A 215086-nucleotide genomic window follows, 5' to 3' on the forward strand; every position below is an offset into this window, starting at 1 on the left:
GTCAAATCACGTAGATTTGATTGGACTGATCATGTCAACATCATACTTTAAAATCGTAGCTAGCAAGCTAGATAAGCAGTGATCATCCTAAATCACGTCGACAATCTACTGGCAAATCCTATTCAATCTTTGTCATATGAAGAGAAATCAGAGATAAAATGTGTTGGTGCTCATTGGCCATTGGGCATAAACATTACACAACAAGTCGTAAATTGCAAATTTAACAATGAGTGGTTTGAAAAGAATCAGTGGCTAACTGCGAGTGTCTTAAAGCAAACACTATTTTGCTTCCCCTGCCTGCTATTCGGTGCAGAGGGTGTGCATGTCTGGGTTATTTTGCCATTTGTCAGTGATTTAGCTAGCAGCCAGACGGATAACAACACTGAACTCAGAAGTTCCCTAACTTAATATTATTTTCTGTTTTAACACACTCTATTTCTCTCCACTAAGAGGCAGTATTTACACGTACACTAATTGTATTATTGCTACATTCTAGTCATGCATTAGTTTACAGTGCATTTGGAAAGTGTTCACACACCTTGACTTTTTCCACATTTTGTTATGTTACAGCCTTATACTAAAATGGATTCAATCATTTTTTCCGCTCAACAATCTACACACAATAACCCATAATGACAAAGCAATCATTTTCTTTAAGAAATGTTGGCCAATTTCTTCAAATAAAATAAAATGAAATATCACATTAACATATAGTGGCTAGAAAAAGTATTTGAACCCTTTAGAATTACCTGGACTTTTGAACGAATTGGTCATAACATTTGATCTGATCTTCATCTAAGTCACAACAATAGACAAACACAGCCTGCTTAAACTAATAACAAACAAACAATTATACGTTTTCATGTCTTTATTGAGGGTGGAAATAGTATGTGAACCCTTGGATTTAATAACTGGTTGATCATCCTTTGGCAGCAATAACCTCAACCAAACAATTTCTGTAGTTGCAGATCAGACCTGCACAATGGTCAGGAGGAATTTTGGACCATTCCTTTTTAGGAAACTTTTTCAGTTCAGCAATATTCTTGGGATGTCTGTCTGGTGTGAACCGCTCTCTTGAGGTCATGCCACAGCATCTCAATCGGGATCAGGTCAGGATTCAGACTGGCGTATTTTCTTCTGTTGAAGCCATTCTGTTGTTGATTTACTTCTGTGTTTTGGGTCGTTGTCCTGTTGCATCACCCAACTTCTGTTGAGCTTCAATTGGAAGACAGTTAACCCTACATTCTCATGGAAAATGTCTTGATAAACTGTCCAGGCCCCGAGGCAGCAAAGCAGCTCCAAACCATGATGCTCCCTCTACCATACTTTAGAGTTGGGATGAGGTTTTTATGTTGGTGTGCTGTGCCTCTTTTTCTCCACACATATTGTGTGGTCCTTCCAAACAACTCAACTTCAGTTTATCTGTCCACAGAATATTTTGCCAGTAGCGCTGTGGAACATCCAGATGCTCTTCTGTGAACTTCACACGTTGTCCTGTTGGAAGGTAAAACCTTCGCCCCCAGTCTTTGGTCCTTAGAGCAGGTTTTCATCAAGGATCTCTCTGTACTTTGCTCCATTCATCATTCCCTCAATCCCGACGAGTCTCCCAGTCTCTGAAAAACATCCCCCACAGCATGATGCTTCTACCAGATTTCCTCCAGACGTGATGCTTGGCATTCAGGCCAAAGAGTTCGATCTTGGTTTCATCAGACCAGAGTATCTTGTTTCTCATGGTATGCGAGTCCTTCAGGTGCCTTTTGGTAAACTCCAAGTGGGTTGTCATGTGCCTTTTACTAAGGAGTGGCTTCCGTTTGGCCATTCTACCATAAAAGCCTGATTGGTGGAGTGCTGCAGAGATGGTTGTCCTTTTGGAAGGTTATCCCATCTCAACAGAGGAACTCTGGAGCTCTGTCAGAGTGACCATCTGGTTCTTGGTCACCTCCATGACCAAGGCTCTTCTCCCCCGATTGCTCAGTTTGGCCGTGCGGCCAGCTCTGGGAAGAGTCCTGGTGGTTCCAAACTTCCATTCTAGAATAATGGAGGCCACCGTGTTCTTGGGGATCTTCAATGCTGCAGAAATGTTTTGGTACCCTTCCCCAGATCTGTGCCTCGACACAATCCTGTCTTGGAGCTCTACAGATAATTCCTTTGACCTCATGGCACGGCTTTTGCTCTGACATGCACTGTCAACTGTGTGACCGTATATACTGTAGACAGGTGTGTGCCTTTCCAAATCATGTCCAATCAATTGAATTTACCGCAGGTGGACTCCATCTCAAGGATGATCAATAGAAACAGGACGCACCCAAGCTGAAAGGGTCTGAATAGTTAAGTAAATAAGGTATTTCTGTTTTTAATTTTAACACATTTACAAACATTTATAGGAAACCATTTTTGCTTTGTCATTATGGGGTATTGTTTGTAGATTGATGAGAAAAACAATATAATTTAATACATCTTAGAATAAGATGACCCTGATCTGTATCACCTGTCTTTGTGATTGTTTCCACCCCTCTCCAGGTGTCGCCTTTCTTCCCCATTATCCCCTTTGTACTTATACTTGTGTTTTCTGTTTGTCTGTTGCCAGTTTGTCTTGTTTGTCAAGCTTACAAGCGTTTGTCCTGTCAGCTCCTGTCTTTTCACAGCCTCGCTTTTTCTCGCCCTCCTGGTTTTTGACCCTTGCCTGTCCTGACCCTGAACCCGCCTTGCTGATCGCTCTGCCTGACCCTGAACCCGCCTGGCTGATCGCTCTGCCTGACCCTGAGCCTGCCTGTCGTCCTGTATCTTTGCCTCTGTTGCTGTAATAAACATTGTTACTTCAACACGGTCTGCATCTGAGTCTTACCTTATCCTGATAGCTGTAACGTAACAAAATGTGGAAAGGTCAGGATTCTGACTGGGCCACTCCAGAAGGCGTATTTTCTTCTGTTGAAAAAGTCCAAGCGGTCTGAATAGTTTCCGAATGCACTGTATGTTATTTATTCATCATATGCACATAATTGTCATAGTATGTTGCTTGTATCGCTGGCAAGAGCACACGTTTAGGGCATGGTGATATATTTAGGCTACTAATGTTTTGTTGTTCCACTATTGCCCCATCAATGCACTGGCCTGAGCCTTTCTGCCCAAAAACGTTGGACATCTGGGCACTTGCTTGTAGTGTGTTTTATTTGATTGTTGTAAACATATGCTTGCACACAAACCCTGTAATTCAACCATAGTTTTACTGTCATCCATAGCTGTTCATTACATTAGTGGTCACTTCTCCGGTCTTTCCCCAACTAGTATCAAATAGTGGTGAGATAATCGTGTTGGTTTTATCACAGATTGACCCTTGGATAATCTGGGATAATGATATGCATTATTAAGTATTTTAATTACTGTGGTCATCTTCATTCTTGCTGTCGTGCACATGAAACATTTAGGTAAAGCAGTATCTTCGAGTGTCTTTGTTCTAGCATAGCAGTAAGCTGTTTTGTTCATGCTTGTACATTGTGTATATGCAAAGTATCTTATAGCCTTATACAGCTCACTCGGCTATAGTATTGTTTTTTGAATCATGCTGTAGGTCACGAGCTTCATGCACAGTAGCTGGGCATGACTCACATCTAGTACCATAGTGCTGTCCAAATGCTGTGGACTGCCATATGCGCCTTTCAGCAGCCGAGCAGCATGATATCTCCAAATATTATTACCGGGTTTCTGTCAATAAGCATATTCACAGCTCATTAAAAAAATCCTAAAATCCTAGAATCCTAAAATTTGATTTTTCTCAGATTTCCATTGATCACCTTTGACCTTAGTGGGGAAGCTGACACTATATTGTGGTGTGATGACCAATCAGGCTTATTATACTGTAGCTTCCGGCTGTGTTGTATGGCTGTTGATACGAGCATTATCTAACATGCGGAGGGCTTGTTAATCACCCACATGGTGATTAGCTGTTGGCTATCAAGCGTTGTATCACTTGAATGAAAATTACAATTTTATTAAAATAACATCAAATTTATCAGAAATACAGTGTAGACGTTGTTAATGTTGTAAATGACTATTGTAGCTGGAAATGGCTGATATTTTATGGAATATCTATGTAGGCGTACAGAGGCCCACTATCAGCAATCATCACTCCTGTGTTCCAATGGCACGTTGTGTTAACGAATCCAAGTTTCTCATTTTAATGTTAGCACAGCTGAAAACTGTTGTGCTAATTGAGTATCTAGATCATCAGCATTTGTGGGTTCGCTTACAGTCTTAAAATGGCCAGAAACAAATACCTTTCTTCTGAAACTCGTTAGTCTATTCATTATCTGAAAAATGAAGGGTATTCCATGCAAGATGTTGCCAAGAAACTGAAGATCTCGTACAACGCTGTGTACTACTCCCTTCACAGAACAGCGCAAATGGGCTCTAACCAAAGAGGAGTGGGAGGCCCAGGTGCACAACTGAGCAAGAGGACAAGTACATTAGAGTGTCTAGTTTGAGAAACAGACCCCTCACAAGTCCTCAACTGGCAGCTTCATTAAATATTACCCGCGAAACACCAGTATCAACGTCAATAGTGTCATGACGTTGGCCTGGGGGGTAGGTGTATGACTGTCATAAATACCTCTTCCCCCCTTTTTCCTCTCTCTACCCTACTGAGGTTACATTTGCAAAACCCCTGGTTAACATAGAGATTCTGGGAACATCACAAGATGGGGGGAAATGAACTATATTCTGGTAATCCGACCAGCTTGTGATCCAGATACTGTATTTACAATAGCACAGCTTCTTCCCTTTGTTCCTCAGTCTTCCCGCTCTTTCACTCAAACCCAGCCCCTTTTCTTTTGTGTAACAAGCTGTCATATCTGTTCTGCCCGCTAGGGACGTTTTCCTTTATGACGTAATTTGTAATCAAGTTATGATATAATTATGTGTATGTGTAATTCTGTGTGATTAGATAGGTATTTAGTAAATAAATAAATAAACCAAATTTTGTATTGCTGATTCAACTTATGAGCCAGGGTTCGTGCAGATAACCAAGAATGTACAACTTTCAGATGAGACTGAATTAAGATGACGATTAATATTGACTGCTATTGATGTAAAATATTACTAGGTCTTTAAGAGTTTATTCGGAAGATAACAGCTCTATAAATAGTATTATGTGGTGCCCGACTCTCTAGTTAATTACATTTACATGATTAGCTCAATCAGGTAATATTAATTACGGAGAAATTATTTTATAGAATAGCATGTCGTATCACTTAATCCGGCATAGCCAAAGACACGACAACAGTGAAGAGGCGACTCCGGGATGCTGTAGTTTTGCGGGTACTGTAAGGTCTACACCTGTTGTATTCGGCGCATGTGACTAATACAATTTGATTTGATCATGCTAGCTCTGAGATATAGACATCTTACTCTAGCATGGGCACTGCTACTGCTTCTCAACCAGTCCCAGCTTCACCCTCAAGATCATGGGCACTGCTACTGCTTCTCAACCAGTCCCAGCTTCACCCTCAAGATCATGGGCCGATGATCCTCTGCTGCTTACAAACATTACATTTGATTAAATGTTCTTAGATTGTGGAAGCCTAGTTGAGTTCCTGCATTAATGGCTAATTTTGTCATGATTGTCAGCCCCATAGTCCAATAGTCATGTTGCTTCTCTCTTATTGCATTACAATCTGCTATATGGGGTGGCAGCGTAGCCTAGTGGTTAGAGCGTTGGACTAGTAACCGGAAGGTTGCGAGTTCAAACCCCCGAGCTGACAAGGTACAAATCTGTTGTTCTGCCCCTGAACAGGCAGTTAACCCACTGTTCCCAGGCCGTCATTGAAAATAAGAATATGTTCTTAACTGACTTGCCTGGTTAAATAAAGGTAAAATAAAAAAAATAAAAAAAATGTAACACTGACTGTAGATGCAGGTGGTTGGCAGGGGTCACAGTTAGAATATTGTCATGTACCAGATGATGGCTCATCTTGCCTCAGGGAGGGCACTGGTCTGTGCGTCACATGAGAATAAGCCTACTCATAGTTCTGAGAAGCTATCTCAGTGTTGTGATTATGGCACAGTGTAGATGGGTTGATTCTTTTAATTTACCAAGATGGCAGGTTCATCTTGCCTCGGCGAGGACCCCATGTGGTCAGTATACGAGAGATAAGCCTACTGAGATTTTCTGAGAAGCTATCTCAGTAAGGTGTGCCTGCTATACTGTAGCTTACACAGAGTTTCAGAATGCTACACCATGTCATACACATGACATTGCTGAATTACTATTTAAAGGACATGCTGCTGCCATACACATAGTTTGTTGTCTGTCAGCGGTTCTGCAGTTTTGGGGATTGGTACAGCGTACCTTGCACACTGCCTGTGATTATTATTATTTTATCATGATGCAGGCTCTGGTAGTGAGCTACCCCGAAGCAGCAGACCCGAACACCAAGACAACATATTGCATGTATTGTAATCTTTTCTAATAAATGGTTAAACGGATATGTGACGTTTCCTGTCTGAACTTGAGGCTTCTCAACTTCCACTGGTTTCTCAGCTGTCGTTGCAATCCACTGCTGAGAAATGATTTGTGTACATCACTCTGTGAATATCTTTTCTTTCATTGCTATTCACACAGAGTTAAGCAAGAATGACAAGAAGAAGAGGAAGAGACCCATCCTGGAATATGGTAGTTAAGCTTTTGAAATGGCTCACGGGAGCCAGTTGATGCAATAGCCCATTTGAGCCACACCGATGTCAAATTTTGGTAAATAAGATTGGTTCCTATAACAGCACTGCGGGGCAAGTGGCCTCTTAGTGCTGAGATGTATATAATAGTGATGGAAAGATAAAGAAATGCCTCACAATTCTTCACACATTTTTATTCAGTTAGACAAATCACATTAATCCTCCCGTAGGAAAATAAATAAACAGCTTAACCCTGAGCATGACTCTTTTAAAGTCTTATTCGTGCTGCATAGGCCGACTCTAAATGTTTTCTGAAGTCTGTACCTGGTTACTTCTATTGTCAATTAACATATAAAAAGTCTAAGCTTATTTTGTCATCCCTATGTAACAGTGTGAAACTGTTGAAGTGTTGAATGCAGCCTCTCTCAGCACCAGGAGTCTGTCATTGCCAACTTTGTGGCAAAAGGTATACATACTTGTCTGTTTCATTCATTCAGGGGACCCCCTTACTATGTGCAGATTAGTGTGCCTTGGGAGGATGGGTGTGGAGACTGTGGCCTAGACCAAAGTGATGACAATGAATTGTGAGCATGTTCATGGCAAGGTTGCCCATAGCCACTGGTACCTGTTCCCCTTCTCCCATGGCACGACTCCCTAGATACAATATGTATTTTGTGTGTTGGCCAGAAACAATAAGAATATTGATTGTAATGTAATACACTCATTGATGTATGTATGTCTGTGTGCTAATGGAACTCTGAGGATGATTTTCATCCTGTTGTGCTTGTCAGCAGTGATTGTACAGAGAACTAGATGCAGAAGATGTCCATGAGAAGATTTCATTGAGTTGCTTGAGTAATTGTGATTGTGTATAAAACGTATATTTCTGGCCCGATCATTCTCATGCTCCACTCCCGGATGTAAAGAACCTGTGTATTTTAGATAAATCCCGAGGACCTCACCTCGAGTATATAAAAGGTGGTGTAGTACAGGTACAGGAATACAATTTTATGTTAAATTCCACGTTACACTTACATTTTTGCCTATAATTGCAGCAGTGTTTGATTTTATATGTGTCTATTTTTGTCTCATTCCCAGGGAACAAGTTTAACACGAGCACAAGTTTGGACTTCAACAGATTCCAAAGCATGTGTCATCTGACGAGGACTTTCAAACAACCGAGTACCCATGAACATGAACCGAATCACAGTTGAGGCAGCTAAGCGTAGGGTTGATGTATTTTTTCCCCATGCGTGGTAGTGTAATATTCTAACAAGGCTTGTTTGTTCAGAGGTGGAGTAGTTAGTGGGAGGGGTGTGTCATGGCAGGCAAGCTGCCATCAGCTCGCAGACACTTTCCACTGCATGGCTGTGTTCTGCCTCTGGATGGTTGGGTCTGTCAGTGCTGTAGGACTCAGCTACACAGCATGTGTGACAGAGAGTGGGAAACCCCCACACCATACACTTGACACACCATTAGCTAGTCACTGCTCCAGAGTCAGACTATGTATCACTGCGTATCAATTCGAAATAACAAGCTCAAACATCCAGTGTGTGTGGATGCTAATGCTTTGTCAGTTACCAAACATCAGATAAAATGATGATAAAATTGCCCAAACCCGTAGGGATGAAGTCAACATGTACAACAAAGATGACAGACATGATGTATGATGATCTCCAAGTGAAGATGGGTCTGATATGTGAATGGGCATAATCACTGGATTGCAGCGACTAGTTGGTGTCCATAAACTACTTTCGAGGTCAGAACATGATTAATAACAAAATGGAAATAGCTCTAAAGGTAAAGGCCTACATTTTCCGTTATAAAATGTATCATATATTGTTAGGGCTCTATTCAATTCGTATCGCAGAAGTTCAGCGTTACAGCGTCATTGAAATTTTCCCACGTTAGGTGAGATTGTGATACACAATCGGAAATTGCCTTCACATTTATATTGTGCAATCTGTACCGCTTCAGCGATACAGACTGAATAGAGCCCTAATCTAATCGCACATATTGTGAGCCTGAGCCAAACATTAGTCAATCAACAAAGAATTAACAAAGCATAAAAAATACTTTATTTTGTTGTCCCCCTTTTCTCCATATAGCTGTTATGTAAAATCAAATGACAGGATAAATTATGCATGCGGTATCCACTGTGGCCTGAGCTCATAACTTGAATGATTACCTCAGCTTTTTCTTGTGTAATGACAAAACAGCCAAAATATACAGTATGTTCTCATGCATAATTGGGACAGATCACAGCTTCAGTGATAGAATGTGAAACTATCGTCTATGGCAGACTTCCTGTTCAAACAAACGGCAAATCCCCCCCCCCCCCTTTGCAAAGGAAAAGTATTTTTCCACCCTCAGACTTTTTACATATGAATAACTAACGCAGAAGTCTTTAATCTCAAAATAAGGATCATGAATAGATAACAACTAAAAATGATTTGTCACCGGATTTGTAAATTGCAAATCAATTCGGAGATTCTTGTAAGACGGAACAATCTCTACTTTTGTTTCAAAAATACAAACATTTGTAAAATATAGAAAATGATTCATTTGAAAATCCCCAATAAAAACACAACAATTCTCAGATCTTACAGCACACTGATGGACTTGACGTCAGACAAAAATCGGACAGAGTTTAATTGCCCTTTTCTTGACAGTTTATGGTTGTGACCATTATCATTTAAAAATGATATGTTTAAATCTATCAAAAGTAGAGAACTTTACAGACCATGAGTGGTCTTGCTACGCTACGTGTAATGAGGACATGAATAAGGGGTCCTTATGGTATAGCTGACCCTGCCCACTCCTGATTCATTTAGGATTTTAAACATCTGACGGAAGTTGACCAAATCCTCGGACACATTTTTTAGGAATCCCAGTTTTGAGATAGAATAACTATTATTTTAAGTCAGAGGGCCACATTGGCACTGAGGGATGGAGGATATAAGAAGGATCCACTCAGCGCCCCATACATCTGAGAACCTGGTGTCCATGCATAATGATATTATGAACCAATAGGGATAGTGCAAGACAGTAAACATCAATCTGTGTCATCAATCTGAGCATAAGGCAGCGTAAAACACAGAACTGTTAGATACATTTTTTTATCCACAATACTAGCTGCTGTATGTAGGATACTCTATGGGGAAAGAAACGTATACATTGAGCAATGCAATTGAAAAATCTGAGTGCTTCACTTGGTTCTATTAAATTCTGTGTTTGATAATTAACTCATAAATGGAATTAAGATCTCCATGCAGTGGGTATAGCAAGTACAGCAAAATATTTCAAAGTAGTTACACACATTTCTGTTGTAAGTGCAATAGCTGCAAGTGCTTTGAACTTAAAATGGTCTAACCTATAAAAAATAGTCTTCTAACTGAATCCCAATACTAGATTGCTGGCCTCCAGCATTGGAAATATAAATAGTCCCCAAATGTGAAGACAGTGAATTTCACACAGAAGTGCACACTAACACATACACCATGTGTCATCTATCACTCTTCCTTGCACATACACACATTTGCTCATGCACACGCACACACCCACGTATGCAAGCACACGCACACACATGCACACACACACACGTTTTGTCCTTCTATTCTTGTGGGGACCTAAAATTTGATTTCCATTCAAAATCCTATTTTCCCTAACCTTAACCTGTAACCCTGTCCCAAACCCTAAACCTTACTCCTAAACCTAATCCCTTACCCTAAACCTAACCCAATAGTCTTTGTCCTCATGAGGACATGGGAATTTGACTTGTTTTACCATTGTTGTGGCGACTTTAGGTCCCAACATGGATAGAAGAACACACACACACACACACACACACACACACACACACACACACACACACACACACACACACACACACACACACACACACACACACACACACACACACACACGCACGCACGCACGCACGCACACACACACACACACACACACACACACACACACACACACACACACACACACACACACACACACACACACACACACACACACACACACACACACACACACACACACACACACACACACACACACACACACACACACACACACACACACACACACACACACACACACACACACATCGTTAGCTCTTTTACTGTGTTTCAACCGTTTCTGTCGAGCATATTGAACACCAGTGCTCGGCATCATGTACCTGTACCTTGCAGTAAAAAAAGAGCTTCATATGAATACAAATAAAACCTTATCTGAACCTTACACCATCGTCAGGGCAACCCTGTCTGGTGTCATAGGTCCTGTTTTGACCGAGATCCACAAGTCCTCATCTTTCGGACTCTTCTTATTTTTGTCTGATTTTGCTGTGGCTGAGCTGGGGCTGACTGCACAGCAACCAGCGCAGTTGGCGTGGCGACAGCAGCAGCAGTGGCAGCACACCACCAGAGAAGTGAAGAGCACCACCATAGGCAGGGCTAGCAGCACCACCAGGCAGACTGTGTTATAGATCCCCTGGTCATGCTTAGTGGTGGCCACCTTCCACAAGTCACTGAGAAAATCCAAGATGTCTTCCTTCATTGTTCACTGACAGTGTCTTATCAATTCCTCTTGAGGGTAATCTTTGAAGAAGAAACCAATTACAATAGTGAACACGTTGTGATTGAAGTAGTCAGCAAGGGTGTTGCTGTTATCAGGGGATTGTTCTTGTGGTGATTTGACCCTGATCTAGTGCTGGGTTTCAGTTTCCTGGTGAACTCATGACATTGAAGATTTCGCTGATATAGTAGGACATCCCAGTCACAATGAATATCTGATGAAGGAAAGGGAGGATGGGACAGACTAGAAAAATTCTTGATGCAGGGAGAATCTCTTTATCCTCCCCTCCTTCCTTAACCACCTTATCTGGGGGTTTGAAGACCAACGCATTTTTTATGAAAGTTTGAAGTCCAAAGATCAATTGTTTATGAGAGAGGGGGGTTTTTCCTTTGTAATCCTTCAGTTGCTGTAATGATTCCGATCTCTCCTTGCCTTGATGGGAAGGTCTATGAAGTCTGCCTGTTTGTGTTGTTTGTTTGTTTCCTCTTTTGGGATATGGGATCCCACCTCACGTCCTCTGGAGTCTCCTCTCTATTTTAATCCATTCTCCTCTGGGAGAAGTGATGGAATGAGGACATTTTCTGTGGAGAGAATTAGAGAGAAGAAGGTGAGCAGAGTGAACCCCAGTCCCACTGGTGCCTTTTCGCTCTCTTCCCTCCCCTGCACAAGTATCTTATTCAGCTTTACTCTCATTAAAGTTGGAGGGAAATGTCATGGCTCTGGCTGCCTGAATGCACCATGGAGGGAAATACATTTCAATGTACCGGCTAATAGCGGCCTAGCTTCGATGGTTTTGACTTTAACATTGACTGAGTGTAGCACTCCACTGTAGCTTGGATCAATGGTAACCGTTATGGGTATCCAGGAGGTCAAAGGGTAGTTTATAGGTTTATGTTGACTAGGATTATGGCCCTGTGAGGGAAAATATATATTTCCTGCTCCATTTTCTAAGCCAAATGTTTCTGACTGCAAGTGAACAGAAAAAAAGTTTGTGTTTGTCTCACAGCCCATGTGTGAAATTGGCTTACCCATAGTCAGCTTCACTTCCTTCCCAACATAACAAAACAGGAAACTGTGCACTGCTGCTACTTTGTTGCATTGAGTAAAGAAGGCAGCACCTACTTGCAGTTTGTCAACATTAAGGTCCCATTTCAGCTAAACACAATTTGTTCACCAAATCCATTGAATGTAAGCTTCACCATTATTCATGTATGTAGGTCTATGCATTTGTTTTATGGTGATGCTGAGTCTAAAGTTGAGACATACAAGGTATGATGACTGGAAGGAATGAGTAACAATCCCATTGGGCACGCACTGGTTGAATCAATGCCACGTCATTTCAATGGAATGCTGGTTCAACGTAGAATAGATGTGGAGTTTACATCTTATCCCAGTGGGATATCACTCATTAGCATTGTCCAGCAAGGTGTAAGAATCGTCTTCCTCGCCAGAGTAGAAAATGGTCAGAGGTCTGTTGTAGTGCACACCACATACATTTACAGATGCTGAGGTAGTTCTCAAGCTGAAATTGAGAACGAAGAGAATCAATGAAAGCTCAATGCATTGAAAAATCTATCAAGATCTAATTCTCTATCACAACATCCCCACTCCATAGTGTGTCATGCCATCAGACGGCCTTTGCACTCTGGTCAGGCCGTGGGAATTAATGTAAAATAACAACAATGTAACAAAATGACGTAACATTGTCTTGGCCTATGATCAGCTGTGAACAGGAAGATACTTTCAGTGGCTCACAAAGCAAGGATGGGGAAAAACTCTTATGACTGCATTAGTGAGCTACAGCTATTTATGGAACTTGGAACTCTGTTCTGCCCAACCTAAAAGCCTGAATGACAGCAGGCAACACAAGGCAAAACAGGAATATTTAATGAATGGCCCACGGTAATCATGAAGAAGAACTGGCGAATGTTCAATTCTAATTATCTTAATAATAAGAGTCAGTCAACAGTCTTTTGCAGAGATAGTCAAAAGTTTAGAGACAGCAAAAGTCATGTGTTAGTGTACCAAATTAATATCTTTACTCAAAATCAGTGTCGTGGTAAGAAACACAAGATTGCATATTTTTGATGGGAATGTTCAATTCTAATTATCTTAATAATAAGAGTCAGTCAACAGTCTTTTGCAGAGATAGTCAAAGGTTTAGAGACAGCAAAAGTCATGTGTTAGTGTACCAAATTAATATCTTTACTCAAAATCAGTGTCGTGGTAAGAAACACAAGATTGCATATTTTTGATGGGAACAGTTGGGAACATGCCCATATCTCCACACAGTATAAGAGAGGACATTCTCTCAATGCGTTACAGTTCAAGATGAAAGGTAACCTTTGAGTCAGGGAGAGTGAAATAGTATAAGAGAGGACATTCTCTCAATGCGTTGCAGTTCAAGATGAAAGGTAACCTTTGAGTCAGGGAGAGTGAAATAGTATAAGAGAGGACATTCTCTCAATCCGTTACAGTTCAAGATGAAAGGTAACCTTTGAGTCAGGGAGAGTGAAATAGTATAAGTAGAAGAGAGAGCATAACGAGACAAAGTTTCAAATCAAATGATAGAAATCTCAGACATTTAAAATCGTAGGTGAACCTTAGGTTTCAATCATCGAAACCATAATGTCACTAGTCATAGACAATGTGCAAAGCATTGTGCAAAGGCCCAATGCTATATTTAAGATTTACATTTCCTGAGAGAGATATGCTATAGAATGGCACTGAGTAGTGACTGAACAGCAACATATCACCTGGTACATCACAATACCTGTTTAACTGACGGAGGGGACTTTCCAAAACAACAGACTTCCAGTTCACACATAGTATTATAAGTATATATATTGACTCCTTAGCCACAGATACTCAACCAAATAAGATCAACAGCATTCAATATCAACAGCTTCCCATTCATCATTTCTCAACAGTCTTTTGAAATGTACACCTTACCGGCAAAAGGTTTTAGAAGTCCGGGCCAGTAAAGCTGTTTTTTCCCTCTCCTCTTCCTTGTAAATCCTGCTTTTTGTTGATTTTCTCTAAGCTCTCAATGTTGCCCCATACTTGGTATGTATTGAACTGTGCTCTTTGTGCCTGTATCTCTTTACCTCTCTCTGCCCGTGTGTGTCACTCTCTCAGTGCAGCGTCCCTTCTCCCTGACCTGCATACCCTGTGAAAGAAAGGGCCCTCTGTCTGTACTCGCGTTCCCTTGCCTGACACGCTGCATTCTTGTGGTTACTTTATACACACAAGTTCCCAGTGATGTCAGAGAGAGAGCGAGAGAAAAAAAAGAGAGAGGACAGAGAGCTCCCCTGAGAATCCCACTGCTCATAATTAATTGGATTTGTCTGCAGTTTGTAACTTGATGTTTTCAAATTCGTATTCTAAAGAGCTGCTGACTTTAGTGTTTGAACGCTTTACCACAACATTAATGCGCATAATTTTAAGTGTTATAAACCTAACATTAACCAAAACACCTCACCCATTTCAGCGCTACCTCACTAACTCTAATTGGAAAGAGGAAATTAAAGTGTGTGTGCATGCGTGGGTGTGTGTGGGCGTGTGTGTGTGTGTCCTGTATGCTCAGGGTGTGGACAGAGCAGGGAAACAGGTGAAGCAGAGAGAGATGCACTGATGTGTGACTGCTTTGTAGAAATCTGTGAGAGATCATGTGACCCTGTTCGTGAGGAGAATGGAACTCATCCATGCCTGTGGCAAACAGCATGCACTCACTGGTAAGAGACTGTCACATCCCACAACATACACACTTTGACCCTTGTACTGTAATTCACAGAGAGAGATGAGGACAGAGAGAGGGAAAATACCCACTGAAATATGTTATTTTAAACCAAATAGGTGCTCCGACTGTCTGACTGACTGTATTATTTTGTTAACCTCCTACTGAACCATGAATATACTGGCTGTGGCCATGTGAGTATATGTGTTTCATGATCACAGTAATCCTCATTTTGCAATAAGAATGTGAGATTTATTCTGTTTGCTCCAGGCTTTGTTATAACGTGGAGTTTGTTGGGATAAGCTACACCCAGTTACCTGACTGTAGGCTATATACTGTCGTAATTCACATTGAGGGGTGAGGACTGAATCGTACACTTTCAGAAAAAAGGCGCTAGTTAGAACCTAAAAGGGTTCTTTGTCTGTCCCCATAGGTTAAACCTTTGAAGAACCTTTTTTGGTTCCAGGTATAACCTTTTTGGGTTCCATGTAGAACACTTTCCACAGAGGATTCATTCTACCTTGATCCAAAAAAGGTGCTACTATGGGGACAGCCAAAGAACCCTTTTGGAACCCCTTTTTCAAAGAGTGTAAAGAGGTAAAGGAACTGTAATCAGGATGTAAAGACTAGCACTACTGCAGTCAAAGCTAGGATTCCCCTATTTGTGCTGCTAAATCAACCCATTATCTCTCCTAATTTCCTGTTTGGAAACTCTATTCTCAATTTTGTGGCAGAAACCAAGAACACTGCTCAGCAGAAAACATTCTCATAAAGAAGTGGCTCTTCTTCGGTATCTTTGGGGGTAGGCCCTGCATTGCCCTGCACAGCAGCATTAGGGTGCCTTTAAAACGTTACTCTGCACATTGTGAGCTCGTGTGCTAATGAAAAGTAAATCAGAAGGATGCAGAGGCCAAAAATAGGCTCGGCCGTTCCGTTGCTAACAGGTCCCAAAAGCAAAGCAGGCCATGAGTCACTCCTGTAAAATGTTTTGGCCCAGTGCAATGAAAACAGGAGGAGGGATCTGAAGAACACACAAAGTTGATTTGATGGAGATTACTCTATATATGGAAGTAGCTCTCCTGTATTTTCAGTGATGGCATTGTAAAGAAAAAGTAGTTATTAGCTCTGATGTAAACAAAGGCCTGTTTAGGAACTTTCCAATCCACTTTCTGACTGACTGGTCCAACATACAGCTTGTGTAAATGTGACTGGATGAAAGTAATTTGACTGTGTCTATGATATCAGATTCATGTTAAAGAGACTACTGATTTTGAAAGCACATCAATAAGTAGCCAATCAATTCCAGGCTAAAGGTCAAGAACTTGAGGCAGGGGCGTCAATTGGCTATGGCAGAGTATGGCAGACACCATACCCTAGCTCAACACCAACAATTTAAAATAGGCTACAAAAATCATTCCAATCCCGATTAAAAGGAAATTAGGTTTGCAAGAAAGGCATTTCACTGTACTTTTGCATGCAATATTAAAACTTCAAACTTACAGGGCTGGTTTTAAGACCATGCGGACAGCTCAGAGTGGACGGGGATGCTGTTTGCCTCGCTGCAGTGAACAGCTCTAAGGAATGCAGAGGTGGAAGATGGCTGTAGATGACTACGTAAATCCTGTTTGACTTGATATGAAACGAAACAACACTTTTTTAATCTCAGTGCATAGAAACCAATCGCTGTATGACGTGCTGTACGACGTGCTGTATGACGTGCTGTATGAATTGTTGTCGTCAAAATGTATGTCCCTTGTCAGCTGAGGTGAATGAAGCTACAGCTGCCAAGGTGTTCTCTGAATGGTTTTAAATTGTGTAGAAATGCAGTAAATAAGATTCAACTTTATAAAAATGACACGGATTAGCTGAAATTACACCACTGACTCAAGGTACATTTGACCACATGATATACTGGACACACTGTTTAAACCGGTTGGTTTTTCCCAAGTGACTCATCTCTTCCTTCCCGTTATTCAAGTATGTTAAAAGGCACCTTGTCAACCTGTCTGAACATGGATTAAGAGACCCTACCAATGCTTGGATTTGTTATTCTCAGTAGTTGACTACTAGGGTATACTGTCTGGTACATACAGTCCAGTAAATCAGACAACATCTATAGTATAAACAGAAGTATCTGATTTTCAGGAGGAAATCAGCAAGATGGAGACATGAACTTGTGTGGTCTGGCAACTTACTTTCTGTTTCTCTGTCTGCATTGTTCTGTTGCATTTCTCAGTAAATTACCCAGTATCACCATGTGGTATGTACACAGAAAGGAATAAATTCCACAGAAACTCCTAAAGAAGTGTATATTTTGGGGGAGGGTGTAACTTTACCCACTTGGCACAGACATCCTTTCAATGTCTAGTTTTGAATGACATTTGGTTGAGTTTTAAAATAGTATATACTTTTTGTTGTTGTTGCTTTATTTAACTAGGCAAGTCAGTTTAGAACAAATTTTTATTTACAATGATGGCCTAGGAACAGTGGGTTGACAGATTTTAACCTTGTCAGCTCTGGGATTCGATCTAGCAACCTTTCGGTTACTGGCCCAACGCTGTCAAGTAATGTGAATTCAACGTGAATTCAACCAAAAAAATCACTATGTTATTGGTTTTAGGATAAAAGTTGGATGAAAAATAGATTAAAATCCCTTCTGTTGATTACTTTTTGCAAATTCAATCCATTTTCCATGTTGATTCAACGTCATCACATTTATTTATTTTTTGTTGAAACTATGTGGAAACAACAACATAACAGCCTAGTGGGTTGTTACATGATTGTATTTGCAATAACATAAAGATTTTCCTGAATTACAGTTCATATAAGGAAATCAGCCAATTTAAATACATTTATTTGGCCCTAATCTATGGATTTCACATGACTGGGAATACAGATATGCATCTGTTAGTCACATATACCTTAAAAAAAGTAGAGGCGTGGATCAGAAAACCAGTCAGTATTAAGTGTGACCACCATTTGCATGCTCAAATAATAATAATCCTCCAAATAAGGGCACTGCGTTCATCCACCTCTGGCCTGCTCGCCTCCCTACCACTGAGGAAGTACAGTTCCCGCTCAGCCCAGTCAAAACTGTACGCTGCTCTGGCTCCCCAATGGTGGAACAAACTCCCTCACGACGCCAGGACAGCGGAGTCAATCACCACCTTCCGGAGACACCTGAAACCCCACCTCTTTAAGGAATACCTAGGATAGGATAATGTAATCCTTCTCACCCCCCCCTTAAAAGATTTAGATGCACTATTGTAAAGTGGCTGTTCCACTGGATGTCATAAGGTGAATGCACCAATTTGTAAGTCGCTCTGGATAAGAGCATCTGCTAAATGACTTAAATGTAATGTAATGTAAATGCTCAATGGGTGACATGTCTGGTGAGTATGCAGGCCATGGAACAACTGTAACATTTTCAGCTTCCAGGAATTGTGTACAGAGCCTTGTGATATGGGGTTGTGTATTATTATACTGAAACATGTAATAGTGTAAATAGTCCGGGAGGCCATTTGATTATATGTTCAGCGGTCTTATGGCTTGGGGGTAGAAGCTGTTGAGGAGCCTTTTGGTCCTAGACTTGGCGCTACGGTACCGCTTGCCGTGCGGTAGCAGAGAGAACAGTCCATGACTTGGGTGACTGGAGACTTGAAAAAATGTTTGGGCCTCCCTCTGACACAGGTCCTGGGTGGCAGGAAGCTTGGCCCCAGTGATGTACTGGGCCGTACGCACTACTCTCTGTAGTGTCTTACGGTCAGATGCTGAGCAGTTGCCATTCCAGAAAGTGATGCAACCAGTAAGGATGCTCTCGATGGTGCTGCTATAGAAATTTATGAGGATCTGGGGACCCATGACAAATCATTTTCAGTCTCCCGAGGGGGAAAATATGTTGTCGTGCCCTCTTAACGACTGTCTTGGTGTGTTTGGACCATGATAGTTTGTTGGTGATGTGGACAACAAGGAACTTGAAACTCTCGACCCGCTCCACTACAGCCCCGTTGATGTTAATTGTGGCCTGTCAGCCCGCCTTTTCCTGTAGTCCACGATCAGCTCCTTTGTCTCGCTCACATTGAGGGAGAGGTTTTTGTCCTGGCACCACATTACCAGGTCTCTGACCTCCTCCTTATAGGCTGTCACATCGTTGTAGGTGATCAGTCCTACCACTGTTGTGTCATCAGCAAACTTAATGATGGTGTTAGAGTCATGTTTGGCCATGCAGTCATGGGTGAAAAGGGAGTACAGGGGGGGACAAAGCACACACCCCTGAGGGGCCCCAGTGTTGAGGATCAGAGTGGCAGATGTGTTGTTGCCTACCCTTATCACCTGGGTGCGGCCCGTTTGGAAGTCCAGGATGCAGTTGCAGAGGGAAGTGTTTTGTCCCAGGGTCCATAGCTTAGTGATGAGCTTTGTGGAGACTATGCTGTTGAACACTGAGCTTAAGTCAATGAACAGCATTCTCATAAAGGTGTTCCTTTTGTCCAGGTGGGAAAGGGCAGTTTGGAGTGTGATTGAGATAGGGTCATCTGTGGATCTATTGGGGCGGTATGCGAGTGGGTCTAGGGTTTCTGGGATGATGGTGTTAATGTGAGCCATGACCAGGCTTTCAAGTCACTTCATGGCTATAGATGTGAGTGCTACGTGTCAGTAGTAATTTAAGCAGGTTACCTTGGTGTTCTTGGGCACAGGGATTATGGTGGTCTGCTTGAAACATGTTGGTATTACAGACTTGGTCAGGCACATGTCAGTGAAGACACTTGCAAGTTGGTCAGCGCATGCTCGGAGTACACGTCCTGGTAATCCATCTGGCCCTGCGGCCTTGTGAATGTTGACCTGTTTAAAAATCTTACTCATATTGGCTACGGAGAGCGTGATCACAAGTTTGTCTGGAACAGCTTATGCTCTCATGCATGCTTCGATGTTGCTTGCCTCTTTGTAGTCCATAATAGTTGGCAAGACCTGCCATATCCGACGAGCGTCGGAGCCGGTGTTGTACGATTGATGGTTCGTCAGAGGGCATAGCGGGATTTATTATAAGTGTTCGGATTAGAGTCCCGCTCCTTGAAAGCGTCAGCTCTATTCAGACCCTTTACTCAGTACTCTGTTGAAGCACCTTTGGCAGTGAATACAGCCTCGATTATTCTTGAGTATGACGTTACAAGCTTGGCACACCTTTATTTGGGGAGTTTCTGTCATGTTTTGTCTTTGATTATCATGCCTTGTCCCTGTTCTTCTCCTTCTATTCGTTTCCCTCTGCTGGTCTTATTAGGTTCTTTCCCTCTTTCTATCCCTCTCTCTCCCCCTCCCTCTCTCACTCTCCCGCTCTCTCTTCTCTCTATCGTTCCGTTCCTGCTCCCAGCTGTTCCTATTCCCCTAATCAATCATTTAGTCTTCCCATACCTGTTCCCGATCCTTTTCCCTGATTAGAGTCCCTATTTCTCTCCTTGTTATTCGTTTCTGCCCTGTCGGTTCCTTGTCTAGAATTCACCGTGCTGTGTTTGTGTATCGCCCTGTCGTGTCGTGTTTTCCTCAGATGCTGCGTGGTGAGCAGGTGTCTGAGTCTGTTTGGTTCAAGTGCCTTCCCGAGGAAACCTGCTGTTCACCTGCTGTTCAAGATCGAGTCTCCAGTTTGTCCTCGTCATTTCGAGTGAAAGTTGTGTTTTTTGATTGTATTTACTTTACTGGATTAAAGACTCTGTTTTCGCCAAGTCGCTTTTGGGTCCTCTTTCACCAGCATGACAGAAGGAACCGACCAAGGAATGGACCCAGCGACTTCAGACGCTCGTTACACTGCCGTCAAGATCCAAGGAGCCATGCTCGGCAGACACGAGCAGGAATTGTCTGCTGCTCGCCATGCCGTGGAGAACCTGGCCGCTCAGGTTTCCGACCTCTCTGGACAGTTCCAGAGTCTTCGTCTCGTGCCACCTGTTACTTCCTGGCCTGCCGAGCCTCCAGAACCTAGGGTTAATAACCCACCTTGCTACTCCGGGCAGCCCACTGAGTGCCGCTCCTTTCTCACGCAGTGTGAGATTGTGTTCTCTCTCCAACCCAACACATACTCTAGAGAGAGAGCTCGGGTTGCTTACGTCATTTCACTCCTTACTGGCCGGGCTCGAGAATGGGGCACAGCTATCTGGGAGGCAAGGGCTGATTGCTCTAACAAGTACCAGAACTTTAAAGAGGAGATGATTCGGGTTTTTGACCGTTCAGTTTTTGGTAGGGAGGCTTCTAGGGCCCTGGCTTCCCTATGCCAAGGTGAACGGTCCATAACGGATTATTCTATTGAGTTTCGCACTCTTGCTGCCTCTAGTGAGTGGAACGAGCCGGCGCTGCTCGCTCGTTTTCTGGAGGGACTCCACGCAGTGGTTAAGGATGAGATTCTCTCCCGGGAGGTTCCTTCAGATGTGGACTCTTTGATTGCTCTCGCCATCCGCATAGAACGACGGGTAGATCTTCGTCACCGGGCTCGTGGAAGAGAGCTCGCATCAACGGTGTTTCCCTGCTCCGCATCGCAACCATCTCCCTCCTCTGGCTCAGAGACTGAGCCCATGCAGCTGGGAGGGATTCGCATCTCGACTAAGGAGAGGGAACGGAGGATCACCAACCGCCTGTGCCTCTATTGCGGAGTTGCTGGACATTTTGTTAATTCATGTCCAGTAAAAGCCAGAGCTCATCTGTAAGCGGAGGGCTACAGGTGAGCGCAACTACTCAAGTCTCTCCATCAAAATCCTGTACTACTTTGTCGGTCCATCTACGCTGGACCGGTTCGGGTGCTACATGTAGTGCCTTGATAGACTCTGGGGCTGAGGGTTGTTTCATGGACGAAGCATGGGTTCGGAAACATGACATTCCTTTCAGAGAGTTAGAGAAGCCTACGCCCATGTTCGCCTTAGATGGTAGTCATCTTCCCAGTATCAGATTTGAGACACTACCTTTAACCCTCACAGTATCTGGTAACCACAGTGAGACTATTTCTTTTTTGATTTTTCGTTCACCGTTTACACCTGTTGTTTTGGGTCATCCCTGGCTAGTATGTCATAATCCTTCTATTAATTGGTCTAGTAATTCTATCCTATCCTGGAACGTTTCTTGTCATGTGAAGTGTTTAATGTCTGCCATCCCTCCCGTTTCTTCTGTCCCTACTTCTCAGGAGGAACCTGGCGATTTGACAGGAGTGCCGGAGGAATATCATGATCTGCGCACGGTCTTCAGTCGGTCCCGAGCCAACTCCCTTCCTCCTCACCGGTCGTATGATTGTAGTATTGATCTCCTTCCGGGGACCACTCCTCCTCGGGGTAGACTATACTCTCTGTCGGCTCCCGAACGTAAGGCTCTCGAGGATTATTTGTCTGTGTCTCTTGACGCCGGTACCATAGTGCCTTCTTCCTCTCCGGCCGGGCGGGGTTCTTTTTGTTAAGAAGAAGGACGGTACTCTGCGCCCCTGCGTGGATTATCGAGGGCTGAATGACATAACGGTTAAGAATCGTTATCCGCTTCCCCTTATGTCATCAGCCTTCGAGATTCTGCAGGGAGCCAGGTGCTTTACTAAGTTGGACCTTCGTAACGCTTACCATCTCGTGCGCATCAGAGAGGGGGACGAGTGGAAAACGGCGTTTAACACTCCGTTAGGGCATTTTGAGTACCGGGTTCTGCCGTTTGGTCTCGCCAATGCGCCAGCTGTTTTTCAGGCATTAGTTAATGATGTTCTGAGAGACATGCTGAACATCTTTGTTTTTGTCTATCTTGACGATATCCTGATTTTTTCTCCGTCACTCGAGATTCATGTTCAGCACGTTCGACGTGTTCTACAGCGCTTTTAGAGAATTGTCTCTACGTAAAGGCTGAGAAGTGCTCTTTTCATGTCTCCTCCGTTACTTTTCTCGGTTCCGTTGTTTCCGCTGAAGGCATTCAGATGGATTCCGCTAAGGTCCAAGCTGTCAGTGATTGGCCCGTTCCAAGGTCACGTGTCGAGTTGCAGCGCTTTTTAGGTTTCGCTAATTTCTATCGGCGTTTCATTCGTAATTTCGGTCAAGTTGCTGCCCCTCTCACAGCTCTTACTTCTGTCAAGACGTGTTTTAAGTGGTCCGGTTCCGCCCAGGGAGCTTTTGATCTTCTAAAAGAACGTTTTACGTCCGCTCCTATCCTCGTTACTCCTGACGTCACTAGACAATTCATTGTCGAGGTTGACGCTTCAGAGGTAGGCGTGGGAGCCATTCTATCCCAGCGCTTCCAGTCTGACGATAAGGTTCATCCTTGCGCTTATTTTTCTCATCGCCTGTCGCCATCTGAGCGCAACTATGATGTGGGTAACCGTGAACTGCTCGCCATCCGCTTAGCCCTAGGCGAATGGCGACAGTGGTTGGAGGGGGCGACCGTTCCTTTTGTCGTTTGGACAGACCATAAGAACCTTGAGTACATCCGTTCTGCCAAACGACTTAATGCCCGTCAAGCTCGTTGGGCGTTGTTTTTCGCTCGTTTCGAGTTTGTGATTTCTTACCGTCCGGGTAGCAAGAACACCAAGCCTGATGCCTTATCCCGTCTGTTTAGTTCTTCTGTGGCTTCTACTGATCCCGAGGGGATTCTTCCTTATGGGCGTGTTGTCGGGTTAACAGTCTGGGGAATTGAAAGACAGGTTAAGCAAGCACTCACGCACACTGCGTCGCCGCGCGCTTGTCCTAGTAACCTCCTTTTCGTTCCTGTTTCCACTCGTCTGGCTGTTCTTCAGTGGGCTCACTCTGCCAAGTTAGCTGGTCATCCCGGTGTTCGAGGCACTCTTGCGTCTATTCGCCAGCGCTTTTGGTGGCCGACTCAGGAGCGTGACACGCGCCGTTTCGTGGCTGCTTGTTCGGACTGCGCGCAGACTAAGTCGGGTAACTCTCCTCCTGCCGGTCGTCTCAGACCGCTCCCCATTCCTTCTCGACCATGGTCTCACATCGCCCTAGACTTCATTACCGGTCTGCCTTTGTCTGCGGGGAAGACTGTGATTCTTACGGTTGTCGATAGGTTCTCTAAGGCGGCACATTTCATTCCCCTCGCTAAACTTCCTTCCGCTAAGGAGACGGCACAAATCATTATCGAGAATGTATTCAGAATTCATGGCCTCCCGTTAGACGCCGTTTCAGACAGAGGCCCGCAATTCACGTCACAGTTTTGGAGGGAGTTCTGTCGTTTGATTGGTGCGTCCGTCAGTCTCTCTTCCGGGTTTCATCCCCAGTCTAACGGTCAAGCAGAGAGGGCCAATCAGACGATTGGTCGCATACTACGCAGCCTTTCTTTCAGAAACCCTGCGTCTTGGGCAGAACAGCTCCCCTGGGCAGAATACGCTCACAATTCGCTTCCTTCGTCTGCTACCGGGTTATCTCCGTTTCAGAGTAGTCTGGGTTACCAGCCTCCTCTGTTCTCATCCCAGCTTGCCGAGTCCAGCGTTCCCTCCGCTCAAGCGTTTGTCCAACGTTGTGAGTGCACCTGGAGGAGGGTGAGGTCTGCACTTTGCCGTTACAGGGCACAGACTGTGAGAGCCGCCAATAAACGCAGGATTAAGAGTCCAAGGTATTGTTGCGGCCAGAGAGTGTGGCTTTCCACTCGCAACCTTCCTCTTACGACAGCTTCTCGTAAGTTGACTCCGCGGTTCATTGGTCCGTTCCGTGTCTCCCAGGTCGTCAATCCTGTCGCTGTGCGACTGCTTCTTCCGCGACATCTTCGTCGCGTCCATCCTGTCTTCCATGTCTCCTGTGTCAAGCCCTTTCTTCGCACTCCCGTTCGTCTTCCCTCCCCCCTCCCGTCCTTGTCGAGAGCGCACCTATTTACAAGGTACATAAGATCATGGACATGCGTTCTCGGGGACGGGGTCACCAATACTTAGTGGATTGGGAGGGTTACGGTCCTGAGGAGAGGAGTTGGGTTCCGTCTCGGGACGTGCTGGACCGTTCACTCATTGATGATTTCCTCCGTTGCCGCCAGGATTCCTCCTCGAGTGCGCCAGGAGGCGCTCGGTGAGTGGGGGTACTGTCATGTTTTGTCTTTGATTATCATGCCTTGTCCCTGTTCTTCTCCTTCTATTCGTTTCCCTCTGCTGGTCTTATTAGGTTCTTTCCCTCTTTCTATCCCTCTCTCTCCCCCTCCCTCTCTCACTCTCCCGCTCTCTCTTCTCTCTATCGTTCCGTTCCTGCTCCCAGCTGTTCCTATTCCCCTAATCAATCATTTAGTCTTCCCACACCTGTTCCCGATCCTTTTCCCTGATTAGAGTCCCTATTTCTCTCCTTGTTATTCGTTTCTGCCCTGTCGGTTCCTTGTCTAGAATTCACCGTGCTGTGTTTGTGTATCGCCCTGTCGTGTCGTGTTTTCCTCAGATGCTGCGTGGTGAGCAGGTGTCTGAGTCTGTTTGGTTCAAGTGCCTTCCCGAGGCAACCTGCTGTTCACCTGCTGTTCAAGATCGAGTCTCCAGTTTGTCCTCGTCATTTCGAGTGAAAGTTGTGTTTTTTGATTGTATTTACTTTACTGGATTAAAGACTCTGTTTTCGCCAAGTCGCTTTTGGGTCCTCTTTCACCAGCATGACAGTTTCTCCCATTGTTCTCTTCAGATCCTCTCAAGCTCTGTCAGGTTGCATGGGGAGCTATTTTCAGGTCTCTCCAGAGATGTTTGATCGGGTTCAAGTCCGGTCTCTGGCTGGGCCACTCAAGGACATTCAGAGACTTGCCCCGAAGCCACTCCTGCATTGTCTTGGCTGTGTGCTAAGGGTCATTGTCCTGTTGGAAGGTGAATATTTGCCGCAGTCTGAGGTCCTGAGCGCTCTGGAGAAAGTTTTAATGAACCTCTCAAGCATCTCTCTGTATTTTGCTCCGTTCATTTTTTATCTCAATCCTGACTAGTCTCCCAGTCTCTGCCTCTGAAAAACATGCCCACAGCATGATGCAACCACCACTATGCTTCACCATAAGGATTTTTATTTATCCTTTATTTAACTAGGCAAGTCATTAAAGAACAAATTCTTATTTATAATGCCAGTTTACCCTGGCCAAACCCAGGCCAATTGTGCACCGCCCTATGGGACTCCCAATCATGGCCGGATGTGATTGAGCCTGCATTTGAACCAGAGACTATAGTGATGCCTCTTGCACAGAGATGCAGTGCCTTTGACCACTGCACCGCTCGGGAGACCTGGGATGGTGACAGTTTTCCTCCAGATGTGATGCTTGGCATTCAGGCCAAAAAGTTCAACCTTGGTTTCATCAGACCAGAGAATCTTGTTTTTCATGGTCTGAGAGTCTTTAGCTGCCTTTTGGCAAACTCCAAGCGGGCTGTCATGTGCCTTTTACCGAGGAGTGGCTTCCATCTGGCCACTGTACCATAAAGGCCTGATTGGTGGAGTGCTACAGAGATGGTTGTCCTTCTGGAAGGTTCTCCCATCTCCACACAAGAACTCTAGAGCTCTGTTAGAGTGACAATCTGGTTCTTGGTCACCTCCCTGATGAAGGACCTTCTCCCCTGATTGCTCAGTTTGGCCGGGTGACCAGTTCTAGGAAGAGTCTTGGTGGTTCCAAACTTCTTCCAATTAAGAATGATGGAGGCCACTGTGTTCTTGGGGACCTTCAATGCTGCAGACATTTTTTTTGTACCCTTCTCCAGATCTCTGCCTCGACACAATCCTGTCTCTGATCTCTACGGACAATTCCTTCAACCTCATGGCTTGGTTTTTGCTCTGACATGCACTGTCGACTGTGGGACCTAATATAGACAGGTGTGTGCCTTTCCAAATCATGTTCAATCAATTGAATTTACCACAGGTGGTCTCCAATCAAGAAACATCTCAAGGATGATTAATGGATACAGGAGGCACCTCAGCTAAATTTCGAGTATCATATCAAAGGGTCTGAATATTTATGTAAATAAGGTATTTCTGTTTCATTTCTATTTAAATAAATTAGCAAACATTTCTAAAAACCTGTTTTTGCTTTGCCATTATGGGGCATTAGTGTAGATTGCTGAGGATTAAAAAAAACATGTAATCCATTTTAGAATAATAATAACATGTGGAAAATGTCAAGGGGTCTGAATACTTTTCGAATGCACTGTACATATTTTATAGTTATTATCTTCATCAATTGTGCCAATAATTCTGGAGATACTTTTTCATTTGAAAAGCTTGGTTAATCTCGAATTCGTTTTTTAAATTATGAATGCCAGTGACATCTATTTTTCAGGTAACTGTCATTAATCAATATATTAAAGTAGGTACCTTACCTTCGTTATATTAGCAACTCAAATAATCAATAACTGAATTGCTGGTAATGATCTATGCAGTTCCCATAAGGATACCTGCCACAACATATGTAATTGAATGTTTCCTAACTTTATATTTCAGGCAGTTGTGGAATCTTATAATTATAGGGCTCCTGAGTGGCACAGCGGTTTAAGCCACTGCATCTTAGTGCAAAAGGCATCACTACAGTCTCTGTTTTCAATCCAGGCTGTATCATATCCAGTCGTGATTAGGAGTCTCATAGGGCGGTGCACAATTGGCCCAGCGTTATCTGGGTTTGGCCGTGGCAGGCCATCATTGTAAATAAGAATTTGTTCTTAACTGACTTGCCTGGTTAAATAAATAGGCATATTTTACCCCTCCTCTAACAGAACAGACACATTGTAGAGAGTTTCCCACCAGGCAGTGGATTGACCTCATGTTCAATCCTGGCCTAAAATTCTTCAAGAGCAATGAGCTCACTAAAAATAATACAAACATAATAATAGCTCTAGCTCCAAGCTAGAGTCTAGAAGAAGTACATGCTACACAAAATGAAATGCTGCTGTGTCTTGAATGTTTTCACTTGCATGTCCTGAGATTTCAATTCTATTACTTCCAGTCTGCTTCCCAAACGGAACCATATTCCCTTTATAGTGCACTACTTATAGTGCTTTGGGGAATAGGGTGCTATTTGGGGCGCATTTCTATAATTTTTCACCCTGAACGGCCTGTAACAGCTCTGAGCTGGACAGATATAGAACAGAGCCCGGAGCCCTGAGGCAGAACGATAAAGTGGGCCTGAGACTTCACATTCACATGGACCAGGAAGTGCTTACTTGGACTACATCCAGAGGGGCAGGAATAAGGTCTCCAGGACAAAACATTACTTATTTTGGAGACGAAGAAGCAAAGCTTTAACAATGCTCGCCCAGTCCACAGCCTTAAGAGGCACTTTTGTGATTGTCTATGCTGTGGCACATTAATAAATGGGACAAAAGAGAGTGGTTTGAATAGACCCATGGATGGAAGGAGGAGGGGATTTGTACAGAGATGATGCCTTTGAGCATCAATTCCAACAAAAGATTGAAAATTGTAGAGTAATTCTATACCTTCTGGCCATGTTGACTTATACACAGACGATCTCTTTCCTGTATTATCTCAGCATGTGATAGGAGTCAACTCTGACCAGAATATGTACACTCCAGAAATGATGCTTTGTAAGCAGGTCGCCACATGCAAATATTGCATAGTCCTCATTTATCATAGTCCTCATTTATCATAGTCCTCATTTGTCATAGTCCTCATTTGTCATAGTCCTCATTTGTCATAGTCCTCATTTGTCATAGTCCTCATTTGTCATAGTCCTCATTTGTCATAGTCCTCATTTGTCATAGTCCTCATTTGTCATAGTCCTCGTCATGGACTGTTTAACAATACACGAAGACTGATATCTTATGATTCCTTAATTATAACATACAAGCCCATTTCAATAACTGCACAATGCTGACAGTTTGCCTTTGTAATCATGGATATTCACTACTGATGAGTTATCAGTGATTTGCTGGTAAAGCACAATTCTGGTAACCTTGGCAAAATTCTATGTGATCAGTTCAGATAACGACATCGTCATCTTGCACACAAACGTACACAACACTAGATCACTGACTAAATCACGCCCTACAAGAAGAGAAAAAGCAAGAGAGAGACAGCACAACATGTAGACAAAAACTCATACCTCTTATTTTCCTGCCTCCAATGGAGTTGTCACTCCTCTTCTTCATGGCCTGGAAACATTCATGTTGCGTAGCCCCACTGGTTTACTAAATGTTAGCTATGTCAGAAGTATCATTGCTGCCCATCAATCCGTTCTCGGTCCCTCAATTCTCAATTAAGCCAACGCGTTTTACGGCACTATTACACAGTCCAGCGAAGAGCGGCACTTGTCATACCCAATCTGCTTCCAGGGCTCAGTGAGTTGTGAAACCAACGCAAGCCGCCCAACCAGGCTGAGGTTTGGGACTTTACAGTGTCGCCTTTCATCACATTCCTCCCAGTGATCTGTGAAATGACTGGTGTGTTGGAAGAGGGGCACAGGGACCTCAGGACCCATTAATGGTTGTCATCCTTATACAGTATGTGTGAGACAATTGTGCAGTTAAGCAGGAGTACACACACGTTATTACGAGCACAGTGAAGAATACCAAGAGTCCTATTCTGGTGTTAAGCTCAAGCTGGCTACAGACACCAAACATCAGGTGTTGACATTTATCCTATGTTACTGTTTGTTATAGGTTCATTATTGTTTTACCACAGTATATTGCAATACCTCGTGACAACCTGGAGTCAGTGACATGTTTTTTCAATTAAGGGAGAAAGAATTATGTTTTTCAAAAGCAGCGCTGTCCATGTTGTATTTGGACAGAATATAGATAGCCATGACTTGGGCCTAATCTTTGGTCTTTCCCGCAGTATGCTGTTCTGTTTTTAACATAACTACTTCCGGCAGTAATTGTGTTGTTCATTATTTAGTGCATCATTTCTGCTCGCTAGACATTTTTATTTAATTAATGACTAATTAAGACATTCCATTATTGTCACGCCAGCTCCCGCTCTTCCTCCCCCTGGCACTCAAGGGCGCCAGGATCCCCAGCATTATGCGCTCAAGCCACCATCAGTACGCACACCTGCCATTCCCCTGTCACGCGCATCAGCAATCATTGAACTCACGTGAACTCAATTACTTGTGTCATTACCTTCCCTATATCTGTCTGTTCCCAAGCTCTGTTCCCTGCTTTGGGATTAATTGTCTCATGTCTGTGTTACCCGTGTTCTGACGGTGTCCCTGTCTTGTTTCCTTGTCTGTTCCTGAATAAATGTCTGACTCCCCGTACCTGCTTCCCGACATTGGCCCTTACAGAATCCCGAAGCCATCACACGAAGCATTGGAGAGTACTGGTGTTCCGGTTGGTGGTGACGTCGGTCCTGGGTCGCGGCCGATGGAACTGGGGTTGCCTAGCCAGCTCGTCGGAGTTCCATGCCAAAGCTGGCTCGAGAGGTTTCCTTGCCCCGGGTTTGGCTCGGAGGGCGCCCATCCCAAGTTGGGCCTCAGCCCGGATCGTCAGGTCTTGTTCGCCCAGCTGGCTCGTTAGACTGTTCCGTCTCCGACGGATCATCGGGCTTCCATGCGCAGCGGGGTCGACAGGCGTTCATGTCTCAGCCTTGATGTCAGGCTCCTATGCCTCAGCCGTCTGGACAGGAAACTATTACGAAAACTATTATGGACTACAAAGGGAAATCCAGACGTGAGCTGACAGTGATGCAAACAAACCAGATGAGCTAAATGCTTTTTATGCTCGCTTCGAGGCAAGCAACACTGAAGCATGCCTGAGAGCACCAGTTGTTTTGGATGACTGTGTGATAATGCTCTCGGTAGTCTTCACTGACATTTTCTACCTCTCCCTGACTGAGTCTGTAATACCAACATGTTTCAAGCAGACCACCATAGTCCCTGTGCTCAAGCAAGCAAAGGTAACCTGCCTAAATGATTACCGCCCCATAGCACTCACGTCGGTAGCCATGAAGTGCTTTGAAAGGCTGGTCATGACTCACATCAACAGCATCCCCCCGGAAACCCTATACCCACTCCAATTCGCATACCGCCCCAACAGATCCACAGATGACCCAGATCCACAGATGGGCAGTGTGGAGTGCCCTTTTCCTACCTGGACAAAAGGAACACCTATGTTAGAATGCTGTTCATTAACTACAGCTCAACGTTCAACACCATAGTGCCGACGAAGTTCAAAACTAGGCTAAGGACCCTGGGACTAAACACCCCTTTCTGAAACTGGATCCTGGACTTCCTGACGGGCCGCCCCCAAGTGGTAAGGATAGGTAACAACACGTCTGCCACGCTAATCCTCAACACGGGGGCCCCTCAGAGGTGTTTACTTTCTGCCCTCCTGTACTCCCTTTTCATCCACAACTGCGTGGCCAAACACAACTTTAACACCATCCTTAAGTTGCTGATGACACAACTGTGGTAGGACTGATCACCGACAACAACGACACAGCCCATAGGGAGGAGGTCAGAGAACTGGCAGTGTGGTGCCAGGACAAAAACCTCTCCCTCAATGTGAGCAAGACAAAGGAGCTAATCGTGGACTACAGGAAAAGGTGGGCTGACAGGCCACCATTAACATCAACGGGGCTGTAGTGGAGCAGGTCAAGAGTGTCCACATCACCAACAAACTATCATGGTCCAAACACACCAAGACAGTCATTTAGAGGGCAGAACACCTTTTCCCCCTCTTCCTCAAAAAGTTCTACAGCTGCACCATCGAGAGCATCCTGACCGGTTGCATCACCGCCTGGTATGGCAGCTGCTCGGCGTCTGACCGTAATGCGCTACAGAGGGTAATGCGTACAGCCCAGTACATCACTGGGGCTAAGCTTCCTGCCATCCAGGACCTATATACAAGGCAGTGTCAGAGGAAAGCCCATTAAAATTGTCAGAATCTCCAGTCACCCAAGTCGTAGACTGTTTTCTCTGCTACCGCACGGCAAGCGATGCTGGAACGCCAAGTCTATGACCAAAATGCTCCGTAACAACTTCTACCACCAAGCCATAAGACTGCTGAACAATTAATCAAATGGCCACCGGACTATTACATTGATCCCCCCCTCCATTTGTTTTGTACACTGCAGCTACTCGCTGTTTATTATCTATGCATTGTCACTTCACACCTACCTACATGTACAAATTACCTCTAACCTGTACCCCCGCACACTGATTTGGTACCGGTACCCCCTGTATTTCCGGTTCCGGTTGGAGCGAGTGGTCGCATCTGCACGTCGCTCCAACGGGTAGTATAACTTTTTCATTACTTTTTCATTATATTTCATTATATCACAACGGTTTGATTTGTCTTATCTTAGCAATTTCTTCTCAGCTAGCTACATAGCCGTCTTTGTATCAAAGATAATTGCGTAATTATCGTATTTCGCCGTCCTAACGTAGTCTTCACTAGCCAGCTAGCTAACGACACTCAACTGAACGACTTGATCAGTGTAGTGTTAGCTAGCTACATAGCTGTCTTTGCTGTCTTCGTATCATCGTATCATCGTATCCAAGATAATTGTGTTGTTTAGGTTTAGAGTGTGTAGTCTTAGAGTGATTATCTTAATTTACCGAGGTTAGCTAGCCAGCTATTTGTCGTCCTTAACGTAGGTGACTCTGCTAGCTAGCCAACAGCTAGCCAACGCCAACGCTAGCCAACGTCTTCTGTATAGAACTCAACTACCCGGTCGCATTCACAGGTTGTATCACATTTTCACTTCATTTTCATTACAGTACAACGGTTTGATTTGTTTGATCGTAGCTAGCTACTTAGCTAGCTACATAGCCGTCTTTGTATCAAAGATAATTGTGTAGTCTAGAGCGATTTTCTAGGTTCGCTAGCCATCTATTGTCGTTCTTTTAACGCAACGTAACGTAAACAACACTGCTAGCTAGCCTGCTAGCCCCGAATAGCAACACTGCAGAAACTATTACACTCAACGGAACGACTTGATTAGTGTAGTGTCAACAACGCACCCACTGCCAGCTGGCCCTACTTCAGCAGTACTGTATCATTTTAATCATTTTAGTCAATAAGATTCTTGCTACGTAGCTTAACTTTCTGAACATTCGAGACGTGTAGTCCACTTGTCATTCAATCTCCTTTGCATTAGCGTAGCCTCTTCTGTAGCCTGTCAACTATGTGTCTGTTTATCCCTGTTCTCTCCTCTCTGCACAGACCATACAAACGCTCCTCACCGCGTGGCCGCGGCCACCCTACTCTGGTGGTCCCAGCGCGCACGACCCACGTGGAGTTCCAGGTCTCCGGTAGCCTCTGGAACTGCCAATCTGCGGTCAACAAGGCAGAGTTCATCTCAGCCTATGCCTCCCTCCAGTCCCTCGACTTCTTGGCACTGACGGAAACATGGATCACCACAGACAACACTGCTACTCCTACTGCTCTCTCTTCGTCCGCCCACGTGTTCTCGCACACCCCGAGAGCGTCTGGTCAGCGGGGTGGTGGCACCGGGATCCTCATCTCTCCCAAGTGGTCATTCTCTCTTTCTCCCCTTACCCATCTGTCTATCGCCTCCTTTGAATTCCATGCTGTCACAGTTACTAGCCCTTTCAAGCTTAACATCCTTATCATTTATCGCCCTCCAGGTTCCCTCGGAGAGTTCATCAATGAGCTTGATGCCTTGATAAGCTCCTTTCCTGAGGACGGCTCACCTCTCACAGTTCTGGGCGACTTTAACCTCCCCGTCTACCTTTGACTCTTTCCTCTCTGCCTCCTTCTTTCCACTCCTCTCCTCTTTTGACCTCACCCTCTCACCTTCCCCCCTACTCACAAGGCAGGCAATACGCTCGACCTCATCTTTACTAGATGCTGTTCTTCCACTAACCTCATTGCAACTCCCCTCCAAGTCTCCGACCACTGCCTTGTATCCTTTTCCCTCTCGCTCTCATCCAACACCTCCCACACTGCCCCTACTCGGATGGTATCGCGCCGTCCCAACCTTCGCTCTCTCTCCCCCGCTACTCTCTCCTCTTCCATCCTATCATCTCTTCCCTCCGCTCAAACCTTCTCCCACCTATCTCCTGATTCTGCCTCCTCAACCCTCCTCTCCTCCCTCTCTGCATCCCTTGACTCTCTATGTCCCCTATCCTCCAGGCCGGCTCGGTCCTCCCCTCCCGCTCCGTGGCTCGATGACTCATTGCGAGCTCACAGAACAGGGCTCCGGGCAGCCGAGCGGAAATGGAGGAAAACTCGCCTCCCTGCGGACCTGGCATCCTTTCACTCCCTCCTCTCTACATTTTCCTCCTCTGTCTCTGCTGCTAAAGCCACTTTCTACCACGCTAAATTCCAAGCATCTGCCTCTAACCCTAGGAAGCTCTTTGCCACCTTCTCCTCCCTCCTGAATCCTCCGCCCCCTCCCCCCTCCTCCCTCTCTGCAGATGACTTCGTCAACCATTTTGAAAAGAAGGTCGACGACATCCGATCCTCGTTTGCTAAGTCAAACGACACCGCTGGTTCTGCTCACACTGCCCTACCCTGTGCTCTGACCTCTTTCTCCCCTCTCTCTCCAGATGAAATCTCGCGTCTTGTGACGGCCGGCCGCCCAACAACCTGCCCGCTTGACCCTATCCCCTCCTCTCTTCTCCAGACCATTTCCGGAGACCTTCTCCCTTACCTCACCTCGCTCATCAACTCATCCCTGACCGTTGGCTACGTCCCTTCCGTCTTCAAGAGAGCGAGAGTTGCACCCCTTCTGAAAAAACCTACACTCGATCCCTCCGATGTCAACAATTACAGACCAGTATCCCTTCTTTCTTTTCTCTCCAAAACTCTTGAACGTGCCGTCCTTGGCCAGCTCTCCCGCTATCTCTCTCTGAATGACCTTCTTGATCCAAATCAGTCAGGTTTCAAGACTAGTCATTCAACTGAGACTGCTCTCCTCTGTATCACGGAGCGCTCCGCACTGCTAAAGCTAACTCTCTCTCCTCTGCTCTCATCCTTCTAGATCTATCGGCTGCCTTCGATACTGTGAACCATCAGATCCTCCTCTCCACCCTCTCCGAGTTGGGCATCTCCGGCGCGGCCCACGCTTGGATTGCGTCCTACCTGACAGGTCGCTCCTACCAGGTGGCGTGGCGAGAATCTGTCTCCTCACCACGCGCTCACCACTGGTGTCCCCCAGGGCTCTGTTCTTGGCCCTCTCCTATTCTCGCTATACACCAAGTCACTTGGCTCTGTCATAACCTCACATGGTCTCTCTTATCATTGCTATGCAGACGACACACAATTAATCTTCTCCTTTCCCCCTTCTGATGACCAGGTGGCGAATCGCATCTCTGCATGTCTGGCAGACATATCAGTGTGGATGACGGATCACCACCTCAAGCTGAACCTCGGCAAGACGGAGCTGCTCTTCCTCCCGGGAAAGGACTGCCCGTTCCATGATCTCGCCATCACGGTTGACAACTCCATTGTGTCCTCCTCCCAGAGCGCCAAGAACCTTGGCGTGATCCTGGACAACACCCTGTCGTTCTCAACTAACATCAAGGCGGTGGCCCGTTCCTGTAGGTTCATGCTCTACAACATCCGCAGAGTACGACCCTGCCTCACACAGGAAGCGGCGCAGGTCCTAATCCAGGCACTTGTCATCTCCCGTCTGGATTACTGCAACTCGCTGTTGGCTGGGCTCCCTGCCTGTGCCATTAAACCCCTTCAACTCATCCAGAACGCCGCAGCCCGTCTGGTGTTCAACCTTCCCAAGTTCTCTCACGTCACCCCGCTCCTCCGTTCTCTCCACTGGCTTCCAGTTGAAGCTCGCATCCGCTACAAGACCATGGTGCTTGCCTACGGAGCTGTGAGGGGAACGGCACCTCAGTACCTCCAGGCTCTGATCAGGCCCTACACCCAAACAAGGGCACTGCGTTCATCCACCTCTGGCCTGCTCGCCTCCCTACCACTGAGGAAGTACAGCTCCCGCTCAGCCCAGTCAAAACTGTTCGCTGCCCTGGCCCCCAATGGTGGAACAAACTCCCTCACGACGCCAGGACAGCGGAGTCAATCACCACCTTCCGGAGACACCTGAAACCCCACCTCTTTAAGGAATACCTAGGATAGGTTAAGTAATCCCTCTCACCCCACCCCCTAAGTTTTAGATGCACTATTGTTAAGTGACTGTCCCACTGGATGTCATAAGGTGATTGCACCAATTTGTAAGTCGCTCTGGATAAGAGCGTTAGGGTGGCGCGAGATTTACACCTTATCCCCCGGATTTTCAAGGGCCAGCGAGAGCTCACCGGACGCCGCCGGAACCGCAACACTTTCAAGGGCTTGGGCCCCTCTCCCGGGGAAAACCCATTCCAGGGTGCCCTGCCCTTCACAAAGAAAAGAGAACTCTCCCCGGGACGTTGCTATTTGGGACACAGACTAATGTCTCCGTCAGGCTCTTCCTCTTTGGGTCAGTTAGTGTTGAGTATGATGGCAGCCCCTTTGCTGCAGCCATCACAGAGAATCCCATCATTGCATGACCCAACACAACACAAAATCACCCACATATTTACTTAACTTTCAATCAATCACTTTCATGAACTCACAACATGTTGTACATGTGAGTTACTGAGAATACATTCTCTGTAAAAACAAATAGGCCAAGAGATAGGAGTATTGAATGAAATTCAAGCAAAAAACAACTATTAGTTTGAGTGAAATTACTGTTAGATTGTTGTGTTTATTTATAAAGCATGTAAATGGTCTTGAAACAGAAAATAACATCTGAAATAACTGCACTTGTAAACAGCAACATTGACTATTGGAATATTTTATTAATATGTAGAAAATGTATTAAAAAATTTACTATACAGTACATGTTTTAAGTCAAACTAGAACTAATCTGATCAGTAATATCCAAGATTATACAACACAATCCAGATACTAATCAAAGTAGCTTTTCCACGTTCTCAACCTTCCTCAACATTCTTCATGGGATCTTAAGCCAAACAGGTAAAGTACACCTTTTAACATTCCTTGGGGCTCTTTTCAGCTATACAACAGTGTTGCATCAATGGAACAATTAATAACATAGCTGTGTCTAGTAGTCATAAATACCACAATATAAATAAATGACCGGAAAATATTCCACACACTTACTCTAAGCCTGATTAAATCACACAACAGAGGAACAGATTGTGGGTTTGAGTAGTGAGCCAGTGCGAGTTTGTTGTTCCAGTAAATTGTGAAGCTGTGATTGGTTAAGTAATGGGGAAATATGGAACATTCTGAAGCACTAGATGAGCTGCTACCATCTGTTATGCAAATGAATAATAGAGTAAAGTCTGCCCTCGACATTGTTAGAAAAATTCAGTCTTAATTTCACTCCCATCCTGAGACAGAAAAATCTTCTCAGATATAAATACGAAGATCTGCTGTGTGTGTTCCAGATACAACAGAGAAAGACACTTCACAGTATCTAATCTATTCAAATAGAAGAGCAGCTTCTCATACAAGTCACCGCTCATAAATCCTTTAAGGTCGAGATGCTAACTTGGCCTCAGGCCACATTCAAAACTCTAACTGCATCCCAAATGGCACACTATTCTGTATATAGTGCACTACTTTTGACCCTGGTCAGGGAATAGGGTACCATTTGGGATGCAGGTCCAATCTGACTATTGTCCTGATCCTCCTACATCAGCTCCTGGGTAGAGAGGGCAACAACATTAATTTAGAATGCCTACTAACAGAGTAACAGCAATGTTATTCCCACAGCATATCAAAAAAGGTCAAATCTATATTTCTGAGCACTAAGCACTAATGATTCGAGGGCAATATAATCAAAGACACGGGTAAACAAACCAAGGTACCTAATTGGCGTTGTTTCCAATAGGACCAAATTAAACACTGTGGCAGAACAAGCAAGGACGTGGGCAGAGCCAAGCACGAGCTAGTGAGATCCTACTGGTGCTTTTTAGCATGTATTTGCATATTTCCGTTAGGGAACGCCTTCTCTGTGAAGTACGTGTGTGCAATAACTCAATTCGCCCTTGTACTCCTACTACCAACACATTATTTGCACTCTGTTCGTAACAGATTCTAGTTTTGGGAGCAGAAAACTGTATTGAGAGCAAAGATAATTAGCAGAATGTCGGCCAGGTTTCTTCTAGCTCAATTTTCTCCCACTTCCCGCCACTGGACCTTTGTATTTGATGTATTTGATGGTGAGTGTAAATTCTAAACCAATGCTTCAGTTGAATCTAGCTCCTTCTTCTGTCAGTGATATAATCATCCTAAAGTGATGAGATAATTCACCCATAATCTGCATGATGTTTTATACTGCCATGCAATTGTCTGTCATTTAATTTACCTAGGCTCTGTGATAAACTGTGACTAAAGCATTAGTCTTTTCTGTGAGGTTGATTATGTGCAGTCCTATTATCAGAACCATAGAAATGGAATCACAACGGTGTGTGTTAGACCCATTCTAGTGATTATATTTCTATGATCAGAACTATCCCTTCTCCTTTATGATGAAAGTGATGGCATGGGAGCAATAGTAGGACAGATCGAGTTGGCGCAGCGGACTAAGGCACTGCGTTTCAGTGCTAGAGGTGTCACTACAAACCCTGGTTTGATCCTGGGCTGTATCACAACCAGCTGTGATTGAGAGTCCCATAGGGTGGCGCACAATTTGCTCAGCGTCCTCCGGGTTAGGCCAAACCCTAACCCTAACTGGGTTAGGCCAAAATAAGAATTTGTTCTTACTATTTTCTACATTGTAAGATAATATTGAAGACAGCAAAACTATGAAATAACACATATGGGAATCAGTAAATAACCAAAAAAGGTGTTAAACAAATCAAAATATATTTGAAATGTATTTTCTTCAAACTAGCCACTCTTTGCCTTGATTACAGCTTTGCACACACTTGGCATTCTCTCAACCAGTATCATGAAGTAGTTGCCTGGAAAGCATTTCAATGAAAAGGTGTGCCTTGTTAAAAGTTCATTTGTGGATTTTCTTTCCTTTTGAAATGCGTTTGAGTCAATCAGTTGTGTTGTGGCAAGGTAGGCGAGGTATACAGACGATAGCCCTAATTGGTAAAAGACCAAGTCAATATCATTGCAGGAACAAAAAAAAGCAAAGAGAAATGACAGTCCATCATTACTTTCAGACATGAAGTTCAATCAATCTGGAAAATTGAAAGTTTCTTCAAGTGCAGTTGCAAAAACCATCAAGCGCTATCATAAACTGGCTCTCATGAGGACCGCCACAGGAAAGGAAGACCCAGAGTTACCTCTGCTGCAGGGGATAAGTTAATTAGAGTAACCAGCCTCAGAAATTGCAGCCCAAATAAGTGCTTCACAGAGTTCAAGCAACAGACACATCTCAACATCAACTGTTCAGAGGAAACTGTGTGAAACAGGCCTTCATGGTCAAATTGCTGAAAAGTAACCACTAGTAAAGGACACCAAAAAGAAGAATAGACTTGATTGGGCCAAGAAACACTAGCAATGGACATTAGACCGGTGGAAATCTGTCCTATGGTCTGATTTTTGGTCTCAACAGTCGTGTCTTTGTGAGACCCAGAGTAGATGAACAGATGATCTCTGCATGTATGGTTCCCACCATGAAGCATGGAGGGTGAGGTGTGATGGTGTGGGGGTGCTTTTCTGTGACACCGTCAGTGATTTATTTAGAATTCAAGGCACACATAACCAGCATGTCTACCACAGCATTCTGCAGTGATACACCATCCCATCTGGTTTGCACTTAGTGTGACTATCATTTGTTTTTCAACAGGACAATGACCCATCACACCTCCATGCTGTTTAAGGGCTACTTGACCAAGAAGGATGGAGTGCTACATCAACTGACCTGGCCTCCATAATCACCTGACCTCTACCCAATTGAGATGGTTTGGGATGAGTTGGGCCACAAAGTGAAGGAAAAGCAGCAAATAAGTGCTCATTATATGTGGAAACTCCATCAAGACTGTTGGTAAAGCATTCCAGGTGAAGCTGGTTGAGAGAATGCCAAGAGTGTGCAAAGGTGTAATCCATGCTCAGGGTGGCTACTTTGAAGTATCTCCCAAAAAAATTGGTTACTACATGATTCCGTATGTGTTTAAAAAAATAGTTTTGATGTCTTCACTATTATTCTATAATGTAAAAAATAGGATAAATAAAGAAAACCCTGGAATGAGTAGGTATGTCCAAACTTTTGAATGGTACTGTCTATTATTCTGCTTCACAGTTGCTGTCTAGTAGAGGTCTGACAATGCCTGGTAGAGGTATACTTTATTTACACGGTTCAGTTTCCACAGTTTATGGAATTAGTTCCAGCATTGCAAATACTCTTGTTACGTACACTACATGGCCAAAAGTATATGGACACTTGCTTGTCAAACATATCGTTTCAAAATCATGGGCATTAATATGAAGTTGGTCCCCCTTTGCTGCTCTAACAGCCTTCATTCTTCTGTGAAGGCTTTCCGTTAGATGTCAGAACATTGCTGCAGGGACTTGCTTCCATTCAGCCACAATAGCATTACAGAAGTCGGGCACTGATGTTAGTCGATTAGGCATTAGTCGCAGTCTGCGTTCAAATTAATCCTGAAGGTTTAAGGTCAGGGCTCTGTGCAGTTCCAGTCAAGTTCTTCCACAACAATCTCGACAAACCATTTCTGTATGGACCTGAAATCATGCTGAAACAGGAAAGAGCCTTCCTCAAACTGTTGCCTCAAAGTTCGGAGCACAGAATTGTCTAGAATGTCATTGCATGCTGTGGCGTTAAAGATTTCCCTTTACTAGAACTAAAGGGCCTAGCTTAAACCATGAAAAACAGCCCCAGATCATTATTCCTCCTCCACCAAACTTTACAGTTGTCACTATGCAGTCAGACAGGGAGCGTTCTCATGGCATCTGCCAAACCCAGAATTGTCCGTCGGACTACCAGATGGTGAAGCCTAATTTATCACTCCATAGAATGCGTTTCCACTGATCCAGAGTCCAATGGTGGCGGACTGTACACCACTCCAGCTGACACTTGGCATTGCGCATGGTGATCTTATGCTTGTGTGCGGCTGCTCGGCCACGGAAACCCAATTCATGAAGTTGTGCTGAAGCTGTGCTGACGTCGCTTCCGGAGGCAGTTTGGAAGGTTGAACAATTTGGAAGGTTGAACAATTTTTACACGCTATGCGCTTCAGCACTCGGCGGTCCTGTTCTGTAAGCTTGTATGGCCTACCACTTTGCAGCTGAGCCGTTATTGCTCCTAGACGTTTCCACTTCACAATAACAGCACTTACAGTTGACCGGGGCAGCTGTAGCAAGGCAGATATTTGACAAACTGACTTGTTGGTGCCAAGTTGAAAGTCACTGAGATCTTCAGTACGGTACATTGTACAGCCAATGTTTGTCTATGGAGATTGCATGGTGGTGTGCTCGATTGTATACACCTGTCATCAATGGGTGTGGCTGAAGTAGCTGAATCCACTCATTTGAAGGGGTGTCCACATACTTTTGACAATTTAGTGCATGTGCAAAGTGTTGTCCTGGAGTGTAAATACATGATTAAACAACTTTATATTCAGCATATTTAAATTCTATTACCTTTCTTACAGACAAAACATTTTTAGTGAGCATTTATTTTCCTCCTCGGTATCTCTCAATCTGTTTATAATCTTTAGCACTCAGCATTTTCTCAGCCACCATTGATTACATGCATTTGCACTTGAGGTTCCCTTCAATAGTTAGATGTGCTTTTAGATCGTAAGCCAAACACAAGATAACAGTATCTTAATACTCTAATACCTTTCAATCAAAATTGTAGTTCTTTGTAGATATTCTCTCTTTAGGCTCCTCTGAAACCATATCAAAACAGGTAAGGGTATTTAATCACTGCATTTTCAATACTTTTCCAGCTCAGACCTCAACTTGAATTCTTGGAAGAGATTCTGGAGGTTTAAATAGTGACAACTAGCTTAATGTGTGTGCACATTTCACACAGCCCTGCTAAACCAGGGGTGTGAAGGAAAAGGTTAAGTTACTGAAAGGAATCATAACATAAATAAGAACTACAGTATACCTGTCCTACAGCTTGGAATAGGCCTGCATCAACTTCTGGATAATCTTCTGGATAATCAGAACACTTCACTTGACCAAGCTTGAGGCTTTGCAAAATAAGACTGTCATTCTGATTGATTGACTGACAATTCATTAATTTCAGATTTCTGTGAAAGAGAGCAGGAGTCAGTAAGCATTTGGATTACAATTCGGGCACACCAGCGTTTGACAAAAGTGATATCTCTTATGTTACATACATTCCATCTGTTATCTACAGAGCTTCATCACTCTCATTCCTTGCACAAAGTGCCATGAAGCAAAGTTAGTCTAAGTAGTTAATAAATAAGTACACATCCTATTCTAGTGAAAAAGAAAACACTATGTCTTGCTCTGGGAGATGCATTGCATTAACAGATCTGAAACAGTCACTTGACAAGCAGAATTCAGAGGAGAATTTCTACATTTAAATTCAAAAGTAAATCAAAATCAAATCACATTTTATTTGTCACATGCGCTGAATACAAAGGGTATGGCATTTACTGTGAAATGCTTGCTTAAGAGCCCTTCCCAACGATGCAGATTCTGATGACACGTTTGTTGTTACCATGGAGGTGTTGATCATGATTGTTAGCATGCAGTAGGCTCACCCCTTTTCAAAACAAGTCTGTGTTAACAACTATGGTTAGAACAATAGGGGAAGTAGTATCAGCGTTTCTTAATGCTTCTATATTACTCTGCATCTACAAGGGTAAATACTGAAATATGTCTCCTCCTCCTAATTCTTATATGGATATATTAGTACCAGTAGTCTATAGGATGGAGAATCACCATTGTTTCAAGTCATCAAGTCTAAAGGACAATGAACGACATAAAATGTACAAAATGATTATGACCCACTGTGTGGTTGTTACAGTTTGTAGAGATTGGGTGAGGGTATTTAAGCCATATCTGAATGAAAATATTTGTCAATTAGTCAATAAAAACAACTAAGGAGAACAATACAGTTAAACGATTTGATGAAAAGTATTGGATAAGTAGGATTACAGTGTATCCATCAAATGTACATCGAGGACATGAGGGGTTCTCTTCAGCAGGTCAAGTGTTACTTGCACTGGTGGCATAACATAGTTAACATTAAATACGGGTGAGACAGGAGGATTGTATAACGTACAGGACGACTATCGAACACCAACATACAGTAAATGAGCTTATCAATTTCAAATCATTTGCTAAAATACTGACAAAGAACTAACGTTCACAAAGTAACCATTAGAATTGTTGCTGGGCCTAAAACCGAGGATGACAAAAACATCTGCTAAGGTAATGATGAGGCTACAAAGAAAGAGAGCTCTGTCGACAGCACATTTTCTCTTCAGCAAATCTTTGGTTTCATGTCAGAACTATTAGCACCATCAATGCAAGTAACATAGCGGGGAAACATTTGAGAGAATTAATTCCTAAACAGGATCTTCAGTTGGAATCTCCTCATGGAGAATACCGTATGTGAATATTGGTTAACAATGTTATATATTTGAGTTATGCAGGGCAGTGTAAAGACAAGTATTGAATGACAATGGTCATACTATGTATTACCTCAGCGCAAATAACTTGCTCACTGTTATTTTCTTACTAAATGGGCACTGGAGTGTAGGCCTATACATTTCAAGTTGAGCAGCTATTGTTTGATGATCCTGTTTCTTCCATTCCAACAAGGGTGTGGATTTGGGATTTTATTGTATATTCAAAAGCAAATTGGACAAATGGACATAAATAAATAAATCAATAGCTGATGTTGAATCCACTGCTACAGGCTGGTGTGTAGCCTGGTGATTGCTAATGCTGATTGGCTCATTATGAGTGCCAATGTTTTTGTCAATGTCCAATGAATTTCTCCATGCAGGCATTTGACTATGAAAATCATGGAGGGTTGCTATTTCAACAACAAATATCAATAACAGGGCATCAAATTATATCATGTAATAAATTAACTTTGTTACAATATCAGTTATAAAAATAGAGATATCTTACTTGTTTACGGGCATATAGAATTTTGTTAAAATTACTTTTTTTTAAATGGGGAAAATAATCCTAGCTCTCATGTACTTATATTGTATAGATAGAGAGAAGATCATGACAGCTACTCTGAGTTCATCTCTTCACCTTCCAGGACAGGGCAAATAACTAAACACAAAAACCTTATGGTTTACCCCCCAATTTTAGCAAATAGATAGCCTTAAAATCCAGACTAAATGGATTGTGAAACAAACATGAAAAAGAGCTGAGTTCAGTCTGGATATCTAGGCTAGCTAACAGAACCATTGTCATTCAAATTTTGTATAAATTGCATAGCTCCTCCTTTTGTCTTTCAGCCTTATGTAAAAGTAGGAACAGCAAGCTGGATTGGGGTTGAGGGGTAAGGTGTAGGGGTTTATTCTGGAGGAGTGGACCTCCTTCGCTTGCCACTGATGCTGCGGTAGTTGAACGGCCTCATTTTCATCTCCACAAAGGGGACAGAGAACTCATGGCCCTTCCAGTGGTACCAGTTGATACCCTGTATAGGATGAAGAGAGGACAAAATGTAGGATCAAGAGAGAACCGTGTTCAGAAACAAAGATATCTGATATTACACAACGTGGTTTTCTTAGAATATGTACAGTGCACTTCATTTATCAAGGATGTGCGTACGCTACAAACTTTACTATATGACTTATACAGTATGTCTAATATGGATATTGTCCTCAATGTTCAGTTCACTTCTAATTCAAATGTGACATCCTCAGCTGTCTCCTGTCTCCTCAGCTGTCTCCTGTCTCCTCAGCTGTCTCCTGTCTCCTCAGCTGTCTCCTGTCTCCTCAGCTGTCTCCTGTCTCCTCAGCTGTCTCCTGTCTCCTCAGCTGTCTCCTCAGCTGTCTCCTGTCTCCTCAGCTGTCTCCTGTATCCTCAGCTGTCTCAGACCAACCTTAGTGGTATTTCTAAAATTGCCCATTGTGCTGTTCAGAAAAATGTGTGGACATTTTCAATGCTATTTGTGGTTTGAACTCACTATGGTCATTGTAGACCATAATTCAATTAGTGGATAAAAACTAATTCAGACATTCTTATCTTACCTACAGTACAATGCACAGTTAACTGCCAAAATAATGGAAACACTTGATTAAATTAGGGATACAAAGTATATTGAAAGCAGGTGCTTCCACACAAGTGTGGTTCCTGAGTTTAATTAAACAATTAACATCCCATCATGCTTAGGGTCATGTATAAATAAGTCCAGTTGCCCATTATTTTGGCTACCATGGCTAGAAGAGGAGATCTCAGTGACTTTGAAAGAAGATTCTCAAAGGAGTATAGGGGGTTTAAAGTGTGTGTGTGTGTGAGCGTGTGCAAGCGAGTACGTGTGTCTCAGTCACCAGATCTCAATTGAGCACCGGTGGGAGATTCTGGAGTGGCCCTTGAAACAGCGTTTTCCACCACCATCAATAAAACACCAAATTAGGGAATTTCTTATGCAAGAATGGTGTTGCATCCCTCCAATAGAGTTCCAGACACTTGTAGAATCTATGCCAAAGCACATTGAAGCTGTTCTGGCAGCTCGTGGTCCCATGCCCTATTAAGACACTATGTTGGTGTTTCCTTTATTTTAGTAGTTCTCTGTAGCTAGTTCCTCTTTTTATGTCTGAGATCATTTCATGTCATCAAAAGGTTATATTGGAAACTGCTGATCTGTGTAATGTTGCAAGGCTTCTGTAGTAGTCTCATCAAAAGCTCTTTACAAGACTCTTACTTGTGACAAATATCACACTGTTGGGAAAGCAGTAAGAGATTTAAAGTTGTCTTTACGTCTTTAATGGAAATGACTGGGAATCTCACAGAGTGTGGCCTTTAATTCCAGTCATCACAGTGGTAAGCTGAGGCAGCTGTTCAGTCCCACTGCTCAGTCCCAGTGCGGATGATAACAGGGACACCAACCTGACTGTGTCTCGACTCGCCGTATTTCCCGTTCAGGTTGGCCCGATGGCAATTTTTGTACCACCAGGCTCCTTTGTAGGACAGAGCACAGTTGGTCACGGCGATGTCATTGTCTCTGTCCTTGGTGGAGAAGGGACGGCCTTGGTGATAGCTCAGCGAGTCCCCTGTGACAGGGAATAAAAATGAATTGAACTGACGGAACCAGCAAATGACTGGCAGTCTGAAGCGTATAATACTACAGGGCTAGAGCCAAGTGTTGAGGGATGGGGGATAAGGCTTTTATTGTTCAGTGGGGCGGCAGGTAGCCTAGTGGTTAGATCGTTGGGCCAGTAACCAAAAGGTTGCTAGATCAAATCCCGAGCTGACAAGGTAAAAATCTGACGTTCTGCCCCTGAACAAGGCAGTTCGCCTACTGTTCCTGGGCCGTCATTGTAAATAAGAATTTGTTCTTAACTGACTTGCCTGGTAACATAAATAAAAATGTCTTGGCTGTTAGAGATCATATATGTTTAATAGAACAGTTGATTGGTCTTAAATCAGCACCACATAGAATAGAGTGTACATAAGCGCTCACCAGCTGTGCCGTTGTACTCTCCTATCCTGAGTTTGTACAGATTCCTGACGTCTCCAATGGCAAACTTGTCATAGCTGGCGTAGACAGACTCCTGGCCATCCTTCATATCGATCCGGAGCTCATAGCGACCTTGAGCTGAGAGCTTCTGTATGTTGTCCAAACCTGAAGAAGAGACAAAAACACACAAATATTACACATACACTCCAGTCAAAAGTTTGGACACACCTACTCATTCAAGGTTTTTTCTTTATTTTTACTATTTTCTACATTGTAGAATAAGACATCAAAACTATGAAATAACACATATGGAATCATGTAGTAAGCAAAAAAGTGTTAAACAAATCAAAATACATTTTATATTTGAGATTCTTCAAAGTAGCAACCCTTTGCCTTGATGACAGATTTGCACACTCTTGGCATTCTCTCAACCAGCTTCACCTGGAATGCATTTCAAACAGTCTTGAAGGAGTTCCCACATACACTGAGCACCTGTTGGCGGCTTTTCCGTCACACTGGGGTCTTCACTATTATACTATTATACTATAAAATAGTAAAATAAAGAAAAACCCTTGAATGAATAAGTGTCCAAACATTTGACTGGTACTGTGTATACACACTATATACAAAAGTATGTGGACACCCCTTCAAATTAGTGGATGTGTCTATTTCAGCCATACTGTTGCTAACGGGTGTATAAAATCGAGCACACAGCCATGCAATATCCATAGACAAACATTGGTAGTAGAACGGCCAGTACTGAAGAGCTCAGTTACATTCAATGTGGCACTGTCATAGGATGCCACCTTTCCAACAAGGCAGTTAGTCAAATTTCTGCCCTGTTAGAGCTGCCCCAGTCAACTGTAAGTGCTGTTATTGTGAAGTGAAAATGTCTATGAACAGCTCAGCTGTGAAGTGATAGGCCACACAAGCTCACAGAATGGGACCGCCGTGTGCTGAAGTGCATAATGTACTCACAACTGAGTTCCAAACTGCTTCTGGAAGCAACATCAGCACAATAACTATTTTCTCGGGAGCTTCGTGAAATGGGTTTCCATGGCCGAGCAGGCGCACACAAGCCTAAGATCACCATGCGCAATGCCAAGCATCAGCTGGAGTGGTGTATAGCTCGCCGCCATTGGACTCTGGAGTGATGAATCACGCTTCACCATCTGGTTGTCCGACGGACAAATCTGGGTTTGACAGATGCCAGGAGTTCGCTACCAGCCCCAATGCATAGTGTCAACTGTAAAGTTTGGTCAAGGAGGAATAATGGTTTGGTACTGTTTTTCATGGGATAGGTCCTTTAGTTCCAGTGAAGGGAAATCTTAACGCTACAGCATACAATGACATTCTAGACTATTCTGTACTTCCAACTCTGTGGTAACAGTTTGTGGAAGGCCCTTTCCTGTTTCAGCATGACAATGCCCCGTGCACAAAGCAAGGTCTATACAGAAATGGTTTGTCGAGATTGGTGTGGAAGAACTTGACTGGCCTGCACAGAGCACAGAGCCCTGACCTCAGCCCCATCGAAGACCTTTGGGATGTATTGGAACGCCGACTGTGAGCCAGGCCTAATCGGCTAATATCGGTGCCGACCTCACGAATGCTCGTGGCTAAATGGAAGCAAGTCCCCGCGGCAATGTTCAAACATCTAGTGGAAAGCCTTCCAACAAGAGTGGAGGTTGTTATATCAGCAAAGGGGAGACCAACTGCGTATTAATGCCCATGATTTTGGAATGAGATGTTCGACAAGCAGGTGTCCACATACTTTTGGTCATGTAGTATATATGGTGCATTCGGAAAGTATTCAGACCCCTTGACTTTTTCCACATTTTGTTACATTACAGCCTTATTCTAAAATTAACTGAATAAATGTTTTCCTCATAAATCTACACATTACCCCAAAATGACAAAGTGGAAACAGGTTTTTCGAAAAAAAAAAAAAAAATAAATACCTTTATTATATAAGCATTCAGAACCTTTGCTATGAGACTCGGAATTGAGCTCAGGTGCATCCTGTTTCCATTGATCATCCTTGAGATGTTTCTAAAACTTGATTGGAGTCCATCTGTGGTAAATTCAATTGATTGGACATGATTTGAAAGGCACACCGCCTGTCTATATAAGGTGTCCCAGTTGACAGGCCATGAGGTTGAAGGAATTGTCCTTAGAGCTCCGACAAGATTGTGTCCAGGCACAGATCTGGGGAAGGGTACCAAAACATTTATGCAGCCTTGAAGGTCCCCAAGAGCACAGTGGCCTCCATCATTCTTAAATGGAAGAAGTCTGGAACCACCAAGACTCTTCCTAGAGCTGGTTTCCCAGCCGAAATGAACACATCCAGGGAAAAGGGCCTTGATCAGGGAGGTGACCAGAAACCTCATAGTCACTCTGACAGACCTCTAGAGTTCCTCCGTGGAGATGGGAGAATGTTCCAGAAGTTCAACCATATCTGCAGCACTCCACCAATCAGGTCATTATGGTAGAGTGGCCAGATGGAAGCCACTCCTCAGTAAAAGGTACATGACAGCCCGCTTGGAGTTCGCCAAAAGGCATCTAAAAGACTCAATGCATGAGAAGCAAGATTCTCTGGTCCGATGAAACCAAGATTGAACTCTATGTCCTTATTGTAAATCGTCACGTCTGGAGGAAAGCTGGCACCATCCCTACGGTGAAGCATGGTGTTTGCAGCATCATGCTGTGGGGATGTTTTTCAGCTGCAGGGACTGGGAGACTAATCAGGATCGAGGGAAAGATGAACTGATTAAAGTAGAAAGAGATCCTTGACGAAAACCTGCTCCAGAACGCTCAGGACCTCAGTCTGAGGCGAAGGTTCACCTTCCAAAAGGACAATGATCCTAAGCACACAGCTAAGACAACGAAGGAATGGCTTCGGGACAAGTCTGAATTTCCTTGAGTGACCCAGCAGAGCCTGGACTTGAACCCGATCCAACATCTTTGGAGAGACCTGAAAATAGCTGTGCAGAGACGCTCCCCGTCCAACCTGACAGAGCATATGCAGAGAAGGGAAAAACTCCCCAAATACAGGTGTGTTAAGCATGTAGTGTCATACCAAAGACGACTCGAAGCTGTAAACGTAGGTACTTCAACAAAGTACTGAGTAAAGGGTCTGAATAATTATGTAAATGTTATATTATATTATATAAACTGATTTTTGCTTCAGCATTATGGGGTATTGTGTGTAAATTGATGAGGGGAAAAATGTTTTCAAACATTTTACAATAAGGCTGTAACCTAACAAAATGTAGAAAAAGGAAATTGGTCTTAATACTTTCCGAGTGCACTGTGTCTGTCTATGTATGTATGTATGTATGTATGTATGTATGTATGTATGTATGTATGTATGTATGTATGTATGTATGTATGTATGTATGTATGTATGTATGTATGTATGTATGTATGTATGTATGTATGTATGTATGTATGTATGTATGTATGTATGTATGTATGTATGTATGTATGTATGTATGTATGTATGTATGTATGTATGTATGTATGTATGTATGTATGTATGTATGTATGTATGTATGTATGTATGTATGTATGTATGTATGTATGTGTGTATGTGTGTATGTGTGTATATGTATATATATATAACAAGTCAAACGTTTGGGCACACCTACTCATTCAAAGGTTAATCTTTATATTTACTTTTTTCTACATTGTAGAATAATAGTAAAGACATCAACACTATTAAATCACACATGTGGAATCATGTAGTAATTATTCAAAGAAACCACCCTTTGCCTTGAAGACAGCTTTGCACACTCTTGACATTCTCTCAACCAGCTTCACCTGGAATGCTTTTCCAACTGTCTTGAAGGAGTTCCCACATATGCTGAGCACTTTTTTTGGCTGCTTTTCCTTCACTCTGCAGTACAATTCATCCCAAAATATCTCAATTGGGTTGAGGTCGGGTGATTGTGGAGGACAGATCATCTGATGCAGCACTCCATCACTCTTCTTCTTGGTCAAATAGCCCTTACACAGCCTGGATGTGTGTTGGGTCATTGTCCTGTTGAAAAACAAATGATAGTCACACTAAGCGGAAACCAGATGGGATGGCGTATCACTGCAGAATGCTGGTTAAGAATGCCTTGAATTCTTAATAAATTGACCACAGTGTCACCAGCAAAGCACCCCTACACCAACACACCTCCTCCATGCTTCAAGGCAGGAACCATACATGCAGAGATCATCCGTTCACCTACTCTGCTTCTCACAAAGACATGGTGGTTGGAACCAAAAATCTCAAATTTGGACTCATCAGACCAAAGGACAGATTTCTGCCTGTCTAATGTCCATTGCTCGTGTTACTTAGCCCAGGCAAGTCTCCTCTTCTGATTGGTCCTTTAGTAGTGGTTTCTTTGCAGCGATTCGGCCATGAAGGCATGTTTCACAGTCTCTGAACATTTGATGTTGAGATGTGTCTTGCTTGAACTCTTTGAAGCACTTATTTGGGCTGCAATTTCTGAGGCAGGTAACTCTGATGAACTTATCCTCTGCAGCAGAGGTAACTCTGGGACCTCCTTTCCTGTGGAGGTTTTTATGAGAGCCAGTTTCACCATAGCGCTTGTGACTGCACTTGAAGAATCTTCAAAGTTCTTTTCATTTTCCAGATTGACTGACCTTTATGTCTTGAAATAATGATGGCCTGTCATGTCTCTTTGCTTATTTGAGCTGTTCTTTCCATAATATGGACTTGGCCTTTTACCAAATAGGGCTATCTTCTGTATATCACCCCTACCTTGTCACTATACAACTGATTTGCATTAAGGAAAGAAATTCCACAAATTAACTTTTAACAAGGGTCACCTGTTAATTGAAGCTGGTTGAGAGTATGCCAAGAGTGTGTAAAGCTGTCATCAAGGCAAAGAGTGGCTAATATAAAATACATTTTGATTTGTTTAACACTTTTTGGTCACTACATGATTCCATATGTGTTATTTCATAGTTTTGATGTCTACACTTTCGTCCTACAATGTAGAAAATAGTAAAAACAAATAAAAAAACATTGGAGTAGGTGTGTCCAAACTTTTGACTGGTACTGTATGTATATAAAATCATTGCTCATTTCAAAAGATAACGGTCACTTACTCAAGTCTAAAATGAACTTCTACCTGCACCTTGACATGGTTAAAACTGATGCACACAGCAAATGACATGTAGAGATAACAGGAAGTGGTCAGATGGTGAAAAGTGTCCATATCTTCCAGTCAACAGTCTGTGGCGGATTTGGCCTTGCTGCTACTGCCAGCCCAGAGCCTAGCCAGGCTGTGATGATAAGGACCAGTGAGATTATACCCATCTTTCCCAAGATAACAAACCTTCCTGCTTGGCATGGATGTTTCCTGTTTAACCTCAAGCTGAAAATCATATGATGTTGTAGATGCCTCATGATAGCAGATGGGAGTTTTTTGAAGCTGTCAAGCTTCCGATGATAAGCATTGGGCTGAACCAGAGCAAAACTGGGCTTGGTCTTCAATATGTCAGCAAAAGATACAGTCGGCATTAGAAAGCAAAGAAGGCACTTGGTGGTGACAGGGGAAAAGAAATTGCTGTAATAAGATGTGTTAAACATTGAGTGAACTCAGATTTGCCATCGCAGAATCATCTGCTCTTCATCGCTTAGATAGCTTAGTTCTTCATTACAAATTGCCAGCAGGATTAAAAATGCACTCAGAGGCTGTATTCTGTTCAAATTTTATCTCCTAAATTAACATCTCTTATAATTTTATTAGCCATCTTACTCCTACACTTCCACAGAAATGAGGGGGCAAATTAAAAAGTGCAATAATAATTGCATATTGCACAACTGCATCAATTTCTTTATATTACGACCTCAAATGGACAATATATTTGGCCAGAGTCACAGGTCAATGAGTCCGATTAATGGATAGCGCCCCAACTGTAATAAAAATGGGCTTTAAAACAAAAAAACGGCCTCTGATAATATCATCCGCTAATTCCCGTTTCTTCTGTGTGAGCAAATCGTAATCTTAAGTGTCCCAGTAGATAGAGCTCTTCCAAATGAGCAATACCAAATGCTACTGTGTCTCCCTGTACTACAGGATGTTGTAGATAAGGTCAGGTGCTGTGTGCTTACATCATCTGAAGCTCCACTATGCTGTCCTCCGGGAGCACCACTATTCTCCTCTCATGGTCATATCTATCTATTACCAGTGGCGGTCACTGCCGTTTAAGATGAGGGAAGAGGATTTTTTGAGGGCCTGACTTCTATGACAGTATATTGGATGACTCTCATTCATATTCCATTCACCCAGTTCAATGTAACACTGATAGGTTTAGGCTACTACAAGATGCTCAAATTGTTCGCTATACCCATCGTGAGCTTGCTACTACCTAGCCTATGAATGAAAGTTTACAATGTAGGTGCACACAGGTCGAAGGACAAATTCGGACACATGGACAGAGAGTGACATTCATTACCGCCTTTCACACTCTTGCTTGCATCTAGCTGATATAGGGTGTAATCATTAGTCCAATAGTTGCACGCGAGAGTTTCTACTGGACAAATTCAGGTATGTTTATCCCAGTTTTGTTCTGTTTACTACCGTTTAAGAAACTTTTTTTGAACAGAATCGGCAGAATGAATGCACCCCTGATCAGCCATTTGGGGCGCAGAATGGGTCTGCCAGCAGGAGTGAACACAGAACTGAGTCAGGGGAAATGAAACCAATGAAGTCATAAGGGATATTTACTGGATGAGAAGTGCTTTTACCAATCAGGAATGAGTCATGAATCATAGTCGTTTACCAGGATCTGTGTGTCACTAGTAAATGTGGTACAGCCTGGGTAGGGGCTTAGTGGCATTTACTGATATAGAAAGAGGCATGGATGAACGCTCTGATGTAAATGCAGGGTCATCAAGACTCTAATGTTCTAAAGGTTAAATTAATTAACAATCCTTTTATCAAACAGACAGATTTGGGTTCTGAAAGTGACTGTCTTGTCATTCTATTTTTCTAATTAAAAGTACCAAAAGTATTTCTCAAGGTCGGGATCTCTGTTATGAAGTATTCATGGGTACAATCTTTTATCTATTTCCAAAACAATAACATGAAAACTGGCCCATGAAGAAACAGCTTTTCTAATGAATATAATTATGGCTATTATAATGAGATTTGCAGAAATGTTTCACAGTGCATCAAAGGAGCGTGCCTTTTGTTTTGTTTCAGAATCAGAGAATTTATGAAAAACAATTACCATGCAGTGAGAAATGAGAGCAGAATATATCCATTAATAAATCACAGAACTAGTGTGAGATATATATATATATAAATATAAATATAAGAGAGAGAGAGAGAGAGAGAGAGAGAGAGAGAGAGAGAGAGAGAGAGAGAGAGAGAGAGAGAGAGAGAGAGAGAGAGAGAGAGAGAGAGAGAGACAAAGTACAAACAAATGTGTAAATGAGGTCAACTGTTAACCCTGCTCTGGGAGAAAATAAGCAGAAGCAGACTGCAACACAAACACAAGAGCCTCCTATTCCTATTTTAAAGCGTTTCTTCTGTACTTTTTAGCCTGTAGTTCTGAAAGTACTCCCGAGCCAAAAGTGGTCCCCTGAAAACTGCGTACTACGTGCACCACGTCATTGCTCTCTATCTCTCTCTCTGCTGTGTCCACTGAGCTGTTGGGCCCACCCTGCAACCTTATTGGATAACGCTGGGCAGACCTCTTGCTAGCTGTCACTCAAATGCCAAGTGCTGAAGCTCATTGGCTACAACTCAAATTGCTAGGGGGCTGGTCCATGTGGGGGGAATGTGGGAAAATTTGTGACACATTCTTACCTGTAGACTCAATAGCCTTGGCTTCTCAAATGACTGCCTCGCCTGGTTCACCAAGTACTTCTCAGATAGAGTTCAGTGTGTCAAATCGGAGGGCCTGTTGTCCGGACCTCTGGCAGTCTCTATGGGGGTGCCACACGGTTCAATTCTCGGGCCGACTCTTTTCACTGTATACAGTATATCAATGATGTCACTCTTGCTGCTGGTGATTCTCTGATCCACCTCTACGCAGACGACACCATTCTGTATACATCTGGAACTTCTTTGGACACTTTGCTAACAAACCTCCAAATGAGATTCATTGCCATGCAACACTCATTCCATGGCCTCCAACTGCTTTTAAATGCTAGTAAAACTAAGAGCATGCTCTTCATCCGATTGCTACCCGCACCCTCCCGCCCTACTAGCATCACTACTCTGGACGGTTCTGACCTAGAATATGTGAACAACTACAAATACATAGATGTCTGGTTAGACTGTAAACTCTCCATCCAGACTCACAATAAGCATCTCCAATCCAAAATTACATCTAGAATTGGCATCCTATTTCGCAACAAAGCCTCCTTCACTCATGCCGCCAAACATACCCTCATAAAATTGACTATCCTACCGATCCTTGACATCCGTGATGTCATTTACAAAATAGCCCCCAACACTATTCACAGTGCCATCGATTTTATCACCAAAGCCCCATATACTACCCACCACTGCGAACTGTATGCTCCCGTTGGCTGGCCCTCGCTTCATATTCGTCACCAAACCCACTGGCTCCAGGTCATCTATAAGTCTTTGCTAGGTAAAGCCCCGCCTTATCTCAGTTCATGGGTCACCATAGCAACACCCACCCGTAGCACGCACTCCAGCAGGTATATTGCACTGGTCATCCCCAAAGCCAGCACTTACTTTGGTCGCCTTTACTTCCAGTTCTCTGCTTCCAATGACTGGAACGAATTGCAAAAATCTCTGAAGCTGGAGTCTTAAATCTCCCTCTCTAACTTTAAGCATCAGCTGTCAGAGCAGCTTACTGATCACTGTACCTGTACACAGCCAATCTGTGAATAGCACACTCGACTACCTTATCCCCACATTATTACTTACCCTCTTGCTCTTTTGCACCCCAGTATCTCTACTTGCACATCATTATATGCACATCTATCACTCCAGTAGTAATGCTAAATAGTAATTATTTTCACCTCTATGGCCTATTTATTGCCTACCTCCCTATTCTTCTACATTTGCACACACTGTACATAGATTTTTCAATTTCTCTTTTATTTTGTGTTTTTGACTGTACGTTTGTTTATGAGTAACTCTGTTGTTGTTTTTGTCACACTGCTTTGCATTATCTTGGCCAGGTCGCAGTTGTAAATGAGAACTTGTTATCAACTGGCCTACCTGGTTATATAAAGGTGAAATAAATGTTAAAATTAAATGGTAAGGCCCAACTTCAGGAAAACAGTCGCTTACAAACTATGGATTTCGTGGCAAATTGAGTTGTGACAGTAATTATTTTCATAGCTTATGCATGAACTACACATTGACACATCCAGCCCAGGTATTTAAAAATACTTTCTTAGTCACCAAAGTACTGGAGCATGTATTTAAGTAGTGTACAATTCAAACTACATTCTCTATCCCAGAAGTGGGGGTACCTCTCTAGAGAGCTAGATACAAAGTACCTCCGAAAAAGTGTTATGGGGTTGAGATGAGTCATCAAGAAAACAGTCTTACCGAGCCAGAATTCATCCTCTAGGTTTCCAAAGCCGACCCTGTAGTCACTCCACTTCCTGGAGAAGTCTGTCAGGCCGTTCTGACGACGTTGGAACACCTGAAACACAGATACAGATAAAGATAAGACTAGGTGACAAAACTTTATTCTACCAACATTTTGATAAAGTACAGTCCCAAATGGCACCCTTTTCACTGAAGTGTTGGGTGTTGTTGGGTTTGTCTGCAAGGTAAATGTCTTGCTATGAGACACTTACGATCCAGCCTCCTTCATCTGTGGTCATATCACAGTAGACCTGCACTCCCTGATTGGCATCTCTGTTGATGTAGATGGTGTAGACGCCATTGAGGGACTCCCCGTTCAACAGATGCTGGGCACAGTTCTGGGGGGTGGCAAACAGACGATTTCCTGGAGAGGAGGAGAACAGAGCACATGAGATCAGCTCAACACAATGGAGAATCACCAGGACGGTGCAGTATTCATAAAGTGTGTCATAGTAGGACTGCTTATATAGGACTGCTGATACAGGATCATAGTGAATACGATTGTATAGACAGGGGAGATCTGATCCTAGATTAGCTATCCTACTCTGAGATGCTTATTGAATATGGGATTGGACTTTAGATAGAGATTGTGGATATGGGGATAAATGGTAAATGTGTGTGTATATCTGTGTGCTTGCATGCGTGTGTGTGTTTACCTGTTGTGAAGGCCGTAGAGACGATTCCGCTGGTCTCTAATCCCCTGGCAGCCTGCAACCTCACAGTGTATTCTGTGGTTTCTGCCAGCCCCTCCAGACGGATCCAAGTGTCCTCGGCATCCAGGATCAGCTCCTGTAGTACCCCCCCACACACACACACACACACACACACACACACACACACACACACACACACACACACACACACACACACACACACACACACACACACACACTATGAGTGGATACGGTACAGCAAACTGTTTTATCTAGATACAATCCGAACAATTGTACCGCAGACAGTAGACCAAAGAGGGGACTCTGACTCCTACTGTACCAACAAACAACAAAAGCACCCAGGCACATCTACAGAAATGAAAAATGTAGGTGAGGCCAATTTACATGTTGAATTCATTATTCAGTGTTGTTGGTCCTTATACAACTCTGTCCTGTGTTTTTCTTAGAGTTAAAAAGTAGAACTTAAATCACAGATTGAGGAGAGGAAAGGACCTTATCAGACACTGGTGCTATAAAGAGCTGCCAGGAAAAGTCACACCTTTTAAGGCAATTTGTTGGATGAATTATGCAGTTAAAGCCGCTCTTTAATTGATGTTTCTCTCACAATGTTTACACCTTACACTGTTTCGCTGTCGTTTTTTTGTAAAGATTATTATTTTTTGTTTGAAAGACTTGTTAGTAATAAAAATATTTGCATGTTTGGAATTGTTGATCATGTACAAGGAATCATTTACAATAGAGGTTGCCTAATTACTGTATATAATCTAGTATTGCTCTGATCTGGAAGGTCAACATATGATTCATAACCAAACTAAAACAGATTGCTGTGTTGAATATGAACATTATATTAACAGAGAGAGGAGGTTGGGAATAATTTATGCGGACAGAAATGAACTCAAACAGAGAAACATAGTCTGTGACTTAAACCAACTCCTCTGTGCATGACTGACACCCACTGGACAAACACAAGCAACAAAAAAGGTCAATATAGTAAAACACATGTATCTTAACAGATGTGTGTGTGTGTGTGTGTGTGTGTGTGTGTGTGTGTGTGTGTGTGTGTGTGTGTGTGTGTGTGTGTGTGTGTGTGTGTGTGTGTGTGTGTGTGTGTGTGTGTGTGTGTGTGTGTGTGTGTGTGTGTGTGTGTGTGTTGAAAGATATAGAAAAGACGAAGACAGTGAGTACAGTACAGTCTTGAGCTCTTTCTGTGACTTCGTACCAAATGGCACTCTATTCCCTTTATAGTGCACTACATTTGACCAGAGCCCTATGGGAATAGGTTGCCATTTGGGACGTATCCTTGGGCTCCGTCTGTATGATGTAATTAGTTGAGAGAGATATCTGCTGCAGAATATCAGGGTGAATTGTTCCTGGTGAGTCATTAATTGAGGTATTGCATCAGAATAGACCGGTTAATCTACTTTATTATTATTACCCAGCTACATCAAAGACTTTTATTAAAATGAAAAATGTTCCAGGAGGCAAATTAAAAGATCTAAATGGCTCTATTGCCTGGGCATCCACTGTGGAGTAGAGCTGCATGGGCCTGTATTAAGGGGCAATTTGTCTGGGAGATACAGGATGTCCACTGTTTTGGTAGCTTCAAAACGCTACCGGTAAACACTCACATTACGGCTCATATATTATCAATCATATCTCCTGTGAGCACGTTTGGCTTGATACAGCAGGCTACAGTGTGTGATTTAGATTGGAAATTCATAGACAAAGGCAGTATTTTGGTAGCCTGTATGTTTGGGCTATGATGCTAACTCCTTGTCACTAATTCATTGTCATGCCAATGTTTGACTTGACAATGTCAGCAATGGAGAAGACAAGAGCACAGACAGATCCGGGACCAGGCTAGTATTTTGGCAGCTTGAAAACACTACACATAACACTTATGGCTCATATCAATAGGGCTGGCACAATTACAGTATAACCGTGTAAAAGAAAAAAAAAAACATTAAAAACATTACTGACAGATGTGGATGAAAACCCTCATGAAAATAAAATAAGTCAAAAATGTTTTGGGTGGAATGAACAGGGACAGACGGGAATTTGTATGGTTATTGATCCTAGCTGAAATGTAAAATGGTCAACTGTTTAAAAAAGTATATATGGTGACCGTGGTCATTTGGCAGGCCAATTACCATCATCCAAAATTCCATGATCGTCACAGCGCTACATCTCAATTCCCCATGTGAGCTTCTTTGGCCTGATTATACAGTTCAGTGTGTGTCTGTGTGAGAGTGATTGGAAGCTCTTCTTGATGAAGTTAGATACGACCTACTGTATTCTACTTACCTTTCTGTTGCCGTCCACTGACTTGTATGTGAGCATGTAGTTGTCGATGTCTGCGATGGGCGGTTGCCAGGAGACGAGGGCACTGCGGTGGTTCACCTCGCTAGCCGTCAGGTTCAGAGGAGCGTCCATGGCTACAGGGGACCAATCAAATAGCAGATTATCACATAACAGTTCCATTGGATCAAATCATTATGTCTGGTGGTCAATTTTTAAAATCCATATACGGTACTTAAATTGTAAATATTGCCCAATTATGGTCTCTCTCCTAATCAGATGACCCCCCTCTAGCGGACCTTAGTTGAAGTAACCCTTCTGAACATGCATTCTCATGTCCTTTACCCAGCATCCATAACTGTTTTATCTGCTGAAAATTCACGCTAAAAAAGAATTAGCCATTCCAAACAGAAGATTTTTACCCAAGACCCTATCCTCCTCTCACATCTAGATAGCTGATACATGCACTCCTTTTCCATTCTCTCTCATTTTCATATCTCCCTCCTCCTGTTGTCCTCAGGTGTTTTTAGGGGGGGGGGGGATCTATGACAGTTCAGTAATCAACAGCGTGTTCTACCACTGATAGCCTCAGGACAGAAGGATGTTCTACATGAGATGCAATGACATCTCAACACTGCAGTAGTGCCGACGAGAGAAAATAACGATGTGGATGTCCACAACTGACCTGACTGCCTCTTCCAGGAGAGACTGTCACTCTCCTCAGCATGACTGCAATGCCTGAGAGAGTGTTTATCTTTCCTTTCCCTTTCATCCCCCTTTCATCGTGATGGACACTGATTCAACATTTTCATGTCGTCCGAGGGCACATCTCAGAAGCTTTTTCAGTCATCACAATGCCTACACTTCTCTCTTGTTTCTTTTCTCTCACTCTCTGATCTCGGTCAATTCTTTCTCGACTCTCTCTCTCTCTCATTCCCTCTCTTTAATTACAGTATACCTGCACTCTGAGGAGTGTTAACACTCTTTACAATAGGACGTTCTGTAACATTCTAATGTTCTATAGTTTTGCCACATGCAAATATAGAGGTGTCTCAATAGACCTCTATATGGCAAGGGCAGTAATGAATTATTATTACTATTACTCCTGTATGCATTGTACTGAGACAAAATAAACATGTTTCCTTCAAGAAACAATTATAAAGTTCATCCCAATGCACTGGTTCAGGTGGATACTAAACCAAGCTTTAGTTATTTGGAAGAAACATAAAAACTTCTGTGAATAACATCTCTCACTGGTCAAGTCTTTTAGAAAGTGAGTCAACCAAAAACTTCATGCTCATAACAGGTCATCAACACTGGAACTATTTATCAGAGCATAACAGCCAGTGAAACAAAGCATAAGCACATCAAAAACATTTCATGAGATGCAAATTAAGAGCAAAGAAGCCCAATAAAGTCTGGTGAATATCGCCATCCCATCCAGTGATTATGTGTCAACATCAGACAACAAGGCTGGCACTGGAATAGCAAAGCCAATGGCCTGTGACACTTTAGACAAATTCATTTAGCCAAAAACAGTGTCAATAAATTAAGTTTTGCAAAGGCCACTGTTTGATTAAACATTGGGGAATTTCCCCTCATTCTAGGGAGACTTTTACTGCAAGACACAAGACAAAAATAAAGCCAGAAAAAAGTACTGGTTGTTGTTTTTTCTGGGAATACGTTTTTGTACTCTACAGAGGTAGAGCAACAACCCACATGTTCTGAAAATGTTCATGTAGCTCCAGCACTGTGCAGACTGGATAAAACTCTGCCGCTCTGCTCCCTTGGGGATATTAATGGCCTGCTGCTGACAGAGAATTTTTGTCTCAAAAATAAGTTTAGAGCCCCAACTAAACTAAACTAGACCATTTTCTACCCTCCTCTTCTCCCTCCCCTGCCGTAGAGTATGTATGATCTCATTGGCTTGTGGAGGTCGTTAGCTAGGAGTAAGGTGGTATATTAGGACAGCCTCACTGAGGCTGTCCTAATATGGACACTGTATAACAGGAGTAGAAACATGGTCAGCCACTGCAAGGGCCTCAGTAAGAGGGGCAATGATTCCTGTTGCTAATAAGACAAACTTTATCTGGGAGGTGTAAAAGGGCACCCGTTAATTGAATGGGAGCAAGTTTCAAGTAGCTCCAGGTAGCCTGCCTTTCTCTGAGTAGTCTGTCTGTGCAGCTTCTTGAACATGTGATTCAGAAATTCCACATTTTGATGTGTTATGGTCTGGATTTAAAATGTATTATATTCAGATGTTGTATCTCTGGCATACACACAATAACCCACATTGAAGTGGAATTATGTTATTACAAATTAATGAAAAGCTGAAATTTCTTGAGTCAATGAGTATTCAACACCTTTGTTATGGCAAGCCTAAACAAGTTCAGGAGTAAAAATGTCACATCCCATGTTCAAGAATAGGCTTTCTCAATCACTCTAGGTTAAATAAAAACGAAATCTCCAAAATATTGTTACTTTTTAAACAAAGAGATTATTATAATAATTATAATTAATGAATTTAGAATGATATTAAAGTCCTTTAGATATTCTCAGATATTCTCACAGATCCTAACAGAAAATGCCCCTTAGATATTAATTTAGAATCCTCCAATCCTCTAAATGTAATTATTGGCAGAGAGACACGTCATTGAAAAATATATATTTTTAGATATACTGTAGGACTACCATAGGTGAAATGAGTCTCACTAGTGTTGAGTAATGTGCTGTTAAAAGTGGTGTAGGTCTAATTTCTTTAAAGAGCATATTGAAGTTAGAAGCAATAGGATTTGAAGCAATAGCTTGCAACTATTTTAGCACCATTTTGCTCTGCTCTGAGACAAGCATGGGACTAGTCTTGATAAATCAATTTCACTTAATCTAATGTTTGGGTATTGGCTAGACTAGAATTAGAAAATTAGGGTGCAGAAATGTTATGCTCTTAGTGTAACCTTTATTTAACTAGGCAAGTCAGTTAAGAACACATTTTTATTTACAAGGACAGCCTACTTCTTCCTCCCCATCGGGGAATTGAACCCCGGCCTCCCACGTGCCCTGCCTGCAAGACACAGGTATTCTTTTGCTAAATAGCCCAGTAATGTACTTCTGACTGTCACGTTATACAGTGACATATTTTCCGTTCCATCCTAATGGAAACCCAGAGGGATCTTTGTTTTTCTTGTAATAGAAACACCATAATATTAATCAAATTAATTAAGCAAGTACAAGTTAAAAGTTTGGACACAACTTCTCATTCCAGGATTTTGCTTTATTTGTATTATTTTCTACATTGTAGAATAATAGTGAAGCCATCACAACTATGAAATAACTCACATGGAATCAGTTAAGAAAAAAATCTTATTTACAAGGACAGCGTACTTTTCCTCCCCATCGAGGAATTCTACCCCAGTCTCCTGCATGCTCGCATTCTCTAGTACAGACACTGCTCTCCCTTATGTAAGGAATTATGATAAAAATACTATTTTCAACATGCAGATGTTGAATTAGTTATGGATCCATGATGAATTACTGTGGGAATAAATATCACTGATTTACAGAAATATTGGAACAAAGTTTTCTGATGAAGGCAAACAATTTAGAATCCTCCAATCCTGCTGTAGCCTACTCCCGACCGTCACGCTGTACAGCGCCATAACCCTGAGGGTTTCGTTTTTTTTTTTTTTGGAAAAAAACACCATAATATTGATAAAAGTAATTAAGCCAAATTTCTTAAAATCAATCCCATATACTATGTTATTACAAAAAAGGGTTTCAATTATCTAGTAATGCCAAAATGGAAGACTATCAAATGCTTCTCAAAGATGCCCTCTGGTGGTCAAACTAGCACTAACTTGCAATAACAGAAAAAATGGCTGACAATTAAATGACATGCCACGGAATGCTCCAGCAGCCTACAAGGTGTGCTACAGTATGACACAACTTTTAATGGAGGAAACACTGTAATAAGTTGCATGGATGGACTCTGTTTGGAATAATAGTGTTTAACGTGAATTTTTAATGATTACCTTATCTCTACACCCCACACATACATTTATCTGTAATTACCCTCAGTCGAGCAGTGAATTTCAAACAGAGATTCAACCACAAAGACCAGGGAGGTTTTCCAATGCCTCGCAAAGGGCATCTATTGGTAGATGGGTAAAATAAAAGCAGACATTGAATATCCTTTTGAGCATGGTGAAGTAATTCATTACATTTTGCATGGTGTATCAATACAGGCAGTCTTAACAAAGATACAGGTGTCCTTCCGAACTCAGTTGACGGAGTGGAAGGAGACCACTCAGGGATTTCACCATGAAGCTAATGGTTATTTTAAAACAGTAACAGAGTTTAATGGCTTTGACAGGAGAAAACTGAGGATGGATCAACAACATTCTAGTTACTCCACAAAACTAACTTACATGACAGGGTGAAAAGAAGTTAGCCTGTACATGATAATAATATTCCAAAACATGCATCCTGTTTGCAATAAGGCACTAAAGGAAAACTGAAAAAATGTGGCAAAGAAATGAACTTCATGTCCTGAATGCAAAGCGTTATGTTTGGGGCAAATCGAACTCAACACACCACTGAGTACTACTCTTCATATTTTCAAGTATGGTGGTGGCTGCATCATGTCATGAGTATGCTTGTCATTGGAAAGGAATAGGGATGTACTTATTTTTTATACACAAATAAATAGAGCTAAGCACAGGCAAAATCCTAGAGGAAACTGTGGTTCAGTTGTAACGATTGTCCTCTTCTTCTGACGAGGAGTAAGTGATGTCGGACCAATGTGCAGTGTGGTAAGTGTCCATTTTAAAATAACAATGTGAATGAACAAATGAACAAACGAAAACGAAAATCGAAACAGTCCCGTATGGTACAAACACAGGAAACCAGGCTACCTAAGTATGGTTCTCAATCAGGTACAACGAATGACAGCTGCCTCTGATTGAGAATCATACCAGGCAAAACACAGAAATCCCAAATCATAGAAAAAGGAACATAGACAACCCACCCAACTCACGCCCTGACCATACTAAAACAAAGACATAACAAAAGAACTAAGGTCAGAACGTAACATCAGTCTGCTTTCCAACAGACACTGGGAGACAAATTCACCTTTCAGCAGGACAATGACTTAAAACACAAGGCCAAATATACACTGGAGTTGCTTACAAAGACAACATTGAATGTTCCTGAGTGGCGTAGTTACAGATTTAAATAAAATCGTCTGGAAAATCTATGGTAGGACTTGAAAATGGCTGTATAGCAATGATCAACAACTATCTTGACAGAGCTTGATCGACGTAACCAAGAATAACGTTTAAATATTGTACAATCCAGGTGTGGAAAGCTCTTAGATACTTGTATTGTATTGAATACTTGCAGTTGAAGTTGGAAGTTTACATAAACTTAGGTTGGAGTCATTAAAACTTGTTTTTCAACCATTCCACAAAGGTCTTGGTAACACACTATATTTTTGGCAAGTTGGTTAGGACATCTACTTTGTGTATGACAAAGTTTACATACACTAAGTTGACTGTGCCCTTAAAGAGCTTGGAAAATTCCAGAAAATGATGTCATGGCTTTAGAAGCTTCTAATAGGCTAATTGACAACATTTGAGTCAATTGGAGGTGTACCTGTGGATGTATTTTGAGGCCTACCTTCAAACTCTTTGCTTGACATCATGGGGAAATCAAAAGAAATCAGCTGAGACCTCAGAAAATAAAATGTAGATCTCCACAAGTCTGGGTCATCCTTGGGAGCAATTTCCAAACGCCTGAAGGTACCACTTTAATCTATACACAAGTACACAACAATAGTACGCACGTATAAACACCATGGGACCTCGCAGCCGTCATACCGCTCAGGAAGGAAAAGCGTTCTGTCTCCTAGAGATGAACGTACTTTGGTGCGAAAAGTGCAAATCAATCCCAGAACAGCAAAGGACCTTGTGACGATGCTGGAGGAAACAGGTACAAAATGATCTACTGTATATCCACAGTAAAACAAGTCCTATATTGACATAACCTGAAATGCCGCTCAGCAAGTAAGAAGCCACTGCTCCAAAACCACCATAAAAAAATCCAGACTACAGTTTGACTGCACATGGGGACAAAGATCGTACTTTTTGGAGAAATGTCCTCTGTTCTCTTGAAAGAAAAAATTGAACTGTTTTGCCATAATGACCATTGTAATGTTTGGAATAAAAAGGGGGAGGCTTGCAAGCCGAAGAACACCATCGCAACCGTGAATCACGGGGGTCGCAGCATCATGTTGTGGTGGTGCTTTGTTGCAGGAGGGACTAGTGCACTTCACAAAATAGATGGCATCATGAGGGAGGAAATTAATGTGGATATATTGAAGCAACATCTCAAGACATCAGTCAGGAAGTTTAAAGCTTGGTCGTAAATGGGTCTTCCAAATGGACATTGACCCCAAGCATACTTCCAAAGTTGTGGCAAAATGGCAACAAAGTCAAGGTATTGGAGTGGCCATCACAGAGCCCTGACCTTAATCCCATAGAATATTTGTGGGCAGAATTGAAAAAGCATGTGCGAGCAAGGAGGCCTACAAACATGACTCAGTTCCACCAGCTTTGTCAGGAGGAATGGGCCAAAATTCACCTAATTTATTGTGGAAAACTTGTGGAAGGCTACCCGAAACATTTGAAGTTAAACAATTGAAAGGCAATGCTACCAAATACTAATTGAGTGTATGTAAACTTCTGACCCGCTGGGAATGTGATGAAAGAAATAAAATCTGAAAGAAATCATTATCTTTTCTTTTATTCTGACATTTCACATTCTTAAAATAAAGTGGTGATCCTAACTGACCTAAGACAGGTCATTTTTACTAGAATTAAATGTCTGGAATTGTGAAAAACTGAGTTTAAATATAATATAAGGTGTATGTAAATTTCCGACTTCAACTGTATGTAAATGGAATATTTCTGTTTTGAATTTGAAATACATTTGCAGAAATGTTTTCACTTCTTCATTATGGGGTATTATGAGTGTTATGAGTTGTATTCAGGCTGTAACACAATAAAATGTTGAATAAGTCAATGGGTATGAATATTTTCTGAAGGCGCTGTATATGTCCTGGACCTGATCTCAGTCTGTGTGGGTTGCTTCTGAACAGCTGGGAGGTCTTTTTTTATTTCACCTTTATTTAACCAGGTAGGCTAGTTGAGAACAAGTTCTCAGGTAAGTAACTAAGCAAGTAAAGTAACCAACATACGTGTTTCAAAGTTGGCGATGACGGTTCCACTGGTCAAGGGTCCCTTGGTGGCGTAGAGGGCTATAGAGTAAGAGGTGCTGGGCTTGAGTTTACTAAGCTGGTGCTCCTGTTTCACACCTTCCACCAGGAAGGTATTAGCTGTCACTACAAGAGTAGGAGGAACACAAATACATATTAGATGAGGAGAATACATGAGATAGTAAACAAACCTGATTTTTATGATTACATTAAACAATTTGGAGTCTTAATTATTCATGTATAGCGGCTGCCTTGGATATGCATGTACACGGTCAGGGTTGGTAGATTACGGTTCCTATGGGTGTTACATAAATCAAGTTTAAATCCATTTAGCTCAAATTCATGATTCCTTATTTGTTTGCATGACTAAACATTGTACAATATATCTAAATAAATTGCCTGTAATAAATGGTTTGCCTCAGAAATACCAGGATCCATGTCGATGGTGAAAAATAATAGGTTAACAGAAATGTTCAGCCAATGTTTTCATTGCCTGGCTGAGTAAATTAGAAAGGACACCTAATGAACACACCAAAGAGTCAATAGAACACATTGCTGAAGAACCATAATTTGTGGCCACATTGATGAAAGCTGCATCGACTAGCAAGCGGATGTCTGAGCTGATTTCCATGTAGCTGTGCGACACTTTCCTCTGAGAGCCGACTTGGCAGGAGTCCAGTCCAGCTGGTCTCACTCTACAGCTCCACCCCTGTAGCGGAGAAACGTGGCTGTGAGAAGACAATCAATCCGCCTACCCTGGTAGCAGGTGAGGGTGAACACGTAGTTGTCAACGCTGGACAGAGGAGGGTTCCACCGGAGTAAAGCTCCTTGTGGGGTAATGTTGAGGGCTGTTAGTTCCATTGGCATGTCCATCGCTATATCAAAGAAAGAGATGAAAGCAATGTATGACTCAGAGAGGGTACCAAGATGGCCCCATCACTTTCCAAAATGTAATCAACTGTATGTTCCAATTTGCAGACCACCATGTGGACTATATACTCTGCAGATTGAGGCTAATTTATAATGACTCTTTTCTCCAGTTGAGATCACAATTCTTGCTAGTATAACTGAAATCAAAGGCAAATTATACAGTCAAATATTCTGTACAGTACACAGAAGAACAGTTCTTAAAAGCTTTTATTTCAGACCCCCTACTTACCGGAAGAACCAAGAGAGAGTAGAAATTTAATTACATGTTTCACTTAGTGTTTTAACCTCCAAGTTTTCATATGGATTGTTGGCTTAACAGAAAAAGTATAGAGAATACAGAAGTAAACAGCTTGCCTTGAAAGGACTTGAATCAACCGTTAATTCACCATACCCCCATGTCTGGGAAATGTCTATGATTATATCTAGGAACTTTAATCACACTGCTTGTGAATGAAAGGTGTTTGATTACACTCATTACTTAAATTACAATAATATTTAATTGAATCTAATATAAGCTGCCAATTTGAAGTGAAATCAAATTGAATTAGGTTAGATTGAAAACTGTAACTGTTGATTGTCCTATTTGAAACTAATGAATATGTCAGAATAAAAAAAAAAAAAAATATATATATATTAGATTGAATAAAGCGTGTAATGATGTGTAGGGATGTCAGTAGCACCACTACTGAGTAGGGATGTGTTTGTGACTAGTTGGTACTGGATGAACCTTTAAAGACGATGGAGAAGGATGGAAGCGGAATGCCAGAAATCGGGTGCAAATGAGGTGGTAGATTTATAAACAAAAATTGTTACAAAAATAATAAATAATTAATGCATAAGATGTATAAATAAATGTATTCCCGGGAAAATGAAAATGACAAGAGAAAGCTTAATTTGAATAAGGTACAAATAAACTTACTCAAAAGTTTCCACAGTCTCAGTACAAGCTGTTCACCAACCAAGAGTCTGAGCTCAACGCCCAGCTATATACTTTCACAGAGCCCTGCCCTGCTTGGACTGAACCATTTCTGCCGGTAAGTAGAGGGTAGGTTAAACAACCGGAAGTATAGAGTAAATGCTTTTTCCAACTATGAGGTTGGAATAATACTGTGAAATTGTGATGATAGTGCCCTGTAGCGTAAGAGATGTTTGAAAAGACCACATTAAATTTCCACCTGTTTTGGTGGTATGGAGTTTGTTCTGCCTGTCACCAGGCGGTAAATGAGTTAATAGGCTAATAAGAAAGAGAGTTCCAAACCTTTCTGCCAATAACAGCTAGTTTTCAGTTTTCTCCTCCCCACTCAGACCACTACCACACAGTCTTAGCAAAATTCTTCTTTTAGAAATTGCTCTTTGCTAAGAAGCTATTTTGTTTCTTTTTGACCATTTTAATTGAAAACGATCACAGTAAGGTACTTATTTGTGTTGATTTATTTTCCACTTTGATGGCAAACTTTCTGTACTGATAAAATTCAAATCAAGACATTCTCGTTTTTCCCAAATGTGTTTATTTCAGAACCCTTCTGTATGGAATTATGATGCTGTCTTAAAGCCCCATGGAGAATTTGCATTTTATTTATTAAATCATCACTGTATGTCTAATAAATCACTCTGTGTGTATATTTCATGAAAATAACTCCAAATACACAGTATAAGTCACAAGTTTAGGCACACCTACTCATTCCAGGGTCTTTTGTTATTTTTTACTATTTTCTACATTGTAGAATAATAGTGAAGACATCAACACTGAGGTAGTCTCCTGGAATACATTTCAATTAACAGGTATGCCTTGTTAAAAGTTAATTTGTGGAATTCATAATCTGTTTGAGCCAATCAGTTGTTGTGACAATGTAGGGTTGGTATACAGAAGATAGTCCTATTTGGTAAAATACCAAGTCCATATTAAAAGGCAAGAACAGCTCAAATAAGCAAAGAGAAACGACAGTCCATCATTTATTCAAGACATGAAGGTCAGTCAATTTGGAAAGTTTCAAGACATTTCTTCATGTGCAGCCACAAAAACCATCAAACGCTATGATGGAACTGGCTCTCATCAGGACCGCCACTGGAAAGGAAGACCCTGAGTTACCTCTCTCTGCTGCAGAGAATAAGGTCATTGGAGTTACCAGCCTCAGAAATTCTACCCAAATAAATGCTTCACAGGGGTCAAGTAACAGACACATCTTAACATTAACTATTCTGAGGCGACTGTGTGAATCAGGCTTTCATGGTTGAATTTCTGCAAATAAATTGGGCAGATTGTAGCCTAGTGGTTAGAGCAGTTGACTATTAACCAAAAGGTTGCAAGATCGAATCCCTGAGCTGATAAGGTAAAAATCAGTCGTTATTCCTCTGAACAAGGCAATTAACACACTGTTTCTAGGCCATTATTGAAAATAAGAGTTTGTTCTTAACTGACTTTCCTAGTTAAAAGACATCAATAAGAAGAGTCCAAATTGGTGAGTTTTCCTTCCAACCGCTCTGTCTTTCTGAGGTGCAGAGTAGGTGAACTGATGATCTACGCATGTGTGATTCCCACGTGAAGCGTCGGGGTGCATTTCTGGTGACACTGTCAGTGCTTTATTTAGAATTCAAGGCATAGCTACCACAGGTTTCTGCAGCGTTACGCCATCCCATCTGGTTTTCGCTTAACTCGACTCTTGACTCTTTCCTCTCTGCCTCCTTCTTTCCACTCCTCTCCTCTTTTGACCTCACCCTCTCACCTTCCCCCCCTACTCACAAGGCAGGCAATACGCTCGACCTCATCTTTACTAGATGCTGTTCTTCCACTAACCTCATCGCAACTCCCCTCCAAGTCTCCGACCACTACCTTGTATCCTTTTCCCTCTCGCTCTCATCCAACACCTCCCACACTGCCCCTACTCGGATGGTATCGCGCCGTCCCAACCTTCGCTCTCTCTCCCCCGCTACTCTCTCCTCTTCCATCCTATCATCTCTTCCCTCCGCTCAAACCTTCTCCCACCTATCTCCTGATTCTGCCTCCTCAACCCTCCTCTCCTCCCTCTCTGCATCCCTTGACTCTCTATGTCCCCTATCCTCCAGGCCGGCTCGGTCCTCCCCTCCTGCTCCGTGGCTCGATGACTCATTGCGAGCTCACAGAACAGGGCTCCGGGCAGCCGAGCGGAAATGGAGGAAAACTCGCCTCCCTGCGGACCTGGCATCCTTTCACTCCCTCCTCTCTACATTTTCCTCCTCTGTCTCTGCTGCTAAAGCCACTTTCTACCACGCTAAATTCCAAGCATCTGCCTCTAACCCTAGGAAGCTCTTTGCCACCTTCTCCTCCCTCCTGAATCCTCCTCCCCCCTCCTCCCTCTCTGCAGATGACTTCGTCAACCATTTTGAAAAGAAGGTCGACGACATCCGATCCTCGTTTGCTAAGTCAAACGACACCGCTGGTTCTGCTCACACTGCCCTACCCTGTGCTCTGACCTCTTTCTCCCCTCTCTCTCCAGATGAAATCTCGCGTCTTGTGACGGCCGGCCGCCCAACAACCTGCCCGCTTGACCCTATCCCCTCCTCTCTTCTCCAGACCATTTCCGGAGACCTTCTCCCTTACCTCACCTCGCTCATCAACTCATCCCTGACCGCTGGCTACGTCCCTTCCGTCTTCAAGAGAGCGAGAGTTGCACCCCTTCTGAAAAAACCTACACTCGATCCCTCCGATGTCAACAATTACAGACCAGTATCCCTTCTTTCTTTTCTCTCCAAAACTCTTGAACGTGCCGTCCTTGGCCAGCTCTCCCGCTATCTCTCTCTGAATGACCTTCTTGATCCAAATCAGTCAGGTTTCAAGACTAGTCATTCAACTGAGACTGCTCTCCTCTGTATCACGGAGGCGCTCCGCACTGCTAAAGCTAACTCTCTCTCCTCTGCTCTCATCCTTCTAGATCTATCGGCTGCCTTCGATACTGTGAACCATCAGATCCTCCTCTCCACCCTCTCCGAGTTGGGCATCTCCGGCGCGGCCCACGCTTGGATTGCGTCCTACCTGACAGGTCGCTCCTACCAGGTGGCGTGGCGAGAATCTGTCTCCTCACCACGCGCTCTCACCACTGGTGTCCCCCAGGGCTCTGTTCTTGGCCCTCTCCTATTCTCGCTATACACCAAGTCACTTGGCTCTGTCATAACCTCACATGGTCTCTCTTATCATTGCTATGCAGATGACACACAATTAATCTTCTCCTTTCCCCCTTCTGATGACCAGGTGGCGAATCGCATCTCTGCATGTCTGGCAGACATATCAGTGTGGATGACGGATCACCACCTCAAGCTGAACCTCGGCAAGACGGAGCTGCTCTTCCTCCCGGGGAAGGACTGCCCGTTCCATGATCTCGCCATCACGGTTGACAACTCCATTGTGTCCTCCTCCCAGAGCGCCAAGAACCTTGGCGTGATCCTGGACAACACCCTGTCGTTCTCAACCAACATCAAGGCGGTGGCCCTTCCTGTAGGTTCATGCTCTACAACATCCGCAGAGTACGACCCTGCCTCACACAGGAAGCGGCGCAGGTCCTAATCCAGACACTTGTCATCTCCCGTCTGGATTACTGCAACTCGCTGTTGGCTGGGCTCCCTGCCTGTGCCATTAAACCCCTTCAACTCATCCAGAACGCCACAGCCCGTCTGGTGTTCAACCTTCCCAAGTTCTCTCACGTCACCCCGCTCCTCCGTTCTCTCCACTGGCTTCCAGTTGAAGCTCGCATCCGCTACAAGACCATGGTGCTTGCCTACGGAGCTGTGAGGGGAACGGCACCTCAGTACCTCCAGGCTCTGATCAGGCCCTACACCCAAACAAGGGCACTGCGTTCATCCACCTCTGGCCTGCTCGCCTCCCTACCACTGAGGAAGTACAGCTCCCGCTCAGCCCAGTCAAAACTGTTCGCTGCCCTGGCCCCCAATGGTGGAACAAACTCCCTCACGACGCCAGGACAGCGGAGTCAATCACCACCTTCCGGAGACACCTGAAACCCCACCTCTTTAAGGAATACCTAGGATAGGATAAATAATCCCTCTCACCCCCCTTAAGATTTAGATGCACTATTGTAAAGTGACTGTTCCACTGGATGTCATAAGGTGAATGCACCAATTTGTAAGTCGCTCTGGATAAGAGCGTCTGCTAAATGACTTAAATGTAAATGTAAATGTAAATGCTTAGTGGGACTATCATTTGTTTTTCAACAGGACAATGACCCAACACACCTCTAGGCTGTGTAAGGGCTATTTGACCATGAAAGAGAGTGATGGAGTGATGCATCTGATGACCTGGCCTCCACAATCACCCAACCTCTACTCAATTGAGATGGTTTGGGATGAACTGGACCTCAGAATGAAGGAAAAGCAGCCTATGTGGGAACTCCTTCAAGACTGTTGGAAAAGCATTCCAGGTGAAGCTGGTTGAGAGAATGCCAAGAGTGTCCAATGCTGTCATCAAGGCAAAGGGTGGCTACTTTGAAGAATCTCAAATATAACACTTTTCTGGTTACTACATTTCATAGTTTTGATGTCTTCACTATTATTCTACAATGTAGAAAATAGTAAAATAAAGAAACACCCTTGAATGAGTAGGTTTTGACTGAGCCTCCTTTTGCCATTGAAATTATCATTCTGGCCATGTGGGTGTGATGGGCGGCAGGGTAGCCTAGTGTTTAGAGTGTTGGACTAGTAACCGAAAGGTTGCAAGTTCAAATCCCTGAGCTGACAAGGTACAAATCTGTCATTCTGCCCCTGAACAGGCAGTTAACCCACTGTTCCTAGGCCGTCATTGAAAATAAGAATTTGTTTTTAACTGACTTGCCTAGTTAAATAAAGGTTAAAACATTTTTTTTTTAAATGCACAAGTTGTAATATATTTACATACCCATGGCCCTGATTGGCAGATAGGATCGTCTAGGCCTACCCCCGCGTACCCCTTCAAAGTATGAGGATACATATTCAAATAAAAGTTGTCTGGTCATTGGTCAGAATAATCAGATCAGATTGTGATGTCATGCTGTGGGCCAAAAACCATCCCACCTGAACATGTTGAAAATCCAGGCGTTGTTTTCAAAAAGCTCTTACACTTAACGGCCATTTTATTTCATGTTATTTCAGCCTCATAGTGTGGAAAAATGTTTTTTCTAATAACAGAGCATTTTGTAAATTCAAACAAACAACCTGCAACTAGCCATGGAAGTTTAAATGACATGCGTTGTCTTCCAATTCAGGAATTGAAGAAGTATCGCCAAGTAAAGGTGATTCAAAAATGATCTGTGCTACGCTTTACACTACCTAAGAAATAACGCCTATCCGCCAGCTGGAACAGTAGTGATGGTCTGACTAGGCAATATTTTTAATAGCTAATATTAAATGCAACGTTGTAAAAACACCAGAATCTGCTGAACCACAGTACCTGTCCGCCCCAGCCAAGGCCATTAGCTGGACAGTTGACTCAGATTGAGTGAATCCTGGACAGTCATTACCTTTGGAATTGCAGCTAGTGCCTCAGTGCCTTACAACAGTAGCTACCCAGCCGGCAGGACTCTCCAGCGACCGCACAAAAACTCTTCCTTAGCGCCAAGGGTCTTAATAAGCTGTCTGTGTTTTTGTTTCTGGCCTGTAAGTGGAGCACCAGCCCAGCTCCGTTCGTGGCAGAGCTTCTCATCTGACACATTGGATTTTGAGACACTTTTAGGCACAGCGAGCTCCTCTTTCCGTAACGGTTTTATCTCTTTCTTTCTGAACCACACCATAGTTTTTTGAAACACTGCCTGCGACTCTGCAGCATTAGCAGAAGGCTAGTGTTCATATGTTTCTCTGAAAATAATTTAATAGCAAAGTAAACGTTTGAATTACATGAATAAAAAGTGTGTTTTCTGGTTTTGAATTATATGAATAATGTTTTCCCTTTTTTGTTTATTTGGTGGTGATGTGTAGCAGCAAATGTGCTCACTGGAGCACCCCAGGTGCTTCATTAGAAGAAGAGTTGGCATGTCAAAATGCAGAGATTCCTTCTGCTTTAAAGGGGGATGTCTAACACTGTCTATTCACATACAAATTAAAATCAATAGTTGGCATGATATTCTCTATGTTTTTTCTCTGTCATCGTCCATCTGTCATACTCTCATATTGTCTGTCTGTCTGTCTGTCTGTCTGTCTGTCTGTCTGTCTGTCTGTCTGTCTGTCTGTCTGTCTGTCTGTCTGTCTGTCTGTCTGTCTGTCTGTCTGTCTGTCTGTCTGTCTGTCTGTCTGTCTGTCTGTCTGTCTGTCTGTCTGTCTGTCTGTCTGTCTGTCTGTCTCCATTCAATTAAATTCAATTCAATTTTAATTTAAGGGCTTTCCCTCCCTCCCTCCCTCCCTCCCTCCCTCCCTCCCTCCCTCCCTCCCTCCCTCCCTCCCTCCCTCCCTCCCTCCCTCCCTCCCTCCCTCCCTCCCTCCCTCCCTCCCTCCCTCCCTCCCTCCCTCCCTCCCTCCATTCAATTCAATTCAATTTCAATTTAAGGGCTTTGTCTCTCTCTGTTTCTCTGTCTCTCTGTCTCTCTGTCCCTCCCTCCCTCCCTCAATTCAATTTCAATTTAAGGGCTTTGTCTCTCTCTGTCTTTCTGTCTTTGTGTGTGTGGAGTCCTGAACCTTTTGGTTTTGGAAAGACATCTCTACCTGGCTCATCAGTATGCAGTGGTGCACTCCCTTTGCATGCAGTGGTGAGCTGGTTAAGCCCATGTTAGCGGAGTTCACTTCACACCCAGAGGAGCTACTGCAGCCTACACACCTCTCTCTGGTGGTTCACTAGATGTCAAATATATCTCACATCTCACACTGCTCAATGCTGCGGAGGTCTGTCTATCTGACTGACAAACTGCCCGACTGCCTGTCTGACAGAGGAGAAGCAGAGATAGAAATAAGGTGAGGCTAACAATTATAAGGCCAAGGGGGTAATGGTAGTTACACTCGCTGCAGCAGAAATGAGAGGCAGGTATTCTACTGTCTGTGTCTGAACATAATTTCTTAGTGTGCAGGTGGCCATGTGAGAGATCCACAGAGTGGGTACTAATAATACATTTCCCTGAAAAGACAGAACGTCCCATTTATCTTGGAAAGACGCTATGTCTGACTCCAGAACATTTTGTTCCCCAATCTCATACTACGAGGAGCACATATAATAATAACTCTAGCTTTCATTTTAGCAAACAAGCTAACTCACTTGTCAGTCAAGAAAACATTGACTCACTGGAAAAAAATACCAAAACAGAATTGTATTGGTTGTTCTTTGATAGTTGTGCAGGATGTGGAGACGAAGATTCCATCAATATAATGTGTACATTTACCTTTGGACCTATACGGATGGTACATTGTCCATCCCTTTCTATAGTGGCATGGTGGCTGAGATGGTAAGGGTTTAGGGGTACCACAGCATGTTTGCAGAAGTTGTATAGGATGTGGAGACAAAGATTATATAATGATATACATGTTCAGATCCTCTCTATAGTGGCATTCTAGCTGAAGCAGTACAGGATCGTAAGGGGTCAGAAAAGATAGTAAGGGGTCAGAGCTCAGACCTGTGAAGACACTGGTGGTGATGGACTTGCTCTCCTGGCTGCCTCGCACAACGTTCAGGTTGATCTCATACTCTGTTGCTGGGTGGAGGCTGGACAGGGTGTAGTTAGTGACGTCATTGTCAATTACCACGCTGTCCACTGTCCCTGAAGAACATTGTATTCATTTAATGTTGCACTGTTACAGTATGCAGCCTTTCTTTTATAAGAAGTTGAACTTTCTCCTCCAATGCCAAACAATGGAAAAACATGATTTGGCCACACTTGGATTTGGATCGTCCCATATAGAATATCTACAAACTGTTATACTTTCAACAAACTATAGGTTGATAAGCAACTGCTTACTAAGGTTACGGTTAGGGTTAGGTTCAGAATAATGATTAGATTAAGGGTAAACTTTATGGTGAAGTTTAAGTTTAGAGTAGGATGAGGGTTAAGGTTAGGGTTTGGGTTATAGTGTTAGTGGATCGTTTGTTGAAATGTTATTGACAGTTATTGAACATCTACGGAATATCTACAAACCATCTACTTGGGTCGATCCAAATAAAGTGTTACCCATCATTTTTTTTAACAAACTTTTCAATGACAACATGCCAGATGTTTTTGCTTACCTCTTGCTGATTGATAGGACATCTTGTAGTAGTCGAAGGGAGCAAATGGTCTCAACCATGATATGATGACGGAGTCTTCAGTGGCATATGACACAGTCATCTCTTTAGGTGGATCCATTCCTCCAATAGAGAATCATAGTACATGTTAAGAACGAAGAGATGTCCTTGCTATTGAGACACACACTATACACTAATACAAGATGTTCTTGAAATTTAACATAACCTTCTCATGAAAACGGCTAGCTCCATGTCTCCATGTATATGAAAGGGAAGGGGACACTGACACTATCTCTGTTTCCAATATAGGTGCATGAATTAGGGAACAAACAGAAGCGAAGAGGAAATTCAGCTACTCTTGGAGGACACTCAAGGCACTGGAAGTTAAAGCGTAGATAAAAATGCTTCTTTATTGATTAAAAAAACAATGCATTTCTGGACACATTTTCCTACCATAGTGTAAAAAGCCCTGTGTTTATCCTGCATATTAGGTACATCATAAAATATGTACTAAAATAGCATGCTTCTCTGGCCAGAGCCAGGAGAACAGAGAAGGATATTTGCATTGCGATCGAGTGTGGTTGCCCATAAGGGATTAGTTCATGATTTGTTTATGTGTCCCCAGAGCTCTTACCGCTGCGACAGCAAAGGTTACCAGAGACAATGTGAGCAAACAATTAAAGTGACTTATAAGGTCGGCATCCATTATGGAGGGAAGGGATAGAGAGATTGGTTCTCTCTATTGTTGTGGAATGAAGCTATAGAAATGCTTGTAAAAACCAACGCCACCACCCTCCAATTTCCATTACAATAATGAATATTATCCACCAGCGCTGACTACGATTCATAAGTTAGGCTTCAGCCTCATTTAAATTCTGCTAGTAGGAAAGAGTGGTGTAAATAAGTTGTGATTATTCATGTATGCCTATCTTTAATTATTTCCCATTCAGCAGTGCAGGCTGCTGTAATAGCTCTGAATTTAGACTCAGTATTCATGTGACATGAGATCATTTGTGCAAACTGACAGACTGCATCAATGTGCTCTTGCTGATCCAAGGTGCGTCCCAAATGATACCTATTACCTACAGAGTACATTACTTTCGATCAGAGCCCTTTGGGCCCTGGTCAAAAGTAGTGCACTGAATGGGGAATAGGGGCCATTTGGGACGCAACCCAAGTCTAACCTGCATTCACCTGAGGCATTACAACATATGGTACAGTAAACATGTTGTCATCACTTTATTCAGATTTACCATAAGAACTACCACTTAAACATAAAGAAATACGTTCAACCTACAAAGACGGTCAGGTGCCACAGCAAGCCCACCAACCCTGTGGTTAAATTAGCATATAATAACATAGTGTGATAACAAGCTGTAAATAGCAACTAAATAACAAAACACACAGATGCCAAAGAGCTGCAACAAATGCATCCGTCTGAATCTACGATACCCCTAGCCTTCGTTCCAGAAATCTGTATGTCACCAGACAAAGAGAAAATGGCTGGCACTCTGGCAGACAGTGACTGGAGCAGTAATCAGACAGAGCAGTAATCAGACAGCAGTATGCAGGTGGCTTTCCGCAGAGTTAATATCAGAGTGTTTAGAGAGCTGTCCTGTCCTCCTCAGACAATAGATCTTCCCTTGGGTTTGGCAGCTGTAACTGTGAGTAACAGCCTGCTGATGCGACAGCTGAATATTCCTGACACCTCCAGGTTTAGGCAGGGGTAATTATGGGAGGATTACACACCCAAGCATTAATAAAGAAATGAAAGGTGGAGGGGAACATTGTTCTGCAGTGAGTGCAGCTGTGTGTGTAAGAATCTTAATGAGCAAGAGGAGACATGCCATAAAAGTGTCAAGATGTTGTTCTGTTCTGGGGCTAGACTACTTGCTGACAAACAGAACGCCATTTGAATACCACAATAAACTCCAAGCACGTACTGCATGTATAATGTGATGTGTATCCTAAGTACAGGAAGTTTTATATATTCTAAAATGTAGTCCTTCGTTAGCAACTGTCTTGTGTCAGCAAACCATCAGCCAAAATCAGACCACAATGCACCCTGTGGACAATCAATGCATAAGATGTTTCAGCAGTTTTGAATTAGTCAGTAGTTATTTAGCCTTGTTGTCGTTCCTGTGTGACCCTCCATGAACCATGGGAACCTCCAGCGTAGCTCTGGGTCGTATGCATTAGGGCACACCATAGCAAAACGTTTTGCAGCAGGACTTAACCTTTTTGTTTGTTTATCATTGTTTCAGTCTGTTTTCTTCCATTTGGTGCCTAATGAATACAACCTTGTTTCCCCTTGCAGAGATAAATAGCCTACCTGTGGTGAGCGTGGCTGTGACAGCCTCAGACTTCACCTCTCCATGTATGGTGATAAGGCTGACGGTGTACTCTGTGGAGGGCAGGAGTCCCTTGATAGAGGACCGGGTCTTGGATCCATCCAGGGTAACCTTGGACGTGTCAGTGCCGTCCTCAGAGCTATAGGTGAGGATGTAGAGGTCTGCGGGTGGGGCAGGGGCACTCCATGCCACCGTCACAGAGTCCCATGTGACATCAGACAAGTAGAGTGCTATGATGGGGCGGAAGCCTGAAAGTCAAAGGTCAAAGATACTGGCTGCATGGTCATGAAGGACTGTAAGGGACAGCTGCTGTCTATATGGTTGGAGGTGCTGAGGTTCTCAGTCAGTCAGTCAGTCAGTCAGTCAGTCAGTCAGTCAGTCAGTCAGTCAGTCAGTCAGTCAGTCAGTCAGTCAGTCAGTCAGTCAGTCAGTCAGTCAGTCAGTCAGTCAGTCAGTCAGTGGATGGCATGGCTGGTTATTAATTGGCAGATCTCTCTGGAGGTTCTCTCCTTCTCAGTGAGACTGGCAGTCAAGTAATGAGCATGACAGGGGAGCGTGGAAGTGAAGAGCTGCAAATGGAATACACACAGCGTGGAAGGCCCGTGACAATGGAAGGAGGCTGAATGCTGAGCAAAGGACGAATGTCAAAGTTGACAGCAGAGACTGGATGAAAACATGTCTGTCAACGAGGCATGGCCGTTTTTGAAAGATTCACCAACAAAAGACACTGGTTGAAGTGTGTTGTGAGAACAAGAAGATGCAATAGGAAATATAAAGACTGCCAGGAAAGTTTGTTGTCTGATGTAGATGAGTGTGAAAGAAAGAGGGACAGGAAAGATTAATGGAGTGAACGCAAATAAACATTGATATCATTGGATGGGTCAATTTGATGAAGGACAGTTATGTGATTAACAACCTCATGTAATAGCTTATTAACATGAATTGTTGCATCAAAGCTTGACACTATCTAGTAGCTCGATTTGTAGTCACCTTCCCATAGTAGTTTCACATGACATGCAATGTCAAGCCTATTCTCTAGTACAGCAATAATCTCTACTTTTCAGCGACATAATTGCTTATTTAGGGATGTGAGAGCTTCACTGAAAAAGCTCACCTTTATCCAGTTTATTTGAAAATAAGCTGTTATTTATAGACTACTGTACATCATCTATTCATCTAATCGATTAATTTGGTGGATGCCAATTTGTCCTATTTTTCATGTACAAGTGTGTATTAAACGCATGTGTGAATTGGAAATGTGTTTTTGCATATCCCAACCCCCCCTGAGACACACTCGGAGAGTGGGGTCATGGCCAGGGTTAACCATTATCAAAGGCAACCCTGGAGCAATTAGGGTACCGATGCACCAAGTCTGGAACCAACAGGACCCTAAACAACCCCCAAGCTATAAGACTGCTACGTAAATACAGTAGTTAACCAATAGCTAAGTGGATTATATGACCCCTTTTGCACTAACTCACTAACTCTTTTGACTCATGACATACGCTGCTGTTACTGTATATTATCTATCCTGTTGCCTAGTCACTCTATCCATACCTATATGTACATGTCGATCTCAATAACCTCGCACCACTGCATTGACTCGGTACTGGTACCCTGTGTATATAGCCAAGTTATAGTTACTCTTTGTGTATTTATTCCTTGTGTTATTATTTTTTATAATGAAATGTTTTTTCTCTCTGCATTGTTGGGAAGGGTCCATTAGCATTTCACTGTTAGTCTACACCTGTTGTTTTACAAAGCATGTGATAAACACAATTGATTTAGTGCCTTGGTCAAGGGCACATCAACATGTTTATTTTACCTTGTCAGCTCAGGGATTCGAACTAACAACTTTTCGGGTTACTAGCTAAGCTACCTGCCGCTGAAACTGATACAGGTGCAGTTCCAGTCCAGTCTGCATCCTAAATGGAACTGATACAGGTGCAGTTCCAGTCCAGTCTGCATCCTAAATGGAGCTGCTACAGGTGCAGTTACAGTCCAAACGGCATCCTAAATGGCATAGGGCACTAATCTTGACCAGAGCCCAGTAGAATCCCTAGAAGGGGAAAATAACCTCTGACCTCTGACCATGGTTAACTCATGGGGTAAATGCAGTGGTGTGAAAACAGAACTACTTAAATCATTTTTTGGAGTATCTGTACTTTACTTTACTATTTATATTTTGGGCAACTTTTACTTTGACTTCACTACATTCCTAAAGAAAATAATGTTCTATTTTCCATGACACCCAGAAGCACTTGTTACATTTTGAATGCTTAACGGGACAGGAAAATGGTCCAATTCACACACTTATCAAGAGAACATCCCTGGTCATCCCTAATGCTTCTGATCTGGCAGACTTATTAAACACAAATGCATCTTTTATAAATTATGTCTGAGTGTTGGAGTGTGCCCCTGGCTATCCATACATTTTAAAAATAACAAAATGGTGCCATCTGTTTTTCTCAATATAAGCAATTTGAAATGATTTATAGTTTTACTTTTGATACTTAAGTATATTTAGAACCAAATACTTTTTGACTTTTACTCAAGTAGTATGTCACTGGGTGACTTCCACTTTTATTTCAGTAACTTTCTATTAAGGTATCTATACTTTTACTCAAGTATTACAATCGGGTACTTTTTCCACCACTGGGTAAATGCTATTGCTATGTTTAGACTACTTCCACCTCTGCTATTCATAATAGTAGAATGTAATGTCAGTTGTGTCAGTTACTTGGTCCTGGTACAGTACACTTCCAGTACCTGTGAAGCCATCGATGGTGGCTGCAGTGCTCTGCTGCCTTCCCCTCTGGGCAGCTACAGTGATGGTGTATTCTGTGCCTGGCTCCAGGTCATTGAGCGTGGTGGTGGTCACGTCCTTGGGGATGGTCACCTCCGTGGTCAGGCCAGATGAAGAGGTGTAGGTGACCATATAGTGGTCAATAGGCCCCTGGACCACCCCCCACAGCAGGGTGATGGTGTTGTCTGTAGACGCTGTCACAGTTAGGTCCATGGGGACATCTAGACCTGAAACGCACAGTAATGAGTAGTTCAAGTATAATCAACATATAGTGAACAGACCAATAAAACAATTTATATTTAAGATTCAATTCTTGATTGCCATACCAACCACAGTTGTAAAGAATTTGATTTAGTGCAGCTAATTAAAACAAAGACAAAAATACACATACAGTATACAGGTGCCTTCAGAAAGTATTCACACCTCTTGACTTATTCCACATTTTGTTATGTTACAGCCTGAATCTAAATTGGATTAAATTGAGATTTCTTGTCACTGGCCTACACATAACATCGAAGTGGAACTATCTTTTTCAATTTTTTTAAACAAATGAATAAAAAAATACAAGGTGAAATGTCTTGAGTCAATAAGTATTCAACCCCTTTGTTATGGAAAGCATAAATAAGTTCAGGAGTAAAAATAAGTAAAAACAAGTCACATAATACGTTGCATGGACTAAGAGCATTGGGTGAGAAACTAAAAGGTCGCTGGTTCGAATCCCTGAGCTAGCAAGTTGGAAAACTCTGCCATTCTGCCATTGAGCAAGTCAGTTAACCCCCAACAACAATGATTCAGAAAGGTTCGGTTAAATGCGGAAGAGACATTGCAATTGAATGTATTCAGTTGTGCTACTGACTAGGTATTCCCATTCCCTCTGTGTGCAATAATAGATTTTAACATGATTTTTGAATGACTACCTCATTGCTGAACCCCATAAAAACAATTATCTGTAAGGTCCCTCAGTCGAGCAGTGAATTTCAAACACAGATTCAACCACAAAGACCTGGGAGGTTTTCCAATGTCTCACAAAGGGCACCTATTGGTAGAAGGGTAAAAAGAGCAGGCATTGAATATCCCTTTGAGCATGGTGCAGATATTAATTACACTTTGGATGGTGTATTAATACACCCAGACACTACAAGATACAGGCATCCTTCCTAACTCAGTTGCCGGCGAGGGAGAAAAACACTCCATGATGGTGAATTTGGTGGATTTGAAACAGTTACAAAGTTTAATTGCTGTGATAGGATAAAACTGAGGATGGATCAATGACATTATAGTTACTCCACCAATACTAACCTAAATGAAACAGTAAAAAGAAGGAAGCCTGCAAAGAAGAAAACATTCCAAAACATGCATCATGTTTGAAATAAGGCACTAAATTAAAACTGCAAACAATGTATGTAGTAAAGAAATGAATTTGATGTCCTGGTTACAAAGCATTATGTTTGGGGCAAATCCAACACAACACATCACTGAGTACTACTCTTCATATTTTCAAGTATGGTGGTGGCTGCATCATGTCATGGGTATGTTTGTCATTGGCAAGGACTAGGGACTTTCTTAGGATAAAAATAAACTAAATGGAGCTAAGCACAGGCAAAATCATAGAGGAATGCCTGGTTAAGTCTGCTTTCCAACAGACACTGGGAGACCAATTGACCTTTCAGCAGGACAATAACCTAAAACAAAGGCACAAATATACACTGGTTGCTTACCAAGACAACATTGTATGTTCCTGAGTGGCCTAGTTACAGTTTTGACTTAAATCGGCTTAGAAATCTATGGTAAGACATGAAAATGGCTGTATAGCAATGCTCATCAACCAACTTGACAGATTGAAGAATTTTTCAAGAGTAATGTGCAAATATTGTACAATCCAGGTGTGCAAAGCTCTTAGAGACTTACCCAGAAAGACTCACAGCTGTAATGGCTGCCAAATGTGATTCTAAAATGTATTGACTCAGGGGTGTGAAAACATATGTAAATGAGATATTGCTGTATTTCATTTTCAATATATTTGCTAACATTTCTAAAAACATGTTTTCACTTTGCCATTATGATGTAAGGTGTGTAGATGGTTGAGACAATTCAGGTTGTATCACAACAAAATGTGGAATTAGTAAAGGGGTATGAATGCTTTCTGAAGGCACTGCAAATCGGTATTTTGACATGATTTTATTTCATGCTTCAATGAAATTCAAACAAACAAAACATGTAAGAAACAAAAGAGAACAGGGTGGTGAATTTCTATTTGCTGATACTGGTAGTTGTGATTTTCTGTGTCAGATCACTGATTTGCACAGATGAGCCAGGCGATTAACTCACTTACCAGTTCTGGCGTTCATTGTGGCAGGAAAACTCTGGTTGGTGCCAAGCATAGCCGATATGCCAATGCCATACTCTGTACCTGGCAACAAGTCTGTGAGAAGAGAGGAGAGGAGAGGAGAGGAGAGGAGAGGAGAGGAGAGGAGAGAGGAGAGGAGAGGAGAGGAGAGGAGAGGAGAGGAGAGGAGAGGAGAGGAGAGGAGAGGAGAGGAGAGGAGAGGAGAGGAGAGGAGAGGAGAGGAGAGGAGAGGAGAGGAGAGGAGAGAAAAGGAGAGGAGAGGAGAGGATAGGATGAGAATGAGAATGAGAATGAGAATGAGAATGAGAATGAGAATGAGAATATGACAGATTGACAACGACAGAGACAAAACATAGACAATACCTCAACAACTATTGATTTGAATGTGTATATGAATAGAAAACCATAAACACAAGCTGGTTGTGTGAATGAATACCTCCATACAATACCCCGGCAGACAATACAGTATGATGATATTAAAGAGGAAAAATGAGCAGGCAGATGGAGCCTTTCAGAACTGCCTATTAAAAACTGCATTAATAATGATGGGCTTGCAACAAACCATGTCTATCTATATGTTTTCTTTCAAATTCTGCTAACCTTTTTCCAAAAGCATAATTAATCAGAGACATTCGATATTACAACAGTAAGCTTATCAGGTTACAGAAATGGAGAGAGGATAGCATTGATTGCTTTCATCCCGCACAGACAAGGCCTTCCCTTATTCTGATATGCCCTTTACCTAAGACAGACACCATACCATTTCCCACATATCTGAAAACTGTTCATGTTGGCAACTTGTTAATACTCTTTACTTAACATGTTTTAATAAAGTGTACGACGCTTGAATCTCACTCGGTCGTTCAACAGACATCCTTATCATACTACACAATGCCACTATAGTGAATCATGAGTAAGCAACATTTTGTCCTAAAAAAAGAGGTGTAACAAAAACTCAAATTATCCCCACTTGTGAGTGTGGTCTTGCTGGTGGGTCCATCGTTGAGTGGGACAATGACTTTTTCGTATTGGTCCCCTGCTAGGGTGCTGTAGACCACCTGGTACCCCTCTACCTCCGCCTCGCTGTTGTCCCACTCCAGCTCCAGGGTGGTGGAGAACTTGGACAGCACTCGCAAGTTCTTGGGCGCGTCGATCTCTGAGAGGAACACCAGAACTGACAATGTTGGGGCCACTGAGACCAATCATCAGAAGTGAGACATTGTTTCCACGTGCAGTTTCATAAGCAAGTCAGATCGTAAAAAGGATGATATGACCATAGAAATAAAATTACTAATGAATATTTATTTCTATGCCATTCTTTACTGTATTTGTAAGAGAAGACATTGTGAAAAGGTCAAGAGCCAAGAGTACAGTAGGTGCTACACTACTGTTCAAAAGTTTGGGGTCACTTAGAAATGTCCTTGTTTTTGAAAGAAAAACACATTTCTTGTCCATTAAAATAACATCAAATTGATCATAAATACAATGTAGACATTGTTAATGTTGTAGATGACTATTGTAGTTGGAAATGGCAGATTTTTACATAGGCGTACAGTGGCTCATTATCAGCAACCATCACCCCTGTGTTCCAATGGCACGTTGTGTTAGCTAATCCAAGTTTATCCTTTTACATGGATAATGGCCAGAAACAAAGGACTTTCTTCTGAAACTCGTCAGTACATTCTTATTCTGAGAGATGAAAGTTTTTCCATGCGAGAAATTGCCAAGAAACTGAAGATCTCGTACAACACTGCGTACTACTCCATTCACAGAACAGAGCAAACTGGCTCTAACCAGGATAGAAAAAGGAGTGGGAAACACCAGTCTCAACTTAAACAGTGAAGAGGCGACTCTGGGATGCAAAGTTCCTCTGTTCAGTGTCTGTGTTATTTTGCCCATCTTAATCTTTTTCTTTTTATTGGCCAGTCTGAGATATGGCTTTTTCTTTGCAACTCTGCCTAAAAGGCCAGCATCCCGGAGTCGCCACTTCGCTGATGATATTGAGACGGGTGTTTTGCCGGTACTATTTAATGAATCTGCCAGTTGAGGACTTGTGAGGCGTCTGTTTCTCAAACTAGACACTCTAAAATACTTGTCCTCTTGATCAGTTGTGCACCGGGGCTTCCCACTCCTCTTTCTATTCTGGTTATTGCCAGTTTGCGCTGTTCTGTGAAGGGAGTAGTACACGCCGTTGTACGAGATCTTCAGTTTCTTGGCAATTTCTCACATGGAATAGCCTTCATTTCTCAGAACAAGAATAGACTGATAAGTTTCAGAAGAAAGTCCTTTGTTTCGGGTAATTTTGAGCCTTTAATCAAACCCACAAATGCTGATGCTCCAGATACTCAACTCGTCTAAATAAGGCCAGTTGTATTGCTTCTTTAATCAGCACAACAGTTTTCAGTTGTGCTAACATAATTGCAAAAGGTTTTCTAGTGATCAATTAGCCTTTTAAAATGATAAACTTGGATTAGCTAACACAACGTGCCATTGGAACACAGGAGTGATGGTTGCTGATAATGGGCCTCTGTACGCCTATTCAGATATTCCACTTAAAATGGAATGTCAAGACTGTATTTCTGTTCAATTCAATGTTATTCTAATGGACAAAAAATGTGTTTTTCTTTCAAAAACAAGGACATTTCTAAATGACCCCAAACTTTTGAACGGTAGTGCATATTCGATGGATGTGTCTATAGTGATGGCTGTGTCTACAGTGCTGTATGTATTCACAAGAAAACATCTTATTCCATCAAACACAATAATGTGGAAGCAGCTGCTTGTACGGTACAGTCCTATTGTTGTACGGTCCTCACCGGTGCTGAATTCTGTGGAGATGGTTCCACTCTCATTGCCCTTGCGAACACCATGGATGGACACCTCATAGCGCGAGCCTGGCCTCAGCATCTGCAGGGAGTACTGGCTGAGGGTGGGCTGCAGACGGAAGGTGGTCTTGGGACTGTCCCCTCCTACCAGGCCATAACGCAGCACTATCTGGTCCATCTTGGCCTTGGGATTGGTCCACTCCACGAAGGCCACCGAGTCCGAGACATCACGCACTATCAGCTGTGATGGCCCATCAATCACTGTAGGGGACAGGAGAGGTAAATCTACATGACAAGGTTCATGATCTAATGTGATTCCAAAATCACACCCTATTCCCTATGTAGTGTGCTACTTTTAACACAGACACATAGGGTTCTATATCAGGGATAGGGTGCCATTTAAACATCTATACAGTTCACACTAATACTGCAAGAGGCACGTCCACCATGACTATTGTTGTACCAAGTAGCACCAGAAGGAATTAAAGCCATTGCTTTGCACATTTAGAAACATAAGCTTCAATAAAAAATAAGTTATACAAACAAGAGCAGTGTGTTAGTTTCTCTTTTCTTTGAAATGATCGTTTTGACCCGGTTTTGACCCCTGCCTGACTATGGACTACTTTTCCGCCTGCCTGAACATCCTGCCTGCCCTGACCTTGATTCTGCCTGCCCTTTGATACCTTTTGGACTCTGAACTGGTTTTGACCCTTTTCCAAGACCATTCTCTTGCCTTACCCTACTGGATGAATAAATATTGTAAGAATCCAACCATCTGCCTCCTGTGTCTCCGTCTCACCTTGTGTCATGATAGGCAGGGAATGCAGTTTAGTAATTGCTGACCATGTAAAACAAATCAAGAGACTTGGGGCATTACTAAAATAACTGTAAAAATAAACCCAATAATCAAATAGTTTCCATGGCAATTGTGTGGATTGTTAAATAATTTGATTACATCTGAGAAAAAAATGATGCTGTTGGTTATACAAGCATAAACAACTAAATGTTATTGGAGGTGGAGGAACATTTGCTGCAGTGTAGTTAGCTCGACTGAACAGTACACTACTTTTATAGCGTTGTCATTCTGTGAGGGACCAATGTCAAAGTGGTGCCCTCTGATTGGTCACGTTTCTCTCAGAGTGCTAATTGGCTGTCCTTGTAATTTACTAGTTTTTCACTGAGTCTGCAGGGAACATCTGCTGCTTCAAAAGGCCTTGTAACTAAGCTAAACCGCATCCATTTCTTCTGACCTGAAGATTAACACCTGAAACACCTACTGTAATTGACTGCTAAACTATTAATGTGATAAACCAGACAGAAAACCGTTTGCTGTGTTTTCTCGAAGATCACACGAGGGGTTTCAAGATTCTTGGCCAAGAATGAATTCCCTCATTCCCTCACCAGAAGTTTGGTATCTTTCTCTCTTTTTTTTCTTTCCTCAAAGAAGGATGGCTAAATCTTTACACCTATAAATAATTGAGTGACTTAAAATTTGTCTTTCTTTATCCAATAAGGTATCTGTGGGTGGACATGGTGAAAAATGTATGAAGGCTCATGAATTATGAATGCCTTAATTACAACCGACAGTGGGCCTGAGTTGGAAAATTAATGGTGTTTTCACTGCGGACACGTAATTTGAATTGTTATGGAAAAGTTCAATTGAATCTAATCCCACTGTCTGGAACTGTCAGTCTGAGGAATTCCCGGGTGAAGTTTACATTAAGTGCATAATTGCTGGCAGACCAAGTCATTCGTCAAGGTGACATTTCCCATTAGTCTCAGCCGTGTGATGCATGTAGTGTATGTGAGATGTGTATGTGTGAGTCCCCCACATCTTGAGTGGTCTTTTTCTGAGCTCCACTGATTAGCCTGAAGACTATCACATGGAAAGAGCAGGGTAGGGAACACATCCTGTGGAGACAACAGTGGCAAAGAGACTCATTTTCAGTGACATGGGGATAATACAGAAACAAAAGCTGCAGTAGGTATATGGAAACTGTGGACCAACTGCGGGAGTTAAGTCTGAAAACTGTGGGACTTCCTAATATGGATGCCATACACAAGACACCCACAGGTCTACGCCCTCAAAAACCTACCAGCAGGGCTATTTCAACAACCAAATGTTTATGGACATATTAGATAGATAGAAGTTTGTGAATTATGGTTTGGTGAGATTTGAGAAATCACAGAACCATACATACATGTGGTGACGGTGGCGGATACAGGCTGGCTGCGGCCTTGGTCCCTCAGAGCTACCAGGTTGACGGTGTACTCCTCCCCTGGCCTCAGGCCTGTCTGGTGGAACGAAGTGATGGTGCTGGGTAGCTGGGCTGTCATCCCTCCATCATTGTCCTGTCAGAGAACACAAACGGGCATAACGCTTTGGCTTCACTTGGGCTCCTCTTGTCATACAGTACATATGTATGTATGGTTTCCAAATGGAATCCTATTCCCTATATAGTGCACTACTTATCATAGGCTCTGGTCAAAAGTAGTGTGCTATAAAAGGAACAGGGTGCAATTTGGGACACACATTGTGTCTTCACTATAATATACATACACAGGTAAACAACCCCACCTGCTGCCCGTGCAGGAGTGATTTATGGTTACACCTGGGCTACTCCTGGACAGACGGTAGTGCAGGGGAAGGATCTGAACAAACCTCAACCCTCACTGCTCTGACGAGCACCAAGCTATGGCATCCATAAATATAATATTGTGACTGACTATGATAAATTCAGCTCGAGTTAGTTGTTCTTTTGGCAGTTAAGCTCGAGGTCTTGTTAAGAGTTCTGTGATAAGTTACATTGTAAAAAGGGTGATCCACATAATATTTGATTGAGAGGTTGATGATAGATAGATAGATAGATAGATAGATAGATAGATAGATAGATAGATAGATAGATAGATAGATAGATAGATAGATAGATAGATAGATAGATAGATAGATAGATAGATGATAGATTGATTGATTGATTGATTGATTGATTGATTGACTGAATGATTGATTGATTGACTGACTGACTGACTGACTGACTCCCTGACTGGATGATTGAAAAGTGAACAACCCTGATAAGTACATTGGTATGGTATATTGTGTAAACAACTGTGAATATGTAATATTGCCAGGCTACCTTGTCTCAGATAACTGCTGTTGGTGTAGTGTGGGTGAGCCCTCATCTCTCATTGCTTTTGGCACTGTGAACTCTTGTTTGTCACTAGTCACTGCTTTTCTGCTCACATCCATTACGATATTGTCAAGTTTCAGGGCGCTTTGGATTAAACCCACAGAGGTTGAGACTCTGACTTCTAATATGATTTCCCAAGTGTTGACGTTGAGCTTGAACCCCTCAAACCCTTATGGGGAAGGAGATAGATAGCAGACAGTCTCAAAGACAGAATCACACCAAATGATGTAGATTGAAGTGCACTGTGACCCAACTACTCCCATGCCATTTGGTATTCATAGCCTGTCACCTCCAAAAAAGCTTTCCAAGTTAATGTCCATGGCATTTATGCTTTTCATCTAAAAGCCCCAGGCTTAAAGTCTTTGAGCCCAGCCAAACTTCTATCCTTCCTAGCCGGGAACACCTAAATGAGAAAGCCAATTATGGAGAGAGGTACTGAGGGTTAGAGTACCTTGTGTTTATAGAGGGAATTAAAGGGAAAGCTCTCCTAACTTTGAACCTGTAGCTATTATGGTTATGAGTTTGAAGACGGCTCCTGCTTGCTGATCCACCTAATCGTCAATAAGCCTTGGGCAATCCATCATCTAATTTGACAGAGACTTTAAGTTGAACGGTGAGAAATCAATCCCCCTCCCAAAATGTTCCACTTTTTTCAACAATCCGAGAGTCAAATTCTAGCCAAGGATGGGCATATCAAAAGTGCATGTTAAATTTGGTTTGGCAATATAATGTTGGTATTTAAAAAAAAGCTTCCTGAGATAGAACTCACCTGAGCTGACAAAGACAGGTTTTATTGTACAGTTTGTTGTTGTTTTTGTATTTGTTGCTCGTCAGCATACTGCCGTGTACAGAGTTACGTTGCTCTTCAGCATACTGCCGTGTACAGAGTTACGTTGCTCTTCAGCATACAGCCGTGTACAGAGTTACGTTGCTCTTCAGCATACAGCCGTGTACAGAGTTACGTTGCTCTTCAGCATACTGCCGTGTACAGAGTTACGTTGCTCTTCAGCATACTGCCGTGTACAGAGTTACGTTGCTCTTCAGCATACTGCCGTGTACAGAGTTACGTTGCTCTTCAGCATACTGCCGTGTACAGAGTTACGTTGCTCTTCAGCATACTGCCGTGTACAGAGTTACGTTGCTCTTCAGCATACTGTCGTGTACAGAGTTACGTTGCTCTTCCCAGAACATCGCCAACCATGTTCTGAATGTTTTGAAGCCAGAGTGACTGAATGTTTTCATCTCCATGGGGAAGCTGCATATGTACACTACCTTTCAAAAGTTTGGGGTCAATTAGAAATGTCCTTGTTTTTGAAAGAAAAGCACATTTGTTGGCCATTAAAATAACATCAAATTGATCAGACAGACAGTGTAGACATTGTTAATGTTGTAAATGACTATTGTAGCTGGAAACGGCAGATTATTTTATGGAATATTTATTTTATTTTTATTTAGTTTATTTTATTTTTATAGGGACAGTGCACATTAATCAACGTTTCAGTCCCCAGCCGGCTAATTTTCAACCGGTCCCTGGGCAGGTTATTAAAAACAATTACAATATAGACAATAGCACCATAGACATAGCAACATAGGACAAGCAAGACATAGCATACAGACAGAGCAACATAGAACAAAAAGCAGCAAGACAAAATTCATAAAAGCAACAAAGTGTTTCCACACCTCACAAGCTACAGACAACAGACAACATGGAAAGCGGCAACACACAGCTAGGGACCATGTTCACAAATCTGATTGACCTTTAGCCATGTCTTCAAGCATTTTGTGAAAGTGTGATATGTGGTGCAGTTATGTGTGTCTGATGGCAGTGTATTCCAGACATGGGAAGCTCTCACAGAGAATGCAGATTTACTAAAGGTGCTTTTCCTTAGGGGAACTATACAGTCACCTCTCATGGCAGACCTTGTGGATCTGCTGCCATATGTCTGGGTTTTCTGTTTAACAAAAATATTGAGTGGAGGGGGAGCCAGGCCATTAAGGATCTTGAATACAAGACATGCGTCGGTGTATTGCACAAGACTTTCCCAACTCAAGAGCTCATGTTTTCTAAGGATGTGACAATGATGATGGCTATTGGGCTTCCTATCAAGCATTTTGAGAGCCTGTTTGTAGACAGACTGAATAGGTTTTAATGTTGTACAGCAAGCTTGGGCACAACTAGTCAAGCAGTATGTTAAGTGGGGGAGTATCATAGATTTGAAGTACAGTTTTGCTACCTCTGTAGTCAAACAATTTTGTATAAATCGGAAATTAGCTAGATTGAATTTAGTTATTTGAATTACCTTTTTCACATGCTTTTTAAAAGAGAGGTTGGAATCAAGTATGATGCCAAGGTACTTACAATCGGATACCACCTGGAGCTTCTATATGTACTGTACAGAGGCCCATTATCAGCAACCATTGCTCCTATGTTCCAATGGCATGTTGTGTTAGCTAATTCAAGTTGTATAAGTTTTATAATTGATCATTAGAAAACCCTTTTGCAATTAGGTTAGTACAGCTGAAAACTGTTGTCCTGATTAAAGAAGCAATAAAACTGGCCTTCTTTAGACGAGTTGAGTATCTGGAGCATCAGTATTTGTGGATTTGATTACAGGTTCAAAATGGCTAGAAAACAAAGACCTTTCCTCCGAAACCCATCAGTCTATTCTTGTTCTGAGAAATGAAGGCTATTCCATCCGAGAAATTGCCAAGAAACGGAAGATCTCATACAACACTGTGTACTACTCCCTTCACAGAACAGCTCTAACCAGTAACTGGCTCCAACCAGTAATTTTGTATACATTTATAAAAATTCTGAGGGGAATCTGGTAAGATGCAGGAAAAGTTGGCTGAATTCCGGTAGACAGAAATGGCCCGATATACTTGGGCCTATTCTGGGCAGTCATTCATTTTGATTACGGCCGAGTCCGACACCCGATTCCGGGCCGATTCAATCATTTCCTGCCACCCGGAAGAAGGCCGCTTCTGGGCCGATTCCTCATTGCTATCTGGGTACACGCACACACACTGGAATACATTTCTGAGTGACAGAGTGAGGACTTTGCATTGTAACATTTTTTGTGGGGGTAAAATGCTTGGAATGTAAAATAGCATTATTAACCAGTTCCGATGATTTGAAAATAACGGTTCTGTTCCGGAACAGTATAGATCACTTTGGTTCCTGGTTTTGATTCATCTTTTCAGGTTTTGTTACCTGAACTGGTTCCAAACCCTGAAATATGTTTACCCAAATCCGTAGACAGAGACAGATTATTTGCATGATAGGGGATTCCAGCGATTGTAGGTACAAAGTAACAAATCATATCTACCCTGTACTATTTACTCTGCATTCGTTCAAATGCTTTATTTACAGTATGTGGCTAAAGATGAATATTCATCCACATCTGTCCTCTCTGCCTGTGAAACCTTACCTTGGGAATGAAGCTTATTTCCCAGCCATCAAAGGAGTAGTAGAAAGGTTGCCACTGCACCTCCACTGACGTCTCTGTGATGAATTTGAAGAGTAAACCGTCTGGATTTGAGAGATCTAGGAGGCAAGGAGAGATGTATTATAGGCGTCCATCTTCTGTAGGCTCAATAAATCACCCTCTTTACAAAGGCAGAGACAATTCCTCTCTGGGAATAGGTGCAGGGGGAAGAATACCCCACCCACCCTGTGGTTAAACCATGTGTCTTTCATAGTGGAGGGCAGGCCAGGCAGCAGGTGCACATCCATTGCTTTCAAACAAACTGTTGAATACTGTGGTAGTTAGCATAGCCCCTATGTAAACATTTTCCTCATTGGGTAAGTTTTGATCTATAAACACATCATCATGAAAACAACATTTCCAAATACACTAGATCAGTCTTAATCAGAAGGACTAAAATAGATATGCAAAGAACTAACTATGTAAAGCTTCGCAAATATATTGTATTATAGGGAGAAAAAAGCTTGAGCAGAATTGCATGAACATACTCAAAATGTGTGATCATATCAGAACTAGGAGTGCTGCCTGCCGATGGGAATTGTAATTTTTAGCGAAGGCCCAATCATTCCATGATAGATAATTGAATGTTTACTGTTTAAAAAAAACGCTTTCTATTCTGGGCCGGAGTGAGAGTTTTGCATATGTCTGAGAAGCATTGAATGGAAACTAAGAGACTGCAGCAATTTGCCCATCTGACATTTATACCCAGCAGGTGGCAGGAGTCTAGTCACATCCTGTAGGCAAAAATGTCTGTCCTCCTTCCAACAAGATTTCACTCAAGATGTGGCTGTGAACGTATATGGGAGTTTTTGTATTGTTGTTGTCCAAAACTTTAAACATTTTTAAGTGAGGACAAGATGTATACCTAGGATAATGTATGATATGGTTGCTTTGTTTGAAGGTGGACTTTAAGTGCATGGATATTTCACAGTATCCAGGAAAACTAAGCAGAAAATGAATACATTGTGGAGGACATAAAGGACTAATTTGCATTTGGTACATACATTTAGATCATGTGTTATTATTTATATACAGGCCTACCCTTTGATTCTTGAAGAATGCCAATTATAAATCACCAGATTCCCCCTTTTAGCGGAGGTCCACTTGGCATGATGAGGCCTGAATATAATTATAGAAAATGGCTGCCTGTTGTACTCACAGGTTGACACCTGAATGTTGGTAGGGGCACTGATGACGTTGTTGAGCACAGCGTAGACGTTGATGTTGTACTCGATGCCAGGCTCCAGGTCTGGGATACTGCAGGTGGTGGTGTTCCCAGGGATCCTGATCTCCAGCTGGACCCCACCTGGGCTGGTGGCCACGTAGGTGACCAGGTAGTCTGTCATCAACACTGACCCCTCCCACTCCAGGTCAATGGTATGCTCCGTCACTCCCCGCATGCGCAGGTTCAGAGCCGGAGCCACTGTGGGTGAGATGTAATTTGCATAGTGTGAAATCAAAACCTTGCAACCTTGCAGGAACATGCATTACATTACATGCAGCAGGTGATCTTATTCGTTATTGTTCAGTCCCACTTGACCCACCTACAAAAACAACAGATTCTGATTTGCACTTGACTTCCAATTTCGTGTTGGAATAACATCACTCAACATGCAGAGAAAACAAACAGTGCAAGACCTGTTCATTTGAACTTACAATACACCAGTGGGGCCACCACCACAACTAAGCTTGCATATGAGTTTGGATTTGTGGAAGGCTTTGATGTTCTTGTGGGCAACGGAGACAGAGCCAGGCCATAAACCTGAGAGGGTTTGAGTGTAGAATGCAAATGAAGCCCTGTATCAACAAGAGTGGATAAGTTTATAGCTCAATCAGAGAGAGTGAGTAACAGATCTTGTCCTGAAGGCAGCTAGTGGTGTGGGACTTTACTCTGTAGATTGGGCTCAGTGGTAGTGGTGGTGGTGGAGCATTAAGCCCTCCTAGGGGAGCCGTTGAGGGACTCGAGGAAGCGTTTGAGTTACTTCCACACGAACACGACAGATGGAACCGAGCCTGCCTCCTCCTCAAGACTGACCCTGGAGTGAGGAAAACTCCTGCGGCATTCACTTAGGAAGATTAATCGCATGGACCAGATTCAGTCTTAAGTAAAACACAAAAAAGTGAACCAGTGGTAAAGTGATTGATATGGGTTATAGGGAGTGAGCACTGTAACTAAGCCTTCCAACAGAATGAAGGACACCCACGAGAGAGTGCCCACGTGAAGCAGTGTCTAGATGCTTAGAACAGCGGTCCTGCTGAAGGGCTTTGGGTACATCCCAATAGGCACCCTATTCTGTTAATAGTGCACTACTGTGGACCATGGTCAAAAGAAGTGCACTATAAAGGGAATAGGGTGCCATTTAGGATGCATTATTTGAGCCAGGACAGGCCCTCCCTCCAGTGCTATGTCTGCCTCTCATTAATCAGACTTTCATTGGGATGGATGATCCATCCTGGATCAACAGAGAGAGGAGGGGAGTGAACCACTGCACCGCTGCACTGCTGCACTGTGTTACACTGGGGTCATGAGGGTCAGAATGCTGGCATGATGAGGCCAACGCCCCACAGCACAGCTGAGGACCACATCACATCGCTGTTTTTTGTTTCCATCCACTTAACTTGTTATTGCTCACAGGATACAGCCTTCGCTGCTTGACTGATCTTCTGTTTACGGGGCAGCGATTGGCCCTCCAATATTGTACATTAGGACAAAACACAATTAGTAGAAGGGGTGAACTCCCTCAACTCATCTCATATTGTTGCATTGGGTTTAGACTGATAATGTGAGTACTTATAGAAGCGTGATTGGAGTTTAATCTTTAGGGACTGTTTACCAGAGATGGGATTATAAATAGGTCATAGGTCATTGTAGTACGCTAACATTATGCAAGGTAATAAACAGCACTAATAAACAGAGTTGTATAAACAACAAAAATGTGGTTATCCTAAAAATGATCCATAACATTGAAGCTAATGTTGAGTTAGATATACTTTTTGGAGTGAAAGCATTAATGAGGACACAGTGATGTCATATGGCTCTGGAGGAGGGTAAGCAAAGCTACTTCTATCTCTGCTGGATTGAGCTATTGATTACACATTCATACTCTCCACCATCACTCACTTAAATTGAGTAATAATTGAAAAGTGTGATACAAAATGCAGATGTCATGAAGACTGTATATAAAAAAACAAAAATCTATTGTCATTTAATGCAGCTGAGCTACTGTATGAAGTCAAGATTTTGCCAAAAAACATGTTTAATTCAATATTGTTGGTATTCTGGATGTCAAGGTCATTGATATGTTCTCTCTGGCTGAAAGTGGCTGTCAGTCAGTGAACAACTCTGTTAACAACAGGTGACAGGATGGACAGGCTAACATACAACCGGACTACTAGTGAGAACTGTATTTCTCTGGCATAAACTTCAAACAATTTGGGGGGGGGTAAAAATTATTTTGAAAACCTTTTAGTCACGCATAATTATTTTCCAATAGGATCATTTGCAAAAGTGGTGGAGTAATGATGAATAGCACTTTGAATGGTAAACTCATCATGTGAATGCTGCTGATTTGTTTCAACTCCATAGTCTCATTATTCTCATAGCAGGAGAAAACGGGGCCACAAAAGCATATCCTGATTTTTCTACTTTGCTAATATGAAACACTTACAATGCCTGCCACCCTATGAGCCCTGAATAGGCCCTGGTAATTGAATGGCCTATTTTTGTATTCTGCTACCTCCCCCAAACGTGCCTCTGCTACTTAGATCTAATTGCAAAGAAATAAGCAATTTTGGCTTCGGCAGGTCCTGCTGAAAATGAGAGGGAGCGAGGTAGTAGATAGGTAATATGATTTGTTATTTTTTTCCTTTCCCGTGTGAGATGACAGCTGTCTACAGCAATGGGGGGGATCAGAAGCCTTACTGAGAACTAGCTGTGAACCCAAGCTAGCTTGATTCAGATATTGTCTCAGCATAGGTTAATGTGACACATCTTCACCAGTGAATGTGACTTTTGACAAATGAATGCTGTTACACCGGCGAGCCGTCACCAATTGTATAGCTACTGTTAGAAGCACAGGGTATTTGCATGATGGGTTTGACTCCAGGAGTCCTGTTTTTGGTCAAGCGCTGTGGATTCAACTGCTATTGCATGGAGAGCATTTCTATTATCTGGAAAATTCCGTTCTTGGAAGTATTTTCCAGAAAATAAAAGCTTACATATCCCCAAAGAACCAATGGGATCTGAGTGGTGCAGTGGTCTAAGGCACTGCATCTCAGTGCAAAAGATGTCGCCAGAGGCCCTGGTTCAAATCTAAACTGTATCACATCTGTCTGTGATTGCGAGGTCCATAGGGTGGTGCACAATTGGCCCAGCGTTGGCTGGGTTAGGCCATCATTGTAAATAAGAATTTGTTTGTAACTGACTTGTTAAATACACTTTTCTTAAAAAAAAGACTGCTTACCATAACCTCTGTGAAAATTCACTATCTCTAGATATGATGGGATGCAGAGCCTTATGCCCCATTTACATTGTGACATAATATCTTATCTTCCTACATTCTCCCCTACTGGATTGAGAGCATAAGGTTCCACAACGCAAGACAATGTGGAGAGTCTCTCGTCAGAGATTTTGGAAGATGGCAAAATATGACCTTCTTATTCAAGACAGGTGTTACGTTCGTTGTCGGAATGAGACCAAAGCGCAGCGTGGAAAGTGTACATCTTTCTTTATTTTTTGATGAACACCAACAAATCAACAAAAGAATACATAAACGTAACGTTCTGCAGGCTACCTAGTAACTGTGCAAAAACAAGATCCCACAAGATCCCGCAAAAACAAGATCCCACAAACTCAGGTGGAAAACAGGCTGCCTAAGTATGATTCCCAATCAGAGACAACGATAGACAGCTGCCTCTGATTGGGAACCATACCCGGCCAACAAAGAAATAGAAAACTAGAATGCCCACCCAAATCACACCCTGACCTAACCAAATAGAGAAATAAACAGGCTCTCTAAGGTCAGTACCCTCCCCCCCATAGGGGCGGACTCCGGCCGCAAAACCTGACTGTATGAGGGAGGGTCCGGGTGGGCATCTAGCCTCGGTGGCGGCTCCGGTTCGGAGCATAGACCCCGCTCCGCTTGCTAATCCCTCTGCTTCCATAGAACCGGACCGTGGATCGTCGCCGGAGGCTCCGGACCGCGGATCGTTGCCAGAAGAACCGGACCGTGGATCGTCGCTGGAGACTCTGGACTGGAGGCTTTGGGCCATGGATCATCACTGGAGGTTCCGGGCCATGGACCATCACTCCAGGCTCTGGGCCATGGATCATCACTGCAGGCTTCGTGCCATGGATCATCACTGGAGGCTTCGGGCCGTGGACCGTCTCAGGAGGTTCCGGACTGTGGACCGTCTCAGGAGGTTCCGGACTGTGGACCGTCTCAGGAGGTTCCGGACCGTGGACCGTCTTAGGAGGTTCCGGACCATGGACCGTCTCAGGAGGTTGCGGACCGTGGACCATCTCAGGAGGTTCCGGACTGTGAAACGTCGCCGGAAGCTCTGGACTGGAAACTGTCGCCGGAAGCTCTGGACTGGGTACTGCCGCCGGAAGCTCTGGACTGTGGATGCGCACTGGAGGCCTGATGCGTGGGACCGGTACATCCATCGTCGGAATGAGACCAAAGCGCAGCATGGAAAGTGTACATCTTTCTTTATTTTTTGATGAACACCAACAAAACAACAAAAGAATACCCGAATGTAACGTTCTGCAGGCTACCTAGTAACTGTGCAAAAACAAGAACCCACAAACCCAAGTGGAAAACAGGCTGCCTAAGTATGATTCCCAATCAGAGACAACGATAGACAGCTGCCTCTGATTGGGAACCATACCCGGCCAACAAAGAAACAGAAAACAAGAACCTAACCAAATAGAGAAATAAACAGGGCGTGACAACAGGAGAAACATATTGTTTTATTTAGTTACTTTCTCCTCAACTTGTTTCTATAACCTTCTAGCAAGGCAAGCTATCTTACAGTGCAGCTAAAGCTAGGACAGGGCTCTCCCATCTAATTCCTTGAAAGCTACTGTCCTGTAGATTTCCACTGCAACCCCAGTTGTTATTAACCTGATTCCACTTATCAAACAGCTAATTATTAGAATCAGGTTTGCTAGATTAGGGTTGGAGTGAAAACCAGGACGGTAGCTCTCCAGGAACGGGGTTGGAGAACCCTGAGCTAGGCTATACTGTAGCTAGTGACCTCCACCTAATAATTATACTCAAAACAAATGTCATTACCATTAAAATGAACTAAAATGGGAGGCAACAGTCATAAAGTAATTGGCTCATCAGCCATTATTAAAATAGTACTTTATTATTTTTCAAGTTGCTCTTACTCTGGCCGGACTGAAGAAGACGCAGAGTTCGAAAAAATGATGTATGAGGCATCTGTCTCACAACGGAGCCTTCAACCGCAAGGGGTCATTGTGATTCCACTCCATTGAGGACCATCACCATTCAAGTGAATGACATCCGGTGCAGCGTAACCGAGTGCTTATAGTTCATGTGAATGAGGCTTGTCTCAAATAACCAAATATCCACCCATATATTCCACTCTTGGAAACTACAATAGCAAAAAGTATGTTAGTAAATGAATACCTCTCTCAGAGGAGCTACTGTATGTTTTCCTACGGTTTCCTTTTTCTCTCACCTGCAGAGCAGTCTTCTCCAGCGAAGCCATCTTGGCAGACACAGAAGCCTTCTTTACAAATGCCCTTCTGACTACAGTTGTTGGCACAGTAGGCCAAGGAGCAGTCTTCTCCTACGTATCCCGGGCGACACTGGCAGGTTCCGTTGGTGCACAGGCCCTGGTCAGAACAGTCATTGAGGCAGCGACCCAGTGTACAGTCCTCTCCAGTGAAGTTCTCCTCACAGATACACTCCCCATCCATGCACAGCCCTCGACCGGAGCAGTCCGCCGGGCAGTGGGGCTCTGAGCAGTTGTCCCCCCCGAAGTCACGGTCACACACACACTCACCCTCCATACACACTCCCTGTCCGGAGCAGTTGTCTGGGCAGCGCGGCTCAGAGCAGTTCTTGCCCGTCCAGCCGTCCTCACACACACAGCCACACAGGTCCATTTTGAAGCTGCCATGACCACTGCACTGGGGAATAAAGTCCAGGTGACCTAGTGGAAGAAAGGAGGAAATAAAACCACATCACTAAAGATACCGTATGGCTTCCTAATGTCAACATCATCTGTTGTAACAGTGTACATTTATTGTTTATTTTTTAAAACAAAATAACAGTCTAAAATAAACCTATGAACACTAGAAATCGCCAGGCTTTCATATCCTGGTGCTATCTACTCAAACCAAGACGCTCAGTAACTGAATGAAATGAAACCCTGACATTCCACATTGGCCTCAAATTAGCCTATGACAAGGGTACAGTAGCTCTAATAATACTGTCAAACTGTACTATAATTCCGCACTTACCCATGGCTGAACTCTCCCACAGCCACAGTTGCCAGAGCTGCACTGGGCTCTCAGCAGCAACACCTCTCTCTCCAGCATCTCGATGCGGATGGCCAGCTGCTGCACGATGTTGGCTGTAGGACAGGCGCAGGCCTGTTTGGGGATGTTGATGCGGTGGGTGAAGGTGACCTGGCTGTCTGCGTCCACTGTCTGCTCTGTGAACTCCGTGGTGCCCTCCCCACCCCCACTGGACACAGCCCCTCTGGTGGCCTGGTTAGGTAGAGGCACTGCTGAGTCCAGATCCACTGAGCACAGAGACTCTAGGGGCACGTTGATGTTGTACACATGGTTGAAGACCATTGGCTGCTCCTTGATGGTCTGGTTGTTCGATTGGCTGGTGGGGCCATCTGAAGGTGCCTGTCGTCTGACCCTGATGGTCCGGACCAGCTTCCCCTCCTCGCCGGACGGGGATAGAGCAGCCTGGGTCCCCAGGAGGAGTAGAACCTGGCCCAGCAGCCAGCCTCGTACAGGGCTCATGGTGAACCACCACGGTGTTAGAGCCTCGTACCTAGAGATAGGGCTCTCCTGACACCACCGTGCTTACCGGCAGACTTCCGATAGGATCTACAGGGAAGAGATAACAGTGAAAAACTGTGGTGGGTGGTTGAGTAGGGTGTTGGGGTTTGCCTCTGTTCCAAAAATTGAAAATAGTCTTTGATCTATTGTGAAAGAATAATTGGCTGTGGAAAAGAACTGGATGCTTCTGCGATGTTCAGAACCCCTAAATATATTTCTGCACACTATACCAAATATTTGATCTTTCCCACAGGATAGGGATGTCGAAATATTGAGCACATAGAACATGTTGATACAGGGATTCAATAGAGCCATGGCTTTAGTGATTTTTCCTTCTACTGTAATCCTCTCACAGGAACAAACCGCAGAATGAATCACATTGAGGGACTGCTTCCCAACTAGAAAAGCCCCTGGTCAGAAAGTGATTATCTGCGATGACATTTTACCATCTCTGTTAGACAGACTAGACAGAGGGCTTTTCTAAAACGATGAAGTATTTTATCAAAGCTCAATCAGCAGAATAAAAGTGAGACTTACACTAAATGACACATGCTCTCTGTTCATGGGAGAACAATTCATTTTTTAGAGGACACAAATTGAACTGTGTATAAGGTTGTGTCTCTCAGATGTATCTTTAGGAAGTCAAACACAGCATGCCAAGAAGCCTGCGGAGTCTGAATACTTAAAGCATTTTTCAAAATAATATATCTGATTGAAAATCTGCTTATTTTCTTTAACTGAAAAGGGAAGTCAACCTTTCATATTATTCTCTTGTTTTTTATCACAAAGCAGGGCAATTCCCCTAGACTGCATATTTGAAACCAACCACAGGCATGAGGTTTGCAGTTCATGTCATTACTGCTAATCTTTAAAGGTTACTTATGAGCACTGCACCCTCAGGGTGAGAACATACAACTGACTTGGAGCACGTGTGCTGAACTGAAACAGTCATTATAAAATTGAAGACGAGACGGTGTGTAAGTCACTCCAGGTATTTGAGAGTTGGGAGATATGTTAAATTATAAACTGGGTGGTTCGAGCCCTGAATGCTGATTGGCTGACAGCCATGGTATATCAGACCCTATATCACGGGTATCACAAAACATTTATTTTTACTGCTCTAATTACATTGGTAACCAGTTTATAATAGCAATAAGGCACCTCGGGGGGTTTGTGGTATATGGCCAATATTCCACGGCTGAGGGCTGTATATCCAGGCACTCCGCGTTGCGTTGTGCATATGAACAGCTCTTAGTCGTGGTATATTGGCCATATACCACACCCCCTCGTGCCTTATTGCTTAAATATACTTTGTGATATACTGTAATATATTAGGTTCAGCTGCTATATGATCATATATGACTTTGGCCTTGGGACAGGTACATTTTTAACCCCTCCCCCCCGCCCGTAGATAATAGGAAATGTCCTCATGTGAAAAACCCAAGCCATCTAACCAGCGAATCCACCAAATGAATGAGAACCAGAAAGATGAGAAATAAATCAAATGGACAAAATTATTTTCATACCCATTAACTAGTGCAGGGTCCCTTTGATTAAGGTGAAACGTGTTACATGCAGTTCTATAGTCAAATTGACATATTCAATAAAGGCCCTGAATGGCTCTCTGACTCACTCTCAGCCACACACATGGGACTTGCATAATGGTCTTGCTCCTCTATGCCACAGCAACTGAGATACACCAAGTTTAGTTTAGTTTATTTGCACAAATATGCATACTGTGAGTAAAAAACATACTACTTTATATGTACATACTGTATTCTAGTCATGGATCATCCTACATAACTACTCTGTACACACCTTTTCTATTCATATACTGCCAATATTCTCTATACACACCATATGCTATATATTTAATGTTCTGATGTTTGCTCGTCCTGATATTTCTTAATTTATTTTTTACTTTTTTACTGTTGAAACATAAGCATTTCACTGCACCCGCGATAACATCTGAAAATCTGTGTACGTGACAATACACTTTGATTGGATTTGATGCCCTCATTGCCCTGCTCTCCAGCTCAGGCATCATATGGGCTAAATGTATTGAAGTTGTATAGAGAGACTACAGAGTCATAGGACGTTTTCCTCAGGTATTTAGGTCTCTACATTTGCAGTGGGCCCACATCGTTTGGAGACAATTGGGTTTCATCAAGGCCTGTTGTCAGGCCTCAATTAGGATGCCTCTCAATTAGAAGCGACAAAGAGGAGGATGAGGATCAACGGCTCGGGGCAACACCATTGACTATCTCAATTTACTCTTCAAGAGCAAGGTGTTTTATCACGCATTTCCGCCCTGGATGCACTTAATGGTCATCCTCCTGACTTGACCGTAATGAGAACTGACAGCATGGCAACTCACAATCCTACGGCCTCCGGGCTGCCTACTGCTGAACGGGTGGAAGTGAGGAGGCACTGTGGGAGCTGGGAGCACGTTGACAAGTAAAGAAATTATTTTGGCACTACTATGGCATATTGCTATTTTAGGCAATATCTTGTAATGACTAGTAGTGTGAAAGTGAGTAGAGAACCTTCTAAGGTAGATGACCAGAAAACAATAGTGTCAGTTTTCCTGGAAGTGGTAATTTTCTCTGGAAATTGAATGTGAATTGGTTCTCCCAGTTCAACCCCCTGCTAGCTGGAATGATAAAAAAAAACACTGAGGCATAAAGCAATTCTGCTCAAAGTTTATGATCATGAACCCTATAAAACTGGCTGCCAGAAACAATATCAAATATACAAACTGTACTTTAAAATAATACACATTTGGGTACACCCTCTGACAACACACTCTGACAGGACACTCAGTAAGCACCGACAGCTTTGGGATGCCATTGTCAAGCACTACACAAAAATCAATAAGTGACCTGAGCAGGCAAATAATTCACCAAAAGAAAGTCATTTTAATTTCACCGTGCACCCAAAAGCATGCTTAAAAGTGTGTTTTAAAAAGAGTTGAAAACCTAGATTTTAGTCAGATACGTATTTTCTTTCAGAGCCATAAGCTGAATATCCCTTTCATCCAAAGCTTTCTTTTTATGGCTCAGGCTAGAGATGATAGAAGAGAAGAGTTGAAATATGCATACTCCAATTATGCAAAGATTTCAGGTTTTGTCTTAACGATGTAGAGAGAGAGGTCTAAAAAGAGAACTTTTCTTATAAAGTTGCATTGAAGGCAGTGAAGAGGGATGACTCACGAGAGTCGACAGTAGAGTGCTTCACTTTCACTGGAGACAAATGCTCCACTCCTCATCACAGATCACAGAGGAACAAAAGCAGAGTATCAGCACAGGCAATAATGAAAACACAAATCTTGTCATGCATTTTAAGCAGCCATTCCAATAACAAATGTACTGAGCCTCCCCTATGTCCCGACCATCTACTTTCACCTTGAACATAACATTACAATCAAGCTAGACCATGAAATAACTCCTGTCTGTTGACGGCCAATAGCACTTTTCAGTCTCACAGAGAACAGGTACCAGGATGCCTGGGGCTTGATTGAAATGTCAGGACAAGGAGCATGTATGACAAAAGCTCAAGTGGAATAAATAGCATGTCTGGACATTTGAAAAATATAATTCTGTGCTGAGCCTGTGGGCTAGCCGTAACGTTGCTTGTCAGTCACACTGCAGAACGGGGTTCAATCGCTGTGTCCACCTTTCCTACTGTTCTCAAACTTGACTGTCTTCCCCATCTGTACAAATATATACGGTATGTAACAAAAAATATATTTAATTCTATTACAGTTATTTTATACCTGTGTAGTAATGGTGAAATTACACAACACCATTGTTCTGTTGTAGGTTAGTGGTAGATTGTTGTAGGTTGGTACAACTGTTGTATGTTGTTAAATATATGCAAACATTTGTTTATGTGTGTAGCCTAGTGGTTAGAGCGTTGGACTAGTAACTGGAAACAGCAGAGGGAACACCCCCCTATCCACATCGATGGAACAGTAGTGGAGAGGGTAGTAAGTTTTAAGTTCCTCGGCATACACATCACAGACAAACTGAATTGGTCCACCCACACAGACAGCATCGTGAAGAAGGCGCAGCAGCGCCTCTTCAACCTCAGGAGGCTGAAGAAATTCGGCTTGTCACCAAAAGCACTCACAAACTTCTACAGATGCACAATCGAGAGCATCCTGTCGGGCTGTATCACCGCCAACTGCTCCGCCCACAACCGTAAGGCTCTCCAGAGGGTAGTGAGGTCTGCACAACGCATCACCGGGGGCAAACTACCTGCCCTCCAGGACACCTACACCACCCGATGTCACAGGAAGGCCATAAAGATCATCAAGGACAACAACCACCCGAGCCACTGTCTGTTCAACCCGCTATCATCCAGAAGGCGAGGTCAGTACAGGTGCATCAAAGCTGGGACCGAGAGACTGAAAAACAGCTTCTATCTCAAGGCCTTCAGACTGTTAAACAGCCACCACTAATTGAGTGGCTGCTGCCAACACACTGACTCAACTCCAGCCACTTTAATAATGGGAATTGATGGGAAATGATGTAAAATATATCACTAGACACTTTAAACAATGCTACCTAATTTAATGTTTACATACCCTACATTATTAATCTCATATGTATACGTATATACTGTACTCTATATCATCTACTGCATCCTTATGTAATACATGTATCACTTTTGTAAGTCGCTCTGGATAAGAGCGTCTGCTAAATGACTTAAATGTAAATGTACTAGCCACTTTAACTATGCCACTTTGTTTAAATGCTCATCTCATATGTATATACTGTACTCAATACCATCTACTGTATCTTGCCTATGCCGCTCTGTACCATCACTCATTCATATATATTTATGCACATATTCTTTATCCCCTTACACTTGTGTCTATAAGGTAATAGTTTTGGAATTGTTACCTAAATTACTTGTTGGTTATTACTACATTGCCGGAACTAGAAGCACAAGCATTTAACTACACTTGCAGTAACATCTGCTAACCATGTGTGTGACAAATAAAATATGATTTGATTTGATTGGATTGATTTGGAAGGTTGCAAGTTCAAACCCCCGAGCTGACAAGGTACAAATCTGTCGTTCTGCCCCTGAACAGGCAGTTAACCCACTGTTCCTAGGCCGACATTGAAAATAAGAATTTGTTCTTAACTGACTTGCCTAGTTAAATAAAGGTAAAATAAAAATAAATAAAAAATATGATGTTTATGGTTATGATGCCAATGGAAAATGTACATCAGTGTCTGATCTGATCAACAGTAATCATAATCAAAACCCTGGGGTGTTCTTGTGTTTTTGTGAAATTGTCCTATGACACTGAGTGTATTTACCATCTAATGCGTCATCAATAGAGAAACACTGTAGGGAAGTATTAAAAGAAAATGTACAGTAATATGCTGAAAACTACATGGTGTTACAACTAGTGTAGGTCAAGAAATACATGAACCTTTCCCTTAACATAACACAGAATCCTATTTATTAAAACTTGAGAAGCCTAAATCATAATGTAATAAAGAGATAGCAGAGATGCTGCAATTGCAACCTTTCAGTGTGCAATGAGTGACATTCTGAATTTTGCACGCCCAATTTTTCAGTTTTTGATTTGTTAAAAAAGTTTGAAATATCCAATAAATGTCGTTCCACTTCATGATTGTGTCCCACTTGTTGTTGATTCTTCACAAAAAAATACAGTTTTATATCTTTATGTTTGAAGCCTGAAATGTGGCAAAAGGTCGCAAAGTTCAAGGGGGCCGAATACTTTTGCAAGGCACAGTACCTGCAGTAAGGTTTGATATTAGACAAAAATTTCTCAGAAATTGAAGAAGAATATGAAGGCTGGGATACACCACAAAGCCAGGACCGGATAATTGTTAGAAAGAGATCATGTTACTAGGCTACCTCTTGTTTTATATATACTTCTAATAAACTTCAAAACTTTCATCTGACGGGAATATACTCTTTGTCAAATGTGTCTATACAACACCTTGCTCTCATTTCTCATTCAGCTGCCATTACACTGAGAGGTTCTTAAAGAGGGGTTACACAAGCTATTACAGCACATGCTGCATTATATATGAGAGCGACATTGATGTTCCTTCCCTCCCTGGTGTCGTGCTAGATCACAGTGTCACCCGGCACCCTCAGGGAATAGCATCCTTGTTGTAACACTGAGGCGATGCTCTGCATATCTTTATACACTTTATAAGCTTATCTGAGTGGGACAGAGGCCTAAAGCCTGTTGACTTTTCCTGCCCCCCCCCCTCTTTTCCCAGTACTGAACATTGTGAGATGTTTTAAAATCCACACGTGTATATCTTTCCCCTTGAGGACTTTCTATCTACAAAAAACAAGCCAGCCTTGGTGGCTTAGTGGCTGCCTGGATCTTTCAGGAGGTCAAATTGCCTGTTTAACATACTGTACTAGTGGAATGAAGTGTCAGTATTTCCTCATACCCAGTGTCCTGAGTCACAATAGAACATGTGGGGGGGCAAAGCACCAGAGCAATTCTGTAATGCTGCTACAGATGTAGGATCTTAATTTTGTTGCTGAACATTTTCCTGTACCGCAGGAAACACAGATAAGCTTCGTGATTTACATAAATTCACTGAAAACCCCACACTAACACACAGTTGTATTAACAGTATTGCACTTTTCATGTAGCCTAATATTGGCCAGCTACTAGCCTAACCACCAATCAAGCAACATTATGGACTAAACGTTCAAATCCTGTTGCTAAAGGATTCATTTGCTGCCACAATAAGATCGATCCTATACCTGTTCCTTTCCCCCCTGGTTCTGTTCAACTCCATCTTTCTCTTGAGATCTCGCTAACTGTCCTCCTTTATTTCTCGCAGTACACAGTATCTGTCCAGACCAGAGCTGCTGAATAAAGAGATGTCTGCATGTATGGTGCTGAATCCCTAATGGAGCTGGGTTGCTACAGAGCTCTGTCAGGCTCTGGCTAACCGCAGACAGACCCAGGCCCTGGGAAGTGAATCTGTAACCCCTATTTGCACAGGTTAATGTGCAAACACCCTGACATGTTCACTATACCAATAGCCAGCCTCCCCGGCAATCTGCCCCTCTACCTTGTAAATCTCTCTCTAGCAACATTACAATTCTACACTGAGTTTACAAAAGATTAAGAACACCTGCTCTTTCCATGACATAGACTGACCAAGCGAATCCAGATGAAAGCTATGATCCTTTATTGATGTCACTTGTTAAAGTCACCTCAATCGGTAACAGATGAAGGGAAGGAGACTGGTTAAAGAAGAAGAAGATTTTAAGCCTTGAGACAATTGAGACATGGATTGTGTATGTTCCTTTCAGAGGGTGAATAGGCAAGACAACATATTTAAGTGCCTTTGGACAGGGTATGGTAGTAGGTGCCAGGCACACTGGTTTGAGTAAAAAATTGCAAATCTGCTGGGTTTTTCACGCTCAACAGTTTTACGTGTGTATCAAGAATGGTCCATCACCCAAAGGCCATCCAACTTGACACAACCGTGGGAAGCATTGGAGTCAATATAGGCCTTCATCCCTGTGGAACACTTTTGACACCTTGTAGAGTCCATGCCACGATCAATTGAGGCTGTTCCTAGGGGCAAAAAGGAGGGTGCAACTCAGTATTAGGAAGGTGTTAGGAGTGTATTCTCATTACTCCAGCTGCACTTGGCAAATTGCCTTGTATTTCAGGATCATTGGCCACTGTTCATTTTCAGCACCTGTGACCTATAGGGGTTGAAGGTCTCTTCTTCTCCTCACTCCTTAGGCCTTTTTTGCATAAGTATACATACCAATACTACTCACATTGTTTGAAAAAAGTATAGCTTAACAAATTATATTTGGAGAAGTTTCCTGTCTAGAAATAATGTAAATTCTATATTTCCAAATGAAGTAAGGACCTTATCAGTCCTCAATAGCCTCAACAAAGATGTTACCTTGTTACCGAACACAGGCTGTGTCCCAACTGACACCCTCTTCCTTATACAGTGCACTACTTTTAACCAGAGCCCATAGGGCTCTGTGGTCAAAAGTAGTACACTTTATAGGGAACATGGTGTCGTGTAGGAAACAGCCACGGTGCATTTAAATGAAGAATCACTGAGTTTATGATGCTATGATTCAGGATGAATTGAATTTCATATTTGTATCACCAGAACAAGGCTGCTGTATTATCTCAGGTCAGAGGCTGCAGGCATACTGGGGTTGGGCGCCATGGTGATGGCTTTTAGATGAACTACTTCTTCTATTGTGATCTATTGTTTCAGAGCCATATATTTAGAATATGTCTAAATATATGGCTATGTATTGTTTTCTTTTTATGCTAATTTTGATGTGATGTAAGTTTGTTTTGCCCGAGCCTAAAATAACACATTTACAGTACGAGGAAATATGGATGCAAAAATAATGAATGTGTTATCTAGAGGGTGGATTTTTGAGTGGATGTATGTTATTTAACTAAACGACGGAATTCTGTCCCTTGCGTCCTGCAGCAGTTTGCTGGGCCTTAACCAGCTAAGTGTAGTCCTCAAGTATTTGATAAGGGAATCCCCATTTAGTATATGTAAAGCCAATGACTGCCAATGAGTCAGACACTATGGCATTCCAATGAACCCATGTTTGTGTAACTCCTCTTTCTTTGCAAAAAGTGAATCTCACTTATACAAAGCATAAAATAATCTGTCAATGCTGTGGCCTGACAACCACTAATATCCTCCTCCTCCTCTTACGCTACATCACTGTTCTGATCCAACCCAAACAGCCCGTTCTCCATAACCCCCGCTCCTTTCAGAAGACGCTGTTTCCTGTGGGCCAGAACTGGCTGTTATTGTTCTTCCTTTCATTATAATTTGAAATGTCTTCTCTCTGCCTTTGTGCCTCGAGAAAGAGTCAGGGATTAAGGTAGTTAGAAATGAGGGTGCAACACAACAACATAATACCACAAAGTGTCAGAGACATGATCAAATAAATACAGGAATCAAGACGGGATAAATGTGTTTTGTTGTTGGTGCCTGTTTGAGTTAGATGCCAAACCAGAGGAAATCATAAATCATTTTACCTGGTTAGGATTTCATTCAAACATCAAAATAGGTTTCTATACACATCACAGTGACACACTGATTTTACTTGGAAGGTGTAACATGATATTTTATGGAATGATATCAATAAAATGCTAAATAACAGTTTTTATATGAAGTTTTACGAGACTAAGGGAAGGTCCAAGGATGAACTAAAGTGCAAACTTCCTGTATGCAACCAGCAATGTTTAAGCATCTTTTCTTCCACACTTGTAAATGGAAATTTGTCTGTGAGAACTACTCAGAATCACCTTGTGAAGATCCACTGAAAGTAAGTTACATGTCAACTCAGATAGGGTTAAAAATAACAGTGCAAGAAGAAGGGAAGAAAGTCTGTCTACATGCTCCGAGAAAAGTTGGACATTGAGTCGACTGTTATAAATATCGAACACTTCCTGATGGAATGCAACAATGGTCAGAGGAGCATGCGTGTACCGATAGGATGCATGGGGAGGGAGTAGCTCTGTTTTGTACCATCAAAACTGTGATTATAAAATTGAAGTCGGAAGTTTACATACACCTTAGAAAGTACATTTAACCTCAGTCTTTCACAATTCCTGACATTTAATCTGAATATAAATTCCCTGTCGTAACAAACATAACGATGGTCATTATGGCCAAACAGTTCTATTTTTTGCTTCATCAGACCAGAGGACATTTCTCCAAAAGTAAAATTTTTGTCCCCATGTGCAGTTGCAAACCGTAGTCTGCCTTTTTTATGGCGGTTTTGGAGCAGTGGCTTCTTCCTTGCTGAGCAGCCTTTCAAGTTATGTCGATATAGGACCCGTTTTACTGTGGATACTTTTGCACTGAGGTCTTGGCTGATTTATTTTGATTTTCCCATAATGTCAAACAAAGAGGCACTGAGTTTGAAGGTAGGCCTTGAAATACATCCACAGGTACACCTCCAATGACCTCAAATGATGTCAATTAGCCTATCAGAAGCTTCTAAAGCCATGACATAATTTTCTGGAATTTCTCAAGCTGTTTAAAGGCACAGTCAACATAGTATATGTAAACGTCTGACTCACTGGAACTGTGATACAGTGAATTATAAGTCAAATAATCTTTATGTAAACAATTGTTGGAAAAATGTATTGTGTCATGCAAAAAGTAGATGTCCTAACTTACTTGCCAAAACTATAGTTTGTTAACAAGAAATTTGTGAAGTGGTTGAAAACTAGTTTTAATGACTCCAACCTAAGTGTATGTAAACTTCTGTATGTAACAGCCAGACAACATAGTTGAAATTAAGACTTTAAAATCAATAGATCAATATATCCCCAAGCAACCAGGAGAGAGTGAGTGGTCAGTTGTAGGCTGTTTCACATCTGGCCGTGATTGGGAGTCCCATATGGTGCAGCACAATTGGCCCAGCGTCATCCGGGTTTGGCCGGGGTAGGCCATCACTGTAAGTAATAATTTGTTCTTAATAACTTACTTGCCTAGTTAAATAAAGGTTCATTTAAAAATATATTATGTACATATTATGTACTAATCTGTGGGTAAAGCAATGCTGCGATTCGAACCCAACAAGACATGGATTCCCTTAGAGGAAAAAACTACTTGGAGATGCAAATGAGAGCAACGAACAGCTGAAAGATATCCAGGAAAACATTGCTAAATGCTCTCAATGCTCTCAATGCTCAGCAAAACAAACTGTCAAAATCTATTGTTAAAAAAGTAGATTTGCTCGAAGGGAAAGTAGAGTAAAGAAAAAAGTGGAGAAATAAGACAACTAAATTGGCCTCTGGAAACAAATGTGCAAACTTTAGAAGATGAACTTGACCAGTTAGAAAACAGAACGACACAAAATAATATGAGAATATTGTCTTTACCGGAAAATGAAAAAAAAGTAGACCTTTCCAGCTAAGTATTCAAGCTGATATCGGAGAAGCTTGGCAGGTACACTAACATTCAAAAGTTTGGGGCCACTTAGAAATGTCCTTTTATTTGAAAGAAAAGCACATTTTTTGTCCATTAAAATAACATCAAAATGATCAGAAATACATTGTAGACATTGTAATGTTGTAAATGACTACTGTAGCTGGAAACGGCAGATATTTTATGGAATATCTACATAGGTGTACAGAGGCCCATTTTCAGCAACCTTCACTCCTGTGTTCCACACTCCTGTGTTAGCTAATCCAAGTTTATAATTTTAAAAGGCTAATTGATCATTAGAAAACCCTTTTGCAATTATGTTAGCACAGCTGAAAATTGTTGTTCTGATTAAAGAAGCAATACAATTGGCCTTCTTTAGACTAGTTGAGAATCTGAAACAGAAGAACTCTACATACCCTTATGTGTTAATAATTAAGCTGTGGAACTATCAGTACAAAGTCAACATTCTGAAGGCATAGGGAGGAAAGGAAATCCAAATCCATGGCAAGTGCATTTTATTGGTCCAGAACCTGTCTGCTAAGCTGAGGAAAAAAATGCAAGAAATGCATTCGGATTCACCAGAGGAAAAAGGAATCAAGTCTCAACTCTGATTCCTGGCAGTACTGTGGGTATGGAAGAGAGCACAGAGAATGGAGTTCACAAGCGCCGATGAAGCCCTGAACAGGCTGTAGAAAACCTTTCCAATTGAAAGAAAGCTCAATTCCCTGAGGAGAGGTAGAAGCAGAAAAAAAGAGAAAAGCACAATAGGCTACATACAGTGATGCCCAAACTCAGCTTATTGTAAATTGAGACAATATTATTTCCCTCTCACCCCAATACAATCTATGCAATTGTTCTTCTCCAGGAAGTAACAATAGAATTAGCCAATGAGATACATGTCACTGAAAATACAATATAAGAGGAAATATAGCATGTCAGTCAATAATTGTCAATAATTGTTCTATGGATGTGTGTGTATGTTGGCAAGTGTGGGTCTGTGAACAACGTGAATATGTATATGTACAGGAGGGCGGGAGAGAATGGGTGTGCGGAGGAATAGGGTGTATGTTGTGTGTGAATGAATGAGAATGGATGAATAATCGATGTATAGAGGGGTGTAAATGTCTGAGAAGAATGGAGGGGGTAGATGGAGGTTGGGATAAACTTGGTCTGGGTGGGTGGGTAAAGGAGGGAAAGGATGGAAGGAAGTGATAAGCTTGGTTGGGGGGGGCAAGGTATGGACAAGTTTGGTTTGTAAGGGCAAGGGTGAGTAAAGATGGGAGGGGGGATAAGCTTTGCTTGGGTGGGGTAAAGGGAGGAAAACTGGGAGGGGGTGGTGGAGAGAGATATATTTAGTTTGGGAGAGAGAGAGAAGGACTTAATTTATATTACAATGTAAACCTGTTTTAAAATTAATAAGATTTCTGGACAGATTAGAAAAGGATGTTGAATCATTATTATTCCTTGTTTGTTATTACAACTAATTTAATGGTGGTTTTTGGTGAGAATGGAGAAGGGCTATGTCCAGGGGATTGGGATGGGGTGACTGGGAGGACATAAGACACTTCTCTGAGGTGTGTGTGGGGCCTCCAATCATCCCATTTCAGTCTCTCGGAGGACCCACTCACCCCAAGTAGACCCCCACCAGCCACTCTACTATAATTTAATTTTCAGGGCTATAAAAACTAACCACAGTACAGTAACCTTGATAGGGATTTGGTTCCGCTGGCGGGACCAAATCAGCGGAAATTTCAAGAGCGCCACCTATAGTTTTCGATAAAACTCAAACTTTCATTAAAACACACATGCAAGGTACTGCACCACTAGCCACCAAGTCAGATTTGTAAAATGCTTTTTGGCGAATGCATGAGAAGCTTTTATCTGATAGCATGCACCCCCCAGAATACCAGACCGTCAACAAAACAACAGATTTTGCGGTAGCCGGTGCTACCCAAAACGCAGAAATAAAATATAAAACATTCATTACCTTTGACGAGCTTCTTTCTTGGCACTCCTATATATCCCATAAACTTCACAATTGGGTATTTTTCCTGATTAAATCCGTCATTGTGTAGCCACAATTTCGTTTTCCTTAGACCGGTCTGATCCAGGAATATTCCATTTTACAAGACGCAACGTCACTTTTAAAATTACAAAAGTTGCCTATAAACTTTTACAAATCACTTCAAACTACTTTTCTAAACCAACTTTAGGTATTAATAAACGTTAATAATCTATAAAATTGATCACGGGGCGATCTGTATTCGATAGCAGCAAGTCTTGAAATCATCGTCCATTGTTTTCAATTTCACAACATCCTGTGGTGAGCCTAAAACAGGAAGGGTCAAAACATATAACCAAGGATAAAGCTGACTGGAAATGCCAGAACTGGCGACATCGTGTGAAAGCTGCAGGAGTTTACAGGGCATCCTCATTTATTTTCTGTTGCCTTAGACAATACATTGACTGGCGGATTGATATTTTTTTTGTGTTTTTGGTGAACAGTTTTTCGAGGGAATTTTACTCCTAAACACGTTATGTTATAGCCACAGACACGATTTAACCAGTTTTAGAGACTTCAGAGTGTTTTCTATACACACATACTTATCATATGCATGTACTATATTCCTGGCATGAGAAGCAGGACTTTGAAATGTTGCGCGATTTTTAACAAAAAGCTGCGAAAATTCGCATCATCCCTAACAGGTTTTAAAAGCCCTAAAAAGGCATAGCATCTCAAGTACACGTATTTTGCTTTATGTGTTTATTTTTTTCCATTTTTTTTTGTTAAATGTCTACTCAGCCCACATGCCCACACTGTCTACTGTATATACTGTATGTAATGTATACAATAATTATGTATTTATACAATGATCCTCCCATATTATAGAATGCCCACCACCTTTCTATGTCATGCCTGCTAAAATGTTTTACTTGATTCTTCAATAACACTGTAGACACAGATAAGGTTAACTTTGATTCTATTCAGGTAAATTTGTCACATGGAATGTGCACGGTCTCCATGATGGAATGAAGTGTGCACGGGCTCCAACATTTAAAGAGGAGCTGGGTTGGAGAGGCCTATGCTTCCACGTACAGTAGCGGTGTAGGCATCCTGATAAATAAGAATACACAATTTTCCCTTATATCTCAGCACATGGACCAAGAAGACTGTTTTCTAATGTTGCATTGTACCTTGCGTGGTGAAAAATATACATTGATTTCATTGTATATCCCACCAGGGGCAAATCTGGCGTTTTTAGATATAATTCAAACTATATTAGATCAAATCCAGACAGAAATAATCTTTTAGCAGGGGACATAAATCATTAATTCAGTAAGATTGGCAGATGTAGTAATAAAAAAGGCAACTTCAGGCAGCCTCCAAAGAGGCTAAAAGTGTAATCTCTACAAATAATTTACAGGACACCTGGAGATTACTATTCCCAACAACAAAATCATTTTCCTTTTACTCAAGATTTGACTACATTTTCAAAAATGCACCAAAAAATTGACTGTATACAAAAATTCAGGATATAGTGATAACAGATCATTCTCCGGTATCATGCTCAATTACACCAATAGAAAATACACTTAGGGACAGAATTTGGAGACCCAAAATATATTTAAATACGTAAATGAAAAAAAATGTAAACCTTTACAAATACAAATGTAGAGATATTGGACAGAGAAAAGCCGACCCCCGATATAATTTGGGATGCCAGCCTCAGATATTTCAGCCCAAATAAATGCTTCACAGAGTTAAAGTAACAGACACATCTCAACAGCATCTGTTCAGAGGAGACTGTGTGAATCACGCCTTCATGGTCGAATTGCTGCAAAGAAACCACTACTAACGGAAATCTATCCTTTGCTCTGATGAGTAAAAATGGCGATTTTTGGTTCCAACCGCCGTGTCTTTGTGAGACACTGAGTAGGTGAACATATCTCTATGTGTGGTTTCCACCGTGAAGCATGAAGGAGGAGGTGTGATGGTGTGTGGGTGCTTTGCTAGTGACACTGTCAGTGATTTATTTAGAATTCAAGGCACATTTAACCAGCATGGCTACCAAAGCATTCTTCCTCTAACCTCAACCTCTCCCATCTATTTCTTCCACAGAGGTTCTGAACCTATATATGTTTTATGGACACTGTATGTTTTACTTTAGTTATCTTGTTGTTATTAATTGTTATTATTCACCAACCATCAACTCCATTCATCCGCTCCCATATATGTCTTAACACCATCCATTGGATTTCTATTTGGCATATATTTTTCAGCTGTGCTGTGATGTTTCACAAAAGATCTGAACCGTTCCAGCTCCAGGTAAATGTTGCAATTTTTCAGCCATTCCTTGACCTGTGACCAAAAAGATGCTAAATATGGACAGTACCAAAACAAATTATCTAATGTTTCTGTTTCTTCGCAGCAAAATCTGCAGAACTGGGAAGGTTGTATATGCAGTATATAACATTATATTTGTTGCAATAACTTTGTATAATAATTTAAATTGAGAAATTCAAAGTTTTGAATCCGGTGTCGTATTTCGTATCAATTCATAAACCATGTATCACGCCCTGACCTTAGATATCTCTGTTTTCTATATATTTTGGTTAGGTCGGCGTGTGACTAGGGTGGGTACTCTAGTGTTGTATGTCTAGGGTTTTGTATGTCTAGGGTTTTGTATGTCTAGGGTTGTTGTAGGTCTAGGGGTTTTTGTATTTCTATGTTGGCCTGATATGGTTCCCAATCAGAGACAGCTGTTGAACATTGTCTCTGGTTGGGGATCATATTTAGGCAACCCTGTTTCCCACTTTCTGTTGTGGGATCTTGTCTATGTGTAGTTGCCTGTCGGCACTTGTTTATATAGCGTCACGTTTCGTTATTTTGTTAGTTTGTTCAGTGTTCATTCTTTAATAAATAAGAATGTACGCATACCATGCTGCGCCTTGGTCCGATCCTTATAACGAACGTGACACCATGTGCCATGGAATCGGTATGTCTAAAATTGCAAAAAATATTTTGCAATCTATATGGCACAGCTGTCAATTTTTGGGTCCTTAAATTAAACTGGTATACTTTTTCATTCATCACAGTTTTCTTTAACCAATTATGGTCCTTCATGCACAGCCAACAGACAAGTTCTCTACTTTTCCCCCCTTCCACTTTCCTTTTCCATTTTTGTGGTAAAGCTGCAATTAGTTGGTTGTAATTCTAGGTAGAGTAGACATATCCAATTAAAATTATACCCACCCTGACTGCCATTGTGAGGTCAGAACGTTCGGATCGACCCTACTCATCGGCCAGAGCGTCCAGTGTGAGCTCAGAACTCTCCGAGAGCAAAACGCTCTGAATTTACGAACGGACAATCCGACCGCAACCTTTGCAGTCGCCAATGCTCTAGATAACATAATAGCCTAACCAGCTCTCCTAGGGTGAGTAATGTTCAGTGAGCTGTTCTCTCAAATGTGTCTGGAAGTAGCTAGCAAGTTAGCTTGGGTGCTTGGTTGCTGTTAGTACAGAACGCTCGGATCAACCCTTAAAGAGATGATTACTTCTCCTGTCCTATTCGGTGTCCTGTGTGAATCTAAGTGTGCGTTCTCTAATTCTCTCCTTCTCTCTTTCTTTCTCTCTCTCGGAGGACCTGAGCCCTAGGACCATGCCCCAGGACTATCTGACATGATGACTCCTTGCTGTCCCCAGTCCATCTGACCATGCTGCTGCTCCAGTTTCAACTGTTCTGCCTTATTATTATATGACCATGCTGGTCATTTATGAACATTTGAACATCTTGGCCATGTTCAGTTATAATCTCCACCCGGCACAGCCAGAAGAGGACTGGCCACCCCGCATAGCCTGGTTCCTCTCTAGGTTTCTTCCTAGGTTTTGGCCTTTCTAGGGAGTTTTTCCTAGCCACCGTGCTTCTACACCTGCATTGCTTGCTGTTTGGGGTTTTAGGCTGGGTTTCTGTACAGCACTTTGAGATATCAGCTGATGTACGAAGGGCTATATAAATACATTTGATTTGATTTGATTTGATTTACAGCTTAAGAGGGTGTGAACGATGCTGAATGGGTGTAGATACAGAAGAGCTCTCCGGTCGTAGTCCCAAACATTCAAAGGCCATTTTCTCAAAAGTGATTTTTCAAGTTAATCAACTTTCAAAGCAATATTACTTTCCTATTGTTCCTCAACTGTAGTGTATGATATATCGTTTTGTAGCTCTGAGTCTCTACTTTTAAATTTCACAACTTACAGTAAGTCCGATTTGAGCTGGTCGGTCAATGTATCGTCCATGTAAAAAATCTGTCTGATTAGAATGAATAATATCCAACAATACTACGTGGTCCTTCTGTAGCTCAGTTGGTAGAGCATGGCGCTTGTAACGCCAGGGTAGTGGGTTTGATCCCCGGGACCACCCATACGTAGAATGTATGCACACATGACTGTAAGTCGCTTTGGATAAAAGCGTCTGCTAAATGGCATATATTATTATATTATTATATTACTTTAATTCTATGTGCTATACATTTTGCTAGAATTTTTGCATCATTACACTAAAATGTAAAGGGCCTCCAATTTTTTAAATGGACTGGATCTTTATATATACCACTTGGATCCTGTTTCAGTAAAAGTGAAATCACACCTTCTTGTTTACTGTCCGATAATCTACCATTTACATGCTAATAACGGTACTCTGAGTATATCAAAAAAAGTTTGGTATACCTCAACTGGCATGCCATCCAGCCATGGAGTTTTACCGGACTTAAAGGCTTTAATTGCATCAAGAAGCCCCTCCTATGTTATTTGTCCTTCACATGAGTCTTTATGTACAGCTGTTAACTTTACATTATTAATAAATAAAAATCCAGACAATTAGCTAAGTTAGAGGAGATGGAGGAGACTGAAATTTAAAAATATGCTTGAAGTATTTTGCTTCCTCTTTCAAAATATAATTTGGTGAATCATGGGTGACACGTTTCAGTAAATTGTATTTGGTAGCATTTCTATGTTGAAGATGAGAAAGGAATTTGTTGCATTTCTCCCCATATTCCATCCAGTTTACTTTATTATTACAAGTGCTATTTCTTGAATAAGTTCATACATTTCTTTTTGTTTTTCTTCTAACTTATTCTGAGCCTCTATTGTACAGTTTTTATTGCTATCTATCTGTTCTGTTAGACCTTCTATTTCCTTTGCTAATATGGACTCTTTTGACCTAAATTGCTTTTGTTTTAGAGCTGAGTACTGAATTGCATGGCCTCTAAAGGCACATTTAAAAGTGTCCCATATAATAAGGGGATCTGCTGTACCTATGTTATGTCGGAAAAATTCAGTTATAAATTCCTCTGTCCTAGTTAAAAACAAGTTATCATCCAATAGGCTTTGATTAAATCTCCAATATCACAGGTGGAAATTCAGTAAGTGTAATGTGTATGCCAATTTATCTGATGGTCCGACCAAATTCTGCCCCCTATCAACACTTATTTAGCTATTGGTGCCAATTAGAATGACATAGTAGTCGAGACGACTAGCTTGATTGAGCCTCCACCATGTATATCTCACTAGGTCAGGATATTTAAGCCTCCATATATCCACTAGTTACAATATATTCATGACATTAATGATTTCCTTAAGAACACGAGGGTGATAGTTTGTAGTGTGATTTCCTTTACAGTCCATTGAGGTATTTAAAACAGTATCATTATCTCCCCCCATAATAATAGAGTATTGTATTGCTTGTAGGGTTGATCATTTATTCTATATATTTTCAAAGAAACATGGATCATTATTTGGTCCATAAAGGTTAATGAGACATATATGTTAATGGTCCAATAGCATATTTAAAATCATCCGTCTACCTTACAGATCAGTTTGGACGATTTGCACATCCGGATCAAAATTACTGTTAATTAATATCATCGCCCCTTTTGAGTTCCTTTGCTCATGGGAGAAGTATATCCCCCCCCCAGTCCTTTTTCCACACAACTTCATCTAAAATTGTTAAATTAGTTTCCTGGAAACAATAGATATGATTATTATTTAACTAGGCAAGTCAGTTATGTCATGTTTTGTCATTAATTATCATGTCTTGTCCCTGTGCTTCCCCTTTTATTCGTTTCCCTCTGCTGGTCTTATTAGGTTCTTTCCCTCTTTCTATCCCTCTCTCTCCCCCTCCCTCTCTCACTCTCTCGCTCTCTCTTCTCTCTATCGTTCCGTTCCTGCTCCCAGCTGTTCCTATTCCCCTAATCATCATTTAGTCTTCCCACACCTGTTCCCGATCCTTTTCCCTGATTAGAGTCCCTCCTCAGATGCTGCGTGGTGAGCAGGTGTCTGAGTCTGCTAGGTTCAAGTGCCTTCCCGAGGCAACCTGCAGTTCTGTGTCAAGTCTCCTGTCTGTTCTCGTCTTTACGAGTAGTATTATGCTTTTGTTTTGTAAAGTTTACTGGATTAAAACTCTGTTTTCGCCAAGTCGCTTTTGGGTCCTCATTCACCTGCATAACAGAAGGATCCGACCAAGGAATGGACCCAGCGACTACAGACGCTCGTAACACTGCCGTCGAGATCCAAGGAGCCATGCTCGGCAGACACGAGCAGGAATTGTCTGCTGCTCGCCATGCCGTGGAGAACCTGGCCGCTCAGGTTTCCGACCTCTCTGGACAGTTCCAGAGTCTTCGTCTCGTGCCACCTGTTACTTCCTGGCCTGCCGAGCCTCCAGAACCTAGGGTTAATAACCCACCTTGCTACTCCGGGCAGCCCACTGAGTGCCGCTCCTTTCTCACCCAGTGTGAGATTGTGTTCTCTCTCCAACCCAACACATACTCTAGAGAGAGAGCTCGGGTTGCTTACGTCATTTCACTCCTTACTGGCCGGGCTCGAGAGTGGGGCACAGCTATCTGGGAGGCAAGGGCTGATTGTTCTAACAATTACCAGAACTTTAAAGAGGAGATGATTCGGGTTTTTGACCGTTCAGTTTTTGGTGGGAGGCTTCTAGGGCCCTGGCTTCCCTATGCCAAGGTGATCGATCCATAACGGATTACTCTATAGAGTTTCGCACTCTTGCTGCCTCTAGTGACTGGACGAGCCGGCGCTGCTCGCTCGTTTTCTGGAGGGACTCCACGCAGTGGTCAAAGATGAGATTCTCTCTCGGGAGGTTCCTTCCAGTGTGGACTCTTTGATTGCTCTCGCCATCCGCATAGAACGACGGGTAGATCTTCGTCACCAGGCTCGTGGAAGAGAGCTCGCATCAACGGTGTTTCCCTGCTCCGCATCGCAACCATCTCCCTCCTCTGGCTCTGAGACTGAGCCCATGCAGCTGGGAGGGATTCGCATCTCGACTAAGGAGAGGGAACGGAGGATCACCAACCGCCTGTGCCTCTATTGCGGATTTGATGGACATTTTGTTAATTCATGTCCAGTAAGAGGCCAGAGCCCATCAGTAAGCGGAGGGCTACTGGTGAGCGCTACTACTCAGGTCTCTTCATCTAGATCCTGTACTATTTGTCGGTCCATCTACGCTGACCGGTTCGGTGCTACATGCAGTGCCTTGATTGACTCTGGGGCTGAGGGTTGTTTCATGGACGAAGCATGGGTTCGGAAACATAACATTCCTTTCAGACAGTTAGACAAGCCTACGCCCATGTTTGCCTTAGATGGTAGTCATCTTCCCAGTATCAGATTTGAGACACTACCTTTAACTCTCACAGTATCTGGTACCACAGTGAGACTATTTCTTTTTTGATTTTTCGTTCACCTTTACACCTGTTGTTTTGGGTCATCCCTGGCTAGTATGTCATAATCCTTCTATTAATTGGTCTAGTAATTCTATCCTATCCTGGAACGTTTCTTGTCATGTGAAGTGTTTAATGTCTGCCATCCTCCCATTTCTTCTGTCCCCACTTCTCAGGAGGAACCTGGCGATTTGACAGGAGTGCCGGAGGAATATCATGATCTGCGCACGGTCTTCAGTCGGTCCCGAGCCAACTCCCTTCCTCCTCACCGGTCGTATGATTGTAGTATTGATCTCCTTCCGGGGACCACTCCTCCTCGGGGTAGACTATACTCTCTGTCGGCTCCCGAACGTAAGGCTCTCGAGGATTATTTATCTGTGTCTCTTGACGCCGGTACCATAGTGCCTTCTTCCTCTCCGGCCGGGGCGGGGTTCTTTTTGTTAAGAAGAAGGACGGTACTCTGCGCCCCTGCGTGATTATCGAGGGCTGAATGACATAACGGTTAAGAATCGTTATCCGCTTCCCCTTATGTCATCAGCCTTCGAGATTCTGCAGGGAGCCAGGTGCTTTACTAAGTTGGACCTTCGTAACGCTTACCATCTCGTGCGCATCAGAGAGGGGGACGAGTGGAAAACGGCGTTTAACACTCCGTTAGGGCATTTTGAGTACCGGGTTCTGCCGTTTGGTCTCGCCAATGCGCCAGCTGTTTTTCAGGCATTAGTTAATGATGTTCTGAGAGACATGCTGAACATCTTTGTTTTTGTCTATCTTGACGATATCCTGATTTTTTCACCGTCACTCGAGATTCATGTTCAGCACGTTCGACGTGTTCTACAGCGCCTTTTAGAGAATTGTCTCTACGTAAAGGCTGAGAAGTGCTCTTTTCATGTCTCCTCCGTTACTTTTCTCGGTTCCGTTATTTCCGCTGAAGGCATTCAGATGGATTCCGCTAAGGTCCAAGCTGTCAGTGATTGGCCCGTTCCAAGGTCACGTGTCGAGTTGCAGCGCTTTTTAGGTTTCGCTAATTTCTATCGGCGTTTCATTCGTAATTTCGGTCAAGTTGCTGCCCCTCTCACAGCTCTTACTTCTGTCAAGACGTGTTTTAAGTGGTCCGGTTCCGCCCAGGGAGCTTTTGATCTTCTAAAAGAACGTTTTACGTCCGCTCCTATCCTCGTTACTCCTGACGTCACTAGACAATTCATTGTCGAGGTTGACGCTTCAGAGGTAGGCGTGGGAGCCATTCTATCCCAGCGCTTCCAGTCTGACGATAAGGTTCATCCTTGCGCTTATTTTTCTCATCGCCTGTCGCCATCTGAGCGCAACTATGATGTGGGTAACCGTGAACTGCTCGCCATCCGCTTAGCCCTAGGCGAATGGCGACAGTGGTTGGGGGGGCGACCGTTCCTTTTGTCGTTTGGACAGACCATAAGAACCTTGAGTACATCCGTTCTGCCAAACGACTTAATGCCCGTCAAGCTCGTTGGGCGTTGTTTTTCGCTCGTTTCGAGTTTGTGATTTCTTATCCCGTCTGTTTAGTTCTTCTGTGGCTTCTACTGATCCCGAGGGGATTCTTCCTTATGGGCGTGTTGTCGGGTTGACAGTCTGGGGAATTGAAAGACAGGTTAAGCAAGCACTCACGCACACTGCGTCGCCGCGCGCTTGTCCTAGTAACCTCCTTTTCGTTCCTGTTTCCACTCGTCTGGCTGTTCTTCAGTGGGCTCACTCTGCCAAGTTAGCTGGTCATCCCGGTGTTCGAGGCACTCTTGCGTCTATTCGCCAGCGCTTTTGGTGGCCGACTCAGGAGCGTGACACGCGCCGTTTCGTGGCTGCTTGTTCGGACTGCGCGCAGACTAAGTCGGGTAACTCTCCTCCTGCCGGTCGTCTCAGACCGCTCCCCATTCCTTCTCGACCATGGTCTCACATCGCCCTAGACTTCATTACCGGTCTGCCTTTGTCTGCGGGGAAGACTGTGATTCTTACGGTTGTCGATAGGTTCTCTAAGGCGGCACATTTCATTCCCCTCGCTAAACTTCCTTCCGCTAAGGAGACGGCACAAATCATTATCGAGAATGTGTTCAGAATTCATGGCCTCCCGTTAGACGCCGTTTCAGACAGAGGCCCGCAATTCACGTCACAGTTTTGGAGGGAGTTCTGTCGTTTGATTGGTGCGTCCGTCAGTCTCTCTTCCGGGTTTCATCCCCAGTCTAACGGTCAAGCAGAGAGGGCCAATCAGACGATTGGTCGCATACTACGCAGCCTTTCTTTCAGAAACCCTGCGTCTTGGGCAGAACAGCTCCCTGGGCAGAATACGCTCACAACTCGCTTCCTTCGTCTTCTACCGGGTTATCTCCGTTTCAGAGTAGTCTGGGTTACCAGCCTCCTCTGTTCTCATCCCAGCTTGCCGAGTCCAGCGTTCCCTCCGCTCAAGCGTTTGTCCAACGTTGTGAGCGCACCTGGAGGAGGGTGAGGTCTGCACTTTGCCGCTACAGGGCACAGACTGTGAGAGCCGCCAATAAACGCAGGATTAAGAGTCCAAGGTATTGTTGCGGCCAGAGAGTGTGGCTTTCCACTCGCAACCTTCCTCTTACGACAGCTTCTCGTAAGTTGACTCCGCGGTTCATTGGTCCGTTCCGTGTCTCCCAGGTCGTCAATCCTGTCGCTGTGCGACTGCTTCTTCCGCGACATCTTCGTCGCGTCCATCCTGTCTTCCATGTCTCCTGTGTCAAGCCCTTTCTTCGCACCCCCGTTCGTCTTCCCTCCCCCTCCCGTCCTTGTCGAGAGCGCACCTATTTACAAGGTACATAAGATCATGGACATGCGTTCTCGGGGACGGGGTCACCAATACTTAGTGGATTGGGAGGGTTACGGTCCTGAGGAGAGGAGTTGGGTTCCGTCTCGGGACGTGCTGGACCGTTCACTCATTGATGATTTCCTCCGTTGCCGCCAGGATTCCTCTCGAGTGCGCCAGGAGGCGCTCGGTGAGTGGGGGGTACTGTCATGTTTTGTCATTAATTATCATGTCTTGTCCCTGTGCTTCCCCCTTTATTCGTTTCCCTCTGCTGGTCTTATTAGGTTCTTTCCCTCTTTCTATCCCTCTCTCTCCCCTCCCTCTCTCACTCTCTCGCTCTCTCTTCTCTCTATCGTTCCGTTCCTGCTCCCAGCTGTTCCTATTCCCCTAATCATCATTTAGTCTTCCCACACCTGTTCCCGATCCTTTTCCCTGATTAGAGTCCCTATTTCTCTCCTTGTTTGCCGTACCTGCCCTGTCGGATCCTCATCTATAATTCACCGTGCTGTGTCTATGTTTTGCCCTGTCGTGTCGTGTTTCCCTCAGATGCTGCGTGGTGAGCAGGTGTCTGAGTCTGCTAGGTTCAAGTGCCTTCCCGAGGCAACCTGCAGTTCTCGATCAAGTCTCCTGTCTGTTCTCGTCTTTACGAGTGGTATTATGCTTTTGTTTTGTAAAGTTTCTTACTGGATTAAAAACTCTGTTTTCGCCAAGTCGCTTTTGGGTCCTCATTCACCTGCATAACAAGTTAAGAACAAATTCTTATTAACAATGACTGCCTAAGAACGGTGGTCTAACTGCCTTGTTCAGGGGTAGAACGACAGCTTTTTTACCTTGTCAGCTCATGGATTCAACCTAGTAACCTTCCGGTTGTTTCCGGTCAACTCAAGAAAGGACTTGATTTAAGAATGCATATACAGTTACAGCTGTTTGAGAAAGCATGCAAGATTGAGAAAAATTGGCAAAAATGGGGTGATTCGATTGACCAATGTCAAGTCCTAGATCCTAAGTCCTAGAGATCAGAAACACCCCCTTTCCCTGAAACACACACACACTGGTCCCCTGTTGTGACCACTTTCCCAAGCATTTCTGTGCAGTCAGACCTTTTGATTATTTTGTGCCACAGGGGTCACAATAATATGCCCCCTCTCTGATTGTCCGACTGTGACCCCTTCCCCATGGGTTACTCCAGCTAGTATTGCCAGCACTGCCACTACCTGGAAGGGGATACCCCACCAGAATCCCCACTGGCTAGGTACAAGGTCGTCAAGGTTCTCATTAGCAGCTTTGAGAATTTCTTTGTATATTATGCCCTCCCATCAGGGTGCTCTGGCTTTATAGGACCAACCCTGCCAGGCATGCTCCGAATCTTGAGGGGCCTGTGCTGCTCTAATAGGTCTCTGTCCACATTCGTCTTTCTGTTTTGGTTGCATATAGGCAACTTACAGTAAGCCCATAAAACAGATAAGGACTTCTCTTTAGTGTATGGGTGTCTGGGGTATAGGGTTGGGGACCGTTCCATCATGATAGGACAATAAATACATTCATATTTTAAGATGTATAACCCTCATCTGAACAACATTGAAAGCTCTCTCTCGCAAACCCTGCTCACAGATACACATTGGTTCTGGGATATTCAACAGTTTCCTTACTCACTCACTTAATGCCAAGCTTTTCCAAACACAAAAACACACACCACACCTTCCATCAAAATACATCCACACATCTCCACCATGTTGATTGAGTACTTTTGTGTTCCAATACATTATATTTGAAGATATATTATTTTGCTAGATTTCCTTTCTTCTAATCCTGTCTTATCCACTTATAAAATGCTATAAATGGAAAGTTAAATAATTATTATTGTACAACATGCCCTATCTTGAATGGTATAGTGTAGTTGTAGTTTATTTAACATTTGTTTAATTGTATTGCTTTTTTATCTATTTAAAAATATATATTACAATCCTTACCATGACTAGAATTTGGTGTTCCATTATTCGACTCATCTATGAGAACTTTTACATTTTTAGAATAGCAATGGAGTAGTCTTTGTGTCTCGGAACATTTGGTTGTCAATATACAGTTGATCGACTACGAGAGCTACACGCTTCCCTTTTAATCTATTCTGCTTGAAGATTGGACACAGAAATGTTCCCCTTTCTGCAATCTCCCTCGGGAACTGATCATTCATGCCTATTTTCGTGCCAGCGAGTATTTTACACAGGCTTTTAACCATTATTTATCTTTAAAGAAAGCAAATTTGGCAACGATTGGGCGCTCATAACTTTGTCCTCGTTGTCCGAAAGAGTGTACATGTTCGAGTAGGATTTTATCGACAGCATCGATTGGGATTTGAAGCGCTGTAAGAAAGAATTCATTCACTAATCTTTCAGAAACGTCTCGTTCTCTTTCTTGAAGAAAGTGTTAGATTTTCTGTCATAGATCTGGTCTGTATATCAAGGAATGATTCTCTCTGAAAGATGTTCTCCTTTTTAAGTTCATTAACGTCTGTTTCTATTGTATTGACTGTCACTTTTAGCTTGTTTCTTTATCCACTGTCACAGCTTTATCGTCAGTCATTCCGAGGCCTGCCTTCAACACCTTTACATATTTACTGACTAATTCAAGTATGCCAAGTTTGAACGACCCGGGAGAGAGGCTGCCCGGAAGTTACTCCAGCTTCGGCAGGACACCCTCAGTGTGGCAGACTATGAGGAGGAGTTCCGCACGCTAGCTGCGGAGGGTACCTGGCACCGGAAGCGCTGTTCGACACGGTCCTATATGAATTATTGGCGGTGGTAAAGGATGAGCTGGCAGCCAGAGAACTACCGACTGATCTCGACTCACTCATCGCTTTAACCATCTGGATCGATGGTCGGCTACGGGAAGGTAGGAGGGAGAAGAGGTTCGATTGCGGTTCGTATCGCTCACTCAGGAATCTCACCTTGCAGCTAATAAACTCCAGAAGTCCCCGAAAGGATCCGTGCTTAATCGAGTCCCTTCAAGAGCCTCCGTAGACTGCCGATTCACCTCTTCCCGATCCAAGGCAGCTCGGCAGGGCTAGGCTGCCACCAGCCGATCGCATACGCAGACTTGAGGCCCAGAGTTTCGTGTAATGCGGTACTGCCGGTCATTTTGTGTCTACCTGTCCCTTCAAGAGAGCTAGCTCATTCGTTGGAGTGAGTACACGGGTGGGTCTGAAATATCGTTCTACTCCCCTTACTCGCCCCACTCTCTATGCCACCCTGCTGTGGGGCGACCAGTCCAAGTCTCTCCAGGTACTCATCGACTCGGGGGCCGATGTGAGTCTCATGGAAGTTAACATGGCGTTTGAGCTGGGCATCCCCACTCAACTCCTCTCCATTCTCATGGGTGTTAGATCGCTGGATGGGCGCTTTATAGACCGTGTCACCCACCAGACCACCCCCGTCAGCCTATGTGTGTCTGGGAAACACAGCGAGGCCATCCAGTTCCTGCTGGTTGAGTCTCCACAGGTTCCTGTGATATTGGGATTCTCTTGGCTCCAGCGACACAATCCCTCCATTGACTGGTTATGATTAATAAGATATTTGGATACACCTCTACTCGTTTGGGAACAAGCTTTATGATACAGTGTAGGAAGCGGAACATGTAGAAAGTGAAACCAATCCATTCCCAATCATCCATTATTGATCAAGCCACGGTAACATTTGGCTAGATTATTCATGTATCACCACTGCCTGTACCAGGGGCATTGAATTCTGATCGGTTCAGTTCCCAACATATCCCAGAGAGGTGACTCCAGGTCTAATTCATTAACAGGCAGCCACCCGTTAGACTGCCAGGTCTAGTGTACCTTGCCCTGGGAGGACAACTCATCAGCATTAGGGGCTGTGCGTGTGCGTGTGCGTGTGCGTGTGCGTGTGCGTGTGCGTTTGCGTGTGCGTGTGCGTGTGCGTGTGCGTGTGCGTGTGCGTGTGCGTGACTGGTGCATGCATCATGATCTAAGGCTTCCAGTGGCTTACTTCCATTTCATCTCATGTCTGCCACCCCGCCACAATAACAAATCCCTCTAAGTATTTCATTAAGAAGTTAAAGATGCCATATCCCAGAGGCATCTAGAGTCTCTGAGCCATCTACCTCCCGTCATACATAGAAGAAATCCTAATCTGCTATTGTGTGGAACGAATAAATTCATGTCTACAGCTGTGATGCTGTGATCACATTAGTAACAATTAAATGTGGCCAGGTCAGGCAGACAGTTACTCTGGCCTCTTGAGCACCAGGATACTTTGCAGCATGCAACAAGTGATAACTTTTCAACCAGTTTAGAAAAGTTAGAGGTTTAATTGAAGATGAAAGAAAACTGGTCTCTAAATGCTTCATCGAATGTATAGTAATAGGGATGATAGCTTTATAACTAGGTAAAGCTCCGTCTTATCTCAGCTCACTGGTGACGATAACAACACCCGCTCGTAGCACGTGTTCCAGCAGGTATATATCACTGGTCATCCCAAAAGTCAACACCTCCTTTGGCCGCCTTTACTTCCAGTTCTCTGCTGCCAATGACTGGAACGAATTGCAAAAATTGCTGAAGCTGGAGACTTATATTTCCCTCACTAACTTTAAACATCAGCTATCCGAACAGCTAACCGATCGCTGCAGCTGTACATAGCCCATCTGTAAATAGCCCATCCAACTACCTACCTCATCCCCATATTGTTTTTTATTTACTTTTATGCTCTTTTACACACCAGTATTTCTACTTGCACATCATCATCTGCACATCTATCACTCCAGTGTTCATTTGCTAAATTGTAATTACTTGCTGATATAGCCTATTTATTGCCTTACCTCATACCATTTCTTCAGACTTTCTTTTTTAAATTGTGTTATTGACTGTACGCTTGTTCATTCCATGTGTAACTCTGTGTTTTTGTTTGTGTCGCACTGCTTTGCTTTATCCTGGCCAGGTCGCAGTTGTAAATGAGAACTTGTTCTCAACTAGCCTACCTTGTTAAATAAAGTGTGAAGGGTGAAAGGGTGAAATACATATTTTTTTAAAAATAACAAACCAGTGCTTTTTCACTCATCTCCTTAACTGAGGGATGCATTGAAAAGTCAATACTGTGCGTGTCAACACAATATACATGCCGACTTCCAAACCATAAATACTGAATGATAAACCATAGCTTTATGGATTATGCTGTTTTACCCTAAATTCAAGTGGTGGTTCTCCTGTGTTCGATGTCTAATCTTGCACCTGTCAACACACAAAGAGAGGAGAGGTGTTATAGTCAGCCAAAACACACACACACACACATACACACACATAGCCTATCCCCCTACACATGAGCTCTCTGTCAGCCAGGGTAAAGAACATGCATACTACGCCAGCACCCTCCTGCTGTTGGAATAAACAAAGTAGTGAAGACAATCCTTCTCTCAACATGAAAAGAGAAATCCTCATTTACTTTCCTCACCTTGTCTCATCCTCAGGGCCTTTCCTCACCTACTGGGAGATGAAGCGACAGTCTTTGCAACTTGTGTTGTCAGCTGTAAGGAATTGCAAATATGCCAAAATTGCTTCATTTTCGCTCTCCGACAGCTATTCAGTTTTATTATACACTGAGGACGGCAGCAGGGTTAGATCTGAAATACGACATGGTGCTGATGATACCTTTCTCAGTGTTCCTAAAAGAAAGGCCCTTGGCCACAAGGGCATCCGTCTACTTTGTACTATTGTGCCCCACACACACACATGCACAAAAGCAAACCCACAGACACAGGCACTGTTTTACTATTTCTCTGCTGTCCCAGTCCTGGAGGAGGAGAACGATGCAGATAATCCTGTTTTAGGTCATTCTGTTTTATACATGGTTGTGAGAGAAAGGGATTCGAAATGTAATGCATACTGCTTCCTGGTGTTCATTGAGCAGGTGAGCAAAGCTAATAATAATGATAGTCATTTTGAGCAAACAGAAATGCATAGTATTAATTCAAACACCAAATGCATTACACTTCAAACTATCAGACATAACAGATTGTTTTGGGGGGGAATGTGTCACTTTCCCAGCAGTATGACTATAAGGAGAAGGTAAATGGGATCTCTACCATACTACTTGTGGCTGGTCTCTGTGTGAATCATTGCTGGCTTCTTGTAATTTGTTATCTTTTGGAGATCCCATTTTCAATTTGTTGATGCAGCAGATAGATTCCCCCACAGCATCCATTTATCACCTGTCATGGAAAACCTGTTTTGTCGGTTTCTACCATCCAAAAAATGGGTAGCGGGAGGGAGGGGGGGGGATAAAAGCTGTTATTAACTGTATTTTTTAAAGGTTTCCTCAAACAATATCGAAACCATTAGTTCCACAACTGGAGTTTTAAAACCTTGACTATGACATATCAAGTTCAACCTCAGAATGCATAATGAAATGAAAATGAAAAGCCACTCAATGTGACAACTTCTCGTGCTAGTGGAAAACTATTTTTTAGATAATGAAAATGCGTCATGCCTCAATACACAAATGATTATATGCATAATAATTTACTGGATAAATGGAGCATTTTAATTTAAGATACATTTTTCATCCTAGAAACAAAGGATCTTTTGGGCTGGCTGATGGGATAATTGCAAGCTGAAAGAGCCATTGTTAGCGGTTCAAAGCTCTCTGAGTATCTTAGACTTTTGACACAAGCTTTTATTTCAGAAACTACTAACTGAAATAATGAATTCAACACTGGTTGCAAAATCCATTACACTCACCAACTTGCTTGCTGAATTAGGAGACTGCACAGTACAGCAGCAGTGTGTTGTATTCTAAGCATTACAGTAGGAGGAAAACCCAAGTCTATTGAACCATAGAAGAAAAACATTTTAGTCCAAGAATAGGCTTAATATATCGGCTTTATTTACATAAACTTGCTATTTTGTCATTTGATCTTTCAATTGTCTTTGACGTTTTCTTGGTTTATTGCTGTGTGCAACAGGCTATACGCTAGCTATCACTGCATACAAAAATGTCACAGGGATACAAATACATGTTTTATGCAAGGCCAGGCCAAGTATTTCTTGTTAGACATGTTTTAGTAATTAATTTTATGTAGCTATTAGCCTAGTCCATGAGATATGGAAGGAAACAAAATAGTTGCTGAAGGGTGTTTACAGAGCTAAGCTAGTTAAGCGAATCCTCAGTTAATCAGGATGCCAACTCTCACAGAGCAGTACCAGGTATGATTAACCTGAACCCAGCAGACCACAAGCCCTTTCCACAGTCATTAATCTGGACTTTGCCAGTTCCCAGCAGGACAGGCCAAGGGTGCGAGAAAAATTGGCTGTGCATATCTATAACTATCTGACATTCCTGCATGCCAAATAAGACAACTGATTAAAATCCATAAATCAATATCTTAGCACAGGCCTCTTCAAATTAGAGCCCTGGAGTTAGAGGCAACAACATAAGCCAATTTCTAGCGGAGTGATAGGGACCAAAAAAAATAAAACAAATAACAGTTTTCTTCTGGTGAAAGAGAGGAGGACCAAAATGCAGCATGGTTATCTTTATACATCTTTAATGAAAGATGAAAAATACAAACAATTTACAAAAACGTAACACCCAACAACAGTCCTAACTGGGGCAAAACACAGAGACAGGAACAAATACCCAAAGAATATGGCTGCCTAAATATGGTTCCCAATCAGAGACAACGATAAACACCTGCCTCTGATTGAGAACCTAGGCAACCATAGACTTACCTAGAATACTATACTAAACACAACCCCATCAATCTACCAAACCCCTAGACAAGACAAACACATAATCACCCATGTCACACCCTGGCCTGACCAAAATAATAAAGAAAACACAAAATACTAAGGCCAGGGCATGACATAATTGATGGAAAATGTATCTGCACAATGACATTTTACACTTGTTCTAACTTTAGAGGTGAACAAAAAGCAGACATGTTTCAGTTTTTAAAGGAGTCTTCACCCCAGGAGCAGAGACTTTTATTTTTACCTTCCTGCCATACTCAAGGATCTTCTAAGTGCTTTTATCTCTTGCATTTCATTGAGTGACAGGTTTCAATGAAGCACAGTTCATTTGTCAGAAAGCAGCAAATAGTGAACTAGCAATGGGCTACATATCAAAACCCAAGAATGTATACCCTAAAACCCATCCTAAAGGTAAATGTTTGACCTGCCAAGTCCATTCAGTTAGTTATTTATTTTCTTAAAATGCACCACATTAGCAACACCTTAAAATAAGCCCATGCACTCCATGCTGGGCGCTACGAGCAGTGTTTTTCCCATGCTTTCAACTAGTAAATGTATCCATCAAAGTCAGCGTAAAAGAATTGACAGTTCAAGTAATGTGCTGTGGGCAAGCCGCATCTGATTAAGAGGTTTTTAATGGCTTTATGGCCCATGGCAAGCACAACAACAGCCTTCTGGAGGCATACAAGCCCCATTCCCTCACTGGAAAAATCCCAAATGCTACAGACGTAGGATCTTAATTGTATCACACTGTTGCAGAAGAACAGAACATTTTAAACTTGTAGAGTATTTGAGGTTTAAAAAAGGTTTGACATTTCAGACTTGATTTTCCCTTACGAGAAATAAATCAACTAATAGAAATGTCAATTAATTATAAACCACATAATAATTCACATTTCATGTTGTTGCAGGATAATTTCCCCAACTGGCTCAAATTAAGATCCCACATCTGTATACACCCACCAAGCGATGCACCTGAATTTCTTTTTCTTTTTCTGCACATCAGAGATTGGTTTGGTTTTGAGAATGTTTCCCTGCTTGCAACCTCAATCTACAATACTCAAGAAAAAGGTTTATAGAATTGTTGGAAATTAAGGGGAGCATGTGGGGTATTCCTGGAGCGGGGTTGGGGGCGTGAGAAGGTTACTTAGCCTAGTAGTTAAGAGCATTGGGCAAATAACCGAAAGTTCACTGATTCAAGCCGGCAAGGTGTCAAAATCTGCCGTTCTGCCTTTGAGCAAGGCAGTTAACCCGCAACAACAACTTCTCCACAGGTGCCGGTGACGTCGATTAATGCAGTCCCCTGCACCTCTCTGATTCAGAGGCGTTGTGTTAAATGCGGAAGACACATTTCAGTTGAATGCATTCAGTTGTGCAACTGACTAGGTATCTCCCATTCCTGGTGAATTCTTTAAAGAACATTCTATTGCAACTTAAATTATGTTATCTTCCTTTGAAACTCTTCTGAAAATCGAGGACAGTTTTATTTGAATTCTCACTGACATCAGTAATTATATATAATTATATATATATATACATAATAATATACATCATAATAACATCATAATAATTATATATTAACCCCCATAATAATTTTACTAGCATAAAATTACTGTATTTTAGCTAATAATTACTACATACATCTATATATAAGATTGGCTACACTTCCAGGATTACAAGCTAGCTAGATAGTTACCTTGGAGGTTTCTCAGATGACCTGATAAGAATCTGAGGAAGATATGTCATTTGTTGTAACTTGTCACTGATCTTAAAAGCACGTCTCAGCAGTCATTTAAAAATATATGTATACTATTGTCAGGATTTGGCCAGGGTTGTTCCGGTTTTTCGTCACTAGATGCCCCCATTGTGCCTTTTGACCTTTTGTTTTCCCTTGATCCCCATTATTATTTGCACCTGTGCCTCGTTTCCCCTGATTGTATTTAAACCCTTTGTTTTCCTCAGTTCTTTGCTCTGTGTTTGTATGTTAGCACGCAGCCCTAGTACTCTGTGAACTCTTGTTGATCCCGGTGGACTCTCTTGTGGAATTCTGTTTTTTTTCTTGTTTGTTTGTTTTTGAGTATCTTTTGAGGCTTTTTGTGCTTTACCTTCCACCTTGTGGATTTACCTTTTTTGTCTTGGAGGATTACCTTTGTTCTTGTGGAATTCCTTTTGAGGTTGTGGAGTTACATGTTTTCCTGAAGAACTTCACTTTTTACTTCATTAAATACACCGTCTCAAGTACTGCTGTGTCTGCCTCATCTTCTGGGTTCTGCCGACTATTTGTGGCTCAGTTGGTTAAGTGACTGTTTCTCACTCCGGAGACCTGGGTTCGTAACCGGGTCCTGACAACTATTATATATTTTTTTGCAGTGGCAGCAACGATTACATTAATATATGAGAAAACACTGACCCCTCAGCCCCCACTCTCTCCTTGAACTGCAGCAGAGAGGTGTGGGGAGCAGAGAGGTGTGGGGAGCAGAGAGGTGTGGAGAGCAGAGAGGTGTAGGGAGCAGAGAGGTGTGGAGAGCAGAGAGGTGTGGGGAGCAGAGAGGTGTGGGGAGCAGAGAGGTGTGGGGAGCAGAGAGGTGTGGGGAGCAGAGAGGTGTGGGGAGCAGAGAGGTGTGGGGAGCAGAGAGGTGTGGGGAGCAGAGTGGTGTGGAGAGCAGAGTGGTGTGGGGAGCAGAGAGGTGTAGGGAGCAGAGAGGTGTGGGGAGCAGAGAGGTGTAGGGAGCAGAGAGGTGTGGGGAGCAGAGAGGTGTGGAGAGCAGAGAGGTGTGGGGAGCAGAGAGGTGTGGGGAGCAGAGAGGTGTGGGGAGCAGAGAGGTGTGGGGAGCAGAGAGGTGTGGGGAGCAGAGAGCTGTGGGGAGCAGAGAGGTTTGGGTTGGGAGGTGAGGACAGGAGGCCAGTCTTATATTTCCTCCAGATTGACACAGAAAGGGTGAGAGTGTGAGATAGAGTGAAATTGCACTCCTCAATCAATTGCTATTGACCCTTATTGCAGTAGGGAAGGGATTATGAATATGCCTTCCTCTGATATAAAAACAAGTATTTTTGTTGTTGTTGTTGCTGACCCCTGTCTGTTATACCGTACCATCTGTGTTATTACACATTTCTACTCTCTGTAAACAAGTAAGATGTCCTGTCAATTAACATTGTGAGAATTGTTTGGGTCAGCAATTGGCCAGTTCATTACTTGAGTAGCCTTGTACAGAATGAGTGATTGGGTAAGATAATTGGAAACTCTTAACACAATCAATTTAGCCTTTAATATTTATTTGTACAGCTTTCTTAACCCACAAAGGCACCTCAAATCTCTGATTAATTTCAAATGCCTTTTTTTTGTCTTCCATAGATATTTAGCAATTGATTTCAGATCGGATGCTGTCATACAATCTTCATGGATTCGGTTCCCAGTTCTACTGTCTTGTTCAAATAGTCAAGTCTCAAATGACCAAACACAGGCATACATGACATTCTTTGCCAAACTCATTTTTAGATTCGTGAGTTACAAAGACCAGTAGCCACCGACCTGAGGGTTGGAGGAAGTACATGTGGAGGACATTAGAGGAAATCAGGTGGATTCACGTGTAGTGTTCAAGATCCACAACCAATATGCCGAAAGTGATTCCTTCCTGTGCTTCAGCATATTCCCTGCATGACTCACTCAATTAATTAAGCAAATCAACTCTGGCATTACAAGCTCTCTGCGTTCTATATATAACTTATGCATCTGGGATGGAAATGCAAATGCAACAGACCATTTCCTGTGGTGAAGCTGTATAGGAAGTTCTGGTTAGGATATGTTCTTAAAGTGTGTTGAAAAGTTTGCACGCTTAAAAAAAACATGTTTTTAACAAGATGATTTGCTGAGAAAATAATCTCTCAATATTCTGCTGAGCAGGCTTCCCCAGTTGGGACCTATGCAGCTACACTCACATCAGGCCTTTCTTCTGCCAGTCAGCTTGGTAGTGGCATGACAACGGCACAGGCAGACTTCTGAAGGCTCCTGTCACAACTGTCACACGCGCTCCTATCACTTCAGAGACGACATTGCCTCTCTGGAGGCAGTATGGCGCACAACCAAATTGATTTCTTTATGCTCATAGAGAGAGTTCTGACCGACAATGTGTTAGCCCGCAAATATCTGACCTTTGGATTAAAGTGTATAAACCAAGGCAGCTCAAAGAGGTTTATCTTGATTTCTGCTGGGACGAGGCAGCAATAGATAGATGTGATAGAGCTTTATAGATGTATGTTCTGTATGCCTCCCCACAGGCAGTATTCCACTTAATCAGCGTCCAGGACAAGGCTATTGGCTGTGATGTCAAAGTGGGTGACGAAGTCGACTGTGCTGGCCTGGCTGTCACATCTGGATTGGCATATTGGACTAGCTTGTAGAACTGGCTAGGATCTGATCAATGCATTGGGATTCATTGGGCCGTTGGGCTGTGTGGAGGGGGAGCATGGGAAGCATTGATGGTGTTGCCTGCCCTTGAACACATGCTGCCTCTAAACAGAGATCAGTTGGCCCAGTTTTGTCTGTGGATGTAGCGCAGAGAACGGATGTGTATCAGGGGAACTGCTGGTGAATCAGTCCTAACATCAGCCTCATTCCTCAAAGGGGGGAGATGAACACTGGAACACCAGGAATTTGCATTGTGGAAAAGAAACAGGCAAGTAAGTATTTCGTTGGACGGTGTATACCATGTGTATCCCATTCATACGACCAATGAAACTTTAAATGTTACTTTATGTACTCTGGCCTTGTACCATAACACGTTCTCTGTTAATGAAAACACACTATGAACTAGACTGTCTATTTTTCATTGATTTGTTTTTTGAAATGTGTTATCAGATGAGAATTCCACCTCACGGATCATCAACGTGCACTTGTGAATGAGCAATACCATATAACTAACAACTCAGAGAGCATCACTTGGTATAACGGCAATTGCTCATTGAAACTATGCTTGTTTCATTAAGAATCATGTGATGAAAGAAGTATTTTTTCATCTAGTATCTCATGGTGTTTATTTTTACCTTGGTAAAAATATGTTACAAGTTACCTTCTGTTGGATACAAACTAAAGGAAACATGGACACCTGTAGTTCTATTGCATATTTAGCTTTCTTCACATTTAACGAGTAGTACGTACATGGTGAGACCCAACAACAATACTCCAGTTTATTGGGAAGATGCTGTCCTCCAAACTACTGGAAAAGTCGCAGTAATGAAATCATCTTTAAAATCAGTGTTCATTTAAACTTCTAATTCAAGACAACCACAGAGGATATATTATTTGCTTTTAAATATACGTTTTGTTTTGACTCCCTGCACTCCCTGCTTAGAATGAGGGCTCAAATAGGCACACAGAGAACCAAATCATAAGAATAAGTCACGTTGGCGAAAATGAGAAGCTGGCTTTGTACTGTATGTAAAAGATCCCACAGATGGACCCTGTAAGCATATGGCTCTGTTGTAGACAAGACTATCATCTGCAAAGTCGACAGTGAGAATTAGGATTTTACATGGGGAGGATGATACTTTGTTATCGCACAACCAAATTAGTTGGCACAGTTGATTTTTAAATCAATGGATTATTCCATTTGCGAGTCAGTTACTGCTAAGGTCAAAAGTGATCGAAAGTCATTTTCACTGGGGGCTGTTTTCCATACAGTGTGAAATACTCACCCAAATGACCATGGAAACTCTGAGCCCTCAAACTTTGCCTGAAAGTTATATGAGAATATATCAAAACAGATCTGCTGACTCATTAGCTACTCCAACATGCTGCATTGTAAATCATTGCTTTAATTTCCACTTTCTATGTTGCTTTAATGAATGCAAATAATCTGAGAGTTCTACATGTACTTCAGGTAGAAACTTAGCCTGGTCCCATATCTCTTGCCATGGCATGGCAATTCCATTAGGAGTTGGTATGAGAGCAGAAACAGACTGGCATCCAGGCTTTAGAAACGTTCAAGGGGTGACAAGAACTCCGGGTAACTGTCACCAGCAGAGGGAGTAGACTACAACCATAATAAAGTTCACAAAGCCAGGGAACAAAAGGGTAAAAAGCCATCATCCCTTTCTCACATTCACCAGAGAAAACAAGCTTGTTTGGACAATCAACTCCATACCACAGCTACATAAAGCATCGAAGCATCCATTCAGCTGTTGTCCTGTGTCTATCAACCCTCTTTCAAAATGGCCTTCTGGGGACTAAATAGTTTTACCTTTTCTAGATTAGTGTGCACCCATTTTATCCAGAACACTATATTTTCGTAGTCATGGCAAATTTCTATAATTTTATAATAATAATAATAATAATATAATATATAATGTAATACAAAGCTATAATTTCAACCTGATCATTTCCATTTCCAAAAGAGATACTCAATGGACTATCTAATCTTAACCCTTATGTTGTCTTAACCCTTATGTGGTCTTAACCCTTATGTGGTCTTAACCCTTATGTTGTCTTAACCCTTATGTTGTCTTAACCCTTATGTGGTCTTAACCCTTATGTTGTCTTAACCCTTATGTGGTCTTAACCCTTATGTTGTCTTAACCCTTGTCTTGTCTTAACCCTTATGTGGTCTTAACCCATTTATTTACATTTAAGTCTTAACCCTTATATGTTGTCTTAACCCTTATGACATCCAGTGGGACAGTATGTTGTCTTAAAACTTTATGGGGTGAGAGGGATTACTTAACCTTTATTCCTTAAAGGTCTTAACCCTTATGTTGTCTTAACCCTTATGCGGTCTTAACAGTCAGAAATGACCCGTCACTATGTTTAACAGCAGAGAAAACCCCCTAAATTATATCTTTTCAACTTGAAATGTTATTACCTTTCCAAGAGTGACCCCAACATTAGAAAAAGTGAAGCATCTCCTTTGTTCATATCCCCATGAAATCTGTACACCACCAGGGTACAAAGATTGTCTTGGGGTCATTTTTGACCCGGCAGTTATAAAATCATTTACACACCACAAAGACACACACACACACACACACACACACACACACACACACACACACACACACACACACACACACACACACACACACACACACACACACACACACACACACACACACACACACACACACACACACACACACACACACACACACACACACACACACACACACACACACACACACACACACACACAGAGAGAGAGAGAGAAATGTAGATTGTGTGCTCCTGATTGAACTAAGACACAGCTAAAACCTTTTGTGCAGCATCTCCCCTCCACGACCCCACACATGACTCAAGTACATAGACAAAATAAACAACATTTCAGACAAAACAATTGTTTACTAATGGGGAATGCAGTCAGAGGCTACAAAGGTGCTGCAGATGACAGTCCCCCCAGTTCTCTCTTTGCTGAAGCCATGAGTGCACTTTTCAGTGCCCAACAGGTCGTAGATCAGATTTTTTCAGATGTCCATGAGGAACAAGAGAACAGCGATTTAGAAGAGAAAATGTAGCTGAAGAAGAAGATGGGGAAGAAGAAATCCCCCAAGCTGAAAGAGAGACATTTTTGTCAAAGAACAGCAAAATAACATGGTCCTTGTGACAACCAGGGCTGGATGGCAGCACAACATGTCATAAGGATGACCCCAGGGCCCACAAGACATCCAGTTGCCCATGCCCAGGACACCGCCTCAACATTCTACAAGTTCATCACACCAGCCATTGAAAAAATCATCCTGGAGATGACAAATTTGGAGGGTGTCCGTAAATATGGTGCCAACTGGAAAAGGGTGGATGAGATTGACCTGCATGCCTACATAGGGATGCTAATCTTAGTGGGTGTGTATAGATCCCGAGGCAAAGCTACATGTAGTCTCTTGGATGCAGAGAGTGGAAGGGCCATTTTTCCGTGCCATGATGCCACTGAAAGTCTTTCACACTTTCTCAAGAATGCTACGATTTGATAACCGTGAGTCAAGACCGGCAAGACATGTGAGAGACAAACTGGCGGCCATAAGAGAAGTCTGGGAAAAGTGGGTGGAGCCATTCTGCCATTCCTCTACAACCCTGGAACTAAAGTAACAGTGGAGGAGCAATGGTTTCATTCAGAGGTACATTTTTATTTTCATATCTGTAATGTAAGTGATTTTCACTGTTCATTGTATTATGTATTGCTGTAATATCATTGATTTATGTGATTTTCTGTGACACTGATACTAATTACTGATAGGTCGCTGTCCTTTCCGGCAGTATATTCCCAGCAAGAGAGAGGGCTTCTCATCAAAGTTTGCCTTCACCCCCACCACCACTCTAGTTTCTTACCTCCCAAAGAGGAACAAAAATGTTTTCCTCCTGAGCACACTGCACAAAACGGCTGAGATCAGTGATCGTGAGGACAGGAAGCCAGCCATCATCCTGGACTACAACCACAACAAAGGAGGCGTGGATTACCTGGACAAGGTGATTGGAACTTACAGCTGCAGGAGGATGACTGCGCATAACATCATTGGTGTGTCCTCATACAATGCTGTCGTGATATGGAACAAGATCAACCAGTGTGTTCATGGAGCAGCTGGGAAAGTCACTTGTAACCCCACACATTCAACTAAGGGGAGAGAGCGAGTGAAAGCTGTTCAGTGGACTGATTCTTGTCCTGATCCACCTGAGTCTGCAGCGGCAGGCAAGAGGAGGAGATGCCAGTTCCCCCAAAGAAGTACTGTAAGACAATACTCTGTGCTACACATGTAAGAAATACTTCTGCAAAGTCCATGGACACACACTTGCATACTGTCCTACATGTGCTAATTAGAGTTGATTGATTTATGTTCTTCACATTTTTGTTTTGTATCTATTATCTTATTTTATAATGATTTATTTTTGTTGTTTGTACACCTTGTGGGTGGGGGCAATGGTTAAGAAAATGGGAGAATACTAGTATTTTGTAGTTGAATTCCTCATTGTACAGTATATAAGAATGTATCACTATGTTTCCAAAAACGTTCAAGACTGTTATTGTTTCTCTTCAATAGAATGCATTCAAACTACTTTCTGCGCATTTCTGCTACTATCTTAGGCTATAGAAGTGCTATATCTGGCTAAAGAAATCATGTTTACACCAATGTACCTTTTGTACGAGTACCTTTAGCAATAATAATAATAAAGACTGCATTTAATAATAATAATAACACACCTCTACTTTAGTAAAGACAACAATTAGGACAGGTGTGTTGTAATAAAAATGAGTGGTGTCCACTGATTAAATGCAGTCTTTCTGCACAGTGAACAGTGAAAACCGTTTGTGATGAATGACAGGTTGTTTCTTCAATTAAGCTACTTTATATTAGGGGTTTAGTGAAGACGGGTCATTTTTTTACCCTTAGGACAAGGAGAGTATACCGAATGTTAAGACTACACAAGGGTTAGAAACATGTGTAACCCATTGCATAGAAATCAACACATTTCTCACAGGGACTGTAGCAGTGTAAAAACAGTGACCTTAGTTGACACTGTTAGTGTGTAATGTCTGCATTGTCACTACTTCTGAGGTGCTCCTATGTATGTGATCAAGAGGAATATGTTATGTCTATGAAAACGCTTGATTCATTTTCTTATTACAGTACAAAGAACGGATCACTTTTAATACATTTTGTTTTGTTTTGTCACTAAGACACGAAGTAAAAGATAATACCCAACAAGTCACATCAATTGCTTTAAGGGTGTTAGGATAGAATATACATATAAATGACCATAATTCACACTATGCTAGTTAACCCTATGATAAGTATCTTCAGTTTGAATATAAATAGTGTTTTGTCTCTACGCTACTATGTACTCTGTCAGCTATTCTCTAATGTTCATATGCTCTTGTGTACACCTGCCAACCTAATCGTGCAATCATAATTGAAAGTCTAAGAAAACTCAACATTATACATTTCATTATGAGAACAATATGCCTATGTGAAAGTTTACAAATGAGTGTTCTAGATTGAAGTGCCTTTACAGCATGATAATCTAAATGATGTTGGAGAGGATAGAGGGAAAGGGGAGAAAATAGAATATGATAGATGAACTAAGTGGTTTACTTGTATACCACTAACAGGAAAATTATTTGTCTAAAACATTATACGCATAATTCACTGGTACATTGCAGCTGATGGACTGAAACATATCACATTGGTTTAATGTGAAACTTAACCAAGAGAAGTAAACACATTCCGATAAATGCTCTGTTCAGTGTGACATTAATTAAATAAGTCAATGAAAGTCCATCATGTGAAAAACGTTCATTAATGTTCTTAACTAGATAATGATAGCTTCCTCAATGTCGTGCAGCAAAGTAGGTAATTGGTTTTCATGGACTGAGACTTTGAATTTACTTTATCACGAGGAAGAGACTAACAAAATGCAATGACGTGGAGAATAATTAGTCTCATGGCTGGATTGGAATTCAACCATGTCAACATTCAATCACTTTATTCAATGTGATCTATTCATAATTTCCTTCTACGGATTATTAAATATGTATTAAAATGTTTTACTTTCCACAACAAGAATCATGACTGTGCATTTTAGTTATATGATTACATTTTTCACTTTTTCAATGATAACGTCTTGGATTCACATAAATCATTTTTTATACAATCACAGCATTCACAATATCCTATAATAACCTATGGTGGCATCACGATGACAAATGAAATATATGCAGTGCCAGGACGGCGGAAAATGTGTACAATGTTCTCTAATTCTACAGAAGTGGGGATGGTCTAGTCTACAGTGTTCCTCCTTCATTTGAAGAGATTAGGATTCCATTTGAATGGAGAGTGCTTAACGTTCAGCAGTATCCCCAGTTCTCTTTCACAAGTTCACTTTTTTTACGGGCAAACATAGACATTCCGTGGTAACTGCGAGCTTTTTCTGTCTATTCAATGGCAGAGGAATTGTATTTCAGGCTATTGACCTCTGCAAGCCATTTAATAACTATGGGGAAGAGACTGTGGCAACAACTGAATTGAAGTGCTAAAATGGTCTGTACTGTGTGTTGTTTGCTGGTCTAAACAGTTAGGCAAAGGTCATATCAACTAAGATTAAAAGTAAAAGAAAATCAGAAAATGTGATGCAATTCAACTAAAATGGATGGCACATATTGTGTAGTCACCTTTCCCTCACAATACAGCATGGAGACATACCGGTATGCATGTTGTGACTACTACTCATTGCATTGATAGGAATGCATCGTGAGACTGATCACAGAAAGTTCTGTACTTTGACCCAAGCTTGAGTGCGTTCCAATTGGGACTGCTTTGGGTTTGTGTGAACCACAGCTTCTTATTACTCCACTACCTGCTCTTCCTCAACCCAGTGCTCCTGACTCTACACCCTCTACAACGCCACCAACCAGGACAACCATCAACAGCATCTATCATGTAGACAGAAGTGCTGAGTGGCTATTACTCCTCAGCAGGCCTCATAAAACCAGGCAATTAAATGCTATTGGCCCATTCTACTTTGGCTAAGCCCCAAATGGCATCCTATTCCCTATGTAGTGCACAACTTTTGACCAAGGACCTGGCTCTGGTCAAACGTTGCGCACTACATAGAGAATAGGGTTCCATTTGGGATGCCTTCTTTGTCTCAGAGCAGAGACCCCTAGTCGCTCTGCTTTGAAATGGAGATGGAGAATTAAAGACTGTGACAGTTCCTGTGAAATTGGAGCTGATGAAGTACCTCTCACCAGGGCCACGGACTGCATCACTTTCACTAAGGAAGGAATGGGGATCCTACAAGGAAATTATAGGTACTCAATGTGTCCTCTCAGAGTATTTTCCACTCTAGATGGAGGCCTCTTTAATACTGTATATTAAGTTATAATATGTAAGTGCTATATATAGAGTAGTTATCTGATTCAGTGGACATCACACTCTAGGTGTAGGCCTCTGTGAGGTACAGTACTGTAAGTACTGTAAGGAAAGATACAGTATATCTGTGCTGTATGTAGGGTAGTTACGGAGTCAATTGTAGCCTGGCCCATGCTAGAGTCTCAGAAGTACCCAAACACAAAGGGCTATCCCTCTCTGACTGTGTCCCACTATTTAACATTGCCAACTAGGCAGCAGTGGGTTTCTCCCCTGTCACAATGGGAAAAAGGTCTCATTCATAAAGGCCACCCTGACATTCCCAGACAACTAAAAATAAACCACCAATCAAGCAGGAGATGTAGGTACACAATGCAGTAGACAATGATGAGCAGAGAGCTCCAGCTGAAATGACAAATGCCTCTGTCTCATTAGGCAGGCAAATCACATAAAATCTCGTCTTTACCTCTTCCTATATGTACATATCTACCTCAAGTACCTTGTATCCCTGCATATTGTTATGGTGTTGGTACTCACTGTGTATATCGTCATTCCTGTCTATTTTATTCCAACATAGTGTTATTTGTATTTTTATTAATTTTATATTTGCATCGTTGAGAAATGGTAAGTAAGCATTTCACGGTAGTCTACACCTGTTGTACTCAGGGCGAGTGACAAATACGATTTGATTTGATTTGCAACCATATTCAGTTGTACCCTCCTTCTCCAGGTTATGTGGAGCTGACAGTCAGTCACATTAGAATCTCAGTCATCGAAGGTGTTCCGTTATTCAAAACCACCCAGAGAGAGGGGTCGGAACAAATACTTTGTTATGGTATTATTCACGTCTACACTCATGTATGTATACAGTTTTCTATTGTAGCTACACATACTGCAGGTCCTGGAAAACAATAATACATGACTATTATCAAACTACACCCTACACAGGATCCACAACCTACGAAAAATGAACAATCTTTCAAAATAAAAAAAGAACACATTCAAGAATAATGCATTCATCTAAGAATACATCCTCTAGGAAAAGGACAGTGACTTGATTCACAATCGTGTATCCATGATTGGAGGAAGCCAATTCATCTATTCGTCCAATGACTAACCATCCTGCTGTCGACCATACTGGGATTGAGCTGAGGAAACTTCACCCTCTGCACTTTTAACATGTGATCTATCACTCTCACAAACAGCCAGAGTGGCACTCGCCTCTGATGAATTCTTCCAGCCAGCTCTGTTAGCTCAAGATACAAATGCAATAATAGCGATCAAAACAAATTATATCTCAAGTATGTACAGTATGATGCATTGATGCAATTTTTGATCCAAAAGTGGCTAATTGGTCATTGGTAATGGACCAGATGCCGTGCCATCACAACCATAACCTTTCCTAGGGATTTGTTTGGACTAGAGGAAATCAGTGTGATTTTTCCAGATGACAACAAGCACTTTACCAATTCTGGCCTGAGCCATCGAGCTATCTGGATGTGCAAGGCAAGCACACACATAGTTGCATGGCAGATCAATGTCTCAGTGTAGGTCCCAAATGGCACCCTACTCCCTACACAGTGCACTAATTCTGACCAGAGCCCCATTGTACTTGGTCGAAAGTAGTGCACAATATAAAGAACAGGGTGTTATTTGGGATGTACACTCACAATCTGGGACATGGCCCTAGCAAAAAGCACAGGGTTCCTTCGCAGTGCACCAGGATCAGTGGCATTCAAGTCATACAATACGTATTTAGAATACCCCAAATCTATTCACATTTTTAACAATCAAGGGCCGGTTCCTATCTGGAGTAATTAGACTTGCCTAGTTAAATAAAAATAAATCAAATATAAATTAGAAAGGCAAACATGGATGGAGGGAGGGAGAACAGGGATGTGTCCCAAGTTAATTGGCTTATTAAAATGTTTTAATTTAGCGAAAAGCTCAATTGCGTATACAAGTACAAACAAAAAACAAACAAATCATAAATGGTGAGAATAATGGAACTGGAAGGGAAGATGGAGGAACAGGGAAGCAGCTCTGATGGCAATGAGACCAGAAGAAGCATTGGTGGTCTGATTATCAGATGAGCGGAGAAGGGAGCCGGTCAGAGTAGAGAGCCAGTCAGGCTCATAGCCTCAGCAGTACATCTGGGTGCCCCCTCATGTCCTCTGAGCTGGTGATAGTTAGCTTGGATGGCTAGTCACTCCTCTCCACTAACACGAGCCCCCCTGGACTCTCTACTCCTCTGTGGCTCAGTTGGTAGAGAATGGTGCTTGCAATGCCAGGATAGTGGGTTTTATTCCCGGGACCACCTGTGCTCAAAATATATGCATGCATGGCTGTAAGTCGCTTTGGATAAAAGTGTCTGATAAATGGCATGCACAGTATTATGGGCAAAAGTAGTGCACTGTACAGGGAATAATAATTGATTTTAGTGTCAACCTACTGATGACCGTATCAAACATACCATTGGTAATAGCAATAGCTGGAATGGCTGCAAGGCAATACCTATGTGGGCACTGTGCTCGGTGTAATGTCTGTGTCTGTACAATCCATTGTGTGAGAAACCTTGCCTGCCTCGGGCTAACACTTTTATTATTGGGAGAGTGTTTTAGAATCAGTTTCCATCACAATGGAGAACAGAATCTACTACTGCGCTTACTTGAAATTAGTTCTGTGCACTAGCCATACAGTATTGAATCAAATTGCTCAACATTCTTTGAACAGATTCGATAAAAGAGCACACTAATCCTTCTTGGAGTCACTATAGCCATGAATATGTGTTACAGAGGACCAAAGTCTTTTCAAGGTTAATACCACCCATTGTGCTACCGCTGAGAGTGAGGTACCCACTACAATGGGGGAGTGGACTAATAATACTGGTCAGTTTTGTGCTGGCTAGCCATGCCTGAGACAAAATATCTGGTTATGGTCCATAGGTTTTACAGGTCATATAGTCAGAAGTGAATCCATGCATTCACTGAGAGTTGATCATGTTTACCTCCTCTCAACTGTAGCCGATGATGACAGAGCCAATAAATCATCTGCTAATATCAGTTTCAAACAAGTTATTTTCCCCATGCACGACTAACATTACAAGTGTTTGGCTACATTGAGCTAAGCTAGTCAGCAGTGTAAATTACACCATCATCAACTGAAATGAATCTGCTATTCTCACATATCCTTAAAGTATGTCCTCAGTTTTAAGTAGTTGAATTACAATGAACAGAGGTAGCCATTATCAGCAATTGGTGACAACAGGAACAACAGGGAAACAGAAAGGAATGGAAAGAAGTCAAAAACAAGGTTTTTGTAGAACATAGAAGACCAGCCTTGCCTCAGTCAGTGCTGAGATCCTGAGAGCCTCCATCTACAGTATGTGCTGCCAATCCTCCTGAGTGCTTTAACCTGCTCTTGAAGTCACAAAGCTCTGTGATCACATTTCTCTTTGAGTGATGATATACTTCCCTCCCTCCTCTTTTACAAGGTCAGTTCTCAGCTGGAATGAAATATTTATTTAATACTAAAACGGATAGCACAACACACAACACAGTCAAACAAGTGCTTTCAGAGTGGAGTGAAGGAGTGAAGAGAGATACGGTGATGTCAAAGCATGTACAGTACCGTTCAAAAGTTTGGGCTCACTTAGAAATGTCCTTGTTTTTGAAAGAAAAGCTATTTTTTGTCCATTAAAATAACATCAAATTGAATAGAAATGCAGTGTAGACCTTGTTAATGTTGTAAATTACTATTGTAGCTGGAAACGGCAGATTTTGTATGGAATATCTACATAGGCGTACAGAGGCCCATTATCAGCAACCATCCCTCCTGTGTTCCAATGGCACGTTGTGTTAGCTAATCCAAGTTTATCAGTTTAAAAGGCTTATTGATCATTAGAAAATATTTTGCAATTATGTTAGCACAGCTGAAAACTGTTGTGCTGATTAAAGAAGCAATAAAACTGGCCTTCTTTAGACTAGTTGAGTATCTGGAGTATCAGCATTTGTGGGTTCGCTTACAGGCTCAAAATGGCTAGAAACAAAGACCTTTCCTCTGAATTTCGTCAGTCTATTCTTGTTCTGAGAAATTAAGGCTACTCCATATGAGAAATTGCCAAGAAACGGAAGATCATGTACAACGCTGTGTACTACTCCCTTCACAGAACAGTTCAAACTGGCTCTAACCAGAATAGAAAGAGGAGTGGGAGGCCCCGGTGCACAACTGAGCAAGAGGACAAGTACATTAGAGTGTCTAGTTTGAGAAACAGACACCTCACAAGTCCTCAACTGACAGCTTCATTAAAGAGGACCCGCAAAACACTAGTCTCAACGTCAACAGTGAAGAGGCGACTCCGGGATGCTTGCCTTCTAGGCAGAGTTACAAAGAAAAAGCCATATCTCAGACTGGCCAATAAAAATAAAAATATTAAGATTGGCAAAAGAACACAGACACTGGACAGAGGAAATCTGCCTACAAGGCCAGCATCCCGGAGTCGCTTCTACACTGTTGACGTTGAGACTGTTGTTTTGCCACCAGGGTCTGCTGGTATAACTGCTAAACTGCTTGCTGATTGTACACTTTACTGCATGATTGTAGTGGGTTTACTAACACATTAGTTCTACTATATATGTTGACTATGACATCACTAGCATCATTAGCTACTGACATTGTTAGCGGTTATGATATGAAGATTTGGTTTGGAAAGTTGTTTTTCACCTGGTCACAGACAGCTGATGTGTTGTCCACTGAAGTCCCACAAGGGAAAAGGTGAGAGGACGAACATGCGCAAATGCAAGAAGGAATTATACAACAAGCAAAATGTGCATGCTGTTTGCATGTGGCTGCTGTGAAAGTGAACTGGGTGTTGTCATTCTGCCGATTCTGTTGAAAAACGTTTCTTAAATAGAAACAAACGGAACTTAACAGGGATAAACTCATTTGCAACTGTTCGACTAATGATTACATCCTAGATCAGCAAGAGTGTGCAAGGCGGTATTGAATGTGTCACTGACTGTCACCTGGATTACTCAAATGTTTCTCTCGAACTGTGTACCTATATTGAAAACTTTAATTCATAGCCTAGGTTGTAGCAACCTCATGGTGGGTATAGGGAACATTTGAGTACCATGTATTGGCCTAAAACTATAGATGTTACATTGACCTGGGTGAATGGGATATAAATGACAGTCATCCAATAAGCTTTAATAGAAATAAGGCCATGCTCATAAAAAAAAACATTGTCCTCCCTCATTTTAAACGTCACCGACTGCCACTAGTTTTTCTGCAGCTAAGACTAGGCCTAAATGCAAAACAGCATGACTATGGATTACCCCTTTTCCAGATCTAAACCAAGTCTTATTCTACCCTTACATGGACTAAAGAGAGTCTACCAGAACAGCCTAAACCAACTGCTTGTACATACAGGACACAACAAACAAACTGCTATGGAGCACATTTTAAATGGTGTTCAACATGAGAGAAAATGACATCATTTATCCCTTTGCACCTCAACCCTGTCCACACTGATTAACCAATAAGAATGAGCCTTTAATTAGAATAACTTTACTTTGTTAATTAGACCAGGTAACACTATGGAAAACATGATTTATGTGAATTGCATTCATTAGTTTAAATGACCATGTTTGGTCATGTACACTTTAGTTAAAAAGACAGAGTTACATCAAAGAAAACATGTTTAGAATTACTACTCAGGGAGACTGAAAGCATGGGTGAACTACACACTAATTATCTAATTCACCACATATGGCTTAAACCTGAGCAACCAACTCCTTAGCAAACAATTAAGGTCAGAAACACCTAAACTGGTAAATAGCTATGCATGGCAATGGACTAGTGCACTTTATACAAACCACACACAAATGGTGAAGAGGTCAGTCTAAGGCTGCCTCATCACAATCCCTTTGAGAATGGAAGTTATTAATTACACTTTGGACTGTGTATCAATACACGCAGACACTAAAAAGATTACAGGCATCCTTCCTTACTCAGTTGCGAGAGAGAAAGGAAACCGCTCAAGGATTTCACCATGAGGCCAATGATGACTTTAAAACAGTTAAACACTCATAACAGAGTGTTATGGCTGTGATAGGAATAAAACTGAGGATGGATCCACAACATTGTAGTTACTCCACAATACTAACCTAATTTACAGAGTGAAAAGAAGAACGCTTGTACAGCATACAAATATTCCAGAACATGCATCCTGTTTGCAATAAAGCACTAAAGTAAAATGTGCATACAATGTAGCGAATAAATACACTTTATGTCCTGAATACAAAAGCATCACTGAGTACCACATTTCATATTTTCAAGCATTGGGGTGGCTGCATCGTGTTATGGTATGCTTGTCATAGTCAAGGACTAGGGAGTTTTTTTTTAAATAAAAAGAAACTGAGTAGAGCTAAGCACAGGCAAATCCTAGACGAAACCCTGGTTCAATGTGCTTTCCAGCAGACACCGGGAGACAAATTCACCTTTCAGCAGGACAATAAGCTAAAACACAAGGCCAAATATACTCTGGATTTGCTTACCAAGATGACATTGAATATTTCTGAGTGGCCTAGTTACAGATTGACTTATATCGGCTTGAAGAAAATAAATAAAAATTGACGTGCAAAATTGTACAATCCAGGTGTGCCAAGCTCTTAGATACTCACCCAGAAAGACTCACAGCTGTAAAGGCTGCCAAAGGTGATTCTAACTCAGGGGTGTGATTAAATGAGATTTGTCATTATCGGGTATTGTATGTATATGGGTGAGAAACAATATATATTTAATCCATTTTGAATTCAGTCTGTAACAACAAAATGTGGAATAAATCAAACGATGTGAATACTTTCTGAAGGCAGTATCATACATTTCAGCAAATTCCCATATGCCTATTATATGAAATGGCCCTCCTAACCTGGGAACAAATACATGCTTAAATCAATAAACCTCATTTGAATCCATTCTGACTGCTTTTCTGGAGTTCAAACGCAAAACTACAAACATAAACAACAGAGCTCAAATGAGAAAGCAACAGAGCACATGACAGCTGGAGTGATGGTTCAAAACACAGATTAAGAAAAATCATCATTCTGCAGAAGGCATTTTCTTCGTCTTTCCGTCAAATTTGAGTGGTGGTTCTGTTTTTTTATTTTTTAACTCAGAGTGAAAAGGCACTCTATCATCGTTCAGTACCATCATTGTTTGAAACACTCAGGATGGCAGGATGCCTAGGAAGTCTGTTTGCTGCAAGTTTCTCACGCAAAATAAGTCATAGGAAGGCATCCGGTGGTAATTAATTACACATTTCATCACTGAAAAAGCACAATGCAGATTCTGAGATACGATCACACCTCACAGCAGCTTGTCCCACAGACAGCGGGAGAGAAGATAATAGGATTATTATTATTTTCACGGGAATCAATTTATGACTCTTTCATACACTCTTAGAAATAAAGGTGCTATCTAGAACCTAAAAGGGTTCTTTGGCTGTCCCAAAAGGATAAACCTTTGAAGAACCACTTTTGGATTTCATGTAAAAACCTTTCCACAGAGGGTTCTACATGTAACCCAAAAGGGTTTTACCTGGAACCATAAAGGGTTCTCCTATGGGGACAGCCAAATAACTATTTTGGAAGCAAGAGGGTAGGGACACTAATACATATAAAAGCATTGATTTCATCTTTATCCTTGACAATAGTGAAACAAAGAACAGGCTGTTTTTGAGGGTCCTTGTCAGATGATTGTCATGGAATCTGGCAGCGAGGCAATCAGCAGATGCTGCATGGGTTGCACTTCACACGAGTACACTTGTGTGTTTGAGGGCTGCCAATGGCACATTAAACCTGTGCTTCTCCAAACCCCATGCCTGTTTGTCGGCATGCCACGCGCCTCTTGGTATCACACTCCTTTTGCTCCACTCTTGTGAAGAACAGCATATTAATGAAGCTCAGTTTATTGGAGTGGGTGGGCTGAAGGAGGCATGACGTTAATCATACATCCTGCATTGGAAGAAGAAGACGTGCCACTGCTGGGTACTAGCAAAAGGAAGAACAGCAACACTTAGAGACTCTGAGAAACCACCCACATGTATTAATGAAATCTAGGCCACCGAACAGTACAGAACAGAGCAGAACAGAACAGAACAGAACCAAGACATGCCCCTGCACTTATTGGAACACTTATGTCTTAATGATGACCCTGGGTAATACTAATTCATCCAACATGGTATCGTTTTTTAGAAATACATGTTCGGGATGGAAAAACACTTTCAGTGTAAACTTAAACAATTAAAACCAGATATAGAGTATGTAGAAAATATAATGTACATTATTATGTACTGTATATTTATAAATAATATAATATTTGAGAACAATCACCATAATAAAAGCTAGACAGTCAGGGAGAATTGATTCCAAAAACAATGCATTTAGCAGTATTAAGTTGGTTATTATGTTTCAGCAAAGGAACAGCATTAAGTATTGACAAATGTATAGAATTGCAGGCAAATAGCTTTAAACTGCAACATCTTCTCTCAGCTCCATGGAGAAATGTGTAGAATTGTAGGAAATTGGCTTAAAAATGAAAACATTTCTCTACACCTCCAAGATGGGGGCCTCTAAAATGTTATCTAAAATTCAGCTGCGACGACGAGACGGCTGCGCCCACTGCCAAGCCCCCTGTCACACCTCCCTGCCACGCCCACCACCTAAGCCCTTTTTGACCCCCCAAAAAAAACCTGTAAGGGTGTTATTGTATGATGCTGGACCTGGAATTCAATCGAACATGCACAGGGGAAGGGAAATCCACATCGCAAGAAAAGTCAAATGAGATTTTCTGCACTGAAGGTTTTATTTTAATTCAACCCTGGATGTCAATGTACCTAAAAAGGTGGGCATGACCATTATTCACTTGTTTAACATGCTGGAACACTGAATCGTTATCACAAAAACAGATTGTGAAAGTGGACCCTAGATCACAGATAAGGAGAGCTGAAGGCCTTAACAAAGCCCCCTGAGCGCAATGCTCATTTTGTCCTTCTCTGCTCCGTTCTAATCTCAATGTGCCACCTACAATACTATACCAAGCTCACTGGGTGAAATTGAGTGTCACCATGGTATATATATATTTTTAAAAAGAAAGATTGTCTGGCAACTCTGCCATTTGTCAGAAGATGAACTGAGTGGTATTTTTCCTCATCACAGAACAGCCTCCAAATGCCTCCACTAATTTTAGCACCAATCCCTCAGGGGATCCTTTCCTGGAGTGACTGGGAAAAGTCATTTTCATGGCCGGAATTCTGGCCTCGATCAGCCCGGACTGTTGATGTTTTAAACCCACACCGACAAGTAAATCTGCCAGCTTGAATTAAAATAGTGTCCTCCATGACATAACGATCCCAAATCTTCCAGCAAGCTCATTCAAAGGACTGACCCTCAGAGATATGGAGGCAGGCTTTATGACGTGCTTAAAAATATATAGATTTCCTTGACCTGGTTTGTAAAGTTAATAATGAGGAAGAGGTTTGAACTGATTTTATTGTAATTCTGAATTAAATTATACCAATACTGATTACATTAATAATTACGTTTGTATAAACTAAAATCATAAGATTTTTTTTTACACATAATGCATCTGCACACTCTACAACGTGTCTCTATGAATAAGGTGTTTTTCTTCCAAAATGCCCCCAACCCCCATACATCCTCCTGCAAGGTCTCTTGTCCATTATATAGATAATAACAACACGATTCATACACGTTTCTTTGCAAATTGTCTGAAGGCTCACATTGACCTTTATTGATAAACTGATTTATATCATACATCTGGAAGGCATTATGAGTTTAGAGTCAAATCACATGGTAAAGTATAAGGTGCATCTTAAAATATATGTTGTTATAAATGTTTCTACATGCAAACTATACACTTCACAGTGTGGTATTCATGCCATACAAAAACATACTTATCAGCCAGCCCCACTTGTATTTGGAAAAACAATTACCCTGAGAGATGTGAGAGTGTTTTTTGAAATGATTTGTGCTAAAAGGAAAAACAAGACGACCACCGATTGAGAACACTGGGCGTGATGTCGAAATAGAACGGAAGCCCCCCGAGACAGGCACTAACTACCTCCCCTCTCCTCTCCCCGAGTGTGTCTTCACCAGCTGATAGAACTTCCATTGGTGGAACCCAGAACTATTATCAGAAGATGACAGAGGGCCCCAGTGTATCCTTGTCAGACTAATACACATCCTTTATGCGTCCAAGTCTACTTTGTAGAGCCACGGCAGACAGAATAGACAGAACAGACACGGGTGCCCATTAATTTCATGGATAGTTCACAGTATTTACACTACTTCCACTAATCTATTACATCTCAGACAGGGTATTATTGTTCTGCCATGCACAACTCACTGATGGCCCTTATTCTTTGAGAGATGTTCCACTAAGTGTAACTGACATACTGTATGTGAGGGAGTGGCTACAGTGCTACGGGCCAGCAGCAGAATCCATCTCCAACGAGTCTTTTCTTATGCCCTGTTCTTTCTCTTGTTGACACCGCACTTCAGCTATATGTTATAGGCTGTCGATTACAGCTAGAGCGGCAGAGGGGTCAAAGAGCACAAATCACATTCAAAGCATCTGTGCAACACACTGCTTCAGCACCCTGGACAGCTACCCCAAGTTAGCATATTGTTCTACAGAGGACACACAAGGAGGCAAGAGAAACGCAGTGTCGGATGATGGAAAGCAGCATTATACCATCAAGTTCTATTCAACTATATGCTAGAAAAAATATATCAATGTATCAAGTTGATGTAACTTTGATTGTGTTGGTTGCCTTTTGAACTGCCCTTTAGTCCTAGTGCAATATAATCAATGATCCTGGAAAGCAGCCATTACCCAGCTATGGCCAGGCAAGCACCTGTTAAACTGACTAACAGACCTTCACTTGGCATCTGTGTTGATGTACTAATTGTATAAGAAATATGAATAATACAAACAGTTGTTTCTTAGGAAATATTTCTTAAATATGTCAAAATATTATATTCCAAAGGACAACAGGACGATTGGAAAATTAGTCTGAATTAGGACTAAAAGAGATCCAAATGAAATCAAAAATCAAACAATTTCATTAAACAATGAAATGTTCTTTGGCTTTAAAGTTGGCCGTAGTAGGCCTACCTCTCGAAAATGTTGTTCAAAGCCTTTGGGCCAAATAAACCCAATGTTCTAACAGGATAAGCATTAGATCAGCACAGACCTTTATGTCCTGTAATAGTACAACTGCCATCACTGTAATGTCTTTGCTTTAATTAAGTTAGTCTAAAACAAGAAAATTCGAACATTCTCAGAAGTCAACAAAAGGATGGGGGATAATGCACTAGCTACTCCCTATCAGGTCCTTTTCATGAGGACAAAGGCCTCCGCTGTCTGTATCCAAGTTTTCATCCACCGTTTTTATGCAAGTAAAGTCATAACCTATAAAACTAAAATTCAGGACAGTTGTGATGGAAACAGGAAGTTTCGGTACAATTTTATAAATGCCGACTGATCATTTGTTCGTTCGACATGGTGGGGATCTTTTGTGTCGGAAAAAATGAATTATGCCAGAAATGGCGGTGGAAATATTAGTATAATATTAGTATAACCATCATATCGAAGTTGAAGTGACGCGATAATATGGTGTGTGGTCCTCCCACTAAGACTCGGGAAAGCATGCAGTTCATTAGGCTACAGATGAAATAACCTGTGATGAACTTCACAGAGTGGTAAAAGTACACTGACATTGATGCTCCTTTCCAATAAATATTGAGGCTCTGATTCTGGTGAAATGATGATCGATGCTTGACTGCCTTTTGAAAATATTCTTGCTCTTTCCATAATAATCTCATCAATTAGACTACCCAACCAGCACAGTTTACCCGCACTGTATCAACGAGCTGTTGGCTACAGCGCATTGTGCCAAGACCAGAATAAGCAGTTTTTGTGACCGTTTTTGTGACAAAACTATTGGTAGAGTTGAAAAAGCCATGGAAACACATATCATTTTAGATTTGTATTCCATTTATATGGAAACTTAACCAAAAGAGTAAATGTTGTATGCTACCTCATCACGCAGTTAGTTTTATCCCCAGCAAGTCCTTTTGGTGGAAACACCACCAGTGGGGAAATTCCCATCATTTCTTTATGCAGATTTTTGAATATTCGCTTGACAATCTGTCACCAATTGGATGGAAACCTAATTACTAATCGTGTTTCCATCCAACCTTTTTATGCAAGTAAAGTACATGTCAGATAAAACAATATCATGACAGGCCTGATAGAAACAGCTAGTTTGTCTGTAAACAGTTAACCCACTGTTCCCCGTTTGGCGTCATTGTAAATAACAATGTGTTCTTAAACAATGTGTTCTTAAATAAAGGTTACATTTGAAAAAGTAGTGGGGGCACACTGTATCCGCGAGCTGTTGGCTAGAGAGCATGTGCCAAGACCAGAGTTGTCACGTTCTGACCTTAGTTCCTATTTTTATGTCTCTATTTTTGGTTTGTTCAGGGCGTGAGTTGGGGTGGGCATTTTATGTTTTTGTTCTATGTTTTGTATTTCTGGGTTTGGCCTAGTATGGTTCCCAATCAGAGGCAGCTGTCTATCGATGTCTCTGATTGAGAACCATACTTAGGTAGGCTGTTCTCACATGTGTTTGTGGGTAGTTGTTTCCTGTTTTGTTTTTTTGCAACCTGATAGGACTGTTTTGTTTTTTTGCAACCTGATAGGACTGTTTTGTTTTTTTCATTGTTTCACCTTTGTTATTTTGTGTTCAGATTAATAAAGTTAACATGGACATGTACCTTGCTGCATTTTGGTCCGATCCTTCATATTCCTCATCAGACGAGGACGATAATCGTTACACATTCGCTATATAAAGCAACATTCATTTGTAATAAAACCATTAGTAGAGTTGAAAACGCGATGGAAACCCATTTAACGTGTCTTTTCTATTCTGTACATGGTCATTTATCCGCACTATGTCATCACGCACAGACTATTTATCCGGCAACAATTTGATGACAAATGCTTAATTGTTTTTATAATATTTGCTTATTTGATGGAAACATATCTTGTGGTACACATAATAGTCCTAAACCATGCATCTATATATATAATATGGCATTTAGCAAGCACTTTTATCGATAGCATTTACATTCATGCATGGGTACATTTTACATAGGGGAGGTCCCTGGAATTCAAACCCACTATTCAGACGTTACAAGCACGATGCTCAACCAACTGAGCTATAAAGGACCACGTGCTGCTACAATGCTGTGTTTCAGCATCCAACACAAATGAACTGCCATTAAGAAAAACATCTCAAAGCCTATTGAAATAGCACTTAGGCCCACCTATCCAGGATGACTGCTATTTAATCATCTGAGTATACGGTATCATTACCTGTGATGGAGACAGACACAATATATTTTCAAAAACAGTTTATATAACCAGATGGACATCACCGACTCCTAAGGTACATATTTTATTTACTTTTGCCAGGCTGTTACCATATTCATTTTAGCATGACTAGCGCATCATCTTTGTGACAAAACATTGAAGTTGTCTCTTGAGCACAAGAGGTTGGTGGCACCTTAATTGAGGAGGACGGGCTCATGGTAGTGGCTGGAGCGGAATCGGTGGAATGGTATCAAACACATCAAACACATGGTTTACATTTGTTTGATGCTATTCCATTCGCTCTATTCCAGCCATAATTATGAGCTGTGCTCCCCTCACCAGCCTCCGCTGCTTTTGGGTATTATTCAGGTTTATCATAGTAGATGCATCTAGTTTGGCACATCAACTTTACAAAAAAACAGGTGAAGGTTAAACTACCATCAGGTTTCAAGATTTACTCAGCAAATTCCCAAAGAGTCAATGGGACCTCTGACCAACAAACATCTAACCACATCCAGTGGTCAGCTGAGAGAAGCGACCATCTACCTACTATATGTCATTTTGTATAGCCCCAAGTCTATTTCCAAGAGAAATCAGTCTGAGATCTTGACGAATTGCTTTGCTGACAATGTTAGATGAGAGTTCTATTGATCTACAGATTGACTGACTGGATGATTTATTCATGTGGCTGTTTATTCTGTTATACCCAAGCCTCCTGATTGAAGATTTGGGGGACAAAATGTCAATGACCTGTCACAGAGTAGTACAGATCTCCCAGTGACCACAGCATAGGTAGATATATTTCAACTTTGAAACAGGATTTCTGCTAAAACTCAAAATAAGTGCAGTTTGAGTGATATACTTATACTGTATTAGATATTTCTCACAATTACATACACGAACATTTGATGAATGAGGGGTACTGTTCTAACACACACAAATGGAAACAATTGAAAGAAAAGAAAAAGAGGGACTAGAAATTAACACAGTAACATGGTGTCTGGTCTGGACATTGTACGTGAACCATTGAAATCAGAACTTAATGGAGTGTTTTTAAAGAGAAGCAGTGCCCTGCGGCTAAAGGATGAAATGATCTGTGTATATCTCATTAGCCCCCCATGATGACAGACGTATGCTGCAGTGATTAATGGCTGTCGGTAGAAAGTTAAGGTGCATCCCAAATGGCACCCTATTCCCTATGGGCTCTGGTCAAAAGTAGTGCACTATGTAGGGAATAGGGTGCCATTTGGCAAGCAGACAGAGTTCTTGACATGACCTTTGGAGCTCTGTTTAGGAACAAATGGTCTGACATATTTTCTTCTGAAATGATCCTGTTTAACATTTCCATCTGCTAGCCTTTCTCAAAACTTGTAAAACTATTTCAAAGACAGGTCGCTGCCATATCAGAATCTATCGGCAATGAACACAGCAAGGTTTTACATTATTTTTAACTGCCAAAATGATATTTTTAGCATTTTATGTACTAAATATGTCTCATTATTAATTGCTACTTGGTGTCTATCATTGGTGATCAGTGGTGCCATTTCGTTGGCCATGCAAATTCAGAAAGTGCTACAATTACATTGGTTCATGCTGCATGGGTGAATGGTCACTTAGTGCTTGGAGTTTGTGAAATACATAAAAAGTGACATTCACAATATTCTGAGACAATGTCATCTTGGATGATGGGATTTTAATGACAAAGAACCTTTCAGTCCTATTATATCCAGGACATTTAAAACATTAATTCTACATTATCTGGGATGGAAAAGTTGAGGGAAAGAGGGAGGAGATGGCAAGACACTGAATGTCAGCCATTGCAACAAGCCTTTCAATTAATTCCTTCCAACAAACACAGCTGTTACCTTACCCCCGTTTACCTTCCCACTTTCTCTCCTCGTTCGGTAGTCCAGATAATTATTGATTGAGCGCTTGTGTCCCATTCATCTTACTCACTGCTACTGTGCTACCAACTTGATGGGAAGGACCCAGGAGCTCTCTGCTCATTGATCCAACGTCCTCACTGTGAGAGGGGCCATATTCTTAACAGGGATGTGTCCCAAATGGCACCCTATTCCCCATGGGCTCTGGACAAAAGTAGTGCACTATGTAGGGAATAGGGTGTCATTTGGGATATACTCATATTCTTAACAGGTCAATACTCTCCCCTATTCCCACTAGGGGAATGGCTTATGAGCTGTTCAAGTGTTATTATAATACAAATACACTCGTCCTAAGGTGGGCTTTCTACATGGTTGCTAGCTATCGCTTTGTCTTACCCGGTTGTAAACGTTTCCTTAATTTGCATGTCATCCATGCTTTAGTGGCATCCAAGGTTTCCCCTAAATGTCTACTTAGGGACCGTAAAATGTCAAGGTTATATGTTATTGTGGAAATGCTTTTTTTTGGGTGGAAGGCCAAGAGCTTGATCTATTCATGTTGTCCTTTAAAAAATCACGTTTGGGAACTGAAAGCCCCAAATGAAAAATAATTAACTATTTTATGAAAGAAGCACCATTTTCGAGATGTGATAGCACCGTAACCAAGAGAGTTTGTGTAACACCATGCAACATATTTAAGAATATTTTCTGCTCTCGTCACGCCCTGACCTTAGATATCTCTGTTTTTCTAAATATTTTGGTTAGGTCAGGGTGCGACTAGGGTGGGTACTCTAGTTTTTGTATGTCTAGGGTTTTTGTATGTCTATGTTGGCCTGATCATATTTAGGAAGCCATTGTCCTCATTTGTGTTGTGGGATCTTGACTATGTGTAGTTGCCTGTCAGCACTATTTTGTATAGCGTTTCGTTTCGTTCGTTGATTTAGTTTATATTCAGTGTTTCATTCATTAAAAGAGAATGTACCTATACCATGCTGCGCCTTGGTCTCACTCATACGACGAACGTGACAGCTCTCAAGATCCTTGGAATGTTTGTTGGTGTTATAGTTTCTCAAAAAAGGAAAACTAGTTTCAGTTGCTATAGATGCAAGACTCCATAACCAATGTTTAATTTTATAGGAAAATATTCCACAAATAATTAAAGATAAGAGGGCATCATTCATTAATAAAAGCCTGTAAAACTCCTTACTGGATTAGTAGCAGATCAGTTTGTGCTTTAGCCAACTCCTGCTGTGTTTGTTGTTTTGCCCAAAAATGACATTTTACATAGGCCTACTTTATGTAAGATTTGTTCTCAGCCAGTCTTCGAGAATACAATTCAACATTTGCAAACCTCAGCATACACGATATGGTATTGTTGCAGGGAGATGGGCTTAGTGATTTATAGTCAGGCTATAAAGTAGATTAGAAGTGCATTTTATGAAACCATTCACATGTATAGTCACCAAGATTCCTGTCTCGGTTGACATGCAATAGTAGAGTGATATACTGCTTGCTTATTAGAAGTGGAGGTTGGGTGGACTGCAAAGGCTATGATATATTAATGGCCTCCATATCCCAATGAAAACAACGAGGAGTGGTATTACAATGTCTCAGCCACTGAAATAACTTCATCACTTTTTGTTGCGTAATTCCAATGGTACTGGGAAAATCTATGGTTAGGGAATTACACCAAGACCCAGATTTTTCACTTTAAAATGTATATGAGGCCTCCTGAGTGGTGCAGCATCACTATAGACCCGGGTTCAATCCCAGACTGTGTCACAACCGGCTGTAACCAGGGGTCCCATAGGGCAGTGCACAATTGGCCCAGCGTCATATGGGTTAGGGGAGGGTTTGACCGGGGGGCTTTCCTTGGCTCATAGCGCTCTAGGGACTCCTTGTGGCAGGCCGGCCACCTTCAGGCTGACATCATTTGAACAGTGTTTCCTCTGACACATTGGTGCGGGCAGGTGTTAAGAAGCACAGTTGGCTGGTCATGTTTCAGAGGATGCATGAGTCGACCTTTGCCTCTCCCTAGCCTGTTGGGGAGCTGCAGAGATGATATTATGCCCAAGGATTGTGATTTTTTATAAAAATAAAAGAACATAACATCTTTAAAGTAGCCACACTTTGACTTGATGACAGATTTTCACACTCTTCCCATTCCCTCAACCAACTTCATGTGGAATACTCTTCAATTAACAGGTGTGCCTTGTTAAACGTTAATTTGTGGAATTTATTTCCTTCTTAATGCGTTTGAGCCAGTCAGTTGTGTAGTGAAATGGTGGGGGTGGTATACAAAAGACAGCCCTATTTGGTAAAATAATACGTCCATATTAAATAAGCAAAGAGAAACAACAGTCCATCATTAATTAAAGACATGAAGGTCAGTCAATACGGAACATTTCAAGAACTTTGAAAGTTTTTTCAAGTGCAGTTTCAAAAACCATCAAGCACTATGATGAAACTGGCTCTCATAAGGACCGCCACAGGAAAGGAAGACCCAGAGTTACCTCTGCTGCACAGGATAAGTTCATTAAAGTTACCAGCCTCAGAAATTGCAGCCAAATTATTGCTTCACCGAGTTCAAGTAACAGACACATTTCAACATCAACTGTTCAGAGGATACTGCATGAATCGGGCCTTCATGGTCAAATTGCTGCAAAGAAACCACTACTAAAGGACACCAATAAGAAGAAGAGACTTGCTTGGGCTAAGAAACACAAGTAGTGGACATTAGACAGGTGGAAATCTGTCCTTTGATCTGACGAGTCCACATTTTTTATTTTTGGTACCAGCCAAGCATGGAGGGGGAGGTGTGACGGTGTGGATGTGATTTGCTGGTGACACTGTCTGTGATTTATTAAGAATTCAAGGCACACTTAACCAGCGTGGCTACGACAGTATTCTGCAGCAATATGCCATCCCATCTGGTTTGCACTTATTAGGACTATCATTTGTTTTTCAAAAGGACAATGACCGATCAAACCTCCAGGCTGTGTAAAGGCTTTTTGACCCAGAAGGAGAGTGAAGAGGTGCTGCATCAGATGACCTGGCCTCCACGATCACCTGATCTCAACTCAATTGAGATGGTTTGGGATGAGTTGGACCGCATAGTGAAGGAAAAGCAGCCAACAAGTACTCAGCATATGTGGCAACTCCTTCAAGACTGTTGGAAAAGCATTCCAGGTTAAGCTGGTTGAGAGAATGCCAAGAGTGTGCAGTCCAAATAAATACAAATAAATACATATCCTTTACTGAGTAGGTCAAAACCTTTGACTTGTATTGTCCATTTTAAAATGAAAAATCTGAGTCTTGGTGCAATTCCCTTACCATAGAATTACAAAAGTTTGGTAACAGAATAAAACTGAGGGAGATATAATTTTGATACCAAACTTTGTATCTGCACAGTTTTTCCAGTAAATTATTTTATTTTACTGTGTAAATTGTTCAAAGTAATCATTGTGCATAGAGTTGCATGATTTGTTCAACTTTGAAATCAATGGTTTTTGTTTGCCATCCAAAGTCGGATTCTCAGCTTAATTCTGTTTATCGTGGAATTGTCCTACTCCATTCTAAGTACAGCATGCATCAATACTTTTTAGAAAATCTAAGAGTAGCTTCTTGACACACTCTTCATAGAGCTCATGTCTCGAGAGGTTTAGAGAATATAAGATGGTTCCGGTGTTTTGCCAATGACAGACAGTTAGTTACAGTATCTGGCAAGACTTAACTGAAAGAAGATGGGGGGGGGGGATATTTCACCCTGCACAATTCTACAACACAGGAAAGCAAGCAAGCAATCCATACAATATAAACCATTAGAACCCGTTGCAACAACAAGCATGCTGTTAAAGCTGCAATATGTAACTTTTTGGGCGACCACACCAAATTCACATAGAAATCAGAGTTACATCTGTGTATTAGTCATTCTCAATGAAAACAAGTCTAAGACGCTGTACATCTATTATATTCTAAACTTAAGTTTTGTTTTTGCTTTCTGTTTTGTACACCAGCTTCTAACAACTGAAAATGCTATATTTTGGGTTATTGAAAATATATTTCACAGCAATTTACATGGTACAATGATTCTCTACATTGCTTGTTTTGTCACATAAATTGAAATTAGGCGAACTATTCCAATTTTAGCAACCAGGAAATGGCAGAGTGATTTCTACATATTGCACCTTTATCAGAGCTAGATGTTTAATACTAGGTAATTAGTTCATTAGTTTCATGCTGAGCTGAAGTAACTCTGTATTAGCTGCTGTTAGTTACCATAAGCCGGAGGAATACAGTGTTCAAATCTTCAAATTAAGGACATCAAAACATTAGTCTGTGACTCCGGGTACTTCCTGTAATAAAGGACATATGTGGTATTGGACATTTAATCTATACAAGCGTATAAATGACCCATCTTGTTGAGATGACAAACTGACAACAGAGTATGTTAGAGATCCCTATTAAGGACCCTGGGCCCTTTTCATAGTTGGATTGAGTTGAGCTTGGGTGTAGCACTCTGATTGTGCACGTAATTTCCTTTCTAGAGAGAGACAAGCTGCACTCGGTGGTCACTTTTCTAACCTTGCTCCAAATGAACATGTCTCTTTCACAATCCTCTAAATAAGCGATCTGAGTCAAATGGACTGCACTATAGGGAAAACAAGCCATGAACCAGGAGAGAGAACGCAAATTCAATATGTATCTCCTCATATTCATACCTTATAATTTCAGAGGTTAAATATTGTCATTCATACCAAGACAAATACCATCTATATTATTCTGATCAATGTTTATTCACAAACACATCTACACTTTTGTCCAGTGATGTTTATAGCTCACTGCCTGTTCCTCATATGATTACAGGTTTGGCCTCATGATACAGGGGAAGGTAGTAATCTGAGCCGAGGGGATTGACTGGTGTTCCGTAAACTAAACACAACCTTCAATGTCAATAGCTCAGCATTGTTTAGACTCAGCGTGAAACATGCCCGATGAGATATGCTTTGTGGGCTTGGTGAAGTGACCCTGAGATTTCAGGGTCGCTTCCGGCAACGATGAAAAATGGCAAATCAGCATATAAATGACTGCTTTATGGCTCCGGCATTAAAACCAGAGTCCATTATATTAATTAGAGAGGCTTACGTACGTGGCAGGCACCGGGCCGGGCCAGTGATAAATGAAAGGTTACTGTAGAAATTAAGCTGGCCAATAATATATACAAGCATCAGAACAACTGTTCCTTTTTGTTTATGGCAGAGACCGTGTAATTAATCACAGTGGCTCAGAGAGTTGGGGAAAGGTCACTGAAACATACTGGAGAAAGGAGATGGATTTAACTCTCCTAAGATTCAACAAGGAAAATCTTACTGTATAAATATGAACCTTACCAGCAGCTAAGCAAAGCATTTAAAAATAGGTTGAGAGAAAAATATGAAATATTTTGTGGTGGGGAATGTGGAGGGGAAGGATTTGGTAGGAGTGTGTGTTACTCTGTAGGCTATAGAACGGTGGTTTAGAGTGAACTTCTTACTTCTCTAATTCATGTGTGTTATGTCATCAATAAGCAGACAGTGTATACCAGCGGGATGCATATGAAAACTGAACATTTCTCGGAAAGATATGAAATAAAACTCTAAACGAGATCCTGAGGGTGTTTTGCTTAATTCACCATCTCAGCTCTCACTATATTGCCTCTCTCATTACAGCAATGCTAAAATAAGATATGCTAAACATTGCAAAAGTAATTCTGACTCATCTGTATGGGGTTAGTTTTAACCTTTTGTTTAAATCTCCCATTTTGAATTCAATTATATCACATTTAAATTATGTTTATGTAACCAAGTTTATGGCAACAAAATGGTAACAATTTATTCCCATTCCATTAAAACAAAATAAGGAGAATCAGAATTATAGAGTGATCTGGGAGGATGCAGAAATGTATAATCTTTGAGCATGCACAAAATTAGTTCCATAATATTCCTAAACCTGAGGGGTTTGATTAATTTCAGTGCCAGTTAGGGGTATTAATGGGTATCCTTAATTGTTTTGAGAAGTACATTGTAAACAGTATTCAGTTCAGTTATAACCCAGGGCAGTTAAACTCTCTCGCGGAGGCAAACTTTCATTCAGGGCTTACAACCAAAATGGCCCTGTCCTCTTCCAAAAGGGTTCTTCAGCTGTCACTATAGGATATCTCTATTTGGTTCCAGGTAGAACCCTTTTTGGTTCCAGTTAGAACTATTTTGGGTTCCATGTAGAACCCTCTGTGTAAAGGGAACTCAAAAGGGTTTTACCTGGAAACAAAAGGGTTCAACCTGGAAACAAAAAGGGTTCTTCAAAGGGTTCTCCCATGGGGACAGCCGAAGAATCCTTTTAGGTTCTATATAGTATTTTTATTTCTAAGAGTGTAGCTACGATTCCGTCCCTCACAACTCACAGCTCTGTGGTGTCATTCACTACATCCCCTCACCAACAACATCCCTACTCCCACAGTGGTAGGGGCCTATATGTTGAAATTCTGAAATGCTTTTTGATTCTTTACCACCTGCCTGTGTAAAAACACACTGTCTTAATTGAAGTTCATTGCAGATCTTAGCGCCCCTAATATGAGGAATAGAATCACATGATACCATGAAACCCTCCCACAGCACAAAGTATCTGACGTATCTTGGGAGAGAGAAAGACCATATAACACTCTTATGGGATACTAAAGGGAACATGGGAGCTGTGACGACATCCTGCACCTGCTAGGGAGAGACCCAGAGCCAGACCCAGGCTGAGTCCCAAATGACACCCTATTCCCTACATAGTGCACTACTTTTGACCGGAGCCTGATGGGCCCTGCATTAATTTTGATCAGAGCTCTATGGGACCTGGTCAAAAGTAGTGTATTATACAGGGAATACGGTGCCATTTGGGACACCCCAGAACCAGAAAGCTGAGGAGACTGACTGTAGCGAGACTGGGGTTCTGGACTTTCTCTCCTGGGAGCCTCTTACAACTCTGTCTGCCATGGGGTGCAGGCAGGGTAATAGAACGGACCCATCTGCACACATGCCCCAAGTGTTCACCCAACAAAAATAGATGAAAACCAGCACCTGTCCTGTAGCCAAGTCCCCCCTCTCTATCTCTCCACAGACGCTTGGAGGCGAGAGGCTAGAAACAGCTTACCTTTTTCTCTCTATTTCTCCACAGATGCTCTCGAAGGCGAGGGGGAGAGGCTAGAAACAGCTAACCTTTCTCTCGCTATCTCTCCACAGAATCTGACCAAGGCGAGGGGGAGAGGCTAGAAACGGCTAACCTTTCTCTAAGTATCTCTCCAAAGACTCTGTCCAAGGCCAGGGGGAGAGTGAGGCTAGAAACAGCTGTATTCAGGAAGGTGGATGACTTTTCGACACGGATGAGGCTTCTACTGTTGGCTTCTGCTTCTGCAGTGACACTGTCCATGGACAACACTTCCATGACTGTGCAAAAGATTCAGCTGCTTGGCAGTGAAGGCTGGCTAGAGTCAAAAAGAAAGGATTGTTGTTGGAGAAGCCATACATAATTAAAATGGATAAATAGGCTGTCTTTTTGTTTGTTTGTTTGGACTTGTCTGTATTACTTTAACAACAAAGAAGTCTACATTTATGTTGGTAAACTCATTTTAAAAAGATATACCTCATAAAACAGTGAGAGACCCGCACTGCAACATGATTTAGCCTAACATCCAGGAGTAAATGGGATTCTCAGATGACACCATCAGTATAATAGAGTTAGAGCCATTAAGAGATGCTTTAGCTAAATGTTGCCTAGACAATAGCCATTTCCTAAGATCAGATCAATCCCTAGCCTGTCAAACTGTAGTACCTCGCCGCCAGATTGAATCCCCAGGCAGGCCAGAGAATGGGGTAACTCAGGTGGAATGATTTACCCGTTGAGCAGGAATATACTTTGAGTGCCACCATTTGTCTCTAGGAGCCCCGACGTCATCTACCGAAAAGTCATAAACCGACACAGCGGCATCCAAATGGAGGACATCTTTCATTTCTATTGGCATCAACCTCCATTATGGCGGGGCGCTGCTGCAAAGTGGCCATGTAGCCAGCCCACCGCCTTCCACATGTACGCGGGAGGTCACCATTTCTCACAATGGATGATCAAGGAAACAGCTGAACCACAAGGTAAGATTTCTCTTTATAACATGATACACTTGGTTCTTTTTACGCATAAACATTTAAATTTCTTCAGCCAGCCAAGGTAAAGTGCCACCTACCCCATACCTGGTACTAGAGCAGATGGTAAGGCCTGGGCCCAGCCTACATAATGCCCAGGTAACACTCCTCCAATGACCCTAGACCTGGTACTAGAGCAGGTGGTAAGGTCTGGGGCAGTAACTGGGGCAGTAACTCCCAGCACCACATGGGATAACCAGGACAGTGTGTGTAAACCTTGCTAAAGGTCTGGGCCCAGCCTACATAATGCTCAGGTAACACTCCTCCACTGACCCCAGACCTGGTACTAGAGCAGGTGGCATGGTCTGGGCCCAGTAATGGCACTGCAGTCTGCCCAGGTAAAGCACCCCAGACCAGGTGGTAAGGTCTGGACACAGCGTCTATAATGCCGATGGACTGTTCCACAGCCAGCAAGAGGCGAAGGCTGGTCACTCAGTTAGTGCAGCTGTCCCAGGCCCTATGAACCAGCAAATTGGACAGATCACTTGGCAGTGTATGATTTGGCTGAACTGTACCACAGACTCATTCAAATGCAGGTTGAATTTTTATTACTGTATGGAGGATTCTTTCTGAGGTGCCACTAACCAAAGGTTCAGAGGTTTAGTGCCTTGCTCAAAGGTACGACAGCATGAGTCCCCGGGCATCCCCCACATTCAAATCCATGGCTTTGTGGCAATGACCCGAGTCCACCACACACCAGTGTTAACAGTGCTGACCACACTTCATTTACAGAGCTGGAGTCACAGCCGATGAGTCCAGCAGACTCCAGAGGCCCTCCACCCCACGTGCCCTTCATCTGGGCCTGACATCAGTTCCCATGGCAACTGCATCAGGGGTGGGGTGGTCACAAAGTCTTAACATCTGAGGCAAGAATGGAAACCAGTTATACAGATCTCGACATCTATAACATCTACAGCTTTGTTTACTCTTGATGTCACGGGTAATGGAAAACGAGAGTTTATGCAAATTGGTCATTTTATTTTCTTCTGTGTTTGGATTGTCCAGTGACAACAATTGCTAATTAAATCCCATACAATATCCACAGGGTCTAAAAACGTTATTCAACACATCCATAATCATGCCTTTCTGTCCTTATATTATTAATTCATGCCAGAAATATTTAAATGACAACTAGCTACAGTACAGCGCAAGAAAGGCACTTAGGGGCATTGTAAGGGATTTAGGACGTGGAACCGGACTTTATTTAAATGACATGGTGGAATAAACGAGATGGACATCATTAAGAAATTATAACAATGGTTTATTGGATTTTTAAGAGACAATGCTCTTCAATTAATTCACAATTTTAAATAAGTTATCATATCATTATTTCTGATGGTTTTCTCAATTCTTCATTTTTATGCAAAACCTAGTGAATAAAGTTACCATTTATTATCACACAACAAAATAACACTTTCCATGAGAGCCTTTCTTCATTGCTGGGTCACTTGCTGTGTGCTAGTAACTGCATCGCTTTTAAACTACATTCAATGTTTGATGTAAAATGTACTTCATTACTATAAATGTCTTGGCCTCAGGGTTCTGTTTTTGTCGCCCTTCATAAAAACAATCGAAGCAATGCATGACATTTGGGAGAAGATGTATAAGTCATTTTCCCATACAGGGGAGGCGAGCTACAGGCTACATGCTGACGAGCCTTATAATGTAGTCCACAGGAGTACAGGGACACATTTCTATTCCCAAAAGGACGAGCATATTGTGTTGCACTGAATACCAATCCTTTCTGCCACCTGCTTTCTGCCAGGGGAGGTGTTGAGTGCCCAAGACACTCAGATTGTGTTAGTACTTAATCATATCTCGCATCCCATCCAGTGACAGATGCACTGAAGGTTTTACAACCATAGGGATGCAATGTATACCATATGCATTAACTTCTCACCCTACTGCCAGCCATATGAAGTCAATATTGTTTCATTTTTCACTGTAGCTGTTAATGGCGCTAGTCAAATTCTTGAATGTGACTTTTCATTTTACTATTGTAAATGTGGCATGGAAAATCTTACGAAACAGAGAAGCTTTAATTGAATAATAATTTGCGACGGAATGCAGCCACTCATTCACTACATCAGCATCCTCAATGGTGAGTCCTATGGTGTCACTATAAACAGGGACATCTGGGCCAATCACTTACCTTCTCAGAGTCAGACCAGGGGGACACTGATGTAACCTTAATGCTGACCTTTTACAGTGCCTACAAGTTAAACCACTATTATTCTGAATTCAAAATGTCACTGATGTGTTCTTGTCTATTGACTGTACTATTGACCTAAAACACCTATTTTCCAATCTTAATTATCCACTGGGGAATTGACTGATGACTATGGGAACTGTCAAATCATGCTTTGGAAACCCCTTTGAGCTAGAGGAGAAGTAGGACACTGGTATTACCATGGGGATGCTACTGTATCACCCTCATCCCCCACACTGGCACATACAATACATACAGTGCATTCAAAAAGTATTCAGACCCCTTGACTTTTTCCACATTTTGTTATGTTACAGCCTTATTCTAAAATTGATGAATTGTTTTTAATCCCTCATCGACCTACACACAATAATCTATAACAACAAAGTAAAAACAGGTTTTTAGCCATTTTTGCAATTGTAGCAAAAAAAATCACATGGTGCCAGGTTTCCTCCAGACGTGACGCTTGGCATTCAAGCCAAAAAGTTCAATCATGATGTAATAAGACCAGAGAATCTTGTTTCTCATGGTCTGAGAGTCCTTTAGGTGCCTTTAAGCAAACTCCAAGCGGGCTGTCATGTGCCTTTTACTGAAAAGTGGCTTCCGTCTGGCCACTCTACCATAAAGGGCTGATTGGTGGAGTGCTGCAGAGATAGTTGTCCTTCTGGAAGGTTCTTCCATCTCCACAGAGTAACTCTGGCGCTCTGTCAGTGTCCATCGGGTTCTTGGTCACCTCCATGATCAAGGCCCTTCTACCCTGATTGCTCAGTTTAGCCGGGCAGCCAGCTCTAGGAAGAGTCTTGGTTCCAAACGTTTAAGAAAGGAGGCCACTGGGTTCTTGGGCACCTTCAATGTTGCATACATTTTTTGGTACCCTTCCCCAGTTCTGTGTTTCCACAAAATCCAGTCTCGGAGCTCTATGGACAATTCCTTCGACCTCATGGCTTAGTTTTTGCTCAGACATCCACATTCAACTATGACACCAAATCATGTCCAATCAATTGAATTTACCACAAGTGGACTACAATCAAGTTTTTAGAAACATCTAAAGGATGGTCAATGGAACCAGGATGCACCTGAGCTCAATTTCAAGTCTCATAGCAAAGGGTCTGAATACTTATATTTTGAATGCTTAGCAGAATAGGATAATTGTCCAATTCACTCACTTATCAAGAGAACATCCCTGGTCACCCCTACTGCCTCTGATCTGGCGTACTTGTGAAACACACATGTTTTGTTTGTAAATTATGTCTGAGTGTTGGAGCTTGCCCCTGGCTATCCGTAAAATTAAAATAAAAAAATTTATTGGTGCTGTTTGTTTTGCTTAATACATATTTTTTTACTTTGATACTTAAGTATATTTTAGCAATTACGTTTACTTTTGATACTGAAGTATATATTTAAAACCAAATACTTTTAGGACTTTTACTCAATTTGCGTTTTACTGGGTGACTTTGACTTTTACTTGAGTCATTTTGTAGTAAGTTATCTTTACTTTTACTCAAGTATGACAATTGGGTACTTTTTCCACCACTGAGCATGGGCCAACTTTGGACTGGAGCAGTCAGTGGCCCGAAAATAAAGAAGGTAACTAGTAACTAGCGCAGTGGAAGTATACAAAAAACACCCTATTTAGATGGCCAAAAATGACAAGAGCTGCATGAGATACAAAAGTGATAAGAGTATTAACCACACAAAGCGATACATGGGACCATCTGGCCATCGGGTAAGGTGGACAAAAACATGGATTGGCTTGTTTTTAGCCCAGGGATGTTAAGGCGTGCCTCAGCGACTGACTCTTGGCACTTGTAGGTCTGGCAGGTCAGCGAGAGGAGCGGTGGCGTCAAACATGCTGTGACTAACAGCCGCGTCACACAAAATAACAAGTGAATTAGTATTTGAAAGTGGACATGAATTCCTGTTAAACTTGTGAAGTTAAACCTTTTGGATGAGTGAGAGCTGCTACAAACGCAGTGATTTGACGATAGACTTTTACCTACGTCTCTCAAGAGTTTGAAAATGCAAATACGAATTTAATTAAGTCGTGGTAGTGATGAAGTGAAGAAATAATGTGCCATTATCATACTGTTACATCTCAGTGAGGGATAGCTCCGCTACCTTGTTGAGCTGTCTGAAGTTTATTTCATCAAGCTAGACTTGTGAAGTGAGAGTTTTTACTTGATCACTGTCAGACAATAATGTTATGTTTTTGGGAACGTAACAATAAAACGGACAGTTTCAAATTAACATTACACTATTTCATTTAAGGTATTGTATTTTTAATGTTTTACATGACGTCGCTTAGTTACCTGTGTAATAACAATGTGATTGCTGTAGTAACAATGTTTTACTTGCATTCTGGGTAAAGCGTTACCATTTTATTTAGCTACTACTCCAGCATTACAAAGACCCAACCTGGCAAGTTCTATTGTTACAACTCCTCAGGCTATATTGTACCATGTGTATGCTGCGTTACTATCATTTGTCACTGTTCATTTGTCACATTGAATTATTTCACTACTAAGATTTCAAATGCAATCTTATGAGGACAGAATGATGGAGTTATATGGCCTGTAGACATTTTTTAATTCATCAAATCTGTATATGTACAATATGAAGGTGTGAAATCTCTTTAATGTGACATAGTTACAAGAGAAACTGAACAGTCAGATGAATGACACGAACACTCCCTCTACATCACAGCTATACAACACAGCCGTTCTGCTGTGAGGGGATGAAATAGATTGAAACCAAGAAGCTTTTTCCCTCCCATCCCATTCAATCCTTATACTATTGTCTCCACACTCCGATAGCTTTCTATATTCTATTATTGCTCTGAAACACAGGTGTATCGAAAATTACAGACAGTTGGGGAAAATCAAAATCGCTGACCTTTGAATAGCTTTAGAATGCAGCGGAGTGTCTCGTCCCAGATGTCATCCTATTCCGAGCCCTATGGGCCCTGGTCAAAAGTAGTGCACTGCTGTACTGTATGGAATAGTGTGTCATTTGGGATGCAGCCCCAGACTCTTCCTTATACAGGTCTTACAAGAGAGGAATGAGGACAAAGGTAAGTGTTCCAGAGTTAACAATAGGAGTGTATGGGATCTTACATGTACCTCTGAATATGTGATCTTACCCAATTTCAAGCAAGACTGCCTCAATAAGATTCATACATTCCTTTTTAAATATTCCCAGAAAACATTTATCTAATTTGCTTCATGGCTCCTTGCTTCCACATCCTCTCTGGAACATTCACCGAGCAATGGACATGCAGTTGGACATGGTTAGTATTGATGGCTAGAGTGACTATGGTAGGCAAACAGGGAGTATCACATGAAGCACCATACAATATGCAATATTAAGCAAATAGTGTAGACTAGCTATTGTTGTGTTGTATTATTTGAACTGCTCATGGTGATAATTGTACATTTAAAAGCCAATTAACCACCTTGTCTTATTGTCTAAGATAAAATGTTCTCCCCATACAATGTTTTTTTATGTCTTAGTATGCCTTTGTTTTTGCTTTCCCCATGACAATTCCAATTTGAATTATCAAACTTCTAAGGGATTCGCATTTTAAGCCATCCCAAGCTAGTGAGAAGTAATGGCAGCCATCCTACTCTGAAATGTTACTGTCTTATCACCACAGACAGACTTCTCTCATTCAGCAAGCTGATTTCACTGTTTGGTTAGTAACATTCACTTATTCCATAAGCCTATTCCACAAATAATAAGTAGGCCAATATAAACAAACACCCATGAATTAAAATATTATAATTTGAGTACGTCTAAATTTGAGGGAACTGCTCGGTCAATTATTCAACAGTACTGCTTCATTACTTCATGTTTTTTGAGCAGTGCTACCTCAATGCATGAAGAGACACTAATTGAGAACAGCACAGAGCTTTCCTTTGGGAAGGATTTGAGAAGTTTTGGAATTGAACTACCTAGTGTGTGTCATGATGTCTAAGTATATAATGTAAAGGTCAATGCTTTTTCATGTGCCCTAATTCCATCTCGCTTCCGTCTACAAAGTCAATACATATTGAGGTCAAGCAGATATCAAATGAAATCAGTGGAAATGCCATGTTATTTCACCAGCTCCCAAGAACTCTCTGGTTCTTTCGTGTACTTTTTAGCCAATGCTTCTTCTGTAAGTAGCTCTCACGAGCCAAAAGTGGTCCCTGAAAATTGCATACCACGTCACATGTGCAGATATGTGCCTCACATCATTGTTCTCTCACTCTGCTGTATAATATATGCATCTTGCTAGCTGTCACTCAAATGGCAAGGTGTTGAGCCTCATTGGCTGGAGCTCGAATTGCTATGGTGCTGCACAGCTTACAGTAAACAGACTCTTTCAAAGTAGAGATTTCATGGCTAATTGAGATAAGACACTAATTCTGCTCATAGATTATGTATGTATAACTACACATTGACACATCCAGCCCAAAACAGGATGTTTAAAAAAATACTTAATGGCACCGGAGAATGTCTTTGATCAATATATTCAATATCTATGTCTTTTACCAGTGGACTGCTATATCCTCTCTACACCGAAGCTGGTCTTACTGTATCTGTGAAAGACGTCCTCTCTCACTGAGGCTGGTCAGATTTTTGTTCAAATAGCTTAATTGGAGAAAAGCTCCATGCCAGTCCCAATGTCCTCCTCTCCTCTATTAAAGCCCTTTGAGTGCACCATTGACTGAGTGCTGGGCTGAGGGGAAGAATAGCTCATTGTGTGATCTCTCTGGGTGGACTGGCTTATGTAATGAGAAATATGAACACAGACTGACTAGAGGTGTGTCTGGTTCTAAATGGTGATGATCAGAGTGGGAGGTGTAATTTATTAAAGCCATCCAGGCTCTGAATCTGCTTTATAAAGAACCACAACTGCATGTTTTTGGTTATGGAGCAGGGGGGGGGGTGTTTTAGTAACATTCACACATTCACAGTAACAAATTAATGTGAGGTTTATTTGTTAGATTTCATAGATAATAACAACCACTTCAGTATGATATTATTTTTAAGTTGGGGACGGAACGGCATACACAAATTGTTCCGTGGACAATTATTTTTGACAAACTAGTCTAAGGTCAGTTATCTAAAATGTTTCAGTGATTACCATTGCAGGGTTTATACAAATACCTGCTGTTTTCAGCAAGAGGTGTTGAATATCATGGAACATGAAATGTGTTCAAGCAATAAAGACAACTTTGCTCCTGTGTCACCAAGAGAATAAAGATACCTGCGGTAACATTTCTCAAGTTTTTAAGCAATTGTTGGCATCCCTCCACAAATAACATCTATTAAAATAGTATACCAACCAACATTTGTTTAATCTCAATGTGAAAACTTCAGCCACAGAAGCTCTCCTCTGTGATGAGTGCATGTCAAATGGTTTCACAATTCCAGACATTTAATCCTAGTAAAAATTCCCTATCTTAGGTCAGCTAGGATCACCACTTTATTTTAAGCATGTGAAATGTCAGAATAATTGTAGAGAGAATAATTTATTTCAGCTTTTATTTATTTTGTCACATTCCCACTGGGTCAGAAATGTACATACAATCAATTTTGGTATTTGGTAGCATTGCCTTTAAAGTAATTTAACTTGGGTCAAATGTTTCGGGTAGCCTTCCACAAGCTTCCCACAATAAATTGGGTGAATTTTGGCCCATTCCTCCTGACAGAGCTGGTGTAACTGAGTTAGGTTTTTAGGCCTCCTTGCTCGCCCATGGTTTTTCAGTTCTCCCCACACATCTTCAATAGGATTGAGGTCAGGGCTTTGTGATGGCCATTCCAATACCTTGACTTTGTTGTCCTTAAGCCATTTTGCCACAACTTTGGAAGTATGCTTGGGGTATTTGTTCATTTGGAAGACCTATTTGTGACCAAGCTTTTACTTCCTGATTGATGTCTTGAGGTGTTGCTTCAATATATCCACCTAATATTCCTTCCTCATGACGCCATCTATTTTGTGAAGTGCACCAGTCCCTCCTGCAGCAAAGCACCCCCACAACATGATGCTGCCACCCTCGTGATTCACGATTGGGATGGTGTTTTCAACTTGCAAGCCTCCACCGTTTTCCTCCAAACATAACGATGGTCATTATGTCCAAACAGTTCTATTTTTGTTTCATCAGACTAGAGGACATTTCTCCAAAAAGTACAATATTTGTCCCCATATGCAGTTGCAAACCCGTAGTCTGGCTTTTTTTGCGGTTTTTGAGCAGTGGCTTCTTCCTTGCTGAGCGGCCTTTCAGGTTATGTCAAGATAGGACTCGTTTTACTGTGGATATAGATACTTTTGTACCTGTTTTCGCCAGCATCTTCACAAGGTCCTTTGCCTCTTTGCTGGACATCTCTAGGAGACAGAACCCGTCTCCTTCCTGAGTGGTATGACGGCTGAGTGATCCCATGGTGTTTATACCTTCGTACTTCTGTTTGTACAGATGAACATGGTACCTTCAAGCATTTGGAAATTGCTCCCAAGGATGAACCAGATTGTGGAGGTCTACAATTGTTTGCTGAGGTCTTGGCTGATATCTTTTGATTTGCTCAAGATGTCCAGCAAAGAGGCACTAGTTTGAAGGTAGGCCTTGAAATACATCCACATGTGCACCTCCAATTGACTGAAATTATGTCAATTAGAGGCTTCTAAAATCATGACATCATTTTCTGGCATTTTCCAAGCTGTTTAAAGGCACAGTCATTTAGTGTATGTAAACTTCTGATCCACTGAAATTGTGATACAGTAAATTATAAGTGAAATAATCTGTCTATAAACATTTGTTGGAAAAGAAAAATGTATTGTGTCATGCACAAAGTAGAAAAACTAGTTTTAATGACTCCAACATAAGTGTATGTTAACGTCCGACATCAACTATATATTAAAAGGCCACAAACTGATTGGCATGGCAACACTAAGCATTTCTTGCCACAAGCTTCTTTGAGCATCAATGAGGCAACTTGGAGGCTCCAACGAAAAGAAAGAGAATCCAACCCTAGACTCTGACACCCTCTCCCTAGGTCTACAACTTCCCCCCACAGGGGTATAACTTTCACCTCCAGGATTGGGCTCTTAACATAACACTAAGATTTTTTTACACTACCCTCAGCAGAACAATCACCACACCACCAAACACGGATACTGGTGAAGCCATGATGCTGAGCAGTAGCCGAGTCCTTTCCTTTTAACTACAGAGCAGGATAGAGAAGACTTGGTAGCAGACATAGCTATGTGGGAGCTGTCCTCCATCTGCCCGCACAGATGGGGAGAACTAGCAGCTGAAAGACCACCAACACAAGCAAACCTCATTTATCCTCTTAACTGCTAAAAGACCACCAACACAAGAAAACCTCATCTATGTCTGCAAAATTCATAAAATTCACATCGAAATTGCAATATTGACATGTGCTGTAGTCATATCGCAAGAAATCCATATCACATGCAATATTTTGAAATGCATCTCAGCCACGTGTAACATCCGTTTGGATAATATACTTTTTTTCTCCTCTTACGGCTGCTTTCCCGCACAAACCAAGCCCGCCCCCTGTCACTCAAGCAACACAGTTCCACCTCCTCGTTAGATTCACAATAAGCTTGCATGCTGTTCTGTTAGGTGAAATACTGTCAACAAATTGTTTCAAACAAGAACAACGCTGCTTTCCTTTTCGCTTCTTAAAATAAATCATTCTATTTCTATGATTCCAACAGTTTCCCCAATTTTGATGTATAACGCGCAAAGAATTGAAATTGCAATATTGGGGGGGGGGGGGGGGAAATCTTAATACAATGTTTTTCCCATATCGTGATGCCCTAACCCCATCTACTTATCCTCATGTTGAAAAATAGAACTGAGTAGTTCAAATATAGATTCAGATACATTTTTTTGCCACATAGTAAGATTCTCTTGATAAAGCGCTCAACAGAGTTGTAATTCTTTGTTCAAAACAGTTGTATTCCTCTTTGACACAGACATTATGATAAACCAAACTTGGTTTCAAGCAAAAATGCCCCTGTTTCCACTGTCAATTAGCAAGAGGAAGGAAAGGTTTTCAACAGCGCACGGAATATCAATGTGTCTGACCACTGTCTAACTGGAATTGACTGTTCATTTCACAAATTACAATTATCTGATTGGCCTACAGCTGCAGGGGGCTGGGAAGCCAGTGAGCCAGGCAGGCATGAAGGCCCTGCGAGTGATGGAGCCAAGAGAAAAGTGTAATTGGGAAATCAATGATGTTTGTTTAATTACTGGGTGAATTTAAATCAGAATTTAAATCAGTGCCACAGCTGTCATTAATACCACTGCCCAGGAGCCATCAGGAAGTCATTTTAAGCCATTCTGATAATGCTGAAACCCAAAATAATTAATACAGCACCTTTTAATTGGTCCAGTCGCCTACTGTAGATACAAGAGAAACGGTAGAAACAACACAGAAGACACAGTAGAAAGATAGCTGTGGACACAATAACAACATGAACACTGGACAGGGGAGAAAGAAAACTCTATTTCCCATTGGCTTTCATTGTCAGTTCTGATGCAGGCACAGTAAACAACACGGACATTGGTTCACTCGGTTCTTTGGCAATAAGGTTTGACACTGACAATGAAAGCCCAATGACAAGAATCACTAATGTAAACATTCCGCACTCAGAGGCTGTTTGAAAGGGTGGATAACAGCCACAAAATAAGTTTGAAACAGAATACTGCAGACAACAAAGACTGTACTCTGGTGTATTTAGCCAATTATTTATTCTTCTACATCTGATTTGTTACGATACTTCTGTGATTAAGATGTTTACACCTGCTGTATCCTGTGCATATGGTGAATACACTTTGAAACTTGAAACCTTTAGCTTTACGGAACTAAAAATTGAAACAACTCAAATTATGCAAGCATATTTTAGTGTCCTGCATGCTTTCATACCGTGGCTAGTGTGATAAATGGAACAGCAGTTACAATAGTGGTGTGTGTGTGTGTGTGTGTGTGTGTGTGTGTGTGTGTGTGTGTGTGTGTGTGTGTGTGTGTGTGTGTGTGTGTGTGTGTGTGTGTGTGTGTGTGTGTGTGTGTGTGTGTGTGTGTGTGTGTGTGTGTGTGTGTGTGTGTGTGTGTGTGTGTGTGTGTGTGTGCGTACATGCACTCAGAATGGGAATGAGGCCTCCATTAGTGAGCAATAAGATCATTATTAGGTTAATGATACCATTCTCTCTAATTGCAGACATATGGAATCTTCACTGGAACAAACAATTGTTTTAGTCCTTAATCACATGTCAATTAACTTGAGAGTGGCAGTGGCAGTGCAATCCTGATTTGTTTCCACATTATTTAGGATTAAAGCTCATATTGATTTAAATGGGGTCCACCCTATGTTCCCTCAGCCCCATGTTCCCCCATGTTCCTTCAGCCCCATTTTCCCTCAGCACTATGTTCCCCCATGTTCCTTCAGCCTTATGTTCCCTCAGCCCCATGTTCCCTCAACTCTATGATCCTTCAGCCCTATTTTCCCTCAGCGCTATGTTCACTCTGCCCTATGTTCCCTCAACTCTATGATCCTTCAGCCCTATGTTCCCTCAACTCTATGATCCTTCAGCCCTATGTTCCCTCAACTCTATGATCCTCCAGCCCTATGTTCCCTCAACTCTATGATCCTTCAGCCCTATGTTCCCTCAACTCTATGATCCTTCAGCCCTATGTTCCCTCAACTCTATGATCCTTCAGCCCTATGTTCCCTCAACTCTATGATCCTTCAGCCCTATGTTCCCTCAACTCTATGATCCTTCAGCCCTATGTTCCATCAACAAGATGATCCTCCACCCTTATGTTTCCTCAAACATCTGTTCTCTCAGCCCTATATTCCCTCAGAACCTACTTAACTATAAGGGTATATGGGACCTACTGAACATGTTGAATCACTGTGACCTTGACCTTTTCTTAAAGGCCCAGTGCAATCAAAAATGTACTTTCCTATGTTTTATATACACGGAGTATACCAAATATTAGGAACACCAAACATATGACATATTATGACATGGTTATGACAGTTTCATAACATTTTATGACACTAGGTGTCAAGTAAAATGTTACCAAACATTAATATTACAGCAGCCCGAATGGCATTATGAGATTTAAAAAAATGCTTTTTAGCGTCTACTGTAAGGGTGCGTGCTGGTGGCAGGGAAGTCAGGCGCAGGAGATCGAACTTAGTATAAAACGGAGCAGTTTAATAAGTGCTCAAAACCTCAGAAAACCAAAATATACAAAATAATACAAGTGGGTACAAAACCTGTCGCCAGAACATATCTTGCACATAGCGTACAAACAAACAATCACCAACAAGGACAATAAGGGGGAACGGAGAGTTAAAAAATAAAAAATAATAATGAATGGGATTGGAATCAGGTGTGATACAAGACAAGACAAAACCAAAGGAAAATTAAAAGAGGATCAGCGATGGCTAGAAGGTCGGTGACTTCGACCCCCGAACTCCGCCCGCACATAGAGAGGGACCAACTCTGTCGTGACAGTACCCCCCGACGCACGGCTCCAGCAGCGCGTCAACACCGGCCTCGGGGACGACCCGGAGGGCGAGGCGCAGGGCGATCCGGACAACGACGGTGGAACTCCTGCAGCATAGATGGGTCAAATAGATGGACCAATAACAAAGAGTTCCAGACCTTTATGACAATAACAGTTCGTTTTCAGATTAATTATCCCCCCTCAACACTCTACATGATTCCATGTGTGTTATTTCATAGTTCTAATGTCTTCACTATTATTCTACCATAGTAGAAATAAAGAAAAACAATTGAATGAGTAGGTGTGTCCAAACTTTTCACTGGTACTGTAAGTATTCACACCCTGAGTCAATACTTTGCAGAAGCACCTTTGGCAGTGTTACAGCTCTCGTTTTTGGAATGACTGGACCAAGGTGCAGCGCGTTAGGCGTAAAAAAACGAAGGCGCACAGTTCTGTAAGGCAGAATAAACTACAGAAAACAAGATCCCACAACTGAAGGTGGGAAAAGGGGCTGCCTAAGTATGATCCCCAATCAGAGAACGATAAACAGCTGCCTCTGATTGGGAACCATACTAGGCCAACAAAGAAATAGACAAACTAGAATGCCCACCCAAATCGCACCCTGACCTAACCAAATAGAGACATAAACAGGCTCTCTAAGGTCAGGGAGTGACAGGCAGCGATTACAGCTGTGAGTCTTTCCGGGTAAGTCTCTAAGAGCTTTCCACACCTGGATTGTGCAACATTTGCCTATTATTCTTAAAATAATGTGTCAATCTTTGTCAAATTGGTTGTCATTTCTAGACAACCATTTTCAGGTCTTGCCATAGATTTTGAAGTAGATTAAAGTCAAAACGCTGCCACTCAGCCATTGTCTTCTGTTAGGGTTGCGTCAATTGAATCTGGTATCAGGATAAATATGACAATGAGTCACCGATTGTAAACTACGTACTTTTTCTATGTACTTTTTATTAGCTAAGCAATAACTGGTAAATGCAATTTTCATTTATATGGGCTCTCTGTCCCACCTCGCAGGGCAAACAGAGAACTGACTTGTTCCTGACAAAGATATTATAATATACTCTTGACAGAAGTAGTTCCTGGTTTCTAGCCGTCCTGTCAGAGTAGAAACTGGGCGTGGTTTAGACTCACCCAGCCTATTGTTAATTGTTGGCGCAGAGCTGGTCCCAGCCCCCTGGCGCTCCAGCAGTCAGTGTTGTAGTTGTGTAGAATATGGTTATCAGGCACCTGGCTCTGTTATCTAACAAAAAAACGTTGGTTCTCGCAACACTACGTTCTGAATGTGCCCCCCCAACTCATTGCACAGTTCCTGTCTTCATGTTATTCTGTATTTTTCCATCATGAGAAAGGCCCATGGCCCTGAAACTGTTAACAATGTCTCAAGTCAGCTATGTTGCATAACACATACATCCACACAAGCCAACAGCAGATAATATTCAATCACATATATGGTAACGTGCTATAGTGCATGACACAGAATCCTCATTCTTCTTAGTAAGCAAGCAACCAGTGTAGATTTGGCCTTGTGTTTCAGGTTATTGTCCTGCTAAAAGGTAAATTAATCTCCTAGTGTTTGGTGGAAATCCCTGAGTGGTTTTGTTCCTCTCCGGCAACTGAGTTAGGAAAGACGCCTGTATCTTTGTGGTGACTGGGTGTATTAATACACCTTCCAAAGAGTAATTAATAAGTTCACTTGTAACTTCACTTGTATGTGTGGGGTACAGATATGAGTTCGTCATTTCATGAGGTAGTCAACACTATTATTACAACTTATTATTTGACTTGTTAAGCAAATGTTTACTCCTGAACGTATTTAGGCTTGCCATAATAAAGGGGTTAAATACTTATTGACTCAAAACATTTTCAGCTTTCATTTTCTATTCACTTGTAAAAACATAATTCCACTTTGATATTATAGTGTATTGTGTGTAGAGCAGCGACACACCCTGAATTGAATCCATTTTACATTCAGGTTGTAGAGCAAAACAAAATGTGGAAAATGTTAAGGGGTGTGAATACTTAATGAAGGCGTTTTATTTACACACTATTAGGAAGCAGCATCTGAAACTGCAATACAGATATGAAGAGAAAGATACTATACACCCAAAACATATTTACCCTTTGGCTCAGGTGTCTCTTGCATCTAAGAAAATTGCATTTAAGAAAATCGAAATTACAAACAGAGTGATGGCTAGATATGGGACCTTTCTGTTGCATTTCAAAGATGGTGGTAGGGAAAAAAAGTTGTTTCTCTTTGTATTTTCTCCTACCAGATCTATTGTGTTATATTCCCCGAAACTCAATTCACATTTCCACAAACTTTAAAGTGTTTCCTTTCAAACGGTACCAAGAAAATGCATATCCTTGCTTCAAGGGCCTGAGCTACAGGCAGTTAGATTTGGGTTTGTCATTTTAGGATCATTGAAAGTAGGGGGATATCGGTGAACAAATGCTGTGGTAAAGACTAAGACACCACCAGTGCAATGAGTTTACCTTACTCAGGTGTTCAAAAGCGCATATCAGAACGAGAGCCTAATACTTCTTAGGTAGTTCTTTATGAGATTTATTTAGAAAATGATCTCTCTGCAAATGTGACAGTTAAAGGGATGGTTAAAAACAGCTTGATTGCTGTAGCAACATCAGGGAAACCAGACAGACGGGAGTGGTGCTTCAATTACCGAAGTTCTACAACATCTTTAACTAAGCCTCTCACATTCTCCTTAATTGCTGCCTTCAACACGTTAAGGAAAGAGATTAACTGTATAGAAAGCTATGGGACAGGTCGTACTGATACTGGACAGCAGATGCAAACAGATGATCATCTTAAGTGGACAACAGTTCTTGAGGGCTCAAACAAAAAAAAGCAGTTTGTGATTTGGTTCATACTGGTGAACTGGCGGTTTAGTTGTGTGGTTGCAATATAAACAGTCCCTTATCTCTGGTATATCTTATAATGCATCATTCAAGACTAAGTTTAAATTATGTGCAGCGCAATGGACACATGATGCACAATGTCTCAGGGAAGACAGTCTGGGTTGTCAATATTATTGTTTTTTGTTATTATTTATTGAACCTTTATTTAACTAGGCAAGTCAGTTAAGAACAAATTCTTATTTACAATGACGGCCTACCAAAAGGCAAAAGGCCTCCTGCAGGGATGGGGGCTGGGATTAAAATGAAAAATAAATTAAATAAAAATATAGGACAAAACACACATCACGACAAGAGAGACAACACAACACTACATAAAGAGAGACCTAAAGACAACAGCATAGCATGGCAGCAACATATGACAACACAGCATGGTAGCAACACAACATGACAACAACATGGTAGCAGCACAAAACATCGTACAAACATTATTGGGCACAGATAACAGTACAAAGGGCAAGAAGGTAGAGACAACAATACATCACGCAAAGCAGCCACAACTGTCAGTAAGAGTGTCCGTTAATGAGTCTATGAATAAAGAGATTGAGATAAATGACAATACTCAGTATAGAAAACAGCCGGCCTGCAATATAGACCAATAGGCCGTAGTGAAAACATTTGACACAAAAATGCAAGACGGCGCCTTACTGTACCTACTATAGGCCTCTCCATAGAAAACAAATTGAGATCGGCATTAATTGATTGGTTTTGCACACAACAACCTTCTATCCAAGCTAGGAGATGATAGCACAAGGAAAGCTCTTGTCATGCCGATTCAGGTAGGCTATACAGGACAAATCAAATCAAATCAAATCAAATTTATTTATATAGCCCTTCGTACATCAGCTGATATCTCAAAGTGCTGTACAGAAACCCAGCCTAAAACCCCAAACAGCAAACAATGCAGGTGTAAAAGCACGGTGGCTAGGAAAAACTCCCTAGAAAGGCCAAAACCTAGGAAGAAACCTAGAGAGGAACCGGGCTATGTGGGGTGGCCAGTCCTCCTTCTGGCTGTGCCGGGTAGAGATTATAACAGAAAATGACCAAGATGTTCAAATGTTCATAAATGACCAGCATGGTCAAATAATAATAAGGCAGAACAGTTGAAACTGGGGAGCAGCAGCACAGTCAGGTGGACTGGGGACAGCAAGGAGCCATCATGTCAGGTAGTCCTGGGGCACGGTCCTAGGGCTCAGGTCCTCCGAGAGAGAGAAAGAAAGAGAGAATTAGAGAGAGCATATGTGGGGTGGCCAGTCCTCTTCTGGCTGTGCCGGGTGGAGATTATAACAGAACGTGGCCAAGATGTTCAAATGTTCATAAATGACCAGCATGGTTGAATAATAGTAAGGCAGAACAGTTGAAACTGGAGCAGGAGCATGGCCAGGTGGACTGGGGACAGCAAGGAGTCCTCATGTCAGGTAGTCCTGGACAGTTGTATATTATTATTTTTTTTAAATGGCTGCTGATTAGTATGCTGTTGAATAGAAAATATATATTTTTTGTCATGTTTTGTCTTATATTGTCCTGTCATTTTGCTTTTCCTTCTGTTCGTTTTCCCCCTGCTGGTCTTTTTAGGTTCGTTCCCTTTTTTTCTCTCTCCCTTCCTCTCTCTCTTCTCTCTATCGTTCCGTTCCTGCTCCCAGCTGTTCCTATTCCCCTAATCAATCATTTAGTCTTTCCACACCTGTCCCCTATCCTTTCCCCTGATTAGAGTCCCTATTTCTCCCCTTGTTTTCCGTTTCTGTCCTGTCGGATCCTTGTATATTGTTCACCGTGCTGTGTCTTTGTATCGCCCTGTCGTGTCGTGTTTCCCTCAGATGCTGCGTGGTGAGCAGGTGTCTGAGTCTGCTACGGTCAAGTGCCTTCCCGAGGCAACCTACAGTTTATGATCGAGTCTCCAGTCTGTTCTCGTCATTACGAGTGGAATTGTTTGTTATGCTTTATTTACCGCTCCGATTTGTCTAGGAGTATTGCATATTTCCTTTTCTGGATTAAAGACTCTGTTTTCGCCAAGTCGCTTTTGGGTCCTCATTCACCTGCATAACATTTTTATCCAAAATGTTTGAATTTCAAACTTCAATTACTGAACAAGTAATTACATTATTGAGGCCAGCCAGGAGTCTAAATGGACACCTTGTAACACCATGTACTGTACAGTGCACTAGAAAATAATTCAGAATACTTCACTTTTTTTAACATTACAGCCTTATTAAATAATTTATTAAATAGTTTTTTCTCTAATCAATCTACACACAATACCCCACAATGACAAAACAAAAACAGTATTTTAGAAATGTTTTCAAATGTATTACACATTTTTTTAACTAATCACAATTACAGTTGAAGTCGGAAGTTTACATACACTTAGGTTGTAGTCATTAAAACTTGTTTTTTAACCACTCCACAAATTTCTGGTTAACAAACTATAGTTTTGACAAGTCGGTTAGGACATCCACTTTGTGCATGACAGAATACATTTTTACAACAATTGTTTATAGACAGATTATTTCACTTATAATTCACTGTATCACAATTCCAGTGGGTCAGAAGTTTACATACACTAAGTTGACTGTGCCTTTAAACAGCTTGGAAAATTCCAGAAAATGATGTCATGGCTTTAGAAGCTTCTGATAGGCTAAATGACATCATTTGAGTCAATTGGAGGTGTACCTGTGGATGTATTTCAAAGCCTACCTTCAAACTCAATGACTTGTTCTCAGTGACTCCTGCGTTGTCTTGGCTGTGTTCTTAGGGTCATTGTCCTGTTGGAAGGTGAACCGTTGCCCCAGTCTGAGGTCCTGAGTGCTCTGGAGAAGGTTTTCGTCGAGGATCTCTCTGTACTTTACTCCGTTCATCTTTACCCTCGATCCTGACTAGTCTCCCAGTCCCTTCCACTGAAAAACAGCCACGCAGCATGATGCTGCCACCACAATTCTTTATTGTCGGGATGGTATTGGCCAGGTGATGAGAGGTGCCTGGTTTCCTCCAGACGTGACGCTTGTCATTCAGGCCTAAGAGTTCAATCTTGGTTTCATCAGACCACAGAATCTTGTTTGTCATGGTCTGAGAGTCCTTTAGGTTCCTTTTGGAAAACTCCTTTTACTGAGGAGTGGCTCTACCATAAAGGCCTGATTGGTGGAGTGCTGCAGAAATGGTTGTCCTTCTGGATGGTTCTCCCATCTCTCCCGAGGTACTCTGGAGCTCTGTCAGATTGACCGTCAGGTTCTTGGTCACCTCCATGACTGTCAGGTTCTTGGTCACCTCCATGACCAAGGCCCTTCTATGCTGATTGCTCAGTTTGGCCATGTGGTCAGTTCTAGGAAGAGTCTTGGTGGTTCCAAACTTGTTCCATTTAAGAATGGAGGTCCCTGGGGACCTTCAATGCTGCAGAAATGTTTTGGTACCTTTCCCCAGATTTGTGCCCCGACACAATTCTGTCTCAGAACTCTATGGGCGATTCTTTTGATCTCATGGCTTGGTTTCTGCTCTGACATGCACTGTGAGACCTGATATAAACAGGTGTGAGCCTTTCCAAATCATGTCCAATCAATTGAATTTACCACAGGTGGACTCCACTCAAGTTGTAGAAACATCTCAAGGATGATCAATGGAAACAGGCTGCACCTGAGCTCAATTTCAAGTCTCATGTCAAAGGGTCGTGCTTATGTAAATAAGGTATTTCTGTTTTTTATTTGTAATAAATGTTTTCTAAAAACCTATTTTTTTATAAAGATTTTTATTTTATTTTTTAAGTTAAGAGATCTGAATACTTTTCGAATGCACTGTTTGTGAAATACTATTGTGAAATGTTAGGCTTAACATGAGAAAATCACGACCAAATATGCATACCAATAAACATTGGTCTATTAGCTAAAGCAAAGCTATAGGCTACATGCCCTGGCACCACAGAAAGCCCATCATCAATTCGATAGGCAGATGCATAGTCATGTCGCAATTTGGACAGCAATCGGAAGTCTATATTTTGTGAGTGGCTGGCTGGCTGACGCATTCAATTCATTTTGATTTTAGGGTAAGGTGGTGGGGGGTGGGGCGGTGGGGGTGGGGGGGGGGGGGGGGTTGAACTCTGACCAGAGACACTGCATTACGCTACTGCTCTCATCCCACTAATAAGAAGTCATTAGCATGGCCCTCCTCGTTCCCTAACGTTGGGAGGAGAAAATGTGGATAAAAATAACCTCAGAGACCCGTAAGGCAAATGCTTGTTAAAGAGATACTGTACTGTTTCTTCCTTACAAAATGATTTATTTGAAGCATCCTATAGTATACTGCTACACCTGGATCAGAGAAGCAGAAATTATACCCAACTAGGGATGATGAACAAATCCCATGATTGTTGTGAAGATCAAATAAAACAAAACACCTTAACAAATATAAAGAGAACAAGTCCACATACTATACTTTTAGTGATCTGGTCTAAGAAGTGTCCTAACGAAATAGCGAAAATAATTCAAGAGGGCCTATGTTTCAAATGATTATTAGCTGAAAGATGGATGGTCTTCATTCATCCTCATCCTTCTTAACTTTTTATTGCGGTTCAGTTTAAGTGTTCTCTGGGTTTTCTGTCGACACAAGCAGTAATATACTGTTGTGAATCCGAGGAGAATTAAAGCTAATCCAAAGCTCCTGTCCAGCTATTGGAAATCATAGTTGATTTATGCTTTTTTTTCTCTCCCCATTTCCTTCAGGTTTATGGCACAATCAATCGCCTGGTTAGCTCAGGCATGATCAAACAGAGCTGATAAGACAAACGTTCTTTGTCACTGAGCAGTATATAACTGGGATTTTTTAGCCCTCCATCGATTGCTGATTTTCTCTGCCCAGCACTGCAATTCAAAGCAAACTGTAGGTAGTTCGAATCTATCTTGCCGGATAAGACTCCTGACCACCAAACTGCTGACTTGTTGCTCGCCCACTGTCACTTAACATTTATCTGAGTCTGGTATCATTTCGGTGCTCAAAGAGCATGCAGACTTTCGAATAGAGGACACACAGAGAACGCTACTACTGTATGCAGCCTGCCTTGGGCAGCCAAACCGAAACAGTGTAATAAGATCTTCATAGTTAATATATTCATCATAAACATTAATGAAGACAGGCATGGTCTAAGTTCAACACTAGTGCTTTGTTGTGCCAGAGGATTGTCTCCAGAGCTTTTCTCCACAGGCCAGAATAGAAGCCTGGCACCACTGCAAGCCAATGCACTTTAACTCCTCCACTGGTGATGAGAAAAAAGCCATGCTACCACGGGTGCATGATAATAAGTAACATTGTACAAATGTACATTTGTACAAATGGGCTCTTACTCTATCTCTCGCCAGGGAAACAGGGTTGCATAGGTAGGAAGATTTGCATGAGCATGAGTTTGTGTGTTTCATTATTTTCTGTTTTCTATACTTTGATTTTGGGAAATGGAAATGCTTGTGTGGCTTTTTCTGTGTGTGGTGCAGACAAATCAGTGCAGGGTCTACAGAGCATTCATCAAACAGATTGAGAATATGACATAACGGACCATGGTGACCCCAAAGGGATGTGTGGAAGACTGGTAGAATAATCTAGAGCAACCACATAGCACCATCTCTATACTGTATCATCATTGTGCATTGCATGCATCCACTGTCATTAGCTAATGACCTTTGATTGTAAGTATAATAATATTGTCCTAAAATAAGCTTGAAATGGGATAGCATGATGGAGGAAACCAGAGACTGTTCAGAAGTCCTCAGTTGCATTTTTTTTGCAAGAAGCTGTTCATCACACTGTCAGTTTCTTTATTACAGTGGCCCGAGAGAAACACAATGGTACAGATTTAGGTGGATCTGGCTATTGGTATTATGTACACCTGTATTGGCAGCTCTGTTTGTCTAAATACATTATTTGATTGATGATGCAAATGAATGAAATACCTCCATTTGAATGCAGAATAATGAGGAGTAATGGGGAAACTTCTCTAACAAAATCACCACTGGGCGCAACAGGGAACTAAATCCCCAGGATTTAAACATTATGTAAATGATTAATGACCACATAGACTAACATCATCTTGTTGTTTGGCTACCCATTGGCACACTGGTAAATATTAATTATTCACATAGAGAACAAAAAGAAACCGTCCTGAGCTATAGAGTAATGAATCAAGCTGAGGCAAAAAAAAGAGAAAGAGCACCACTTAATGATGTCAATATTTTTAACCTAACCTAATGAATGAGTCTATTTCTAAGCGTTATTAATGAACAAAAGTCCACAAGGAATAGGTTACAATGTTTTTCTATCAATTCTCTTAACATATAGCACAGACATATTATGCCTTGTGATTTTCAGCCATTTTACACACATTCATTGATCACTGTATGGTTAGCAAGCTAGCTTCTAAGTCACACTTTATGGATGGATGGATCTACTTAGTAGATGAAATAGAGAGAATGTTATCTACATTTTCAGACTTAGTGAACCTTTGAAAGCATGGCTCATGCTAATGACACAGGGTCACAGGGGAGATGGAATTGAGAGGCTGGGAGGTATGATGAATCCGTAGACTGATTCCTTTCTACCCCCAGACTCACAGACAGCCTATATCCACATCGCACACAGCATGAAGGTGGTGCCTAAAATTAACCAAACGATATCTCAGAACAGAAGAATACTACTCGATACCGCCAGACTCTTTCAGCATACATCCACATCAAACACAACTCAAAGGTGGTGCCTAAAATTAACCAAATTATATCTCACAGTCACAACACAGAATGGACCAGCAGAGTTATTTTGCAATGGTGTGAGATTTCTGTACAGACTGTAAATCATCCAAAAGAGTATGCCCTAGGACACCCCCTCACCAGATGTTAACATCATGCTAATATCTAACAGCAAACCTCCGACTCTCTGGTCCACGGACAATATGTTCAGCTGACTTTGACCAATTAGACACATGAGATATATGACAGTAACCTTCACTGGGTGATGCTGTCTAGAAGAACACCAGATATATAGCTAAATGTTTCCCAGAAAAAGAATACCATGAGAAAAACATATTATTTCTGGAGATATAAACCACACTATATCATCCTTATCTGACACGACATTAAACAAATGATTGGATGTATACACAGTCATTTTCTTAGTCAACAGCAATAATACTTAGCTTAGATTTGATCTGGGGAAATAAAACTAAAATACAATGATAGCAGTGGTTTAGTTTCAGACAACAATGTGATCAAGACCTGGTGGTTAAGGGGTCTGCAGTAAAAACAGAACATAAAAGAACGGAGTTGTTTGATATGACACGCCACCACTTTTCACACGTACACAGCAGGTGAATCAGTAAGTTCCTTTGATATTTCTTGTTGTTGACATTAATGACAACCCCAGATTTGCTTGCTAAGTGACCCATTCACAAGCCTCAGAACCCAGTGTGACATTGGCTAGTTGAGACACTTGAATATGTGGGGGAAATTAGGGACACTGATAGTGCTCCTCCAAAACAAGTCAGTTATGGGTTTGTTTCATGTTGTATGCTCGGCACACGGAATAAATCTATACATCTATACAATGCATGCTACATTATGTGATCAATTGAACATGTCATTTATTGTTAGAAAAGGTTAAGTAATGATAAAGATTATTTTTTTGTTTTTATTCAAAATACAGAGTAACTAGATACGGAACCATATACTAGGTGTACATTTAAAAAAAAAAGTTTTTAAGAGTACTGATTTTGTTGTGATATGGAATGTGCTTGCCATTAATGTCTGCAGTACTTTTGCATTACTTTTGGAGTACTCATTGTCCTGTAAATTGTATCAGTATCAATTAATGTAACATGAAATTGCTCTAGTGCTTAATGAAACTGTTTCTAACAATATTAGAGGGGTTTAGTTTCCTGATGTTGTCTGCTGTTTAGTCCCTGCTGAGGAGTCATTAGCTGGATATTGTTGTGGCCCCTCTGCTCAGCAGGATAATGTTTTGATTGATATATTTGTTATCTTGCCCCCGTCAACCAAACCCCCACCAGGAACAAAGCTATACCTGACATCAATTATTATTTTTTTAAACATGCAGTCTAACTTACCCAATTTCCCTCGCTTTATCTCTCTCTTCCCTCTGGTGCCGGTCCCTTTCTCTCGCTGTACACTGATCTCCAAGAGGCTTCTCTCTCACTCTCCTAGCATCTTTTGCCGACTGTATTGATCTTTCAGCCAAGTATGTATGTAGCCCTGTATTGTTACTACTGCTGATCAGATGAGAGCTCTCCTCTCTCCCTGCCTCTCACAGCTGCAATGGGGAAGCAATGTGTGCTTCTCGCTTTTGCTCTCTCTCCCCCGCTCGCTCTCTGACTCGCTCTCTGCCTCTCGCTCACTGACTCGCTCTCTGCCTCTCGCTCTCTGACTCGCTCTCTCTCTTGTTGTGCTGTATTGATCTCTCTGTGCTGTTCCTCTACTAGTGCAGCCCCTAGTGGGCGTTCCAGACACTACTTGTAGCAATCTCACTGTGATTGTCCCAGCTCAGTACACATCGAGTTGGGGAGGGGAGGCAGGAGGCAGGAGGGAGGAGGGTGCCTGGGCAAGTGCACGATGCCTCTGAAGAACAAGGAGCAACCTGGGCGGTCAGCAGGCAGCAGGACCCGTACCTTCAAGAAAATATACTGTATGTAACAGAGATGTGAATTAATGTTTCAGCAGGCAATCATAACCAAATAACTATACACACATGAAGGTGAACAAGCACTCATTGATGCTTCTACCTGACTGGTTTTACACAATTCTGATAGTATCTGAATGTGACGAGGTTTAAAGGAAAACTCCACTTATCATCTAGAATAATCCAGTTGGTAGCAGGGGATCATAGATAGTCACACTTTTTGAAAAGGTTAGGATCTTATCTCACAGTAAGTTAGTCTACTTTTTTTTAAAAACACGTATTGTCCTATCATCAGGTGTATTATAATGGAAAGAAGTAATCACATTCTAAAAATAATAGATTTGGTAGATAGTTATTCATTATTCTGACCTCCCTACATTATAATTGGAAGAGGAAATATAAAACTCATAGTTTATTAGCTAGAAATGTAATTCCAAAACCATTTTTGCTGAAAGAGGCTGTTTAGCTGGTTGTGTTGGCAAAAATATTCAGTATCAGTCAAAAGTTTGAACACACTTACTCATTCAAGTTTTTTTCTTTATTTTGTAAGTATCTTTCTACACCATAGAATAATAGTGAAGAGTCGTGTTTTGGGTCATTGACCTGTTGAAAAAAAAAAAGTATAGTCCCACTAAGCACAAACCAGATGGGATTGCGTTTCTAGCACAGCACCCCCACACCATCACACCCCTCTGCATGTGTGGGAACCACACATGCAGAGATCATCCGTTCACCTACTCTGCATCTCACAAAGACACGGAGATTGGAAAAAAAATCTAATTTGGACTCATTAGACCAAAGGATAGATTTCCACCAGTCTAATGTCTATTGCTGGTGTTTCTTGGCCCAAGCAAGTATCTTCTTCTTATTGGTGTCCTTTAGTGTTGTTCCTTGCAGCAATTCAAACATGAAGGCCTGATTCACGCAGTCTCCTCTGAACAGTTTATGTTAAGATGTGTCTGTTACTTGAACTCTGTGAAGGGTTTATTTGGGCTGCAATCTGACATGCAGTTAACTCTAATGAACTTGTCCTCTGCAGCAGTGGTAACTCTGGGTCTTCCTTTCCTGTGGCGGTCCTCATAAGAACCAGTTTTATCATACCGCTTGATGGTTTTTGCGACTGCATTTGAAGAAACGTTCAAAGTTCTTGAAATTTTCCAAATTGACTGACGTTCATCTCTTAAAGTAATTATGGACTTTCGTTTCTCTTTACTTATTTTATCTGTTCTTGCCATAATATGGACTTTACCAAATAGGGCTATTTTCTATATACCACCCATACCTTGTTACCACATAACTGATTGAGTCAAACATATTAAGAAGGAAAGAAATTCCACAAATTAACTTTTAACAAGTCACACCTTTTAATTGAAATGCATTCCAGGTGACTACCTCATGAAGCTGGTTAAGGGAATGCCAAGAGTGTTAAAAGCTGTTATCAAGGCAAAGAATGTTTGAAGAATGTCAAAAATAAAATATATTTGGATTTGTTTAACACTTTTTTACTACATAATCTCATATGTGGTATTTTGTAGTTTTGATGTCTTCACTATTATTCCACACTGTAGAAAATAGTAAATATAAAGAAAAACCTTTGAATGAGAAGGTGTGCCCAAACTGTCCAAGTCAAGAAGGGTTCCTTGCAGCTTTTACATTTACATCATTACATTTAAGTCATTTAGCAGACGCTCTTATCCAGAGCGACTTACAAATTGGTGCATTCACCTTATGACATCCAGTGGAACAGCCACTTTACAATAGTGCATCTACATATTTTAAGGGGGAGAGGGGGGTGAGAAGGATTACTTTATCCTATCCTAGGTATTCCTTAAAGAGGTGGGGTTTCAGGTGTCTCCGGAAGGTGGTGATTGACTCCGCTGTCCTGGCGTCAGATGTTCCACCATTGGGGAGCCAGAGTAGCGAACAGTTTTGACTGGGCTGAGCCAACTGTAAGTGGTAGGGAGGCGAGCAGGCCAGAGGTGGATGAACGCAGTGCCCTTATTTGGGTGTAGGGCCTGATCAGAGCCTGGAGGTACTGAGGTGCCGTTCCCCTCACAGCTCCGTAGGCAAGCACCATGGTCTTGTAGCGGATGCGAGCTTCAACTGGAAGCCAGTGGAGAGAGCGGAGGAGCGGGGTGACGTGAGAGAACTTGGGAAGGTTGAACACTAGACGGGCTGCGGCGTTCTGGATGAGTTGAAGGGGTTTAATGGCACAGGCAGGGAGCCCAGCCAACAGCGAGTTGCAGTAATCCAGACGGGAGATGACAAGTGCCTGGATTAGGACCTGCGCCGCTTCCTGTGTGAGGCAGGGTCGTACTCTGCGGATGTTGTAGAGCATGAACCTACAGGAACGGGCCACCGCCTTGATGTTAGTTGAGAACGACAGGGTGTTGTCCAGGATCACGCCAAGGTTCTTAGCGCTCTGGGAGGAGGACACAATGGAGTTGTCAACCGTGATGGCGAGATCATGGAACGGGCAGTCCTTCCCCGGGAGGAAGAGCAGCTCCGTCTTGCCGAAGTTCAGCTTGAGATGGTGATCCGTCATCCACACTGATATGTCTGCCAGACATGCAGAGATGCGATTCGCCACCACCTTTTGACACTTGCTTTACTGTTAGGTTATTCACAGGTGCTTTTTCAAAGCCATTGTCAGATACTCCAGTAAGTGTAATTGAGTCCAATATAATTCCAAATGTTTTCATTCTCTTGTTGCGGGTGATTCCCTGATCCACCTCTACTCAAACAATACCATTATGTATACATCTGGCCCTTCTTTGGACACTGTGTTAACTAACTTTCAAACGAGCTTCAATGCCATACAACACTCCTTCCGTGTCCTCCAACTGCTCTTAAACACTAGCAAAACCAAATGCACTCTTTTCAACTGATCGCTGCCTGCACCCGCCCGACTAGCATCACTACTCAGGACAGTTCTGACCTAGAAAACGTGGACAACTACAAATACCTAGGTGTCTGGCTAGACTGTAAACTCTCCTTCCACTCATATCAAACACCTCCAATCCTAAATCAAATCTAGAATCGGCTTTCTATTTCGCAAACAAAGCCTCCTTCACTCACGCCACTAAACTTATCCTATGTAACGCTCGTCTGAAGAAGAGGACCAAGGTGCAGCGTGGTACGTGTTCATGATTATTTATTAAAACTGAACACTGAAACAAAATAACAAAGTGAAGCAAAACGAAACAGTTCCGTCTGATGCAGACACAAAACAGAAAACATAGAAATAAAGAAACATAGAAATAACAAATAAAAATACAATCAGATTTGTATGTGTTCAGACAGTCATTTGCTGACAAGAATAAACTAGTAACAACGGGTGTGTGTGCAGTGGTGTAGGCTGACTGGCGGTGGTGCTTGTGCTTCCTATCACTCAGAAGTTATGTAGCAAGCTATGGTGACAACAATGGCTGTCATGGACGTTTTCCAGTTGCTTTGAATGTACAAAATCATTGGGTAAGATCACTTTTAAAGGCCTCAAAGGATAAGACGATCGATCCAACCTTCAAAGCGAGTCCTTATTGGCTAGCCACAGCAGTCAACTAGCTAGCTAGGTAGCTGTTTAGCATTGTAGCACATTCACTAATGTTTGTAAACAATTAACAGAGTAGCTAGCAAGCAACAAGATAAGCCAAATAACTGTCTAAAAACCACTTGAGGGCAAATAAATAAGATTTGACTGTTCAAACTGCAGGAAAAATAACAGATTGGAATTGGATATGCAAATAGATAGGATTTGAGTCACTTCAAACCGCCAGTTTGAACACAGCAGGTAGCCTAAAGGTTAAGAGCGTTGGACCAGTAACCGAAAGGTTTTTGGTTTGAATCCCTGAGCCTACTAGGTGAAAGTATGTTGATGTGGCCTTGAGCAAGGCACTTAACCCTAATTGCTCTTGTAAGTCACTCTGGATAAGAGTGTCTTACTAAATTACTAAAATGTAAATGTTAAAATGTGCAGAGGGAGGAGCAAGGCCATGCATAGGCCTTTGGCATGGCAGGTGCGCAAAGTACATGATTTACATTCACAATTATCTACTGTTCATGTTTCAATACATTATATATATATAAAAAGGCAGCACTAAACCACAACATGTAAAGACCAAAAACTATACTCTTATACTCTCAGGATTCCTTTAGCTATAGATTGAAGCATGTCACCAGGCAAGTCAAAACTACATCCCATCAAAACAGGCTTACATTTCAGGCAATATTTTAAAACAGCTCTTAGACTAAGTGGGCATTATTATAATTTTCACAATTTCACAGTATTATTCCAACCTTATAGTGTGGAAATATATATAAAACATAGGGTAATCACATTTTTGACTGCACTGGGCCTTTAATAGACCTATCTCTCAGTAAGACAGATCTACAGTACTAAATACTTTTCAAGAATTTGAAGCTGGTGTTGTGATGCAACTGAGCAACCACAGTGTTGTATCTTGCTTTCAACAGGACAGTCATTTTAATAACAGTGAATGAAGTGTGATTCAAAACATAGAGGATCTTTTCCAGGGCAGAAACGTACTATTAAAAGCAACAAAAATCATTGAGTGCTGTATATTTCATAAGCATTTTAGTTGGAACACAATCAAAATACTATAGTGTTTCCTACAGAGAGGAAAATCATATTCCTAAACAGCATGATATTTGTGCAGAAACTAAACAGCTCTTACAGATGCAGATAAAGAGATGAATAGAGTATCAGTAATGTAGCAATAATCCTTGAGATATAAAGAAAACATGATAGTAATGTTTGAAACAATGAGAAGACATTTGGTTATTATTACTGTATTACTGCATCACATTCCACTCCCAGGATCACCATGTCAGGCTAATTAACAATGCATATGAATAGATCAAATAAATCACAGCCACACAGTCCCTCAAGATATGTATAGAGTAGTGAAATCATAGTTTTCATTCTGATGAATATACATTTTTCACATTAATATCTCTTATGTTTCATCCACACCTGGATATACATAAACCTAACAAAGAAACTGTTTAAACAGAAAATGCATCAATATGAGGAGATCAAAGGCTTTCACACAGAAAAAACAGTTCCCAGAACACACCACGGGCCTATATGTTGTATTTGGGAAAATTCTAATACAACACACAAAAGAATCCAATATATTTTGTATAATATAAAACTACCATCTCATCCCTGGCACATGCTCTCATCTGGGAGTGAACACGAGGCATTATCAATGGCAATTCATGCAGTGGAGAATGGCGCCGACAGAGATGGTCGCCTCGCTTCAGGTCCTTAGGAACCTATGCAGTAATTTGTTTTTTTAATGTATTATTTCTTACATTGTTATGCCAGAAAATCTTGTTATTATTAAGATTGTTATTACTAAATGTTATTACGTACAGTCTGGAAGAACTATTGGATATAAAAGCGATGTCAACTTACCAACATTACGACCAGGAATACAACTTTCCTGAAGCGGGTCCGTTGTTCGAACCTCCACCCTGACATGGGTGTTTATCCCAGAGGCCGACCCCAAACAATGCGGTTGCCACAGGAGAGGCAGACAGAGAGGCCTTCTGGTCAGACTTAGAAGGCGAGCATAACATCCACCGCTTCCAAGCATATTACTCGCCAATGTCTAATCTCTAGGCAGCAAGATGGACGAAATTAGGGCATGAGTTGCCTTCCGGAGAGACATCAGAGATTGTAACATTCTCTGTTTCATGGAAATATGGCTCACTCGGGATATGTTGTCAGAGTCGGTACAGCCATCCGGTTTCTTCACGCATCATACCGTCAGAAACAAACATCTCTCTGGTAAGAAGAAGGGCTTATGATTAACGACTCATGGTGTAATCATAACAACAAATGAGGAACTCCTTTTGTCCTTTTGTTCACCTGACCTAGAACTCCTTACAATCAAATGCCAACCACATTATCTACCAAGAGAATTCTCTTTGATTATAGTCACAGCTGTGTATATCCCCCCTAAGCAGATACCTCGACGGCCCTGAAAGAACTTCACTGGACTCTACGTAAACTGGAAACCATATATCCTGAGACTGCATTCATTGTAGCTGGGGATTTTAACAAAGCTAATCTGAGAACAAGGCTTCCTAAATTCTACCAGCATATCAAATGCGCGACAGGAGCTGGTAGCATTCTGGACCATTCTTTCTCTAACTTCCGTGATGCATACAAAGCCGTCCCCCGCCATCCCTTTCGGCAAATCTGACCATGACTCCATTTTGTTTCTCCCAGCCTATAGACAGAAACTAAAACAGGAAACACCCATGCTCAGGTCTATCCAAAACTGGTCTGACCAATCGGATTCCACGCTTCAAGATTGCTTTGATAACGTGGACTGGTATATGTTACGGATAGCCTCAGACAATAACATTGATGTATACGCTGACTCTGTGAGCGAGTTTATTAGCAAGTGCATCGGTGATGTTGTACCCACTGTGACTATTAAAACCTTCCCTAACCAGAAACCGTGGCTTGATGGCAGCATTCACACAAAACTGAAAGCGCTAACCACCGCTTTTAATCGTGGCAAGGCGACTGGAAACATGCCCGAATACAAACATCGTAGCTATTCCCTCCGCAAGGTAATCAAACAAGCAAAGCATCAGAATAGAGACAAAGTAGAGTCGCAATTCAACAGCTCATACACGAGACTTAGTCCAAGATGGCGTAGCAGTCGGACGTGTGTTTAGTCTTGTCCCGTCCTGTCTAGTGTAAATATAGTTTTATTCGTTTTTTTTCTGTATATATTTCGTACATATTTTAATCTCACTTTCCAACTAGAGCTGAATATACTCTCCTGCAACCCGCATCACCCAATGTGGTACGGATCTGCTTTTTCTATACTTTACTTTAGAACCGGAACCCCCATCAGAAGCTAGCCAACTAACTAGCTACTAGCTAGTACTCAGTTAGCCATTGCTAGCGGTCTTCAAAGCTAACTAGGACACCAGCGCGACATCAACCCAGAGCACATCAGACTGCTTTTTCTCCGGATTCCTACCGCAAGCTCTGAACCTTTACACCGGATCATCGCAACTAGCTAGCTGCAATCCGAGTGGCTACTCCTGGCTAACGTCTCTGTCCCAAAACAAGCACCTATTAGCCTTGAGCTAGCCTCGAGCTAAGCCCATCTCCCGACTAGCCGAAGAGGCCCAACAATACCTATTTTGCCAATTGGCCTGGACCCTTCACTGCCGACACGGAGCCCCGCCGATCCATCACGACTGGTCCGCCGACATAATCGTCCGAGGTGGTTTCAACAGGCTTTTTCGTTGCGACATCGTCAAAGATCCATCTGCCGGCCAAGGCCCGCGAGCTTTCTGAAACGCTGTGTCTCCAGCTCACCTAGCGTACTAGAGCACCTGTAGCATACTCCTGGGCTACAATTACCCGGGCCCACGACCGGTCTGTCGATGTCACCGCATGAAGAGGAATAAACAGACTCACCCCATCGCGACGTCCCCCCAAAGGTTAACTCTCTAGCCCTCGCTATCTCCCTGCTTGCTAATTCGGCCTGCTAACGGCTAGCTTGTCTAGCCCGGGCCTACAAACTGTTAGCTTGTTAGCACAGGCCTGCTAACCATCTGAATCACTGCATCCCAAACACTCTGAACCCATTTACTTTCTATCTCTTTTTGATTTTGATTTTGTTTATACCTTCTGGAAACTTGCCTCACCCACTGTGGTACGGAATCGCTGTTACTTTTAATTTTTATTTTATTTTTATGACACACTCAAGAACCTCCAGACGCTAACCAGCTAACTAGCTACAAGCTATTTAGTCATTGTTAGTTTAAAAAAATAAAATAAAAATAAAACCTGGATAACACTCGCCAGCCCAGCCCCCCTGCCCCATCCACCGCTGCCCCCTGGACACTGATCTCTTGGCTACATAGCTGACGCACACTGGACTGCCCATTAATCACGGTACTCCACTCTGCTTGTTTGTTTTATCTGTCGGCCTAGTTGCCTAGTCAACGCCATTTTACCTGCTGTTTGTTGTGCTAGCTGATTAGCCTCGCCCACTGTTTTTAGCTAGCTTTCTCAATTCAACACCTGTGACTACTGTATGCCTTGCTGTATGTCTCTCTCAAATGTCAATATGCCTTGTATACTGTTGTTCAGGTTAGTTATCATTGTTTTAGTTCACAATGGAGCCCCTAGATCCACTCTGCATACCCCTGTTACCTCCCTTGTCCCACCCCCCTCACATGCGGTGACATCACCCATTACAACCAGCATGTCCAGAGATACAACCTCTCTCATCATCACCCAGTGCCTGGGCTTACCTCCGCTGTACCCGCACCCCACCATACCCCTGTCTGCGCATTATGCCCTGAATATATTCTACCATGCCCAGAAACCTGCTCCTCTTATCCTCTGCCCCCAACGCTCTAGGCGACCAGTTTTGATAGCCTTTAGCCGTACCCTCATACTACTCCTTCTCTGTTCCGCGGGTGATGTGGAGGTAAACCCAGGCCCCGTATGTCCCGAGGTACCCTCATTTGTTGACTTCTGTGATCGAAAAAGTCTTGGTTTTATGCATGTCAACATCAGAAGCCTCCTCCCTAAGTTTGTTTTACTCACTGCTTTAGCACACTCTGCTAACCCTGATGTCCTTGCCGTGTCTGAATCCTGGCTCAGGAAGGCCACCAAAAATTCAGAGATTTACATACCCAACTATAACATCTTCCGTCAAGATAGAACTGCCAAAGGGGGCAGAGTCACAGTCTACTGCAGAGATAGCCTGCAAAGTAATGTCATACTTTCCAGGTCCATACCCAAACAGTTTGAACTACTAATTTTGAAAATTACTCTCTCCAGAAACAAGTCTCTCACTGTTGCCGCCTGCTACCGACCCCCCTCAGCTCCCAGCTGTGCCCTGGACACCATTTGTGAATTGATCGCCCCCCATCTAGCTTCAGAGTTCGTTCTGTTAGGTGACCTAAACTGGGATATGCTTAACACCCCGGCAGTCCTACAATCTAAGCTAGATGCCCTCAATCTCACTCAAATCATCAAGGAACCCACCAGGTACAACCCTAACTCTGTAAACAAGGGCACCCTCATAGACGTCATCCTGACCAACTGGCCCTCCAAATATACCTCTGCTGTCTTCAACCAGGATCTCAGCGATCACTGCCTCATTGCCTGTATCCGCCACGGAGCTGCAGTCAAACGACCACCCCTCATCACTGTCAAACGCTCCCTAAAACACTTCTGTGAGCAGGCCTTTCTAATCGACCTGGCCCGGGTATCCTGGAAGGACATTGACCTCATCCCGTCAGTTGAGGATGCATGGTCATTCTTTAAAAGTAACTTCCTCACCATTCTAGATAAGCATGCTCCGTTCAAAAAATGCAGAACCAAGAACAGATACAGCCCTTGGTTCACTCCAGACCTGACTGCCCTCGACCAGCACAAAAACATCCTGTGGCGGACTGCAATAGCATCGAATAGCCCCGTGATATGCAACTGTTCAGGGAAGTCAGGAACCAATACACGCAGTCAGTCAGGAAAGCTAAGGCCAGCTTCTTCAGGCAGAAGTTTGCATCCTGTAGCTCCAACTCCAAAAAGTTCTGGGACACTGTGAAGTCCATGGAGAACAAGAGCACCTCCTCCCAGCTGCCCACTGCACTGAGGCTAGGAAACACGGTCTCCACCGATAAATCCATGATTATCGAAAACTTCAATAAGCACTTCTCAACGGCTGGCCATGCCTTCCGCCTGGCTACTCCAACCTCGGCCAACAGCTCCGCCCCCCGTAGCTCCTCACCCAAGCCTCTCCAGGTTCTCCTTTACCCAAATCCAGATAGCAGATGTTCTGAAAGAGCTGCAAAACCTGGACCCGTACAAATCAGCTGGGCTTGACAATCTGGACCCGCTATTTCTGAAACTATCTGCCGCCAATGTCGCAACCCCTATTACCAGCCTGTTCAACCTCTCTTTCATATCGTCTGAGATCCCCAAGGATTGGAAAGCTGCCGCAGTCATCCCCTTCTTCAAAGGGGGTGACACCCTGGACCCAAACTGTTACAGACCTATATCCATCCTGCCCTGCCTATCTAAGGTCTTCGAAAGCCAAGTCAACAAACAGGTCATTGACCATCTCGAATCCCACCGTACCTTCTCCGCTGTGCAATCTGGTTTCCGAGCCGGTCACGGGTGCACCTCAGCCACACTCAAGGTACTAAACGATATCATAACCGCCATCGATAAAAGACAGTACTGTGCAGCCGTCTTCATCGACCTCGCCAAGGCTTTCGACTCTGTCAATCACCATATTCTTATCGGCAGACTCAACAGCCTCGGTTTTTCGGATGACTGCCTTGCCTGGTTCACCAATTACTTTGCAGACAGAGTTCAGTGTGTCAAATCGGAGGGCATGCTGTCCGGTCCTCTGGCAGTCTCTATGGGGGTGCCACAGGGTTCAATTCTCGGGCCGACTCTTTTCTCTGTGTATATCAATGATGTTGCTCTTGCTGCGGGCGATTCCCTGATCCACCTCTACGCAGACGACACCATTCTATATACTTTCGGCCCGTCATTGGACACTGTGCTATCTAACCTCCAAACGAGCTTCAATGCCATACAGCACTCCTTCCGTGGCCTCCAACTGCTCTTAAACGCGAGTAAAACCAAATGCATGCTTTTCAACCGATCGCTGCCTGCACCCGCATGCCCGACTAGCATCACCACCCTGGATGGTTCCGACCTTGAATATGTGGACATCTATAAGTACCTAGGTGTCTGGCTAGACTGCAAACTCTCCTTCCAGACCCACATCAAACATCTCCAATCGAAAATCAAATCAAGAGTCTATTCCGCAACAAAGCCTCCTTCACTCACGCTGCCAAGCTTACCCTAGTAAAACTGACTATCCTACCGATCCTCGACTTCGGCGATGTCATCTACGAAATGGCTTCCAACACTCTACTCAGCAAACTGGATGCAGTCTATCACAGTGCCATCCGTTTTGTCACTAAAGCACCTTATACCACCCACCACTGCGACTTGTATGCTCTAGTCAGCTGACCCTCACTACATATTCGTCGCCAAACCCACTGGCTCCAGGTCATCTGCAAGTCCATGCTAGGTAAAGCTCCGCCTTATCTCAGTTCACTGGTCACGATGGCAACACCCATCCGTAGCACGCGCTCCAGCAGGTGTATCTCACTGATCATCCCTAAAGCCAACACATCATTTGGCCGCCTTTCGTTCCAGTACTCTGCTGCCTGTGACTGGAACGAATTGCAAAAATCGCTGAAGTTGGAGACTTTTATCTCCCTCACCAACTTCAAACATCAGCTATCCGAGCAGCAAACCGATCGCTGCAGCTGTACATAGTCTATAGGAAAATAGCCCACCCATTTTCACCTACCTCATTCCCATACTGTTTTTTATACTGTTTTTATTTATTTATTTTTCTGCTCTTTTGCACACCAATATCTCTACCTGTACATGACCATCTGATCATATATCACTCCAGTGTTAATCTGCAAAACTGTATTATTCGCCTACCTCCTCATGCCTTTTGCACACATTGTATATAGACTGCCCATTTTTTCTACTGTGTTATTGACTTGTTAATTGTTTATTCCATGTGTAACTCTGTGTTGTCTGTTCACACTGCTATGCTTTATCTTGGCCAGGTCGCAGTTGCAAATGAGAACTTGTTCTCAACTAGCTTATCTGGTTAAAAAAAGGTGAAATAAAAAAATAAAATAAAAATGTTACAGGGTCTAAAGTCAATCACGGATTACAATAAGAAAACCAGCCACGTCGCGGACATTGACGTCTTGCTCCCAGACAAATTGAAGAGCTTCTTTGCTCGCTTTGAGGACAATACAGTGCCACTGACACGGCCAGCTGCCAAAGCCTGCGGGCTCTCCTTAACCAAGGCCAACGTGAGTAAAACATTTAAACGTGTTAACCCTCGCAAGGCTGCCGGCCCAGATGGCATCCCTAGCCACATCCTCAGACAATGCACAGACCAGCTGGCTGGTGTGTTTACGGACATATTCAATCAATCCCTATTCCAGTCCGCTGTGCACACATGCTTCAAGATGTCCACAATTTATTCCTGTTCCTAAGAAAGCAAACATAACTGAACTAAATGACTCAGTTCTGTCATCATGAAGTGCTTTGAGAGACTAGTCAAGGATCATATCACCTCCACTCTACCTGATACCCTCGACACATTCCAATTTGCTTAGTGCCCAAATAGGTCCACAGACGACGCAATCGCCATCACACTGCACACTGCCCTATCCCATCTGGACAAGAGGGATACCTATGGAAGAATGCTGTTCATTGACTATTGCTCAGCATTTAACACCATAGTACTCTTCAAACGTCATTAAGCTCGAGACACTGGGTCCTGACCCCACCCTGTGCAACTGGGTCCTGGACTTTCTGACGGGCCGTCTCCAGGTTGTGAGGGTAGGAAACAACATCTCCACCCCGCTGATCATCAACACTGGGACCCCACAAGGGTGTGTTCTCAGCCCTCTCCTGTACTCCCTGTTCACCCATGACTGCGTGGTCATGCATGACTCCAAATCAATCATCAAGTTCGCAGACGACACTACAGTGGTAGGCTTGATTACCAACAATGACGAGACAGTCTACAGGGAGGAGGTGAGGGCCCTCGGAGTGTGGTGTCAAGAAAATAACCTCTCACTCAACGTCAACAAAACAAAGGAGATGATCATGGACTTCAGGAAACAGCAGAGGGAGCATCCCACCATCCACATCGACAGGACAGTAGTGGAGAAGGTGGTACCTCGGAGTACACATCACGGACAAACTGAAATGGTCCACCCACACAGACAGCGAGGGGAAGAAGGCGCAACAGCACCTCTTCAACCTCAGGAGGCTGAAGAAATGTGGCTTGTCACCTAAAACACTCAAAAACTTTTACAGATACACAATTGACAGCATCCTGTTGGGCTGTATCACCGCCTGGTATGGCAACTGCTCCGCCCACAACCGCAAGGCTATCCAGAGGGTAGTGCGGTCTGCACAATGCATCATCCGGGGGCAAACAGCCTGCCCTCCAGGACACCTACACCACCCGATGTCACAGGAAGGCCATAAAGATCATCAAGGACAACAACCACCCGAGCCACTGCCTGTTCACCCCACTATCATCCAGAAGGCAAGGTCAGTACAGGAATATCAAAGCTGGGACCGAGAGACTGAAAAACAGCTTCTACCTCAAGGCCATCAGACTGTTAAACAGCCATCACTAACATTGAGTGGCTGCTGCCAACATAAAGACTAAAATCTCTGCCCACTTTAATAAATGTAATAAATGGTTTTAATAACGGTATCACTAGACACTTTAAATAACAATAATGTCTACATATCCTACATTACTCATCTCATATGCATATACTGTACTCTATATCATCTACTGAGTAAGATGGTGCTGGAGCAGAAGGCAGACGTTTTACGTGTCCTCAACCAATTGTGTTTTTTTGTTTGTTTATCTGCGTTGTTTGTAACTTTTTAAACTATTTTTGTCCATAATGTTACCACTACCGTCTCTTATGACCGAAAACGAACTTCTAGACATCAGGACTGCGATTACTCACCACGGACTAACAGAATCCTTTTTCTTCTTTCACAACTATGACAAGCCCGAGGCGGAGGATATACAGCTCCCTCGGGAACAGGACCCAACCCCAGGGATCTGGGAAGAGGATGCAGAGAAAGATAGGCCAGAGGGCAGGCTGCCTTCTGAGGAGTCGGAGGTGATCGAATAAATCAAATCTGCTAGCAAACATGAGATCTTTGGACAATAAAATGGACAAGTTATTGGGAAGATTAAACTACCAATGCGACATTAGCAAACGGTAACATCTTATGCTTTACGGAGTTGTGGCTGAACGACGACAATATCAACATACAGCTGGCTAGTTATACGATGTACCAGCAGGATAGAACAGCGGTGCCTGGTAAGACGAGGAGCACGATATCTAAGTAAGTCTCGAGCTATTGCTCAGCTGAGGTAGAGTTTCTCATGATAAGTTGCAGACCGCATTACCTACCTGATAAGGAAATGTGTTTTAATAAATTATTAGAATATTACACTCCTGAAACCATAAGACTAAAACCATGTGATTGTATGAAATTGATTTGAATCATTAGATTATAATAATACATATGTGTAATTTGAATCATTAGATTATCATACTACATGTGTGTAAGTGTTAGAATCATTCCATTATTATATTATAATACTGTGTGTGGTTTTAGTCAGAATAATAATATATCCTGGAGTTTAGTTCTTAGTCAGAATCAACGTTTTGGGAACAATGTGTCTAGTATTTTGATAACAGACTGTCCGTCTGAGCCAGATTCGGGGCCGACCTTGGCTGGGACACTGAGAACTTCCCAGTCCCAGGTCTCTCTCTATCTTAGGGGAGGGCAGGAAGACGCTATTCTCACGGACTCCCCTGATCTCTATTGGCGGGCGGATTTGATGGTTTGTGTGGAAGTATGTGGTCACTATAAATTGAAGGTCTTTGTACTGTGCACGTCAGAACGTTCCGTGAATAAAAATTTAACTGGTAGACTGGGCCTCTGTCTGTTTTCATTTCTATGAGTATCTTACAAATCCTGATATAACAGACTGAGAGTAATATAATTGAATTGGTTCATGAACAGGAGAACATCATTCTCTTAACACTACCGAGAGGGTTTTCATCTATATTCTTTGTAGCTGTTTACATACCACCACAGTCAGAGGCTGGCACTAAGACAGCATTGAATGAGTTGTAATTCCGCCATAAGCAAACAAGAAAACGCTCACCCAGAGGCAGAGCTCCTAGTATCCGGGAATGTAGTAGGGAAACTTCAGTTTCAGTTTGACCAAATTTCTATCAGCATGTTAAATGTGCAACCAGAGGGAAAAAAACTCTGGACCACCTATACTCCACACACAGAGATGCGTACAAAACTCTCCCACGCCCTCCATTTGGCAAATCTGACCATAATTCCATCCTCCTGATTCCTGCTTACAAGCAAAAATGTAAGCATGTGTAACGATTCTCATCCTCCTCTTCTGAGGAGGAGTAATAAGAATAGCCCCCGGATAGCAGCACTGTAGAAACTATTACACTCAACGGAACGACTTGATTAGTGTAGTGTCAACAACGCAGCCACTACCAGCTAGCCTACAAAGTCAACAACGCAGCCACTGCCAGCTAACTTCAGCAGTACTGTATCATTTTAATCATTTTAGTCAATAAGATTCTTGCTACGTAAGCTTAACTTTCTGAACATTCGAGACGTGTAGTCCACTTGTCATTCCAATCTCCTTTGCATTAGCGTAGCCTCTTCTGTAGCCTGTCAACTATGTGTCTGTCTATCCCTGTTCTCTCCTCTCTGCACAGACCATACAAACGCTCCACACCGCGTGGCCGCGGCCACCCTAATCTGGTGGTCCCAGCGCGCACGACCCACGTGGAGTTCCAGGTCTCCGGTAGCCTCTGGAACTGCCGATCTGCGGCCAACAAGGCAGAGTTCATCTCAGCCTATGCCTCCCTCCAGTCCCTCGACTTCTTGGCACTGACGGAAACATGGATCACCACAGATAACACTGCCACTCCTGCTGCTCTCTCTTCGTCCGCCCACGTGTTCTCGCACACCCCGAGAGCTTCTGGTCAGCGGGGTGGTGGCACCGGGATCCTCATCTCTCCCAAGTGGTCATTCTCTCTTTCTCCCCTTACCCATCTGTCTATCGCCTCCTTTGAATTCCATGCTGTCACAGTTACCAGCCCTTTCAAGCTTAACATCCTTATCATTTATCGCCCTCCAGGTTCCCTCTGAGAGTTCATCAATGAGCTTGATGCCTTGATAAGCTCCTTTCCTGAGGACGGCTCACCTCTCACAGTTCTGGGCGACTTTAACCTCCCCACGTCTACCTTTGACTCATTCCTCTCTGCCTCCTTCTTTCCACTCCTCTCCTCTTTTGACCTCACCCTCTCACCTTCCCCCTACTCACAAGGCAGGCAATACGCTTGACCTCATCTTTACTAGATGCTGTTCTTCCACTAACCTCATTGCAACTCCCCTCCAAGTCTCCGACCACTACCTTGTATCCTTTTCCCTCTCGCTCTCATCCAACACTTCCCACACTGCCCCTACTCGGATGGTATCGCGCCGTCCCAACCTTCGCTCTCTCTCCCCCGCTACTCTCTCCTCTTCCATCCTATCATCTCTTCACTCTGCTCAAACCTTCTCCAACCTATCTCCTGATTCTGCCTCCTCAACCCTCCTCTCCTCCCTTTCTGCATCCTTTGACTCTCTATGCCCCTATCCTCCAGGCCGGCTCGGTCCTCCCCTCCCGCTCCGTGGCTCGACGACTCATTGCGAGCTCACAGAACAGGGCTCCGGGCAGCCGAGCGGAAATGGAGGAAAACTCGCCTCCCTGCGGACCTGGCATCCTTTCGCTCCCTCCTCTCTACATTTTCCTCTTCTGTCTCTGCTGCTAAAGCCACTTTCTACCACTCTAAATTCCAAGCTTCTGCCTCTAACCCTAGGAAGCTCTTTGCCACCTTCTCCTCCCTCCTGAATCCTCCCCCCTCCTCCCTCTCTGCAGATGACTTCGTCAACCATTTTGAAAAGAGGGTCGACGACATCCGATCCTCGTTTGCTAAGTCAAACGACACCGCTGGTTCTGCTCACACTGCCCTACCCTGTGCTCTGACCTCTTTCTCCCCTCTCTCTCCAGATGAAATCTCGCGTCTTGTGACGGCCGGCCGCCCAACAACCTGCCCGCTTGACCCTATCCCCTCCTCTCTTCTCCAGACCATTTCCGGAGACCTTCTCCCTTACCTCACCTCGCTCATCAACTCATCCCTGACCGCTGGCTACGTCCCTTCCGTCTTCAAGAGAGCGAGAGTTGCACCCCTTCTGAAAAAACCTACACTCGATCCCTCCGATGTCAACAACTACAGACCAGTATCCCTTCTTTCTTTTCTCTCCAAAACTCTTGAACGTGCCGTCCTTGGCCAGCTCTCCCGCTATCTCTCTCAGAATGACCTTCTTGATCCAAATCAGTCAGGTTTCAAGACTAGTCATTCAACTGAGACTGCTCTTCTCTGTATCACGGAGGTGCTCCGCACCGCTAAAGCTAACTCTCTCTCCTCTGCTCTCATCCTTCTAGACCTATCGGCTGCCTTCGATACTATGAACCATCAGATCCTCCTCTCCACCCTCTCCGAGTTGGGCATCTCCGGCGCGGCCCACGCTTGGATTGCGTCCTACCTGACAGGTCGCTCCTACCAGGTGGCGTGGCGAGAATCTGTCTCCTCACCACGCGCTCTCACCACTGGTGTCCCCCAGGGCTCTGTTCTAGGCCCTCTCCTATTCTCGCTATACACCAAGTCACTTGGCTCTGTCATAACCTCACATGGTCTCTCCTATCATTGCTATGCAGACGACACACAATTAATCTTCTCCTTTCCCCTTCTGATGACCAGGTGGCGAATCGCATCTCTGCATGTCTGGCAGACATATCAGTGTGGATGACGGATCACCACCTCAAGCTGAACCTCGGCAAGACGGAGCTGCTCTTCCTCCCGGGGAAGGACTGCCCGTTCCATGATCTCGCCATCACGGTTGACAACTCCATTGTGTCCTCCTCCCAGAGCGCTAAGAACCTTGGCGTGATCCTGGACAACACCCTGTCGTTCTCAACCAACATCAAGGCGGTGGCCCTTCCTGTAGGTTCATGCTCTACAACATCCGCAGAGTACGACCCTGCCTCACACAGGAAGCGGCGCAGGTCCTAATCCAGGCACTTGTCATCTCCCGTCTGGATTACTGCAACTCGCTGTTGGCTGGGCTCCCTGCCTGTGCCATTAAACCCCTACAACTCATCCAGAACGCCGCAGCCCGTCTGGTGTTCAACCTTCCCAAGTTCTCTCATGTCACCCCGCTTCTCTGCTCTCTCCACTGGCTTCCAGTTGAAGCTCACATCCGCTACAAGACCATGGTGCTTGCCTACGGAGCTGTGAGGGGAACGGCACCTCAGTACCTCCAGGCTCTGATCAAGCCCTACACCCAAACAAGGGCACTGTGTTCATCCACTGCGTTCATCCACCTCTGGCGTTCATCCACCTCTGGCCTGCTCGCCTCTCTACCACTGAGGAAGTACAGTTCCCGCTCAGCCCAGTCAAAACTGTTCGCTGCTCTGGCCCCCCAATGGTGGAACAAACTCCCTCACGACGCCAGGACAGCGGAGTCAATCACCACCTTCCGGAGACACCTGAAACCCCACCTCTTTAAGGAATACCTAGGATAGGATAAGTAATCCTTCTCACCCCCCCTTTAAGATTTAGACGCACTATTGTAAAGTGACTGTTCCACTGGATGTCATAAGGTGAATGCACCAATTTGTAAGTCGCTCTGGATAAGAGCGTCTGCTAAATGACTTAAATGTAAATGTAAATGTAAGAAGGATCGGAGGACCAGTGCGCAGCGTGGTAGGTGTCCATATTGTATTTATTATATGAACACAAAACAAAAACAACGAGAACGAAACGAAACAGTCCTGAACGGTGAAATACAAAACACAGAACAGAAAATAATAACCCACGAAACACTGGTGGGAAAAGGCTACCTAAGTATGATTCTCAATCAGAGACAACTAACGACACCTGAGTCTGATTGAGAACCATACCATGCCAAACGCAAAATACCACATAGAAAAACAAACATAGACTTCCCACCCCAACTCACGCCCTGACCATCCTAAAACAAAGACAAAACAAAGGAACTAAGGTCAGAACGTGACAGTACCCTCCTGACGGCTCTGGCAGCTCCTGGCTGACTGACGGCTCTGGCAGCTCCTGGCTGACCGGCGACTCTGGCAGCTCAGGACAGACGGATGACTCTGGCAGCTCAGGACAGACAGGCAACTCTGGCAGCTCAGGACAGACGGGCGACTCTGGCAGCTCAGGACAGACGGGAGACTCTGGCAGCTCAGGACAGACGGGAGACTCTGGCAGCTCAGGACAGACGGGAGACTCTGGCAGCTCAGGACAGACGGGAGCACCTGTAGGAAGGAGACGGAGAGACAGCCTGGTGCGGGGGGCTGCCACCAGAGGGCTGGAGCGTGGAGGTGGCACCGGATAAACCGGACCGTGAAGGCGCACTGGAGGTCTCGAGCACCGAGCCTGCCCAACCCTACCTGGCTGAATGCTCCCCGTAGCCAGGCCATTACGGTGCGGTGGAATAGCCCGCACTGGGCTGTGCTGGCGAACTGGGGACACCATGCGTAGGGCTGGTGCTATTTACCCCGGCCCGAGGAGACGCACTGGAGACCAGATGCACTGAGCCGGATTCATGGCACCTGGCTCGATGCCCACTCTAGTCCGGCTGATACTAGGCGCTGCAATGTACCGCACCTGGCTACGCACGCGCACCGGGGACAACGTGAGCCTCACGGCATAACACGGTGCCTGCCTGGTCCCTCTCTCTACAAGGTAAGCACGGGGAGTTGGCGCAGGTCTCCTACCTGACTTCGCCACTCTCCCAGTGTGCCACCTCCAATAAATATTTGGGGCTACCTCTCGGGCTTCCAGCCACACTGCCGTGCTGCCTCATCATACCGCCGCCTCTCAGCTTTCGCTGCCTCCAGCTCTGCCTTGGGGCAGCGCTATTCCCCAGCCTGTGCCCAGGGTCCTTTGCCGTCCAGGATCTCCTCCCATGCCCTGAGATCGCTGCTGCTGCTGCCCTTTACCACGCTGCTTAGTCCTTTGGTGGTGGGTGATTCTGTAATGATTCCCGTCCTCCTCTTCTGAGGAGGAATAGTAAGAAGGATCGGAGGACCAATGCGCAGCGTGGTAAGTGTCCATATTGTATTTATTATATGAACACAAAACAAAAACAACGAGAACTAAATGAAACAGTCCTGAACAGTGAAATACAAAACACAGAACAGAAAATAATCAACCACGAAACACTGGTTGGAAAAGCCTACCTAAGTATGATTCTCAATCAGAGACAATTAACGACACCTGCCTATGATTGAGAACCATACCAGGCCAAACGCAAAATGCCACATAGAAAAACAAACATAGACTGCCCACCCCAACTCACGCCCTGACCATACTAAAACAAAGACAAAACAAAGGAACTAAAGGTCAGAACGTGACAGCAGGAAGCACCCGTGACTAGATCAATGAAAAAGTAATCAGATGAAGCAGATGCTAAGCTACAGGACTGTTTTGCTAGCACAGACTGGAATATGTTCCCGGGATTCCTCCAATGGTATTGAGGAGTACACCACATCTGTCATTGGCTTCATCAATAAGTGCATCAATGACATCATCCCCACAGTGACTGTACGTACATACCCCAATCAAAAGCCATGGATTACAGGCAGTATCTGCACTGAGCTAAAGGCCAGAGTTACCACTTTCAAGGTGCGGGACTCTAACCCGGAAGCTTATAAGAAATACCGCTATGCCCTCCAACGAACAGGCTAAGCATCAATACAGGACTAAGATTGAATCGTACTACACCGGCTCTGACGCTCGTCGGATGTGGCATGGCCTACAAACCATTACAGACTACAAATGGAAGCACAACCAAGAGCTGCCCAGTGACAAGAGCCTACCAGACGAGCTAAACTACTTCTATGCTCACTTCGAGGCAAATAACACTGAAACATGCATGAGAGCCCCAGCTGTACCGGAAGACTGTGTGATCACGCTCTCTGCAGCCGATGTGAGTAAGACCTTTAGACAGGTCAACATTCACAAAGCCGCAGGGCCAGACGGATTACCAGGACATGTACTCTGTGTATGCGCTGACCAACTGGCAAGGGTCTTCACTGACATTTTCAACCTCTCCCTGTCCGAGTCTGTAATACCAACATGTTTCAAGCAGGCCACCATAGTGCCTGGGCCCAAGAACACTAAGGTAACCTTCCTAAATGACTACCGACCCGTAGCACTCATGTCTGTAGCCATGAAGTGCTTAGAATGGCTGAAAATGGCTCACATCAACACCATCATCCCAGAAACCCTAGAACCACTCCAATTTGCATACCGCCCCAACAGATCCACAAATGTTGCAGTCTCTATTGCACTCCACACGGCCCTTTCCCACCTGGACAAAAATAACACCTATGTGAGAATGCTATTCATTGACCACAGCTCAGCGTTACGGCCCAACACCGTAGTGCCCTCAAAGCTCATCATTAAGCTAAGGACCCTGGGACTAAACACCTCCCTCTGCAATTGGATCCTGGACTTCCTGACGGGCCGGCCACAGGTGGTAAAGGTAGGAAACAACACATCTGCCACGCTGATCCAAAACACAGGGGCCCCTCAGGGGACCGTGCTCAGCCCCTCCTGTACTCCCTGTTCACTCATGACTGCATGGCCAGGCACGACTCCAACACCATCCTTAAATTTGCCAATGACACGACAGTGATAGGCCTGATCACTGACAACAATGAGAGAGCCTATAGGGAGGAGGTCAGAGACCTGGTTGTGTGGTGCCAAGACAACAACCTCTCCCTCAATGTGATCAAGACAAAGAAGATGATAGTGGACTACAGGAAAAAGAGGACAGAGCACGCCCCCATTCTCATCGGCGGGGCTGCAGTGGAGCAAGTTGAGAGCTTCAAGTTCCTTGGTGTCCACATCACCAACAAACTAACATGGTCAAAGCACACCATGACAGTTGTGAAGCGGGCACGACAAAACCTATTCCCCCTCAAGAGACTGAAAACATTTGGCATGGGTCCTCAGATCCTCAAAAGGTTCTACAGCTGCACCATCGAGAGCATCCTGACTGGTTGCATCACTGCCTGGTATGGCAACTGCTCAGCCTCCGACCACAAGGCACTACAGAGGGTAGTGAGAATGGCCTAGAACGGCCAAGCTTCCTGCCATCCAGGACCTCTATACCAGGCGGTGTCAGAGGAATGCCCTAAAAATTGTCAAAGACTCTAGCCACCCTAGTCATAGACTCTTCTCTCTGCTACCCCACGGCAAGCGGTACCGGAGCGCCAAGTCTACGTCCAAAAGGCTTCAAAAGAGCTTCTACTCCCCAAGCCATAAGACACCTGACTCCTGGTTCTTATCCAAGATGGCGTAGCAGTCAGACGTCTTTGTCCTGTCGTGTCCCTTGTATATATCGTTTTACATCTTTTTCGTCGCATATCCTTTAAAATATTTCGCTAAACCGCAACATCTAAATATTCTCCTGCAACCCGCCTCACCCAATGTGGCGTGAATCTTCTTTTTTTTCCTAAAGTATTTTTATTTACTTCGGATCCGGAATCCCTCAACTGAAGCTAGCCAGCTAACTACCAGCTATCAGTCAGCAAACCATTGCCAGCGGTCATCAGCTAACCTTCAGCTCAGAAAGCTCTCGTCAGTTCGAACAACGTGACTCTAACCAGAGCATAACGGTCCTGTTATTTTTATCCCCGGATTCCTACCGCAAACTGAACATTTTCATCTGGATCTTCACAACTAGCTAACCGCAATCCCGGATGACTACTCCTGGTTAGCGTTTCCATCCCAGAGCAAGCACCAATTAGCTTGAAGCTAGCCCGGCCAGGGCTCCTGTGCTACCACCGAAGTATACTCCTGGGCTACAATATCCGGACCCCTTCTACAGCCGGTAAGGGGCATGAAACCCCGCA

The 215086-nt window shown here is 42.5% G+C and overlaps 2 protein-coding genes across 5 annotated transcripts; both read right to left on the minus strand.

The window, feature by feature from the left end:
• Positions 1 to 10667: 10667 nt before the first annotated feature.
• Positions 10668 to 29117, minus strand: LOC124040947 (uncharacterized protein KIAA0040-like). Of its 4 annotated transcripts, XM_046358072.1 has the most exons (3): positions 14203 to 14768; positions 12279 to 12772; positions 10668 to 11831 (listed from the first exon to the last, which is right to left on the minus strand). In XM_046358072.1, exon 3 carries the CDS (start codon positions 11230 to 11232, stop codon positions 10915 to 10917), a length of 318 nt encoding a protein of 105 aa, XP_046214028.1. In that variant the 5' UTR covers positions 11233 to 11831; positions 12279 to 12772; positions 14203 to 14768; the 3' UTR covers positions 10668 to 10914. The 4 variants fall into 4 exon arrangements, with proteins under 4 accessions (XP_046214028.1, XP_046214030.1, XP_046214029.1 ...); XM_046358074.1 differs by lacking the exons at positions 12279 to 12772; positions 14203 to 14768 and adding an exon at positions 28970 to 29117; XM_046358073.1 differs by lacking the exon at positions 12279 to 12772 and having other exon boundaries at positions 14358 to 14768.
• A 12089-nt stretch (positions 29118 to 41206) lies between these two features.
• Positions 41207 to 192074, minus strand: LOC124041869 (tenascin-R-like). The gene is given in 24 exon segments (XM_046359955.1): positions 41207 to 44418; positions 45834 to 45997; positions 46408 to 46569; positions 55965 to 56061; positions 56219 to 56370; positions 56663 to 56795; positions 58985 to 59115; positions 66231 to 66374; positions 67004 to 67123; positions 75731 to 75874; positions 76339 to 76458; positions 78668 to 78934; positions 81456 to 81719; positions 83825 to 83914; positions 84810 to 84995; positions 86656 to 86925; positions 88866 to 89016; positions 93284 to 93399; positions 94500 to 94763; positions 100049 to 100525; positions 100836 to 100851; positions 100854 to 101438; positions 130075 to 130122; positions 191812 to 192074. Coding segments are annotated over 22 exon segments (4089 nt in total). The 5' UTR covers positions 101352 to 101438; positions 130075 to 130122; positions 191812 to 192074; the 3' UTR covers positions 41207 to 44295.
• Between the last annotated feature and the right edge of the window lie 23012 nt (positions 192075 to 215086).

Source organism: Oncorhynchus gorbuscha, linkage group LG08 (genome assembly GCF_021184085.1).
Source record: "Oncorhynchus gorbuscha isolate QuinsamMale2020 ecotype Even-year linkage group LG08, OgorEven_v1.0, whole genome shotgun sequence".
Lineage (NCBI taxonomy): Eukaryota > Metazoa > Chordata > Actinopteri > Salmoniformes > Salmonidae > Oncorhynchus > Oncorhynchus gorbuscha.

Coding starts and splice junctions, on each gene's coding strand:
- LOC124040947 (XM_046358074.1), bottom strand. CDS start 11,232: ATGAAGGAAGACATCTTGGATTTTCTCAGTGACTTGTGGAAGGTGGCC.